Source organism: Zonotrichia leucophrys, chromosome 9 (assembly GCF_028769735.1).
Source record: "Zonotrichia leucophrys gambelii isolate GWCS_2022_RI chromosome 9, RI_Zleu_2.0, whole genome shotgun sequence".
Lineage (NCBI taxonomy): Eukaryota > Metazoa > Chordata > Aves > Passeriformes > Passerellidae > Zonotrichia > Zonotrichia leucophrys.
The window spans coordinates 12,946,307-13,202,634 of record NC_088179.1 but is presented as its reverse complement, the minus strand read 5'-3'; the positions used below and the strand labels follow the sequence as shown (position 1 = coordinate 13,202,634).

Genomic DNA, 256,328 nt, shown 5'->3' with positions numbered 1-256,328 from the left:
CTGTGATAAGTGCACTGAACCCTGGCTCAGCCAGGCACTGTGCCCAGAGCTGCCTTCGGCACCGGCAGGATGATGCTGCCAACCATCCTGCCAAGGGCTCTGGAGAGCTCTTCCCTTCAAGACACCACAGGAGAAGGCACTGGATGCTGCAGGAGACCTGCACACACAGCTACTTTGTGTCTTCTGACAAGCTGCTGTCAGGGCTGAGGTATTATTTATCAGTATTTTGAGGTGAAAACACAGGTCTGCTCTTGCCTCAAAGAGCACCAGGGGAGAGGATGATAGGGCTGTATCAGTAACATCCCTGTGGCCCTTCCAACGCTGCTGAGAATGAATTAACTGTATCTGGCTCCAGGCCAGGCCCTGGAGGTGGAGCTGGCTCTCTTACAAATTCTCTATTTGTAGCGTCTTTCCAATACCCAGAGCTCAAGCTGCTGGCTGAGAAACCTGCTGGTATTGGTTTGGACATTTTTCAGCATTGTGGTTACACAAGAAGCTGTAAACTTGTGTTTCAAAACCCCAGCCAGAAGCACAGGTGTTGCTGTTGCTATTTACACCAGCATGTTTAAGGAGGATCTTTAAGCTAGGAAGATAAATCCATCCTGAGTTCCTGAGGTCTTCAAGTTTCCAAAAGGCTGAGCAAGCCTCCCGTGTGTGAGTGCACTGGGGGGCACTGCTGCAGAGCTGGATGCTGCAGAGCAACACTCCCTGCAGAAAGCCCAAAGGTCCCACACCCAGGCACTGCCCTGGCCACTGGCAGGACCTCATGCAGAGGACTGGCCACCTCTTGGCTCCCAGTGCCATCACAGAGAAGCTGTGGATCTGAAGGGAAAACCAGGATCACTTCACAAAGGCTAAGGGGTGCACTAAGGAGCTGGACCATCCAAAGCACTGTGAGAAACATGCAGAAAAAGGTGGGACAGTGCCACAGCCTCAGCAGCTGGTGCTTGAAAAAACAAAGCCATAGCAAGCTTTGGCAGCATAATTTCTTGTAGGACATTACAGCAGCAATGAGCATGGGCTTCCATGGGATTTCACTGGACTTCTCTCTTTTGTCCTCAGGCTTTGAAGGTCACTGTTGACTGGAATTGAGTTTTCTTCCCTCTGTTACTCACCAGCAGAACAAAAATCTGCCCTCAATGCCATACTAGTGCACCTCTATGGCATGAGACGTGTACTCTTCTCTCCCCCAGGAACAGGCACTAACAGCCCTCCTGAGCACTCCTCAGGGGGCACAGGAGGGGACTGGGGCTCACATGCTGTGAAATCCTAACCCTGGCTCAACCACGAGGTCCTTGCATGGCCTGGGACACTTCTTGGCTTGCCAGTCTCTGTTCTTTCTGTGAGAGGAGCTAATCCTTATTACCAGGCAGCTGTAGCCCTTGGATGAGTTACATGAAGAGTGCTGAGGCAATGAATAATGCACAGCACTGCTCTAAACCACCTCCTTCGAGGGAAACCACACAAAATACAAACACTGACAGTGTTTACAGAGAGGCCTCTCTAACTGCCTTCTGCTGAGGAAATGGGCCATGCTGCCCATTCTGCTCCAGGCAGTGCTCACTGAGCCTCCACAAACCCACTACCTGCTGAAACATCATTAATTGTTATTATTAAACCACCTCCTTAATTACTGAACCTAATTAAATCCCAACCGCAGATTCAAAGGAGGTGGGAAAACAAATGTAGAAATGAGCACTGGAGCCAGAGACATATGCTTTAAAAATCTTACCATTTATTTTTCTCTCTGTGCAAATCAGAGCTACTTAACATTAATCACATTTCACAGGGCAGGGGTCAGAAGTGATTACTGTTTAAGCTGCAGTTCAGTGGGATCTTTCTGGGTCCTGAATCCCAGGAAATCTCCATGTGCAGATGATCTGGAAAAGACACAAACTGCACAGCAGTATTTCTAGGACTTGTTACTTGTAAGACAAGCTGCCTTGACAACATTTCCAAGGGAAAGCTGCTTTCCTCCTGAAGGCATCACAGCATTCATGGCTGCATGCAGACTCCAAGAATTTGCAGACAGTGGTATACAAAAACTTTAAGGCACAGTTTCCAAGTCAGAGCTAGCAGAGGCAGATGAAAAAAGAGCAATCAATAAGCTCTTTTCACAGCCACTTAATCTCACAGAAGGCAAAACAGAGGAAGGAAAAGCTGGTCCCTAAGAGTGAGAGGCTCAGGTCCCAGCCTGGCCAGCAGTGCCTGCAGCTCACTGGCTGCTCCACCAGTGGTCACCACTGGAACAGAGGGAATGGGGCATGGCAGGCAGCCATGCACTTGGAAAACATTATTGAAATCCTGCATGTGGCCACAGAAGAGACCCTTTGGGATACTGGGTGAGATATATCATATCAGTTATCAAGAGGTAGATTGAGAAGATGATTGTGTGACATGGAGATTTCATTGTGCAATATTAAAAATAGGAAATGTGTCCCTTAAAGCATCCTTCCAGAGCTCATAGTCAGGCCACACTAGCTGCACAGTGCCCCATCACTGTTCAAATGCAGAGGATAAATGAAAAAACTGATTTGGAAAAGCCAAAAGCATCTCCCTCACCAGCCAGAGGGGAATGGGGATGGATGGGCAATGTCCATACCACAGATGAGTAGTTCAGGCATGTAAGGTAGTAGCCAAGAAGCCAAATTTGTTTGCTGCATCAGCTTAAACCCTGTCCCACAAAGCTCAGCAGCAGCAGGTGGAGAGGGGCTGTTGAAAGATGGCTCAGACCTCATTATTAGTAGGGTTTTTCTCTGCCCATCATGTGCCCAGTTGTTGGCTCTGGCACCTCCTGGTCACAGTGCTGGGAGGGAAGAACCCTTCTTTGCAGCTAGGTAATGAGGCTGTTTAGAGGCAATGTTGCACTTTCCCTGGAAAGAGCAGACAGTCACAGCACAGCAGAGCTTCTTGGCAGTAACAGGAAAACAATGGAAGGCTGTGACTGACCCATTTTCAACCAAATGGAAAACTCTGCTTTTGTTTCCCATTTTAGTTTCTCCCTTCAAGCCATCTCATAGCAACAGCTTTGCTGTGCTATTAGCAGTTTGCCCTTGTAAGGAAAAGCAAGAGCCCATTAATAAGCCAAATTTATCTGCTGACCTAATTACCCTGGCCACATATTTGACACGTTATATTTACCTTCCTCTGCTTCCTCCAGAGTTAAAGGGAAAACACCTTTCGACTTTAATCAGCACAGCAAGAAATGCAAACAAGAATGAGGGAGAAGAAAAGAACCACAAAATCATGCAGTTTTAGCATTCCACAACACAGGACTTCAAAGTGGAAGCATATGCATCTCCAGGGGAGACACAGCAGCAAGGAGTGCAGAAGTGAGCCCTAGCCTGTGTGTGAGCCCTGGAGGGATGCCTGAGGGATGCCTGCTTACAGGGTGGCTCCGGGGATGTAAAGCCAGTCGGCAATGGCTGTGGGCAGGTGGGTCATGACCTGCAGCCTCACCCACCAGTACATCTCCATGGGGTTGTAGCGGTTCCTGGGGCGCGGGGACGTGAGCGCTTCGGTGATGGCGTTCAAGACCAGAGACACGTCCTTCAGGCCGCTGCTGACGAAGGACTTCATGGTGGCCACGTGGCGGGCGAAGTGCTCGCTGCCGTAGTCCTGCCGCACGGCCAGGGCGGCCCCGCTCCACAGCGCCTGGGCCTGCCTGTCGATGCCAGCCGCCGTCAGGATGCCCGTGGCTGCCACGAAGTTGCTGGGCTCGATGAGGACGACGCGCACGCCCCAGCGGTACATCTCCTGCCGCAGGCAGTCCGAGAACGCCGCCACCCCAAACTTGGACACGCAGTAGCACGAGCGAGACGGGCTCGCCATGCGGCCCAGCATGCTCGTGATGTTCACCACACGGCCTAGAGAGAAACCAGCAGGGACGGGGATGAGCTGCAGAAGCAGCAGCCAGAACACCCCAGTGAAAGGTACTCAGTGGGATGATGCTGATTTGTGAAATCTGAATCTTGAACACACACCCCCTGTCATGGAGCTTTGCTCTCCTGCCTCAAGCAAGGCTAACCCCTGTTCTCCAGAGGATGGTGCATATGCCTGCCTCTGCATCAAAGAATTTACCAAGCATACAAGACATTTCCCTCCTCATTTCCAAGCAGGGAACTACCATGATCTTCGTGACTGTTAGCTGTGTGTTCTCTGGAGCGTGCCTCACCCGTGTGTCTAGCTAGAGAAAGGCTCAAGCTCCCAGCCTAGAGTGTTATGAGCTGCAAAGCTCACAAGTCTGTGTGATTTTATACAAGTGTTCTAGTTCTTTCTGCAAGTTTGACAGCTCATCTGCCTAACACATGTGTGTACTTTTAGACCTGAGCTGGAAGGGAGAGAATGAGTAGAGATTTCTTTGCACCTGCAGCATGAGCAGCACAACCCACTCACCCAGCTGGTCAGCCACAAGTCTCTACAGTGGCCATTCCTGGGACAAACAGGAGTAGACTTGATGTGCTGCTGTTCACAGGCAGTGGAGAGCAGTTGTCCTAATTCCTGCCAACAGCCCGTGACAAGCCCTCGGGGCACTGCCTCAGGGCAATGACAGCAGTGGTCACTGTGTGTGTCAGCACTATGTGCACTATGGTTTCAGATACACTTACAAACAAGCCCTTGCAATTCCACCAGCTATTTTTACAGAGAGCATTTTCACAGCCAGGAAGCACAATACCCTTCTGCAGCTCAAAGTTTCAGCTGAGAAACAAGTGGACAGCTCTACTGTCTCATTCCAGACCTAAGTGTAACTTAGAGGGATTGTGAGATGCACCTGCTGAACTGAAGGGTAAGATACTTTTTGTAGTGAGATAGAGCTCGTTTAGTGGTTAATTGCTGTCTGGGAACGGCATCTGAGCAATCTTCTTAATATACCCTCTTTTGTCCTCCCAGAACACACACCTATACCATCATTCCCACACATGCTAAATAAAGAAGCTCTTCAGAGTTCTGCTCATACATATCTTTTCTCAATATAAAACAAAGAGTTTTGACAATACCATTGTCCTGTAAGACATCTGAAATGGTTGTCATTAAATCTCATTTATTCTGTCACTACCTGAAGTCATCTGTGAATGGAATAACATGAAGGGAGAAGATGCAGTTATCCAAACATGACCACTCCGTGGACTCTGGATTATCTTGTCTGTGTGATATCTGTGATATCAGACAAAAGTCTCTGATATCTTGGATGTTTAAGACAGTACCTGCTGTGTAGGTGCCTGGCCTGTCCCAAGAATAGTCTGTACTACCAAATGCTTACATGGCATCCTCAGAAACACTCCTTGGCCTGCACAGGCATTCCCCCAAGTACAGCATTTCTACCTACATCTCTTTGCGGTGCTACAAAAGCTCTGAGCCTTACCCACTGCCCAGCATGTACCTTTAGCTCTGCGAATGAGGGGCAGGAAAGCTTTTGTCACCCTCACAGTTCCCCATAGGTTGACCTCTGCCACCTTCTTGTAGTTGTCTAAACTTGCAAATTCCACCTCTCCGAAGGTTGAGATGCCAGCATTGTTCACTAGGCCCCACAGACCTGCCAACAAACACATGAATAAACAGAGGGACAAGGAAGAGTGTCACAGAGAAAACACTTTCCTTGTTGTTCATAGTAACATAAAACCTTAACAAAGAACTGGGTACTTTCGTAGAAATAAGTTGTAGAGAAAAATCCAGCAAGGAGATGAAATATGTTCTTCCTCCACCAGGGGCTTGTTTGGAACATCAGGGAAAGTGATGGGGCCACACAAGTATTGCCTCTTGACCATCTCCTGGACAGTCAAATGCTCTTCTAGGGCTTCATAAGGCTGTATCTGGCTCTTTTTTAAGCCTCCTCTTGATCCGAGGTTTGTCTCCACTCAGTGACTTTATAATGAATTTTGCAATTTGGAAGGGGCTGGACTTTCTCAGACAATTAGGAGGGGAAAAAAAAGAAAGGAAACAGGTATTTTTGATTTCTTAATCCCCTTCACAACTCTGGCTTGCTGTTTGGATGGTACATGGTATTGATCTGTACATTCATGGCCTGGTTAACAGCTATCAGTGTTTAAGTCCAAGTATTTGGTTTCCCTCAACCCTAACTTTATCAGGAGTTAGCAAACTTACAACCAACCCTTACAACTACTGGAATTTAAAAATTAATGTCTTTTGCACATGCAGTCCTGTCAAAATTAAATTGACTGCACTTCCCAAGAGCTTCTGTGATGAACCCTTTACATGTGAGGACTTAACGGGTCAGCAAGGACTTGACTCTTCAAAGCGATTCCTGCAGGACTCCCAGTGGCAAAGATCTGTAGGGCTGAATCCATACTGTCCATACTGTCTGTAAGGCTGAATCCATACTTCATGGATTTATTGAAGCATGGGACTATGCAGCCATAAACTGCACGAGGAACAAACAGAGGAATTGGAACAAGACAACAAAGTTGCTCCTCATTAGATGTCTTCCCATACACCATGGTTATTTTTCACTGTGTTGGAGTCAGGGCTGGCCTGTTGGGGCTACATTACACTCAGTTGAAGTTGGGGCCCCTTTCCACTCCAGGACCTTCCTCTCACCAAGAACTAAAAGGGCTAAGAAGGAGTCTTCATGTCCGTGGATCTCCAACACTGCTATCAAAAGCACCAATGTCATGCCACCCTGTTGATAAAAGTTATCAAGCTCTCTTTCAGAAATTTTTGGGCTATTTGCCCTGCCTCTGCTCCATGGCTTCCCTATTCTGATGTATGAAAGTCTTTTAACTTTCACCCTCTATTGATTCAGTTAGATAGTAACCATGTATTTTACCAAACATAGTCTTATAAGCAAATTGCAATACTCTGCCAATGTGCAATGGCATTAACCTCCTGTTGCACTTAAAAACATCAACATGCCCTTGGCAGACTGACTGTGCTCTCACATGGGCCCCAGTAACCCTGCCCTGTTCCCAGCTAAGGTTGTTCTCCCTGAAGGTTGTTTCCAGCTGTGTACAGCTGTATACTGAAGCTCCCAGTTGTAGTGAGTCAAGATGACTGAAATTCACACTGATCTGCATCCAGCACAGCATCGCACCCTGAATGGGATCCTTTGGTAATTTCAGAGTAATTTCACCACTAACAACATTCTGAGAAAATTTGGCAGGAATTTAACAAAGACAAACTGTCGATCACAAACTGACCTCTGCATAGCATTCCTTACCAAATTCCTGTAAATTTCTGTGCAATTTCCCATTTCCTGGGTTGTGATATTAGTTCTCATGAATGTCCCTGAATCATTATTTACCATCATTTGTTGCTGGAATTCCATTGCTCACAGATCAGGGCACGCTACAAACAGAACAAAGTGCTGAGGGGAGCCCAGTCACAGGACTGTTTGCTGGACAGCAGTGTGTTTATTGAGCACAGCTTTATCACTATTACGTTTCTAGAGTCAACAAATACAGTGGGAACTGCATGAGACCAAAAACAAACGGGCACTCCTATCCAAAGAGTTCAGCCTTATGTGCACAGCACAGGGAGAAGAGGTATAAAGAAATGCAGAGCCCAAAACCTGTTCTGCAGTAGCTCCTCTGGGGCCACATTCAGTGTGCAACCACACCTCTGTGCAAGGCACCTCAGTCTCAGTAGTCTTTATGTTCCAGTACCTATTTATTGAGCACTATTTATTGGGAAGCCTCCAACCTCAGTCACACCTATGGGCCTAAAAAGAAGCCTTTGTTTCTTCACACACAGTGCTGAGGCAAACAGCGACAGGAGGAACCAGTCCAACTTGCTGATCAGGGATGCAAGACTTCTCTGTCTCTGCTACACACACAGTTTTGCAAACACTGCTGCATTTACAGAAGCAATAGAGCTGCTCCCTTCCAAGCTTTCACTCAGTGGAAAAAGGCTTTCTGCTACCACTGCTGTTGCTGGGCTCTTCAGGAAAAGCTTAAGAAGCTGTGAAAAGCAGGACAAGGGCTCGGTGATTGTGTAGGAAGAAAAATCATGCAGAGAGAACATGTGTGGGATCAGAGCTGGTACATTACTCAGTTACATTTCATATGCTTGTTTTAGGAAAGGTGTGCTCACGTAATCTGCATGAAGATTAGAGCTGCTGTTATTTACTAGCTTCACACTTGCTGTGAACAAAACCAGGGCCATGGCAGACTCATCTAAGCTTCAAGATGAGCAACCACCTTCAAGTCACAACCCTGAAGTCCTGAATCCATGCATGTCAGACTTCAGTTCACCGTCAGCCTGTGTCTACAGCTGCTGGCCAGCTTGCTGCTGGCACAGAGGCTGCAGAAAAGCCCATGCAGGGCAAGAAGTGTCACCTCATCACATGGGAAGAAGTCAGGTGGTGTCACATCAGGCTCTGACTGTAACCTCACATCCCACTGCCAAAGCACTTCAAAGAAGGAAAGAACCCTTATCTCCCTTGACATACCTTTGGGATCCATGAGCTGGACTCATGCTTAAGTTGACATGTGGATTAAGGTCACCTCTGCCAAGCCTACCCTGGATTCCACTACACGTCACCTCTGGGATGTTGCATGGCAAACTGAAAACATGGATTGATCTGAGTGAAGATTAATCCAGGTTTGGGGGCAGTTCAAATCTGTGCTCCAGCTCAGCACTCAGTTGTACCCACACAGCAGAGGGGACAGCAGCAGTAAGCAGCCAGAGCCCATCACCTCTTCACTAGCAGGGTCACTTGCAAGGTCTGCATGAGCTATGAGCACGTGGGGCAGGAGTGCAAGGAAGGGATCAAGCTCTGGCAGTTCTGTGCCCTTCACAGACATTCAAGGACAAAGACACAGATACTCGTGGGCTAGCTGCCACTCATGGCTTTTTATGGGATGTACAGTTAAAGCCTAATCCTCCAGCCAGTCTTGGTCTCTTTCCATGTGGCTGCCACATCAATAACAAGACAATTGTCCTCACTGACCCGAGAACAGCACAGCCTGACTGCCAGCCACATACTGTCACAGGCCTTCAGGCTTGCTAACCCTCTTCTGGTGGTGCACAGAGAGAAAGACCTGGTAAATGCATGGTCTGCCCTGCAGAAAGGATTCTGTGAGCAAAAGATCCCTACATACCTTCCTCTGGCTCCTTCAGGGTCCTCTTCACAAAATCCACAGCCCGAGCCACCTCCTGGTCACTGCACACATCCATCTGTAGCACTTTCATCCGCTCAGACTTCATGTTCCTCAGCTCCCTGGCTCCATCTCCATTTTCATCCTGTCCAACAGAACATAAGGGTGTCCCATTAAGATGGACCAAGAACAGCAATGCAGCTTGGGGCCAGGTATATTCACATGGAGAGGAAACAGAAGCTACTGACACTGCACACACAGGTGTAAACTTGGTGCACAACTATGCACAATCCAGTGTGCCACCCTCCTGTTCCCTCCAGCACCACTTCCACAACTGCATCAGTGACACAGTGCCCTGAAGCACCACAGAGCCCACCCTGCTCTTGGCTCCTCATGATGGGTTTCACATCCCTAAGATGCTGAAATATTGTGCCAGCAGGGGAGAACCATGGGTGCCTCTCCACTGCCTCAGTCTCTGTGCTCTACGGGTAACATAACTTGTACAGAAACTGGAGTCAGATGTTCAGGACTACCTGTTCAGTGAAGATCTGCTACACAGCAGCACAATTACAGACATGAGGCATGAAAGGAGAATCTGGCTAAGGAAGAAAGAACTTTTTTTCTTTTCCACTCAATAGGCAATAAAAACTTCATGGCTCTGCTTTCCTTTTCACCCTTTTCCTTTTTTTCCTCCCCATCCCACTGCTATCATTAGAGATTCTGTTACTACTGTGGTTTTTTTGTTTGTTTGGGGTTTTTTTGTTGGTTTTTTTTTTTGTTTGTTTAGTGAAATGTGAACACTGTTAAAATTCCAAATTTTACCTGCTCACTTCCAGGCAATATTGCTGCCTAAGCCTTAGAGCCTTGCTCAGGCAGTAAATAACAACTAAAAGTCAAAAGAGCACAGATTAGCAACGCAGTTCCACAGCAGGCTTGAGATTTATTCACAAAACTATTCCCTGAATCACAAGCTCTGCCTCATTAGGGAGGAAGAAATTATGAATTGGTGAGTCACCATGCCTGGCTGCCACTCTTCCTTTATCACTTGATACCACCTCCCACAGCACAAGGGCAAACAAGGCGAGCAACCCACCCACAGTCACCTGCTCAGCAGCCTCTGCAGCCAGGCAGATATAAAAAACATGTCACTGCTTCGTTTTTATAAATATCTCAGGCTATTTAATTCATATAGTATACAACATCTCATCTCCACCTTCAGTCCAGTGAACAATGACACATAATGAAGGAAAAGAGCTGAAATGTCCATCACAAACATGAGCAAAACAGGGCAGTTCTCTTAAAAATCAATATATCGTTACACTGGCATTATGACAGTAGTAGGAATGAGTTCTTGGCCCCATGGCTGCATGTCATTTCACAACTGACTTCTTTCCCAGTACAACAGGAACAGCAAACAAAGTTGGAAGCTTTTCTAATGCACATCAAACGGGCTGTGTGTGACGGGCTGTGTTGGCCCTCTTATCTAGCCACAAAAACAATCTCCACGTGGTGTTACAAATAGTCAACAACATGCTCACCAAAATATTATATTCCCTTTGAAACAGATGAGGGTTGTATGATGCCTCAATGTATTTCTGGAAGATGCTCCTGCATCTCACCAAGTTTTATAAAGCAAATTTCCACTACTTAACAGTGTATAAAGTGGAGCAAATTCAGCTTGTAAAGAGAGAGATTTATTGTACCTGTATAAAAACCATAACTGTATCTGCATGCAAGTGCCAATTGTCATTTAAGCACTGAAAAGATCTTTCCCTGCATTTTTTTCTAATCTTGCATAATACTTATAAAACAAAGAAGAAATATTTCCACTGCTTTTTGAGAAACAAAGTCATAGGCTGGCAACTTAAAAATCCAGTAAAAATTGTTTGTATTATTCATATGGAAATTAATTTTCCCCTATCACCAGTGCAACTCTATCTGCAACCTTCCCAGCTACAATTTACTCATTATTGACAAAACATATTGATTTTGGAAGACTGACTTCAACATGCAGTATCAATTGGGACCACTTTTCATAGTTGCACATGCCACCTTAGCCACTATTTAACTGTAAAACAAAGTGCCCAATTTGTTTGTCCAGAACACCACAAATGGAGCAGCTACAGATTTTTATGGAAGCAAGTGAACATAATCTTATGTTCTGTGGTCTTCAGGGGCTTTAAGTGCATTCCTTGTTAGGTTCTATATGGTACTTCGTCCTTGTTTTTAAAATGGTAGATTTGTTGGCTGGGATAATACCGAGAGTAGTTCCCACGGGAGCAGCCAGACTGTCCTCCCAGAAATTATCTTCATGATCTTCACCAGCAGGAGCCACACAGCAGCACAAATCATGTGAGCTACCTGCAGCAATGGCCCAACTGCTCCTGCAAAGCCTCTCTCTGCTTCCCTTTGCTGATTTTTGTCCTCTTAAAGAATCTCCCAGCTTCCCCTTCCCAGCTCCGTATGAATTGAAAGCCATCGTGCTCCAGCCCAGCCTGCTGCCCAGGTTCTCTCCAAAGGCCTTCAATGGGACTGTGTGGTTTCCTCCCAGCTATCTCCTATCTATCCCCTGGTTATCCTGCCTTGGCAGCCCTGCAGGCTCTGTGCCTAGCAGGGGCTGCTCCTGGCTGAGAAGCCTAGCAGCTCCACAAACCCCCTCTACCCAGCTGAGGCAACTTGCTCCAGCTTTTGGCTGTCTCCCCTTCCCTTCTTTGCTCCTTTCCCCTGTTCTGGTTTGGAGGATCCCAGTGCAGTGGTGCTGAGGAGAGGCAGATCACACAGATGTTCATCAGTGAAGAGCCCCTGTTAGAGACACAGCCATGGCTTTTTCCCAGGGAAGCTCCTGGGATTCAGGATCACATTCAGCTCAGTGGGATGTCAGGGGGAAGCAGGAAGCCATGAACAATGCTGAGCTCCATGGATGCAGGCACCTCACCCCGTGTGCGCCAGTTCCTTCCCAGCCTGCTGCCAATGCAGGCGCTGCCTTCCTGCGCTTCCTGAGCGGAACACCTCGTGCTTGTCCTTACTGCATTCCAAACCACTGGAACTGATTTCAGACTCCATCTGACCTGCCAGGATCATTTTCAACCCTGTTCCCCAAAAAGCCTATCTCTGCATGCTTCTGTGCATATTTTTTTCTGAATGCAAACTCTTCTGGGCTATGGTCTTCCAAGGATATGGTCCTGGGACTAAACAGCAGTCACTTAGAGGATGAGTTTGCTCATGAGACTATCATGAGGGACTGTAACAAACTGTGACAAAACACTTACTGGGATACATTGATTCCATCCCCTTCAGCCACTCTGCTGCTTAGCCAAAATGAGATTAGATTGACCCAGCACAGTTTGTTCCCAGTAAACTTATACAGGCAGGGTGCATCACACTATGATGCAGTCATCTGTGAAACTGACAGGGCAGTGTGTGGCAATTGCATCGAGTGCACTGAAGGTGAGCTGCCTGGCTGGCAATTCCAGAGGTCTAGCTCCTTTGGGAAGGGAAGTATGATATCTGTCCTCTTCCAGGCTTCTGGAAATCCCCTGGCCTCCAGGTGCTCTTGAAAATATCACCCATGGGGCAGAAATCACAATGGCTCATCCTCTAAATGCCCTTAAGTATATTTCACCAGGCCTGGTGAACTTGAGCACATTAATTTATATATAAACATCCCTTGTTCTTTACCTTTTCTTGCCTACAGTCCTCATGATAACAGCTGGCCATAGGGACACAAAAAAAATACTATTTTTTTCAATAAGGTCAAGGAAAATAAAACAATTATTATTTCAACTTTTACTGTTATTTCTGCTTTTAAGGTTATTTAATAATCTATTTCTGTGTGATTTTTCCATCTTAATCCTTGTATATTAACAGAAACTTTCTCAGTAGACTTTCTTGCCCTTGCTTAATGTAATCTCTTTTCCATTTGATCCTTTCCAGTTCTATCCCAGCCTGCGTGAAATATTCTTTTTATTCCCGTAACTTCATATTTGACTGTCTGAGCATTAAGAAGCTCCTTATCATTAAGAAGCCCCTGATGCACCTCACAGTCTGTTATATATTTAATAAAAGAGCTGTCTGTGGTGGTGTAGTACATCAGGGACCCTGTAATTCTCTGTATAAAAGCATGTAAGTGGTGATGGACTAACTAGGTGTGAACTAAGAGCCTGGCATCTGCTTCATGACAACTACCCCCACACCTGCTCTGACCCTGCTGGGAACCTACAGCAGCTCACAAGCAATTAAGCAAGCAAGCAAACAGGCCTCACTTCAGGAGCATTTCATCTCTTTATGGAGTTTCCAATGGAGCCTGTCCCTCTCTGCTCCACACTAGCATGTGCCTTCCAAACAGCCCCCTCAGCCACCCTATTTTCCCTTTCCTTTCCGTTCCCTACATCTGCTGCTCTGCAGAGTGCCTGACTTGCCATCAGCACTGAGACAGGCATCCCAAAGCAGCAAATAACATGATTACTGAAGGAATTACAGAGGCTCCTTATGGAAATTTCCAAACAGTGGCAGTAATCCAACAGGACTCTCTTGCTCTCAAGTTACACAATATGTCAGCTGATAATAACTTTCCCTTCTGGTGTGGTGGAAGAACGTAATGTCTGCCACAATCACACAGGCAGAGAAGGCCACCCTTGTTTGTTCTCACCTTCCACAGTACTCTAAATCTGTAGTCATCATGCCCTGAGCACCTGTGCTGATGTGGTCATCTTCAAATGGAGAAATGAGTGACTGTTAACTGATTTTGAACAATTCAGGTCAGAAATCACAGTTTTGTCTAGCAATACAGCAAAAATGCATAGTAAAGGTAAAATCCCAGCTGACATGGCAGTGGAGCCAGACCAGTTTTTAAAAAGGGTTTCACAACACAAAGTTGAAAGTCCTTTGTATGAGCAGGGATTGGAATGAGGAGTCTGCAACCATTTCAGATTTAGTGTGTCTAAACTTATCTCTTACAAGTGATGCCACCTGCTAAACACATGTGACAGGAAGTCAGACCTGAAGATGTCAGAAATGTATGGTAAATTTGTTTATTCAGCCATCCATAAACTGAACAGCTTGTACAGAAGCTGCAGAAGCACAGTTGCAAGACATTTTGGAAACAGAGCCTTAATAATGCAGAAGAGGCAGCTTGGAGATGAGTTTAGGGAGGGTGTCCACAAAAAATGACATTGTGAAAGACAGCAACAGGGACGCCATGGAAGACAAACAGCCACAGTGCCACTGCAATCTTGGCCTATCAGATTTATGGTGTTGTGGTATTTCTGAGAGGCTTGCAGCAGTGAACAGGGCCACACTGTACAAGCTACTGTACAGACATGCAGTTGACAGATGAGCCCTACCCTAAAGAGCTCACAATTACAGGAATGAGGTACAAGATACAACAGGCAGATGAAGCAATCAAAAAATGTAACAATCCCTGCCCACTGCACCTCTCTCAGGTCTTGAACCAGGGTAAATGGAGGCTGCAAAAGAAGATGCTTTCATTTGAGAAGTGTTTCTCTCTAATCAGAAAAATTTTTATTAATTTCTCCACTCACCATGAGCAAGCATCCAGCAAAAACAGTAAATCCCTTTGCATGAAGGCATTTTGCCAAAGCATGTCCAAAACCTTTGTCACAGCCTGTTATTAGCACCGCCTTCCCTTCAGCCTGTGTGAGGAAAAACAGTCACAGGATATCATCAGATATTGCAATGCAGGCACCACCACCACCCTGCCCCAGAGCACAGGAGCCACTTGCAGTCCTGCAGCCAGGGCAGGTACAATTCCTGCTGCAAGTGACAGTGGCACCTGTGTACACAAACACAACCACCTCCCAACTACTGTGAAATCAAATTTATGCAGTTGCTGTCTGTAGCAATTTGTGTTGCCTTGATACCTGAGCTGGAACAGTAACTATTCCTTTCAGGTATTGGTGGCCAAAGCAGAACAGAACCATTTCAAGAGAAGTTAATGGTGTACCAGTTCATAGTAAGAAAAAGCAGCATAGAGAACATCCAAATGGCAGGATGTCACTGGCTTGAACTGTGCAGCAGCTCTTTTAGCTGCTGAGTGACTGCTGCCTGTTCCCCACCTACTCCCACTCTATGCACCACTTTCCATGCTATATTTTAGCATGCAGGAATGTGACTACAGGTTAGAGCTTCCTCCTGAAACTCTGCAGTTTTAAGAAGAACAAATTATCAAATCCTACAGTTCTCTCCTACATTATCATTTGACTGACAGGTAAATTGAGAAAGAAGATTTGATATTCCATTTGATATGACACAACACAGGGTTGAGATAGATATGAAAGCAGAATCCCAAATCCTGAAGAGAAGCTATAGCAAAACACTGCCCATTCAACTTCTGTCTTTGCTGGAAAGCCATCTCCTCCCCACAGGTGTGAAGCAATATGAGCTAACACAACCCAGCTAGAAGGCTGCCAGCTGCTGTGCTGCACAATGCTCCAAACTGAAACTATATCCATGAGGCAATAACATGATACAGCAATAAAAATGCAGAGGATGCAATAAGGAAGTGAGGTCAGTTAGATCTCCCTGGAGATATCAGCAGCTAATATTGCCTGTTAGTGTATTCACAATGGCTGGAGTATGAACACACTTATGTATGAATTGCACTGGCTGGTCCAGACACATTTTCAGAGAGAAATAGGTCAATCACCACTGCTCCCTCATCTCTTGCTTTGCTGACATGTGGTGCAGTAAAGCAGCAATAAGGAACGATTGCAGGGTGATAGTGATCAGGGCATTACTGCACAAACTCAGGGTGAGCCTCAGCAGAGAACAATAAGCAAATAAAGCTACACCCTGTCCTATAACTCATGTTGAAGTAACTGCTCTCAAAGGGGAGTTAAGATCTGCAGCTGAAACAAGAACTGATCAAAAGTCTGTCCTGCATTTATAATACAAACACCCACAGTAACATTATACTATAACCTATACTCAGACAAAGAGCACCTAGGTACAGACTAGCTCTATTAAAGCTCCTAAGATAGCTACAGCTAAAGGACAAAATATGAGTGAGAATTAAATATACAGTGCTCAGTCTGAATTTAATTTAGAGTGACACAACTCTAAGAGAGATGAAAATCAAACATTAACCAGATCACAGAAATTGTCAAGGTCACCTCTGGCAATAACTCAGCAAGTTGGCCTGTGGGAAAAAAAAAAAAGGATTTGACTTTTTATTTCTCTTTCTCTCACTTCCCTAGAGCCTTTGCCTCTGAATCTTGAAGGCAGGGGACTTCCCAAAAGAGCAGGAAGTGTGCAGGAAATAGGCAGCTGTAATCACTTCCAGAACGCAGGTCAGACAAGCAAAGAAGATATCCAATCCTCAACCATCATTAGCTCCAAAAAAAATCCCCAATCAACCAACCAAAATGCAGACAGAAATGAGGTTTAAAAATCCTTTCATCTGTCTTTAATAGTAAGGAAAGTGAGGGACAACTTACAGTTTGAAAAGGTTCTTGTGATTGTTATTTGCTATAACCCTAATAGCTGGCAATAAAACACGTGACTCCAGCATCATGGCTCATAACAGACAGGGGCCCTAGCAGCATCAAGGAGCATGCAAAACCCCAAGGGATGTACTGGATCTCACATCTGTGCCTGTGCCTGTCTGTGCCATGCCTGATGGACACAGAGCTCCCAGGGATGACAGCAGGGATCAACCCCATCCCCAGCCAAAGGAACCCTATGCCAGAAAAACTTCTGAATGCAGGAAAGCCCAATCATCCTTATCTTTTGAAAGTCTAAGATAAGGCTTAATGGGCCTGTTCCTAAAGTTTGATAAGGCCAATCTGCAGCTTAATTTGACTCAATGCTGGGACAGGCAGAGAGGATAAGTTATCAGCACAGTGACCTTAATGAGCATTCTGAGGAACTCAGGTGCCTCCCTCACTCAGGGTCACACAGGGCTGCCTGGAAACCCTGCATGCAGACAGCACTCCAGAGCTGCCAGGGTGCCTGGCACAGCATGCCTGGGGGCTGCTAGGGCACTTCTTGTACCAGAGGTGCTGCTGTGGCATGTGAGCACAGTAACACTATGCTTGCTGTGTGATCCACAACACTATTACTCACCGTTCAGGCAGCCCTAGCAGAGCAGCCTCATTTTAACCTGCAGTCAGCTCAGACGTACACAGCATTTCCTACTGGGACATGGCCAGTTTATTAAACAGTATAATTTATTTTATTAATGCAGGTGATCCATCAGAATTCTACATTTACTGCAGAACAGACTGAAGAAATTGAAGCTACTTTTTCAGCCTGTCTCTCTAGACAGTGTGGGAATATGGCATGCTTACCTAGACTTAATCTTTTTCTAATGTGCCGCTTGTTTGGTTTTTTTTGTTTTTTTTTTAATCCTGTTCCCATTTGTGGCTCACCTGACCATTCTCTGATGTTATCAAACAGATTGATTTCAGGATAAGTGCAGTTCCAAAGTAAACTTGGCTTGTTCCTTTTTCCAGGATTGGGAAAATTAAGGTTTTCAATCCCAGGAAAAATAACTGAAAATATTCACTAAAGGGAAGGTATTTTCTCAAGTGGAACAGGGGTGGAGAAAGTAAGAGAAGCAGAGTGGATGAAGGAGTGAAGTGGGAGGCTACAGCTGTTATCTGGCCATTCCAGGGGGAAGGACTGAGCTGGAGGTCCTGAAGCAAAAACATTGGCTCAGAGAGCAAGTCATATCCTGGGCAACCAAAGCAGCACGGACAGTAGGTCAAAGGAGGTGATTCTCTCTCTACTTTGGTGAAACCCCACCTGCAGTGCTGCATCCAGCTTCAGTCCCCCGCACAGGAAGGACATGAACCTGTTGGAGTGCATCCAGAGGAGGCCACCAAGATGGTCAGAGGGATGGAGCACCTCTCCTATGAGACAAGGCTGAGAGAATTTAGATTGTTCAGCCTGGAAAAGAAAAGGATTTGGGATGACCTAACTGTGGCCTTCTACTTCTCAAGGGAGGCCATTTACAGGAGCACGTAGTGACAGGACAAGGGGGAATGGGTTTGAGAGTAGGTTTAGATAAGATATTAGGGAAAAAAATCTTAACTGTGAGGGTGCTGAGGCCCTGGCACAAGTTGCCTAGAGAAGCTGTGGATGCCCCATCCCTGGAAGTGTTCGAGGCCAAAGCAGACACGGCTCTGAGCAAGCGGGTCTAGTGGAAGGTGTCCCTGCACATGGGACGGGGTTGGAACTGGATGATCTTTAAGGTCCCTTCCAACCGAAGCCATTCTATGATTATACGAACATGTTCCCCCTCCAAATGAAGCACTGCTGGGAGGGGGCAGCCGCCGCAACGGGGGGTCCGAGGGCAGCGCCCGCCGCACCGCGGCCGGGCCGAGCCTCGCGGCAGGGCCCTCATCGCCCGGGCCGTGCCCAGCTCGGCGCTTCGCCCCCCTCACAGCGTCTGTCGGCTCCACCAGCCCAGCCCAGCCCAGGCCGGCGCAGGCAGCGCGGCTCCGGCCTCGACACCTGCAGCGCCTCTGCCCGGCCTGGCCAGGCGCCATTTTGGGCCTCGGAGGCGCCACCGGCGGGCTCTGCCCCGGGCGAGCCCCGGCCCCTCGCCGCGGTACTCACGGGCAGGGCGCGACGGGCCCGCCGCAGGAGGAGGAGGAGGTGGAGGAGCAGCACCCCCGCGGCGCCCAGCGCCAGCCGCAGCCCCGCGCCGCTCCGCATGGCCGCAGCCTATCGCCGCCGCCGCTCCGGCCCTGCCCCCGGCCCGCCTCCCGCCGCGCCCGGCACCGCGGCCCCGGCCCAGCCTCATTCAAACGGCAGCAGCGCCCGGCTCCCGCCGGCTCCAGGTAACGCGCGGGTGGCGCGGGGCGGGCCGGGGTGGGTCGCGGCAGCCCCGCGGAGCTCTGGCAGCCGGCTCGCACGGTGGCCTTGCCCGCGGGGGGCGCGGGCATCTCCTCTGCGCGGCCTCTCCCGCCGCCGCCACAAGCGCGGGCGGCCGCGCCCCCCGGTGCCTCGGCCGGGCCGTGAGCGCGCTTGGGGCCGCGGCAGCCGCGTCCCGGAGAGGGGCCGGGCCGGCGGGACCTGCAGCGCAGCTCCGGCCTCGCCCTCTCCCTGCAAACCTCACCAAAACCCGCGGGGACACCGCCGTTCTCCCGAATTGGATCAAAACACCGGGATTTCTGAGGATTAGCCGGGCCAGCAAGCCTCCTGAGCCCTGTCCGCTCCCTCCCTCCCCAACTCGGTGCCCACCGCTGCTCTTTCTGCGGTAATTTCACCGGTTTCCAGCCCGGGCCTGGTTCCCAGCAGGCCCCGAAGCTGCCGCGGTGGCGGCCCAGCCTTCGGCAGAGATGCAAACCACCCCTAACAACTAGATACCGTCTCTCACTTCAATAAAAGGGACTGGGAGACGTTTTTTGTGCCTTGGGTTACTTTTATCCAAGATAAATATGATTTAAGTTGATTTTCCATACCAAAGTCTCGTTCTTGAGATGTTTTCACTCGGTATTGAGTTTATTGGTGGTTCCCTGTGCTTAGTCCAGCATCACCAGCTACCTAATTACCAAAAAATGTATTTTTAACTGTGTGGCTGTACTACCTATAAAGCAAAGGATTGTTTTGGAAGCACAGCACATAACATGTGACAGTCATAACATCACCTGTCACGTGAAGTTATGTTTTTGTTCAAAGTTATTTCATATAGCTCATTTGAAATAATATATTCCATATGAGTACCTTCATTTTTACCTGTTTCAGAGAAAACAGTTAAAGATGCATTAAAGAAGAGAAATTGACATTTTCTTTAAATGCCTCCTTGCTTGGTAGTTTACTTAGAATGCTTTTCCTTATTTAAAAGCATCTTGGGTGGCTGAAGGTTGAGCTGTTTATCTCTGTGTGAGGGACTGCAAGGGAGAAGATGAGTTCCTTTGGACTGTATTTTCCTGTTGAAATACATGGAGTCAGCATGTCTTACAAAATAATTGAGCAACTAAAACAGAGGTGCTATCTTGTGTTGCAGAGCTAAGGAAGAATAGTTTTGCTTTTGGTAAAGTGTGCTAGTTGAAAACATGTTGGCCACCAAGCTGTCCCGCCCTCTCTTGAACTTCTCTGTGAAAGCCCTGAATTTCAAGGACCCAGGGAATGGCTTCAGGTAAGTAACTTGGTGGAAAAGAAAAAAGAGTGACATCTTGAGTAAAGCACATGTCAAAGACTCACTTGACTTCAGTGGGACAGTTTATTTGCAGAGTCACAAGGTGGTTGAGGTTGGAAGGGACTTCTGAAGGTCATGTGGTCCAGCCACCCTGCTGAAGCAGGGCCTCTCTGAGCTGCTTGCCCAGAGCTGTGTCCAGGTGGCTTTTGGGTATCTCCACAGATGAGTACTCCAGAACCTGCCTGGACAACCTGTGCCAGGGCTCAGTCACTGAGCTGAGCACAGCAGAAGTGGACTCTGTATGTAAGGAGGGGTTGGAAACATGTTGGTTTGTTTTTTTTTTTACATTGCAGTTAAAAAGAACATTAATTCAGTATCCATCAAGAGGTTTTTTTGGAATATCAGCAAGTAGGCCTTGCTTCAGTGCAAGAAACAGTCATATATTTCTGTGACTTCCTGTGATTAAAGAGGTGGCAAATCCCACGAAATGAGAAAGTTGACAGGGAGGGTTTTACTGAGAAATGGAGGTGGCCTGAGTAATTAAGCTGGTTATTTTCTGCAAATGAACAGAAAATTGCCTATCTAATTCTAATTTCTAGCTCTGAAAAAAACCCAACATTTATATTGCTGTATGATTGGAACCTATTAGTCCAAATTCAGAGCAAGTTGAGTGCTTTCCCTGGCTTTGTTTTTAGAGCAGGGCTCCCAAACAGCAGTGTGGTACTTCTAATTGTACATTAGCCATTTAGAAGGGGCTCATGGCCTGTTAAACAAGAGCTGCCACCTCCAGTGTTGCTCTACTGCTGCTGATAGAGGTGTCCAGCAGCATCACGGTCAAGGGTGGCTCTGCTAACTGGGTGGTGGAGATAGCTAGGCTGTTAAGAGATTTCCTGTGCAAACAGACATGGGTCTTTTATCTCCTGTTTGCTCCACATATACCACAGTTCACCTGCAGGAATCTGCTGTGGCCTTAAAAATACAAATTAATGTTTTATTAACTTGAGGAAAGAATTTTCAGCATATTCTTGTTTTTTTTCTTCCGTCTTCTGTTTTGCTTACTGTGTATTTGTGCTTTGTGTGTCTTGTACTCAGGGTAAACCTGTGTTGCATTTGCAAATCCCCACAAGTTGCTAAACCTGCAATGGAAATCCAGCTGTTCATTGAAAGGCAGTGCTGCCACTATACCAGGGTCTTAATGTACTGAAGCAGTATTTTTGTACTTGACTCTTCAAGCTGATGGCTCCTTTTTTTTGGTGGAACTGAGCAAAAGGCAGTTCATGATTACAAGCACAAATTCAATTTGAGGACCATCTGTGCATTATGAAAGTCTCTGTTGTGGTCTCTAGAATTCAGTGGTGCAGAATGACAAAAATGGCTTATGGTACATTAGTGTACCATGTGGGGGCTCACATCACTTCCTGGCTGTTCCTGCTGATGACTTTCCTGCTCAGCAGCAGCCAGCATCTCTTCTTCTTTTGCCATTGCCTTCAGGTCCAGATAGGCAGAATGTCTGGTAGGTATTCTCTACAGATTATTGTCAATTGAGTGCAGCAAATCAGTGCTCTGCAGTGAAATAACAGGGTCCAATGTGGCGCTGAAAAATAAAACCCAAGTTCATTCATTTCATAACAGAAATGTTATGAACATTTCTGGGCACTTTTAGACACAGCAAAAATCTTACTGTTGAGGTAAAAGTTTCAATCCAGGATTGCAGGTCAGTGATGTTAACACACTGCCTGGGGAGTGACCTTTGCAGCAATTAAGTTTGCTATAGCTATTTCAAGAGCTGATTTGGCTTGTGACACTCTTAAGTTAGAAAAACAGCTTAACTGTTTCAGGAGGGTGTGAGTGAACACCATTGCCTGAATGTGTCATCTCCCTTCCCATCTGGTTCAAAGCTTCTGCCTTCACAGATCCCTTGATTTCCTGAGATGTGGCTCAGCAGCCAGAGCATCTGCAAGCTGCTGTGCAGTGTAGCACTGGTCACCCTGCAAGAGCCTGTGATGTCTGAGGTGGAGATAATTGTGAATGATTATGCAAATTTACTTAGAAACTGAAAAGCAGCCTGGAAGATAAGCTCTGGGAAGGAGAGATGCTGTTGGAGGAGCCAGAGGGTAGATGAGACACAGCAAGTCCAAGGGAAGACCAAAAGCTCCTGGAGGGCAATGTCAGTGCCCAAAACAAACATGAAAAAGCTGATAAAGTCCAGTGAGGTGACTGACAAGGACAGAGCTTGGGGTCACTCTGATTTGTTGTTCAGGCCCAGTTTTGATGAATGATGGCAAGACTTTAGACAGAGTGATGCTACTGGGTGACATAGCTTTTCTAAATGGAATCTCATTCCCTGGAAGGCATTGTTGCTTTGCTCTGGTTTGTGTTTGTGAATATGTTTTGTCTTCTGGGAGTCACACATACTATGAGGAGGAGCTTCAGATCTGCATGGCAGGTATTGCTCAAAGACAGTGTTTCTTAGCTTAAAAAGGGGATGTAAAATCTAAGTGTCTTTAATGGGTAGACACTGCAGGGGAAGAAGTGTCATCCAGAGTGAAATAAGGATGGAGCTGTGTGTAAAAGGAGTGAGACAAATCCAAACAAATTCAGCCTCAGGCTGGGTGTCAGAGACAAAGCCACAGCAGAATACCTTCATCAGACAAATGAATAACTTCCCATACCTCAGCTTTGTGCACATCTTAAGTGAGGATGTTGTTGCTTTTGAAAATGCAAACACTGCACTGCCTGTTTTGTGGGTGAAAGCAGCTCTGTGCCTCCAGACCAGGAGCTATTTTAGAATACTTTGTAATACCCAGACAGCTTCTGCAGCTGGAAATAGCATCAAGGTCTTTGGAGAAACAAATGTGTCATACTGTAGGAAACACACAGGCTCACAGTAAGGAGAAGTATAGACTAGATTCTGTCTTTCCAAATGACAATCTACATCATGCATGTAGGCAGCACTGCATTCCTTTTCATGTGTGTGTTGCTGCAGCAGGCTATGGATAAGATATTCCACATCTGACTGTTCTGTTGGTTTGGGTTTTTTAACAGGCCCATGCAGAGATTTTCCCTCCCTCTGTTGTCCCCATGTGGCAGCCGCTCTTATGCAAATGAAGTCGATCAGGTGAGTGTGACTGTGGCTTCCAGGAACTGGTTCTGCTGAGCAGGGGGTTTAAAACCCTGAAGCCTGGTGACCAAACTCATCTTTCCAGTTTGCCAGAGAGACTGCAAGCTGGACCTCTTGAGCATGCTCCACATTCTTTCCTTGCACCGAGCTTCCATTGACGTAGCACGGTATGTGCTGCTAAGCATGGAAATAAACAATCATACAAGTGGGTTTTTTCTATTTTTGGAACTCACTCAGCAGATTTAATGTTCCACCTTACAGTGGAGGGAATCTGCATGACAAATTCTTAATAAAGCACTCTTTCTGGAGAGTAGTTGTTGAAAGACATGTAAATAAATCAGTGTGTCCTCACCACTTCATCAAGAGAGTGGCCCTTTTTAGCAGCCCTCTCCTTGAAGATACTGACTTGCCAGGAGCAGTGCCAGGCAAAAGGGATGATGTTTTGTCATCTTGTCTGTCTTGTGTTACAGAACTCAGCACTGAAGCAGTGCTAGAGCATGCACAACTTGCTCTATAACTCTGGAACAGAGTTTCAGAGGAACTCAGATGTGATCCTTGCATCACTGCTGGGCTTCCAGTGTGAGAAGCCTTTGCTGCTTCCACCCAGCTTCCACCCTGATCAGTCCTTGGGTATGCTGGGGAAAGCCAAATTTATAGCTTGTTAAAAGAGATGAGTCGGAGTGAATTGCAGGCAATTATTATGTAATCACACCCACAGCAGCACCTTGGATGTGCAATTGTTGCTGTTGGGCTGTCTGATGCACCATTTTAGCTTGTTATTTAACTGCTTGTTATTTAACTGCTGCCTGTCTTTGGGTTAGAACAAGGAATTTGGAGAGGGAAGGAGGTATACTTCCATTTAAATTGTAAGTTGGAAAAATAAGAAGACTGAAAAAGCCCAACCAGACAAAAAGAGTGATGACTTACTGATCCTAATTTCATATATTAACCCCACTTGAATCTTAGCTCTTAGAACCCAGCTCTAGAAGGCTTAGATGCTGGAGAGAGAAAGGTAAGTGAGCAGTCAGAAAGATTAAACTATTTCTTTTCTTCAGTCAAACTGTCTTCTCTATGGCCTATGGGCTATATGCACACAAGAGTGCACTCCTGCCTGCTTTGAACGTATAGGAGCAGTTCCTGATAAAGAGAGAATGTCTTGGGAACTGTCTGGTGTATTTTCAGATTTCAGGATGGATGTGAACTGCCAGAGCATGGTGGTTTGCTTGGTCTGTTTGCCTTGGAAGCCTGCTTGCCAGAGGTGCTGAACTCCTCCATCTTGGGAGGGCAGTGATCCTGCCTCACTGGAGTGAACTCAGTATGAAAATGTCATTCCTGTGTTCAGGAGGCAGAGAGTGTAGAGAACATCCCTGGAACACACTGCTCCTGGCCAAGGATGTGACCTACTCTGTGTGCTGCAAATCACTGATATCAAATACTCAATTGCAGTGCATTTTGTTCTGGTTTGTTTTGCAGATTGGCAGCAGAGCTGTGCTTATAACAGGCTGTGACTCAGGATTTGGATTTGACTTGGCCAAGCACCTGCATGACAAAGGTTTCATTATTTATGCTGGCTGCCTGCAAAAGGTAGGGAAACAAAAACTGTTCTTCACCTGTGGCATGTGCAGTGACACATAGCAGCTCCAGTCTTCCCTCTCCACTCTGCACAGCTTTCTGCCAAGGAGAGGGAGGGTGGTTGGTACAGGGAAAGACACAGGTGTTTGAATTTCACAGAGCAGAACCAGGACTGAATGGTTTCTAGGGAGGTTCTTATTTATGTCACAACATTGTGGCCTGTTCTATGTCTGAAGAGCTGGAATCCCAAATCTAATTTTATAGGCTTAACCATAAGCAAAGTTTGGTGTCAGGCTGTGGTCTGGACCTTTGGCCCTGCTCTCACTCTGTATATATTTATGCAGGGCTTATTTTGATTAATTTTGAAATACACCAAACCACCAGTGATTTTGTAGCATGTGTTCTGAGCAAATTTTTCTATGTTCATGAGCACAGCCATGCCATGATGTGTATTGGGGGTCTCCTGAAATGGTTGGGTGTGTGATGGAGTCCCAGTAGTGCAAATGACAGAAGAATCAGGCCACAAACAGCTCAGTGACACAGCCTTGATATGCTCTGAAGGAGATCCTGGTGTGGCAAAGCATTGATGGTCATGGAGAGCAGGAGAGACTTTCAGTCTCTCTCTCCTTATGAAGCACTGCACTTTTTTTAGCTGCACGGCCATTTCCTAACAGAAACAAACTTACCCCTCAGGATATCCTGGGGTGGGTCAGCTAGTTTGATCTAATCTTTTAGCTCACTCATCACTATAAACATATCTTGAATAGTGGTACTGTTTAAAGAAAATTTGCCAGGTGTTCTTTAATGTTTTTCGACTTTCTACTATTATTTTTTTGCATTATTACTAAGTTTTTGCTTAAATTAGTAGTTTGTTTCTGGTGCATTTTTCAAAATAGGTGTCTGTCTTTATAGCTCTGTCTTGTGTCCCAGAGCTGAATCAAAGATTTATTTGTTAACCTGGGCTCCCTCTACAGGCGTCACAGCAGAACAGGACACTTGGTACAAACTGCTGCCTTTTGAAAAGGCTCCAGACAGAGGGTAGCTAAGTACTTTTTTGATAGATGTTTCTACTCAGCTTTTGTAACTGAAGATCAACATTAGAGAATATAAAAACACTGCAAACTTAAAAAACACTGTTTAGAGTAATAGCCTGCCTCTATGTTGACTGAAGTCAAAAACTTCAGAATTGCAAAGTTACTTATGTGTTTCATTTCTTCTGTCTGAGCTGCTAAAAAGCCACAATTTCCAGTGGACATACATAACAGTTACTGAAACCTCCCTTCTCTTTTGTTGTCTTCAGTACTTTTTCTACTGAATGCATGTTCATGGAAAATCTTGGCCTCTGACAAATTCAGCATAAGCTGACATGCAGCAGTATGCCAGAAGTCTTTTAGACTTTGATCAATATTTACTTCCTCACAGAAAAATCAGCAGAAAGCTTTGCAGTATCACTCTGTAATTAAATATTGCTTCTTTAGCTGAACTCACACACCATATTCCAAACTCTGTGTGGCCGTGCCAGGAATGGTAACAGCAGTTGTCATCAAAAAACACTGGAAAGCTCTTTAGTTAGCTGAGTGGCCTCCCATGTGTCTTCAGGCCATTATACTTTTTTGTACAACAAAAACAACCCCAGCTGATTTTTCACTGTGCTACAGGCTTCTCTAGCAAAACCATAAGCAGAATTCTGATCAGAGTATGATTATTGCCGGTGCTGATTTTAGCAGCAGAAAAAGCTTGATGTTTTTAGATGCTAGATAAAAGTGGAGGTAGAAATAAGGAACATAATCTTTGGCTTGGATATATTGGACCTAGCCCTGACATAGAGAAAATGACTCTGAAATTTCAGTGTCACTTCCATGGGTTTGTTTTCACAGCACACCTGCACATCAGGAGCAGACTGTGTCCTCAGGGCATGCACAGTTCTTAGGAATGCCATGTCCTTACTGCAGAATAAAAGTGCAGGAGCTTGTACTGAGCAGGGGATGCTTGCTGGGTGCCTTGCTGCACCTCTGGCTGCTTTCTTGGAAGTTAAAGCAGTTTGTACCAGCTAACTTGGTACAGGACTCATGGTCAGATGGAGATGCTTGAGGAATGGTGTTCTGCAGTCCTGTCTGCTTCCCTTCTTCCTAGTGCTGCAGGACTGTCCTGAATATTCTGTGACTGCCCTGTGCACTCTTTTGCTTGGTTTGATAGTTGGTAGGCATTTGATATTCTGCACAGCTCTTTAGCCAGATTGAAACCAGCTCTTTCTTCCCCTCTAGGACAAGGGAGAGGGTGGCTCCAAGGAGCTGGATGCCATGAAGAGTGATCGGATGAGAACTGTGCAGCTCAATGTCTGTGACAGCAAAGAAATGGACCGGGCAGTGGAGCATGTGCAGGGCAGCCTCGAGGACCCAGAGAAAGGTGGGTGTGGGCAATGGGCTCGGGGGCTGCAGAGGGACAGGAGCTTCCTTGGCTGGGCTCTGAGAGCATTGTCAGGGTGTATTTCAAAAGCTGAGCATGTGATTGAAAGACACAAATCTTTGAGGAGAAGCAGGGCAGAGCAAATGGCCTGTTTGAATATTGTACCATGTCAGAAAGGAGCTTCCTACTTCACACAGCATCTACAAAGAAAACTGCTTTGTTCTCCACTAGCTCCTGTAGGGACACTGGCAGAAACCAGAGTGGTGTTCAAGGCTCTGGGATTAGTACTTTGTTCCTGTGAACTGAAGTTCATTGTGACTCCCTTTCTGTTGTAAAACCTGCCCCGTGCCCAAAGATTGGGAATTACAAATGGAAATGGGTCCCCCACTCTTTCAAAAGGCAAAGGAAATTGAGAGGTTTTCCAAAGAATTTCCCATGAAACCAGCTGGGTATCATTAATGCTATTGTAGATACTACCATTTAGAGTTCAGGGGGTAGCTGTACTGATTTTCTTAGCCTGCCTACTTCATTCTCCTGAGGTGAGCAGCAAATTTTGCACCAGTACTGTGAAAATTGCCTTTGCTCATACATTTCTGAAACCTTTCCACCCTTTAAAGTACATTTTCCTCCTAAAGGATATCCACATTCAACAGAGGGTTGTTTTAAGCAAAACAACCAGTAATGTTTTGGTTTGGGATTTCTTTTGATTTTCTTTATATTTAATTTTTACATATGGATCTTCTATATAAATTAAGTTTTCTAGCTCTGCATTCTCAAGCACAGGCCAGGATGAAGTTGCCTTTCCTGGGCTTCTTCTGATAACACAGATCTGAACACAGTCAGTCAACAGATAAAAGTGAGTTTTTCTAAACGATGGACAGAAGCCTTTCTCAGACCTTTCTCAGCATGTTTCCTATACAATTAGAGTATTATATGAGTTAATTTTATTTTAAATTCCTTTCAAATCTTTCATTTTATTGCCAAATGAGTAGGTAGCTTCAGTTGTTGCCTTTTTGGTTGCAGCAGAATAAAAGGGAGAGGCCATGGTATGCATGCTTACCCATGCCTACACCCTCCTTCCCAGCACTGCAGACACTCTAGTTCTTATGGTGACAGAAGGGTTTTTACTTTGAAAGAATTAGTCTTTTGTTTATTACAAGGTCATTTCTATTCTTATTATTTGCATTATATATTTTGCTTCTTTTAAAAATTTGTGGTGGATAAAAAAAGAGTGGCAAGGAGAACAGCTAAGACAAGGCTGAAGCTCTCTGCTGGCTCAGAACTTCCTGGGAAGCCTCATTGACAGCACTTTTTGGCTGCAGTGTGGGTGGAACAGGCAGATCTCCACAGTGGTTCTGTTTTCCCAGGAGACTGAAGTTTGCTCTGGACTCTCTTCTTGACCATCACAAGTCATAATGAAAAGCTCTGTTGTGTGGTTCAATAACCTATTAGCACAAGTAATGGTGCTTGATTTTGTCTTGTAGGGCTCTGGGGGCTGGTCAACAATGCTGGGATCTCCACATTTGGGGAAGTTGAATTCACCAGCATGGACACCTACATGGAGGTGGCTGAAGTGAACCTGTGGGGCACTGTGCGAACCACCAAGGCTTTCCTCCCGCTCATCCGGAGGTCTAAGGGTGAGTGGCAGAGTTCCTGACTGGCTCTCCCTGTTGCAGGCCCCACATCCTGCCACATCTTGCTGTGTTAGAGGCCAGAAGGTCTGTGGCACTTCTCTCTACCTTCCTGCCCTCAGAGATACAGTGTGGTCCCCAGGAGACACACGGATTGCCGCACCTCTCCAAGTTGCACAGCAAGGCAGCAGGCCTGAAAACCTGTTCTTTCTCTTTCCCCTATGTGCTTCCTTCTCCTGCAACATCCCACACAAGATCTAATCCACTAGATCTTCTTTTACCTGTTCAGAAACTGCAGCTCACAATCAATTACAGTGCCAGGAGCATTTCTCCCTGCTATATAAAAATCAGCTGTGGCAGGGTGGGCAGCAGCAGTGCAAAACGCTTCTTGCAGGGAAGTTGTTACTTTGCACTGTTACTCTAGGAGCCTGTGATGTAGGAAAAGAGGGGGTTGTACAGCAATGACATGCAGACCTGGAGCTTGCATGGGTCTCAGCGTAAAGGGGCAAAAGCTTTCCTGTGCTAGGGCCTACTGCCTGATTAATGAGAGTATTTTTCACTCTTGAGGCATCCACAGACATTTACAATATTGCCCTGTGCAGACATGGGCTGGATGTGGCCTGGGCAGCCCTTCTTCCACCATGGAAGGTTATCCACTTCTGAGGCCAAAATTTCTCTTTCTAACACAACTTAGTAAGGAGCCCGGGTAGAAAGTGCAGAGAACTCCAATCTCTATACTACAGCATCCACGGCCTCTTACCAGCATTTTCCCTGGCCAAAGTGGATGGCTTCTGGCAGGGAGAAAGGCCTCTGTTCCTGGAGCCATAACCCAGTTGTCACATGGAAGAGTGCAGTGGACTTAAGCTGCTCTGCCCATTGGTGGTACAGGAACAATCTATTCCATTTTGAGAAGCAGACACTCTGAGCCACCACTGCCCTTTGATTTGCAAACAAACGAGCTCAGCTTTGGTGCCAGAGCCTTTCCTTGTTCCTGCTTTTACTTGTCAGGGCTCAGTCCTAATTGCTGCTGTGTGACAGTGTTCACAGGGATCTCAGGTGGAGGGAAGAGACAAGGATTTGACTCCATGTTTCAGAAGGCTGATTTATTATTTTATGATATATATTACATTAAAACTATACTAAAAGAACAGAAGAAAGGATTTCATCAGAAGGCTAGCTAAGAATAGAATAGAAAAGAATGATAACAAAGGCTCTGTCTTGGACTCTCTGTCCGAGCCAGCTGGGCTGTGATTGGTCACTAATTAGAAACATCCAACATGGGCCAATCATAGATCCACCTGTTGCATTCCACAGCAGCAGATAATCAGTGTTTACACTTTGTTCCTGAGGCCTCTCAGCTTCTCAGGATGAAAAGTCCTAAGGAAAGGATTTTTCATAAAAGATGTCTGCCACAGTGCTGAGCAATCCTGTTTCCCCCTGAGCAGGCTCTGTCAGGAGCACAAACCTGAAGGCCATTGCCTAGGGCAGCACTGCTGAGGTGGAGCCATGAGCAGGTCTGCCTGGCAGTGGGCAGTGAGCAGGTGGGTGGGTGCATGTTCAGGAATGGGTTGGGTGGTGTGTGCCAGGTACCTGCTCCAGGCCAGGTACCACAGCTCAGTGTGCTCTGCCCAGGTCGCGTGGTGAACATCAGCAGCATGATGGGGCGGATGGGCAGCCCCGCCCGCTCTCCCTACTGCATCACCAAGTTCGGCGTGGAGGCCTTCTCCGACTGCCTGCGCTACGAGATGCAGCCGCAGGGCGTCATGGTGAGCATCGTGGAGCCCGGCAACTTCATCGCGGGCACCAACCTGTACAGCCCCGAGCGCATCAAGGCCATCGCCGACAAGATGTGGGACGAGCTGCCCGAGATCGTGCGCAAGGACTACGGCCGCAAGTACTTCGACGAGCAGGTCAGCAAGATGGAGTCGTACTGCAACAGTGGCTCCAGGGACACGTCGCCCGTCATCGAGAGCGTGGCGCACGCGCTCACCTCCACGACCCCCTACACCCGCTACCACCCCATGGATTACTACTGGTGGCTGCGCATGCAGATCATGACCCACATGCCCGCCGCCATCTCAGACCGGCTCTACGTCTACTGAGGCCTCACGCTCATAAGCTATCCAGGTGGGAAATCTGTTTGAAAGAGAGCTTTGTACACACTTCCCATTAGTCCTTTTTAAATTTTTCTAACCTCATTTCAGAGTACTGTATTTTAGCTCTAAAGGGTTCATTTAAATATCTGACATAACCTAAAAGGCAGTAATTTGCAAGGGATGTTTCATAGGCAGGAATATGTTATGTTTGTGCAGGGACGATGATTTTTTTTTTGCTATTTATTTCATGTAATCCTTTCTTTTTTCACCTCAAATATGAAGCTGTAATCATTATTTAAACTGCAATTGCTCTGAAGCTTTTTCAGAATAATTTCTGCTGATGGCCAAACACAATCTTCACAGTTCCTGCCTAGGATGCAGCCTCCACACCATAAAACAGAATCCCTCCATGCTCTAATGGCAAACCACTGCTTCCTCATGACAAAGAATGTCCAACTGACTTTTCCAGGCCTGGTCACAGTAGCCCAAGGCAGAGCAGAGACTTCTTTAACTTGGGGATCAGAACTCAAAATGCTCGAGGTGCTGAAACTGAGCAACTGACCCCATCCCTTTCTTTCTTAGAATTACACTGATGAAACCCTAGAGAAAAGGAACCAGTCTGCTTTTCTTGCATGCTGTTTTGCAAAGGAGTTCAACAACCCAGGGACTCAACCTTGCAGACTTTCACCAGAGGAGTTCCTTACTCATATGAGCATTCCCATAACTGTGAGCAGCTTTACGCACAGGACTGCAGGTGTCAGGATTGGCCTGCAGTGACATTTCCCTTCTCTTCACAGTATCTGAACATGAACTCCAGAGTTAGCTTGGAGAGGAGCTTCCCTTGAGCTCAGTTGTGGAGCAGATGGAGCAGAGAGGGTTACAGTCACAGCAGTGAATGCCCTTCTCTTCAGGGACCTCAGTTACAGCCAAGTATTTGTACAGCAGCTTGCACAGAAGGGCCTTAACCCTGACCAGGCCTCCAGTACTGCAGCACAGGTGATGATAACAATCATAACTTCCACTGAAGGAGTCACTGAGCTGAAATACTTGCCACATGACATAGATCTATCACAACATCCATAACAATAATGTTAACTTTAGGAGCAGTCTCATTTCCATGATGGTTGTTTACATATCTGAGAAATATTTGTTTTGTACTTTTAGAAAAGAAAAGGAAAAAAAAAAAGAGCCTTTCATGAGGAATTCAGAAAGAGGAAATTTTTTTAAGCTTGAAAGGCAAAAATAAAAAGTAATTAATGACAATTGTTAGTGAAGTTGAAAAGAAAAGATTTCATGTGCTCTAGTAACATACTGTGACATGATCAAACTCCTTTGGCTTAATAAATGTATACATGAATGGTAACAAAAATCAGAGGCTCCCTCTCTTTATTTTTGAAATATATAAGGTGAAGGCTCATATTCTGTAGTGGTGAGGCTCGTGCCTGTTACACACACACATCGTTCAGGGGCTCATTTGCAGGCTTGAGCCCTGCATGTCTGTACTGGGGATTGCAAGGAGTACCAGCTGTGTCCTGCATCTCGTGACAGAGACTGGACTCTGTGTATTCACAGCTCTTAAACCTGCATTTGGAGTGGACTCTTGCAGATTACAAAGGATTATTATGGATTATTCCTAAGGGATCAGGAAAGGAAACTGAGCTCTGAAGAGGGGAGGGTAGTAGCAGTGATTCAGCAGGGTAGCACACAACAGGTCACTAACAGATCTCAAATAAATTCCAGAGAGAGACTGGCTGGTTTCCAGACCTTCCTGATTTTCTCCAGAATCCCAGCAGTGGTAGCTACATCTTGAGTGCAGGGCATATTGCCTTGTTTTCCAATACAAGGACTCTTCTCTAGGACAAAACATGAGTATGAACTACCCAGCAGGCACAAGGACTGAATTGCAAAGCAGAGCAAAACACCTGGATAACACTGTGTGTTGCACATGACACTGCAGAGAGAGAAAAGCATTTAAAGGGAAGTTCTTGTAGTCTAAAATTTAGCTTTTAAGATGCTAAGTAGCATAAAAAATTATGTAATTCCACCTGGGATGCTAGCTCCTGATTTTACTGCTGGGTTTTAATACAAATCAGTGGAGTCAGATATGGAGGTGTCCTGGTTTAGGGCCAATTTGGGAGGAAACTTCCAAAGAGGTCTCCCTAGAAAGCAGATTCAAGTGGCCCCTCCTCTCATTGGTTCAGGGAAAGATTTCCTTGGAGAAAAGTGGAAAAAACCTGTGTATTTAACAAGCAAAGTATTCACAAACATTAAAAATGAATAATTTTAACAATAAAACCTCTCACTGTTCTGAAGAGATGGCAAATTCAGAAAGTCCTTCTCGTGGTGTGTAGCTCGGCTCGCTCAGTCTCTGCTGCTGGAATGCAGCATCCCAGCCCCGATGGGCCACAGGCGTGAGCTCCCTGTGTTTTTCTGGGCTTTCAGTCCAGAGCAGGGCCAGTCACTTCCAAGAAAAAGAAAAGCCACAGTCCAGGGAACTTCTCTGCCTCAGCTAGATTAAAAAAAAAAAAAAACTAACTAAAAGCAAAGGAGAGCTCTCTCCCACTGTCTCTGCTGCAGACAAGTCTGTGGAAAGGAACACTCTTTATGTTTTTGAATACAACCACCTCAGACATTGCACTGCTTCTCCTTCTCCCCCTTTTCACTCTCAAATCTACTTTTAAAAGTACAAAACTTATTTCTGGGCTAAACAGACCAATTCAGCATCATAAAGTCAGCCCAGGACAGGAGGAAACTGAGTGCACAGCCAGGTTATCTCACTTTAGCTCTGAGACCCCAGGAGCAAATGTAGCAGGTGTTCAACAGCACAGTGTTCATTCCCAGCCAGAGGGATAAAGCTGAGCAGGATAACTGCTCTCACATGTACATGGCATTTCTCCTGGAGGCTCCTGAACTCTCCCATGAGGTGGCCTCAGGGAGCTCTGGAGCTGTGCCACTGTGCCAGGCTGGAGGAGATGTGACAGCCCCGCTGCCCTGCAGGGCAAGTCACAGGGAGCTGTGATGGGGAGGCAATGCCTGGGCTGCTCCTGTGCATCCACAGCTGTTCCAGCATTTGTGTGAGTTTTCCTGACTCTGGGAGAGGTTGGCAGCGGATTTGTGGTCAGGAGGGCAGCAAGCTGGCTTGGTTTCCTGCTGGGATCTTGGCAATCCCCTGATTTCAGGGTTTGCCCTGAGAAGCTCATTAAAAGCTAATCCCCTCTGGGTTTGCATGACTGTCCTTTTGACTCAGAGCCCTCGAGGTCTGCCTGCACAGTGCCACTGCAGCTCCTGGAATGGCTTCAGCCCAGGTTTATTTGAAAACTGAAAAGAACAAAAGGACTTGGCCAGGCACCTGGTCCTCTGTACTCTCAAGGCTGCCTCAGTGAGAGCTTCTGCTCCCTTAGGAGGAGCTGGGGAGCCTGGAGGGGTCAGTTTGTAGGGGTGCACACACCTGAGCTCCAGTCTGGGCCCAGCTTGCTGGAGGAAGGGCTCTCTCTTCCCAGATTTCTTGCCAAGTGAGGACCCTTGGTGATGATGCAACAGATCTCTCTGTGCAGTATCCCTTAGGCAACCTGGAGTTAAAAATAACTTTGCCTTGTGTGGTGGGAGGTAGCAGAGATGGAGTAATTTCAACTACAGCTGTTACATCTTGTTCTGAGCATTAATGTGGAAATCATGAAGTCCTACCCACTTTTTCCTCCTGGTGATGAGGGTAGTGAGTACCAGCATTTAGTGACTCCTTACTGCCACCTTATCAGGACAGAGTCCCAGTTAAACAGGAGATCACTTCACAGCCAGAAATTCACACACCTTCAGGAGAGCTGCTCCCAGGCCCATGCCTCAGCTCCCACATCCTGGCAGAGTCTGAGCCAGGCTCCCTCCTGGGTCTCAGCCCTGTGGGTGTGGCTGAGATTTACCCTGGAGTGGCAGTTTGGAAACAGGACAGCTCTGGAAACAGAAAAGAGGAAAGGATCACTCATGTTCAGGCATTGCTAAACAGCAGAGCACAGGATGTCCTCCCCAGTTGAATTAAATATAACAATTCTATAGGTCCTCAACAAAACATAAAAGTGGCTCAGTTGCTGAGCTACAAAGTGAAATCCCTGTTTGTTCTGAGGTTGGACTGAAGCCCAGGGGGTCTTGCTTCAAGGTGTATGTGCAGCTGCTGGGACTTCAGGAACTGTGGCTCTGAAAAGAAAGTATCTCTCCAGAAAACAAAAAGGGAGCCATAAGCATAGCTCACACATCTGGTGTCCCTTCCCTGGGAAGGTACCACTCAGGATCACTGCACTTCTTTCTCTCCTCTCTTTCCCGACAGTGATGTAGGGCTTGCTGTGCAGCCTGGGGGTGCTGTGGAATTAAACTGGCACTTCCCTGTACGAGAGGAATTGCTGGCCTGGTTCCACCAAAGCAGTGAGCAAGGAGCTCTTCCTCACTGAGCAGGAGTGCAAGAAACAGGAGATGCCAAGGCCAGGAGCAGCCTGTGCTCCTGTCACACAGATGGCCACCCTTTGCTTATCACCTGCCATCACCTGAGCATCACAACCCTCTCTGGGAGTGGGTGAAAGGGGTGCTGTGAGTGAGGCCCAATGCTAGCAGTGAGATGGGGCAGCTCATCTCCTCTCTGTCAGCTGCAGGGACAGACTGCCCAGAGCAGGCTCAGCACTGCCCCTGCCAGCAGGGAGGGTGGTGATGGCAAACACGGGATGCCAGCTTGGCCTGTGTGTCTGGGGACCTCCACCCCCACCATGCAGAGAGGGACATGCAGTGGCACAGATGCCATCCTGCAGCTCTCCTGCAGCCAGAGAGGGACAGTGGAGGTGGCTGCCTATCATTTTCTACCTTCCCTGAAAACCACAAATCAGGCTGTTCTGCTTCCACAGCCAGCAGGCAGCTCCCTGTGGTCTGTGGGAAGCACAGGGGTGAGGAGTCTGGACAAGGTGTATGTTGTTATCTAAAAATAATTTTTGCTAACATAGTGTTTTGCTTGTGGTTATTTGAAGATGCCTTTTTGTCAGCATCTGTCCCTGAGCGCATACGAGTGTTTCTGACTTTCTGGAGCTCTGCCACCACAATGAACTGGAAGAGGGAGTGGACCAGGCTACAACCTCCTCCAGTCATTCTCTCCCTCCCTTCCCTAGCACAAGGTTGTGCAATTATTTATGTGATGTGGGACACCTTCAGCAGAAAAGCTTGGGAGACCTGTCACCACCCACATGAGTCCTGGGGAAACAGAGCTCTCCCAAAGCCTTGCAGCAAGTGGGTCAGCCCACCCACAGACCACTCTGTGGTGCTAAGGAGCTGTGCCCTGGGAATTGCAGCCTCCTGCAGCCGGCCCAGAGAGGTGCAGACCTTGCCAGGGACTTTGGCCATCCTCCCTTTGCTGTCTGACAGCCTCAGTGTGCAGATCCCTGGGGCGTTTGCTCCCCTCACTGCTTACCTCTCCATCAGCAAATGGGGCACTGAGAGGGCTTGTCTTTCCCAACAGTCTAGTTCCATGACCTTAGTCTTTTATGTCAAAAGCAGACATAGGAAACTAAAATCCCCCTCCTGATCTTGTGCAGGCATCCATCCTTGAGCTTTATTTTCCAGCCAGAGTAGCAAGTTGGGAAGCAGCCGGAGCCTGCTCGCCTCCTCTCTGAGTACCCACACACCAAAACCCCCAGAAAGCTCCTTGCTGGAGCTGGGGATGAAAGTGTAAATGTTCCCATCCTCATTTCTTCCCTGCTGTGAATGCCAGAGCAGTAGCCTAAAAATGCAGTAATATCTGGAGCAATCACTGTGGTGGTATTTCTGACTTGCCTAGAGCAGGATGAACCATAAATCTTGTGAGATAACAAGTTGCCACAGAGACTTGCAGCCAGTTTTTCAGGCCTTAGGAGCCAGAGAATTCAAGCCAGCCCACCCAGAGCTGGGCATTACTAGCACAGAAAGCAGCAGCTTTCTGTCATATCCATGAAAGGAGGGTGAGTATTTGGTGCTTCCCCTATCTGAGATCTTGAAGGTGTTGTGGGAAACTTTACCAGGATCCAATCTACCACACAGTGGAACTGAAGTATTTGTTGTCATGAGGCTGCAAGTGTGGCTGGTCTGAAGGAGAGACCAGAAAAATTATAGATTGGTTAAGCAAAACTTTGGGTTATTCTTGATGTCTCACCTCTGAATCTGCACTGAGTTTAAAACCAGAGAAAGATCTTACTCCCTGATGGGTCATCAGGACCTTGCTGGTGCCAGCTGGGGTTCCCCACCCTGAGCATGGCTCAGGATCCCATCTCAGCTCTGCCTATGGCTGTGCACTCCATCTGGAGTGGGGATGGAGGATGCTGGTCAGCCACTGGGCTGGCTCATCCCTACAATGCCTGCCTGACCCCTCTCTGCAATGGACAGAGCCCCTGATCGTGCTCAGGGTGAGAGCAGCTCTCTGGGACAAGGGCTGACCTGCTCTGCTGGGGATGGCACTGCTCACCCCCAGCCTGCTGCACCTGGCAATGCTCCTGCTGGCACCAGGAGGTCAGCACCTCCCTCTGTGTCCTGCCTCTGCCTCTTGACCCTCCTGCTGCCTCTCCCTATGGAGAGGTCCCTGCTGTCCCCCTGCAGCCTGTGGCTGTGGTGGATGTGCTCTGGCTGGGTGCTGGCACACAGCAGAGGGTGCTGGATCAGCAGGAGCAGAGAGAGCTGCTTTCCTCTGGCTGGCAGTGCTTTCCCTGAAGCTCCTCTGGATGCCACCCTGCTCCTTGCCTCTCTGAGCCTGCTCTGTGGGGATCAGCTGCACTTGGCAGAAATCTTTGCAGAGGAGAGAATCACCTTCCACCCCATGGGGACAGGGATTTGCATTCCCTTTGCTGATATTTTGGGACAGCCCTACCTCTCTGTGTTGTTATTAGGAGTGTCCTGCAGCACTGAGTCCCTCGGCAAGGAGCTCACCTGCTTGGAGCAGCCCTTCCCACAAAGAACACCATTGTAACCCTGGGTTCTGCTCAGGAGAGAGGGGGACAAACCCCAGCCCAACCCGGCCCAGCCCTGCTTGGATTGATACTGCCTGGACAGCATTCCTAGGGATGCAACCCTTCCTCCTCATCCTTTGAGTCCTTCTGAACTCTTTCCTTGTTTCTCAGCTCCTGGGAGATCCCTTGGGCTAATTCTCAGCAAGACCAATGCACTTCCAGCTGTGTTGTAGGCACCAGTGAGCTAGTGGCTGGGCAGGGTGAGTGGGGTGGAAGGGCAGCAAGAGGCTCCCAAGCTTTCAAAAGGTTGGTAGATTTTATTTTCTGCTGTTATTTGTAAAAGCAGGTTCCCTGTGCAGACTTGGTGCTGTCAGATGTGGGTGGGTGTCCTGTGGGGCAGCAGGGGATGCTGCAGGATGAGATGGGCACACAGGGATGTGGCAGGGGTGCCAGTGGGGGACAGTGTGGCACCTTGAGGAGGTTACAGGGATCCTGCCATAGGATGGGTGTGTGTCCTGCTCTGGCTGCCACTGGAGGGCCAGGGGATTGGTGTTGGGAGGACAGGCTGTCCCCAAGATGCTGGCCCTGACCTGAACCCTCTGGAGTCCTTCCTGCCACCTTCCATTGGTGCTGTGGCCCAGCTGGGCGTCCTGGGTGCTGGGTGGAGGTGAACAATCAGCCCCAGGCCCTGAAAATTCCCTTTCGTTCCTGGCAGATGAGAACAAGGGGCGACACATCTGCAGAGAGGATTCAGAGCTGGCACAAAGCACACACAGAGCTGAGCTGTGCACTGGTGCTGCTGCCAGGCACAGGCTGGTACCACAGCACAGGGCTGAGCCCCAGGCACACCCTGAAAGGCCCTTTGTGACCCTGGCTGCTGCACCCCAACCCTGGCCACAATCCCCCACCCCAGCCTCTCACTCATGGCTGCATCCTACACACAGATGCCTTTGTGACTGCGACTTTGTGACCTGCTGCAGTTGTGCTCTGGTTTGCACCACAATGGAAACCCAGGCCAAAATCCATCAGAAATTCCTCTAAGTGGAGTGGGAAGCAGGAGCAACATGAATTTTTAGGGGTTTCCTCAGATGTGGCCACTCCCAAGCTGTGTAAGCAGAAGGGCTCATGTGGCAGTGTCTGGGCTGTGATGGCCTCCCAGGACATGCATCCCATCAAATGCCACATGTCCCACATGGCACTGGGGGTCACCAGCTCTGTTCCCAGCAAAGGCCCATGCCAGAGCTTCTCACATGGCCCCAAGGTCTGTGCAGGAGCTGACCTGGCTCTGGGTGCCTCCTTACACACAGCTCTGCCCAGCAGCACTGGGGCTTTGCTTTGCTGCCCTGTCCCTCCCTGGAATAGAGAGTTTGCTGCTGATGCTGCTGCTTGGGAGCAAATGGGGCTGTAGGTGACCTAGGCTGGGCTCAGGGGTGTGGGCTGGCATGGACACAGGGTCACACCAGGGAGGCAGGAGTAGGCAAATATCCTGGTGTCTGACAATAACATCAGGCATATTTTTTCAGTTCCAAGGAAATGCTGGGACCCTAGAGAACTGCATCTTCTGACTGCTATTTCCCCTCTTGTGTAATTCTTTAGGAAAAACATCCAGGCATGCTAACTCCATCCCAGAAATGGAAAAAAATGCACCAGAATTCCCTGCCCAGCTGGTAGCCAGATCTCTGAGGAGGCAGGACACATGATACAGCCTGGCATCTGCAGGGGATGCCCACCAGGCTGAGCTCCTGCTCCTGGAAAGCACCACTCTGGCACTGCCTCCCTCCCAGCCATGCAGATGGGACTGCCAGGATTGCTGAGATCTTTTAAAAGTGCTTTTTGACAGGATTCACTGTGGTTTGACACAGCAGAGAGAAAGGGAATCCACCAGGAATTACCCAGTGCCCCGTGGATGTCTGTTAGACTGCAGTGCGTATGAAAGCAGATGAAATTTTTTTAGGGCTTGGCTGAAACATTCTTTAGGCTCCACTCTCAGCAGTGCTTTGAGCAGAGCTGGCAGCTTTGATCCCTGGAGCAGTTGGGAGCACATGGGAGCTCCTGAGGCCCTGCAGTGTGAGCAGAGGGCAGGCAGGGACTGTGCTCTGGCAGTGCTGCTGTTGGCTCAGTCACAGCTGCTGTGAGGATTTCTGACAGCACCCAGGCAGAGCTGGGCTTTAGCCAGCTGGTAAATGGGGGGGAGAGATGTGTCTTCTGCTGTAACTGGACCAGCACACATTGCAGCCCCACAGCAGAACTTTTAAAACATCACATTCCTTAAAAGACATAAATTTGGAGAAATGTGAGAGCCATCAGTGGCAGCATCTACTGAAGTGTCTGCAGCAGTCCCTGGGCATGCAGAGGGAAATGCAGGTGTGGCTGTTTGGGGATGCTCCTCCCAGCCTGGGGGTCTCTGCAGTCAGGAACCAGCTGTGGGTGCCCCAGCAGGGGCTGTGACCCCTCTGACAGGCAGATCTATCACCCTCCTGGCCTTTCAGGATCAGCCCTTCTGCAGCCTGATCACAGGCCTGGCTGGAAATGCAGACACATGGTTTTGGTGTGAGTCACAGAGGCTTTGGTGGCTTTTCCCTGCTCTCAGCTCCTGGGATCAGCTCCTGGCCCCAGGGAGCAGATCTGCAGCCCTTCACCTGTGGAGAGGGCTTTGTATGAGTGCTGAGCAGGCTCAGGGGAAGTGACTAAGGGTGCCAAGTATTATTCTGGAGCTCTTTCATCTTTTTTGGGTGGTGGAGAGACTGAGCTTGCCAGAGATCCTCAGAGAAGGAGGACCTGCTCCTGTGGGCCTGGACTTGGTGCCTGCCGTGCTCCCTTTCCTATCCCTGAGGCAAGCAGAGCTTCTTGTCTTTCCTGGGAGCACAGAGACCTGCCCAACTTGCTGCTCTCTGCCAGCAGGAGTTCCTCATGTGCCTGGTTTGCCAGGAGGGGTGGGTTTTTAATTAAACTGAGTGTTACAGCTGGGGACATGGACAAGTGACAGATAGGAGAACCTTTCCCTGTCAGATGGGAACTGCAGCAGCATTTTTGGTGTGCAGTTGTTGCTCCAGAGGTCACTATGATGGATCCTGGTGCTTCCAGAGGCAGCTGCTCCAGACCGGCTCTCAGCTGGAGTTTGCTCAGGTGTGGCTGTGTCTGGGCCCTGCAGTGTTTGCAGCACCTCCCAGCTCTGCAGCAGGCAGTGACTGTGCAGGACACAGACATCCCCCATCCTCTGATTTGTGACTCTCCTTGTCTTTCCTCTCCCCTCGCCCTGTGTGAGCCTCCTCCCTGGGCTGCAGCTCAGGCATCCTGGCCTCTCCTGGGCTCCCTGCTCACATTCCTGCCACCTTCACCAAGGCTTCTGCACCACCCAAGGCTGTTCCCAACCTTCAGAAGTGCTGATAATGCCCCACTTAGTACTCAAAGGCTTGCAGAGCCCTGCAGCAGCTGTAAACTGTGGGAGCTGTCTTTTGTGTAGAACAAATGTTATTTTGTTTGGACTAGAAATAGGTTGGAAGCAGTGTCAATGAACAGCTTTGGAAATACATCCCAAAACAGTAGGAAGGATCTCAGGGTGCATATCCACAATGGGCACCACCAATGTCCTGCCTGAGAACCCACTGGCTCCAGCACCATGGTTTAAAACAGCTTCAGCATCAGTTCATAACATCAACATAAACCTCTGGTATAACCGCAGCCCTGTCATTTGTACTCACTTATCAGTCTGTCTGCAGTATCTCTAATCAGTTATACCATTATTTATTGGTATAAAATTGGCTACCCAGAGCAACTGAAGGCTGCCCAGGGTCAGGAGGAACATTAACACCATTTTCTAACTCTGACTCTGAGGCTCCCCACAGTGAAGGCTGTCAGTGCTATTTGCAGACATCACTGTGCAAGGGGAAGACAATTGCTGCAGGAGAACCACTTCTCCTGGCTGAGTGATTCACCAGCCTGTGTGGGTGCCATTAATCCCCATGGGAGCGGGGGCAGGCGGCCTCACAAACATCATACTCCTGATGGAACGCTGGCAATGCCATAGAGAGGTTCCCCTGCTCCGGGGAAATCTTTTCTCCTAAGAAAATACTCAGAGAGGGTTCAGGACTGCTCATGGCACATTACTGGACCATGCTGTGGGCTTTTCCAGTGGCCCCTGCCACCCTGCGTGGAATCCTCTCTTGCCCTGGCAGAGTCTTTGCCACTGAGCTTTTCCCTGCAGCAGCATCAGCTGTGCTGTGCAGAGTGAGGTGAGAACTCATCATATTAACTCAGTATAGGTGTTCAGGGAGCTCCTAGACCCTCTGTGGTTCCCCACAGGAGTGATCCCAGGTAACCTTCCCGGGCGGAGCACCTTAGCCCTGCCCTCACGACAGCACAGTCTGTGGTGCAGCCCCTGGCTGGGGGCACAGCTGGGCCACTGGGGATGCTCCTCTGTGCCCTTGCACCCTGTGTGTCCTGGTTTTGGCAGCTGGGTCCTGCACCCCTCTGCACCAGCTGGTCTGACACACTCAGAATTTGGCATGAGCCACGGAATAGTCAGTTTGTAATGGAAATGTTGCCTGCAGAACCCTCTTTGTCCCTCAGCAGCACCTGGAATGCCTATGCCTTACGGTTTGTATGAAAACATAGGTGATAGCTAGGCATGAAAGGCACGATTAAAGATAGAATGATACACAGAGGAACATACACAGGGGTGCAAGCTGAAGAGATTCTCCTTCCCAGCAAATGCTTGTACATGGGGTTTACTGACTGCCTTTGCAGAGGGGAGGCTTGTAGGAAAAAAATTATCTCCTTTTTCCCCAAGCTTAAAAAGCCTGATAAAAATCTGTGTTCATGTGTTATTTATTGCCAAAAAATATTTGTCTGACAATTATAAGCACTGCTAGCATCTCCAATGTGTCTTAAAGCTTAATTACCTGATTGTTTTTGTTAGCAGTGTGATAATTCTCGCCTCAACTGATAATTATCCCATAGCAGCTTATAGCACCTGTGTGCAGCAGCTCTGTGTGCTCAGGAAAGGCCATTTGCTGCCTGTCCTGTGAGCCACCCCCAAGGCATGGCAGGGACTGCAGAACTGCTCTGGGTGGTGATGGACATGAGGAAACCTGGGGAGGAGCAGCTGTGGGACCGGGAGGCAAGCAGCAGTACAGGGGAGACACAAACATGAAGAGTTAAACCAGCCTGAATTCCTCTGCCACAGTGACCCACTCAGAGAGGATTGAAATGCCCATGGGTTGCTGTTCAGGGGTTCCCTGGCAGGGAGAGGAGGTGCTGCTGCTGCTCAGCACAGGGCAGAGAGGGCTGCACCCTCCTCACCCCATTGTTAGGATGGTTTAGCTCACCTGAACCCTGGGGGGACCAGGTGCTCACACAATCCCTGAGCATCTCCATCTCGGGGCTCCCTTGACAACGGCAAAGCCACAGGAAGGAGGATTTGCCCTCTAATGCCTCTTGTTCCAAAAGGCAGCATGCTACAAGATTCATTACCTCAGACTAGTTTTAGCCCTCCTGTAAAATGCATTTTGTGCCTAATCTTGGTAACACGCGGTCCCCGCGCCAGCCCGGCAGCGCGTTCGCTGCCGATGAGTAACGAGAGAAGACTCGCTTGGCAGGCGCGTATGGTGCCCTGTTCCTGGAGACGTTTCCAGGCTGTTTTGAGCTTTCTTCAAGTCCCCAGCACTCGTTTTACAAAGCATCCCGCGGCAGGTGAGGTGCAGGCTCTCCAGCTCTGTGGGAGGATGGATGTGCCCAGGGATGAGGGGCAGGATGAGCCTGGGGTCCAGCCCGGGCCCCACGGCCCAGAGGAGCACACGGGGCTGGCAAACCTTCAGGTCTGTCCTCCAGACGGGCCTGGGAGAGCTGTGCCGCACCAGGACACTGCACATTTCTCCTTCTGGGCACCTACAGCCCGTTCAAACCTGTTTGAGTTGGTCTGCGGAGCGGAGCATCCCTCAGGCTCGGGCGCTGTGCTGACCCCGCGTACAAGAAACCGAACATCTCCCTGTCTCCGCCGAGGGAAGGCAGAAGAAACGTCGCTGCTTAGGGAGAACCTTTGCTGAGCAAGGAAAGCCAAGCTCTCGTGCCCTGCATGGGTTCACAAGGAGGAAGCCGCCCCCGAGGGGCTGCAGAGCAGCAGATCCGGCGTGCCCGGGGCCTGGGCAGCAGCTCCTGCGCTCTGCCCCGAGCCCCCGCTGCCTCCCGGGCCCTCCCCGCCTGCCCCGAGATGATCCCGGGCACAGATTCCTCTGGTTCCCAGTTTGGTGTAGGGGAGGAGGTTCTGGCGTCCGCCTTTCGCTCCCGTCCCCGCTCCGGAATGAGTCACGGGATGACGGAGCCGAGCGAGCAACAGGGGAGAGGCGAACTCGCCTTGTGGCGGTGATTCAGCCCTGCGGGGCGGCGGCAGCGTGAGCACAGCCATTGTCTCTCCCCACCGGCCGATGACAAAAGTGCTCTTACCCCTCTCATTGTAGAGGAGGAGATATGAACAAAGTGATGTGTAAAACAGTCATGAGTGATGTCCCTGCTCCCGGAGCAGCCTCTGGTTGCTGTGCCAGCAGCCGTGGGGTCTCTGCCCCTCTCCTGCCGGGGTCTCTGCCCCTCGCCTGCCGCGGTCGCTGTCGCTGCCTTGCCGGCCCCAGGAGCAGCTCAAGGCACACACGGGCTGGGCTGGCCCGGGCTCAGCAGGGACAGGGCTCGGTCCGTGCGAGCACACGGAGGCAGTGCCACGCCAGCCGCTCCTGCGGAGCCATCAGCAGCTCTGTGTGTGTGTCACCCAGCCCCCTGGAGACGCACCCCAGTGTCCCCTTCACGCAGGGGTTTGGCCACGGCACAGCCACGTCCTGCGAACGGGAGCTGGGATTTGGGCAGCTCTGCAGAATACAGAACCACTGAAATCTGCTAAAACCCCAGTGCTGTGACCAACAGGGAGTGGCGATCCTCTGCCTCTTGTCAAACGAGGTTTGGCATCAGGTGAAACTTAGCAGAAATATGTTCACAACAAATGAGGTAAAGCTAAAACTTAAAGTTTGTATTGTTAAGTTACGAAAAGAGAGAGAGGCTACGAAATTTTTTACAAGGATTTCGTAGCAGAGAGGTTACGAAAATTTTACAAGGATTCAAAAAGTGATTCATTGTATTACGAGAAAATAATATGTGGTGCTCACTACTTCCAGTACAACCCTTCAATCAGGAATTCCTTGAGCCAAGTGTCAGTAGGTGTGGGGAGGAGATGCAGGGGTCATGTTTGCAAGCTCCCCTGGACATTCACCCTTCCCTTGGCATGCACTGGGGAGAGGTTCTGCCAGTCTGACTCACTGTTTCCACATACCTTTGACCAACATATGTGTGAAATTTATAGGTTCTTGCATGAGTTATATGTGAACTTTAAACAAATGCTCCAAAGTCTGGCATGGCAAAATTAATATGAAGCTGAACTGGAAAACCCTAAATCATCTTTTACTGACTTTAGCATTTTCTTCTCCCAGTTATTTATATTTTGCTCATTTTGTACTTGCAACTTAGATGAAGCCCAAGGAGCTGCACGTCAGATTAATGCATGACTGATAGCAGCTTCAGGATATTCAGACAGCAGCAATATGTGTATCACTGACAGTGAATATTCATGGGGATAGATCAGCTTGGAGGATTAAAAGCCACATCCTGGAGGGGTGAATATAATGGAAACAGGAGTAATCAAGTAAATGAAGCAGAAAAGGTGAAGCTTTATTGGCTTTTTATAGTCACTGTTTCAGAGTCTCCTTCAGTTCCTAATTACTGTTGCTGGAAGATAACAGCTATTACAGATCCTGGGCTCTTTGAAGTCCTGAACAATAGAGCACAGGAGGTGCTGCAGGACCTTCTTCATCTTCTCCCCAGTCTACAGCACCCCTGGGTCATGCAAACTGCTGATGGCTGTCCCCACCAGCAGCGCTCCCAGTCACCTTTGATCGCAGCCACCCTTGCAATAGCTTCAAAGAAAAGACTTTATTTTGGTGCAATAAAAATAATTTGTTGCCTGATCATAGCAAAACAATCCTGAGGAAGGCAGTGCCTGTATCTGCCTGGGCAGGGAGAAGATGCAGAATGTTCTGGGCAGTGCTGAGATCTCAGCAGGGAACCTTCCCCCTCCTGACCACCTGGTTCAGCACAGTGACAGCAGCACCCCGAGTCTGCCTGGGCCATGGCTGTGTATGAGTGTGAAATAAAGCCTCAGGCTCATTGTCAGATCCAGCAGGCACAGTGAGATGCAGAGCACACAGAAGGTCAGCACTTATCTCTCAATTAAAGTTGCAATCTAAAGATTAAAACCAAAATAGCTCTTTCATTCAAGTGTGTTTTCCATAATTTCTGGGGACTTACAGATTCCTCCCGTACATAACAAGAGCCATGGATATGTTTAAATTTCTCCATAAGATAAAAGCACCTTTTAACTGTTCACATGTGGTCTTGCTCTAGTTTCACACCATCAAGATATTAGAACACACAGCCCTGTTTCCACACCCCACATGGGTACAAGCAGATGTTTGGATGCCTTGTCCACTGCCAGCTGATTTCATCTGTTTTGTCCAGGGCTTTGCAGCATCAGTAATAAATTGTTCACTCTGAGCATGGGGTTTTTATGCTTTCCATGTGCAGAAGCCATGGGAAGGATGGAGCTCTCCCTTCCTGTATACCTGGCACCTGCCAGGTGCTCTCAGGACTTTCTGCAGTGTTTTTGCACAACCCGTGTTCCAGTCTAGGAGACAGCACAAGTGACTTTGCAGATGGAGAGGCTGCTTTGGTCTCTTTATAGGTGTTCTCTGAATTATGCAGTTCTGAAAGGGAAGGCAAAACCATCCTCTCTTTGGATCACAGAAAACAGGTCAGGAGGAAATTCATGGACCTTCCAATCTGATTGCTTATTATCTCAAGCAATCAGATGATATAATCACCTTCATAAACAGTGGGACTGCACTCTTCTTATGTGGAAGCTGCTGCAGACACCCACTGTTCTGATGGATAGAAACCTTGTTTTAGGAAAAAAAGTATCCAAAATACAGCCCAAGCTTTAATTGTGGCCAGCTGACATCAGTTTGTTCCTGTGGCAGCACCAGCCCAGGCAGCTGCTCTCACTCCCAACTCATCAGGTTCCTGTTAATATGTAATCACTTCTGCTCTCCTCTGCTTCTTTGTAAATGAGGGTGTGAGGTTAGTGGGGCTTTCTCTGGACTCCTGGCTTGCTGTCTGTGTGCTGGGCTGGCAGCAGCATCATGCCATGCTGTGAGTACCATGGGAGAGGGTTCTGTAACAGCTGGGGGTGACTGTGGGCAATGGGGATGTGGCAAAAGCTTTCTGTCCCAGAACCAGTGCTTTGTGGCAACTAACATAAGGCTGTCCTTCAAATAGTACCAATGCAGATCTCCTGCATGAGCAAATTCATTTGAGACCTTGTTATTTGATTTATCACCTCTTGTTGTGTCCTGGGCCATGGTAGAAGGCAATTAAACCCCAGTCTTGCTTTCAACTTCAGGCATATTGGGTTGTCCTTTGACGTTGGAAGAACTCTGAAATAAACTAGGTCTCTGGCTCTCTAGAAAATATCTTCCCTGCTCCAGATTTAGGGAGGGGTTTGGCTGTTTCATGCTGTGAGAGTTACCTGCTTCCTCAGGGTCTCCTAAACCCAGCCATGAGTTGGGAGATTGTACAGCTGACTCTGCCTGCTCTGTGCTCATCCTGAAAGCTTTGTGAGGCTGAAGGGCTCAGCTCCTTTCTGGGACAGGGCTGCCTCTCCCAGCAGTGCTGGTGTAGCCCCTGTGTCCCGGGGAGCTCAGCACAGGGAATGCAGCCCCCATACTGTTTATGTGCTCTGTGGAATGTGAAACTGTGGGCAGAGCTGTGCTCCAGAGCCAGGGCTGTCCCTGTTCCCTGGTCCTGTTCTGCACCTCCCTGGGCCAGCAGGGGCTCATCCTGCCCTGCACATCCCTGTGCTGCCCCTGTGCCCCCCTGGCCTCCTCCAGTCCCTGCACTGGGGCTGCCCCTGTGTCAGCTCTGCCCCAGCCCTGCTGGGACAGCAGAGGGGTTAGGGAGGTGCAAAACAGCCCAGCCATGGGAGGCACCAATGCCCAGATCTTGGGAACTTCAGGACAATGCAAGCTTTTAGTTGGAATACACTCATTTTCCACTATCCTGACTTTATCCTGTGTTTTACCTAATGATGCTTTCCCAGCCCTCTGATGGGATGCATGTTCATGCTTCTGCTGGCAATCTTTGCTGTTTGACTTGTGATTCAATGTTCTGGCTTCTAGCTGTCCAGAGCAGCTGCTGTTTGGCCTTCCCTGCTCCAGCAAGCTGAACTGCAGGGCTTTTGTTGTGCCTCCTGTGAGATCATCTCCTTGCTCAACAGCCTGTGCTGTTTCCTACACATACTACTGTTGCTTTAGAGAAAATGTAATTTTAAATGTTTCCTTCTCAGGGACTTGGAAGATTTCTAGTTCTGTCCCAGTGTGCTGTGCCCATCTGTGGCACAGCATCACTTTTTGCTCTCATTCACTTGCATGGCCAAAACTCTTGGTGTTAATTACTGATTAGCTGTCACTCCCCACTGCTCCACCTCTCCATCTGGCCCTGGGCTGAGCAGCTTCTCAGGGCTCCCTCCCCCAGGAGCTGGAAGAGGCTGTGTGGATTTTCTTGTGCTACCAGCAAGGCTGTTTTTCTCTGTGTGTGGTTCAGCTTTCCCTGGGCTGTGCAGCACAGAGCTGCTGCTGGTGCTGCGAGCTGTCCCTGTGGTCTGGAGCTGCCTGCCATTCTGCTGTGTAAGAGGTTTCCTCACATCCTGAGTGTCCCCTGAATTACTCTGAATTTTCCCTGCTCCTGCTGCTTTGCCAGGAGCCTCCCTTGCCTGGGCAAGCAAGGGGCTTCCCCCTTGTCCCAGGAAGCAGGACAGTGGTGGCTCAGCTGTGTGCTAGGCCTGGCTGTGACCTGTGAATGAGCGGGATAAGGCAGCTCCAGGGTGGAATTTTGCTGGGAGCACACGAGTGAGGGGCTCTGGGCTAGGATGTGTTTTATTGCTGGCCACCCCTTTGGCGGCCCACACTAGTGAGTGTTCCCTTTTTTAAGCCTTTTAATCAAAATCTTTAGATCATTGTGATTTCTCTGCACTCTGTGAACTTATGTTTCAATTTCTGATGAGTCGTAGGCGGCTGGTTTTTGCTGAAGTGTGTGAAAGATTTCAGATGTTGCAGGTGCTGCTGCCCAGGTGTGAAGCACTGCTCTGTGTTGGTGATGGGGAGCACTGCCCCAGCTCTGGGGCTCCATCAGAAATCTGGCTCACAGGAGCAGCCAGGCTGACAGCAAGAAGGATGGGAGGACAGAACTGGGGTTCAAAATAACAACAAATTGAAGAATTCTGCAAATCTACACTGCATATCAATGGACTTGTGAAAACATCAACTTTATTCAGATTTTGCTGACATAAGGTGCTGTCAAATGTATTTTCCTCTTTCTCTCTGCAGTCCTGTATTGCTGTAGGTGCTGTCCTGCAAGCAGAGAACCTGTCCCTGATGGCAGCACAAGAACTCTCTTGAGGATATATTGTAGTGGGTGGCTTGCTGTTTGACCACCATGAGCTGTCACAGGTGCTACCCTCTGCACAGTGTTCAGTTTTGTTCATTTTCCTGCCCTGGTGAAGACCCCCATGTGTCCTGGCACTCTTTTGCCTTTGTTGCAGCTCTCACCCTTCAGAATGCTCTGTTACCTTCAGGTAAGTCATCACCTCCCAGCCCAGTTAATCAGACTCATTAGCTTTGGTCCCCTGCTGCTTTTTCCCACTCTGCTGCTTTAATCCTGCTCTGATCTGACAAGCAAGGCACATGGAAACAGTGGCTAGGATATGCTCTGGAAATAGTTCTGCCCTTTAAAGCCCTTGGTCATGTTTTTCTCTTTGGTCCTGAAATCTTTCCATGCTGCCCACTGTAACCTGCCAGCAGAAACCTTCCCATGGAGACCATTGGAGCTGACACGACCTGTCCTGGGAACTCAGGGGAAATCCACATTACTTTGGCTGCAGTCAGGGTGCAGGGGAATTGTTACTGCACACAAACCGTGCCATGTGTGCCAGGAGCTCCTCAGCACCCTCCTGGCAGCTCAGACCTTGGCTCCTGGCAAACAGCAGCTCAGGGCCAGAGCAGGGGGTGGCAGAGCATTCCAGGTGGGGCTGGGGGCAGGAGGAGAGGCAGCTTCCCTGGAAGAGTGCTGGGTTGGAGCCCTCAAGGGAGCAGCCTGGGAAGGAGGGAGGGCTGAGTGGAGCACTGCACAGAGGCTTAAACTTTACAGGTTTTTAGGATTTTGCAGCTCTGATATTCAGTTGGAGATAAGTGTTCATTCACTTGATATCTTAGAAGCTATTGAGGAAAAGAAATAATATATGAAGTGCTGCTTTGCTTGAAGAATAGGTATTGATGTAATAGTGACAAAATTGTTCTAGCATCAGCTGACATGTGCTAGTTAAAAATCAATGACGTGGAGAATCCAGTGCTGGTGCCTCTGTCACATGTGGCATCCTGTTCCTGCACATTCATTTTTTCCCATGCTTTTGAGTTTTCATTCTCTTCAATATCTGATGTGTGATGTAGGAGAGAAGGGGGAGAGATGAATAAATCAGAATAATGAGCAACAAATTTTTGTCTACTTGCAGTTCAGAGTTTTGAACAGCCTTTTTGATGAAACCCAGAATGTATGAGTGCTAGCTGTCAGCAAGGAACAGACAATTGCAAAATATTCTTTCCACAGGAAAGGGCCTTGCAGCCTGAGGCAATATTTCCACAGTTTTCCAATGTCTCTGGTCACTTATAACAGGTTTTCTCTGTTTTATGCAGCTGTGGTCTGGCATGCTGTATGACAGGGAAAATTTTCAACTTATGGTTTGCAGACACTGGGTTATTAAATGAGTCCTGTGCAGACAGAATAATGGCTGCCTGTGGGGTTTTTCTGGTTTGGCTTTTTTTTTCTCCTCTTCCCTTCCCTGAGTTGGAACAATTTATTTCTCAGAACAGCTCTGAATGTCTTTGCCTTTTCCACATGCAGGATTATGCTGTCCTCTCTGGTGTGTGAAAACATGCAGAGTGTCATTCCACCTCCACTCCTAGTGTGCAGGGCAGGGTGGAAAGGCTCCTGGATTTTCAATTCTGCAGAGATTACATAACCAAGTCCTCTAGTCCTTTTTTGGGCCTATTTATGCCTGGGACATTTACCTGCTGTGCTCCTGTCCTAAAAGCAGCCCTACAGAAGCTGGGGTTCCTGTGCTGCAGGCATAAAGAGCAAAGAGCTGCTGCTTCTTGTCCTGGTGGTGGTGTGGGAGCAGGAGCAGTGCCTGGGCTGGAAGGGGCTGCTCCCCTGTGTTCAGAGCTGATGCTGGCAATGTGCACTGTACGGTGCAGGCTTCTGCTTCCTAACACTGAGATTTTATTTTACAACTTGCTGAACAGAGCTAACTCTCCTTCTCTAATGCTGTAGCCAGAAGAACACAGATGGATGCAGCCTGGCCGTGGCCTGGTAGGTAGGGCACAGCAGGTATGATTTGTACAACAGCCTGCACTGACAATGTTCTTGTGGGGTGTAGCTGCAGCCTCAGAAATGCCTCATCCTACCAAGAAAGAGCCCTAGGCAGTAATGCAGAAATAACAGGTCTGTATTGATCCATAAAAAGGGAGCTCACCTGCCAACAGGCTGGGTTATCTTGTGCTTTGCCATGGCAGGAATTTGCTCCTGATATTTCCCTCCCTTGTGTTTGGTTCCTGGATCCCACCTCAAAGTTGCACAGATGTAATAGTTCAAAAGACTTGTGTGAAAGAAAAATCCAAGGAATGAATAAGGTAGCAGGAACGCCACCAAATCTTTATTCTAAATTTTTTCTTGGGAGTAACTCTCATGTGTTCTTAAACTCACAGAACAACCCTGGGTGTCACTGGGGCTGGTGTCTGTCTCTAGAGCTGTCTTGAGCCATTTCTCAGGCACTGACCCTCTCCAAGGCCTCGTGTCTTTGCCAGCAGGTTTGGGTTTGAATGGAGGCAGTCCCTACCATCCCTCTCCAGTGCCATATTAATGTACAGTGAATGGCAAAACTGTTCATTAACAGCACTGAAAATTCAAAGCTAAATATCCTGAAGGGTGTCCATTTTCACCTGGTGCTGGAAAGGGGTTTTTTTAAATCAACATCAGCACTGCTTGTCTGGAGTGAAAAAAGAGCAAGTTAATTATTCCTTGCTTGACACAGAACTGGTTTTGCGTGATTTGCAGATTCTGATCCTTGTCTCCTTAATCAGCCTCTTTTCTCTCTCACCACCCACACAAAGCTTCTCTTTCTACCTCCCTCTGGTTCCTGCGTGATTGCACTCGTTACTGCCCCCATTCATGTGCCAGGCTCACAGCCCTGGGGAGAGCATCCCAAAATCCAGGGGCTGGCCTGGCCTGCTGCACGGCCACAGGCACTGATGGACAGCAAGGGCTGTCCTTCCATCAGCGCAGCAATGCTGCGGGCTCTGCAGGCAGCACAGCTCTATGGACATAGACAGGCAAAAAAGAAAGGTGACTGAGCTGCAGTCCAGAAGGTTCTGTCCAAACCTAGCCCTGGAAAACCTGTCTGACTCCAATAGAGACTGATTTTTGTGAAAATTCTTTACAACACCTCAGTTGCTCCTCTGTGTGTTTATACCTGGAGGAATGTGATGGTTTCTGCATAAATGTGCAAAGGTCCAACAGCAAACAAATTTCAATATGAGTAAGAATAAGGTAATATTGTATATGTGGATTTTTGCTGATTTTTTTTCAGCCAGGAGTTATGCTATTGGCTATGGCTTGGGTAACCCAGAAAAAAGCCCTTGCTGTGGATTGCAAAAATTCATTTTTTTATGAAGAAGCCATATCAGAGAGAGATAATTCTACAGCTACCTTCTGTACTCAGCACAGCTGAATAAACCTGTTTTACCCACAATATAATGCAGTTCAGCAAATGCATATCATCTGGAAAACAGTTTTAAGATGTGGGCTCATGAGGCCAAATTCCAGGAGCAGGAATGCTGATGGTCTCGTAGCAGGATATTTTGTTGGAAGATCTGTCCCCACCTCTTTGCTTCCCAAAAAAGACGTGTGATGCTTATGGATTTACAATGAAGGAAAACCTTGTTCAGATGCTCTGACTTTTCAGAAGAAACCCTTCTAATCTGGAAGTCAGATGGGAAGGGGGCTGAGGTGGGCAGTAAGCCCCCAAGTGATGCTGCTGTAGGAGTGCAGGTGAACAATCTGCTGCTGCTCTTGGCCCTGCAGAGCCAAGGCTGGATGGGGGAGATGTTTTCTGTGAAAAAGATGAGGTTATGCTCACTATGGGGTGAAGCAAAGTCTTGACTCAGATTTATCTGGTTGGAGTCTGTGCCAGTTGGCTCCATCTCCTAGCCTGGGTCCCCAGCTAGCTTTGTATACCCACTTGGTAGTCTCAAAAAGCATCCACCTTCAGAGATGATAAACCCTCAGCTCCTGCTGGCTTCAAACGTGGTTGTTTTCAGGGTTTTTTTCCTGCTTGGTACACTGACTCATATTTCAAGTATTATTAGCATGTACTTAAAGGGTGTTTTCTAGGTTCTACTTTTAAGATCTGTCCCACTGAACCAGTATGATCCTGTTGTGTTTGTTAAAGTCAACTGGTAGAAAAGTTTTTGCATGTGCTCATGACGTCCTTGGTTTTTCTTTGTGTTTCTGGTGGGAGGTAAATCAGGAAGCTTTTGGTGATTCAACTCAAAGCTGTCCTCTACCTGTTCCCTTCTCATGTAGATGACAGACCAGAATCAAGCTGTACTGATTATGCCAAGGAATTGCTGCTTCAGACAAAAATTAAAAAGAATTGGGGGTAAAACTTGAAGTTATTAATGTGAATTTACATATGAAAACTTGTTTTTAATAACTTTCCACATCACAAAAATTTTTCACTGGAGAAATAGGTCACTTGAAAAAAATCACCTATTTGAATATTTTTCTGGTTCTCCAGGAGGTTTTGACACTGTGCAAATATTTCAGTGTTAATTCAGCTGGCACTGCAGTGAGTTATAACCATTGCTGAAGTACATACACAAGAAGGGAAATAGAAGAACAAAAATGCTTTGAGATATGCAATTCTGTGAACACAATTACTAGAGGAGACATGAATATAAAGCTAAACTTCTCCATTAAAGCGAGTGTTTATTATTTCTCAAGACTGTTCTTTTATCAAAAAGAACAACCATGTATCATTTTGCTACCCAGATGTTTCCAGAGGTCTCTGTTGAGGTCGTTTCTGCTGAGTGCAAGGCAGGTGCTGCAGGGAATTAATGGGCAGCAGAACAGAGAAAGGCTGTGGGGCTTGCAGGGGAGGATGATGGGCCAGGACAAACCCTTGCTCTGCCCCAAATGCTGCACGTGCATCTCCCCACTGGCTCCTGAAAAGAGCAGCAAATTATCTTCTGAGAAGTGTTTATGTAATTGCTACTCTTAAGTGAAAGAAATCTCATCATGGATTTAGAACCAAAATTGTAATTTCCAGTTCCCCCCTGCCCTAGCCTTCTGAGAGAAAAGCTCAGGCCTGTCTTGGGAGCAGGGGACCAGATTGCTTTGGTTTCTGGCTGTTCTGCAATAATGCTCCTCTTCCCCTCCTCCAGTCCCGTCCCCAGGGAGTGCAGATGGAGCAGGTGGGACCCTCCAGCCCTTGATCCATGACAGGCAACAACAAGCACGGTACAGAAATGCAGAGAGGGTGTATTTTTTTCCCTGTGGAAGCCTTTTGGCATGCCTGAGCTCCCCTCTGCCTTCAAGGACTGCTCTGCAGGGTGGGTGCTGCTCTGCAGTAATGGCTGGGACAGGGGCGTCTCTCCTCTGATATGTCCCTGGGTGTACAGTTACCACTTTATCAACACTGCTTGTAGTGTCCCTGTTGGGTTCTTCTGACCCCTACTGCAACCTTTCCAAAATTGTTGTTTGCCAGTTTCACAGAGACTGTGAAGGATGGAGACTGCTAGCCTGCAGGAACTGAGGCTTTACCAAGAGACAGGATTTGGGAGGTAGGAAAGTTGCTCCAGATTGCTGGGTTTATAGACTGTGAACAGCATTCATTTATGGATTTCACTGTGGTTTCATTCTTTTCCTGGGAGAGCTGAAGTTGAGGGGAATCACAGGCGTGGAGAGCTCTGGCAGATGTTGAAACCTTTGGGGGACACAGCCTGGGGCTGCTGCTTGAGCTGAAGGGCCTGAAGGCCTGCAATGACTGAGGATGAAGTGCCACAGGCACCTACAGGTGGTGACCAGAGCTTCCTCTGCTGAGCTGCCCCACTGCAAGGGCAGAATGTCCTGGTGCTCAGGCCCTGTGGGTCATCTCTCACCAGCCTCATGAGCTGAATGCAGCCTCTCCACTTATGTCCTGTGCCATCAAGAGCTGAGGAAACCTGGTGTGGGCAGCACCAGGGAAGGCTGGGGAAAGCTCAGCTCCCCTCCCTGGGCATGGTGGTGGTGCCAGAATTGCTGCCCAGGCTGGCTGAGCTGCAGACACTGAGAACTCATTGCTGTAGGAGCAGTGCAGGAGTGCTTTGCTCAGCCGGTGTGGCTTTCATCAAGGTAGCAGTACTTGCTGTTCTTGTGGCTGTCTAATAAAGCAGAAGTGCTGATTTTTTCATTGTTTTTACTAGCAGTAAATTGCAGTGTTCAGCCTCTGAAAGGACCAGTGTTGGTAGAGTAAAAACCCAAGGGATTGGTGCTCCTGCTCTCACTGTGGCACTGCTGGGGTGGCTGTAGGACCATGTGGGGACACCCAGAATGGCCCTGCTTAGATCAAATCCCTTTCTGAATATCTGAGGGTTTTTTTGTAGAATTCTGCTTTTCTGCTCATTTCTGTAATTCTGAATTGCAAAGGCACAGTCATGACTGACTGCACTTCTAAATATTGTGATAGCAGAAGTCTTTTCTGCTGCTGGCCTGACACAAAGCACTGCACCACTAGCAGGCAGCAGCAGCTTAAAATGAGCTCTGCAGAATCTCAGGGACGAGGTGATGACTCCAAAGGGGATATAGCTTTAGGATGAGGGCTGGACAGTCTCTATGGCCTCATTAGTTAAACAGTGATGGGGAAATGGCTGGTGAATATCTGCAGCAAGCTGCGAGGGAAAAGGACTGGGTGGGTAAATGTGTTGGGAAGTCTGGTGTCTGAAGGACACACAGAGATCTCTGCCCAGTTCCCACAGTTGTTTCAAACCAAGGATTTTTAATTTTCTGGCTATGCAATTATCCTTGCTGTGAAGCCTCAGCAACAGATATTTTACCATGTCCCTTGGGAACATTAGTTCATTAGTTAATTAGTTTGCAATTTTAATTAAAATTGTGCTGCTTAATTTCTTTGAACTGTACTGACTTCAGTGGCTTGGTGCCATTATCTCTCAGAACAGAGGGACACACCTGATGCTGGCTGGCTCTCACCATGGCTGTGTGCAGTCCCCAAGGAAAACCAGGAGGTCCAGGCACTTTTAGTGCTTGCAGGCACTGGTGTTTCTGGGAACAGCTCCCTGATCCATGCTCATTTCACCATCTGCACCCAGCCGAGGCACCTTTGGGTCCCATTGCTTTTCCCACCCTTGCTGAAGAGGTCATGGGCTTCCTCAGTGCTGCACAACTCCGGGCTTGTCTCCAGTGGTGAGGAGACAGGGTAGACATGCAAGGGGCAGGATGACAGGCTGAGTTTGTTACATTTCACTGCATGTTGCTGGCTGTGGAGATGGCAGAGAAAGAGACCACATGGGTAGAGAGCCTCCTCTCCACCTGAACTGGCAGTGCGTGGCTGGTACTCAGCCACATCAGTCACAGCCCTTGCTGGAGATTAACAGGGCAGAGATGTATTAAGTGCTCTGCAGAGCCTGAACAATGTAATTACCCTCCAAGTGAGGCAAGAGTTTGTGCCAAGAGATTTTTATCTGCCATGAATGAGCTGGAGGGTGAAGGGCTCCTGGATTTTATGAAAGGCAGGAAACTCCAACTCTCCAACTACTGCTTTATGAGCCAAGAGATTTGACCACCATGAAGCAATGTCTGTGTCATTAACTTGGCCAGACAGCCAGAATATGTCAGGGCAAGGGTGGTGACTAATACTGCTAGAAATGCTCCTGAGTTACTCTGAGCTGCTGCTCCTGGAGCATCTGCTGTCACCAGGGGTCTGTCCTGGCTGCACCAGGGCACCTCTGCCAGCTCAGCTCTCCCTGGCAGTGCTGCAGGTGCTGTGGCTGTACAAGAGCCTTGGCACAGTCTGAAGTGGAGCTCCAGAGGAGAGAGCAGCAGGCAGCAGGAGAGGAGTGGTGTTTCTAGGGAGAGGGAGAGCTTTGCTGGTGTGGGTGTGTTTGACTGCGCCCATTATCCTGCCCTGTCTGCTGCTCCTCACAAGTGAATCCCTTTTCATCTGGAAACGAGTTTGGCTTCTTGCCCTGCTGTCCCAGTGCTGGGAGGGCTGCTGTGCACCCCAGCCAGCCTGGCTGCTGCTGCTCCTGATGGCTGAACTAACTGTTTCCTCTCTGGTGTGTTCTACAGGAGAATGAGGTCTCTCCTGTTGTGTTTTGCAGAACTATCCAGCCATTTAGTCCCTGCTAGAGCAGGCTGGTTTCCTGCTGGTGTGCTCTTTCATGTCTGCTGAAAGAAATCCAGCTCTCCTGAATGTGGGCAGCAAGAGCAGACTTCTCTTGTGCCAGGGAGACAAACCACACATCAGACTTGACAGCAGACCCTTATGGACCTGTGACAGTGATTCCTCTGCAGGCTCATCCTGCCTCTCTCAACACTTGTTTCTGTTGCCTCCCTTGTAGCCAGTTCATTTTTGTTCTTTGTCTTTTAGCAGAAGCATCTTCAGTTTGTTAATCCTCCTTTGATGGCATGTCAGCTGCTTCTCTGAAGTCCAAAGGGATGAGCTCCAAGTCTTCATTTGACTTTCAAAGGAAGAAAGAACAAAGTCTGACAAAATTCCTCCTTGCAAAGTCCACATTTATTGCTACTGTGTTCTTCATTATCTTGTACTATTTCAAAATTTGTTTTAAGATCTGGCTTTCTACTGCAGTTAAACTACCAAGCCTCAACCTTTCCTTATCACTTCTCCCTTCTTAAGATCAGATATTGTTTTGCATTTCCCTAATCGCATCCCAATGTCCCAGATGTGCTCAAACCCTGTTATTTCTGCAGCCTCTTATGTCAGTCCACTCCAGTAAAGAAAACTATGGTTCTTTCCCCCTGAAAATGGGCTGAAAAATGGTGAATTGGTGTTTATCACATTATCCATCTTGCTTCTTAAGTCATATCCAACATTATTGGTTCTATATTGAAAAGTAAGGCAAAGAGTTAACTTGGCTTGGGGCCATCCTGAGATTAGCATTTACCCCATTTTCTCTGTAGAAAGACCCTCCCTCCTCCTTCCTTTGATCTGCTTTTTCTCATGTAGCTGACTAAACTTGTCTGTTTGTGTATTACCTCCTGCGAGGTGTCATTTGGTCTGAGGATTGCCGGAGGTGATAGCCAGATGCTTTTGACCTGCCCTGTGTATTGGTGCCTTTGCTTTTATTCCCTATTCCATTCCATTGGAATTTCTGCATGCTCCAACCCCTCTTCTGAGGGGCTTAAGTGTGCCTTCGGCTGCTGTGCTGCTTCAGACCCTTTACCTCTATTGCATGAGTTACAAGTACCACAGCAGCTTAATAGCTTTTCTTCCACTTTTGGTCTTGAATTCCTCAGCTTAGCTCATCTCTCATTTCCTAGAGATGACCAATTTGCCTTTTGGAATTGGGAATTTCGGACCATATTTCTTAGAGGTTTGTTGTAAATTAGTTTGTGCTCAATTGATGATAATTTATTGTTATCCACAGCCTTTTCACAAGCTCTGCCAGGGAATGCCAGAGCACACAACACCACGCGCGTCTCTGAAGGGCTCCATGTATCCCATGGCACTGCAATCTCCTGTCTCTGTGTCTCTCCGCTCTCCCTTCACTCTGTAATCATCCTCCCTTTGTCTCTGCTTCAGAGGCAGATAAATCTCTGCTCTCCTGCTCACTGGCTGGTGACAGCTTAAGTCCTTGGCTCTTCTGCCTCCATCAGCCCTGCCCCATCAGAGAGGGCTCAGCAGTTCATGGTCCAGCAGCTGGGAGTGGAGCTTAAGGAGGAAAAGGCCCATTCATGCGGATCAGGTGATGGGGCACTCCTACAAAGCCTTGCCTGCAGAACAAAGCGGTTTTGGGGCTTGCCAAGTTGCCTCTAAGGATGTAAAAACCACCTCCTGTGCAATTCCTTCCCTTAACAGAGGGAATTCAAGCCTCCCCACACAGCCATGTGGTGTCTGTGATTATGTGGGCACAGTGCAACCTTAGTGGCTGCTGTGTCCTTGGAGGAGCTGGCAGAGAGGATCACAGATGGTTTTAGCCTCCTTTCTGTCAGCTTTAGCCAAAAATTAATAGCACACCAGCTACCTCGAACCTGGACAGCCAAAGCCTTCCCTTGTTGCAGTTTGCAGACATTCACATTCTGGTTAATAACATAATTGAGATGTTTCCAGTGATTTAAAAGACTTCTGACTAAGCTCTTGGCATAAAGAGGAAAAAGTGAAAGCCAGAGTCAGGGGGAATCAAGAATTCAACAGAAGCCTTTGAACAGCTTTTGATTTACATATGAATAACATTGATCTGCAGAGGGAATTGTGTCCAGTCATCCCCAACAGAGGCGCCAGGCAGGAGCTGGTTCCATGCTGGGAGTCTCCCCCAGTTCCTACTGGGACTATTTTCTCCACCATGCTTTTGTGACTGTGCACTTCTCCCTACTCACCCAGGATCTCACACAGATATGAACTCCCTGATCTCAGGGGCAGTGAACCACAGAGCCCAGAGTGACTGTGGTGTGTGGAGCAGGGAGAGATGAACAGTCTGGAGGTCTGAGAGGCGTCACATGCTGATGCAGGAGCAGAGTCAGCAGGCAAGGTGTTCGAGTGCCTGTGCTGGTGGTGGGACAGCCTGGCAGGGACATCTGCTCTGCTGCCAGGCCCTGGGCTGGGGGCTGACCCTGTGACTTGCGTCAGCTTCTTGCGTGGCTTCTTGTCAGTTCTGCTCCTGCAGGTGCTGGGGATGAAGGGTTCTGTGGCTTTTTGCTTGGAGGAGGCCCTGGAGCATAACGTGCAGCCCATAAACTGCTTAGAAGCCTCTAAGCTTTACTTACCGCTCCTTCTGGGGTAACCAGTGTCATGTGCCAATCTGACTAATGCTTTTTAAAATGCAGTAGATTAAAGGTGAATGTGTTGTTTTGGATTTAGCATTGGAATGACAGCATTTCTCACTGCTGTTCACATACAGCTCGGCGGGGATGATGAGCACTTCCTCTTCCTGAGCTCTGCCAGTCATCCCTGAACATGACAACAGCAGTTCAGTGATTTCATCCCTGCCCTTTTCACACACATCCATAAACCACACCTGCATGCTGTCACTCAGCTTCATGTGAGAATATAGTAGTAATACTGAATTTTGATATCTAGATGTTCTGGCTTTTTATATTTCTGGGTTTTTTTCTGAATGTCAGCCTGCATAGGTTGATGATCAATCCCTACAGGGGTTCTGCAGCTGTACACTCTCACTCCCAGCTGCAGTAATGTTAGCAATGACTGTAACTGAGGATGAAACTGTACTTCAATTCCCACTGGAGCTGTGCAAGCCCTGTTTGTATCTGGGTGTCACTCCAGATCCCTCTGATTGTGTAGAAGGTAGCAATCCTTGCTTTCAGAATACATCAGGACCCTTCCTACTCACTTGGCTTCTTTCCTGTCTGGTTACTGTTCCCTGTGTTTTACTGCTTCAAAACTTGCCTTTTCCAATTGCTCCAAAATATTTTCAGTACAATAGCTTTTAACTGAACAAGACTTTGATTTGGGTTTTCTTGCTTTGGTTGCACGGAAAAGACGGGAAGTATTTTTACTTATGAGCACTCTGCTCTCTGTGCCTGCAGTATTCTGCAGGACATCTCATTCCTGTCTTGCTGGAGCTGGTTCAGACCAACCTTACATTCACAGCAATTTATATTTAATCTGCTGTCCAGATCTGGTGCTTCTGAGCCACTTCAGTCCACGCGCCTCCTTCTCCTTCCTATTTTGGGCTCCTGGGTGCTTTGACGCTTCCTCTGTGTGGCTCAGCCTTCCAAGCTTCAGCTTTGTGAAATCCCCAAGACAGGCAGCTTATGTCACCATCATCCATCAGGGACAGCCACAAAGAAATCTGCAGATCAGGAGAGCTGCTCTTGCCCACATTCCTCCAGAAAGGGACAGTGTAAGTTTAGGGAGAGGGCAGGCATGCTGCAGAGCTTCATGTGTGATGTAATGACATCTGAATCATAGAAAATAATGTAAAACTCATTTGCTACAAACCCCACCTTTGAGTATATGAGTGTTACATAAAGCAATCATTTATTGTGGTGTTAGAATAAAGAACTGCCAGCCATCCTGTACAGGTGTGATGGTTCTTCTGTCAGCAGTAGGAAATGTCTCTGTTCACAGGATGAGGTGAAAGAGAACTGCTGAGCTTGCCTGAGCATATATCCAGGGTATCAAAACCCACAATGTGTCTCCTGCCCTGCTTTGGTGCAGCCTGGATTTATCCTATTCCCCTTTTTTGTCCTTCTGGCAGATCTATTGGAGACTCTAGGTCAGGAGTTGCAGCATTTTCTTTCTCTCACAGTATTTTGGAAGGGTGTCACCTAAAAGGCTGTTTTGCATAGAGGCTGGAAACTTTTGTCCAACTACAAGTGAACTGTCCCTGCCCTGGAGAAAACCTGGGGCACTGTGTCCAGGTCTCAGTCATGCACCCAATGCAGCCTGGCAAGTGGCTCTGCTGCTGGCCTGGCTCAGGTCACTTTTTCACTCAGGTCACCTCTTTCCTGCCAGCACACAGGGACAGGGCTGCTCCTGCAGAAAGATGAGAGACAGCCCAGAGGTTCAGCTGCACCATGGGCTCCTGGGCAGGGCACAGTGGAGCAGCTCCTCTGCCTGCACTGCCCAGAGCAGCAGGGACCTGGCCCTTGTGAGAACAAGCTGCCGCTGCACAAGATCTGATGGAGTGTAACACCTCCTGCTTCTAATCAAGTAGCTGTTATCTGTCTCTCCAACCCTCCTGGCCCTTACCAGGTGTGCATCCTATTTGTTTCTTAAACAGCTCCATCCCATGCTGTTCAATAATGTGAGAATTTTGTGCTTGAGGAGCTGGATGCAGCACTGCTCTCTTTAATGGCTGTTGTCCTGTGTTGCAAATTAACAGGATTGCACTGGGTTTGTAATCAACAGCAATTAACTTGCCACAGAGGTTGCAAGAGAAATCTTTTGCCCACATCACAGGCTCCTCTGATCTTTTCCACAGCAGCCAAAGCCACAGTAGCAATGTCTTGCGCAGACACACAGAGCATTTTTCTGTGCAGCAGCAGGGCTGGGGTGTCTGCAGGGCTCTGTCCCCAAGCCAAAGTCACCACTGGGAGTGCAGAAGAAGACAGCCCAGAGGTCCTGGTGTGGAGGCCCCTGTGGAGGCAGGGATCCAGCTGCCCAGCCAGCTGCTTGTGCACATAATTGCAGTATCAGTGAGATGGAATTAGATTACATTTATTTCATGATCAGTTATGTTCAAGCTCTTACACAGACATCTTTACTTTGTTAAATTCAAATTAATTAATTGCTTATTCTGGGAAAAGATCAACATCTAAAAGCTACACAAGACTTTCAGGGTAGTGCTTGACTTGCTTCTACAAGGCTTGATCTTGCCAAGTCAAGAATGAAACATTAAGTGCATTCACTACAAGTGAACTGGATGTAGCACCTGAGCCTGTACTAACTTCACACACTTCTTGTAATTGCCTGCTTTGTTTTTGCTGGTGTGCCTGAAGTGTCCTGGATATAAACTGGCCCAGATGGTGGCTGACAAGGACATCTGTGATGTGCCAGAGAAAGGCAGCCAGGAGGCAGTTCCTTTTGGGACAGGACAAGGGGTAATACATTCTATAGCATCTCTTTCCCATGCCAGAAGTGCTTCTGCCAATGAATATTTCCCTCATCCCTACCTACCCACTGCTGGGAGACAGGTCATGTCCAAGCAGATCTGTGAGAAAATGTCTCCATTTTTACCTTAATTGTCCTGAAATTCCAAGGTCTTAAGGTGCCATAGTTAATTGTCCAGGTAGCTGGAAGAGAGACCCCTTAATCCCTGTTCTCTATATATACTAATTAGAGATGGAGCAGCAAAGCTCTGAAAAGTCCTGCCAGTGCAGTACCAGCAGTGTATCTCAAAGTAGAGAATGCTGCTCCTGCAGAGGCCAACAGGATACAGTGCATAGGCATCCAAATCAGCCTCTGAACATGGGGCTCAGTACTCAGTGTCTGTACTTTCTGAACAGCTTCTGGGAGTAGATTTTCATGGCTGATCATAGTTTCTGTAGCCTGTTCTCCCTCTCTGCTGTCTTCCTGCCTGTTCCCATATCAGCATAGATATTCTGACAGCCCAGAGACTGGTGTTTTATTTCTGTCATTCCAGTTTTCCCCATGTATTATTAGATCAAGATGGTTGTCTCTGTCTTTTACTTCACTGAAGCTGATATAATGTAAAAGCAGCACTCACTCCTCACTCCTCTACATGTGTTTATCAGGAAAATTCTCACCCCAGAACAGAGAATAACTTTATGGTCTCTGTGTTTCCTCCACTTTGGTGAGAAGAGATTTTCCACTTTGAAAGTCACAGAGATGGACACGCCCTGGGTCAAATGCCACAGGCTGATTTTCTCTTTAGCACTGATCTCAAAAGGCAATTTGCATCCCTCCACAGGCTTTCCCCAAGCTTTTCATGCTGCCAGGTAGAACAGGCCCCCTGTTTTGTGGGAGTTTTCTTTGGAAAGGGACTGCAGAGTTGTGGTGTGACCCCAGCTCTGCAGCAGATCGGGTTGGGTGATCATCAGTAAGGATGTCCCACCTCCTGGCACTCAGTGCCATGAGATCCAAAGCAGGATCCAAGCCCCTTGTCCCCAGGTGCCTCTGGGTGACAAAATAAACATGAATTCATTCTGGTTTTCTCACCTCTCTCCTGCTCATGTCAGAGGTGAGACTGAAGCTCTATGAGCAAATGCACCTTGTCCACCACATTCCGTGTTGCATTGGTACTGACTGTTAACTAAAAATAGTCTCCTTTTGAGTGTCATAACAGTAAATGCTATTTAACCCCTCCTTTTCAATTTCTTTTTGGGCTCCAGAATGGGGGAAGAATTTGCTGAAGGAAGAATATAGGGAAAAATATCCACTCTTTTTCTTCAATTTTCTTTTGCCTTGCTGGAAATGAATGACAGGTGAAGCTGTCAATATGACACTCACACACACTCTGAAACAGACTCAGACACAGTTTTACACAATCACACACACTCACTCTTACACACACATTCACACTTTTGATTGCAGCAGGGTCTGCCCTGCTCATACTCCTTGTGTAAAGCCACAAAATCTCACCAAGTCTCTGTTTTACCTCCTTGTTCCTCTCCCCTGAAGGCAAACAACCTTGTGAATTCTTGTGGCTCTTGGGAGAGGTGGGAACTGACCTCCCTGGTGGTGCAGCTGCTTTTCATCCTCCCCTCACCCTCAGCAGAGCGTGGGTCTGTGCTGAGCAGTGCCAGGCAGTGACAACAGCAGCATGGCCCTTCTTGGGCTGGAGGAGTTCACCTGAATATTTAATTGCAGAATTTCACACCACATTCAGACACAGCTAAGCAGGTACAGCTCCTTTGGCTCTGTGGGGTGGGTGTCTTGCTCTGGTTTCAAGCTCGGCTGTGCATTTTTAAACATTATTAGAGTTCAGATGAAATTGCTTCCAGCTGCTTGCACAAAGCCTAAATATTGCCAGGGTCCCATATAATGCTCCTTTCCTGCCAGATTGTGGCCTCCTATAGAGAGGTCTTCAAAGACCAGTTTCCACAAAATCAAATTATTTTGGAATATAATTACCTCTCACCCCCTTAAATTTCATGGTGTTCTAAAGGGTTTCCTGTAAGTGGATCCCACTCTTTAAAGGAGCCACGCCATTCTGCAGTGCTGGTGGGAGCCAGCCCTCCCCAGGCTCCCCTGCGTTAGCAATTCTTGCACAGACAGTGCCTAAGTAGCTTGTTATGTGATAAAACATCACTTTTTTTTTTCTCCCCAGCACTGCTTGTGCTGATATTCAGCTCCTGCAGGAAACCATATGGCTCCCAGAGTCCTTCCCACATACCTGGAGTGCCCACGCACTCCATGAGTCACATTCACTGTTTGGATGCCCCTTGAGTCATCTGAAAATCTGTGAAATTTCCACCTCTCTTTCCCATGCAATCTCTTGAGAACTTTAGACAGTTATGTATGAGGATTTACATATGTATCTTTTTTTCTAGTCTGTTTTTAGTTTCATGGGTGGTAATACACTGACACTTCTTATTTTGAAGGAAATGGAATCTTGATGAGAGCAGAGCCCTGGCTGCAACTGTCTGGGGATGGGATTAAACTGAAAGAGTGAGACCCTTTTGGAAGAAGGGCTTTAGGAGCAGGAAGTCCAACACACTTGGGTTTCCACCCTTTTTTCTGCTCTGGCAGGGCCATACCTGATCGCTGCTTGACCTTGGGGTGTTTCTGTGTCCAAGGGCAGCTGCAGTGCTGCCTTCAGTGGGATGGGAGGGCTTTGGGGGCCCCTGACAAGACTTGGCAGGACAGAGGGAGCACACTTGGGTCACTCAGGGGGTTCTGGGGGCTGACCCAGGCCAGCAGGGTACAGGGTAGATCTCTGCCTTCCTGCTCCTTCAGCTCCCCAGCTGCAGGGACTCCAGCCTCAGACAAGTCTATCTGCCCTTTATCAATCTCTTGACAAGATGATTTTGCTGCCTCAGGACAGCACAGGTGATGTGTAAACTTTGCCTGTTGCTGTTGCTGACAAAAGTAAAGAAAAGGCAGTTCTTTCTCTTTCCTCTGTGATGGGCCAGCCCTGATGATGCATTATAGTCCAAATTAAAAACAGCAGCCCCAAGGTTTGCTGCAGCAGCATGGAATGATGTAACAGCCTGCCTGGAGCAGCTACTTCTGCAGCTGTAGCCCAAATGCAGGCAGTGTTGGGTGTTTAACAGAATAACCTCACAAGCAGTTGAAGGGGAAGGAATGTGTAGATTGGCTGCTCTGCCATGGAGTGTGTGAGCTGACTGTTTGCACTAAAAGCATCTATGTCTCCTCATAAGCATTCTGCAACCAAATGGTGATTCTGTGGCCTTATAGAGCCAGAAAAAGTGCCAGAGGTACCTATGAGTGTTTTGTACAGCTGGAAGCAGCAGTGTGAGTTTGTAGAGAACTTCTTGTTGTAATTTAGCTGAGTAAAATTGCCAATAATGTTCATTAGAGCAAACAATCAGGACACTTCACCCTCTGTGAGAGAGGGTGCTGCTTTATTCACCCACCCCAAAATGCTGCTCAGCACAGTCAGGGGTGTTCCTGTTTCTGTACTGTTGAGAATCTTGTGCAACCTGGAAAGCTGCAAACCAAAGCACTGCTAATTTATACCCCTCCCACCCTTCATTCTCACTGGTACTCTTTAAAAAAATTCACTCTGTAGAATAACAAAAGAACCCCATGATATTTTCAAAATAGTAAACCTGAATAACTTGCTATATGGTGTTTAGTCAAGCAATATTGTTAAAATATGAGTTTTAATACTATTTCAGTGAGCTACAAGAGAAGTCTTTACTGGAAGCTGCTTCAGTGCAGAGGGTTCTGGGGTGGTGAGCCCCTGACACAGCACTGCTGTTCTGCCTGCAGATGGGAACTCACCGCTGCACAGGCAGCTGCTGGAAATCCTGACAGCAGTGTGCTAGCTGATAAGAGGAGGAATAAGAAGTTGAATAAGTAGAGACAAAATTTCCTATCTGGATGCATGCTTTTGCACAAACAACAGAAACAAGCCTGAGTGGTTGTTCTTAGGAAGGTTTGTCTGAAAGGGCTGCTAGAGGGATGAGTACAACAGATCTAAACCCATGCAATGTATCCCTTAGTGAGAAGAAGAAAGTTTAGATGTTGTTTCTGGCAGAATCTGTAGCTGCTTACAGCAAAAGGAATGCTCTGGTGGCTGCCTGTGTCCCAGGGAGCCCCTGGAAGTTCCAAAGGGTCTCTAATGCCTGTCAGCCCTGGGGCAGCTCTGTGTCAGCTGTGTCTGTGTCACCTCAGCACCTGCTCCCTGCCCAGCTGTTCCCAGCTGTGTCTGTGTCACCTCAGCACCTGCTCCCTGCCCAGCTGTTCCTGTGCCTCAGGGGCACTCCTGAAGCTGCCTCTTGTTCAGCCCAGAGCTTAGCTGATCTTGGCTATTTAGGGGAGCTTGGTCTCCAGCTGAGCCTCTCAGTAGCTCCTAGGGAATGGTGGTGCCTCCTTACAGTTTTCCAGGGTGAAGAGGCCACCAGGAGCAGGAGCTTGAGATAGAAATGATAAGGCTGGGCACTCTGGATCCCTGCTGGCTTGCGCTATTCCATCTACAGAGTAGCAGGGACTCATTTGCACTTCCCAAATGCCACCTCATCTTTCCTTCTGGCTGAGTGGTGTTCCTCAGACAGTCTGTGGATCTCTGTAGGATGGACTGCTTTTATAAATTTTTGTATGATAAAAGTGCACTAAGAAGCCAAACCTATTGTTTAATGAGCTTAGAGATGACTCCCCAGGTCTGCACAGATATTGAAAAGATTTTAGGGGTCTATAAGATTAAAACCATAGTCCTGGTTTCAATATATACCACTGCTGAAACTGTCATGGACCAAGGCTGATGATTTCACTCTGTGGTGATTGTGGAGTGATTTCCCTGGAGTGATTCTCTTCAGCAGAGATGCTTTTGTGAGGCATTGGACTCTGGCTGCCTGGGCCTGAAGTCTGCTTTCCCCTGCAGCCACCAGCAATGAAATGGAGTTGGTCCATGTGTGGGATGGTAAAATCTGCAGGGGAGTGTTATGTTTTCCACATTTTCAAAAGTATTTTCCACCCATCCAAAGAGATTACTGAAATAACCTGCTGCAAAATTTAAAAAAGCAGCAAGTGTTTGTATTGTGTGGAAAAGTTAAACTTACTGGGAGCTAGACTACATAGTTTGCTCACCATACTGCTTGGGGAGTGACATTTGTGCAGCACAGGGAGGGCTGAGGGCTGGATCCCCTCCTGTCCCTCCCTGGGGTGGCTGTGGCCCTGCATGGGCAGCACAGGGCTGGGGCAGTGAGGAGCAGGGGAGCTCCTGAATTCCTCCTGACTAAATACAGAAACTCCAAGGAGTTCACCTAAGGAATCAGGTGAGAGCTGAGGTTGCTTTATACTCATGCAACATTGCTTTGATGCCTCCAGCTCTCTGGGCCTGTACACAAAACAAACACAATGGGTATGTAGCAGCTAATTCCAGCCACTGATACAAAACCTAGCGCACCTCAGTTGGTAATTCCTTGAAGGTATGGGCTGCTTCTGATGTAAATATGAGCATGTGGCTTTCTCTGCAGAGACTAGCCATAGAATTTTCATTTTTAGTTACATTTAGCTGAAGCAGACAAAAATAAAATCTGCAGAGGGAAAGATGCATCAGAAATTCACTGGAACTACACTGAAGTTGTACCCTGCATAAATAGCCTTAGCAAACAATAATTAACACAGCCAGCATGTTTCATAGTATTGTTAAAGAGAGTAGAAACAAAGATAATCCCTTCTGAATTGCAATGTAATGCCAAACATAATGATAAGGTTTTCTTTCTTTGGACTGCTAGTTTTGTTTTCCATGATGGAATATCTTCAGAGAGATTAAATGAACTGTTTGCAATGAAACTGAATGCTTCCTCCAGCATGTAATAATCATAACCAAATGAGATTTTAATTAATAATTGAATAAATCCTTAGTGAGTTTTTGAAATAGAAGGCATGCTCTACATCTGCATGATGCCAGGAGATCTGTGAGGATACTGAGCTGTTTCTGACTGGGAAGCTGAGAAGCTGCCTTGAATCCAGACCAGTGATGGTGGACTGAGTTCCTCTCTGAAGCCTACCCTTAGTGCACAGGCCTGGAATTTCCCAGCTGTCCTAAAGCAGAAATGTAAATTCAGCAGCTTTGGTAAGCAGAATACTGTTCTTTGTCAGTAGCTGATTTCTGTTCCATCCTTGATAAGACTGAATATAAAGCAGTAAAAAACCAAGCCCAAACCTATCAGAAGGTTTATCCTGTCCCATTCACCTTGGAGGAGTTTATCTAGTGTTTTGTATGTTAGAGATGTCCTCAGCAATCAGAATAATCCTCGGGACCCCTGACTTTCAACAAGTTGTCTTGAAGCTGCTACAACACTCTCCAAACCACCTACCAGAGGATCCCACAAATGTCAAGAATAAAGGCCCAAGAGAAACTCTTTATGAAAAAGAATGTGTTGGAATGAAGCAAACCCAAAATCTAAATCTTTGTACACCCCTTTCCTTCATTATAGAACAATTTCAACGTAAATGCAGCCCAAATCTGGCTGTGAAATTGACTTTTCTATTTAAATACATGGTCCAGTCTGTGAGTACCTGAGGTGAAAGGCACCAAGCCCCAGGAGATGGAAATGAAAGGACACCAAGTGCTCAGAGAGGAACATTTTACTGTGTTCACCCTATAGTGGTGTGTGACTGCATCAAGTCCCACCTTGAAACCAGCTCAGTGACTTGTCTTCACTTTTCTAGTTGGAAGCAGCCCCAAACCTCACTGCTCTTGTCCCAGGAAGTTTTTCTGGGAGTTTTTCTGGGAGACCTTTGTTCTTTTTTGCCCAATAGCCTTACTGACATGAAGGTACCCTGTGGAAACCCCTGATTTCCTGCTCTGCCACCTTCCAGCGCAAATTCACCTTAGCTGAACACAGATGGCCATGGTTATGTACTACAGCTCTATCTATTGTAAATCTCACTGCTGAGGGCCCTGTCAATTATCTTCCCCTTTCATGGCCTTAGGAAGGACTCACAGTTGTCCTTTGTTGACTGTTTTTGTTTCTTGCCTCTCTCTCCTGCCTGGTATGACTTTGATCTCTACACTATTCCAACTTCACAGTGTTTCTTTTTGCTGTAGTTTTTCATGTTATCCCATGCTTCTTCTATAAGTCTGTCTCTGTGAAGTATAAAATATTTACTGGTGAAAGAAAAAGGAAAATATTTTACCTCTTAGTCCACATAGTCTCTGCATCCATTTAAAGAAACTTTTCTGATTTCAGCATTAAGCAAATACATAAATAGAAACCATTCCAGGACAGAGGCCTGCACACCACCAAGTTAATGTTTTATTTGGCCACATTTCCAGATTATCAGGAAAATGAGACATGAATTGCAAGCATTCACCTGTCTTCCAGCTTTTCTTGTCCTTATGAGTCAGTTTTGGTATCAGACAGACTCATTACCCAAAGCTCTCTGCTGTTGCAGGGGGGCAGTTCTGAGCAGGAGTGGGGTACAGCCTCTGGTGGTATCACTTCTTACCTTCCAAAAATGATAGTTGTGTTAATTGGAAGATTTTTTCCCCCAGTAATGAAAATCTGAAATTAGGAAGGTTTTGATGGATTGCTTCCAGAAATGCTGTATTTTGAGGACAAAAAGCAAATAAAAGGAATAGAAGCACTGGAATATCAATAGTAAACGGCCTTACAGTGCATGTTGTCTCTGAGTGTGCATGTTTCATTATTGCAGCCAGGTTCCCTGTAGCTTTCTGGAGCATCTAGCTGCAGCCTTAGACCCATCTGGAGAAGTCAGCTGTCCATGCAGCTTTGCCAGCAGCAGCAGCAGAACACTCAGGGTAGTTCTGATTCTGGGAATCTAGTGTAAGCTCTTTGGGAACTTACAACCAGCAAATGTAAAAATTTTCATTGACCTCAATTTGCAACAGTGTTTGATCAAGAAATTGGGGCAAGATAAGTGATATAGAAGCAACAAAGCTTAAATGAGTTATCTATTGCAAAGAATTTACTGAAAGGACAAACATGAATCTGCTTGTAAGCCAGTAACAAGACTTTGAACTCTGATGACTTCTTTTGGAGTTGGTAAGAGTTGGCACAGAGGCCTTTTGTGAAAAAAGGGCAGGTTTACAAAGATATTCTTTACCTAAACACATATCAAAATATGTCAGAAAAGCTGTGTGGACACTGCAGGATCTCAGCACTACTAAATGCTCACTCCTGGAGTGAAGGGCAGGATCCATTAACTGTGGGCAACCCCTGCAGCCCCTAGGTCCTCTTTATCATCAGATCCATGCAAGCTGGACAGTTTCCCAGGTTTTTCCACTGTTCCAGCTCTGCAGTTGTTCAGTGGGACACTGGGGGATTCACCCCTCAGCTTCAGTCACTGGCAGCCTCTCCCTTTAATTATTCATAAAATTCTAAACAAAGCTAATTTTTTCTCTTGAATTTTCCAGCTGCATTCCATTTTAACACCACTCTTTTCCTTCACATATCTGTGGTACATACTTGCTTTTATCCTCCCAAAGCTTCTACACAAACAAGGAGAAAAAATCCCATTAAAGGGAAGGTGTGCCTGATAATTCAATTACCTGCTCACCACCAGTGAGCCAGGAGGGCCAATTTATGCTGACTCCAGTAACTCCTGCTCTCAAGTGATCTCTGCAGAAAACTTCCACAACCTCAAGGAGCAGGGAGTGTGGCAGGGCAGGAGATGGGAGCTTGGGCCCTGTGCACCCATAGCCCAGCTTGTAGCCAGTGACAGGGACAGTGACACAGATGGAGGCAAGATCTCTGAAGGGCAAGCCAGCAGCCTGCTGGTTGTGCCCCTGCTAATCATCCTCAGATATGGATTTCTCCAGTTATTGGGTGAGCTCAAATGTAGGTGTTAGGAAGAAGGAATTTTAAACAAGTTTAGCTGTCTGTCATTCCAGGAGAGAGAGGGGTTACTATAAACTCCATGTGTTTCTGCAGTGTTCAGAAATACTCAGTGTTTGGTGTGAAGTAGAACGTCTTAATACACTGCAACAAAACAGTTTATTTGGAGAGTGACTTTTAGCTTTTGAAACAAGGCACTTTCTGACAAGTATGATTTTGATTCCTATAAAAATCACTGCCAAACTCCCCTTCTATTTTCCCCACCCACCTAATCTAGGTGGTACATGTGTCTGTAATCCCAAAACACAAAGACTTTTTGTCTTTTCAAGTGCACAAATGATGGGCAATGTGGTGGGAGCAAAGCACGTATCTCTCACCCTTGTGCAAGAGGCACAAGGCTGGGCACAGTCCCTTTCTTCCTGCCACAAACATCCCATTGTTTGGGGTGGGAAAACAAAAGTGTCTTGATGTGATATGCTGTGATGTTATTTTGCTGGGCCGCTGGATCCCGTGGTTCAGGCACACAGTTTGTACACCAGGGGTGGTGAAAATCAGCAGGGTAAACCAAGCCATGGATAGCAGCCCTGTTTCAAGGCATGCTGGCGACAGTGCCACAGAAATTAAAAAAAGAGCAGGTTATTTACTCTATTTCCATAGAAAGGGCTTCTGCCCTTTCTGGGAGAAGGTGCCACTTTACATAGCCTGTGTCTGAATCCCACGGTGAGGTTTAATCGCCCTTTCTTGTGCTTTGTCTGGAGTGCCTCGCTATTTTGGGGGCATCTCTTACACTTTCATAGGATGTAAGGATTTTAATTTATTTTTAGTAGCTGTTGTTTTAATTAGGTAATGCGATCATACAAAAATCCACAAATTTACTTTCTTAACACTCTCCTTAGCACTTGGTAAGGTAAACCCCACAGCAACTGCTGCCTTCCTCCCAGGAAAACACTTCTCAAGGGCTCTAACATGCTCTTTGAAGGTTTATTTCTTGCATCAGGTTTTCACACAGACAAAGTCACTTCATACAACACACCAACCTCTCTGCTTAATTTGACTGGGAAAGTTAAAATAGGCAGGTTATATAATGATGTTTATCTTTACATCAGGAAGTCAACTAAGAAGCTGTTAAGCTGATATTATATAACACAGTCCTGATTATAGAAAGTGTGGAGGAAGATGGTCTAGGTTTATGCATGTTATATTGACAGTAATTGTTAACAATTGTAATTATTATTGTTTTGTATGCTTTTGTTTTTGATGTTTTGCAGCCTTCCAGAAGGTGTTGGAGCATTAGCAGCCAGGCTCTGAATTTTAATTGTTTATAAGAATTGTAATTACACTCTTCTATACATTAGGTACCTGTATTTAAATAAAACATTCTAAATAAGGAAATAGAACTCTCATATGTATTATGATGCTCTGGTTCCTGAGGTTGCTGGAGTAGTAAAAGTCATTCTTATTGTAGGATTGTGAGCTGTCCCAAACACAACAGATAAATGTTATTATGAGAGCAAAAGAAAGAAGAGTTTGCTGTATACACGTGGCATACAATCCCTAATTGACCAAGAGCTCAAACAACATCAGCACCCACAAACTGCACAATGATAGGGGGAAAAATAGTCTGTTAGACAAAAAGAAGTCCAGTTTTCTCTTACTCTCCCTGTAAACAGGAACACGTTCATCTACTAGCCATGCCCAGCTGGGCTCTCTAATGCTGAGAATAAAGATATCCTTGTGTTCTGATGGAGATCAAATTAACCTAAGACAAGTTTCAGTTATGAGGACAAACTGGATACACAGTTCACAAATGAAAATTATGAAGATTGTATTACTGGGGAAACGGACTTCTCTGTATTAAAAAAAAAATATTAAAATTAAATAAACAGAGATGTGTAAGAGGATCCCATAAGAATTCCACTGAGTAGGCTTAATTAAATTTGCTGAACAGTTTTTTTTTTTTTAAATAAAACTTTGATTTTAAAAACTGAAGATCAGATCCTTCCCCATGTAACAGGCAGTAACTTATTTTACCTTATTTTACCCATGAGAGTGAAGCTGATAGACAGAAGTGAGCCGGTATTTCAGCTCTTAGCAGTACCTATGACAGGCATGTGGCTCATTGGGTTGTGGAACAGAGTAGCTTCAGTCTTTAGTAGCCTCATGAAAATTTTCCATATATAATAGCTTTTGCAGGGAAAAAAGGACACTTCACCATTCCATGTTTTCATTCAAGCAGAATGCTCCTACAAGAAGTTGTTTGCATCTCTTATCACCCACAAAATTACAGATGATAAGGAAAAGGTGCTCTTCTGAAAAGACAGCTATGGAAGGTGAGGCTGTGGCACACGACCCAAATTTATCAGACATCAGAGAATCCAGAGGAGTGGAGGCATAATGAGCAAGCTGACTTCACTCAGGCTTCATTCCTGTTAAACAGGGGAAATGAGGCTTCATTAGTTTCACTGCTTCCCCAGTTAGCTGTGAAGCATTGCACTGAGTTTGCAGGGAAGGGAAAGCTTTTCTGCAGCTGCCAGAGATCCTTTCATGAGCATCAACTCCCAGTTCTGAATGAATAAGGGAAATCATCTACTTTGTGTGGTGACTGCTAGTAGTATATGGTGACTTTGGACACTAAATCTGACAATTAAGAGAGCACCAATTTTAATGTTCTTGTGTTCTCTTTCATTAGTAAGCCCAACATAAAAAAAAAAGTCTTGAGTTTTACTCATTATTCTTCAACAGTCAGCATTTCTTTTTACTAAAATTAATACTATAATTATAGTATTCTAGAAATATTCCACCTTATACACCAGTGTCCATCTTTAATTATGAACAGATGTACCTGCATTTATTTAATAATCTGTTCCACCTTGTGTTGTAATGGAATTTGTCTCAGCTTGCAACTACTGTACTTTTTTGGCCATACTAATATCTGTAAATTCTTGCCATGTGATGATGTCTGCAGTCCTTTTTTCCTTGGTGTTCTTGTGTTGATTGACATTGTGTGTGAATCCAGGGAATGTTTTTTGAAGTCTCCTGTTCTGAGTTCATTATCCCTCTGCAGTTACTGTGTGGGCCATCATCTGCCCCACATCCACTGCCATTGCCAGTTTGAGAAATCCACGTTGTCAGCTGGTTCCAGTGGGATTTAGGCATTCACCAGGTACTGGCATGAAGTAAAACCCCTCCATGTCCTGCTGCCCTGCCTGTGGCCAAAGTGTGACTGCCCCAAAACAAGAACCCTGACAGCATTCTTGCTCCCTGTGGTGTGGTGCCAGCTGGCCAGGTGATGTTTCTAAAGCAGAAAGAGCCATTTTCAGAGTGGCAGCTGGAGTGCTTTGCGGAGTAGGAGCTGCTGTAGGATCAGGTACAAATCTGTGGCAGGGCTCACTACTGTGATCACTTGCCAGAGCAGGCAGCTGCCAACAAGTTCTGGCATAGTTTCCCAAAGTGGGAAAACATCTTTCCTGTTTCACTACAGTTTATGAAACTGGGGTTCTGAGGCTCTGACACAAAGCTGCTTTTTCCCCATGTGCAAATGGCATGGGCTAGGATCAGGTGGCTGTTACAGAAGGTTTTCCAGGCTGTGCTGGCCTCCCTGCTGCCAAGAGCTGCCTGCTCCTGTATCACACAGCCCCCTGAGCAGTACGTGTGCTGCAAGGAGCTGCCTGTCCCTGCCAGAGACCAGCCCAGCAGAACACCCCAGACATGCTCCTGGCAGCAGCTGCAAAGGGGATTTTACAGGGAAATCTGAGGGCAGTGAGAAAGGGCCATTGGTCACATCCTCACATGCATCTGAGGACTGAAATGGGCTGCTGCCTTGTGGAATTGTGCTGGAGTTCCTCTGCCAAGGGTCATTTTGGAGCACAGCCAGGGCATGTTAAGCACAGTGTAAAGCTGACTTCTACACTGACCACATCAGTCGCAATTTAAGTACAAGCTTTTCTGTATGCTGCCTGTAGTGGTTTGATTTAAATGATATTGTTCAAGTTGTGGCACAAATGATGCTCTGTTTCACACTCAGTTTTCCCTTCCTCCAAGGGAGCTACACAATTTCCTGAAAGCTGGAGCCTGAAAAAGATGATGTGTAACACAGGACAGTTTTGCAACACTGGCTCTAGCTGCAATGTTGCTAGTAAAAAAGTCATTTGCCATTCATGGGATATTTTCTATTTGTGCTGGAATTTCAAGCCCACTTTTCATACTGAAGTTTAATTCTGTGCTTTCTGGTTCAACTGCTTTCAATCAGCAAATACACTCCTAGAACAGAAACAGAAGTGCCAGGAACCAACATCGTTCTCTGAGGTACAATAAAGCTCACCTAATTGCTTCCTGACTTGCTGATCCATCACCCTGACCCCCTCTTTGATGTTTTCTTTTTTTTTTTTTTTTTCCTAGAGCATTAGTAACAAGTGAGAAATGCTGTCTCAGGGTGTTATATATGGGATTATTTCTCTATCCCCAACACAGTGACCGTATGTAATGGGATTATCTCTTATTTAAAATAAAAAAAGACTTGGAAACATCAAATACTGTGTATGAAAAAGTAGTTTCTTTATGGTGGTTCCTTTAATAGTAAAAAAAACCAAAACAACATTTTATTTTTTGTTTTGTAATAATACATTTTTGTCAGTCAGCAAAACCAACCAAAATGCTGCAGATGTTTCTTTTCTGCTAGCTAAATTTAGATTGTTCTCCTCTCCCTCTGTATATATATTCCTCTGACATCAAGAGGGCTATTGCCCCTTTACAGCACATTTATTGCTGTTGTAAACACTGAAAACTGATGAGGCCAGATGATGGAGGCTTCTGCCAATGTCCCTTCTTAGCCTGCTTTCATTTCAAAATATCTGAACTGGTACCAGCTGGTGCCAAAATTCTGAGATATGAAAATACAACAAGAAAGGAGAAAAATGAGCAATACGTGTGAGCACTAAATGTGTGTTCTGCTTGCTTCAATGAGATGTGTGAGCACTTTCACAGTACACAGCTCTGGGAGCAGGAGAAACTCCTGGCACAAATCAAAGAACAAAACACAGGACTATTGGGAAGGGAAAAGAGAGAGGCCTTTTCTAGATCTGGGTTAGATCTGTCATGGTGTAAGTTTTCTTTAGATTAGGTCTTTGCCAAAGAGAAACCTGGTTCTGATTTTTAGACTTCAAATTTGTGAAAGTTGCCAGAGACTCATTTTAGGTTCTGTGGATAAGTTCTTGAACTTTTCCAGTTGTGCTTAAATCTAAAAAGTGTAAATAGAAATGTGAGCTTGGATCAAAAAAAAAAAAAAAAAAAAAAGAAAAGAAAAAAAATCATATCAGCAGTATTTGCCTTGAACTTTCAAGTCTCTTTCTGCCTCTCATACGTGTATACATACAGGGATTGAAGTGTATCAGATCACAGGCTCTGTCCATGTGATTGAGAGATAAGTTAACATTCTTAGAGTTACCTCTACATCCACCAGCTTTAACATACATTTCCTTTTGATGGGTATATAGAATATGCTGCAAAGACCGTTTAGCTCACACATTTCTATGCTCTGTTAGCTCTTTGCCATCTTACAAAGAAACAAGCTGTTTTGCCTTTGGAGGTAACTCCTTGCCATTTTCATGTCAGTTTTGAGAAAGTAACTATCATGATTCTGACCAGTGCCCGATGTCAGCCTATACAGCCCATTTCTGAAACTTTCCAGGAAGCAAGGCTTTTCATGCTTTCTCCCATGACCTTATGCTCTCTGTTAACTGAGGCAAAGCTATTTCTTTATCTTTCTTCGAGTCCTTCCTCCTCATCCTAGTCTTCACCAGGATAACTGAGGGGAAAAACCCCAGCAACAGGTGGGTGCCAGTGCTCCGTGTGTTATTGTGGAGGAGCCGGCAGGGTCTGCGCGGTATCTCTGTCCTCCCGTGTGTCCCTTGCCCTGACCGAACGCGGCTCCGGGCTCCCGGGCACGGCTCTGCCCGCGCTTCTGCAGGGCAGGACCGCTCCGTGCCCGGCACTCCCACGGCACCGTCACTCCTTTGGTGCGAGTTTGCCCAGAAACTCCCGCGGTGGAACCGGGACAAGCGGTACCGCAGGTACCGGCACACCTGGAGCCGCCCCGCCCTCCCTCAGCCCACGCCGGGCACTGCCAGCTGCGTGCCGGGGACGGTGGCGATCGGCTGCGGGGAGGCTCGGTGCGGGTTCCGCCGTGCCGGTTCCTATCGCGTTCCCGGTGCCGGTGTCCGGCGCTGGGCCCGGCGGCGCGGGCGCGGCGGGCGGGGCGGGGCGGGGCGGCCCCTTTAAGGCGGGGAGCGCTCACCTGCCTCCTCCCCCCCCCGCCAAGGTACCGGCCCCGCGCCGGGCCCTGATTGGGCGCCCGCCGGGCCCGGTCACGTGGGGGGGGCGCGCTCCCCCAGCCTCCAGGCCGCCATTTTGGCTGGAAAGTTTGGAATTTCCGAGCAGTGCGGGCGGGAGGCGGCGGGAGCGCCCCAGCCCCGTCCGGCCCGGCCCCGGCCCGCCGCGCCGCCTGCACCGCGCTGTCCCGCCCGCCCGCCCGCTCCGAACCGGCGCCGCCCGGCCCGGCTTGCCCCGCGTCGCGCCGAGGCGTCGCGGCGGCGCCGGCGGGAGCCCCGCGCGGAGCCGCTCGCTCGCCGGGCGGCGGGGTCGGTCCGGCGGGGCGGCCGCCGCCCCCCCGCGCCCGGCCGGCAGGGGGCGCCGCCCCCCGCGCTGCCCCGGGTCGCGCTCCCGGCCCGCGCGGCGGAGCCCCGGGGCAGCCCCGGGCGGGGGCGCGGGCGCGATGCCCGTCAGGAAGCAAGGTGAGCGCCGCACGGCCGCGAACGGAGCCCGGGAGCCGCCGGCTGACAGCCGCCTGCCTGCCGCGGCGGGACGGGCGGGGGGGTGCCGGCGGGAGCCGCGGGGCTGTGGGCGCACTCAGGGCTCTGTCCCGCCCGCGCTCTCCCGGCTGCGAACAAAGGAGCCGCCGCCGCGTCGGGGCGGTCCCGGCCCCGGGGGCTTGTTGCATCCCGGTGCTGTGCCCGGTGCGCCCCGGTCAGCCGTGTGTCTGCTCTCCGCTTGCAGATACCCAGCGAGCCCTGCGCCTCCTGGAGGAATACCGCTCCAAGCTGAGCCAGGCGGAGGATCGGCAGCTGCGGAACTCCATCGAGCGTGTCATCAGCATCTTCCAAAGTAACCTTTTCCAGGCTTTGATAGGTAAAGCTCGGCTTCTTTCAGTTCGTTCGCAAGCCGGTCGGTTCTTGCCGATGCTGTCACTTGTGGTGTTAAGAGCAAAAGGTGTTTCGCCCGTGAGTTAGAAGCCATGTGCTTCTTGTTGTGTTTTTGTTTTGCATAGTAACACACGTGTTGTTACAGATCAACAGTTCACTTGTTACACGTACTTTCTTTATTTGAGGCTTTTAACTGGTCCAAACTGCTTAAAACTGTGGAGTAGTTTTTAATTGTGAGATGTCCTAGATTTCTTTAGATTGTTTCTCCATGCATCTTTGTTCACCTGATAAATTTCTAAGGAGGGTGGGGTTTTTTCTGTCTGTATGTAACAGGTTAGTGAATTACTTAAAATATGTTTAGTATAAGAAATCAGGCAATTCCTGTTGAAGAGTCTCTAAAAACATCACAAAGTGTATAACTGAAGTGCAGATTTAACCTAAAGTAAATGAGAAGAAGCCTCTAATGCTTCAGGGAGTACTACAGTCACCTCTTCTCCTTTGTTGCATATTAAAGTATTATGAAAGCACTATTAAATCTCAGTTTACTGTCCTTATAGTGCTTGACTTGATATGTTCCCATAAGTTCTTAGAAGCACTCACATGTAATTTTGAATTTCCTGCTGGTCTCTTTGGAAAAAAACCCTGAGCATAAATAGAACTTGCAGAATCCTGTCTTTATTTGGAAACTTCTGCAGAGCAACAGTGAGAAGTGGTTTCTTCTTGATTGATTGTCCCTATCTTTATGACAGCTACTGTTAGTTTACCCTCAAGAATAAAATTTCTTCTGCATCCTTGTCTTTTAATAGTAACCAGTGTCTGAATTGGGCTAATGGCAAACATTGTAGCTATATTTGTTACTGCACTTACTACATGGTTACTGTGCCAGGGTGCACATCTTCCTTCTCAGGACTGCAGCTTCTTTGAACCTCTGTTGTGGTGGAAGCAAAACATAAACATGCATTGCTACTGAATGCTTTCTTCTGGAGTATTTATTTCATCTTGTGTAGATTTTCAGAAGACAGTAGTTGTGCTGGTTTCTTTTCTTAACATGTAACTTCATGAAGGGTAGTTGTGAAAATAGGTCACTTAAAAGACTTTTCCTTATGGGAACTGTGCAGTTCCCTTCACTACACAGCTGATGCTCATCAACTCCATGATGAGAAGCTAAACATAATCCTTATGGGGCATGTGTGAACGGATTCACTCTTTGGCACATCAGAATGTTGAAATCTTGTGTCAAATATTTAATGTGCAGCAGCAGCAGCAGAGCTTTTTATTTTCACCCAGAAAACTTCAGTGTTGACTGCCATTTTTCTTGTTCTGGGTGTGTGTATGTGTGAGTTTTTTATTTTAAAACTCTACAAGGTCCATGCAGTACTCTTTTTGTCCCCTTCATTGTAAAAATACCCATCTGTTTGCCTTTGATATTCAAACTGCAAGGTGTAGTTTCTCCTCATATCCACATATGAATCTTCATTGTTGATAACTCTACACCTAGTAGTAGTAGCAGTGGACTTGAAGGAGCAGGCAGCTCCTGAGTGCTGGCTTTGTTCTGCAGGAGCAGAAAGGAGGAGTGTGTTGTTGCCTGGCTGGGTTGTGTGACCTGTTTTCTGGGCTTGGGAGAAGCAAGCAGCCACAGGACCCTTGTTCTTGTTGAGTTCAGTTCATCTGTGCATGCACAGCAGGTGCTTCTTGGGCATGTTGCATTAACTTTGCATTTCCTGGGTCCCTGTGTGATGGTTTATTGGTTCCATACATATGTTCCCAAACCATCTGGCAGAAGGTTGGTACTTGCCAAGCCATTTATGCTGTCAACTTGGGTGTTTCTCCTTTAACCTGCTACTTTCTGTGCAAATGTCAGGGGAGTTCTTGTTCCTGGCAGCTGCTCCTGGCCGCTGTTTTCCTGGAAGCCCCTTCTTCTGTGGTGTGATTGCTGCATGGTGGGGGTAAGGATGGGGACACTCCCTGCAAAGATGTCATCTGGAGCATGGCTGCAGTTACTGGGAAGGCCTGGAGCTGGCTCCTGCTTGTCTTGTGTCCATGAAGATCTGGGGGAAGGCTGGATGAAGTGTTCAGTTGTGCTGGGGGTTAGACTTACCTGGAATTCTCTCTTGGTCATTGCTTTATGGCTGAATTTAAAGTGTGCATTTTATAGAAGTTGTGATGTGCTCCCAAATGAAATAGCCAGTGCTGTTCTGGCAGCAAGTTTCAGGCTCAACTATACCAAGTTATTGCTCTTATAGATGCTTCTTCACCTTGTAGAAGGTGTGCTACTTTTAGTTTCTGGTTTGGGTCCTTTTTTTTTTTTTCAATTTAAGTTGAACAACACTAAAAAAATCCTCACCAAACTTCATCCATTTATTTTCTGCTTTTTCTGCCAAGTTACTGCACTATATCCAAGACTTGTTTGCCCATAGTAGGTAGGTTTGTGAAGGTTGTAGTCAGGATCTGCTGTCAACTTCATATATCTTTTTTAGTATAATTTTTGACTTGGCAATCAAATGCTGTTCTTTCAAGCAGTAAATAGCATTATGCACAGAAATACATCTTCGAGTTTATAATGGAGGAAATTAAATATTCCTGAAAACTACAGATTTTAATAGTGTTTCATATTTTTAGATATTAAAAGGTTTTAGAAACTAAATAAGATTTAGAAATTGAAAGGGTACTTTTTTATGATGTCTATTTGGATACTAAAGAATAAGTAATATTAATTTTTCATTTGAAACTTTGTTATCCTCTCCTTTTAGTCCTCTCAATAAAGTTTTAGTTTAGCAATCTACAAGCTTGACCTTGTTCTTGAATTATGGCTTTAAATGGTTTGAATTAGATCAGTAACCAAGCAGTGTGAACAGCCAGTAACATTGCAAGTGTTACATTTTAAATGATGTAACTGCAAGAACTTTGAATCTGTAACAAAAGTTGTAACCACATGTGACCTCCTAAAACAGTCCCTGAAAAAGCCCATTTTCATATTTTCTATCTTCCATAATGTGGCATTTTCCATTGCTTCAACCAGCTATGTGTAATAATGTGTAGAACCTTAATTAAATGAATACCAAGGGCCTGCAATTGACATCACCTTGAGAATTGTGTCAGTTTCGAGTCAATTTCCTTTAGTACAGGCTCAAAAATGTGTGGTATCTTTTCTAGTTGTTGATTTCTTGTTTTCAGTTAAAACAGCTTGTTCCCAATATTCTCATCATTGGTGAGCCAAATTATGAAGACACCAAAGGAAAATATCCATTTATAGAACCATGGGGTAGACTTATTTCACTTTGGTAAGGTATTTGATATTTATCTTCAAATAGGGAGATAATTATTCTGCAGGTGAGTTCTCCTCTCAGCTTAGGAACTCTTACCTTTTCAGAAGCTACAGGTTCTTGAAAAGGTACAGATATATTTATCTTTTTGAAAATACAGGAAGAAAAACCCTTGCATCCAAAAGTAACACTTCTGACAGAAAAGCATATGAGGCAGACTTCTGTTTATACACATAATATTTTTGCTTAATTAAGATCTGCTTTTAATGGGTGTCATACTGAGGTTTACCATATTAAAATAGACTTCTAAAATTAAAAATATTACAGCTATAGCTAGAGACATAAGGTTGTTTGCTACTTCAGAAGCATTCATTTTCTTGACAAGAACTAACTCCATGTGCACTGGTGCCAGAAAAAGGGAATTCTAGAGAATCTCTACATATGCTGGTAATGCAGTTGGTTGTGCTACCCTTCTTGCCTAAAGTAGGGTGGTTATCTATCTGTCTGTCTGTCTGTCTATCTATCTATCTATCTATCTAATTTTGTAGCTGTGCATATACAGGCTTTTTGGTATAAGATGGTAAATCTGACCAGGGAAGGTTCAATGTGTTGAATTTTATTGTGTAAGCAGTGTCATTTGTTTCACTTAAAATGCTTTTGCATGAAGACCTGCCTTGAAAATTGTGCTTATGTGCTGGCTCTTCCTAGCACTAAACACCCAGTGTAGGAAATTTTAAATTTGAAACAATAAAACCCTTCCTAAAGGAGTAATCCTTCCTAAACCAAAGAGCTTCTCCCAGTAAACATGAGGGTGCTTTTAACCATAGTTTGTATGAGCCTTATTAATTGAACAAAACATATTACAAATGCTGTAAATATATTTTTACACATCAGAAAAGTAAGTCCTGTCTCTGAAAATTTTGAGAAAAGTTCATGATTCCATGAAAACTCTTTGTTCAGGTTTCTCAGCAGTGTGATTCAGAATGAAAATTCTAGGAATATAAAACTCAGTCTGCAGATTTCTCATCTCTGTCCACATTGGCTTTCTGAACCAAATTAGGAAAACAAGCCTAGATTTTAGGCTGAAGTAGATTGGATTGGGTCAGCACTCCTCAAAGTTGCTCCACTTTGGAGTGGACTGACCAAATTCCTGCTGCCTGGAGTGGGGTCTCAGCTCAGCTGTGTGTGGCAGCTCTGGAGCCCTTCTTGCTCCTTCTCACTCCTCTCTAAGCTACCTTGGGAATATTTCCTATACTTGCTGGCTAACTGGAAATCAAACACAGTTAAACACAAGTTCCTCTTCTGAACTGAAACCAAAAGTCCTTGCTTTTGGGGAAGCCAGAACTTCTATTTCAGCAGTATGTTAATAGAGCACGTGCCATGATGACTCAGTTAACTTTCCCAATCAGCTCAGGCCTTCCCATTTTCAGAGGTTACTGAAGCCTTAGAGCCTTTCAGACTCTGCTGAGTAAGATTGCCTCAAGAATCCAGAAATTCTAGGCAGCAAGTTGAGGATCTTGTTATAGTCAGTGAATATTGCTGGAGTTTATTATTATAATGTTTTTATTAGAGGAAGGTTTGGGGACAATTGGATCTTTTGTAACATTGAATAGTACTGAAATTATTGGAGGTGCTAAATAGGTTATTTTCACATCAAAATCTTATCCTTGCTGCTCTTTTGTGACTTTTTCCCCAGACTGCAATGTCTCTGATAAAATATCTTTACTCATATTTGAGGCTGAAGCATCCATACAGTACAATCCTTGCAACTTTGAGATGTTCATCAATTTCTGGACAAGTTTCCTGAGGCTTATACTGTGGTTATGCTTGCTTTGGTCTCCTTTGAATACACAGAAGTTGGTCAGTTTTACAGAAATTTGACTTAGGCTTGTGTTTACAAAGGTTTTTAAGTTCTTGATTACTTTCATCCAGCTGGAGGGAGGATAAATATTTTAGTTGGTGCCCAGATGACTGGAATGTTAGTTCAGTCATTGTTAGTATGTTTCTGCTGTTAGTTTGTTTCAGTGCAGTTTATCTGAATGTCCCAGTCTTTGGAAGAACTTCATGTCTTACTCTTCAAGGAGCATAATAATAAGTAAAATAGTCTCATTGCTCCTCTTTTTTTTATTTTAAGAATTACTTACTATTTTGTATGTAGTGCAGTTTGATAGCTAGCTTGCTTTTTAAAGTTTTTTCCACCCTGTATTGCATGTGTGTGTGACAGGGCAATGTATTGAATTTTTGGGATTAGGTGCTGCTTTTGGTAGCCTAAAATAGCAAGTAAGTAGTAAGTTGAGTAGCTACTGGTATGCAGATAAATAGTATTGTGGCAAAAGTTTATCCTTGTGGTATTTCACTGACTGTGTGTTCAGTGGTGAATAGCTGCACTGTAGAATATATCAATTGCAGTTTTCTCTTCCCAGGGTTATCATTGAAAGGGTCTGCTGACAAAAAAACCCCACTTGTCAATAAATCTGCTGTTCATCCAGGGGCTGAAAAGACAGTAGAAATTTTGAATAATTGGTGTAGTTTCCAGCTTCTGGGAAAGTTTTCTCTCTGGCCTGTCCTTGCTTTATTTCCCATGTTCTTTCACCTCTTTTTCCCTAGGTGTGCTGCCTACCTCCTCCCCTGCATCTGTCTGTGTTTCTGGATTTACTCCTCATTTCCTTCAGTGCTGGGTACAGTGTAGGGGAAGGGGGGAAGCATGAGAGAGGATATTTGTCCTGATCTTGGTCCTGCTTCCATGGTGGTGCTAGCAGCAAGGGCAGAACACCTTGTTCAGCTCTGCAGCTGGAATGCCATGTGCCCCCTGTGCATTTGCTTTGCCTGTGTTTTGAGAGATGGAGCTTGTTTTGGTGCAGGGGGAAGGAATCTTCAAAGAAACTGAACTGTAGCAGCTGACTAGGAGTCTCCTGGCACAGATGGTTTCCTGAATTATAACTAGGCCAAATTTGCAAGATTGTTAAGAGACTGCAGAAGGTGTAGGGCTGACACTAGAATAACCTCCTTAGCTTCGTGTTCTTTCCCCAAGTTAGGGGAGGCTCTAGAGTTCTCTGGTACAGCTTTTATAGGGATCTTGTCATGTGTGAGTATCTTCCCAGCCATGCCCTCAAAACAGCTGACTTATTTTGGCTTGAAATAAAAAAGTCAGCCTAAAACAGAGGAGCAGCAAGGAGAGCGTATGAGCAAATTTTAAAAGCACTGCAGCTTTAGGAGGTTTTCAGAAACTTGGGTTAAAATTTGGCTGCAGGAGACACACAAGTGTTAGTGCTGGAGGAGATGCTGCTCTGTGGCACACCCAGCCTTGTGTTGCCACCACTGCCACAGAATTACCTTGGAGCCTGAGCTTGCTGCAGGTAGAAGAAACCAAAGCTTGTGCTGTCTCATCTGAGCAAAGCTGTGCACTGGTATGGAAACTCAGCTTGGAGGCTTGAGTGAACTCATCCCAAAAGAAGTTTGATTTTTTTGAATACATTTGTCTGGTGAGAAACATCATCAGTCCTATATACTGCCATTACCTAGGGGACATACTGCAAATAAGGCTTAAGAGTGAGCTCAATATGTCAATTTTTATCTGTGTGTCAGTTTTTCCTACCTTAATTCTGGTCACAGAAGATGCTGTGGGTTTCTGAAAGAAAATTGGATAGAGACAATGTGAAGCACTTTTTAAGGAAAGACTGGATGTGACCTGTGATATAGTTGACATGGTGGTGATAGATCATAGATTGGACTCAATCTCAGAGTTCTTTTTACCAATTGATTCTGTGAATATATAGTGAAAGATGTGTTAGTAACCAAAGAGGAAAATATGAATGAATAGTTTGGGAAGTGTAAGTGGTCAGGTTGGTAAAGAGTTGAATTTGTCTGAGTGTAAAAAGCAGCTAGAGGAATAAAAGCAAACAATTTGATTAAGCACTAATTAATGAGAGCTGAAAGTGAGAAGTGGAAAATAACATCTGGAATTTGATTTAAGCAAAGAAGTGTGTGCAGAAAGGATGTTCAAAGGACAGGACACACTTACTGAGGCTGGTAAAAGAGCTGGGGTTCAGTAGCTGGATCTGCAGCTGGTGGCAAAGGATTTTGTGGAACAGAATGTGTAGTGAGAAAGCTGCGCCATGAGTTGCTCCTTAAATTTTTAAGAAGTCTTAATTGTGTGCAGCAGTTTTAAAGAAGAAACAGATCTCCAGACAGCCAACCCTGAAAGAGGCTTTACAGGGGTTGTGATGAGGCTGTTTTTCACTTCTCATAGTACAAATGCAAACATTTATTTTTGATCAGAGACACACCATGACAACACAACCATTAGATACACAAAGAGAATGCTTACTTAACTGTGGTCATTGGCTTGGTTAATGGACATGGAGCTTTTCTTGGTCTTTGCATTTTTTTGTTGATCACTGATTATGCAGTTTTCAGGCTGTGCTTTACTTGTATTAAATGGATATTCTTAGCTTGACATAGCAGATGAAGTAAGCATGCATGATTGAGCCTTCCTTGGAGTTAGTAGGAGTTGCTTTATGACTGAAGAATGAAAGTCTGGAGTGTTGGCAGACTCCTTTGCCTGTTCTGACAGTGATCTTGACTCTGTTTTGTCTGTATATTCGTTATGTTGGGCTGTTAAGAATTTGGCAGATACCATTTATCTCAGATTGCTCTGAACTGAAATAGCAGGTTGACCTTTGTTTTCATTCTAGTAGTTTTAGGACTTAAGTTTTGAAGTGCTTTGGGTGCTTTGGCAGGAAGCCCTAAGAAATAAAGGTGTCTTTCCCTCCCCTCCTTGATTTAGAGAAGTACTTCATTTATAATGGGATTGCACCTTTTCCTGGACAACACACAGGTACTCAAGTTCTTAACAAACCTGTTTTTTCAAATATGGGTAACATGATAAACAAAACCAGGCATTTGCATGTGCTCCATTTAGATGAACAAATGTCTGAGAAGAGGCAGACCAATGAGACATGACAAAGGAATTGCTTGCATGGACTAAACAGAAACAGGTAATTTCTAATGGAATTCATAAGCTCCTTCGTTGCTTGCAAGTCTGAGGGAGGGCAGTGGCTTTGAGAGGTTCTCCTGAACAATGCTGGTATTGAAAATCTTCGTATGGTAAAGGCTGTATGGTGAGGTAAAGTTATCTAGTTTTTCTGCCTTGCTGGCTTTGGCTGAAATTGGTTTGTTCTGCTGTTGAAGATCAGAAAAAGAGCACCTGCTGAGGGCAGGATTTACTAAGTAGCTGAAGCATGTAAATCCTGGCCATGCTGCCGTGCAGAAGGACCTTGGCAAGCTGAGGAAATGGGAACCTCATGGAGTCACCCAGGTGGAAAGCAGTGCTACAAGAAGGGATGTGGCAGGCCTGGTGACAAAAAGTTGACCATGAACTGTAAGTGTGCCTTGAGGCAAAGGTGGTGAATATTCTCCTGAGCTGTATTAATCAGCCAGCATTAGAATTGTCAGCAGATAAATCCCCCTTTTGCATTTTAGAATGCAAAACATGAATTTAGATTTTATAAGAAAAATGAACAAACAGAAAAGAACCATACCTTCTTAAATTAATTCTTGCTCGTATGCAAAGCTGAGAACCTTCAGATAGGAATACAGTTAATACAGCATACACAAATAGGATTGTTAAATCACATATTTTGGTGGCAGTTTATACCTTTGTCCTTACATCATGCACTACACAACAGTTCACTGGTTTACATGGACAGTGTCCAAAGCAGTCTGTTATAGTAAATGTGTTACTGTTTTAAGTTCATGAAATGCTAAGCTCGTGTGGAATTTCCTGGCATTTATTTAAGAAAAACCATCTATAACCCACAAATGGTCAAAATGCTTAAACTGTAAAAATGCAAAGCCCAAAATCAGTTGGTTACTGTGATCATTAGAGGAATGCTTTCAATTTAAAAAAGAATAAACCACAGAATTATTTAAGGTGCAAAGGACCTTTATGATCATTGAGTCCAACCTTTAACACAGCACCACCATTAAACCATATCCCTAAGCACTGCACCTACAAGTCTTTTAAAGTCTTTTCAACACCTCTTGGGACTCTAACATTCTTCTGGATATTTCCTCTTCCAATGCTTGACAGCCCTTTCAGAGAAGAAATTTTTCATCATTTCCAAACCTCCCCTGGCACCACTTGGTCATTTCCTCTTGTCCTATTACTTGTTACTTTGATACAGACACTCATCTCAACTAGAACCTTTTTCAGGTAAATAGCAAATGCCAATGAAATGTAATTGGTTCCCTCTATACCATAATGCAAAGGTTCAGAATCAGAAGTCTGAAACTAATATAATATAAAAAAATCACATGGAGTTGCTTGATGCTTGTTTGAAAACCAGAACATATTAAAAGTTGGTCAGAAAAGTTCAGGGAGTGGGAGACTGAGTGAAGAGAATCTTCCCCATGGAGGTGTGCAGTGCTGACTGTTTCTTTCTCTCCTCACTGTTATGTTTTGTTGAGGTTATTGTTGTTTGCTGACATTCTGTGCTTCACGCTTTCTTCTCTACTTTGCAGTTGCAGTTGATTTTCTTGTATATACTGTGTATTTTATATATGCTGGGTGCTCTTTTTTCTGTTACACTCAACTTTTTTTGCCCAGTTCTCAGGTTACCTTCTTTTAACCAGTAATTAGCAGTTGCTGAGTTGTTTGTAGACTTAAGGCCTCTGATACCATCCTGTGTCTTTGTTTTCAAGGCCTCTCTTGTCATGCTATGCCTTTGCTCTTGTGTGCAGCTTTTTGTTCTGAGGTCATAGGTAATCCATTCCCTACAGAGTAACCCATTTTTCTTGGTATGTATTAGCTGTTGCACACACAAATGTGAATTTGTACATTCAGTTTGTGTGTGTGGGTGTACTTGTATTCATGTACAAGTTAACATGTAGTTAGCTTGTAGTTAGCCTTGGACAATTGTATGATGTAACACTGAATGATTTCACATATATTTATGTATACTATTTATGGAACATATGTAGCAGATATTTATTTGTGTGTTATATATAAAAATATTTATAGAAATAGGAGTTAGCTCATACAATTGTCTGAAGCTAGGTAAAAGCCATGCAAGTTAGATGAGTCACCAATCAGCTGGTCTTTAGATAGTTGGTGGTAGAGTTGGACAAGCTAAAACAAAGCTCTGGGCAGGCCAGGACAAGTGCAGAGCCCAGGTTATTCAGTGAACACAAGGCCCATGGCCTGTTAGCAGCAATGCCTTGTATGTAGGGTTACACCACTCCCTTAAGAAATTGCTGTTATAGGTATCCCATCTTTCACTTGCAAAGTTGCAGTTACCAAAAGGTTCATGCATAAGTGAACACAATGAAATTTTACTGATTTTAAGTTATCCTGATTACAAGTGCTCCCCACTGAATCTATAGCAAAAAGCAGCAGACACTGCACATAGCTGTACAAATGATAAGCAGAGGCCTTGTGTTTGATTTCTAAGGAGCAGGGAAGAAATTGATCTTAGAGTGGTGTCATGTTGCTGGTTGGAATCCTTGTCCTTGGAGGCAATTCTTTAGACAGAATTGATGTAGTCTTTTGAAATGCCCTCAAATATACTTTAGAAAAGAAAAGGATTTGGTTTTGCAGTTAAGCTCTTCTTTTAATTACTGTGTTGTGGTTTTTTGTGAAGCTGGATCTCCCTTGTAAAGTGGATTTGGGTTTCAGTTTGTATTTGGCAGATAACTCTTGTTTGCTTTAAAAGTGAGCAGTTTTAGCTTCTGGTGTATCATGTTACTGGTGAACAAGCCTGTTCAAAGAGCAAAACTAAGATGAGTGGAGAATATGAGAAGGGGTGAAAATACACCAGCACATTTCTTTTAGAATGAAAAACCCCAGTTTGTCACCATTCCTTCGCTTTTCACACTACTAATAGGCTAAGAAATATAATTTTCTTTTGTGTAGGAGTTCTCCATTGCAGAACTGGTGGTCTGTCACTTGCTTTGTACAGGTTTTTATTCTTTTTGCTGTCAAACATATTTCTGATTTGGCTATTAAATGTGATTTTACTTGTAGGCAGACCAAATTCCAGGATGGTTTTCTCTGTTGCCTACCATTCATCACTTTTTGTCATTTTTGGCTTCCTAAAACTCTGTGCTCCTCTTTTTCAATGCTCCTTTTAGTGTTCCCCTCTAGTGTCTAAATGTTCCCCATCTGTGTTTCCTTTTAGTGTTGTGTGATACCCGGTTTGAATCAGTTCTCTGTAACTTAGTTTGAGATATAATCTCTCTTGGAATTAATATGTAAGAAAAATGCTGTAATATAAAAATAGCACATCCTAGCTTGAAGAGGGAATCTGACCATAAATACAATTAAAACTTAGTGTTTTACTACGTGCTATTTGTAATAATCAGAAAAATGTTAGAACTTGTCATGTGCTAATGCATTCTCACATCATTATCGTGTGTTCAGTACATATTCAAGTGTGTTGAAATATTTTGGTGAGCTGATATATAGCTGTAGACAATAGGAAGGAATTTTTAGGTTTAATTTAGTATAGACTAGGCTTTATAGACTATAACTCAGGTTTTATTCTTGGGGACCTAATGTGTTCAGGGTTCATAGGTGGCTTGCCTATACTTGTACATACTTAATGTTTGCATGCTGAGTAGTGAAAATGGAAACTTTTTTTAGAAGGTAGATATTATCATATAGACACCAAGTTTCTAGAAACTTTGTGGATTTGGAGTAACTCCAGGAAAAACATAAACTAATCCCCTCATTAAGTGGTGGATATTATGTCTTGCCATCTTTAAATAGCAAATCTATTGTGGTGTCCTCCATGGAGAAGTGGAGGTGAGGTATGGGAAATGCTGTGCCTTTTGAAATGAGAGTTGTGCAGGAGGAATAAATGGCTACCTCCGCTGGCAGGGACTTAAAAGAGTAGTAGCAGAATTGAAAATCAGTGTCCTAGATTTCTGTTGCAAAACAGTTGCACAAATAACCCCTTCCCATAAATAATGTAGTGATCTTCCTGGCTTGGTTGCTGTGGATTGCAGCTATAGAATCAACTTAAACCACTGCCTATTTTAATACACAAAGTACTCTCTGTCGGGGGGGGGAAATCTTTACTGGGTGTGCTTGATTGATGTATTGATGTTAATGCAGCTACAAGACAAATTTGCAACTGAGGGAGCTAATGTGAAAGCTAGATTTAAAGGCAATTTGTATCTCTTAGGCTGCTTTGCTCCTGTATATCTAGGTCACTTAATGTCTTCTGCAGCCCTCGCTGCTCTCTCTTCCAATCAGCAGCTCTAAGAGCAAGTATAACTTTAAAAATTAATGTAAGCTGTTGGTAGGAATTTGACTCTTGCTCAGAGGAAAGATACAAATGGAATTTGAGAATTTCAGTTTTCTGAACTGGCAGAGAGCAGAAATGCAGTGTCTATTAGAACACATAAGACTGGAATGCCAGCATCAGTAGTTGCAACTCTTAGTTGTGTAGGCTTTCTTTTGTGGGGTGGCTCCATAAAGGAATTGGTTATTGTGCCTCTGTTACTGACTCTGGGCTGTTGCTGAAAAGCTACAAAACTGCAGCTTAGACTCCTTACTCATGGCTGGGTCTTATTTCCTTTGGCTTACTGCTTGTGTGTTTATCTTCTATGAAATTGGTGTGATTAAAAATCAGGAATTTGCAAATGTGTTTAGCAGACTTTTACTTTGAATAAGAGACTAAAAGCTTTACGGGACAACTTCTTGCCCTTCCCTTAGCCTATAACTTTTCTGATTTTTTTTTTTTAAATGTGTGTGTTTATGGATGTGATTGCAGTTGTGGTAGCAACTTTGATACACCTATACTTCATAAGAACACCTTTGGTGCTACTTTATGGTGTGTTATTTTTATTGATGCTTCATGCAGTGAGTAGGATGTCAATAAACAATATAATACAGCCAAATTTTTGTTTCCCAGAAGTTTCCAGCTGAGTCTTCAGGGTTATAGAGAAAGCTGTTAAGTAGTTCATACTATGACTGGTAATTCATACTGTTAAGTTTCATCCTATTTCTGGTACTTAGACTGAAAAAGCAGATGATGACTTATCCTAATCAATTTTCCCTTTCCTAACTTCTTGCAGCCTCTCTCTCTCTTGCTGATTTCATCAATATACTTCTATTTCTGTGGCCATTTAATTGAAACATGTACAAAATAGACCTTCTAATACTGCCCTTGAACAGTAGATTTCAGCTAACCAAAGGCTACATTAGTTGAAATTATGTATACCAGAACTTGAAACATAGATGCCCTTCCCTTCCACTATTCCACTGCAGTTATTTCACGTGCTTCTGCTGTTCCTGAGGTCCTGGGGTCTGTGGCAGAAGCCCAGAGTGAGGGGGGACAGAGTGAGTTGTGTGTGCAATGGGGGAGGTTCATGTGATGATCCCTATGAATTTACTCATGACAGATGAAGCCATATCTCATTTGTTTTGCAAGAGGAAAATGTAGTTAAAATCAGAATGTGAGAGTAACTATCATGCCTAACCACAATTTTTTTTACATGTTTAGATATTCAAGAGTTTTATGAAGTGACCTTATTGGACAATCCAAAATGCATTGATCACTCTCAGCCATCTGAACCAATACAGCCTGTGAATACCTGGGACTTCTCCAGCCTTCCAAGCACAACAGTGACATCAGAAACATTGCCGAGCAGCCTTAGCCCCAGTGTAGAGGTATGAGATAGAAATCTGCTTTTCTTGTCGAGACTATTAGTTCAACATTGTTCTCTAAGTTTCCTTTATTTTATAAAATATTAATCTTCTAAGAAAATGTACATTATTAAGATCAATAGTCAAAGGGGATTTAATTATTGAAATGTTTAATAACATGTATGCATTTTGCTTAGTCAAAAATTTATAAACTCGTTTGTCAAATGTACCATTAAGTGACCATTAAATTGGATTTATGCTTTGATTTTGGAACCTCGCTGACAGGTTTAGTATGCTTCTACTTATCCATACTTGTGACTCTTGAGTCATTACTTCATTAATTATTTGGGAAATCTGAGGCTGTGTCTTCCTGATTTGTAACCTTTTCAGTCTGGTCATAAGAAGTTCTCTGTTGCTTCTTTATCTATGTTCTGGAAGGACTTTTTTTTTGAAAAGTATATGCAGCCAGTTGTCACTAGTGAGTGGTGAGAAAACTGATCAGGAGAATGCACACTGATGTACATTTTTGACTAAAACAAAATCTCCCTGCTCAGTTTAAACTTAAAATGTTCCTTGAAGATTTTTGCATCAGAGCTATTATTTGTCCCCAGAGAGGTGAACCTAGTTTGAAGTGTGCCCTGGAAAAAGTGCAGGTTTCTCAGGAACTGAAGGGCGGTTCTTTGCTGATCCATTTTCATGAAATGATTGTAGAGCTCAGGAGGAGCACTGGGGGAGATCAGCTGAAGGACTGGAGCCTGTAGGGAAGCTCAGGAACTTGCACTGCTCAGCAAGATAAAGGGGCTGGGATGCTTTAATGAGTGAACCTTTAGCAGGGGCTGTTGGGACTGTGGAAGAAGGTTCACTTAGCTGCAGATCATAAGTGTGTGATGTGCTAATGAGTTTGTACAGCTGAAAGAAAACACTTGTGCTCATTCTAGCTTTTTTCAAATCTTGTTATTTTGAAGCTGGTATGAAATGCAGCAGAAATGCTTTAAAGGAAACTGTAGATGAAATCCAAAACTTGTATTCTTTTGGAAAGTCAAAAATGGCCAGTGGATAGAAGGTCAGCCAAGCCAGGATCATGAGTTATATATTGCAAAGAAAGCCATTGAAATATCTTTACATGAAAAAACTGAGTAGCCTAGGAATACTGTATTTTTCAAGTTTGAAAGTAATTGAACACTGAGGAATTAAAATTCTAGTTGAACTTGCAATGTGGGAATAGATTATTTTCTTTGATTTTTTTGTGAATCTTGGTAACACAAGATTATTATTAAAATTTAAATTATATGTCTCTGTGGAATCTATTACCTGAAATTGCATGGAGAAGACCCCTGTCATCACAGTCACCTTAATGAATTGTCATGTCTGGAGAAAATGGGGTAATGCTAGGGTATATGAGAAATAGAATGGGGAAAAAAAGGCAATTGAGATATTTGCCTGTATGCTATCACCTAAATCTAAGGCTTAGAGCTCTGCAATGTCCCTTCCTGCAGGTATGGTGGGAATGGCATCTCTTAGAAGCAGGAGGAAAAAGGAGCTGAAGACAGGAGGGCAGGCAAGGAGAGGCAAGGCTTATTTTGTCTACTGGGCTGTTTTAAAATAAGCTGGTTCTAATGTATTTCTTGTCTGCATGTGCAGAGAACTTAATGAGGCAAATTGAGAGTCAATGCAGTTGCCCTTAGTCATGGTGGATGGATGAAGTTCCTGAAAATGGCAAATGGACAAATGCTCTATTTTAAAAACAGAATATGTAAGAGTAAGCCATGAGAGGGGGATTTAGGTTTAACTGGTACAGGGAATGATTCTACAGTTTTTTGGTAGCTCCTTGAAAGTCGTGAATGAGCCAAATAATAGCTGTCATAGTTATTGATGACAGTTTTGTCTAACAGTTTCTTTCTACTGTGGTAATAATTCTTGTGGTAGCAAAAAACCATAAATGTGATAAATTCTGACTTGAGCAGAATTTTTGACATGGTTTAAGAGGCTTTCTTTTGAGGTAATGTATCAGTTAAATTTTTTCAAAAATGCATCCTGGTTTGGGTTATTAGTGAAAGCATTCTGTTAAATTAGAAATTGAGTCATGGGAAGAAAACATTATGTTGCTGCTTCACCAGCTAAGAGTAGAATGAAGCCCTGGGCAGTTGAAATAATTAATGAAGTAATTAATGTCCTACATTTTGGCTAAGCTAATGGAGCTTGAATAGTTAACAGCTGATTTCTCAGGAAAAGGTCTGGGTAATTTTAGAATCTTAAGGTGAGTCAGCCATGGCATGTTAATAGATGAAAAGAACACATTATTGACATAAGTATGGTATAAAACTTTTCTCTTCTACTTGGTCTGCATAAGGCTTTGCTGGAGATATTGTCAAATTTGAGGTACCGTGGTGTGAGAAAGATGTTTAATTTCAGTGTTTAGAAGAGATTGACATGGGGGATCTGAAGACTGGAAAGAAGTGAAGATTGGGAAGGTTTAGTGCTCCTTGAAAGGATTGAACACTTAATTGGGAAAGAAGAGGTTTTCCTGTATTTATAGAATGTGAAAAATATTTTGCTTTTGTACAAGATGTACTAGACTTAAACTATGGAAATAGACATACAAAAGCATTTCAAATATTTTCTTGAGCACCAGAATAGCCTAGTACATGGCCAGTCTCCCTTATTGAGGGTCTTTTGAGGCAGCATAGTGGTCTTAAAGGGCTTAAATGTTTTGGGGTTTTTTTTTCATCCCTGTAATGCACCTAGAAACAGTATAATGGAATTGAGGATTCATGTCCCTATCAAAATATTTTGTTATTAGTAAATATAGTCCAAATTCTAGCAGACTGGGCTTGAAGTACATATTTGTTGCTATGAGATTTGTCTTATGATGTTGCCACTGTAGGGTGTTTTGTGCTCCCCTGTAGGAGAAACAGATTTCTGAAGTGGGGAATAGTGTGTGATGTTAAATCCAGGCTTTGTGATTATTCACTCCCAGCCCCCTGCAGAAACTGTTTCAAGCCCTTTACAAATGTAGTGTTGTCCTTGGATCTTTCTCTGTTGTAGATGAAGGTGTAACTTAATTACAAAGTTGCATTTTTAGTGTTTTTCTCATGATTAGTTGAACTGCCAGGAGCACAAGGCCCTGTCCATGACACTTCACCAGTGACAACAGGCACATTATCATGGCACAGTCACTGATGCATTGAAAGGAGGAATTGCCTGATTTGGGAAAGCTCACCAGAGGTGTGTCTGTTCTCAACTGCACTGAGTGCCTCTCCAGTCCAGCCTGGTGGCCATGCTGGTGTTAACTAACAGAACCTGATATGGTGTGGATTACTTTATTTTTCAAGTGGTCCGGACTTGAACATTTATGACATAGTTGCCTGTCTTCCTTCATATTTTTTGTCTTGAGTATAATGTGAAAATCACAGTTGTTTGACTTTTAGTATATGAGGGTCAGGTTTTAGATTTTCTTCCAGCATTTAAAACATAGCTGCAGGTATTGGTGTTGATCCCAGTTCATGTGAAACTGAAAGCAAGCTTTTCTCTCAGTCTCTGTCACTTACAGTAAATGTTACCTTGTATTTCATTAATTAGAATACTGTTCCACCTTCCAATACTTCCAGTTGGAAGGTGAACAAATTTGAAAAATGTTAGTTTAGCATTGGTTTCATTTTCGTTTTGTTAATTTGTGTCTGAATGTCTTAGTTTAGCTTTCAAATAGATATGAAAATTGTTACATAAGCATATGTACGTTTTTATCGACCTTAATTCTTTCTTCTTCAGCGACTGTTTTTTTTTCTTTGTATGCCTGGTGGGCAATACCTCTCCCTCAATATTTCAAAATTTATTTAAAATTACAAGGAGAAATTCTTATGTATTCACAGTTTATATTCCACATACTTGCTATGTATATTATGTGAAAATTTATGTTTTAATGCTTAATGCATTTCAGTTTCAGTAATGCTTTTTTTAGCTACTTAGGATATTAAAAAAAATTGATTTTATATTTGGTTTTAATAAACCCAAGGGCATAATAATTCCAGTACAGCATGTGTTTAATCGAGTGATTTGTTTTGCTAGCTGAAATTTACTAGAGGCTGGGGGGACTTGGGCTTAGTATATTGGATTTTGTTCACAACTAGCTTTTTTAAAATAAATTCTCACTTTTCAGACTTTCAAGGCTGCAGCCCAGTTCAGTGTTAGTTCATTAACCAGACACAAGCAGATTGTATCCACTTTGAGATTATATTAAATCTATTCTGTGTTTTGCCAGGGTGGTGAGTCCACAAGTGATATGAATAGAATGGCTTTTTTCTTGCTCAGACATTGTTAGCCTTTGAAGTAATGTATTTCAACCCTGTTTCTTTTACCTTGCTGATATTGTTTTGCTGTAGTTACTGTGGGCCAAATGAATATTCTTCCAGCTGACCCTTCGATGGTATATGTGAGAGTGGCTTGAGAGTGGGAATATAATGCCCCCCTAAAGAGATTAAGGATTGAATTACAAGAACTTTCTACACAGCTGACTTTGGGAATGACTTTTTAGCAATGTGTGCTTGTGTATATACATAGAATAGTGGTATACAAGCTTAGGTTGCCTGAGGACTTCTCATGGCACGTAGCCTACTTCTGTTTTTCCCTTCCTGCTCCTGAATCCAAGACTGGAGTTTGAAATCCCCATAGGCTGAGTATTAGAGAAAGTTGGAACTACAGATTAGAAGTTTTCCTGCTCACAGCAATCTGTTTTCTTTTCCATGCTCTGTATTTCTTGGAACATTATTTAACAGTTTTACTTGTTTCAGTCTCCAGTACAAAGTGATGGGGGGGAAAAAACCACTGAAAAAAGAGAGAGAGAGTGATTCAAGACAGTGATAAAGCAGGAAAGGAATGTTAATCCTTTCAGTACTGGGAAGTAGTTTAAAAAACCAAATGTATGCAATCTGAAAAGGACGAATGGTTCATCCCTTTCCTGGTGTACATTAAAGACCGAGCTCGAGTGTGCCTGGCAGAGTGAACAAATGTGAAACACGATCTGGGGCTGTGTGCGAGCCGAGCCGCGCCGGGAGCGGCCCGGGAGCCGCTTGCTGTGATCTGTGGTGCCATCTGTAGGTGGGACACTTGTGTTCGACAAATACACCGTGAAACTCCAATCACCGGGAGAAATCTCTCACCTAATGGAGTATTGCTAAGGAAATAGCCTTAGCAATAAGGCTGTTTGCCTTGTGGCATTCTTTTTTATCTTTAAATCTGTAGGATCTGGTTTAGTATTTTAATTGTTTTAAACCAGAGGAGTTGTTTGCTGTTTAGCTTGAATTTAATAGTAGCCACAATAATTTGATTTTAGATGTTGGAAGAAAACCCACTGAACAATGTCTCCAAGGAAATTTTTTGCTTTAGGACATGGAACTCAATCTGGAGTCTCTTACAGTTGGATGAGGACACCTTTGTATTTAGTGAGTAATGGCTTCTGAAGGACTTTGGTCTGACCTGTGGTTTTCCCATCTATCTGCACATGCCTGTGTGTTTAGTGTCTGGCATGTAGAGACTGGCTAGCTCACTCTCTTCTAGGGCCTTTTGCCAAATTTTTTCTCCATACAAAGAAAGCAAAAGAGGAAGTAAGGAAACAGCTGATATGATTGCAATTTCAGCTAAAATTTGATGCCAAGGCAGAGTGGAAAGGAAACTCACTCAATGTCTTGCAATTACAAAATAGCTCAGTATCATCTATGAGGTGTGAAGGATTTTGACCAGCTAAGTCTTGAAAATATTAAAAACTGGAAATGCAAAACTTTTCTGGTCAATCTGTTCCACTGCTTGACTATCCTTATGGTGAAAAAACTTTACCCTGTTTTTGATTGAGATTTCTGTTTCAATTCATTTGTAGTTTCTAGGGGTTTTCCAGATACATTTCCACATGTACCTGGCTTTGTCTTCTGGCTAACCCCAGTGTAGGTACTGGAGGGCTGCTTTTAGGTTCTGAACTCTTTATCCAAGCTTAAACAAGCCCTGTACACTCATCCTCTCTTTAAGGGTCAAGGCTTCCAAAAACCCTCTCACCATCTTAATGACCTCCTGCAAAACTTGCTCCAGGTTATCAAAATCCTTGTATTGAGGCCCCAAAATGGAATGCAGTGTTCCAGATGCCCTAATTAAAGTGTCAAGCAAAGGGAAATCATATTTATATGTTACTACTGGCTGTGTTTCTGTTATTGCAGCTCCTGTTCACCTCCTTTGCTGTTAAGGCCTGCTGCAGCCTTGGGTTCACTTTGCTCAGTATCTGTCAACATGAATATTTTGAAAATGAGTAAAATTAAACTAATCTAATTTTCACCAACAATAGGGAAAATGTCTTTGTTTACAAAGCAACCACTAATGTCTTCATAACCTTTTAAAAATTGTGATAATTCTGTGTAACTTCTTATGAGATAAGCTGATGTAGTCTGGAGGAAAGAATTTTGGATGTCTGGTTCCTAGTGCAGTGAAAAAAATCTGTGTTGAATCAGTAGCAGTTTGTATTCAGAATGGAATGGTACCTCAAGCAGTTTATCAGGATCTTAGTGGAAGTCTTGTAAGGAGATACCTGCGTATGCGGAGTGAATTTTAAAGTGCAAGATGCTCTGGTTCTGTTTTTCTGTTTCAACTCCATTATCTTCACCTACACTTTACAAAGTCATTCTTACCTGTTGTATTAACAAGCTGTTCCAATGAAAATCCCTGACCTATTGGACTATGTTCAAATACCTTCTTTGCCTTAATATTTATAAAGATTCAATGCTGGTTAGCTTGCTGATATGCTGTGTCTGATTGTTGTACTCCTTGTTATTGCACTGGTCCTTTATACCTGTATCTGTATGTGTGTATTTCCCCGTATTTATATCAATTCCTTCTCTGCACATGATGTGCATGTTTTATTTCAGCAGCTAGCATAGTCCTGGGTTACTCAGGAGCTTCATGGCTTTCTCTGTGTTAACTTTACAGTGAGGAAATGGTATTTGGCTTGCTATGTATTTTGCCTTCAGTACTTGAAATCCAGACTGTTTGTACAAGGAAAAGAATGTAAGTCTTGAACCAAAGCTGAAAAAGTCTTCCAGGGGCAGGCTCCTGGTCAAAGTGAATTCAAAAGCAAATAAACGAAATCCAGATGCTCAGTTCAGGGTGTATACACAAGCACTAAAACTCTGCTGTTTCCAAATGTCTCAATTTAGAAGTAAATAGACAACTTAGAAATTCACTTTAAAAAAATCTAATTGTTTTTTATAAACTTGTAATAATTACATCTTGCAGCCAGATACAAAGACAGCTATATAAATTATGACATCTTACACTTCTAGTGCTTTCTTTACTAAAGTAGCTGAGAAAATGCTTGCAGATATGATAGTGCTTGATCTTTACTGAGTCTTTGATATGTCTCCTCAAATATGCTGAGGTTGAGCATTTGACATTCCCTTGTGAGGCTGAGCTGAGCCTGCTTCTCTGGTTACACCTGTGACGGCTCTGCTTTGTGTGGCTTCTCTCATAGAATCCAAGAGCAAATTAGCATTTAAATAACCACATGTACTTTTAGATTTGTGCATAGATGAAGAAATTATTTATCTGCAAAATCAGTATTTTCCGAAGCATTGTTCTCATTTGCATGATTTATTTCTATGCGTAGTTTATCTGTGCATGAATTTTCCTTTATTTAGTTATCTGGTGGTTTTGTGATAGAATCTGCAACACTGGAAAAAGAATAAGCCCGTGAAGGCACAAAAACATGACTGCCAAACATAACCTTCATAAGTTAGAATAATAAGTAAGAATTCATAAGTAATTTAAGGAAAGAAAAACCCATCTCTTACCTTTGTGTGAGAAAGAGAATCATCCTTGGTTGTTTTTAATATTAATGCCATGAATAGTGGTGAATGGAAATGCATTTTTGCCTTCTGGCCAAGCTGTATAGAACAGTTGTTACTGAGATCACTTGGAGCTGACAGGACAGAAAGATTTATTTTTAATGAGAATGAATGACACTGAAGAAATCACAATGTTTCCCTCAAATTCAGTAGAATAATAGTTAATTTAATGACTAACAGCACTATGTGAAAATGTCTTACTCTTCAGTGCATGAAAGGATGACTTCATGTATTTCATGACTGTGATTCAGGTTTTGGTGTGTTCTTTAATATCTTTCTGTTCCTTCTCACAATACAATTTAAAGGAAAGAAGGTTCTAAATTGTTTTATGAAATTGTTTAATTGCAGTAGTTTTGCTTCTGGATTTTTTACCTATATCTCATTTTGAAAAACATTCTTCTTGTATCCAAAATTTGCACATACTTGCTTATTCAAGGAGTTTTATTATGTTTTCAAGAAGCTGTATTTTTTTTTTTATATGAAAATGCCAAACCACCTGAATGCTTGAGTATTGGTCAATATTTTTTCAACGTTTATTTCTTCTATATATACAGTTTTTCCAGTGAAAAGGCAGCAGAAACTGCTTTTGGGCTAGGAAATACTTGTTTATGCATAGTGCTTTTATCTTTGTGTGCTTGTCTCTCTGTACACTGTATTTATGAAAACGTGTGTTGGTGTTTGCCACAAAATCTTTTGGTCTGCTGTTATGGATTTTTTTTTTCCCCCTGTGTGTGACCACTGTTAGCTGAAGATGGGTCTTGAGAGAAGCATGTACAGTTAGCAGGAGGATTTTTAATCCATCATAGTGGTGCAGTGCTTGGTAAAGGGCTCTAGTGTACCTTGGTTGTGCATCCTGCTCTGATTTGTGCGGTGTATGCATTACTACATTTCAAACACACTTGGTATGAGATGACTTTGTCTGCTCTGGAGTGTTTTGAGTGCCAGTTCATGATGAGCAGCTTGATCACAGATCCTGAGCAAAGAAATGCCTTTTCCTCACCTCTCTGGTGAGGTCTCTTCTACATCTCAGTCTGCATTGGAACTTGAAGCAAGTTACTTGCTTGCTATGACAGGACTAATGGGTCCTGGGTCTTGTTGGAAGGGTGGTGGCAAGTGGGAGAGGAGAAAAATGATATGATAATGACCCTTAGTTCTAAAAGTGTCCCAAAGAAGGCAAGAGAACAAAAAATTGAGACTAAAAGTGATTGATTCTTGACATAAGCTATTTGTAGCCAGGAATAATCTGCAAAAGCTTAATCTTGTGCCAAGGTGGCTTAGAGAAATTTCAGTGGTGAGCAGGATTGTTAATCTTTGCCCTTCATGGACAGAGCATGAGGGACAAGCCAAGTTTCCACGTGCTATTGGTGTTCCTGAAGCTGTTTGTGCAAGAAATGTGCATTTGGACTGACTGCATGTCTTGCGTTAGTCATTGGAGATGACTGGCCTAGACACTGGACACGTGCCAAGTTACCTAAAAATGCATTTCCTTTAACTTTTTGGATACTTGCACTTTGTTAATTTCTCTGAACCTTATAGTCTTCCTAAAAGAGTACTTGGGAAATGCAAGAATTTCTTTGTGAGATACCTCATGTGCATTCAGCTATGAGGATAATCCCTCCCTCCCTTTTCTGACACAGGAATGTTTCATCAGCCTAATTTGTTCTTTTTTGTTTTTTGAAGTTAGAACTTTTAGCCTTCTGTCTGGGTTCAGCCAGTTTCAGCAGTCTGAAAGATGCATATTTTTTCCTCTGATGCTTTGTAGCTGTGAGAACTCCACCTAGGTGGTCATAGCAGAAAATCTTCACAGATTTTATAGACAGTGTAAAAATGAGAAATATCTCTGGCTTGACTTGGACATACAAGGTAAAAATCATCATCTTAGTGGTTGAATGGTGTAAGATCGGTCTTAAAATTCCATTCAAGTTTGTCCTATAAAGATATCATCCACCCATAAAACAAAATGTGTGATTTTGGCAAGATTATGCAAAATTAGTTTCCTTATATACCCCCTTCATCCCCTCTAATAGCCCCCCCCACACCACTTCTCCCAGTATGTACAGAAGAGCTGGGAGCCAAGTTGCAGAAAGTTTAAAGAGAGTGCTCTAGATACACAGTATATTCTGGAATTGTTTTGGTGCAAAATGCAGTCAGTTGTACATCTTGGGGTAAAAGCAGAATGATACAGATGAGATTTAATAGCTTGAAATTAGTCACTGAGTTTTTTCAATATACTTCATTGTGTTTGCAGCAAAGGTGTTAGTGGGGGACCTAATAGGACAAGACAGTGGGAGCTGAGTTTACAAGCTGCTTTCAATGCCTCTTGTGGGAAATTAATGTAATAATGTCCTTACCAATGGATGGAACTGTCAGGTTAGTGTTTCAGAGTGCACAGGAGGTTGTTTTGTGCCCAAGAGTTAGACTTTTCCCAGCTGTGCTAATTAGGCACAGAAGACAATGCCTGCGCATTCAAACTTTGCCTTGTCACAGCATTACAGCCTTACAAAAGGAAATGAAATTCTAGGTTAATTCAAGGCTCAAAATAGCATTTCTCTTGCAATATGCATTACTCTTTCCTTGCCACTTTCTCCTCTCCCTGATCTACATGGAATATTCCATTCATTACTGCTTAGGAAATCAGTTATTTTGCAGTCTGCAAATGCTGAAATGACGTTAGGGGAGAAATACTTGTTTGCAACCAAAACTATTTTTGAACAAACGCTTCATTTTAGAAATCCTAGCCAGCTAAGAAAAGCTGAATTGAGATTTTTTGCTGTAAAATAATTTTGTATTGCATTTCATCAAATGATTCCCTGTGATGCTCATGTGTTAGGTAATCCTGACAGAGGAGTATTTGAAATAGAATACGAAGAGGTACTTAACTGGTATGGAACAGGATTTGACATCTTTTGTGGAATATTTGCAAGGATACATTTAACTTCTTCAGACATAGATAACCAAAATAGGTTAAGAATTTTTCATGAAAGTTAAAGCATTTGTATTTTAGCCGGCTGCTTTTTCTCCACGGTGTTTCTACCTCTGAATGAATCCAAAGGGAAAGCTGGCACTCACTCAGCTGTTTTGACTATTAAATAAGTGTGCTTTTTCTCATTCTGTTGAGATGGTGTTTAGCTGTGACTGAACATAAACCTTTTAAATGTTTGGAAATATACCTGCTATGCTGAAAGGATGGATTGCTTATGCATTGTAACAACAAAGGTAAGACGATAAAGCTTTTGATTCATGCCTACAATCTCAGAAGTTCTTATTGCATCTTTCTTCCAGTTTTTACTACCTGTAATGAAAATGCCTTGATGATTTTCTAGTGTTGGTCTTTTTTAAACTTTAAACTGTACAGATCGTCAAAATAAATTCCGTAGTTGTTGCTAAGAACAATCATAGATGTTAATGCTTTGAGGAACTAATTATGCACATATTGAAAAGTGTAGTAGAATGGTTTTTTCCCTCTCATTCTGCAGTAAGGCACTCTTCTGTAAAAATTCACTCTCTTTAAATGTGCTAAAATAGTAGTTTGCTTTTTATTCCAGAATAAGAAATTCCAAATGATGTTTTACATAACCTTTATCAGGACATGTTTAAAATAATCATCAAAGAGAAGAAGATGAATCTGGCAAGTCATGTTAGGGATGGATATAATTCAAGATGCTTTATTATTTTGACATCTTGCTGCTTGGAGATGAAGACACCCAGATAACTTAGAGTCATTATTTCTGTGCTAGGATAAAGTTTTATGTAAGTTTGTTTTTAATGCAGTCCACTTGTAACTGCAAAAGATAAAATCTGATGCATAAATGTAATATATTGGTACTGTGCTTGTGAAATATGGACTTGGTGAGTTTGGTGTTTTGGAGGCTTTTATTTTCCTTCAAGTAGTGAAATTGTTCTGTATTGCTCCTTTTTCCCTGAATGTTGAGATAGTTGCTAGTTTGATTTTTTTTTTTTACAAACTGATTTAACTTCTAGCATTCTTCTGGATAATTTGAAACCATAAAACTTGCTTATACAAACTTCTTCTCAAGAAGTAGAATAAAATTGAACATCTTTAAGAATATTAGGTGAATTTAATGATAGCTTTTACCAAAGAAAAGATACTTTCTGAGTTTTTTGACACAAGGAAGCAAAGGCTGACTGAAATGAATGAAATTATCTTGTCTCTCACTAGCAAGGGAGTCTTTCTGGTGTCTGAACTGTCAGTTCTTTTGGAAGTTAAATATACCCTTTAAAATCATGTTTGAGTGATAGTAATTTGTGGTATTTTGATTTTATTTATTTTAGAATATTCTCTTTTGTACAGTGAGATTGGGATTGGATGTTGATTGCTTCATTTCAGTTATATTGATATGTATCTTAATTTTACTGTACTTATTTTAAAGAAGACAGAGCTGCCATTTTTTATAACTTTAGTTTTATTTTGTGCGTTTGTTCACCTTCACATATCTACTTGTCTAAGAGCAGAAAGACAATTTATATGGAAAGTTAAGCCAAAAGGAAACATGCTGTGAAAAAGAGCTTAGCTCTGTGCTGCTAAGAAAGTAAGACTGCTCACAGAAATGCTCACAGAAATGTTGCACAGGAGAGGGAGAGATCAGCTCTGCACAGCCCAGACTTGCAGGGGTTGGACTGGTGCATTTCCACCTGGAGTTATCAGCACTTCATCCTTCCTGCCTGCTTCTTGTGAAGTTTTGGCCTCATTTAACTAAATGCTGCTGTAGTACCTTGCAGCTTCAACTAAAGCAGTTTATTTAAAGTAGGGCTTAGAAAAGAGCTGGGTGCTTCCCTGTGTACCTGTGTGTATCTAATAGTTGTAGCCTAATAAAAAGTACATTCCTTGGTTTTGTACATAAACCTATATTTCAAATCTCAAGAAAAATCAATGCATGAAAGTAAGGCAATTTTGAAATCAGCATTAATGTAATATATGATAGGATTAGTAAAAATGTTAAATGCTTCCACTTTCTCTACTTTGAGTGGAGGCATATTTGAAACAATTCATTGTTACTCTTTTCTGACTAGGGAAGAGAAGAATTTGGCCAGTGAGATGAATTTTCTAGTGGATTTCAGAAGTCTTTTGTAATTTGGTCTTTGATATTTCTGTTCTGCTTAGTTCAAAATTGAGATCTAGTCATAATAGATGAACAGGTCATTAAACTAATTTCTGTCCTGTCTTCAAAGGTCCTAACTGGTTTACTTGGCCCAAATCTAGTGCAAAAAATACTGATTAATACAGTATTTTTTCCTTCTTATGTGGGCACATTGGCTTGATGTAGGTAGGCAAATTTGCATCACTGCAACCATGGATACTATTAAGAGCAGGCACGTGGGCTGAGCTTACAGTAATGATTTTTATTTAAGTCACAGTTTTAAATGAGTTCATGGCACTTAAAAATACAGAATATGGAAAGTCGTTGATTCTTCCAGAAAAAACAATTTTTAGCAGTCATTCTTAACTTTGTTCCATAGTATACTTCCAGTAAAGGAGTTGAATTTAAAATGACAATGATCTAGAATAGCTTTAAATAATATATCTAGCCTGACAAGTGTGAAAAAACAATTGTTTTGTACCATTTTTATTTCAAAATCCTAAGAAGCATCCTGCCTCAGAGGATATATCAGAGCAGTATCAGTGTGGTGCAGTCCTTGTTTCTGACAGTAACCAAACTCCAGTATTTCAGGCAAGGAGAAATGGAGAATGCATCAGACTGTTACTAGAGGAGAAAGGTGAAGGGTTTTTTCCTAAGCTGTAAAACTTCAGCTGTGAGGCCTCATGAAGTGGGAGTCTGAGCTCCTGATGTGGCTGCAAGGAGCCTGACCTCAGGAGCACAGTTACAGCTGGCATGGGTCAGGTTGGGAAGGTGACACTGAGTTTGTGTGATTCCTGCAGCTTTCCTCCCTGGCTGTGCCTTTCTCTGTAGTTCAGTCCCATTGATGTTATAGTCAGGTTTTGGAATTTGCCTCAGCTTAAATGATTTTGTGCATAATGGAATTTGCACTGAAAGTGATCTTCTCCAACCATCTGCTTAAAGAAGGGGCAGCATCAGCTTTAGACCAGGTCACTCAGGGTTTTGATTTGGTTTTGTTTTCCTGCTGGGCACAACAAGGGCCCAGTTGTTTTTTCTTACTGTCTCCTCTTAGACATGAGAAGGCTGCTAGCAGCTCCTGCCCAGGGCCTTTCTCTGGGTGAACAAGCCCAGTCCCCTGAACCTTTCTTCATTGTGCTTCAGCCAAGTGACCATCTTGGTGATTTTCCACTGTACTTGATCCTCTATTCCAGGTCTAACAAGTGTTTGAAGGAACATAGGTTGCAATGCAAGTTTTAGCCTTCTGTGTAATGCACTGTGTGCATAAAACCTGAAAACCTCAATGTTGGTAGGAAATAAAATGTGAGAGGCAATTGTGTGAAAACAGAAATAGTGAAAAGCTAAGCTTTTATGTATAAACTTGATGGAGAAATTACTTGGTGGGCCCAAAGGAATTTTTTTTCTTAAGTGGAGGAGCAAAATACAGAATTTTGAGTTTAAAATTGTTGATGAGATGTAAATTAGTTATATGGGCAATTTTTACACCGAAAGCTTAAGAAATACTTTCAGTACTTAATAGTACACAACAGCTCTGCCAAGTTGGCACATGTGAATGATGTGTCAGAATGGGTTTTGGCCAAGGACTTAATTTTGCCAACATTCCATGTCCTCACTAAAAAGCAAATTGCTTTCCAAACATATTTGATTGGACAAATCATAGTTACCTGGTGAGCCAGTTGAATAATACTAATAATAAATAATTTGCCTTTGCTATGTCATCTGGTTACAGTGTTGAAAAAAAGGGTGCAGAATCAGTCATAAAAGCTTTGGGAAGTGAAAAAATGGTGCAGCTCTAATGTTGGCAGCATCTGCAGATGGTATGATACTGCTCTTGCATGAAAGCTTGATGTATAATGCAATGCTAAAGAAGCAGCTGCCTACTAGATAGTTGGGAAGTGTCAAATTCAAGGATTGGCCAGCTTTCATGTGGAATAGGAGACCAAGTGTGAGAGATTTTTGCCATGTTGGGTTTAAAGGGTATTTGCTAAAATCAGTGAGGAATACATGCTGAGAACACTGACCTGATGGTCATGGCAGGAGAAACGATGTCCCAGCTGCCTGCATTTGTGAACAGCCCTTTGAAAAGTTTGAAGTTTTAATATACAGAATGAACTTAGGCAGAGGGTTATGCTTCTGATCTCTGCAGGGCAAATAAAGAAACCCAGTGCAACATCAGATAGCTGGTGGTTGTAGCTAAAGAAGTTAAGAAATATTATGTTTTAGATCCTATGGATGGAACTGAAAGTGGTTTCTCAGAGTTTTGAAGATGAATATGTTTCAAGGTGATTATTGATGACACCAAGAGTGATGCAGGTGGCAGAGAGTGATGATGGAGGAAATGATGAAGGGACCTGATATGCAAAATCTGAAAAGCTGTACAGGGAAGTAGGAGAAAACTTTGACTAACTTAAAGCAAATCATTATTAGAAATTTACATTCTTACTATATATGGATTACAAGGATATAATAAACTGGCTGCATTTAGCTTCTTTCTAAGGAAGTTATCTGGATTTCAGAGTTCTCTTTCTGTTAACATGGTATTTGGTATTCTCCCAACTGACAGTTGGGTGTTTAAGCAGTTTAAGACTCAAGAACATCCTGGGCCAGAGGCACTTGCTCTGTAGTGTTCTTTGGCTTTTCCTTAGGTGGATTATCTAGTCTGATCAAAATGTACGTAGAATACAGACCAAAGGTATAAATCCTTGTTGTTTGCTTTTTATACAGAGCATCTTCTAAGTTAATCCTTGTTTACTTGTGTTTGCTCGCTCTCTCTAAATGGCTGCAAGCATACAGGGCTGTTTAACCCAGAAGTTAATAGGATTGTGTAGTTATTCACACTGGCATCAGTGATGTTGATGTTTATTAGAATTTGTGTGCTACCAGAAACTGAATATCAGGCTCCTGAGATGTTTATATGAAACTGATGAATTTAACATGAAGCTCTTGTGTTATTGTGTGTGTTTGTACTTAGTTCTCCTTCTGCTTGAAATGAAAAAGCTGCTAATTAATACTAGAAATAAATGACAAATGGGTTATATTTGGTTATTGCACCAAGGAGTTGGACTGACTCTGAGAACATGGTGTGGAACATGTTGAGAATGGAGATGCAGAAAACTATAGTAAAAAAGGAGAATAACTTTTTGAAATCAGTCCTACAAATAAGACCCCTTCAAAGCATCTTTGTAACTCAATTTGCCTGCCTGGAGCTGTGTGGATTTATTTCAGAGGAGCTGATAATCATAGCCTGAGTAATTTTCCAGGTATTAATGGCATGAGAGTGGTGAAGCATTCATTCCAGATCACTTTTGCTTTGCTGACCTTGTTTACTTTGGGAAAAGAATTCAATCTCTGGCTGCATGAGTGACTGTGAAACCCAGCTGCTGGTGCTACTGAGAATGCTTCTACCCCTTTTTGTTCACTGCTCACCTGCTAGGAACCTGCTAGAACTCTGCTTTTCTGCTGGCTACTGAGTGAAAACAGCTCATGGAAAAGTCAAACAAGCACTAAACCAATTGGAAGATTGCTGGGATGGAGAGCTGTTAACTGTTGGGCAGCTGAAGTGATTCAGATGCCTGTGGAAAGGCAGGTAAAATAAGACGACTTAACAGCTCAACACTTGAGGAAGGAGAAGGTGAGAAGAGCAGTGATTCTCTCTGCAGCAGAATCCAACTGTTTGCTCAGTTTGGCTGCTGCTCATGGAACTGGACCCTCTGAGTGAACAACTTTGGCATAGTTTCCTGTTGTAATGAAAACAGTGGGAGAAAACAGTGGGTGAATAAATGTAGGGTTGTTCATAGTTGGGCATATGGTCTCCAACACGATTCCTTCAGGAGACAGAGCTATTTGGATTTCTTGATGGCAAAAACCCCAAAAGGCTTCCTCTCTTATTTGAAGTGAGGTTTCAGGATGGCTGAGCTCACTGGCTGATTATCTGGTATGCTGCTAGTCAGATTTGTTTTACTAGCCAACCAGTCCTGTGCTTGATCACTTCTTTTGTCAATGCAGTGCATTGCACCAGGGCTTTGTTAACATGAGGGGTGTTTTTACATTTTATTTGAGGCTTAATCATAGTCTGATGTTTTGTCAGGGGGTATTACTCATACTTTCATAAGTGGGAATAACATTACTTGAATCTCATTCCTAGGACTGGTATTTACCAGACCAGAAGAAGTAAAACTTTGAAAACATATTCAGGTGCAGAACATCAGTATTTAAAGGATATTCAACCTTGTTAGGTTACTGTGTTTGTAGGATATGTTTCTCTGAAGACCATATACTGCCACATCTTGGTTTGGAGGAGGGAAGGATATTGTTTAATGAAATTCTAATGCATACTTAAAATACAACTGAGAGCTGCTGTCTTAAAGGTCAGTGTGGGCAGGAATCATCAGCATTTTCTGAATTCATCTAAATGCCCCACAAAGAATGAACAGGCCTTATGGGGTTTTAGTGACAAGCCCATATTGCCTGGAAGAATGATTCCCTACCCTTCATGCTGTGAAAACATTAGAACAATAATTATTTCCTTCTTTCAGTCTTTGTGCTCTAACGGTGAGTTTACTTGTGCCACAAATAAGATTTGTTGAGGACATTTTTTCTCTTGCCTTGGTGGGGCTGCCTGTGCCAGCCTTCACTCACAGTTCTCTCAAATGTTCCTTTGAGATGGAGAACCACTGCAGAGAATTCTCTCTTCTCTGGCTGTTCTTTCTTGCCTTTTGGAAAAATTATGTGATAGTTGCATTTAGCCACCTGCATTTGGGGTGCTTTGATTACCTGGTGAGGACACCACTGCTGAGGAGTGCTTTTCACAATGTGTAGGTGACACACCACTTGCACATCTTGTAACTCCAGAGCTTTTCTCTTAAGCAAACTCCAAAGGCTCTTCTGGCTTTGCAGCTGCTGGCGTGGGTTGGCCAAATGTGGTAGCACTGAATCCAGAATGGAACAGTCACTTCTTGCAAGGTTCTTGGACTTAGTTAACACTCTGTAGATAGAGTGTTATAATTATGAACTTGGTCCATTTTTCTCCTGTAATTAAGATGGCCTTTCACTTTTGTATGCTCATTATTTCTTTGAAAATATGTAGTAATTCAAAACTGTACACATTTGACTTCTAGTATGTTCCTGTATGTTTTTGTAAATGTTTTACCCAGAAAGAGACTTCTGTCTGATTCTTCAGTCTGCTGTTTTTCTATTTGGAAAAAAAACAACCCCAAAACCTATTCATATGTGGTAAAATGCAAGTATATCACATGACTGAGTCTGAAAAATCTACTGCTTTGGTAGCTTTAGTTTAGTTAATTCAGGTACAGTTCTCCTCAAAAGAACTTCAGACTCAAAATGAAGAAGAAATTGAAATAATTGAAGTGATGATGCTGTTGCAGTTCATTTTAAAAATAATCCCCAACCAAATCACCTTTCTGCTGCTATTTGTAATTAAATTTTTTAAAAACAATTACTCAAGAAGGCAAAAGGAGAACTATTTATTACATGAAATCTTTCTTTTCATGAAACCTGCTGGGTTTCATCTTTCTTCAGGCTAAGGAAATGGCAAGGGAATACTTAGTTAACTTAGTGATCTAAGTACTTAACTTAGTGTTTAACTTCGTGATCTGTTATGAATAAATGCATCTTGAGAGCTGCTTGTAGAAAATCTCCTGGAAGGAAATATCACTTGTATGGTGAGACATTGATCCATTTCTTTATTTCCTGACTTCCTAATAGTTTTTTTACAGGATCTGTTGTACACAGCTGGTTTTAGGCCAGGAGCTACAATTCAGGTGACTGTAAAGAAATCTGCAGTTGGGCTGGAAGCTGCATGGTCTCTATAACTCTGTTCCTGATCTTATTTTGATTGATTGAAATATTCTTTGGAAGGCATCGGGGTATTCTGAGGAAGTGGAAAAGTTCTGTTTTACAGTGTGTTATATAAGGATCACTGCAAATTGCACATACACAACTGGAAGTACTGGTGAGGGAAGTGCTGTCTGGGAAGGAGGGGCAGGAAAAAAAAAGTTGGAAGAGTTTGTCTTGATGGCTTAGGGAACATGTTTCCAAACTCAGAAGATGGTAGTGACTTTTCAAATAAGATGATGCTGAAATGGGAACAATAAGAATTAAGCCAAAATAAATTAAAGCTGGAAATCAAAAGGATCCTTGCTGCTAAAGTAATTAGTTAATTAAAGACTTTTATAACAATAATGTAAATAACACAAGCTCATTATGATGTAGCTAGATGATTTTAAAGATCATATTAAGTTGTTTATTATGTGTTTAGGCTGTGTGAGAGACCTAGCAGAAAAATGTCTCACTTTGCATTTTGAACAAAAAGCATCAGATTGGGTTGGATCCAAAAAGAAGGATTTTTAGTCATCTCAAATCCTTTAAGCACCATTTGTAGCATATTCTAATGTATCTCTGCTGTCACAGGGATTGTAAAAGTACATATCTGGTAACTCTAAATAGGAAAGTTAATTTAAAAATAGGATTGTTTCAACTCAGTGACTGCTAACTGGCAATCTGAAAGCCTTTACTTTTTCTACCACTAATTAAAATGTTTCTTCATCTGTTCGTTCAGGAACTCAAAATTTAGGTTCTGTGCATTGGCTCACCAGTGTTCTGCAATTTATAAACAGCACATTGAAACAACTTGGGCAGCAGATTGTGACTGCAAGGAAGGAAATGAAACCTTTCTGATAGAGTCAACTTGTTTCTTCTCTGGTTTTGTTTTTAGCTCAGATCTGATGCTTGCATATCAGAGTGATTTTTCTTTTGTCTTTGTAGAGAGTGAAGTGTGCTTCTGTAAAAGGACTTCGGAAGCAGGAACATACTATCTTTTTAGTGGTTTGCATTCTTACCTCCCAAGGCTGCTGCCAGCAGGGAGATGCAGCCTTGGCGGTGGAGAGCTGCTGCCCTCTGCTGTGCTCAGAGTGCTCTGCTCAGGGTGACAGCCAGGGACAGGATGGGATCTGCTGTGCTCAGAGTGCTCTGCTCAGGTTGACAGCCGGAAGGGTGGAATTGTGTCTCATGACAGCCCGGGACAGGATGGGATCTGCTGTGCTCAGAGTGACAGCCAGGGACAGGATGGGATCTGCTGTGCTCAGGGTGACACCAGGGACAGGGTGGGATCTGCTGTGCTCAGGGTGACAGCCAGGGACAGGGTGGGATCTGCTGCCCAGGGTCTGCAGAGCTTCCCTGCCCCTCTGACTTGGGAAGAATGTGAGGATGTTCTTCTGAACGGTAGAAAGAAATGAAGGGTTAACTGCAGGTTACAGAGCTGATGGTAATTTGTTGATCTGCTGATCGTGAAGCTGTAAAATCTTGTTGGTATTATGTATTTTTTCTATAGTCCTGTATTATTTTGGAAATTCCTTTATATAGTTAATATTCAAACACATCCCTCATACAAATATATGCATGTGGTAATTTTCATTAAAATTGGATTATCCCAGCCTTCATTAGCCTAGTTAATGATTTTCTGTAATATGAGAATGAGCAACTCTAAATCATTTTTATTGGTGATCTCTGCTTTTTTTAATGAAATGTCTTAAAGGGCTTTTGAGAACTCTGGCAAGTATTGGTTGTATCTCTTCCTTTCTTAATTTAAACTTGTGTGTCCTCAGTAATCCAAGTGCTATGAAGTGACTTCAGCTCTCTGTGATGACTTCTCTTAAAGCATGAAATAAGCTCTCTGTGATGACTTCTCTTAAAGCATGAAATAAACATAGAAGGAATGTGAAAACTTTCTTGCCTGCATTCTGTGTTGTATGGCTTTGTTGGATGCTGCCCAGCGCTGCAGTGCACAAGTGCATTAAGTTTTTTTTGTCATCTGTTTTTCCATTCCTTTTGCCTTTCCCCTTTCTGTTTGTTGTTATATCAGCCTTTCCTTAACCAGTAGTTAAGATGCCCAGGGGAAGCCTTGAGTTGATCTGAATCTCTGATGCTCTGGCAGTAGGTGATGCAAATTGAATTCTTCAGAGTATAGGTACTCATTAAAAATGGAGTTGGACTTGTGGGTAAGCTTTGTGGATCCTTTCCAACTATGTCTGGTAATTCATCTTAAGATGAGGCTTAGGTTAGACATTAGGAAATCATTCTTCACTGAAAGGACAGCTGGGCATTGGAATAGAGAGCCCGGGGAAGTGGTGAAATCCCCATCCCTCCAAGTGTTCTAAAGGCACGTGGATGTTGCACTTAGGGATGGGGTTTAGTGCTGAATATGGCAGGGCCTGGCTCATGGTTGGACCTGATGAACCTTGAGGTCTTTTGCAGCCCTAGTGATTCTATTTGATGATTGTAAATGGAGGACAAGTGCCCACCTCAGTGGCTGTCCCACTCCTGAGACAGTGATTACACATTTTCATTAGACCCTAGCTTGTTGATTTGCTCTGTTCCTTTTTGATTTTATATTTTTGGCAATGAGTTCTGCAGTACTTTCTTTTCTTTGATTTCAAACATCTGCTGGGTAATTTAATTGTCTGCTAATGCCTGTGTTGTCTTAAGCAGTAGTTGCCTTTTATGTGCCTTTTCTATGCCATTCATCTTTTCAAAGATTGAATGTCACATTCCCGACTCAGCTGCTTGCTTTTTATAAGATGAAGAGCTTTGTCAGTTAAGCTTCTCAAATAGAAGCCACTGAGTATCTTTATCCTTGGTGTTATTCCCTATAATTTTTTTATTTTTGTGTCTTTTATCAGATGAGATGATCAGAAATGTTTCCACTAGGCAAGATTTATGATTCTCTCAAAATTATACAGAAAAGTAATACTTTCTGCTTTTCTTTCTATTTTTCCTAAGCTAGTAGTTTTGTTCCACTTGGTGGTTTAAAACCTCTCTATAATTTTAGCTGAGGTTCTGTTTTCTAGGTGTTTTAAAGGCAACAGAGGGGAGGAAGAAGTGGAGAATGACCTACATTAGCTATAACATGCTGTCACATTCACTCAGGTATTTGGGTCCTAACTGAAGTAATTTCAAAGCTGAAGTAGGGTGTTATTTTCTGTAGCATCTTGCTGAAACATACTAAGGAGAAATATTCTGTTTTGAACAGTTGTGCAATTAGTTTGCCAACAGCTGCTGGTGTTTTTTAGAAATGATGCCTGTCAGGACTGGTGCCCTAGATTCCTGCTGAAATGCTGTGATTTAGAAACCTGTGTTAATATGCAGAAGCTCTGGGGTCATTAAGTAACATTGAGTCCAGGATCAATATTTTGAAACTTTGCTTGTGGCCAGGGAAATGGCACTTGGTAATAATATAGTATTTAATGGATCATTGCTTGAATTCTTATCAAAGTTTGGCTCTAATTTGACAGTAATTTTCACTGTAATTATCTAAATGCTCATTATGAGCATTTAGGTAATTCAACCTGCTATAAGAAAATATGATTTGAGATTCCTTTGTGGAGCTCAAGTTCAGATCAAGTAACAGTCCCCACACTTCTTGCTTAAGCTGTTCTGTCATGGTGATTCAGTTGTAATTTGTGGTTTCAATTTTTTTAAAGTAATAACCTTCACCCCCCAACTATGTTTTTCAGTTTGTTAATTAAGGTATTTCGTCCTTATTTGCAAGTTCTGAAACTGTTACTGTACTGGTGACCATATTAGTGAGCACTCCATAGGAGAATGAGTCTGCTAAAAGGAGCAGAAATACTTTGAAAAATACTTTTGAAGAACTGGAGAGAAGTGATACTAACTTTTTAGCAGTGTCAGTGCTACACTGAACTGCTTATGGCTTCTCCTCAGCTCTCCCCTTTACTTTGTAGTTTCCCAGGAAGTGGCAGTGGAGTCAGTGACCCACAGGCAATAACAGCCCTCCTTACCTGTTCTCAGTTAATGACAAAGTGTAAATCACCAGCACCCTTAGCACCTGGATTGGATAGAGATGGCAATTGTAGTCCTTGCCCATAAGAGGATTTGCATTTTAAGAGGGGGAAAGTGATGAAGTTGCAGTGAATTAAAACTGTAAGCTAGCAAATGCTTTTATCCATTGGAGTCAAAAAGTAGCATTATGAATTGTTTCCCATTCAGACGAAGGTGTCATCTCTGGTTTTGAAATGTTTAGATTTGTTAGAATGATGTAAGAAATAAACCATTGGTATTTCTGCTTTAAGCATTGTACCAACTTTGTTGTATGAGAAATCTTTTTGAAAACAATTGTTATAGAACCTAATGACAGTCCTCTGTGTATTCAGAAATGTATGGCAAGTATTTAAACATTCACAGACCAGCATTGCTGTTGAGATTCCATCCTGATCTCAGCAGATTATTTTGTAATTGAGATGTGATCAGCTTTCACTGTTTTTAAAACAGCAGGGCTGAAGGACTGAGTTGCATTTGTCTCTGGGAAGAACCTTCTCACTGTCTGCAGGGGGGGAAACCCCACTGTTAGGAGTATTGTGCAAGCGCTGCATCTCCTGGCTATGAGAGGTTGTTAGACTCATCTCTTTTCTGCTCTGCTGCTTTGATGTAGCACCAAATATGTCAAATTACAGTCTCTTCTTGATGTGGTGTTAAGAAGCATGAACAGCAATTGAGATGAATCTGGAGTAGTTTGAGGCTTCACGAGATAAAAGACATGTATTATTAATATATTTTCTCTCACTCATTTTCACTTGTTTTTTTACCAGTCTGCCCTTATTTTTTCAGGGGAGGCACAGATGCTTTATTAATTCTTTGTGAATTATTCAGCAGCAGATCTACTTTTTGTGGCTACTTTGCACGGACCATTTAGAAAGTATTCCACTACTGAAAACTGCTTTTCCTGAAGGGACTTGTTCAAAGGGATAGGATGGGATGAATCAGATTCTGAGCAATTCTACAATAACTGAAGGATCTTTACATGTTATCCATACTGGAATAAATCTCAAAAGTGTTGTCTCTCTTTCCTCTCATCACACTCCTCCTCTAAGAGTTCTGCAGGCTTCAAATTAGCCTTCTGTAAAGCCCAATAGGTGCAGAAAGAAAACCATGTTTTGGAGGCTATGCTTAGCCTATCAGCCTGGTTCCTACAGGGAACAATGTAGAGTGAAATCACATCCTTGCTCCTGCCTGGTCTTGACACTGTGGAGAGCAGTTCCAGCTAATCACATCCTGCTGGATTTAATCTTTCCCACTGAGTATAGCCTTGAGAATATAACCTTGCTTGGCTGATAATTGCCAGTCAAGATTAGAGTCCATGCACATCACATAGTGAAATCTTCATTGAAGGTGTGGGGGAGGGATGAGACAAGGCTGCAAAGCTTTTGGGTCTTTCAGGAGGGCTTTTATAGTTTAGCAGTTTTATCTTTGTGATTCAGTGTCTGTTGTTCACTAGAAATCTTTTTGAGAGTCCCATGGAACCATTTAGGGCTATATATCAATACTTTCTCCTGTATGGACAGATGGAACCAACACATCAAAGGCAGCTTTAGATTAATCACATACTTTTACTCAGAATGATTTCACTAATGTGTTTTGAATGCAAAGATCTCATAGTTTTTAATACTAAAGGACTTTTCAGGTCAGACTGGTAGCAGGTTTGGCTGGGATGGAGTTAATTTTCCTCTCAGCAGCCCATATGGTGCTGTGTTTGGGATTGTGACAAACTGTTGATGAGGATGCCAGTGTTTTAGCTATTGCTGAGTAGCACTCACACCGTGTCAGGGCCTCTCACTTTCTCACTCTGCTGCCCTGGCAAGTAGGCTGGGGGTGGGCAAGAGGTTGTGAGGGGATACAGCTGGAGCCTCTGACCCAAACTGACTGAAAAGATGCTCCATATATTAAAATCTCTTGCTCAGCAATAATTTAGGAGGAAGTGGCTGTTGCTGAGGATGGCCATTGATCTGCTGGTGGTTAAATGATTTGGCTTGCCTTACTTGTATGTGTGGTTGGTTGGTTTTATTTTTTTTTTTGTTTCCCCTTTCACTTATTTATGTCGACCTATGAGGTTTCTCCTCTTCATTTTTGCCTTTCTGGTTCTCTCCCTCATCACTCTGGGGGAGAGAGTGAGTGAGTGGCTGGTTAGATCTTTACCTATCAACCTACCACACACTGTTTCTGGACATGTTAAATACGTTTGAAGCAATGTAGTACATTCTGATTTTAGGAATTTTCTAGTTCAGTTCTATTCTAATCACAGTACAGTTTATTCAAAGTAGAGTAATGTTTTTGGATTTTTCCCTCATTGAGATGTTGCTAATGAAATAATTGTCTGCAGTGAATTTAACAGAAGGTCAGATAGGTGTCTATCTGCTGCATGTACAGTGTATTTATTGGATCAAACTTCAAGTATTGCAAAAGGAACCATTTCTTTTCAGTCATTTCCTAGTCTGTATTGAAGATGTTCTCCTGACTGTGGTGGTTTCCATCTAGGAAAAAACAACATTGACTTTTGGCTTTCATAGAAGTCATACTAGCCAATTCTGTGACCTCTCTCATTCTCAGGAACTTCTTGTGAAAACTAAAGATGTAAAGCTAGCTCCAGTAGTGCTAAAATACTTTGAAAAAATCAGAAGAAAAGGAAGATGTTTCACTCAGGGCATTTTTAATTCCAAAACATGCAATGGCTTCATGCCTGCCTTAGAAAACAGGACTACCTAGAACTTTCTGTCAAGCTATGCTTCTATTTTAATATAAACATATAGCATTTTGCTAGACTCTCTCCCCTTTGATATTCTTAATCCTTTCTTTTTCTCATTATATGAATTCTGCTTGTTGTTGCTTAGGTAGCCTTACCCTCTCACTTGTTTCCTGTTCCTGTGGTGGGGATTTCTTGGTGTTTATTCTATGCTTGCAATTTACTTCTGAGAAACTTGCACATGATTGATATCCTCAGAGACCTCTATTCCTCCAGTCAGTTTGGCTGAAGTTAAACTGTAATGTTAGAATTACTGAGAGGCAGGAACTGACAGATGAATGATATGACTAAATAGCTTTGAAATCACACGTGGAATATGTAGGACCTTTATTCAGTGGTAATTGTCAGGAAAGTCTGTTTTTCATGAAGTTCTGCTTTTGAACACTCCTCAGTCTGTCACCACATATTTTGAAGTCTGATTATTTTTGCATATAGAGGACATGATAATGCAGACACCCCTGGGTTCTTTCTCCAATATTGCATTATATTTTCGTCCTCTGTTTTGGACTGAAAACTCCTAAAGCAAGCTTATACAAATGCCCATGGTGATGGTTACTCAGCTGGGAAGGGAGACAGTCTTGTCTGTTTTTTGGCTTGACTTCCCAAGCATTACGAAGGACCTCATTGGAGTGATGTCCCAGATCTGTCTCATATGTAACAATTTAAGACTTGGAATAAACTGGGAGAAAAATCACAAACACCCACTGAAAAGTTTCTATTCATAGGACCTATTCTGGGCTTAAATGCCATTGCAGGGCAACTTTATAAACAAAAAAGGCAACTATTATTCAGCTTCCTCTTTCCAGAGTAATGTTTCACATTCCTTCTGAAGTTAATGAGGCTGTGGTATTCTTCAGGGTTTTGGAAACTTAATACACAGGCAGGTGTATTCTGCAAATTTTTATATGAATGTTAAGCTTGAAAAGGACATATAGACATCAGCATTGTGAACTGGATGTGCAGTGCCTGCTGGTTTAACTCCTGCAAACATGTTTACCTGCTGAGCTGACAAAAACATGTTTCTAATGGAGACCTGTTAAAGATGCCCTTTAGATGGGGAATTTCAGCTCACAGTGTTCTGAGTTTATAAACCCCTTTGCCTGAAAGAATGATGCAGATGATTTTTTGGCAGTTCAGGAGCATGCAGGAACAGGCAGTACATTTTTTGGCTACTCTCTCAAAATTGTCTTGGATGGTCATCTGATACTTCAGGGAGCAAGAACTGCAGAGCCAAAGAGCTTCCTGGGTGCTGATGGATGCAGTTTGCATCAGACATCAGTTGTTCTCAAATTAGTGTTCAAATTTCATTTGCCTTATAGAAATTGCTTATAAAATTACTACTCCTTGAGTAAGAAATAATTGCAGACATTACATTAGAGCTCTGTGCTAGTATGGGATAATCTTAAATCAGCATCCAAGCTGTTCTGCAGAGCTCTTTATCATTTTGGAATTCTGTGTATTCTTTGAAGACCTTACACATAGAAAGGCAGAAAACAGGATAAAATAAGTTTCTTAGATTTAAGTAATTCCAATGATAAAAAGTGCATTTTTAAAACAATTGGATGATATTACATATCCCAGAAGTGTACCAGCCCAGGCTTCTGGGGAAGGGACACCTAAGCTTGAGTCCCACCAGCCTGACAAGTACCTGCAGTGGTACTTGAGGGACATGCTCTGTCTGAAGAATTATGAAGCCTTTTCCCCTTTGATTTGGCAGTCTGAACAGTTGGTACATTTGTCAAGTTAGACCTTCACTACTCATTTCAATAAGAGTTCCAAGTCTTGTTGCTTATGAGATTGCTTTTCCCAGCCCGTGTTGTGTTGAGGATACAGGTGGAACACATGGATCAATGAAATTGGTACTACTTGTGTTCCCTCAAGAATAGTTGGCAAGTGCTGATGAACTGGAGCATTAAGTTTCTATGAAAGTCTCATAGTGTGTTTTTTTTGATGCTATATAGCTCTTGTTTCTCTCTATCCAATATTCTTAGTGCTCAGGGAACTTTCTTATATTAAGACAACAAAATTAGTCTTGCTCACTAATTGAAGATCATAACAATGTGGGGACTTTTATTATGCATGTGGGAGCGATACATAAAGATAGGTTATTGTCAAGTAAACATTCAAACAAAGCCTGAAATAAAGCAAATTCATTTTAGGTAGTGTTTTTGTAAGGATGAAACCAGTTATTTTCACTCAGAACACTTTTGAGGAAATGTGGAAATGGTGAACTCTGACTGTAGGAGCTTTTATGTGATAATACAAAATACAGACTAATGAATTGGCAATGAGAAGTGATAGGTAGTTAAGGCCATATTCTTCTAATTAAGGGCTTAGTCATTGTGTTAATACATTATTTTTTGTGTTTTGAAATGTTAATTCAACCTTCAATTTGAGTCAGAGCAATAATTAAGTGTGGATATGTTTCTGTAGAGCTCAAAAGTAGACTTGGAAATCTTCTGTTTCATATGTTTCTCCATATGAGAACATACTGTATGCTCATATTTCAGAAAGATTTATACTAACAACTTTTTTTAAAGCTTCTGGGCACAAATAATAATTTTGAACAAGTGAAACTATTACAGTTAAATCTCAGGATTTAGTCAGCAAAATATGTAAGAATATATTTTAATTTTATAGGTTTAAACATTGTATTTTTAAGCTTGTGGGCAGGCAAATGTGTAAAAAGTTTCATCTTTGTATGAAGGCCAAAATGATTTTCTAGTGTAACCAATTTATTTATCTACAGCTGCAAATATATGGCTGAAAGATTCAGATGTTTTATTTGGTCTTCATCAACAATGTAGATGTAATTGCCTGAAGTTACTTAGGCTTTCTCTTCCTTATTGTATCTTCCTGATGGAATCCTTTGTGGATGTGTAGCCTGTATCTTCCTCTTATTGATTCCTCTATGCCCACGGCACATTAGAGCTTATATTTTCTGCATCACAAAAAGCTATTTCTGCAACATTCAAGAACTGCTTTTGGCTCTTTGACTTTATTTGTTGTCATGAAATTGCCATGCATTTGGCTGTGTGTTATTTCAGTGAGAAATTATGTTATTACAATGTGATTAGAGGTATGGAAGTAAGGTGGATTGTTGATCCAAAGTGCATAGAAAAGGTTGTTTTGTGGCATAGGAATATTGTTGTGTTTGGCAAGAGCCAGCAGTCTGTGCCTGTGTTCCTTCCCCTTGCAAGTATTTCATGTGTGATGTTTGAGTGTGTGCCCAGTTGTGCTCTGCCCTGTTTCTTCAGTCAGGAGCCCAATTACTGGTAGCCCCAGCCAGCAGAAGGGACATAAAAGGGGTTTTAGGTTCCTCTGTCAGCCTTTCTACTTAGGGTTACCTTTGGATATTCTTGCAACAAAAACATAATCTAACTTAGACTATTCTAATAAAGAAGGTGCATTTTTGGGTTCTTTACACTCTCTGTCTTTTTTTGTGACAATTAAATTCAGGGTTAGATTTTCCTTTGGTCCTGCCCATATTGCTGCACTCACACGCAGAAGATGAGTGGGAAATCATGTCTAAGGCTATTTGGTGAAAAATTGTAGGTCACAGCACACAATGGAAAGAAAACTATCCTTATTAATGTGGGAATACTGTCATTGGTAATCCTTGGAGAGTCTACCAACAATGAGGTCCTCATGCAAATGAAGTTTATTTTGAGGTTAACTGTGGGCTGAGTTACACATTTTTTCTCCAGACATCTTGCCTTAGTTTTGGTTTCATCAATCTGCACATTTATATAAAGAACAGTGTCTCAGTATAATTCATGAAGTTACTAGTTTCTGAGCTGGAAGTGTGGATGCAATTTTACACTACACTAAACTTGCTACCTCAGGGGTGCTTATCAGGTAAACCAAAGGAAGTAAAAGGAAGATGACAAAAGGCTGCTACCGGTGAAAACTTAAGTGAATAGTTATGTCCTAAAGAGAGTTCTTTACAATACTACTGAATGCAATAAAAAATAGAAATGATGGCAATTGTTATTTTATTGAAGTTTTTTGCAAAGGCAAGTTAGCTTATGCTACAATAGCAGCGTAATTGTAGAGGGCATGTTTTGGATCAATTTCATCAGTTTCTGTAAGGCAATTTATTAAAAATGCATTAATACATTGAAATCTTGCAGAGACCCCTGGACGTGTTAAAAGGGAAATAAAGTTTGAATCTTATAGGGCTTGATTAAAAAACAAACCCCAAACAACCCATTAAAAATTTTTGCATCTTTTATTTGTTAGCACACAACAAAGAACAACAAATTCTAAGGAGACTATGACTGTATTTACCTCAGTTGTAAGGAAAAAGCTTTTTTCTTGAACTCTTAAGTGTTCCCATGTACAGTTGTTTGAAATGCTTTACCAAGAGCTCTTCATAATCAAGTGGATGCATAGTCCAGATTGTTCGTGATTTCATAGTGCTAATGGGGAAAATAGCAGTTACTGATTTTATTGTGTTGAAGTTGGAGAGTATTCATGTATTTCTGTAGTGTTTCTTTATTACATTTGGTAGACCATTAGGAATTTTACTCAGCAGGTTAAAGACCATTTTTCTGATGTGTCAAATAACCTTGAATTTTTAATGTTCGAAAATGAGGATTAAATATCCCAGAGCCATTCATTTTGCGGTCTGCTGACACTTCCTTGAGAAAGCTAGTGTAAATTGCAGATCAGCAAATTCCCTGCTGTTAGCCTTACAACGTCCCTGGTTTTATAATTGCACCCAGCTGATTTCAAAAAGGGCTTTCACATGCTCATTGGTGCAGTGCGAAAGCACCTTGCAGGAAGCGTTGGCTTTCTCTCCGTCGGGCCGTGTAACGAGTCCCTTGCTGCACCATCTCGCCCCTCCCCTAAGCAAGCAGCACACAGCGAGCAGGGGCTCTGCTGGAGTTGCTCTGTTTTCATGGAGGAGATTGCAATCCTTGCACTGCAGCAGGTGGAGCTGCCTTGGATCGAACCCGGGCTTCTGGCTGAGAGCATCTGAGTGTTACTTTGGGCCGGGAGACAGTTGTCGCTTCAAGCTGGCGCTAACGTAATTAAATTTAAAGCTGACTCAAAAATTTTAAAAATGGACACGGGATTTTTGCTTTGCTTTTTTTATAAGGTCTGGTTTCTAACGTGAAGCAACATTTTTCCTGAAGGATTCAACCTATTTATATAAAGGCTTATTTTTGAACACTATGGACCTAGATTAAATGTCAAAGACAGGCAGCAAGCAGCGCTTACAGAGGCATTTTTCTGGAATCTCAGTCACGGATCGATTGAAGTGCACAGGGTCTGAAAAAATGTCTCCTAGCATAAAAAACTTGGATTGTTTTTCTCCGATGCTATGCCACTGTAAAGTAGCATGTACCAACAACACAATATCTTTAATGTTTGGATGTAAGGTGGGTCTATAAAAGGACTTTCCTGGAAATGTAAACTGCATTTAATGAATGATTGCTTTTGTGTCTAATGTAACTGTACCTTAAATTTCTGGTTAAATAAGTGTGTGTTTTGCTCCATGCCTTACTCAATTATCTGAGCTGTTAGTGATGGAGACATAAGTAATGAATTATCATGCCTACTGTTTAAAGATCCCTTTGAACAACATTTGGAATTTACTGAATGCCGCATGTAAAATGTCGTCATTCTTCATTAATCAGCATTAATCATCATGTAATCAGTTTATTGCACTTGGCTTTCATTTTCTTCAGCTGTAGAGAATTAAATACACAGGAGACTTGCACTGAGATACAGGGCTGGAAATGCCTCCTGACATCATTTTGATGGAAGCAATTGTTAGTGGCAGGTTTGGGTTTAACAGTGCCCTCAGGCATTTAGTCATTTTAGGACGACATCAACTGTTTAGGTTTCAGAGGAATAAAACATACATAATTTGGTAATCATCAGAATGGTAAACAGCATATATTCGGTGTTGTGTCAAAAGGCTTTTTTTAAAATTTCAGTAAAATTAACACACAATGTCAAGGATATGAGGAGACTGTTAAGTACTGGAAAGCCACTTGAAAATTAAAGGGGTACATCTATGAAGTTACTTTTGAGGCAGAAATTAGGAAATCTTTCTCTCTAAAACTTTATATATCCAGGGTTTCCAAGTCATGTGTGTTATTTTTAACAAAAAATATTTCAACTAGATTTTATTTTATAAAGTGGGATCAGTTGTGTGTGTACATATATACTCACATATATGCATGTGTGATGCATTTATATACACGTGTATATACATATATGTATCACAAAATCTTGATGGTGAATAAATGTCAGGAGGGAGGAATCTAAATTTTTATGGCTCTTTTGATAGGATACATATTAGAGAACTTGAAGTTGAATGCTATATTTCCAGGAGGAAGACTTTGCCTTGTTGTGAGTTTGCTTTTCCTTCCTGTGTCCCAAGCATTTTTCAGTTCGAAATATGTACCTATTTATTGATGCCATTTGGGAACTACTTGATATAACACCAGGATGTCTTTTCTTCTTTCTTTCTGGAACTGCACACTCCTTATTTATACAATATGCTCATGCTTAAACAGTGAACTTGGGAAGAAAGCCGTGGAATGAAAATACTCCGGGGCTGGATTTTGCCCGTTGAGCTGCAGAGCAGGGACGCTGTTCACTTTAAGAGCAAACTAAAAATATCCAGCGAGCACGCAGGCAGCACTTGGGGCATGGAGCGGCGGGGCCGAGCGATGGCGGCGTCCGTCCCCCCTTTGCGCGCGTCCGTCCCCCCTTTGCGCGCGTCCCCTCTTGCGCGTCCTCTGCTGCCCGGGCTGGGGGCGGCCGCCGGGGGGCGCTGCAGGGGCCATGTTCGCCTTCACGGCGTCCTTGGGCTGCGCATCGGGCACGGGGCAGGGGCAGGGCGGCCGCGGCCTCCCGAGCGGGGAGCGCTCCCCGGGGCCCTCTCGGAGTGCCCTGGGCCGGTGGTGGCCGGGCCGAGTTACCCGCGGATAAACACGGCCCGCTGCCCATCCCCAGTGGGTGCCCGCGCTCCCTGCGTGCTGCCCGCGCTGTACCTCTCCATTGCCCGCATCCCAGCCCACGAAGGGTTTCTGTTTGAGCAGAGACAGAGAAATATTGCACCAGGCACTTGTCAATTTTTGAATAAAAGTTGTAGGGCTGGATAGTACTAAAAATAAAATGTTCTTGTCCTCTGAGAAGATACAGCCTTTGTCATCTAAATATTTACTTAGTGTTCAATGTGAAATAGTAATGCAGGGTACCTGTACCAGTCCTTCACCTAATGAAACAATTTATTTTGCACAAGTAATCACACAAAATAGTGTTTTCAATTTTCCTTTTTGGCCACATGTAAAGAACATTCACAATCTGAGCATTCCTTTTTTATTCTCTTTTCCTTAGCCTTCTGGAATGGTGAGCTTTATTACAAATATTACTTTATTACAAATATTAGAAATATCCTTGTCTTCAACTGTTTTACTGTTTGTGGACGTCCATGACATGAAGCATTACATAAATAAGTTTAACAGTAGCTGTGCATTTTGACATATGATGGAACACTGTGACCTAAATAACCATGTTATGAGCACTTATATTCAAGATACAATGTCAAACTGAAACTGTTCAAGAAGGGTGAAATGCCTTATGTCTTTGTCATAGCTCTAGTTACTAGAGAAAACTTAGTGCTTTTGTTTGAAAATGAAGCAGTTAGTTACTCAAAATACTGAGTTTATGTTTGAAAAAGCAAACCCAAAGATCAAAAACCTTCTTCCAATATTGCAGATGATTCAGTTTATCATTTGTTGATGCCGAAGTTGAAAATTATACTGAATGTCCTATTCTATGATGAGTGAAGAAGTTCTAAAAAGACATGACCACTATCATCTTTTCTTTTATTACTTAAATTTCTTTTGTTTTTCACAACCTTTCAATTTATCAGTATGAATTGCTGTTTACTTGCAAAGAGATTTTATTTGGCTTTCATAGTTTTCTTGCTTTTTACAAATAACAAGTTTTCAAGTTGACTTCAGTTCTGCAATAGTGGAGTATCCCTTTAGTTTTGTCTCCTTTTTTTCCTTTAGGTGGAAGGCACTATTATTTTTCTAATCAGTAGTTTCAGGTTTAGCACTAGACTACATGAAAGACTTGTACAAATTCATTAGCATCTTTAATATGTTATGAATTTTTGATTAGTTTTGTTTTAGCAAGATATGCACAATATTCTGTGTTGTTGCTTTTGTTACTAGAGGTGTTGGAAGTTATTTTCTGCTGAATGGTGACAGAGTTGTGGAAGCTGGGGAGATGTGAGAGCTGTAGCTATTCAGACTTCTCTACCCTTTTCTTTTTGACCCTGTATCCAGGTCAATTTTTCTGGAGTGGAAGTGTTGCACGTCAAACAGTGCTTCACAAGAACTTCAGTTGCTGGAATGATCTTTGGAAGGGTCCTTTCAGATTTAGTTTAACTGGTACAATGGAGAAATGATGAAAAAAGAACAAGTATTTAAACTTGGGGAATTGTGTGCAAATGATCTAAAACTACTTGGTTTCATCATGCTGCCTATTCATACTGCTTCAGAAAGGGTCTGGCCCTGTGAGCCACTGCATATTTATCAAATTCAAATTATTAGATTTACTTATTCCAGTCTTCTTTTATTCTTAACCTCTTTGTAACCATGGTTGGACGTGTACAGTGAAAATGAAAACTCAAGCAGGGGCAGACTGTAAGTCAGCCTGGGTGTTCTGGGATTTGTTGCATTTGTTGTTGGAAGTGAGCAGTGACTTGGGAGTTGTATGACTGGTGGGTGGGGAGGCCTAAAGTCTGCAGAAGGAAGGGAGTTTGAAATATCTTCTTTAAAAAATACAGAGAAGAGACTAGGAAGACTAAAGTGAATCTCATAGAAGGGGTTTCCTAAAACTTTTCTGTGGTTTTCCTGTGAACAGGTATTCTCTGTTCTGATAAATGGTGCTATAAAATGTGCAGAGAATCCTTGTTTTTCCTGCATATTGTTGCAGATACTTTGTACTTTTTTTTGTCTAACTTTACTAGGCCTGAGCATTGAAGCAGGAATGTTGTGGGCCTGAAAAATTATTTCACTGTGGTGAATTGGGTTCATTTCTGAGTTTTATCTCACCAAAACTAGCACTGATTTATTAAAGTAAATGGATTTTTCAGTAGTTTACACCAGTGTCCATAGAGTTTGATGACATTTCAAAACTTATTTCAAAACTTATCTTCAATTTAGCCTGAAGATATCCTTTTAACTATGTTGCATCAGAAAAGAAATGTTGTAAATTAATTTTGACACACCTGTATTATGCAACAGAATCTTCTGGGGCAGTGTCTCTGTCAGAAGTATGTGTTAAATGTTTTTACCACAACATTTTTTTCATTTTTAATTAAAATAATGAAATACTGATCTATTAAAACTTTACATGCACTATTATATTATAAGCATTGATACACTCTATAATGTAAACATAGCATCTATTAGTGACATCTAGAGCCTGTTTACAATCAGTCATGTTCATGTATCTGTTTCAAATAGTACCTGTTTCTAATAAATATGTCTGGTTTCAGGAAAAAAAGCAAGGTAATTCTGTGCTTTGTCTAAAGATGTTAACTGTTGTGTAAAGGAAATGAGTTTTGATTAACTTGTGACTATTTGATGAATTAGTGTGTTCAGGGTTTTTGTGTGAATGTTGTGTGTGCCCTGGCCTGCACAGTAAAACTGGAATGATCCACATCTGGTTTCTACAGGATCTTGTCTGAAATGATCTGGAAACTAAATCCACTTTCAAATAATTTTCCTGTATTTCAAAGAAATCAAAGCTCAAGGTCTGCTAGGGATATTTTGAATCACAAGCACAGCCTTCATTAGTGGAGCAGGCTGCTTTAAACTCACTGAAGTCCTACATTCTCTGATGCTTCAAGACATTTTCTCTGCTTCTTGGAGCTCTAATGTTTATTTTCTCTAATTGCCAGTGTGGTCTAATTTATACTCTGGTAATGTACCCTTGCATTTTTGGCCAACACTTTGTTTAAATTATAATTCTTCCCTGTTTCCTGTGTTTAATATGGCTGCTCTGGAGAGCTAATGTCAACTCCTTTCAGGGTTTTATTTTGATAAGTGAAAAACAAGTCAATCTCAGAAAAAAGATGAATGGCAGCAGTCTGAGGCTGAGCAATCCAGCATCTCGCTGCTGCAGGGAATGGAAAGAAAAAGAACTTTTATCTTCCAGTAGTAGTGAGCTATTAAGTTAATAATAATCATAAAGTTAATAATCTCATAAATCCTCTCTGGTAAAAATTTGAAAAACTAGGGCTTTTTGAGTAACATTGCAATTTTTCTCATCTGTCAGACTTCACTCTCTCTCCTTTGGTACATCCAGCTGAGGAGAAGGTCTGAAAGATTTTGGAGTTGGTTCTTGTGGTAACGGAAGTTGTAATGCTCTTGCTTTCTTCTTAGGAGTTATTTCTTGTGGAAGAAGTGGGTCTTGTGCTTCTTTGCTAATTAGTATTTTTAGAGGAAATATACTTGAATTGCTTCTACTTTACAGTTGGCTTAAGAGTGTGTTAAGGAGCTGATAACTGATAGATCATTTCAAGCAGTTTCTTTGTACTTTATCCTGTATATCTTAACTTTTTAATGTTGTAGGTGTTTCTGATGGAGGGAATGGATCTTTGTGGTAACCTGAAATAGAAATTGCATGTAACTCTTGAGAGGGTTAGAAATTATGCACTGTTTGTCAGATACTGCTTTGCTGTAGTGTTCCTGTGCTTACAGACAAATTGGTTATTTGCAGTTGTCTACTGGGTTATGATATATAAAAGAATTACCAGAAAAATGTCTATTTTGACTTAGGCTGTAGTATGTAGATCTTGGAATTTTGTGTAGAAGAAACCCTAAGGAACTATCTTCTATCCTAAATATGCTTCAATAACAGGAATAACTTTTTCCAAGATTAAAATGAGTATGTGTTTAGAAAGTTTTTCTGTACCTTTAATAATATGACATGCTTTCCCTATAAACTATTAATAACTATTTATGTACTTGGGGGTATAGTCATGTGTGAAAGTGAATGTGCTTAGAAAATGTTGGGATGTTTCTTATGGACACAGTAAATCCTGCTGGGGTTTAGGTAGCTTTATAATAATCCCAGGTGGGACTAAAAGGGCTGGAACATTTTTGGATAGGATCAGTTTTAAAATAAAAATGCTAATTAAAATTTTTATTTATAGATTTTATTGCTTTGAAGTCAGCAAGGTCAGAAAAACAACTATTTCTGTCTGACTTAGGTTTTCTGGATTCTTTTCTCATTTCTGTGGTGGCCTGATCTTTTCCTGTAATTTTTTTTCAGAAATACCGCTATCAGGATGAAGACACACCCCCTCAGGAGCACAGCTCTCCACACATTGCCAATGAGGTGACAGGTCCAGAGCTGGTTCACGTATCAGAGAAGAATCTGTCCCAGATTGAGAATGTCCATGGATTTGTTTCCCATTCTCATATTTCACCAGTAAAGGTAGGCATTTTTAAATAGTCAGCTGTTTTGGAATGCTCCTCAGGAATTTAATTTTGTGGGACAAAAAATGCACACAAAACACCTCTTTCTGTTTTTTATGGAGCTGCTCAGTTGTGAAATTTACTTAGTATACATTCAAGCATTGCCTTAGTTCCACACATTCTAACTAGAAATGCATGGTAGTAAAATGCCCAGAAAACAACTACAGGTAACATAAGATTTTGGATGTAGCTTTGAGGGGCACTGAAGTTCGGGTTGGTTGATTTCATTTTGGATTTTCAGTCAGAAACCTGTAGAGTCAATTCTGACTTTCTTTCTAGTAAATATTTTAATTGAGGATCTATGTGCAATATGTCATAAGCCAGGTGCCTTATATGTCTCTGGAGTTTTTCAGCATGCAGCACCATTATTTGCAAGATTGCTTCAGTAACTTGAAGACAGATTTAAAGATTTAGACAACAAACTGAGTGTGAGGTTTGGGATTAACAACAGGCAGTTTAATTTACTGTGTTAGTGCATAGACATAGCTCAATCATGTTCTGAATAGTACAGTTTTTTTGTGTGTCAGAATAAATGCTGTTTTCTATAATATCTCTGAGTCTTTGTGACTGGTTTTGAGGGAAAGGTGGAGAAATTGTTTGATACTGGGGAATGTTTGTGCTTTAGAGTGATGAGATGGGCTTATGTTGTGGTAGGCTTACAGCTTGGTACTTTTAGCATGAATTGTCTCTGTGCTGTAGTGTCCTTTGTAGCTGCAAAGAGCAAACACTGTTACATGAGAGCAGCCCTGGGGAGAAGGACTTGGGGGTGCTGCTGGATGAGAGGCTGGACATGACCCAACAATGTGCACTCATTGCCTAGAAAGCCAAACATGCTCTGGGCTGCATCCAAAACAGAGTGGGCAGCAGGGGAGGGAGGGACAGAGGGGATTCTGCCCCTCTGCTCTGCTGAGACCCCACCCTCAGTGCTGCATCCAGCTCTGGGTCCCTAACAAAAGGAGGACATGGACCTGTTGGAGCAGGCCCAGAGGAGGACGCGAAGATGATCAGAATGCTGGAGCACCTCTTCTGTGAAGACAGGCTGAGAGAGTTGGGGCTGCTCATCCTGGAGAACAGAAGGCTCCATGGAGACCTTAAAGCCCCATAAAGCAGCTGCAAGAAAGCTGGAGAGGGAATTTTGGCAAGGTCATGTAATGGTAGGACAAGAGGGGGAATGGCTTCAAACTGAAAGAGGGTGGATTTAGATTAGGTGTTGTATGAAATTCTTTCCTGTGAGTGCTGAGGTCCTGGCACAAGCTGCCCAGAGATGGGGTGGCTGCCCCATCCCTGGAAGTGTTCAAGGCCAGGTTGGATGGGACTTTGAGCATAGTGCAGGGTCTTTGAGCCTGTGGCAGGGAGTTTGATCTAGATGATCTTTAAGGCCCCTTCAACCCAAACCATTCTATGATATTTTAAGAAAAAATGTTTTAACCTTATATTTCCATTTTTTTAATTATGAAGAAAAACTTAGTTGAATCTTTATCATTGACTTGTAAGGATTCTGTAGAAGAGCCAACTGTAGTTTGTGAGTGCATTTAGTAATTGTTTTCCAGCTTTTCTAACAGTTTAAAAATGTATATGATGATATTGAGCCAGTGATTTTTACTTATATCTCCACAATGAACTCTCAGTATTTTTCCATAGTCTTCAGCTAGGCAAGCTGAATTCTTGAAGCCCTAATGAATAACCTTTTAGAAGTGGGCTATATTGCCCTCTGAAGAGCCTTCTGAGAATACTCATGTGACAAAGCTTTCATTTTTGGGAATGGCTAGAACTTCAAATTTTTCTTGCTTATGAAGGTAGACACACAGTAACACACTTTCATGTGTCTAATTCCCTGAATTCATTGATGTTCAGAAAGCAATGAAACATCTTTTACGTGCAACCATTAGAAATAAATAAAAGTCCTCTTTCTCTGGGGGCTTAGGGTCAACTCTGTTTATTCACAAGCTTTTCCTAATTCCTAGAGTAGTTAGTCTTGCCTTTTAGAAAGCATAAGTAGATCAAAAAGGCAAGGAGGGGAGCTCTGAAACTGTCTGGAAGAAGGAAAACTATTTTTGAAATAGAATTAGGCAGACTTAACTATAGTTACAAAATATGGTGAGGCCTTTTCAAAATACTCTGTGTCTTAGGTCTCTGAGGAGAATTATTATTGTGTCTCTCACATTGGTAAATGCTGGGGAAATCATCACTTAATAAGGAAGAATGTTCATAAAGGAAGTATTACCACTCAGTTTGTATTACTGTTTTTAGCATACATCTGATTATTTTCAGGTAACGCCTCTCTGTTAATTTCAAAGCAATGTATGGTAAATTAAAATTTTTCAAAGCTTTGTTCATCTGAAAACTGATGGGGTGGGTGCTCGGTTGTTTTACCAGCATTTTGTGCAGTTTTGAATTCTGATGCTGATTGACTGCTGACTTGCTTCTCTCCTGAAGAAAAAACCCAAGGTTGCTGTTGTATCATTAGCATAGCTGGTCTGCTCTGCTTTTGGTCTGATGATCTGCCAGGTGTTCATAGTTTTAGCACAGCTTGTGCTGAAGATCAATTTAGCAACAACAGCTCTGATTTAAGAGCGCTTTGTGTGATTTATTTGGTAGGTTGGCTCGGTGCACTGTGCAAGGACCAGGTCTTGGCTGATGTACAAGGGCTCAATCAGCTTTCTTGAATAGTTCATTGATTAAGGAAACTAAACATAATAGAGAATGTTGTGTTTATGACATGAATAAAATAATAAGAGGAGTTTTGTTTTCTGTTTTAAATATAAATGTTAAATGCACTTAAAATTTCAAATACAGTTAGTAGTTTGAAGAAATTAGTGGTTTTATGATTATGATTTATTTATTATGTTGCTTTATAAGCAATGCTGCAGAGGCCAGTAGAATTGGATTTTGAGGAATACCTTCTGTTATAGCAAGCTCTCTTCAGTACAGAGCAAGTATATAAAAGAACAGTAGAAGAAGAGAATTTTGTTCTTGAGAGAAGCTTTCAAATACCCTAGGACTTAAAACAGCTTTTATAACTTGCTTGAACAGGTGGATGCTATTTCAAAGAGTAGTTTTGAATGACCAAAAATACAAATATGTATCCCAAATTTTTAGATGAGTATGTGATTGCTATTTATCAAATATTAAATATTATAGTCAATGAAGGTGATTTATCTTCTTGACAGACGAATGGGCTACCTCAGATTCAGACTGGATTAAAATATTGTATGTTTGCAACAAGCATAAAATAAGAGAGACTAGCTGTACTGATTTAAAGTTTAAGTGCGGCTTACACATTTTGTCTTGTTAGAGTGGAGCTTTGTCAGTTTAAGAAGAAATGTTTGGTTCCTGTGTGTGTCAAGTAACAAAGAAGTGAACTTGGCCCGGGAGATTGTGTGTTCTCTGTTCTCTAGTACTGTGTGAAATGGAACGCTGATGCTGTAAAAAAGCTTCTAAAAAAGTATTTAATGGTAGAGAATCATGAGTCAAATCCTTCGCAAATATTCTGTCCCAAAGTTTTTGGAGGATCTGTTCAGGTGGCTCGGCAGCTGGTACCGGGATTTGCTCAGTGCGGGGCTCCCAGATTCCCGTGGGAGGTGCCGGTTCCGGATGCTGCGCTCTGCACACCGGCCGCGAGGTGGCGCTGCCGCCCCGGCTCTGCCGCGCTGCCGCCCTGCGTTCCGCGCGGCACCGCAGGGAGGGCTCGGCCCCGCGGAGGGACCGGCTTGGAGCTCAAATGCGGTGTTACCGAACAGCTCCCATCCGCTGAGAGCTGTCACAGACCGGGTATGGGGCCAAGCAAGCCTTTAAACTGTGGAGTGGAAGCTGAAGTTTTCGATTAAGGAAAACGCTTTGAATAACAGGGCTACAAAATAGTGGGTCATGGTGCAATAAGACAAAAAAAATCAGTACTCTTTATTTAGAGCAATCTGGACATGACAGATTATTTATCGCACATATATGATGTAGCATGGTAATTCAGTATTTAAGTGTAGAGCCTGACGGGGGCTTCCATATACTTCTGTAATATGTTTGTGTGTTGGAATTTTGGGCTAATCTTTCACTGTTAATGCAGAAGCTCTAAAAGAAACATGTAATAATTTGTAAGCTACTAAATACATCTTGTACTGGAAAAAATACCATGACTAGCATGATAAATCTTTATCTTGCTCTGAAATAAATTCTTAATTTTGCAATATTTGATGCATTTCCATTATATCTATAATTCCCATTTGCAATTTGTGCAAGTTCTTAAAAACTTCTCAAAGTAGTTGGTAAGTTTATAAATGATATTATCATGTGGCTGCATGTGGTAACAGGAAGCTAGACTTACTGGTTGAGAAACATTTCTGCCGTTCTTGTTGCTTTCATCAAATCTTTTTCAAAGATCTGTCTCTGGAGATTTTTGCTGTAGCACCAATCTTCCAAGGGTATGGGGAAAATGTCTGCACCTGATTTGTTCCTTTCATGTGTCACAGATAGGGACAGCTAAACAGAAATGTTTTAGTTGGAACATTGTACTGGCTTTAGTCTAGCGAGGGGCCTAAAATTGCTTATTCATGCTTGACATGAATATTTTAATTACTGACTGAATTGTGCATCTGTAAGGAGCTAAAGACATTCTACTGGTTGAATATTTGGTATCTCTAGAGCAGCTTTGTGCAATTCCCAGTGGTGTAGCAGAACACTCTAGGAATTGTGAGAAGTAGGTTTGGGTTGGAGGAGGAGGTCTTTAACTTGTAGTTCCATAATCATAGACTCTTGTCTGTATTTCATGCAGCTCAGTTGGCCACTTCCCTGTCCTCACATGTTCCCAGGACTGGTCATCCCTGTACAGGAGGTGCTGGGGATGGGCAGTGCAGGGATTGCCCCTCCCATTGCTGGCTGCCTGTTCTCCTCCTGCATAGACCTGTCAGTCTGGCTGGGGCTGTTGTGCTCTGCTACAGCACTTGTGCTTCAGGTGATGCAGTAAAAATCCCACTTCCCTTTACCAAAGGGAACATGTGTATTAATGTTGTTTATCCATTTAAAGCACTTGGAGGACTCTTTTGTCGTTATGTAAACTTATGTCGGGGAATAAAACTATGACTTCATAATATTATGACATTAAATGCAAATGAGTTACTGTTTTCCTGTCTCTGAACAATGAAATGCTTCAAACTGAGGTGAAGTGCTGTTTCCCGTTGAATAAAAGATTGAAGTTTTACCCCCAAATTCTAACCAAAGGAGTCTTTTTGCCCAGGGAATACCCTTGAGGCAGTAGCTGTGCCCAGTGCCAGTGCCCCTGTGCTTTATCTCTGCTTTCCTCTTGCCGTGTCAGATCTGGGAGGAAATACTCAGGCTCAGTTTGCATTAGAGTACAAGCAGTCTTTTGTTAGAATAAAAGCGGTAAGACAGAGTTTACCTTCTTTGGCTCTGTGAACCTCTGTTGAAGCTTGTGGGGGTGTATTGAGCAGGGATCACTCTACACCTTCACAGTTCACTGCTGAGAGAGGCAGTAGGTTAGTTGGGTGCTTTACCTGACCTAGTGCTGAGTGCCTGTAGGGTGTCAAGTATGTCCTTCAGCCTTTCCTCTGCTCTTGCTTAGAAGCAGCAGCTTGTGGTTTTGTGCCCCCTATCCTGAGCTTTGTCAAGTGGACATACAGTTTGAAAAAAAAGTCTTAACAGTGTGTCAGCAGTACCCAAACCTTTGCCAAGACAGATTTGGTAATCCTAGCACAGCAGTTCTGCTGACTGCATGCACTGTCTGTGAAATAAATATCTTGTGCCCACTCGGTGTATGCCTGCTTTTTTCACATGTTTAGTCATCTTTGGAAAAGTATTTCCAGGACCTAATGGTATTTAAGCTTAATGGTTTTAAATTAACCCTGATTTGAAACTGCTTATCTATTAGTGCTGCAGTGCTGTGTAATAACCCACTTACCCTGACTGTGGTATCACAGCAATGAGATATGGCAAGGTGGTGCTTGTTCTTAAAATAGCTTCCAGGAGGGAGAGGAGAAATTGGAACTTGCTCTCATTTCTGTACTGCCACAACATGGTGAAACTGTTCTGAAGAGCAGAATCAATGAGCATGTGGCGAAATGAGAGATGAGAAAGCAATGAATACATTGCAAAGACAATTTCTGCTGCACAAATCCCTTAAAGCATGGGCTTAAAGATCATCTTATTGATGTAGGTTTCTAGGTTTCCTTAGATGTACACAATGGATGCACTCAAAAAAAGATTATGGAGAAACTTAAACTGTCATGAAATAAGAAAAAAAATTATGTTGGGATTTAGTTGTTAAAAAAACCAAAGCAAACAAAAATTCTCCACCAAAACCAAACCAGCAACAGAATGAAAGTGAAGGGTAACAGAATGAAAGTAAAGGGTAAGGAGGAAGATCGCTAATCATGGATGGAGGTTACCAGAAGGATCTCAAAAGGATCTTTGTTCTCATTGCATCATCTAAGAGGAAAAAGAGCTCAGAGTTATAACAGATTAATGGAATAATCATCTCAGTACTCAATTTACAGTCAAAAAGGCAAATGGAATACAAGGAATAATCAGCGAAGCAAATGGGAATAAAACTGCATTATTTTATCACTCCAGAAATCTCCACCATTCATTATCTTGATTAAGAAGGCAAATTTAGGTACTCAAAGAAGAACAACAAGAATGGTCAGAGATAGAGGGCAGCTGCTGTGGAATGAAGAATGAACTAGTTTGACCCCTCCATTTGGTGAAGAGTTTACTCAGGAGATACCAATGAAACTACAGTCAGTAATGCTGAGGCTCTAGGGAATGACTAGGGAATGGTTATTTCAGAAATTAAAATTTGTATTCAGAACTATAAATTAGCAGGTAATAGTTGTTTTATAGCCTGTAAACACAGTGATCTACAGTCAGCCTCTGACTTTGAAATAATCTTTCAACTGCTGGTTGTCTTTTGGTTTCTAGCTATACCAACCACAGCATACATTGCTTGTTTCTTCAACTGCAAACAAGCACCTGTATTTAACTCCTTCCCATGAAGCTGTATGGAAATAGCTGTTATATAAATATGCGTATTTACACATCCTTCCTTCATGCACCCAAATCTTGTGCTGATAATATTGATAGGTTTCCTTCTCTTTATCTCCTGGTGTATCTTCTCCCCAATCACTTCTGTTTTCTCAAGTGCTTCCCCAGAAGTCTTTTAGAGCATGTGGAGCTGCTGTTAAAGCAGCCTTCTCTGCTAATTGGGAGTTTTTCTGCTCTCAGGAAGGCCGATGGTCTTTAAGATTTGAACTGTGTGGGTTCAGGGTTAGCCAACAGGCAAAGTAATTTTAACTTCCTCTTTACCCCAATAGATTTTCTTGTCCTGCTCCAGTCTGAGCAGGTAGGGGAGGTTAACCTGATGATGAAGACACTGTTTCCATTTAGAAATCAAAGCTCAGTTGACATGTAATTTGCAAGTTGGGCTATAATTGTGAAAAGGTTGCAATCTGTTACTTTTTTCTAAATTGAGAACTTTGTAAAGCTTTGCCATCTTCAGCAGAAAGTCAGTGCTTCTGGTGTTAGGAACATACATAGAATGCTGGGAATCATAAAGAAAAACTTGAAGATAGTCTCAGGCATACTTATTTTTAGACGAGTATCATACTTCGGTGGTCACACTTGAGAGGAGCTGTTACGCAGTCTTTAATTAAAATGCATTATTCAAGTTCTTTATAGGTTACTGATTTTAAACTCCTGTAATTGAAGAATGTGGAAATACATGCAAAGGTGTCAGTTGGTGTTTTATAGGAAGAAGCAGTTGACCAAGTCTGCCTGGTTCTCTGTAAGGATTTGCTCAATAAATTCTTGTCAACAGAGACAAGAAAGAAAAACTGTAACAGATGGACTGTGGATTAATCCAAACATTAGAACAACCTCCAATACAGTAATCAACATCAAGTCATCCTAGAAAGAGGTTGCACTGTTTTCACCCGAGATTTTCCTGAGCTCTTGGTGCAGTTGGGTTTATTTTGATGACTGAAGCAAACCTAAGGAGACTTGCATTGAGCACAAGATGTTTTTGTCAGTCTGGCGTGCCAAAAAGATGGGCAGGAGGTTCATGAGCAGGGTGCGGAAGACCAGGCAGTTTAATCTGCCCAGATTGGTAGGTTGTCTGAGGTGTATTGTGAGTAATAAGGTAATGATCTTTTATATTAAATATTTATACTAAAATAGCTCATTATAGAATAATTGTACTGGGATGTTTACTTATAAGTTGGTTTCAGCAATAAGATATGTACTTTTTATTGATTATGTAAATGCCATTTGGTCAAGAACTGTCCTTCAGTCCTATCTGAACTAAAAATTAAGACAGACTTTATGGCATCTCTTAGCAAAAGGGGTTAATTTTTTTTTTTTCTCCACAGTATTTGTGTGCTGAACTCCTGGGCTTTGGTTTAGAATATTGCATTTATATTTTATGACACTTAGATTCATACCAGTAAAAGTTTGTTAAATCTAGAATTCTGAAAACTGTAAGAAAGAAACACGAGTTTGTTTCTAAATTTTCAGTATTGTTTTTGTTCCCATGCCTGAAAAGCTTAAGTTGCGTAGCCTTATGTTTCAATATCCAAGTTCTGAACATTTCCTTTGCCTCTGTTTTTGGTCAAAACCTAACTGATATTGGAAATAAGTCCCTTCCATTGTTTTAAGTGACCCTTGAATTTTCTCTGTTAAGACAATCAGGTTTTTTTGCTTTAGGGTCTGTGCTTATTTTAGCCAATGCTCTGTTTAACCATATGGTAGTAAAACTAATATAAGACACTTTTCAAATGCTTCAGGGGGACTGTTGGCTTTTGTTTAGAAAGGGTAATTGAGATATAACTGCTCTTTCTGTTCACAAACAATTTTTGTTGCTGTGCCTTTTTAATTTTAGGTATGCATTCTGCTTGTACAGTTATGCTCAGGGAACCTTTATCTGAGAGATTAAAATACAGCATTATGTCATGTTTTGACTTGTCTCAGAAAGCTCATAATACCAATTTGCTTGGATATAAAGTCAGAGGAATTCTAGTCCAAGTATTTGATGTTGAATTTTACATTTAGTAACCACTGTGATTACTGTATCTTGCCACAACACAAATAACGTTACTCTGCAGCCTCTACAAATGCAGACGAATTTTGCAGTAAATTTCTTAACCTGTAGAGATATGTGTACTGATGTAGAAATCTTTAATTATGTGCTATTTTGTTTTGGGGCAGGAACCTTTTCAAATCTGCAAATTCTCAATTCTTGCCTAACAGTAAATAGTGGTTTTTGTTTGTTTTAGTGTGTGGTTTTTTGTTTGCTTTGTTTTTAATTTTAGTCCCATCAGTTCAATATCCAGAATATGAAAAAGGGGTCCTTTTGGAAGTCCTTTTAGGAAGTCCTTTAGGATAGAAGTCCTTTTTGGACTTCCTGCAGTTTCCTGATGAGCCTCCCTATTCTGCCTTTTGACTCTGGAGGCAATCATTCACAGATGCAATTCCAGCTGTGACATCTGTGTTGATGATTTTCCTTTCTCTGGATATTGCCTCTTCTGTGCAAATAGAACTTTTTCCAGTTTCTACTTGTAGGTTTGACCCTCTGTTGAAATGCTCTTCGACTGGAATGAACCCTTGTTTTTACAACCTCCCACTGTTTTTTCAACTCTACAAGTGACCATTCTTCTAATCTAGACTCCTTTTTGCTATACTGGTTTTGTGCCATCTGTAGAGCTGTGCTTTGCCTTTATCTCCAGGTTGCTTTGTAGCACATAAAAATCAGGGTTTTTCTCATCACCACAGTACCAGCTCCTTCTGCAAATAACTGCAACTGTATCTGCTTAGGCGTCAGCAGATCTTGCTCGATATCATTGCATCCATATGGAGTGTAGGTGACACAGATTGCTGCCTTGCATCACCAGCAGGATTGCATAACCTCTTCCTTAAGTACTTTTCTGGATTTCTCTCTCAATTGAAATTAAATCATCATTGCTTCACTTTCAGGAAGCTTTTTGTCCATGTGATGCTTTCCTGAAGTGCTGATTTCTAAAATCACTTTGTAATTGATGCCATATTGGATTGTTGGCTGTGTGGGAATCAGCCTTGAAATAAACTGCCTTAAAACACAGCAGACCTCTTTTATCTTCAGACAGGTTGATGTAACAGTAAAAAAAATAGCTGCTTGTTACATTTCTTGTCCATGTATTGTGGTGTTTTCTTCCAGAATTTTGCACAATATTGTTCTATGTGACTTCGTTTGGAGCCTATGGGGACAAACAGATAGAAAAATTAATTCTTGAAGAAGTTCTTTTGAATGTTGGACAAATTCTTGTTCTCTAGGCTATCTAATAAACTGTATAGCAGTGTTGACATTCAAGGCCATATGTAGAAAAATATAGAAAATATTTTCACCTTACTCTTTATAAAAGGACTTGATACTCAAAGCCTATCATTTGTACCTTGTTCCAAACACCTTCAGTCATAGTCAGGGATTAATCAATTTCTCTGGTAATAAATTCATAGCATTTTTCAGGCTAGGTATGTTTTTTGTGTCTGGAAAAAGGTAGGGCTCAGGAAGTGCTGCAGTCTTCCTGTGAAAAAATTCCCATTATGAGAAGCTTGTCCATTTGAGAAGTCCTATCTACTGTAGCTCAGGCATTTCTCAACCTCCATTATCTACCTTGTGCTCACAGCTTTAAGGACACTGCACAAGTCAGATCCAGTTTCATATGACTTACAGTGATAAGCCATTGTATTTTATAAATATTAATAAAGGCTGTCTGAAAGGTGTGCTCAGAATATTGGCATGTGGTGTGTTATTGAGCTGTACTAGTGAATAGAAGTAAATGGTGCATTGATCTTGCTACGACACATTTCAATTAATGTACTTCTTATTTCTGCTTGTAATGGAGGCCTGCAGGAAAAAAACTGTAACTCAGAATAGGATAGCTGTCAGTAAGAATTTGTTAAACAGCAGATTATGTTGCATCCCAAGAAGTACGTGAAGGAATTTAGTAACTTCACTAAAATGCACATCATGGAGCAGTGGATTTTTAGAATTATGTGGCTGTAAGTTGTGGCTGTGTTGTAAGGAATTTTTCTGCCTTTGTTTGTCATATGAAGACTTCTCATTTAAAATGTTTGCCCTGGTGCTATGATCATGGCTGTAGAAATATACCACAAATTGTTTGGATAACTTTCCAGAGATGAGCTGCTACTGGAAGCTTGACATTTAACTGATTTCCAAAATAATCCCTCTGATGTGAGCTGGAGAATTTTTTTTAAATAGTTGGCTACAAAAATTTGAATGGTGAGTTCTGTAAGATAACTTGAGTTCCATGTAATCTTTCAGCTAATTATTCTGAATACTTTTTTGCTATGATGAAAGCAGAGAAAACCTCTAACAGTAATACTTGTCATGTACATGGAGATCAAAATTATCTTACTGAAAATTCATTAGTGAATAATAAGAATTTTTTGGGTTTGAATTATTCTTGTGCTTTTGAGAAGGAATGTTGAGTCAGAAATATATATATATATATATATATATTGTTTTCATAATGTGCTCACAGCAGGCACAGAAATTTGGGCATAGGTGTTATGAATGTTACACATTATTCACAGAATAAGAACAGAGTGTGGACTCTGTTTAATCTTAGTCTCTGATTTTCTTGAGGATTAAACAAACCCGAAACCACAGTAGAACAACTTCACTAGGAATCCTCTGATCTACAATACAAAATGATTGTTTTCTGGAACTATGATTCACTCCCTCTATAGTTTTAAGTACAAAAGAAAAGTACAGGGAAAAACAAGAAGAAATTGGCAAATAGTTGTTTCTTAAATATTTGTTTTGAACATGGGGTTAAAGTAATTTTGCTCTGTGGAATGTTTTCATAAAGACAGAATCAGTAAAAAGTGCAGCTCTGCTCTATATTCCCTGTTTTGTTTGCTTCAGGTTCATAATTTATGCAGCCAAGGAAGTGAAAAGATGCTATTGGATATTTCTACAGGCAGTGATTGAAACTTGGTTATTTTTGATCTGTGCTTTCTCCACCCAGTAGCTGTTATCATCCACCACCATCCTCATAGCTGTGAATTTGTAACGTTGTGCTGTACCTGCTACCCAGTTTCCCTTAAATATCTGTTGGCAGCTAGGAAGAGAAAGCAAGGCTTTCATCCTGTGCGTTCCGAAAAGGAAAAATAAGGAAAACCTTTGCTTGCTGCCTTTTTTTTTTTTTTAATTGCTCAAGATTATACTCATCATCGTAATCACAGGTAGAGAGGGAATGTAAGAGGTCGAAATCCTTGGAGGAAAAGCAAGCAAGCAATCAGCTAGCAAGAATTTTGTTTTCCTGCTTTGTAAACGATGCTGCTGTAATTCTATCTGCATTTTTTTTTTCTTGCTCATTCACCACTCAGCAGCTGGTAGGGAATTAAGACTGCCTGGCAACCACCTGCAGAGCTGCAGAGATGAATTACATTTTCGGAAATAACACGCTGCTCTATTCTCGCGCCAGTCGAGGCAGCGCTGGCTCCAGCCACAGCTCGGTAGGCCCCAAGCAGAAGCAGTGGGCAAAGAAAGGCTCCTCAGAGGAGCTGCGGGCTGAGCCTTCCCGCTGGCAGCAGATTGTGGCATTTTTCACTCGCAGACATGGCTTCATTGACTGCATTTCTGTCGCTGCCAGCTCCTCCCAGGTAATGTGCCACATGTTCGAGTGATTGTGTCTGCATGTTTTCTGGTTGCTTGCTAGTCAGAAAGAGCAATTATTTATATATGCATGATTTCATATAATCTCTTATTTATGGATGGAGTTTTCTGTCTGCTTTCATTTTCATATTTTAAAGAGCTCTGTATAATTTCTAGCATTAAAGCATGAAAAAGGAAACACTAAATGAGGTCTGATTTTTATTTATTTTGCAAGTGATGAGCCTCCAGCAATTTTAAATATGAGATATCCTAATGAAACAGTGAAATATTGAAAACGTAGTTTGCATTCTGCTGCTTGGCTCTGGAGGGCAATAACGTAGTTAAGAAATATCAATTCCATAGCTCTAGTAAGATGTCAAATCAAACAGATTACGTATTTAACGGTTAAGAAATTTTAAAATAATTTAAAACCTTAACTCTAGATAACACAACAAATTCAATTCTGTAACAGCTTTCTAGGTTTTTTTGGCTGCTAATAATATGCAGATGAAGGAATGTCTCCCTTACATACAGGGTGTACATTCAATAGTGCAGTCTGTAAGAGAAACATGACATTTTTCAACTTTGCTGTCCATCTGCTCTATGTGATGTTTGTGTTAATCATCATTCAAAGTCAGATAGAAGCAAGCAAGCTAAATTTTAATTGTGTAGCTTTTGAATAACGTCTTAAGATGGACACTGAGAGAAGTTTAAACTTACTGGCATTAGAAAATTAGTATTTCTTGGGAAAATATGACTAAGACCTGTGGAACAATGCTGAAATGTCAGAATTATTTAAACATGGGAGATTAGGTTTGTTTTGCTACTGTCAAGTGAAATTCATCATTAGTCAAGATGTCTTGAATGATTTAACCTGAAATACTACAAAAACTTAGAAGGAAAAATTTGTTTCTCTCAGACACTAATTTTGTTAGGATAATTTCTATGTTAGTAGTTAAAAAATGATAAACTGGCACTCCCTCTGAAGTCTGCTTATTATTACCTAGTTTTTGCCTATGAATTTGGAGTAAACAATGAATAGGAGAGCTTAGAGGGGAATTTTGACTTTCTTGTTGCATCTTGTACATGATGTGGAAGTTAGATCCTGTAGTTTCTCTAATGGGTCATTATACAACTCCAAGTGATGCATTAGATAGACATAATAGCTTTTAAATACTGTTTTTTTAAAGTAAAAATATATAGTATTGACCTTCTGAATAAAAATTATAGTTCCTCTTATTTGTTTAAAGCTTGGAGAAGTAATATTGGAATGTGTGAAGCTTGCAATTGGACTGACTAGTCAGGCCTAGAAAGCTGCTCATAAATAAAATATGGAATGCCCTCTGCTTTGAGTGAGGCTTGGACCAGGTAAAGTTCCTGAGATCCCTTCAATCCAAAGCCATGATTCTGTGAATATCACAGTGTTCTGTTTTTCTGCTATGGAAAAGATTCCTTACCTCTGGGAAAGCCTGCCAGATATTTTCATAGATTTGACAGTTCTTCATTAAAAATAATGGCTTATACATGTTCATAGCCAGAAGGAGGGGAAAAAAGCATAAAAAATTTTCAAGTGGTGTTAAAAAATCCTAATGAGCATATTCAGAAGTCATGCACTAAAAACATAAGAGCTTGTTGAAGCCACTTCCTCTGGAAGGATGCTGTACTGTGCTTGCACCTTATCCACCCATTGCAGCTGTTCTAGCCTCACGAGAGAAAAAGGCACTTGGAGATTGTTCATTGTGGTGCAATTTTGTTTTTCAGTTCTCTTCAGTTTGTGTTCTGTGTTGTAGCATTCTGAACATTTTGTTACCTTTTATTTGAGATACATCCCCATCATTTGAATGTAATCCCATTTGTGGAGTTCAAATAAGAATTAGATGTGAAGTACTTCTCTAGCCTGACCTGTAGAAATTACTCGTGTGATCGTGGGCTTTATCAAGTCTTATTGTTGTGACATCATGATTTTCAACAGATACAAAATATTTTGGTGGTTTTTAAAGTAGCTGTCTCCTGCTTCCCGTGTGAATCTGCTACCAAGCCCCCAGTTTTAGCTGTCCCTTCATTTCCTTGGCTTTCTTGGATGGCATGAATTGGTCATACTAGCTTAGTTTCCTCCGTCTCCAGTGAAAGGGAAATGACTCCAGAGATGGGAACACCTGTCCTCCTCTGGGACCTGCTTGGGTCACCCTGCTGGGTAAGGGACTCTGGATTTTTGTATCCTAAAGAAGCAAGGCTGAAGGTGATTGATATGATAGCACTGATTTTTGCTGTAGTTATCCCTTGGTTTATGCCCAAAAGAATGCACACATGCCCAAGTGCCTGGTGCCCAGCTAACCTCACCAGACTTCTTTATGAGTCCTGGAAGCAGATTTAACATGCTCAGGGAATTCAAGGCCTTTATTGTTTCTTCCTGCTCATTCCCTGTGATGTTGTGTTAGTAACTGAAATAGAAGAAGGAAGGAATTTGATTAGGAGCTGATATATCAATTTTTGTCAGCAAATTTTTAAGTTTCTTAAATAAAAGCCAAATCTGTGGTGTAAAATGGAAGGTAACAGTAAAACCAAGCATTGTACTGTCACAAGGGTGAATAACTGTGCCATGAGCTTAGTAAATACACCATGATGCAAATGACAAATACTGAGTAATTTAAAGTGCTGTCCTAACAAGAGATATGCCCAGGGCATCAAGGATGATACCTGTATCAAGATCACTGCTTTTCTCTGAAGTCTTTCCAGAGCTCTGAGAAGCCCCTATTCTTGTCAGTCAGTCCAGCTCTCATGTCTCAGAAAGCATTTTAACTGTTGGTATTTGGCTCATGGTGTGCTGCAAATGCAGAATGATTTGTCTGAATTCCACGTGTCATTAAACTGGTTCTAACATCAATCACTGAGGCTTTTCTTAGCATGTAACTGAGAATACACTTGCAGCATGTGATACTGAAAATTGTTTAGCTCCTTGAATATCCTGTGATCATTTTTACTTCTATTTTCTAGGACATATTTTAGGAAAGATGAAAAGGATTAGGACAGAAAAATCATCCTAAATCCACTTAGCCATTTCAAAAACTTAATTTTAAATTTCAGAGCTTATCAACTGCTTTTGTGAGTTGCTTGAACCCAGTAATTTCTCGACTTAGTTTATCTTCCTTTTAAGTTCTTGATAAAAGTTTTACTGTGTGATTAGTCCTAGACTATTGCTCTCAGAGTCGTTGGAGTATTATGGACGTAGTTCTAGCATGTACAAAATGCTTTGTTTAATCAGAAACAACGTAGAGGTGTTGTAAGGCAGTTAAGAAGATAATGATTTAAAAAAAAGTCAGGTCACTACCCTAATCCCTCTTTTACTATATTTCTTGAAAAACTGATTTCTTAGGGCAATATTTATTATCCTTCCTGTATTTTGTTATATATTGAAGTATTTATATATTGTTGCTGCTAAGATTGTGATGAATGCAGGAGAAAGCAGCTTTAAATAGTTTGTGCTTTGGACGATTTTCTCTATAACAATGCACCTTCTGAAGCTGAAGCATGAGTTTAATTTTACCAAGTTTCCTTCCTATTCTTGATTTTAAGCTATGTAAAATCACACAATTGTAAAAGCATGAGTTTATTTTGCAAATTAGTTCTGCCACTGGTTGCATTTTCTGTAAGATGGCATTGCAGCAGTGATAAAAGCAGTATGAATTTATTCTGCAAGAGGAATGCATTAATATGTGTTCCAGTCAATGGGCCAAAAAGCAGGAAGTTCTTGGTGGTTTAACCAAAGCATCAAAGGACTTTCTCTGGAACCTTTGGTTCATTTTGTAAACATTTTCCGTGTACAGTAGAGATGAAAACTTCTCAAGACCGTGAAATTTGCTTGACATTTGAGAGATAGGCAATTTTAAAATCACAATAGTATCAATAAATGTTAGGAATATCTGGCATGACCCATGTAAAGCCATGTAGCCTTTGTCAGCATCCTGCTGTTCCTTGCAGTGGGCAGTGGGTCCCTGTGCTGAGGTCAGGCCTGTGCAGTGCTGGGGCTCTGTGTCCCCCCAAGCCCTGTGTGTGCCTGCAGTGCTGGCATGTGCACACTGTTACCTCAGCTAATCACCTGCAGCAGGCAGTGCTGATAAGAGCTGAGGGAGTGGTGATAAGAACCGAGCCGTGCTCCAGCTACCTGCAGGCGCTGCTTCCTGCCAGAGGGGTTCACCTTCCACTTCTCTTTCTGATCTCACTGCTCTGTCTCACTCAGAGTTGGTAGCATAACTTCTTAATATTTCTGTTGCATTGTATCTCAAGAAGGTTACTTTTTCCAGAATGAGTCAGAAATCTGGTAAACAAAGAAAGAGACACAGAATTTTTTGCTTTTGGAGTTCTGCTGCTGCTACGACTGGGGCTTTCTGCCTGCACTGTGCTCGAGAGTCTGAATCTTCAGGCAAGGCAGACACTGGATCCCCTCTTAATCCATTGTCTTCCGCTAATAACTCTGGTGGACTAACAAGGTCTTGCTGTATGAAGCCCAGTGCATGGAAGCCTGTGAAAAAGGTAGGACTCTTTAGGGCTGTTATATAACTTTCCTAATTTATTTTATATTGTGATAGTTGTCCTCACAGTTGAGGCTTGTATTGATTGACAAAGTGTTTTGAAAGTCAAATACAGGCCAGTCTGTCTTTCACCAGCTGTCAGCTTACTGAACAGCTCTAGCATGGCTCCTGTAGTATAACATTTCTGTTTTGCTGCCAAAGCTGCTGTACATGTTTCAGTTAATACAATTATTAGCTAAATTACTGTCTGACAGAACCACGGAATCTAAAGTGAAAATCGTCTTCTTCCTGTTCTTCTATTTTGGTCCACAACATCAAGAGCACTCTCAATTATGATTAAGATGGGCAGGATATTTCCTTTACTTTGAAGACTATACAACAGAAGCTTCTTAGATGTTTTTAGAAAACATGACCTTGTCTATTAGAATGCTCTCTGCATCCATGTTTGGGAGCTGACATTGCTGTTGTGCAATTTAAGACTTCTAGTTTAGACCCAGCTCAGAGTCCTGGTCAAATGCTGTGTCCACAGCATTTCTGAGATTTATAGTAACTCAAGGAGAGAAATTGTTTTGTTAAAAAAGAGAAGTTGAATTCAGTATGTGCACACCAGCTATGCAGTATCTTTTGAGAAAGATTTGGTTCTTTTTCCTAGAACCTCTGCTGGGGCCACTGCTTTTATCTGTTTTCCAAAGCAAAGAAGGAATTTAAATTTCTCCTGATGATTAACAATTACTTTAAAAAATTTTCAGTGAAACATTTAGGCTCTTGAAACATTTAGGCTCCCTTGTTTTTTTCCTTTTTTAACATGGGTATGATAGCCTGAGTGAAGAATGTGTCCATCACTCCTCTCCCTGGGAGAGAATTCAAACTAATTTCAACATGCTGCTGATTATTAAACTTCAAGCATAATCCCACTGTGAAGCATTTCCAGACAGTTCAATTTTGAATTACTCTGACAGATCCACAAAGGATGACAATGCAAGGAAAGCATCAATCTCCTCATGTACAATGGAAATGAAGTGCCTCATTCTTGTTTATTGGTATAACCACATAATTCACATTTTGCTTATCATGTAATGGCTCTGTAGCAGAAGGGTCCCAGTGGATGCTTCCTTTAAAGTTGCTACTGAAATGTCTTTGCAAATTTAATTCAAATGAAGATTGCATACTTCTATAGATGATTTCAAGAACACTCTACAGGTTTCTCCACTTGGAATTTAGGAGAAATCCTTCTGATCAGTTGGCACTGTTTCTCCATTTCATTCCTTACAGAATGGATAGGAGCACTCCTGTTCCACAGCAAAGGCTGATAACCTTGTGCCATCTGTCATGGAAGATGTTATACAGAGGCCAAATTTAGTACTGAGACTTGACAACTTGTTAATACCACACCACCTAGCAAGGCGTCCCTGAATCCTTTTGAGGATTTGCTCTTTCTAGTCTTTCCCAAAATAGCTTTAGCAGCAGTCAATTCTGTACAGGTCAAATTAATTACATCAATGTTCTCCCTAAAAGTAGTTTGTAATGAAAAAAATAGAAAAATATTGCCTAATCTTTGATATACTCAGCTGCAATATTTTTTAAACTATGCCTTTGTTTACTTGGGATCATGAACAGACCTCTTAAGTGGCCACCTCTTGTGGGTTTTCCAGGAACTGCTTGGACTCTAAGACAAACCAATAATGCTTCCTGACTCTCCTGAGCCTCAGCAGTTTTCTTGTACCTCATTAAGGTTTGCCAACATTACCTACTGGAAACTGCTGCTCCTCAAGTTGTTAAAGTTCTAATCCCCATTTGACCAGCCTGGCCATCTGACCACATGATGGTTCATTCCCTAAGAAACTCAAACAAGCCCAGACTGGTGCAGTTCTGACACTTGCCTTTTGAAAGACCTAAGGCCCCCTTCCATGTACTAGGTTTTTGTGGCTGCACACACAAGGTTCAATATCAAAAGAACACATTCAGAAGGACTAAAAGAATCCTCTGAAAGTAGAGCAAGGATTCCCTTCTGTCTTGTATGATTTTAAAAGAACCCTTGCCACCAGCCAAAGCACTTCTGGACTTGTTTTTGTTTGGTATTCCTCAGGGTGTCTCTGTGCCGTTTATTGCTGTTCCATGTGACTTGTTGTCAGTATTGAATTTCATCTCATTGCCTATAACTCACTTGTCTAATACATCAGCCTTGCTCTACAGCTTGTTTCTGTTGTGCATTTGCTGCCCTTCTCTTTTTGTTGGTGTTTAACTGCACATTAGGATGTAGTTGAGCTGACGTGTTCTCCAGACACATAACAGACACTTATGACTCATTTTGTCTCTTGTAAGCTGATCTTGGCATTTATGAATTTTCAGTCTGTTGCTCTATTAAAGTGTTTCCTTTGTATATTCTTGTCCTTTGCAACAATCTTTTTGGAAATGATACGTTTAAGCAATTATTTCCTTAAAATCAGATCACCTTTTGCATACTTTTCATAGGAAAAAAAAAAAAAAAGACAAAGTCAGGACAAAATAGTTTAAGGTATACCAGAACACTGGTAAAATAGAATTGCTTATTAATTTTTTTCATGTCCTTGTAATCAGCTTAAGTTTTGGGTTGTTGTGTAAGTTGCCAACATTTTTTTAGCTGTATGGAAGTTAGTACATTATTGTTGTTATTGGAGACTAGTATCTATGCAGCTGTGTCTTCTAAACAGGACTTCAGACGTTTTATGGGATGCAGGTATAATGCAGGGGTTTTCATTGATGATGGAATCTTCACTTTCTTCCCACTGCTTTGTGTGGTACTTCCTGGAAACTACTGTACCGTGGGAATGTGTTGGATGGATCTGCTGGCTCCTGGTCTTCTATTCTCTTTATCAGGACTGCCTCAGAGTGTGTGTATTTGCTTATTTAAAATTGTTTCTCTAAGACTGATGCCTGCAGAAGTCAGTTGAGGAGCCTGTGCTCCGTTGCTCCCAGGTAGTAATATTTGCCTTTCATAACAAAGTAGGGAGGGGAGTAAAGATTGCTTGTGCTGCTGGGGTACAGTTCTACTTCAAAGCAAATTTATTTTACTAAGTAAATAGTACTTGTTTTCCTTAGGTAACTAACTGTATCTGAATACCCAGTGTGATGTAGCAGGTGAGAAGGGAGTCAGCTTTCCCATTGCAGAGAGAAGGAACTCTGGATTCTCTCTGTAGTGTGTTGGGTAATCAGTCTGAAATCACGATAAGTGATTGGAGTGTTCAGAAAAGTGTTCTATAACTGTAGATGATATTCAGGAGCACCTGCTTTATAATGAAAACTCAAGAACCTCTGCTTAGTTCATCTGAAGGAAAGTCAGGAGATGATATGGTCACAGACTATAAATATGTGGGGATTGATTTCAGAAACTAGAAACTTGTTTATTTAGTAGAAAAAGGCATCTGTATTCCAAGTCAGATAGGAAACTTAATTTAAAAGATTTTAAAGATTGGTACTAATATAATAAGCATTTTGGAAGCTTAGTGGGACATGATGTAGTTGAAAAATCAGGGTAATAAATTAGTATTTCCTATGTAAAAAGTATAATGACAAATTTTCTGCTTGAGAATGTCAAAATACATCACAATCTCTGATCCATCATCTAATATAGTAGCTTTAAAGTGCTCTTTGTAAGCTGTAAACTGCTGGAAAGCAATTTATATATCTTTGAAAATCCCTCTTTTTATTGCACTTCTTTGCTACTGCTTTTAATTTCCCATTTAAATCTGTAATTTAAAAAGATGAATGCAGGGAAAATTCTGTGTACAGAATTCTGTGTACAGAAAAGCTTTTTAGACTTGGAGCACGTTAAGGCTCGTTGCAGAGCAGCACTTGTAGTTAGATGCTAAATTAAGGGCTATGCAAAGTGACCATGGAATACTGCTGATGAAGGTGGTGAAAGTACAGACCTAGAACCATATTCCCAGATAGTGTGGAATGCCAAAGTAGATGCCTATCTCCAAGCAGCAAACTAGCTAGGGCAGTCCCAGCTTTGAACTCAGAGTATTTCCTATTACTCATTTACTGTATGAAAAATTAGATTCAGGTGCCAATAGCACTTAGATTAATGTGTTAAGAGGGACACATAATCAATAGGAGATGACATTTATTCAGGATTTCTGATGAATCTTGCATTTAATTTGTCTGAATTGTCTGTTATGTTCTGTGTGACCCTTTTGTTTAAACTGTCTTAGTTACTAGAACAAAAATTTTGAAGAGGCACATATAATTCTCTTTTAAAAAGGAGCAAAGCTGTACTTTGTTAGGCTGCACGCAAGCAGTCTGATTTCCTTATGGTATGAACTTTGGGAATTCTCTATTATTACAAAATAATTAACAGGTAGAGAGATAAACAAGTATTCTTAAGTCAGTTTCTTTTTGTAATGAAAAAATAAGGACTTGCAGATCTTCAAACATATTTGAAAACAGAGATGATATAGATCAAAATCTACATGGGAACATGTGGTCATCATGAGATAAAAGGGATATGATAGGCTACAAATGAAGTATTTCAATTCCAGAAAGAGACTTTGGAGTTATCACTGATGATTGTATGAGAATGTCACCTTGGTACCATGCAGTAATGAAAAGAATAAATAAAGTGTTGGATATTATTAAAGAAGTACTAGCAAATAACATAGAGCATGATTTGAGTATAGTCATTGGGTATAATTCTAATTTTGGGGGGATTCTGTTTTCCTTGTCTTAGAAAGGATATAGCATAAGTAAAAAGGAAAAGAGTAACAAAACATCCAGAGGAACAATCTAGTTATCTATAAGGATAGATAACTTAAAACAAACCAGAAGAAAAAGCATGAGGGGAAATATGATAAAGACATAAAATGAAAATGAAGTTAAGAGGATTCTCAGCTAGAAATTCTGCAACTGATATCTAATTTTAAATCTGTCCAGTAACATTTCTTCGGAAGTTGTGAAAGGCACTGACACAAAACACTGTGGACAAAATGCTATTTTTGAAGGCTCAAAAAGAAAATTACTTAAAAGCAGAGTTAAATGGATTTGCAAAGAGCAGGTGGCACAGAGCTGCTACAGAGAGTGGCTCAGGAAGCTCTTGACTGTCAGGTTCTGAGATGGTTTTCTGGGAAAATTACTGGGCATATGTCTAATTCCTCCTTGCCCATCTGTCAGTTTTTTCTGCTGGTAAGACTCTTGACCAGTTGGGCCTTTGCTCTCATCCAGTGTAGCAACTTTTACTGGTTGTGTGGAGCAATCAGAATAATTTCTCTCTCTCTCTACTGCACTGTACTATTTGATGTTTTTGAATAAATTACACTAGGAAATAAAAAAGAATGAGAATAAATGTCTAGAGGATGTTTGGAAGCCTGGCAAAAATGCAAGTTAAATGCAGGGAATAGAATCTCAGTTTCTGTCTTTTAGGTGTCACTCAGCAATCATGATCACCTGAGCTGGAAATCTCCAAGTCTCATAAGGAAATGCAATCTGATAGATTCATCCCCGGAGTTATGTGTCAGTCATGAGATGATCAGAGTGGCAGGAATTAATCTTGAAATGTATCTGGAAAGGACTAATGGTTAAATTAATAGTTTCAGAGAATGTGATTAATGATACAAGTAACAGGTGAATTCCCAGCTGCTGCCCTAGGGCATTTCTGAATTAGAAATATTCTTGGGGTTTTTTGCTATACAGTTTTTTTCCTATGTACAAGATACAATGCTGCCCATCTTGGAACCACAGATGGTTCATCTGGTGCTCTGGTGCAGTTGGGAAATGGCAGGAGTGCTGGCAGGTTGGGTTTTGTCTGGTGTTAATTTTTATACTATACATTACTGCTGTCACTTAAATTCAAGTAATGAAGGACTTGAAAAATTTAATTGACAATTGCTAATTTGGCTTTGAGCTTCAGAAACCAGAACAAAAAGATAGATTTTGTTTTCTGGTTCTTGAAATTCAAAGCAAGTAAGTAGTTATATATTTATAGCATGACCACTTAATTTGTTTTTGCCTATCTGTTAGTTCACTTTCTTCTTTCATAGTTTTCAGTGTTAATTTTTCTCTTGTTTCAGCCTATTTCTTCACTTACTCATTTTTACCTTTGTTGCAGTGTTCCATTTTTATCAATTTTTGTCCTTTTACTTAAGAAACCATAACCAGATGAAGTAGAATGTACTGTAAAATACAATTTTCTACTTGCTTTTTTGCTTATTGGGAAAGAAAAACTGCAGAAGAAAACTACTGGCATGTCTGTCAAGCTGGTGCCCTGGTTCCAGCAGCAGCCAGAGCAGAGGGTTGGGGAGGAGTGTAAACCCAGGCCAAGAGCTGTGATATTTCCTCTGAGAGCTTTCAGAGATTGCTGCCTATTCCAGTACAGGGATTCCAGGAGCTGGAGGTGAATTGTGTGTTTCATAATGCTGAATCCATGAGTTTTCATGAACTTGGACAGCATTCTTTTAGTGGCAAGGATTCAACAGTCAAAGAGCAGCTTCTGCTTGTTTGTAGCCTAATGGAGGGGAGCAGAGTTCGGGTTATGGGAGCTGTTCTTCTGTGTTTTGTTCAAAGTTCTTTTAAATGCAAGACAGTGTTGGAAAGAGAATTCAGTGTATTTTTTTAGGAAATAGCCTTCCCTTGGATTGAAGAGTCAGATTTGTCTTTTCTGTTCTGTTGCAGACAGGGACTAGGGCGGGTTAGAGCATCTTGGCAAGGAGCAGCTTGGCTTGGGAGAGGAAACTTTGAAGCATCACTTGTCAAAGTCAGCCTGAACCTCAGATCTCCTCTCATGGCCTCACCAATGCTGTAACAGTGTGGCCAAGGGTTGGTGTTTTCTTGTTCTGAGGATACAGTAAAGTGCTTTTTCAGTAATTGTGGTGAGGAGGTAAATAAATGCGGGCCATAACCTTACTTCTTTTTTTCCTTTAAACTGTTGAAAGATTTAATTGATTAGCTTCTCAATGTTTAAGGACTTGAAACATTAGTAGAAATGTGTTGTGTAGTGTTGTTGGTGTTAGAGATTATAAAAAAGGAAACTGCAGAATTTTTTTGCAATCGTTGGGACTCTTGAGGGTCTGATTAATCCTGTTTTGCTTTTTCTGAATCATAAATTCAGAAGTCAAACCCCTTGTCTTAGTGCTTTCTACAGACTTTTTTTGTAATGAAGAGTTTGAAATTTCAACTGTGTTATAGATTAGGAGCTTTAATTACCTTAACTAAATGATGTAGGCAGAAATGATTGTGTAAGCTAGGATGCTGTCACAATTAGTCAAAAACTTAATGGAAGTGAAGTCATAACTCAAGAAACGCTTGCATTGTTTCATGTATTTTATGGAATAGTCTGAGAAACTTAAGCTTCTACTTGTAATATATATTGTTCCCCACTTTTTTCAGGTCAGTATAGTTAATATTCCTTTTATCCAGAGTAAATAAGTCAAGGAAGTGCCATGCAAAGTGGATGTTTTGGTCAGTTTGATATGAGCACAAAAGGCTGAGTTTGCCATCCCAGCTTGCAGGGTCTCCATGATTTAAGAATGAGTGAAACCAGCTGAGGAACAGAGCTGGCAGCTGTGGGTAGCAATAAGAAGCCATCAGGGCTGGAGTGAAAGCAGCAGTGCACGTTTGTGAAAAATTCAGCATGTGTCAAGATACATTTCTGCCACTGATATGTGCAAAGCCTTTTGTAAATGAAGGTGTGGCTTTAGTATACAGCCAGTTTAAGTGTAAGTCAAGTAATTATTTTCCCTTTTAAAATTGATATTTATGTCCTGAAAGCTAATGAATTTCAATTAATGGGTTGTTATAGATGACTTTCCTGGTGTGGTTTTCTGTTTGCTGTTCATTAATGTGAGGTAAATTCTGTTCTGCTCATGCTTAGTGTTCTAGGGCAAATACATCTATTCTAAAAACAATTTTAGATAATAGATTGTTCACAGATTAATACAGTTTTCAAAAAAAAAAAACTTATCTTAAAATGGGAAACTTTAGCTCTGCTTGACTGACTTGCTTCAGATCACTTCACTACTCCTTTTCAGACTGTCCTTCAAGTACTTTGAGGGCAGTGGGGTGCTGTAAGTAAGTGAACCTGAATGTTTCTTATCCTGATTGTACTTTACTTAAGATGACATTCACATGCAAAGTTTTCATATGTTATGAATAATGGCTCTTGAAGATTTACTCAGTTTTAACAAATCCCATTAATTAAGTTTTGTTAACTTTTGGAGAAGAGTAGTGAGATAGTTTGACAGGTAATTGACATGTTTCTAGTATTGAGTGAGATCACTTTTCAGTATCAAAGCTAGATAGGTATAGGACTTCTTTGATATTTAAATTAACTAGAAATAACAGAATGGGCATTCTGTCTAGGTTTACTTATTTCCTGAATAATTGAAAAATTATTGCAAATTATGTGTTCTGAGAAACATGTAAACAGTACCCAGCCTTTAACATTGTATTTTGATTTAATAATGTTCCTATGAGTGAACAGTTTACCAAATCTCAGTGTCTTAGCACAGCATACCCTTTCTACTGTGAATATCAAAAACTAAAATATTGACACCTGAGAGCTGCTATTATCTTTCTATAATAAAGTCTTAGAATATGTTTTTTCTTTGTCTTGGCTCTTTTTGATGCTAAAACCCTGCTTGGGCTTCTTTGTGGATGCATTAGCATTATAATGAAAGCTATTATTCTTAAGGCTGATGTTATTTAAAAGGAGCTTTCTAGGCCTTGCTTTAAGTTGCAAATTAAATGCATTAAATTCATTCTCAATAGCACTTATGAATTTAATGAGGAGTCTTGCAATTCTGCTTTGAGCTGAGTATTGAGATGCTTCATGAATACAGATGACTGACCTGCTGCAAAGGGTTCAGTATTGGACTTTTGCTGAGTATTTGATAAACAAAAGGCAGAAGTTAGTTTTACTAAAGCTGATATTGACTTTGTGTACATTTTTAATGTTATGGATCTGGAATATGACTGAGATTAAACTCAGTCCCTGAGAGATGTGACAGGACAAATTAATTTGAGCAAGGTCTTTCTGAATACTTCACATAAAAAGGCAAGGCTTCAAGAGTCCAGTTTTTGATCTTAACAGAGAGAGAACAGATTGGTTGCTGAAACTTTTGTTCTATTGAGACTGTTTGTATTTCCATGAGATTCTTAGCACCTGAAAGTATTACTCATTGAACATCCATAAGATACTGTGTGGTAGCATTGGTGATAGTTTTGTAGGTCCAGGTTGCCAGTTTCTGCCTTGTGGTTGTTCATTTGTCTCATACACAAAACTCTAGTTTAGCTACAGTCTGCCTCAGCAGGTAAGAGTCTGTCTGTCCCTGCTGCTTTATTTTGGCTTGGGTAACCGTGGTGCACATTGCTCCTCACTAGGCTGTTTTTGTAGATAAAGATTGCAGTGAAGAATTGAAAGAGTAAATACACACTGTGTTTGTCTTCAAATCAGTTCAGGTCATCCTCACCATCTGCGATTTTACTGATATTCTGCTGTCTTTGTTTTCCCCCTTCAAAGCTATTTATTTATATTTTTAGTTCAGAGTTTTAAGTTCATTTGAGTTCATTGCAAAATGCTGTGGGGTTTGAGGAGGAAACTAGGTTAGAGAATCAATTTGTTGACTGAGTTAAAAAAAACCCAACAACACAAAATCAAGCAACCAGATAACCCCTACAGTTTAGAATATCTAGCATGCTAATGGTGAGTCTTTAAAAGAGTCTGCTCACAGAGATAAGATTTTCAAGAGCCGTGGTTCACTCTGAAAAAGGTGAGAGCCAAGGTAACATCACAGGCATTCAGACTAGGCCTTTTAATCCATCAGGTCTGGGTGGGTGTGTCTTTCCCTTTTGGGGATCCAAAAACCTTTCATATCTTCATTACAGCACTTGAACTGAATTTACAGCTCCGAGGTGAACTTACCTGTCCTCAAAATCTCATTGTTAAACCATTGTGTACTAACTTACCCCTCCTCATGTAGGCAGACCCTGACAGGCTTCAGACTCAGCTACTTTGTTGCTGTGCTTTCTGTCCAAACTCTCTTTGGAGAGACCTGGATATCATCCAGGTGGAGGTCTAGGGTTTTATTCCTTCATCCTCGGGACACCATGGTAATCAGTCTTTGCTCTGTCATGGCAAGGCACAACAAGAGCCCCTGAAAGGGGCAGGAGTCAGGAACACAAATCAGAAACCCAAAGTTATGATTGCATCAGTGCAGAATGTTGGGAAGGCTTAATCCTAACCACCCATGGGTTGGTGCCATCCTGATTAAACTTATAATTTCCCTGGTCAGGTAATAGTGAATTCTTCTTCTGTTAATGGTATTGTCCTGTTTGGCAGTTCTGCTTCCCATTCTGTGTATTCAGCATATTTTGCTCTCTAGACTGGCTTATCAACAATGACAGGACTCCTGCCTGGCCTGAGTTAGGGCTTGTGTCTGTCTCAAAATTCAGCTACATTCTTCAATACCTGACTTGAAACATAATTGCTTATGTTCAGATAGTTCTACATGATTTTAGTTCTTGTGAAACTTGGTAATTTTGATTTGGTTTCTTTGGAACTCCAAAGCTGGGGCTGTAGGAAAATACTTGTGTTTAATTTTCAAATGCTCTTGAAGCTACATTTTGTTTAAAGTAGTGTAGAAATACACTCAGGAAAAATATGCATGTCTTCAAATTTATAGCTTAACAGCACAAGTCACTGACATGTAGTGGCAGTAAGGACCTGCCAAGGCCACAGGCTGGCACTGATTTAGGGAGGAGTAGAGCAGAGGTGGTGCATGAATTTAGTGCTAATTGTGTGTTCAGTTAGATCCTCTGGGCAGCACACTTGGATAGCATGGATTGGGAATGAGGATGAGTGGCAGTTGTGCTTTGTTCTTGTCACTGTCAGACTCCATGAAACAGTCTATAAATCCCTGAAGGTATTTTGAGATGAGTATTGACTTTGGTGATTTTGAGGAAGATGGATGCAAAGTTCTGAAAATAGCACACTTCACTAGTGACATATCCTGTGGCATTCTAGGTTGTAGTTCAGAGAAAAAATGCAAAACTGCACGTGCAGACCTTAACCTATATATCTCTAGAAAGAATCTATGCTTTTTAAAGTCAGCTTTGTCACTGGGTATTGGATCAAAATTGTTTCTTACCACTTTTGAGTTTTTGTGCGCTTTGGAAGATATTTTATTTCCTACTTTCAAGAAGAGATGATGAATATGGAATTGTTTTCATCAGTCAAGTCACATTAACAGAAGTTACTGATTTTGGAGTATCTGCTTGAAGGCAGTGGGAAGGGTGAAGTACAAAATTATTTTTAGAGTATTCTTCTGGCTATTAGAATTGCTTTTTGAAGTCATGAAAGTTGGTCATTAAAGCTTTAAAAAAGACCTTTGCAGAAGACATTGCTGGTGAAATATTAGTACTATTTTCCCTTTGTATGAGTATTGTTGTTACTCAGCTGTTGAGTGGGTGGTAGAGAACATGGAAAGAAAATTATTCTTGAAGAAAAACTACTTAGAGAAGATTGCTGGTACTTTAACAGATTGCTGCAAAGTGTGCACTGTATATTTGATGCGGTAATTTAAAGAATAAAATATTGATGATTCAGCTTTGTGTTAGCAACAAATTGTTCAGAGTTGGTATTTAATATGAAAGCACAACCTGATCCTGAACCCTCTCTGGTTATGAAAAATCACTTAGCACTTGATATTAGAGTAGAGCAGCTCATGCTAGTAATTAAAGCAGTCAGTGGAGAACATTTGCTTTCTGCAGTCAAAGGTGATCTGCCAAACCTGTGCAGCTTCAGTTACACAACTGCATTTTCTGGCTTTGGCTTGTGATGTGTCCCCACTGCTTTGCAATGATGTCTAAGTTGTAGCTTTCATATTTTTCAGACGTGTACTGCATTAGAGTATAACTCTGAACTTCATATAAAGTATTAGCAAGTTCTCTTCACAGTTTAGTCAGACAAAACAATCCTTTCCCAGCCTGAGAACCAAGGACACCGTTACAGCTTCAGGCCCAAAAAGTACAAACAGAGAGATGAGAGGAGTCTGGGAGGATGGGACTGCATAACCTAAAGCTGTAATGGGACCCAATCAACCCCAATATGGAAATGGACCAAAACTTATAAAAGTGTGAAAACTCATGACCCTTGTCCATCTTGGGTGTAGCCTCAGCCAGGCTCTGGTACTGCCCAAGGTGTAGCCTTTGAAGGCCTTTTAATAAATATCTGCTTTATTCCTTTAACACTATCTAGCCTCTGTCCCAGGTAGCCTTCCAAGGCATCAGCAAGAGTTTTTATATTCTACCAGTGTGACTCCAAGGCAGGCTCTGCCTTTACATCACATGTGAATATAATTGGGCCGACTGATGCCATGTCTCTCAAATATCTGATTAATCTCTTTTAATAACATCCTTCTTGTCTTCTCTTCCTTTTCTTCTGGTTTTTTTCATTATGTTTATACCATGGTTGTTCTATATAAGCATTACTACACTTTGATCATGCTGTAGTCACTTTGTATACTGGCATTTCTACCACTGAAATTTCAATGGCGCCCGGGCTTTTTCACTGAAGAGTCTCAAGGCACACTATGCAGCATGGATGAGCTATTTTGCCTGTACCTCTTGTTCCTTGACTGTGTTTTGGTGCTTGGGCTTTGCTTTTGGAACTACAATTGCCTTCAAGGTTTTGTTTTCTTTTAATTGTTGATATCTTACTGATATAACCTCAGGGACCAAAGGCATGATGACTGCCAGAAAAAAAATCATGCTCTTAGCAGTTTTCTGCTGCATAATGTTCCTTCTTTTGCCACTGAAATCAAAAGGACTGAAAGCACACAGCAGATATGTGAATTCCTTTGCCTCATCTTTTGTATTGTCTTCCCCTTTCCTGCTTGGAGGAGAATGTAGGAAGCCAAACAGCTGAGTTTACAAGAATGTGATATTCAGCATCTCTTCCCCTTGCCCTCAATTTTCTTAGCACTCTTAAAAGCTAATTTATTTTTGTTTTAGTCAACACACTACTTGGTCTGTGTGTTTTCAACAAAGTTGATGTCTCCAGGAATAAAACATTCCTTTTGAATCTGGAACATTGCACATTTTGGGATTTATTATGTATGCAAGACAAAAGCCTTATACCCCAAGCCTCTCTTCTCCTTTTCTGCATTTTAATGTAGTAGACATGAATATTGTCTAATAGTAATTAGGCAGTGTCATGCTGGGTACTGATATGGAAGTAAAATGGATGGTAGAAATGCATCCTGCTAAACCTCAAGCATTCTTGAATGTCTCTGGAAAATAAATGTTTGTGGTCTCCAAAATCTGCCATTTAGCAGGCTGTTGTCAGAGGATTCTGATACAGGGCCTTCAACACAGGACAGCTCCATCCCAGTAATCCCTGCAGGCTGATGAGTGTGTCTCAGAGCTGCTCAGTATTAGTGCATCTGTGGACATTTCTGAAAAGAGAAAAACTTACCAGGTGCTCATGCACATTCACAACATGATTATCTTCATCTCTGCCTTTGCCCTTCAGTATCAAACCCCGCAGGTTCCTAGGCTTTCTGGAACAGAACAACCTGAGTGTGCCTGAGCTCACATGGATTAGGGGGACCCAGTCCTCCAGCTCCTGAATGCTTCACAGGCCAAAGACATTTCCTGCTGTGTGCCTGCACAAGTCTGAGAATGTTGGTATGGCCAACACATTTCTGGTTTCCTGTCACTGGCTGGTTTTCTGTCTCTGCATTATGAATATTGCAGTAATGAAACGTTCGGCAGCTCTTGATTGCATCCCTTCTGGATAGAAGATGAGACATGGCAGCTCTTGGTGATTAGAGGAGCATCTGTCAGTACCTATTTTTCTCTTAATATTCATGCTGTAAATAACTGGAAATGTTTTTACTTAGGTCTGTATGTCTCTTCCTTTATTCTGCATGTAAAAATTCTGCTGACTCATAATTTAAATATTCACATTTGCTGTAGGAAGGTAATGTGAGATGGAGAATAACCGTGTTCTAATGCTGTGAACTGATGAAACCTCTCCATGTTAGCTAAATACAGTACAGCTGACCTAATCAAGTTGTTTCCTATGGGCTGGTATCCTTCATTCTCATCATACCCAGCACCACAAATTCAGATCCACAGCATGTTCCTAGAACAGACCCACCAGGCAAGAGAAGGTGCTGCACGCTGTGCCAGTGCTGGCTGTGGGTGCCTGCTGAGAACACTGTGGCCATTGATTTGAGCCCACTTCTTTCCTGTGTAAGGCTGGGAATATAGGTGTATTAAGCTGTCAGTTTTCATATAGATGCTGGGAAATGATCTTTGACCCTTCCCCTTTGATAGAATTTAAAATAGGCTGGTAAAGTTAAATATTCAACAACGTGATTAAATCATGCTGTTTTCTCTTTTTTTTGCTTTTTGGGGGAAATGAGGGAAGGATTAATTTTGGAGCTTTTTTTACTTTGAATATTGGAATAAAAATGTAGTATAGAGATCATGCATCCTTAGCATTAAAAATTGAATGAATAATAAAAACCTCATTTAAATATTCATTTAAATGTTCATTTAAATATCTTAAATTTAATAAAAAAAATTAAAACAGTGTGTGCCTGAAAGTTGTGGTTTCGTGGTGCTGCTGCATTTCAAGGAAATACAACTCTTGAAGTTGTTAACAACAAAGTAATTCTTGTTATGGTATTAAAAATTTATTTTCTTTGACATTTTAATGTTGAAATCTTCTACAATGTATCTGCCCACTCACAATTCATATACTTTCCATCATCAACTGCTTGTAAATTCATTAATTTTCTGCCCCAAGAAGCATTCAGAACAGCAGAAGGATTAAAAAATTTGTGGATGTAAGCCTTGGAAAAGTTTTGAAGTGGTAAAATGGAGAAAAATTAAGGGATTGTAGAAGGTTTTGGGAGAAATAACCTTTGGAGCTTCTTTATAATAGTCAGATGACTTTTGCCCTCTATTCAATATTTTGTGCATTGCATTGATTATTTGTGCCCAGCTAATTGACTGGTGTGTGGTGGTTCAATGGTGCTCTTTAAATAGAGTGAGAGAGCACACAACATGCAGACCTAGCTAATGCAGAGCATGTAGGGCTTCTTCCTATGACCACAATCTAGAAAACGTATTTTTAACTTCCTCAGGAAGAAATATTTTCATTTATTTTCCCTCCATAGTTTGGCTGGGTGTTTTTGGCTGGGTATTTGGCGGTTTGGTTTTTCCATTTGGGTTGTTTTTTTTGGGGTTTTTTTGGTTGGATTTTTTTTATCAAAAAAGACTCTCAGTGTTTGACTTTGATGAGTGCTCATGGTGGTGAGATGGGAACGCTGAAGCGCGCGGATGCAATGAGGAGCCCGAGACTGGAGATACACGAAGCTGCTCCTGTGCAGGCACGGCAGCTGCTGCGGCACCCGCCGCGGGCTCCGGCCGCTCGCGCCCCTTTCAGCTCCTGCACGCTGCCAGCGGCTGCCAAACACAGAGGGAAATTCACAAACCTGCGGGACAGTGTAAAAAAGAGCCCTACAAAAAGCACAGCAAAAGTAAAAGCTGCTAGTGGTTGGGTGTCTGATGGCTCCTGCTCCAATTGCTCTTTAGGGAAGGTAGGTGTTGCAATGTGTGTTTGGAGATGTGCGTTTTTGTGCAAACTGTCGGAGGTATGTTGCATTCTTTTCTTTCTGTAGTTTTAGCCCTGCTGTTTCTAATGGCTGTCTTACCAACTTTTCTTTTGTATTTTATTGCTAGAAATCAAAGTAACAATTATTGAAATCAGATTGGCAAAGGAGTACTTGTTCTCGTGTTTTCCAGTGAAGACTGCTGTACTTTATACAATATGGGGGTTTACAGTAATTTCTTGAAAGTTTAGTTTACTTCATTTTTGCCCTCCAAAGTGTATCTTTTTGTTTTTTCCTAAGAACAGAATTTGCTGAATTTTACAGAATTTTCTGGCTTAGTTGGTCTCCTTGAGGATGTGTATGGTGCTCTGATTTACCTACATATTGGTATTTCCTCACTGAAGGACTTACTGTGTGTGGGTTAAACACAAAAAACTACTTACTTTGGAACAAGGCAGACTTAAAGGGGTATCTCATATTTTGCATGGGTAGGGCCAAATTGGTGCTTGAGCTGTTTACTTTGATTTGTCATCTGAAGCCTGGGTTGTTCTTTCAGGAGCCACAGGTTTATTGCACTGAGCATTTCCTGCATCCTTTGCAAAAGCCATATTAATGTTTTCCAGACCAATTTAGATTCTCCCCTACCTTCTTCTTTTTAAACATTTGAAATATTGTGCTTTAGTCTGTAGATGAAAGAATGCTTTAATGACATTAGGATTAACTCTCAAGATACCAAACACATTTTGTTCTTGCATCTTTTAGTAATTGGAATGTTTTTCAGCAGCTTTCATTTTGGAAGGATTGACTTTGAGCTGAAAAACCCCTGTAGAAATACCATATGTAAATTTAATATGTGTTGCTGTTCTTGGACTCTTAATGCAAATAATATTGATTACTATTACTCTTTAATTTGGTGGCTGCTGTTGATGTATGCTGCTTTGTATTTTAAGGTATCTCAAACTTTTAAAATGTTTAATACTCTTATGTTCTGGGGTTTTTGTTCACTTTTGGGATTTAGTAGTTTCTTTTGTCATTATGCTTCATTATTTTTAATGATCACAAGAATGTCTTGGAACATCTAAATTGCAAGAGCTTTGATCTGCTGTTCAGCTTGTAATGTTGACGATAGTTGCCAGCAGTTTGTGTTGCTGACAGCTTGTTGACAAACAGTATGTGAACATCTCAAAGACATTTGAATCAATGTTTTGCTCAAAATGTTGTTTGGAATCTTATTCCTTTGCAGCTTAATTGTCACTAGATTCCCTGGTTATTATTTTAATGAAGATTCTTAAGACCAAAATTGTCCTAGTCTGCAGATGTTTGGTAAACCTCTGTGAAGATCTGTGAGAGATAAATTGAAGCTGTTTTAGCACCTTCCACCCATTTGACTAAAAGGTTTTCTTTGATTTTTGCTAAGTTTAGAAACCATAAAGTACTTCTGATTTTTCCTCTTTATCAAAGAGGAATATTAGCTTTGTTGAGTGCTATTAACTTCAACCTATTTTCCTGCTTTTGCACTCTGTTGTATATTGGTGAAGGGATTCTGTTGTGAAACCAGCCCACAGAAAGCCTGAGTCTGTTCATTGACCTGAGCAGGTTTTGTGTTGGAGCCCAAAGTCTCAGTGCTGCAGGGAGAGTGCCTTGGTGTGTGGTCTGACCCACCTGGGCACGTCCAGCTGCTCTGGTTCCTCAGCACCAGTGCAGTGCTGGGAATGTGTGCCATGAGCAATCTGCCTCACAGGGGCTGTTCTGCATTGCAGCTAGGCTCCAAATCCATGTATGTGCTAGTTCATAGTTGTTTATGCTGCTACATTTGAGTCTTGTTTGTTTGAAACTGTTTTTCTAGTTTTCCTTATTTTTGACATTTTGTTGGTGATTTTTAGCCCACAGAAGCTGTTCCTTCCTCTTCTCCCATTGTCCCTGTGATCCCTGTCCCACCAGTCCCTGCTGAGACCATCCCATCCACCATATCACAGGTTTTTATTCTGTTTTGTTTTGTTTTATAAAACTTGTTCAACTTTTATTTTTTGTTTTGTTGCTTTGCTGAAATATGCCTTTTGCTACTCTGCACTCAGTTTTGAGGTGAACTGTTAAATACCTATCATTTCGCCCTAACTTTTGTTCATTTTATGACAGCTTTTAGTACATTAAAATATTTATATTTTCATATAGAAGTGACTAGTAAGTTGTGATAAAACTAAAGAAAAAATAACCACAAGAATTAAAGGACCAGTGGGATATTTTGTGTTCATATAGTAACTTCAGGGCCATTGCATCTGTACTAAAGCATTATTGCTTGATTTGTTTATAAAGAAAATGTTTTCTCATCTCCTCTGAATACATGTCTTTCTTTGGTTGCTCTTGCATGGTGTTTCTCATGTTCTGCACCCATTTATTGGTATTACTGTTTTGGGGGACATTTAGAATACAAAGGAGATATTTTACCTCGCCATTCCTAACATATTTGACTTGAAAAATGTTTCCCTTCTGAGCCTTCATCTTTTAGGTTCCATAATGTCCAAACAGCCCCCAAAACAGAAACCAAACCCAAGAAAAGTGAGGGCAGTAACATGAGTTAATGTTGGTATTTCCCATGTAATTTGGAATATGTGACCACAGCATGGCAAGCCATGCAACAACCCAGTTAGCCAGCAGTTACATTTCTGCAAATAGATTGTCATTCTGGTTTTTTGTAACTTTCAGTGCAGAAATCTGAAATGATGAGTCCACCCCTTCTGAAAAGATTGATTAATTTTTGGAACTGTTTGATGACAGATGTTTATGAACTTTAAAAGGAAGTTAAGCTATCCAGAATATTACCTGAAAATTTTTGTAGTATGGAAGTCAGTATTTTTTTTCTTAATTTTCACTTTCAGGCTACTTGACTAACTTGCAACAGGTGGTAATCTTTGTCTTTGCTGAGTTTTTATTTTTTTTGCATAACCCATAATTAGCAAAACTTTTTGCAGTTGCCTGTTTTATAGTGCAGTTTGCAGTAGATGTGTGTTTATTTGAATCTCTCACCTGTACTTCTTCCACCAGGAAGACAGGAAATTTGATTAGTTTTAGAAATACTCCCTTCTAATAGAGGGATTCTGCCCACATCAAGATTTGAGGTGGCAAAGCCTGGCAAAGCTTTTTTTATTCATCATTGAAAAAGATGGTAAATTTGGTAAATGGCTGCTGCTTGATAAAATATAGGAGTGTTAGGAACAATAACTTAACTTACAGAAGGGGTTTTACATTGGTTAGCTGATTTGTATATCAAACATACTGTTTGCCAAAGCTCACCTACTAACAGCAACTTTGCTTTTAGTTGTCTTTTTTTTTTGAACATGAAAATAAGAACACTTGTCTGCCTCAAAAATAAAAATCATGGGGAACCAGCTTTCACTAGCACTGATGTTGAATATAATTGGATGTTACAGAATCCTAATATTAAATAAAAATACATTCCAAAATGGAGTGAAAAGAACATGAGTGAGCAGTTCAACCTTGCTTTCTTCTGAGTAAAACCATAAAAACATATGTTTTTATTAAAACATATGGTTGTATTTATTGTAACCTTAACAATAAATTATGGTGATGAATAATAGGTTGGGATTTTTAGTACAGGATCTTAATTTTAATTTACTCCTATTTTAATAGAACCTGCACTTGAATAAGAAGCAGAAAAGGAAATTTAACTTAGTGGCAAAAAATGGTTGTGAAGGATAGTGTTGTTTTGACAGAGATTTTTATTGTGACATTAATAACTAGTGCTTAATGTCTTTACTGCATGAAATGTGCCAATGCTTCTATTGAGAGAGCTGCTGGGTGAGAAAAGCTTTTGATTGCATATTGACAGTCATATGTGTCATCCTTTTTGTTTCCTCTTACTTTTAATTGTCTGCTTTGTTAACGTGTGTAAGTCCCACCTGATTTTAGTACTTATTAAATCACACAGGCTTAATTTGTGACACTTGATAGCAGATTGATGGCTCCTGTCTGATGATGGGAGATTATTCATCTCAGCCTTTTCAAAGGCACTTCTGAGTCATCACTTCCTAGGTTTAGGAGCTTTTAAAAATCATAAATTCTTCAGAAGTATGTTGCTGTCATAGTAATGAAACAAAAAGGCAGAATATGAATAGGTTAATGCAATTGTCATGTTTTTGCAGGTCTTAACTTTACCTTTGCATGAGCTTAATGCTGGCTTCTTTTGCAGCCTATTAAACTATCCCTAAATTTATTTACACGCACACACACACTCACCTAGGAGATTAAAAAAAGGAATGTCATAATTTCAAAGATAATGTATTTTTATACATATTAAAAACCCCCTCAGATTCATTAAAGCAGTAAGGAGATTAACTTTGTTTAGTGCCATTGAACTTAATAATTCACAGTATTTGGAGTCTGGAATATATCTGGACACTGTTTGTTTCCTAGAGCAGGCTAGATGCTGCCTATTTTAAAGGCAGATAGTTGATGGATAATTGGGAAATCTGTTTATTTGGAAACATTTCAGAAAAATGCCATCAGATCCTATGGATTTTGTTTTTGTTGAAACCACATTTTTCACAGAAAAATTCTCAGTGTATGAGATCAAAACTGTAAACTTACTCTACTGGTTCCTGGCTTGTAAAAATGTTAATATTATTTCAGCTTTCTGTGACAATAATCTCTGGCTGCTTATGCTTGTTAATTCTTAACAATTTTCTGATGGAAGCTCGTGCTGCTGTGGGGTAAATGAATGCCTGCTGTGGGTTTGCTTTTGCAAGTCAGTTCTGTAGGTCCTTTCTTGCCTAAGTTGCATTTCTGCAGGTTTCCATTTAGCAGTTTTTGAAGGGGGTGGTTCACTGCTCCTGATGGGAAGAAAGGGAAATCGAATCCACTGAAAATTGGTTTTGAGATACTGAGTGGTAAAACAACCTCTGCATATCATACCACAAGTACTGGGGCAGCTGGCATCATGTCAAATGGTAGCATGACTCAGGTTTTCTTTTGAAAAACAAGGTAATAAATGTCAGAACTTAGATATTAAATATGATCTCAGACTTCCCTAACAGTGTGGGTTTATGGCAGGGAAGCAATTTGTCCAGGATAGTAACGAGTGTTTTAGAAGGTCAGTTTTGAGATTCTCAAGGTCAGGCTGCCTTTTAACAGAACTTTGAGAAAGCCAGCAAGTTAAATGCTGTAAAATTATCAATAGTGCATTTTCTTATGCTGTTCATTTTTTTTATGTTTCATTTTTAAAGGCAAATCCCCCTCCAGTGCTGGTGAATACAGATTCTTTGGAGACTTCAACATATGTAAGTCTACACTTGCTTTCAATTCTAACTTTAAATCATGTTTTATGAATGTAGTTGGGTACACTTGTTGTTGCTGTTTAAAAAGACCTGTTATTTCTCTCTGATGGTGCTTGATTTTGTCAGCTCTCATGATGGTTATTTAAACTCCTTAAATAGTTGTTTCATGAAAAAAAATGTTGCAGATTTCAGGTGGAAATTTTTCTGTGTTCCAGTGTATGGCAGTGCAAAACACAACTGAGATCCCAGAGGTTCAGTGTTCAGAGAACAATCTGTTTTCTTCAACTGTGCAGGCAGATACTTTAATATTTAATGTGCCATTTCTGTTGCACTTCTCATAAAAACATTTCTTCATGCAGTGGCTATACTTAAGGTTTTAGTGCTATAAATATTCATAAAAATGAGTTGGTTCTGTTTGAAATATTAAGGTAATAAGTGTAGTTATGTGGAGGCTGAGCTGTTCATTTGTCAGGAATAATTACAACATTTACTTATAAAGTCTTCTATCTAGGGGAAGGCCCTGGAAATAAAGCTTAGCTTAGTGGGTGTGAGATCCCTTTAAAACTTGGAAAAGATAGACTGGGTCAGTGATTTTTATCATGTGATACATTCTTGCTGTCTCTGCTAATGTTTGGTTTGTTAGATGAATAAATTCAAAGGTAATTTTTCAAAAAAAGAGAGAGTATAGGACTAAGCTAAAGGAGAAGATAAAATGATGGAGGTTTTTGTTTACTCCTGTTTATGTAGAAGATATTTTAAATTGGATTAAAGACCTTTGTACATGGAAATAAGAGACTGCTTAAATATATTAGGATCAGCTTTGTTTTGTGTAATGGCAATGGATAGGGAAATGATTAATCATCCTTGTTATTTATTTAATAAAAAAGAAAAGAAAAGAGCACTGCACACTGATCAATCATCATGACCCTTTTGCAGGTACTGTAATGCTGGATGACTGCTTCAGTTAGCACATGTTGTCATTCCTGTAGATAATAGCTCAAGGACTAAGCTACCATCAAAACTTCTTGATCACAGTGGCTTCTTTTGTGTTGGTGTAGCAGTAGATCCAGTTTCATGGATTCAGAAGGTCAGGACCTCATCCCTTTTTAATAGAGAAATATCATGTGTTAAAACCACTGTATCTTTTCCACTGAACAAACTGCTAAGGACATAATCATTTTTGAGGTACTTTGCAAAGATGATAATCTGTTATGTGTGGAATGGATATGGCTTCTATTGTCAGGGGAATATAATTAGGGAGTGAGGGATAAAAGAGCTTGATATTAGACAGCCTGTAGAAGTCATGGCATTGCCAGCTTTTGGAGCATTTAAATATGTTCAGTAAACATAGGAGGAAGGAAGTAGCTTGATCTTAATTTTATTTGGGGTGAATTAAATTCCCTTTTTAAAGTCTCTCCTAGGAAATGATCAGATTTTAAAATGCTTTCTTCTATATATGTTTTTTTATCTTTAGTGTGTTAAGACTACAGAAGTCTTTCCAGATATTCTATACCTTAAGAGTAGACAAGGTCCTTTGTAAAGTACTACTATAAATGCTGTATTTTACCTTGTTAAGTATTTCAGTCTAAAAGGCTAGGAATATGGAGTTGTCTGTAGCTGCTGTAGGTAACTGTGGAGGAAAGAATTTGAGTTCCAAGGTATCTTGGAAAAAAACTTACTCTTGAATATATAAATATGATTGAGAATTTGTTATTTAATTGATTTTGGTTAGTTTTGATTTTTTTTTCCTTCTGGTATTTGATTCTTTCCTTATTCTGTAGGTAGCAAAGAATGTGGGTATCCTTTCTAACAAGGCTTCTTTTTAGGATTTCAGTTTATCATCAAGCTTTATAAAGTATTTTTCTAAACTCTTTTACTCTTTTTGTCCCTATTTTAAATTGCCGAACTTTATTATGTATGTGACATGATAAATAGTAGTATAAACAGTTGTTAAATATTGCTTTAGAAGGGTCTTGCCTATTTCTCATGAGAAGATGATATAAAGCATCCATCTTTGATTTTTCTCTGCTCAGTGTGGAACAATAAGAGGAAAATGCTGCTCTGTTCTTCCTTACAATTCTTCTCTATCCCACATTCTCTTTCTTTGTTCGCAGTTTCAAGTTGCTGTATAGCCTGAGGAACATCTGAGGATCTCCAGAGCATTTTTTCTTTCTGGCAGTCAGAAACAGAGGGCCTGTGCCCTACAGTAGTTGTGTGGAACAGTCTGCTCTCTGAACAGGCGCCTTTTAAACTCGTACAAAAAGATTGTCTGATTCATAAATACAGAGTGGTGTGGAAATCACATGTCCCCTCTGAGCCCAGTGGTCACTTTGAATCAGCTGAGATTTGATGGGAGTGAAGTTCCAACCAAGCAAAATGGGTTGTGGAAAGTGTAGGATTCTCTTTGAGTCTCATTTCTCTTTTTTTTAATAGGTCAATGGCACTGATGCAGATTACGAGTATGAAGAAATTACTCTTGAAAGGGTAACATGCTAAATGTCCTCTGTACTCTGTTTGAAATGGAATTTATGATACTTTAATATGAAAAATGTCAATCCAAACTAATTCTTAATCTTTTTATTTTAGGTAGATTATTTACCCTTATTTAAAAAAAAGTATATTCAGTTGCTAAGCAGGAATTGAAAGTTTTATTAATATCCGTGTCGATTGAGAGTAAAATGGGGGAATGATCTCTTCTAAGTCATCCTGCATTTAATGTTGCTACCTAGGCTTGTAGAGACTAACAACACCGATTCTGATTTAATCTCCTGCTATTTTTCTCATAGGCTTTTATTTACATACTATTAAGTTTATATTGAGATTACAAGTGACAACTTGTCACATGCATTTCTTTGTTAGGTTTTCTACGTTGAGATCTAGCTCAGTTCACTTGAGGTGTACTGTTAACAAAAAGACAGAAAAAGACAGAAAGAAATTGTTTTATACCTGTGCAGTTCTGGTGGTTACTGAGAGGGTGAAGAGCTCTTGCAATTGATGGTAAGGGCAAGTAATCCTCGAAGAGAAAAATGTCAGTCTGAATCTCTGCATCTGTGAGACTATATTAGAGGTGGGGCACAAGCTATTTTAAAGGCTTTTTTTCTGGGAAAAATGTGTCACTAATAATTTAATGAGGAGCAAATATTTGTATGAGTAATCTGAAATATCTAGCACTTTAGAGATAGAAGATTTTATGTAATTTATCAAGTTCAGTGAGAAAGCTGTGGGGCTGGAACTGTCACAGTTATACAGTGACTTATGTTCTCCTTACATGTATATAAGTTGTAATTATACTTATTTTCATATAAATAAGTTATATATGTAGCATACTGCTTAATTTTTCTTTAAATATTTTTGTTTTCAGTGAAAATGATGTAGATTCGGTTCTATAGTGTATCAAATACACCAGAATACCATTTCCCCAATAAATATTTTTCCTTTTCTATCTTTAGGGAAATTCAGGACTTGGCTTTAGCATTGCAGGTGGTACAGATAACCCACATATTGGGGATGATGCCAGTATTTTCATTACAAAAATTATAGCTGGAGGTGCAGCTGCACAGGATGGAAGATTACGGTAGGATGGATTTCTGTCTTGGGTTACTAAGTGCTGTTACTGTATTTTAAAAAGTGAATAGAAAATTTTCTGTTACTTTTAATAGTTTTATCCTCCTGCATTAAATGTTAAATAGGTTTTCTTTATGGAAGTGTTTAGTAAATAATGACAAATGTTTGAGTGGATCAATTTGTGTCTCCCAAACTAATAATATCTACAGTTTAGGAAAATTAAGTGAAATTTTTCTATTCTGTGGTATAAATTTATTATGCCATATGTTTCATAGTCCTTAATTCAAGAAAAAGGTAGCTCTTGGTTTTCCATATGTGGATTTTCTGATCCACAAGGTAGTTGAGTTTATTAACAACCCTTTTTTATGCTTGGTAATAATTCAGTGTCCTAATTTTTCAAAGATAGCCGTCCACATTGTTTGTAGGACTATTTTGTTTCCTCTTGTGTTGCCAAGAACTTGGCCCATCATTTCATGTGCAAATACCTGCTGTATTATGGGTTTTAGTCCTAATGAGCTTAGTTCAAGGCTTCATTTTAGCTTGTTGGCCATTGTCAGAGGTACATCTGGCAGGACATGGTGACAGGTGGGCCAGGCATTGCACTTAGTGTAATGAGGGCTCAGAGTTACTGCAGCAGCGTGTTAAATGGACTGGAAGGCCAGCACTTAAACTGCTTGTGAAAAGCAAGATTGACTTGTTCATATCATGGCTTCAAACTAGTATATTTGCATTGTGTGCCTTCTAGGTTTTGGTTTTTTAGATTCTGTTTTATAGCTGTAAACAAAAGGTAATTTTTGCAGACATCTGTTAAAAGCATTGTCAAAATAAGGTACATATAATAAGGTGCCCTCTTCAGCCATGAATTAAATATTCTTCTTAAATATTTCCCAGTGATCCTTGGTTTATTTTTAAGCACTAATAATTAATTTCAGAGCGTTGTCTTGAATGAGTAGAACTTTGGAGATAAATCTCTGTGTTTTAATGCCTTAACATGTATGTTAGTGTATTATAGGTACAATATTAGGCTCCTGATGTGTGCACTTTGCTGTAACACAGCAGCTGAGCATGACTGTTGCTGTCTCCAGGGTCAATGATTGTATCCTGCGAGTAAACGAGGTGGATGTTCGGGATGTGACACACAGCAAAGCCGTGGAGGCACTGAAAGAAGCAGGATCCATTGTACGATTATATGTCAAAAGGAGAAAACCAGTCACAGAAAAAATAGTGGAAATCAAACTTGTGAAAGGCCCCAAAGGTACGTTGGAAATCTAAAGTATCTGTTTCATAAGGATAGAATTGAAACTGTTCTTGTAAAATGCCAAGTTTTCTTTTAAATTATGAAAAATGTTTCTGGTTGTATCTAGTAATTTTTAAGTACATTGAAATTGGAGTGAAATACTTAATTGGATTACCTAGTAAGGATGTTTGAGAGATTAAAAATAATTTAGGGAAATTAATTACTGGGCAATATGACTATAAATATATAGATGCATGATGATGCTTACAGTTCTGCTCTGCCCATACTTCACAAAGCATGAAGTAAATGATCTAGCTTTTCGTTTTCAGAGTTGTCTATGTGTTATATCTTTTCTAGAGCTTTATTTTCAAGAAAATTATGGAGTTAACTTGAAAAGGCATCAGAATTACTTCAGCCAGACCCTGATTGTATATATTCATGTTACATAAGGAGTGTTATTATTTATGTAGGAATTTAAATCCAATGATTGCAAAAAAGGTTTCTTGAATAATGCCTTTATCTTCAAGCAGGTCTTGGTTTCAGTATTGCTGGTGGTGTAGGAAATCAGCATATACCTGGGGACAACAGCATTTATGTAACCAAAATCATCGAAGGTGGGGCAGCACATAAAGATGGCAAACTTCAGATTGGAGACAAACTTTTAGCTGTAAGTAAGAGCTGCATTTTTTTAATAGTCATTCACTTTTAGGCTCAATAGGAGCATGATTCAATTTGTGGTTAAGCTGCCTGGAAATCAGTGATAAAATTAAATCTGCATCATTCAACACCATCCCATCAGGAAATCTGAAATCTATTCCTCAGCCCAATGTTCCATGCAAAACCTGTATAAATCAGCATATTTATTTCTGATGCCTGCTATTATTTTTCTGGGATCTGAGTGACAGAATTGTAGACAAACATACAATGGAATTGTTTCTTTTCTGAAAATAGAAGAATGAAATGGAACTCCTTGTACTGGTGGCTGGCCAGCCTTTAGCCAGCCTGTAGTCAAGCTGCTGCTTATGTTGCATTTCAGTGTTTGTCATGCTTTTGAATGGGGTTGTTATTTTTTAAAAAATCTTAAAATAGCTTCAAAGATGAATTTTTCTATACACAAAGTAAAAAAATCTCTTCAACTTCCTGAAATTCAATCCACAGTTTTTTTGTCCAGATAGAAAAATGAGAGCCATAGCCGTACATTACAGAATGTAACTTTATGTCTCTGTGTTTAATTTGTACTGCAATTACCAAATACTGCAAAATGACTTTTCAGTCTTCAAGAGTGGTAGGAATGAAAATCTATTAAAAAGATATCAACAAAAGGCTTTTAGAAAACTTGTAGGAAACTATAATTTCATGGTACCAGATATGTCTGGGGCATGTGAATCCTAATAAAGACTCTCAATGCCTGTTCCAACAGCCTTCAGTGAGTGTCCAATGGAAACAGTACATTTTTCTGGGTTCAGAATGTTTGTTTTTCTCTTCAGGTCAACAGTGTTTGCTTAGAAGAAGTTACTCATGAAGAAGCAGTGACTGCCTTAAAAAACACATCTGACTTTGTTTATCTGAAGGTTGCAAAACCCACCAGCATGTTCATGAATGACAGTTATGCTCCTCCTGACATCACAAACTGTAAGTTCATCTTATCTTTCTGATTTAATTAATTTTCCCTTTAAGGCATTAACATATTTCATTTTTAGTATTTTAACTTTTGCAAGCTTAAAAAGTTATATGAGGCAAAAATCTGATATAAGTTCATTAATGAGGAAAATGATATACTATACAGAAAAACATCCTATAACTTGTATACTGAAAAGACAGCAGCAGCAGGGCTCCAGGTGTGTTTTTGTGGCTGTCATGGCCCAGTCCTAGAGACTCAGTGTTAGTCAATACTTGCTGGTGAGTAAAAGGGGAGAGAACAAGTATCTTATGCTCTTGGGGTGTGAAGAGTAGAAAGCAGTGCACTCTGAGGGTGTTCAGTGTCCTGTAAACTAAGAGGTTGGTGATGCTCTGACGTTATTCCCATTTTCCCTGAACTTGCTTGAACTTGCATATACTTGAATAAACTGAACAGGGAGGAGTTCTTGCTCTGGTGCCTTCCTGTGAATGTGTTAAAAAATTCCATATTAACTTATTTGAAATCTGACTTCAGTTTTGACATAATTATTGACAATTTGAATGGAAAACCAGTGACTGCTGTATTAAAAAGGAGTTACAAGAATTTCTTGTTGACATAAGGGTACTACTGACAAGAGTATTTTAAAAGTCAAACATACAAATCCAGAAAGTTCAGGGTTGAACTACAATGTAAAGAAATATTTGAGTTGAGTATACTTAAGAGGGTTATTACCATTTAGTGGCTGGAGGAATGGAAGATAATGATATAACTGCATATTTCCAAGACGGAATAGACTGACTTTTCTGGATTACCAGTTTTACTCATGTTGTCACATAAAATGGTTCTAGGGGAGACTTATTTTAGGTACTGCTTTGTTTCCTGCCATTAGATATGTGCAACTGATATGTAGCACTGATCTGTTTAGCTGCTACTTCATATGAAAGAAAGGAACACTTTGGGACTGACAGATGTAATTGACAACAGTATGTAAAGAACAACAAACTAAAGTGCAGCACAACAAAGACTGAAGTACCTTATAAGCCCATCAATTATTGGCAATAGCTACAGTATCTTAAAATCTATTTGTAAGCTTATTGAATTACAATTTGGAGCTAATTAGGTTTTATCTCCACTGTGTTATTAGAGGTATGCTCTGGAAGGCTCCATTCTTTGACATATCTAATTTTCAGCCTCCACTGATTCTTCCCCTGTTTTCTACTCATATATTTTATGGTTAGAGAGCAGCCATTTTCCCTTACTGTATCTAGTTTGTTCAACAACCTTTCCCACTGTTTCCTTGGAAAGTAGACCTCCTGTTCTTTCTCCATATAACTGGTCTTTTCATATATTTCACCTGGAATTCATATTTTTTTGGAAAAGAGAAATCTGATTTTTACCTAATGTTCCTGGTAATGTTGCAGTAATACAGTTACACTGCTGTGGATGGGGATGTGACAAAGCTTGAAGCATCTCCTCTCTTACTGCAGCACCTTGACTCAATCATTGGAATATTTACTTTGTTCATCTTTTGTGGGGTCAAACACAAAAACTGTAGAAAGTTTGAGGGGGGAAGGTAGAGAAGGAGCTGATTCCTGGTAACTTGCCCAGTGTTAATAAATCAGTGACAGTGGCACAGGTGGCTGTTGGTTGTTGGACCTCTTGTCATGCAGAGATATTAATTTCTCTCAAATGGTGGATAAGCTGGAGGCTCAGTTCATTGAAGGCAAGTGCATGATAACACAGATCCATAAGAGAGTGCCTTCTTCAAGAATTCCTTCTCAGCATGTCCAGTGGCTGGACAGATCAGGGAGGTTCTCTCAAGGGTAACCCCACATGACTGCCATGAGGATGTCCTCTGCCATCTTGCCATGAGTCCCTAATTTCTCAGGAAGTGTGACTTGGTGTCACATCCATTACCAGAGATAAATGGCCTGGTCACACATGTAGGCTCCTTTTGTCCCATTACCATCCTTCCTCCAGAGTTTCTCTCTGTTTGCTCTCTCTCTAAGGGTGATTTGAGAGATGCTGGCATTCTGTGCAGCCCAGTATCCCATCCTTTGTGGGAAGTGCATTTCTATCCTTATACTGAGAAAAGCCAGTTTCCTGACCCTGTCATGTACCTCAAGCTCCAGCAGCTGCTTCTGGGAACCTTTCTCTTCCAACTCAAGTATTCTGAAAAAAGAGTCATGGAAGTTTTTCTCAGATGCCAGACATCATCTCTCTGTCTTTTAATCACCCTTGGCAAGGTTTGTGGGCTGTCTGTACTTTTGAGTAGATTTTCTGAGTTTTATTTTATTTAGCTACAGTTCCCTTGAGTTCTCTATCTGAAGATACTGTTTTTCACTGTTTCTGGTAGACCAAAGAGCATTCCTCTGCAAAGTTCTGGGTTCTTTGATGAAACTTCAGTCTGTTTCTTTTCCTTACAACAGAAGAGCCTTTTCTACTCAAGGGTCCATGAGCTTCTGTCTCTGTTGATCAAAGTGCTGCTGGCTGTTATTGCAGCTGGTGAGGAGACTGAACCTACTGCTGGAATTTTGAACCCAAAGCAGACCTGAAGGTCTTGCTGAGGTGTTTAATGACTTAATTCCAGGAAATCAGCTTAGTCTTTTCCTCAGTCTTTCACTTATGAAGCACAAATATGTGTTTCTGAGCTGCTAAATGTTATTTTTCTAATACAGGACAGAACTAAAGCTTTTCCAGTACCTCTCAGCACTTGCACATTTACACTGGAAATCTCAAAGGGAGACATCAATCTCCTCAAAGGCTGATTCTGCTTTTGCGACCAGAAAGCCTCTGCTTTCTGCAAGAGGCTGATCAGTTAGATAGAACTACCAAAAAATGGTGGCACCTGTATGTAGTATTTTATACTGCATTTAGCAGAGCAGTACAGGGCTCAAGAGCTTTAGATTGGGGATTCTGAAGTGCTTTTGCCATATGGCAGATATTAAAGAAGTATTTTCTAGGATCGCCTGGATTGTGAGGCAATGTTGAAACAGTTACCAGGCTTCTTTCTTCACCTACTCATCTGCAGCTCTTTTGAGACATGTATTTGCAATCCTTCTTCCTATTTCTGTCCATGAGAATCCTTTTAGCCAGGTTCTTAGGAGTTCAGTCCTACCACAAAGGAGAAGTAAGATATGCACAGAGGCTCCCTGTGAACATGTCTACTCCAAGTGGTGTTAAGGTAGAAACTCTATAATATGTGAACTGCTCACTTACAGAACCCTTGGGAGGTCTTTTTGTTTGCTTATTTTATTTCTGGGATGTTTTTTGTTTGGTTGGTTAGTTTTTTGCTTGTTTTGGTTTTTATTAAAATTCTTATTTTATCAGAAATATCAAAAAGTACAGTGCACAGTGCTTGGTACTGTGCAGAACGTGCCATAGATTGCTCACTGTGCTAACTTCTGTGCACTTGGTAGTTAATTCAAAAGTTCAAATTCAGAATTTGAAAGTGGCTTAATGTTTTTTTGAGAGAGATGACTGCTTTGATACAGGCCTCCTTTGAAGACATTATCAGTGATGCATTTTTGACTCCTAATTAATATCAAAGTATTTTTGTGCTTTTGTGTGTTGGTATAGTGTTTCCACCCTACATTGAGAAATAAAATATTGGAAGGGAGGGAATAATCAGTTTCTTCACTAGACATGGATGCCTTATCATTTCTTAAATGGCCTAAGTACGGGAAGAGAAGAATATGTAATAACAGTAAAAGACAATAAAGTTTTAATTTTATTGCCTCTTTTAGAAATTATACTTGTGGTTGGTGTCCTCAGTTTACAGGTAATAGGAAAATAATAGGAAATCGTCCATTTTTTCTTTTTGTCTATAACTGTCTTATGTAAAGGAGAGGGTGGATCTGGAAATGGAATTACTTCATAAGAGTCTGACTTTTCCTGTCAAAGCAGGTTGATTTTATGCATGCAGTTTTCTGTTCATCCAAAAGACAGCTCCTTTATCAATTCCACCAGTAATAATATTTACCTGGAAATAGAAGTTTAGACCTTACTTAGCATTCAAAAAGTGATGGCTTGCCTTTTATTTCTGTCACATTTCTCATGAATATGCTTCAGCTATAATTTCCATCTGAAGCAGTTTCAGGGGAGGTGCAGGCACGGTTTAGTGCAGGAGCTCCACAGAGAGCAGCCTCTTTGTGCCTTTATAGCTTTGCTTTCATAGCACTGAGAGCACCACTGAGAAAGGAGCAGACTGTTCCAAGCAAGTAGCACATGTAAAACTTCAGGAAGGATGCAGCCAGTGCTCTTGTGGAACTGTCCACAGGTCTGAAATAATAAACTGTTATATTGATCAATAGCTGACTTTTGTCACAGGGTGAAAGGATAAAAAATATAAAAAATAAGGTAATGTAATAGGTGGTGTGTATGTTTCTGAACACAGTGCAGTTAAAACTGCAAGAACCTGAAAAACAATCAAATGAGAAGTACTGTAAGCCAATGAAAATAGAATTTGTATCTAATCTTTTCCTATAAAATATGCATCATTATGGCTACCATTGGCTTGTTAAAAGCAATTTCAAATTCATGTTGTGGAATGAGATAATTTAGTACAGGAACAGAATGTACAGAGCTGCTATACTGTGCAACAGTTGTTCAGGTTTTTTAATCAGCATCCATTTTCCTCTAGTTGGAAAAGAGATCATAATGTCTCACATTTCATTTTTAGTGCTTTAGCTTTAAAATTTTCTGAGAAAAAACAAAATAACTGTATTTGTGTGGTTTTGTTTTAAGCAAAATGCATGTGAGTTTGAACTGCTGAAGCTGTTAATAGTGGATTTTAATGCTTGCTGATATGTTGACAGTTTTGTGCTGATGCATATGATGCCATGTGAAGAATTTACTACACACAGGTTTACTAGAAATCTAGAACAATACAGGCACAATCCAGCCCAGACTGGGTGGTTTGGAATGTATATGTATATATATATATATAAATAGCAAATATATAATGTGCATATATATATATCAAGACTACTCTTGATAAGTTTGTATATGATCCAAACTTTTTTGAAATGGCTTAAAAAGAAAAAAAACAAAAGGAGAATATGCAGATTACTTCATCAATCTGTGTCATGTATGTTTAGTTAAAGAGCTTTGGATTTATATAAATCCTCAAAGGTCAGCTACCCCATCAGATACAGCAAGTAAGGGCAAAGAGTCTGGCAGCTTTAATAATACTGAATCTGTGAAGAGTCCCCACCCTTCAAGTTTAAGCCTCAAAGTTTGAAGCACGTACGCCAGGAAAAAGCCATTTCCAATTGTAGAACATTCTTTGAAATAGGAAATAGTGGGTATGACTGTGCCTTAATGAGCCCTTCAAATTGATGTGCCTAACTTGGAATTATCATGCACCTTCTTAATTATTTATTGGAACAATTCTCCTGGTGTTGTAGATTTTCCATCAATTGTAATCATTAAGATGCTAAATTTCTTCTGGTATGTGTGTTGTGGTTCAGTTAAAACTTTGCTTCAGTCAAGTTAAAGACAGCTTTAAAACAGATAAATCTCCAGAGTGTTCCCATGGGCTTCAGCTATCCACAGTAACTGTTTTTTAAAAAGTTTTATTTGAGACACAATGAAACTGAAAAATTTGCTCACTGACTTAGTGAGGAGACTGGGGAATGTACAGATTTAACACGCTATTTTAGAACTATGACATTTATAATATATCATTTCAACTGATATGGTTTGTTTTTGAAAGAGGTCACTCCTTTGTTTCATTTCCTCCAGCTCTTTTTTTGGTATTATCCTAATGTCTTTTCTTGTTTTCCTTCCCCCCCTGTGAAGCTTATTCTCAGCCAGTGGATAACCATATCAGCCCATCTGCCTACCTGGGACAGTCCCTGCCCCCAGCATCCCCAGGGAGATACTCGCCAGTTCCCAAGGGAATGCTTGGAGATGATGAGATCACCAGGTAATGAACAACCCAAGGGTCAGATGGATTAGCCAGGGGAGATCCAAAATATGATAGTGGGCAAAATACTTGGGAATGCCATATTTTATTTCAAGAAATAGATGCTAGTTTTTAAGTCTTGTAAATATTGTTGCAAGGATAAAACGATGTATATTTATATGTATATATATACACACGTGCTTTATTTATCAATCCAAGAATACCATTAAAAGCAGAAAGCCCTGGAAATGCTGCATGCATTGACAGAGATTTTTAGGATGGTAATATGAGCAGACCAGAGATTTTCTTATTTTAAAGAGTGTTTGGGTCCTCCCTGCCCCCACAGAGAAGGGTTTGTTTTGATGGACTCTAAATCCAGAAGGGATGGAGAGCTCTTAATCCTTTCCCATTAAGAGACCTTTCATTCCTTCACTGATTCAGTAGATTGCATTAATCTTTTGTTCATCATTGATGATAAAGGGAAGCTCTTGTAATTTTGTTGCCCTTCTGTTCTGTAAGTATAGGGATGTTACCCTGCACTTTCAGTGTGCTGTTGCTGAATTCTGTGTCACACCATCATCTGATATGGCTAATGTCACTCAGATTCCGAGGCAGGGTCCACCCAGGATTGAAACCTAAGTGGCATAATAAGCTGGAGAATTGATTTTAGTGTAGTGGAAGGTAGGATATGTCTTTATACTGATTTTTAACTTAGTATTAGGTAGACATATAAGCCAAAATTATTCTGTCCTGTTGATATCATTATGGTTTTATTGCTTTCCTTTAAAATTACTGTAAAAGACAGTTTTTAGATTTCTTCTAAAATGCAAGGCATATTCAGAAAATGTTTAAATTTTCTTTAACTTACGTTCTCATATTACACTCTCCATCCCAAACAGAGATTTATAAATTTTGTGTTATTTTAAAAGATACTGCATCTTTTTGTTTTCTCTTCTGTTCTGTTTTTGTTTATGTATTGGTGTGATCCAGAACAATATGTATAGAGATTTTCACAATGTAATTTATTTGTAATAAAACAGTACTCTGAAAAAATGAATATAATAGTTAATGGAGGTGAAATTTAAGAAATTGACCTTAAGATGATTCAATTGTTAGTGCAAAAATTGAGTGACTTTTAAAGATTAGACTAGATAATACTTTTTGTTTTGGAAAAGAAAGCAGCTTCTTACTTTATCCTGTAAATTAATAATTAATACCTCCAAATACCTAATGTCCATTAATTGTTCTTTAGTGCTCTCTAGTGATTTTTGAAATGCAGTGCACAGTTTTTCTGCTTTATTAGAAATGTCTTTTTCTGAGATCATTTATGCTTTGCTTGTATTAAATCGAGTAGCAGATAATAGATTTTTGGAAGGAGCCTTTCTGCATTAGAATTTGACTGGCTTTGTCAATATTTTTTCTTTCCTCCCCTCATTCAAATTAGGAGGGGATCCTGTGAACAAAAGTGCAACAACTTGGTTTAGTTTAACGTCTTCAATTGCAGTTGCTTTACTAAATTTGAAAATTGTATCTGAAATGTCACGACCTGCACTGATCTTCTTGAACAATGAGGAAAATATTAAGTAATGACATTTAGTGCTGAATAGGATTGTAGCACAATAGGAATTTATTTATATATTTATTTATACATTTGTACATACTTACAGGTTTGTTCATTTCACCTAATAACAAAGAAGGGATTTTGTTTTGCATCAAGGAACTTTTCTAATTGTTTATTTTACTTTTCTTCATATCTAGTGACCAAGATTTCATATTCTTTTCTTTTCCTTCAGGGAGCCTAGAAAGGTTGTCCTACATCGAGGATCAACAGGTCTTGGTTTCAACATTGTTGGAGGAGAAGATGGAGAAGGAATTTTCATCTCCTTCATCCTTGCAGGAGGGCCAGCTGACCTGAGTGGAGAGCTTAGAAAAGGAGATCGTATAATTTCTGTAGGATTCTTTGTTTCTTTTATTCAAACAGCAAAAAAAGTTTCCCCCTCCCTGCATATTAATACAAAGTAATGACATACAAAAAATGTTATTAACAGAGCTAAATTTGAGATAATGGAACAGATATACTTCCAAACTATCTTTGAGAACTTTAGTCTGCCTCAGTTTCTCATCTATTACCTGATTAAAATAGCACTTCCCTCTCTGAGACATTCAGTGAAGACATTAACTTTTGTAGCTGAGGGTTGTGTCTCAATTGAAAGAATACAGGTTTCAGAAATAACCCTTCTAATGAGGTGGAGATACTTGGCTGCAGTGTCTAAAACTGGGTCTTTACTTCCTGGAGTAACTGCTGAACCTCCTATTGGTCTTAAAAATATGCATCTCATACCTCTCTAAGGACTTCTTCTATAGTAGTATTGAAGGTGATAAATATTTTGTGTTTCTTTGTGAAATTACTTAATTTATGGAGAATCATTTATTTGGGCAATTACATTGTATTTTGGGAGTTATCTAAGAGGGATTATGTCCTTTTAAAAGCTATTACTAAAACTGGTATTAAAGCACATCTTTATTTAGTTTGAACTATGAAAACTGCTCTTGGTCTAAAATGTGGAACACACATTTCTGCTTAATTTTTTGGTGATGCTATTTTTAAATCTGCTGCATTGAAAACAATGCCAGATTCACAGAGGGTGTTGCCTGTCACTGGGTGTGGTGACAGCATGGTCTGTAGGCATTATTTGGGTAAGAAGATCCCTGAACCATCACAAAAAGTAACATTCTCTGTTTCTCCTTAAAAAGAAAAAAAAAAGGCACTCTTAAACAAGAAGAAAATTGACTATTAACTCAGTAATATACTGTGGTGGTCTCAGTAGTTCTTAAGAGGGGTATATGTGAGAGAGGATTTTATTGACTTGATTTCAGGAGCAATGTTAGGAACAGGGGAAATGCACATGGTATGGAAACTAGTTTGTATCCAGTTAATTGTTTTTCCACAGGTGTGTGTTTTGTGGTGATAAACACAAGCATTAATTTTGATGAAGGGCTTTTTTGTATTACTTGTAGGTAAATGGAGTGGATCTAAAATCAGCAACCCATGAACAGGCAGCAGCAGCCCTGAAGAACGCAGGCCAAGCAGTGACTATTGTAGCTCAGTACCGTCCAGAAGGTAAGGGCTGCTTTACACATTCAAGTTCTCTTGTACAAATTGAAGCTCAGAGAAAGATTATCCACAGTGTCCTTCCACCAAACACCTCTTCTGAAAGAAATAATGTTATAGGTGTTGTCACATATATGTTAGCATAATGGCATATGATTGGATTGGGATATCTGTAAGTGTTGCTGCCATGGCTTGCTACATTTCTTGCTTTCACCATTGCAGAATTTCTGGTTTTCAGTAAATATTGCCACTGTCATAACATGAAAATTAATCCAGTAAATCTAGAATTTAATAGAAATACTCTATTGTTCTTTTGTATTTCCAATTGTCTTCATGCTTTAATATGGTGGTTTTATATGCTTTAATAGTAGGAAGATAGAAGACTAATTCCTTCTTTGTGGTGTTGATTCAGATGACCTGAGGAGACCATCAGGTTTTCATTCTTTGATTTCACACTGAGATGTTATTTCTATTTATCCAGCAGTTTCCTCTGGTCCAGATTAGACTGCAGCTGATGCTGATTAACCATCCTTGTGTGTTCTGCAGAACACTACATCATCAATACACATATTTGTCCTCTTGTATTTCTGCAGCACATTTCAAATGCCTCTATTTGAAACTTTAACAATTTAATAGTCCAGAATGAAATGCTTGAGTCTGTAAAATCATCTATTATTGGTGTTACATATACCAAGACATTTTTGTTGTTTTATGAACTGTGATGATCAGCAAATTTCTCCATTTTTGCTAAATTGGTTGGCTTAGCACTGAATCTTCCTTGCAGAGACTTGTGTGTGTGAAACTTTCCTTTGGCAGTACTGTCAAGGGGTAAGTGTCAGTGTTCCTCAGGAGTGGAGCAGGACTGCTGCCTTCATCTGTTGGGTGGCTGATAGCAGCACACTTCAGTTGTTCTTTTATTTCCTCTATCCTGACCTACTCAAATGTTTGAAGCATTAGCTTTCACATTCCCCAATCCCACCACCTGCATCACATCACATCTCTGCCCAGACCCAGGAATTCTGTTCATAGTAAGGCCAAATGATTGGTTTTTCTGCTTCCTGGTCAAATCCCTGCAGCCAGCCCATGTTGCCAATGCCTATATTGTCTCAGGGGCTGTATTTGGTCACATATTCCTTTGCTGTGGTCCAGGATTCATTTTCTAGCAGTGCTCACTCTGAGGCTGCCTTTTAAAGAAAACGGTAAGGTCAGCATTGGCTCTGAAATATTTGCTTTGGCTGTGTGTTACAATTGTCAAGTGTTCAAATATTTCTGTTGATACACATTTGGTCTGTCCTCTGCATGGCTCTTCAGTGTTTTTCAGCTTTTTATGAATAAATGTGTATGTGTGTGTGTTTTTATAATTTTCCTCATTTTTTGTTTCTGCCATTTGGAAACAGGTTAACAGGCATTAAAATATTCATAAAGTTGTTGTTCATTATTGGTGTTTCTCAAATATCTTCATGAAGATGGAGAGCATCAGTTATAACTGCTTGTATTGCATATGTATTTTTTTTATATTTATGAATCCAGCCGGATTTTGTAAAAGATGCTGACAGCTAGGACAGATCAAGGAGATTCTAGACATCCATCAGAGTTCATTATAACTGAGTAAAGAGATTCAGTATGATAGGAGCATTTGGAAGACACTTGGGACTGGCTCACTTCACTCCCTGTTATTGTATATGACAGTTTGTGTGTTCATAGATGTGGTGGGGAATGCTAATTTATGGTTTTACATCCTATCACATTTCCTATTTTCCCATCATAAATTCCCATTTGTCTTTCTCCTCCTATTTTTGGGAAAAGAGGATTTTTGCAAGCAGTTCTGTCATAGGAAAGCCTGAGTTAGGCTGTAGAAAAATGAATCACTGGAAAACTCTTCTCATGCAAAGGCTTCAATTTTCCATGTCTCTCTCTTCAAATCCATGGTAACTAAACTCCTAATTACTGGGTTTGGGGTAGGCTATTATGACTGAATGAAATTGATTTTATTGAATTTGGGTTTAGATTATGTAACCACTGACTTTTCTTTCCCTTAAATCTCCACAATGTTCCTTGGTTATTGAACATTTTTACATTCTTTAAAATGTCTTTCTGGGCATTCCTTTAGTTTCCAGGAGTAATCAGTAAATTTGAGGGATGCCTTCATAAGTTTTTCTACTCCACTGAATTACATTTCAGCAACTTGCCAGCACTCTTTGGAACAGGTAAAAGCCAAACATGGAATGTGAGTGTGTTGTGCTGTTTACAGAAGTGGCTCAAGCATCAGGCACCCCCACAACTGTGCTCAGTTGACCTCAGACTTTCTCCTTGGAAGCTCCAGGTTTTATCTTGCAGCTTGCCAGGAGCTCATGTTGGAAACTGGTCACCTGTTGGGTTGTGCTGGTGCATCCTTCTGTGGTACATGGATGCCATGGGTGTCATACAGAATCTTCCTGGTTGGACACATCAGTGGGTTTGGACCTGTGGGGGCTGGATGCTGCAGAGGGATCTATAGCAGGAGATGAGATAGAGTTTGTGAAACAGGAATTATCCTGTAGAAATGTGGTTGGGAAGTCAGGATGTTGTTCTCATTTTCATCTTTATTTGGAAGCTTTTCCCTATTCCTTTGATGGTACTACAAATTCCTACCTCCTTTCAAGACATCACTCATGAATAAAAAGGGATTTTGCTTTACTGTGAATTCAACTGGAAAAGAAATACTGTGACCTGGAGCAGTTTCAAAGCAAGAAATGTTGTTTTAGTACACAAAATTGGTTTTTTAAGCCATTTTGATTCAGTGGCTTCTGATCCATTTAATTTTCCTGCTGCTCCCTGGCTCTGCAGACACCTCAGTGCCACACTGGTGTGTCTCTGGGTTCCTGCAGAGCCAGGATGGCAAGGGAGAATTGTAATGTTGGTGCAGAGGAATGAGAGGAAGCAGTTTGGATATATGTGAATCTCCTGGCAGGGGGGATTCAGGATGGTCAGCAGTGTGATGGTGCTGCATAGCAGGGACACAGGAACCTGAGTGCCTGAAGGGAATGTAGTGAGGGGAGGAGCAGCAAGGGGGAAGTATAGGACTGCAGAGGAGTACAGTTCTGGGAGGGCTCTGTGTTTCACACTGATACCCATTGTTACATTCATTCAAATGAAAAGGTCATCTGAAATGTGATAATAATGTTGCCTCACAGTTCAGGATTTCTGCACAGTTAGATTTTGCCATTCCAAAAAGGTATGAGGTGCCAGTGGGCTGCCATACCTGTATTGTAGTTTGAGTGCATTTAAGTGTTTAAAAATAATAGACTAGCCAAACAAACATAGTAAAAATATAAAAATATATTTGATTGAATTTGGATAGAAAATAATTTAGTGGGTTAAGCTTTCTATTGTAGTTATGCTCTGCTAGATCAGAACTGAGCTGTACTAAGGATGTGGACAACATTAACTGCAGTTATGTAAACTGTAAGGCCTGCTCTTGGAGAGAGGCTTGAAGAAGGCAGCAGGCCAAGCCTGTTGGCATCAGCAGTCACTCACTGGTCACCTCATCTTTCTCCAAAGCAGGGCAAAATTCAGACAAGCCTGTCATGACAGAAAAGGGTACCAGCCCTTTCTGTTTCCCAAGGATTCACCTGACATACCAAAATTAAAATTATAATTTATTTTCTGAAAGTGGTAAGATGTTTAAGTGATCAGATTAGCTTCATGTTCTTAGGTGATCTGGTGGATCAGTGTAAGATTAGGGGAAGGTGGAACCAGAACATCAAGAGAAGATTTCAAAGTATTTGTGTAAAGCATCTGCTTCTGAACCTACATTATTCATATAGGTAGTGCACGTATTCTTTCAGTTTTATTAATGGAAACTGTGTTTTCTTCATTCTCTCTTGTCTTTAGAACAAATGACTCAAAAGAAAAAAAAAGGAGGAAACACAGAAGTTTTGTTAGAGCTCTGCTCGTTGGCCAGTGTGTGGCTGATTTTTCTATTTACAATGCTGCATTTATGTAATTCAAAAGAGAATAACTAAGCTCTGGGAAATGGTGCCATTTTTGCATGTATAAGCTAAGATTGTTTTCTGAGCATTAGTCTTGAAATATATTGTACATCTTCTGTTTGCAAAAGCCTAGCTGGCGTAGCATGAAGCCAGTAATGCTTGTGCAAAACTTAATTTTCAGTAATTCTTTTTTACTGAGGCTGAGCTTCCCCTGCTGTATAGATGAGGACATGGATTTTCTTAAATAAAGGTGGTTCAAAAGATCAGTGCATCCTGATTTAATAACATGAAAAATTCATTTAAAAAATACTTCAAAAAAGGTTTGCCTTGTTTTGGGGTATGTGGTCCCTGGTTTTCCAGGTTTCTGTTCTTGCTTGTTTTGTACCTGGTTCTACTCATTTGCAAGTAATCTAGATTAGTCAATTAGAGTATTTTCAAAACTGGACCCTTGAAGATTAGGAAAAGGGTTTTGCTATATATAGCCCTGATAGACACTATAAGGCGGCTTACACATGTTTTAATCCCTTAAAACCTCACTCCTACTCTTTAATATACTAAATAAAATTGCTTGTGAATGCTTGCTAAGCCTTCAGCAACATTTTTAGTGGATTCACCTCAGCAGTGAGTGGACCTAGTCTCTTTCTGAGTTTTCCAGGGTGTGTGGGAGGTGTTCTTAACTAAATACAAATGCAGTTTTTCTAATCTTTTGAAATTCCTTGGCACAGGCTTTCAAGTGATTAATGAGATACAAGCTCATTAAACATTAGAGTATATAGAAGTCACCAACAGCATGTGGAATTCATTCTGGTCTGTCTTCGGCAATGTTCATATCAAATGACAAGCATTGCAGCCAAATATCTCCTCAAAAATGATTTATGACATTTTTATTGTGGTCTATGCATTTTAAAAGAAAAATGGCAGGTCAATACAGAATCAGTATGATGGTGGCCATCCTAACTAGCAGACTCCATTTCTCTCTTTGGAGGCACCATGGAAAGGAAAATTGAATATTCTGCAAGTTGAGAAAAGACTAAAAATCAGTAGTTATATAAAATTGTCAGCACAAGAGTCCTGCTTAGACAGATCCAAGAGGCCCTGCTAAAGAGGGCTTTCCATAGACAGATGGGAAGAGGGAAGCAAGGGGCATACTTTTTTAATGAAAGTGAACTGTTTCAGCTCTACGTGGGTTCGCTGCATGTAAGAGTCTCTGCCATCTGTTCCCTGTGCGCACATCCCGGCTTCCTTCAGTCGCTGCTCCTCCTGTGCTGTGTGCTGAATTCCCATCCCTTGGGCAGCCTTCTGCTCTCCTGCCCAATTGCTGGAATGTGTGTGTTCCAGACTGGATGCATTTCCATTGCAGCCATGTTTTCCTCTCCCCCTGCCTGCACAGACAGTTTTTCTCTGGATCTGTGTTTTGTTGCCCATCAGATGGGCAGTCCAGGAGAGTTCCATTGATCAGATCCTTTCTGGACTTCTGATTTTCTGTTCAAGTAAATAGTGACGTTAAAAATATTACAGATTTCTAGGTGAAATCACTTTAGCAGCTTGGAATCAGAGTAATCTTCTAGGATTTGCTAATCTTCCCTCCTTTTTGTTTCTTGCTGTGGAATACATGCAGACATACAGCAGATTTAGTCTAGTTTTGCACCATCTGCTTATACTGGTGTAATTTTAAAGTTTAAACTTGAGCCCAGATGTATTCATCCTCTGTTCTTAACAACTGATTATGTGTCAACCAGAGTAGGCTTTGGGTTTTTTGCTTTGGTGGTGGTGGGGTTCTCTTGGATAAATGCCATGAATTGAAGCAGGAGGTGCTTGTGTTTCCTTGATCTCGCTGTTATGTCAGTAGATACTGTTCACTCCCTGCCTCTAAACTTCATGGGAACTTTGAGAAAATTCTAGTCAAGAAAAGATGCCCTTATTCCAATGCTCTTATTTGATTGTGTTCTGGTAGTGTTGTGGTAGTTTTGCTGCCTGCTATCCTTTATTTGATGTATATCAGCGGCAGCTTTCCTAAAATTGAGACCTTAAAAGTTGATTCTGAGTGAGGTTTCATTCACTGCTGTTGCATATACATCTGGTTTTGGAGCCTGACCAAATTCTTACTGAAAGTATTGAGAGGTCGGATTGTGTGGTTTTCTTTTGGCTTTGAATTTCTTTTTGTGTGGGTGTCTGTGTTTCTATGTACCACCATAGTTCTTATTAAAACAGTATTTCAGAATTTCAGTGTTTTGAAGAGTGTGGAAATTGGAAGCATATTTGTAGATGGAGTTCCAGTGGCCAGCCTGCTTCATTTGGGTTAAAATCACTTTTACCTTTTCATTTAAACAGCTTATGCCCTTTCTGTTACCCTGATAACTCTACACCAGAAATCAAATGCATTCCTTCCCTGCCAAGCTCTTCATTTCCTGTTGACCAAGAAAGCAGAGTGTCCTTTTCATCTTGTTCACTATGCCTGTTCCAGCTCTAAATTTCTGGAATGTTGACATGACAAAACTTTCTTTAAAAGTTAAATATTTATATGCGCATTGTATGATTTTGTCACAGCCAGGTGGGGTTTCTTGTGTTGTTCACTGTGATTTAGAGGAACAAATATCAAATTTGTCATACACTATATATGGCTATTATTCATAGCATAAGAAAGAAAGGCATTGTAAAGAAAATAATTCTCTAGTATTTATGAGAATCTAGGCATGATAAGCTGAAGGAGAGTAAGAGATTGAAGATGCAAAAGACACTTAATATCCAACTCTTCTTAATCACAGAGATAGAAATATAACCTGTCCTAGACACATTATAACCTCTTCTAGATAAATTAGCAGAGTTCACACTTTGCTTCCTAAAGCTGATGTTGAACCAACCCTACTTTGTCAGCAGGGCACAGGTGCTGATCCTCAGAAAAGCAGACTAACACTGCTTTTCTGGTGCTATCAAGAGTCCTGTTGCTGTGTTATTTTCTGTCTCCAGCATTAGTTTCAGTAGCACTATACCTAATATTAAGGTTTCTTTTTTTAAAAGCCTGTGTACTTTTTAGCTCCAAACCAAACGATGGTGAGAATTCTATTCATCCTGTTCCTCCCAAAACCTTCTGTTAAGAGAAAAGTAACTCAACTTTTAGCTAGCTCTACATCAGTAGAGCTTACCAGATTCTGACTGCACAGTGCTTAAGCTTCTCCTAAATATGAAATTTCTTGGCACTCCTTTTTGAACATAAAGCCTTCTCAGTCCCAGCCCATTAGTTTCCTTTTTTTGCTTTATTCATATGGCAGGAGCCTCTGTGGTGAAATTATTCTCCTCCTTACTCCTACAGATGTCCCTGTCACTCATTCAGCACTTACTTCCCAGGAGTTCTGATGAGAAAAATTAACTTAGTTCAGGAAGCTGCAAGACCAGCAGATGAAATATAGGATAGAGTCAAGCAATACTGGGAAATGGCTTCCCTGGTAACTCTCTTATATCTGTGTGCTGCATAGGAGGAAGTCTGATTCTTCGATAAAATGGCATGATACAGAAATTTGAATTTTTTCCAGTAGCTATTACAAAGAGTTGCAGATATTTTTAGTATTGAACAAGCTGTAGGACAAGGCTGGGATTATCTGATCTTTTCCATGCTTGCTTTCCTTTCACACAGGGGCATACAAAAATCTTTTAGGTTTATAGTTTCTTGATTACAAATGAGTAAAATGAGGTGACTTACCCAAGGCCCTGCAGGGCAGCAGTAGCACAGCAGGAGTGGGCTGTTCTCTCACTGCATCTGAGCCCTTCCCCTAAAGAATGCTGCTTTCTAAAAAATGTTGTTTTCTCACATTCCTCTTTGGTTACTATCCTGTCATCTTACATTCTTTTGTTATTAGTGATAGCATCCGTAGTGGTGGAAATAATGGTTTTGATTCTCTTGTCAAACAACCTCAGCTGTTTGGTTTAGTGCTGGTAAAGAGTTTGATCTGAACTTCACTTGTAAACAGACACTTGGTGCTATTTTAAAAACTAGGGTATCTTAAAAGCTACTGGCTTTTGCTTGTAAAGGACAAAAGTTAGGGTTATTGAAGAGACTCTTCATGTTGTCATAATCTGAACAGGGTTAATTATAGATGCTATCGGTGCTCTCTGTATGAGTATGTGGGGAGAAAGGGCTGCAGAACATAATACGATAAAACATTCACAGTTTTTAGATGGCTGTTGAAGGAACCTTTGTTTAGACATTTTCTCAAGATTTTTTATTTTAGAGTCCTTTCTCAGTCATGCACTTCCTGAAGAATCTGGTGCCCAAAGGCAGTGAGGGTGCAGCTCAGGAGAGAGCTCAGTGCCCGCTCCAGCAGCTGCTGGCGGCACACACGCCCTGGCTCTGCCAGTGTTGACTTGTTATAATCTGGCATCACGTGGTCTCCTGGGGAAGGTGGTGGCTGCACAACATTTCCTTTGACTAGGAAGGGTTTACAAGTGGATCTCTTGATCCTGAAGTCCAAACTATTCAGCTGAAGGAAAAACTTATTTGCTCTGAGTTCGTATTTTATGCTGACGGCATGTAAGTACCTCACTTCAGGAGATGTTTGTCCTGAAGAAGCAATTTTCCTGGCTGCCTTTGTAGCTAAAATCAAGTGCATTTAGCATAGTTTTATTAGTACATGGTGCTGCTTAAGAACACAATCCGTTTTTCCAGGATTAACATTGGACATAATTCTGTGGGGGCAATTTGAATCTCTAATGCCGTTTACAAGTGGACTGAAATTCATGCCAGAATTCTGGATATTTTTTTTTCCTTCCTGAGCTTTCAGAGGAATATGGTCTTATTTCAGAAGATGTTTTGCTTATTTCCCACCTTGTAGTGTTAAATTCTTTATCTCAATCAAATCCAGTCATTTTGAAGTACAGACATTTCTCATTTCTATTTCTTAACATTTAAAATTTAAAAAATGTAGTTCTTGGTTATAAACATATATTTCACATATATGTTCTGAAGTTTCCTTTCTGTCATGGGTTAAAATTAATCTCTAACTGCCTTTTTATTACTATGAAGTTGATAATTATTAGTAGAAATGTTTGTCTTCATTTGAAAAAAATAGTTACTGTGAACTATAGATTATAATCACAGAATTTTGAAGTATAATATTCTTGTATATTTTCTTTGCCTAATCAAAATTATTTCAGATTTTCTTTCAGTTTAATTGCTGAAATTTGGCAGGAAATTAATTGCCATGCCTGTCTTTGTTACAGAATACAGTCGTTTTGAAGCTAAAATCCATGATTTACGGGAGCAGATGATGAACAGTAGCATTAGCTCAGGATCAGGCTCTTTGCGAACCAGCCAGAAGAGATCCCTCTATGTCAGGTAATTATCTTTTTCATAGCATTGCTACCGGCTTTTCCTGCTTTCTCTAGACTTACTCTTTTGGTATTTGGCTTTCATACAATTATTTACCAAGTACTAACAAAGGGATACTTATATGTAAATATAATAAAAATAAAGCTGTATTTAGACTGATTAATGTAATATAGTTGAAAAAGTAGTAATATCCCTGAGAACTCTATATGAACTTTGAAGAATGGTGCTATTGTTTCCTTTTTGTCCTTTGATTTGAGAGAGATGATAATCCTTCTGCAAAAACATATATTTCTTCTTTAAGTCAGTGTATGTCAAGTCTTAAAAACTTAGTTCAGTTTGTGGTTTTGTGACAGCAGTCTTCACATTCTCCCTTATTCAGTACTTGAGTTCAAATTTATAGTCTTCTCTTTCTTAATGTTTGACAGATTTCCATCTTAGTTCCTTCAGATTACTTTAGTTGTTTTCTTGGCTTTATTGAGGAACCTTATTTCTCTATCCGATTGAATTTTGTTATGGAATATTTTTCCATGGTAACCAAGAGAGAAAATGCAAAGCAAATGAACTGAGTATAACTCATTAATTTATTCATATCAAATTAAACATAAAGGAGGCTGAAAGGAAGTGGAAACATAAGAGCATGAAGCAGATGAGAAAATAGGTGGTTTCACAAGGAAATTATGGCAGTGTGCAGCTTATTCATGTGTCACTCAACTCCTACATCAGTTACCGTGTACTGATAAAGCATAACATTTCAAGTATGGAACGTGGGTAAAAGGATTGCATTTTAAAAAATAAATTGGGTTTTGAGTTCTTCAAATCAGCTCATCTCTGGATTGAGTCAGTAGCCTCTTGGTAGGAGCCAGAATGTTTCAATAGAGCAGGTAAGCCTTCAAGTAGTTCTGGTGTTTGGGTTAAACGTGATTTAAAATGTTGTAGGACCTCACCAGTTTACCTCCAAAAAGTAAGCAGGCTCAGGTGCTGTTGACTTTTCCCATCGAAAGCTGATGGTGCTTTGTTCATGGTGTGTTCTGTCTGCTGAGCTGTGGGAAGGGAAGCAGGTCATACACCAAGCAGTTCCCTGAGTAATTGCATTGATGCTGAGGAAAGTCACGGTCCTTTGGAATATTTCTGAATGCTTGACACAAATGTAGCTAAATACTCACAGGGCTTCTGTTTAGCTTGACTCTAGCAGGTAGTTTCTGTGTTTTGACCTATTGTTTTAGTAGCTGGATTCTGTTTTCTCAGATCTGAGCCTACATTTTTTTCTTCTTCTGTTTGTCTTAAATATTTTGGGGGTCAAAATTTAAATCTCTAAAAATAAATGGCTTAAATAGTAAGGGTCAGTGCTTAATACCACAGTTACCCATATCTTTGAATTTCCAGGTAGGTAAGTGTACATATGGATATTGTGCCAAGATCTTCATTTCCATAATCCCAAGATCTATTGCTTTAGCTCTCATCATATACCTAAGCCCAAACAATTCCAAATGCTTTTATTTTGCTTGGTCAGCTATAGCCTGATTAGGTTCTAAACCCCTTATGCTCATGTTCACATATCTGATATTTTGACCCACTGACAAGCAGTTTCTCTTTATGTGGCTTTTATTCTACTGATGGAAGTTGTTGAGCTTTTGACTTTGCCAGCTGCTGCAGAACTTGCAGCCTTCTCCAGGCTGCTGGCAGAAGCCTTGTGGGAACTGGTTTCACTGAAAGTTTTTGAGGCTCAATATTCAGTGTTGGTATAAGTCAGTGCAAATATCTAAAATGCAAAAATTTCTCAACAAAAGTACTTTTCTACCCACATCTCTTTACAGAGGGTGCTGCTAGGGCTTTTGGGATCTGCTTGTGTCATCACACCAAAAGCTGCCAAATACTGGGAGGCAGCTTAGTATGCACAGAAAGGGTTCTCATCTGTTCTGTCTTGTTTCTGATGTAATTTTGACCCCATTGAAGTAACTTTTATGAATATTTTCACATATTGCTAGATACTGACAGAACATGTTACTTACCCACTTTATTTCTTATTATAAGTCACTCTGGTATAGTCATACTGTACTTTTAATTAAATTCAAAGCCAACTTTAATAACTTCAGATATCTTTTTTCAATAGTGCTGGGTTTTGGATATGCCTTAAAGGATGCCAGTTATGTAACAAAATGCTGAATTGAATGGTAAATCCACCAGTAAAATGTTTATAGGCATTCAATCACAATTTCAGAAAAGCTATTAAATAAAAATACCATGAAAATCATCTCTGCTGCTTTCTCAAAATCAAATTAGGAAATAAAATCAGATAGATCATTGTATCCCTGTAAACATGATATCTTTAAAACTAGTCTGCCTGTAAACAGCATTTTTTGGTATTATGTAATATTAAGGAAAAGGCAATTGTGTTTGCCCAAAAATACAATTTGGAGTAAAATGGCAGATTTTTCTTTGTAATTGTATCTATATCAAAAAATGATGCACAGCAATTTGGAAAACAGCCCTTGGAGAGCAATCCAAATAGAGCAATTCAGCAGCAGCTGACTCCATTTGCATGTCCTACTGTCCCCCACACACCACTCCCCCTGTCCCCAGCTAATTCAGATGTACTGATGTGTCTTCTCTTATTTTGCTTTATATTTCTTCTGGTCTTTGTTCTGTGACAGATTCTCTCATAATGTTTCTGGGTTTGCATCTGATCTATGTCTATATAGATATATATGCTCACCTGGAGATTCTAAAAGCACATGTGAGATACCTTCATGGTATCAAGTTTCTGTGATAACACATGGAGTGAGAGTAAATCTGTTCCATATTTAATCTTATCTTCTGGCAAGTCTCAGTCTGCAATGTGTGCAGCATTCAAAATCAAAAATTACATTTACCTTTGTGCATTTTTCTGATCAGCACAGTACATTCCAAATTCAAACAATGGCACTGATTTGTGCTTGAATCACAGCAAAAAATGATTGTCTCCACGTTGAAGAAACTTAACAGTTTTACAATGACTAAGAAATTTTACCTAAGTCCTTTGGAAAAATAAGATTTGCTATTAGCAGCAGGCTAAGTGTACTTGTCTGCTGCCTTCTTTATGGTATTCTCAGATTTCAAACAGTAAGTTTCAAACAACTTTCCCAAAAACTCAGAAAAAGAGAACCTTCTTTACAAGCTGACCTTCATTTATTGTGAAGTGGTAAAATTAATTAATTTTTAATGAAATTGAACATAGAGCTGCTTTTGCTGAAGGAATTCCTGGTTGCTTTGTTTATTGAAGAAATGCTTTGGTGGAATTTGGTCAACAGCCTATGACACTGAAACTAATGAGTGTGGCAGGTAAAAAGATACTCTGGAAAATTTGGCTTTGTTACACAGCCATTACGTTTTTGGCTTTGAAGCATAAACACTCATGAAATATGCAACCTAATTTCAATTTCTCTAGACTTATGGGTGAAGGAGCTGAGATACCTTTTCAGTGCTCTTGGGTTCCTGAGTAATGCAAAGTGAAATAAAAGAGAGGACTTGGTGCTTTCTCTAGAAAATATTTTTAAGACTTTCCATTTAAACTCAAATAAAACTTTACAGTAAATATCATGGATCTGCATTCAAAACAACAGTTGATGAGGATTGCTAAATTTATTTTTAAGTTAATTTGTGTTTATAATTTGCAATAACTAAATGTATACATGGCATTTTTAATCTGTAATGAAAGTCCCCATGCAGGAAGTTAATAGAACCATATTTTTTATATTCCAGCTTGTAGATAACTGCATCATCTGGGCTGTGAAGTGATTTCTTGGTTGATGATGTGCCAGGCATAGAGGAAAAGCCATGTTAGTCACTTGGAATCAAAAGATATTCTTGTTAATTCTGTTTGCTTTTGAGGTCATTTATAGGATCATTAGCAGTTAGTGGTATTCCAATAAATGTTAGCTGCATAGTTTGGTCACTATTATGTGACACCCTAAATGATCTTTTTATACAACTATTTTCATCAGCTTTGACTTTTTTGCCCAATAAAATTATTTTTCTTGAAGTGACTTTACCAGAGAAAATGTGTTTGATGAAACTGCCTTTAATTGTGCAAAACCTGCTCAGTGTAACCATTTATCTTGTGGGAAAAGCGCAAGTTGGCAATAATGGCTTTATCCATTTCTGCTTCCATTTCACTCCTGAGCGTCTTTTCTCATGCAGTCAACATATATGTTAATGCTGTTAGGCCAAGCGCACAGCTTTTATAAATTTATATGCAAACTCAAAAATAGAAGTAAAAAGTGGAGCTGGTGAAAATCATTGCTTGAATGCTAACAAGAAATCTCAGGAAATAAATGTCACGATGCATGTAATTAATTCAGTGAAAATGTATACAACTTGAATCTGCATTGAAAGTACATACTGGATTATGTGCAGTTTATTTTGAGATATGAAATTACATTTGTCCAGAGTGTTGAACAAACGTGCAGAATAAATATGGAGGAATAGCTACTTTCCATCTGTATCATTTTCTTACCTGCAATATTTTGGCTATGGAAAAAAAAATTAAAAATAAAATCAAAATCTGAGTTTTTTAAAAATAATCAGGATATCTATCTTAAGTATGCTGTGGAATTAACCCAAAATATCTTATTACGAAGGTTGCACTGCTAAGGAAGGTGGTATTTCAACCTCCAAGGTATTTCAAATTTGAAGGTCTGAATTTGCTTATAAATTTAAACCAAAGGTACTGCAGATTCAAGTATAAGGTTCTTAATCTCTGTTTAAGTATAAGGCTCTTCAACATTTTGAAGCCATTTAAAAATTTCTGTCTTTTTTTTAGACATTCTAAAAATCTTCATTAAAACCTTTAATCCTTTAGGATTTTTTTAAAAATATTTTATAGCCTAAGAAAGGTATGTTGTCTTAAGCAGCTCTGGTTTTGCAGTAGATGCTGAAAATGAATTGGTATGACAGAATATTTTGAGTTTTTTCCCTGTAAACAACTTGTTATTGGTTATGAACACATACAGATCACTCAGTGCTTGAGGAAGCAAAATTTACAGAGCTGAAGAACATTTTGGAGCAAACAGGTTTTGACTTTCTGTGATATTAAAAATCTAGCAGAAAAAGGTATGTAAGACCAGTGTTCAGAATGAAGAAACAAGCTGAATTTGGACAAGGAAAATGACACCCTTTAATATCATCACAGTGTGATCTCTTGGTACTGTTTTGGCTTGGTATCGAGTAAGTTCAATTCAGGTATTGTTCACAAAGTGCAGCACTGACAGCACGTGAGCTTGGCAGATTAAATAATGTTGAGGATTTTTTGAACTGTGTCATGCAAGCATTTATTTCACATAGGTGAGGTTCATGAACTATTTTCAAATGTGAAAGAAGTCCTTTAGAAGGCAGAACCTGAGCAGTATCTCTTGCTGTTTGCTAAGAGACTCCTGTCATCTTTCATTTCCATGTCCTCATTAAACCCTCAGCTGCGCCAGGGAGAAACAGACTGCAGATATCTTCATTTCCTCAGGGAACTTGTCCAGGTAGAAAATGATCCAAAAGGCAGAAAAGATATGACTTGTAAACTAGATCAGTTCCATATCATGGTGGACCATGTGCCTTTCCAGACAATTGTGCTTTCTTAAGCAAAAAGGGGAACAGGATTCAGTTGCATAAACCAGTGTTGCTGCCAGAGGAAAAGTTAATAAAACTGTAGTCATGCAGCTGCTGCTCAGGTATTGTGAGTGCCTTTTATTTGAAAACAGGCTTACCTTAGGAAAAAGGGTGACATTCTCTCGAAATGGTCAGGAAATTCCTAAAAGAATGTGCTTAAGGTTCTCTGCCTTTGGGTACTATGGTACAAAGTGGTGAGCAGGTCATATTTCTTAAGTTATTTTTCCTGTGAGCAATATACTGATGATACTGACTTTTATTTTAAAGACAGTACTAAACTGTACTAAATTACTAAATAGTTTATAACTTGATATGGAAGTGTACTTTACAGAATTTTGACTGTGCTCTATGCTTTAAATACTTGCTTATCATTTTTTATTCTAGGCTGACATGTAACTTGCTCTGTGCGAAGTACTTATTGAATTGCAGTAGGTGTCTCCTGTAGAGCTTTTGTAAAGCACTAGAAGTTTGCTCTGGATCAAGTATTTTCACATTCATTAAAGCTTAGAAGTGTGTGGGGGTACTGTACTACACATTCTGTGTGTGTATGAGAGAGTGTTGAGCCTTCTTGTAAGTACCTGTCAGAATGATGCAATAATTTATGAATAGCACAGGCAGCTTGCTTCATATTTTGTGCTATTCATACTCTCCTGGTTTTTCTTGCCTTTTTTCTATGTTTAATTCTTTCTTTTCAATGTAGAGCTCTTTTTGATTATGACAAGACTAAAGACAGTGGCCTCCCAAGTCAAGGACTGAACTTCAAATTTGGCGATATTCTCCACGTCATTAATGCTTCTGATGATGAATGGTGGCAAGCACGGCAGGTAACTCCAGATGGAGAAAGTGATGAAATTGGAGTTATCCCAAGCAAACGGAGGTATGGCTCACTTCATTGACTTGGAGATGTCTGTTATTAAACACCTGATCTCATTAATACATATATTGTATATGCTTTTCTCTTTCATGTTAATTCTGTACCACATCAGCCACTTGTTTGATTCTTTTGTTTTTAAGTAACCTGTAGTAGAATTCTCATTTACTCAATGAAAGGTTCATTAAAACCCCATTTAGCCCTAGGAGTTGTGTGCTGAAGTTAATAAAGGTGGTCCACATCCACCTCTGTTCTCACTGTAAGCTGTGGGTTTAATATCAGATGATTATCCATTTGTGTATGAAAAGGTGCAAAGTGTCAATGAATTTTATTCAAGTCATGACACTATCATGAATTCTTTCTACCCAGAACATGGAAAACTGGAAAAACATTCTTTGGTAGCCAATGGAGATGAGGTTTTTGTTGGCATACTGGAGTCTCAAAGAAGAGTTTAGGTGCTCTGAATCTTAGTATCTGCTATTGATTGATAGTTGAGGCTGTTCACTTACTATATTGTGTTTCCTCTTTGCACTCTCTGGATTTATTGAACATGCATAGCCACAAAATACTTCCTCATAATTCCAAATAATATACTTCCAAATAATTCCACAGAGCATCACTTGAGAAATAACAGTTTTCCATTAGCAGGCTTCCATTTTCTGAATGTGTCATAAGCAATAAAATATACAAAAGGTACACCAATACGCTTCTGCTATAACAAGTGCTAACTTGAAGTTCTGCAGTTTTGCTGATTTCTGACATTTTTGTGTGTGTTTTTGTGGTAGAGTTGAGAAAAAAGAACGAGCCCGTTTGAAGACAGTGAAATTCAATTCCAAAACAAGAGGAGATAAAGGGGTGAGTTAATTTAGTGTTAATTACACCTGGCATTGTGAATGGTAACATTTTTCTGCGATTTTGTGTGTGGAGAATCACTTTCAGATTTGAGTGAAAAGAGTAAATTCTGTCAAATAGAAATTAAATAATTCTGAGCACCAAAGCAGACTTTAATTGCCAAAACACTGCAAATTATTTAAAGGATTAGCATAGAAATATATATGCTTCCTAATACTGTAATGTAGCAGGAGCTCTGTATCCTGACCAGGTATTGAATCGTGCCATTTGTAACAGCTCTGCACCAGATGTGATTTCTGTCACAGTACATGTGATGGGAATGAGTAGTGAGAAAGAAGTGAGGCTACTTAAGTAGTAAGAGTAAAATTATAGCCATTTCATAATGGCACAGCAGCCAATTTTTTTTATTATTTTGAGGGTGAGGCTTTTTTGCAATGTTTTGGCTGTTCTGAAATTTGAGAAACAATTCTACAACCTTACCATTTCTACCAGTACTATGTGACTAGTACATTCAAGACTTAGCCCTGTGCATTTTAGATATAAGAATTAATACATCTAAAATTAAATTAATAATATATTGCCATTTCAAAAAATCTGAAGTGTGCTTTTAGCTCCTGAGAAAGCTATTTCTTAAATAGTGATTATATTTTTAATTGCACTAATGCTGTAGCATTGGTTAGTCATTATTGTAATGCGCAAGTGCATTTTAGTAATTTATTTCAGTCACAATGTTTTCATAACTTCAGAAAGCACATCAAATATTAAAGCCTCAGTATTATATCCTGATAGTGTAGGACTGCAAAGTATAAAAACTCTAAAATTCATATATACGTCCCTCTGCTACATGGCAAACATTTATGTTATTAATGAAATGTCATGTTTTTGCCCTATAAGTGTTTACTTAAAAGAAAATCAATATTTCTAACTACTTCCTGATTCACAATTATGGTACTGCCCTGGAGATTTACTGGATTATTGGCAGTATTCTTCTGTTTTGGTGCTTTTGTAGCTTGGTATTGGAATAAAATATTATCAAGTGACATGGTAATTTGAGTTTGCTTTTTAGAAGTCATATAAAGAGAGGCTTAAATACTTCAGATTCTTTTCAGTACACTAAGGAATTCTTCAAATGTTACCATGTTCTTTGAAAGATAATTGCATGGTTTTAGAGGGTGTCTACCAATTAACTGCAAACAGTTAATTACTGATGTGTTTCAAGTAGCTTTGTGACAAAAGCAGAGTTGGTGCACAGTCCCTGTGTGCTAACAGAGCACCAAAGAAATGCATGGAATACTGAGTGGAAAAGCAACTACGCTTGCCATTGATGTAGAACTGCAGTTCCTTTTCTGTAGTAACATTTCATTTTGCAAACACTTACACTGTTCACAGTCTCTAGCTTCAGCTGTAAATGTTTTAACATCAGAGTTTCTCCTTGAAGCATTCCTTCTGTATTTTCCCAGTAAGTTGACTGCACCATACATGTCCTCATGGACCATGTGCCTTCCTGTGTCTGTGTGTGCTAATTCTCCATAAACAAGATGAAATACCAATTTTATACAGTTTTTGAAAATTTCTACATTAAGACCTTGAAGAATCCTAGCGATGGCTAACATTAAAATCCACGTTCCTTTCATTGTAAGGAAACCTGAAAAATCTGGAGCAAAAATGGTTACATTTTATTCTTGTTTGTTCCTTTCATATACACATTTATCTTATTTCTGTGCTGCTTCTGATTTAATATATTCTTGCTTGTAATGACTGTCAATGATTGCCAGTGGGCTTATGAAAAATTTAATGCAATTACTATGCATTTTCAACTAATAAGCAAATCCTTCTACCTTTTTCTAATCATGATATCTTTTAAAAGTAATCTTTTGGCTAATCTTTTATGTAAAATCAGTATAGTATTACTTTTATTTTCTCTTTTGTTTTGGCAATGGAACTGACTCTGACCATTATACATGCAGTATATAAAGTTTCATATTAGCTCAGGAAGACTTACTGTACAGAAAGTTAAAATAATTGTTATGAAATATTTTCAAAACTATAATGAAGAACTTGATTATGTTTTATGAAGCACAGTAAATCAGCTAGTCCTTTTATTTTAACTGTACAGATTCCCCATTATCACCACCTCACCTAAACTGAACCATTTTAGTTTTATCACATTTGTCTCCTTTTACCAAACTGACGGACTTGCCCAAATGAAACAATTAGAGATGTGAGTTTTTATTTTTTGGATTTACATTACAGTATTTTTCAGTATACTCAGGAAGGATCTCCTTTGGGCATATTTCTTTGTTGTCCTTATTCTCTAGATTACATTACCCTTCCTGGTTGTGAGAAATTATTTGCACTGAATTTGACTTCTGTTAGAGAAGGTCAAGAGGGCCATAAGATAAAAATTTGCCTGTGCCAAGTATGGTTCCTGCAGGCATATGATTGGCTTGAAACTTCATCTTTTGTCTATGTGTCAGATTGATAATGTACCAGTTTTTACAGTGGAACAACAGTTTTAGTCGAACCCAGATGCAAGGCAATTAAAGGTTTTATGGATTTCCTCCTTAGCACAGTATTGTTATTTCCAGAGCTCAATGTCACTGATTGTGCTCCCATGGTACCATGTGCCTCTTTAACACCTTGTAATTTTAAGTAAGGTTTTAAAAACATTGGTAATGGAAATATCACTGGAAGTTTAAGTATCTGCTATTGCCAAGCACGTCTGGCCAGAAGGATTGTCAGTCCTGTAGCAGGATGCAGCTTTTGTGTTGCACTGCAGGAAAGGAGCACAAATACAGACATTCTCTTTCAATTGTACCAAAAAATGTGGCCCATCATTTGAAAAAGCTTTGTCCTGTTTGATCCCTACTTATTACTGTCATTCATTCCATACTTAATGCTGGTAGAAAGGATTATATGCCTTTTTGCAACTCCATTGCATATAACAGAGGAATGTGAGCTCGCATTGGCTGAAGAAAGACAATTACTTGAAAGCTAACATGCTACAAATTTTAGAAACACTTGTTAATAGAGTCTAGAATGCATGACTTTTTTACCATACCTTTTAAAAGATGTTTCTGTGGCACTTTTCTTACTTCCTGCTGCACATAGGCTCTGCTTAGCTTAGAAACAAATAGTCCCCTATGGCACAGGGTCTCAAGACCAAGTTGGGTGTTTTCCTATTTTACCATCCTTTCTACTGTAGTTTTTTTCTGCTAACCAAATGACAAAAATATGGCAAATTTTATGTCTTTGCAAAACTGGTCAGATGAGTCACTCATGCCTAAAGATGGAAAGGAATTTCTGCTGATTTTAAGTTAGCTGTATTAGCTCTAGTTAATTACAATTAAAACATTACTGATTTATTTATACTTTAAGGTTTTTGTATTGACTTGGAACATCAAATTAAAGGTGCTGTAGTCACATGATGTCTTCAGCAGAAGATATGGCAGATATTAGTAAAATTTGTGCTAATTACATATAGAAATACATATATAGGAATGAAAATGCATTGATGCTCTCCATCACTTGGACAAGCAGCACAAAAGTAGTTTATATTCATATGGATGTAAATGTCTATGTAAGTAACTCTAGAAATGTTTGTAGCAACTGAGATGCAGAAATTCTTCAGCAACACAAGCAGTTAATGTCACAAGTTGCTGAACATGATCCTTGATATACAGGGTTTTTCATGTGGTAATTATAAGTACACTCTTGAAAAACATAATTGCCTCAATAAACCAAAGAAATTAGCTTGTGTCTTTTCAAGTTAATCTTCGTATTAGGATGCAAAATTGCATAGAACAGAGTAAATCCTTTCAGTGAATTCGCAATGAATTGCAATAGTAAAACACTAATACAAGTTTTGGACTTTTTTTAGTTGGATGGTAATACTGCCCAATACTTTTGATGTTTTGTTATAATATCACTTGCTAGCAAAAGCTTCATCTTGGTTTTTTGGTTTTTTTTTTTTTTTTTTTTTAATTCTGTAACCCCCAAATGAGATAATATCAGTGATTTAATTGACTTTGAGTCATTATGATTTGGCCACCTTACAGCAGCCTAGTTTTCCACTTCTTTTAACACTCATAGCACGCCTAAATTTGTGAAATACAGGTCAGGCTCTAGAGCATGAACCAGTTTTCTCACTACTAAGCATGTGAAACATGGAGGATCTGAGCAAAGCCATGATCCCAGTCTCTGTTTCTAGTGAGCTGAGCAGATGAGTGTTAAGCTGAGATGTGCACTGCATAATGTGGTTGTAAGGAGTCAGCTTCCGCAAAGCTGCTGCTCTGGGCCTTTGTTCACACAGACATTAGACATCCTTTGTTTTGCCCCTCCTTCTCTTCTTCAGCAGTCATTCAATGACAAGCGTAAAAAGAACCTCTTTTCCCGAAAATTTCCCTTCTACAAGAACAAGGACCAGAGTGAGCAGGAAACCAGTGATATTGACCGTAAGTATGTGGCATTCCATGGAGAGCGAAGCACAGTAGAAGGGCCTGCTAGACTGCACTAGGGTGTTACCATGGAGACAGTTTCATGAGCTGCAACAGGCTGAGGAGCTCCTGGTGCCACTGGCAAACCAGGCTACAAAACCAGGGCAAACCTTTGTTTGCTGTGAAAATCAAACTCAACACAAGAGTATCCCAGTTTGGAGTAAACTGCGCAATACTGTTGGCTAGCTGGAGGAGATAACTGCCTTCCAGTGCTGTCAGTGATGCTTCCCTGTTTGTGACTTGGAGGAGAAAGCACAGTATTCATGAAAGTATAATGGAGCGTACCAGCTTCTCAAATCAGTCCCTTTAGACTGGTTTATCAAAGTCATTCATTCTAATTGGATTTTCCTAATGAAGAGAGGTTACTCTGATTTTCATTGTTCTTGCCAGCAGTTAAAAAAAGTGTATTCTCAAAACGGAGTTGCATTAATTTCCTAATTCAGAGCAGGTTCAAAACAAACTGTGTTCTCTGCCATTTGCATTACTGATTGCACTTCATGTGCCAGTCAAGTCAAATTCTATAGACTTATTTTTCCCTGTGATGCTCTAGGAACTGTCTCCTGTCGTAGCGCCAATTTTATATATTACTGACAATTATTTTCTTTGTGATTGTCTTTTTATTGCTTGCCCTCTGGGGACTACTCTGCAGGAGGTCCCTGACGACATGGGATCAAAAGGCCTGAGTAAGTGATCAAAATACTCCCAAGTTATTTTAACCTCCATCTGAAAAATTACCACGTTTTTTTTTGGACAGATCTCTTTGAGATTGGTGCTCCACTGGCATAAGGAGGTTAACTAAAACTGGTTCATAAGCTTTTCCTAGTTTGTAATCTTTTGGAGTTTTTGCTTTCAGGAACATGTAAAGTTTATGTGACTGTCACATTAGATTTTTTTTGTTTTCAGAAGCTTACCAGTGCTTTTTTGTTTGTCCTTAACAGTACTGTGTTTTAATTTGGTGATTATTTTTTAATGTTACTTATATCTTGTCCTCGTATTTTTATTTATTTAAAAATAACCTTATGGCTCTTTCCAGTAATAGTACCACCATTGCCGTGCTACTTTAACTAGTAACAGTTTTCATTCCTCTCTCTAGGGTTCTGATGTTTACAGCTACTTAAAGCAAACACAACTTTTCCTTAACAAGTGCCAGGAGAGTTTTTCTGTTTTGAACACTTATGATGCTTTTAGACCAGGTGAAGGGCTAATAAGGGTGACTTGAAGCACTTCTTGTATTTCTATTTGAATCAAGTCAGATTCAAAAGTTGCTGCCTACTCTTAGCAGAAATGTTTGTGTGTGCATACCCCCCCACTAAGTGTATTAAAATGACAAATAAAAAAGCCAAGACCTTGCTTTTGTCACAGATATTAAATACATCCATTGTTAGGCACTTATGCAATAGGAAAAGGAGTCTCTAAAGGGATGTGGCTAAGGGTCATTAGGGATAGCATTTCTTCCCAAGGCATGACTGTAAGGTACAGTGTTTGTGAAATTACTTGTAAGGGTCAGTGCACTTCTGTACCTGTCCTCAATCATGAAGTTGGAATTCTAGTAGCTGTAACATTCATTTCTCAATTCTGAAATGGCTACTTTCAAAGGAATTCCTGGTCTAGACCAGAAAACTTTAGTATTTATGGCCCTATGGTTTAGAACATAAAATCATAAGCAGCCTTTATGGCCTTATGATCATACTTAGTTTGAACTATGTAATATGGTCCAGAAATATCTCTAGATGATTCTCTTCTATAAACAGAACATGTTTCTTGTCTGTTTTTCAGCACAGACTTTTAAAAACTGCCTTATCATACCTAATGCAAGTTGTATTACATGCTGCACTATATTTCCTCTAATTTAATCCAGCTTTTTCTCTACATGAGACTAAATGTAATCAATAAATTGCTTGCATAAAAGTTGAAATGCATAATCCCAAGGTTTTTACACAACATAATTCATCCTGAGGTGAAAACTTAAAAATTGCAGGGTTACATGTGAATTATGAATTAGTGTACTTTTTGTAATCTTATTTTATGTGCTATTTAATGTTTTTCTTTTTATTAACATCAATTCCTTTCATATGAAATTAAGCTTGATCCTGAGAGCTATGAGAAGTACGTTAAAACTTTTATATGCAGTATGTATTGATTTCAGCACTTTGATATGAGTATTGTCGTTCATCTGGATTACTTTTTGTCGATTTTCTTTTTGTTTGACTCATGCCATTGGTGTATGTTCCTTATTTTTTCCCATTGTGTTGCAATTTCAGAGCATGTAACCTCTAATGCCAGCGATAGTGAAAGTAGTTACCGTAAGTGTTTTAAGTTCTTTGTTTATTCGAGCCCTTGTTTTGCAGCTCTTTCTTTGGTTTTGTTTGTCTGTCTTTTCTGGGTATTTACATGTTAAATAGAACTTCCCAGTCAGCTTCAGGTGAAATCTGTATTTGTGTATTTGGTGGAGTACTGCAAATTGTTCTATGTCTTTGTTTTTAAAAAACTCCCTAGAATCACTGCAAACCTCCTTTATGGATATTTTTTATTGTTGTCTGTGATTTTCTTAGTTCAGCTTAATTTGAATCTACTATTTTTTTTTAAATTACACAAGCTAGCTAAACATGTTAAATTTAAAGGGTAAATTTAATGCTGACAAATACAATTTTATGTAGCTGAGCCTTAATACTGGAAGTGTAGCCAAACTGTGTAATCCATTAAATAATGCCATAAGTATCTAAAGTTTTTCACAACTGATACTCAGATTTAATATGTATATACTTCAATGAAAGTACAGATAAGCAAACATGTATTTACCCTTGCTTTCAGCTCATTTATTTTGTCAAGTGTGGGTGCTTAGTATGAACTGTCTTCAAAGCATACGACACACATTCAGTGCTGGAGTCAGTTTTGATAAATCAGCATGCTAGTTCTCTCTCTTCCTGGAGACATAGTGTCTCTGAATAGCACACTCAGTTTGCTTTTACTGCTAGCATCAGCTCCAGTAGTGGTTGCTATTCCCCAGCTGCAGTGGCACTCCATGCTCATGGTGGGTAACAGGCTGCATGGTGCTGCTCTGCTGTGCTTGACATGGGATTGGAATCCCACTTTGCCAGGACTGGAATCCCAGCTCCCAGCAAGGCTGCAGACTAGAGCTGGAATCCATGGTAGAGCAGAGCTGGACAATAGGAAGCATGAAGACAAACATGAAAAGAAGGAGCAGTGAAAGTCATGCAATGGTTCAGTGCTCAGCTCCTGGCTGCCTGCTGTGTAATGGGCACTGCAGAAATACCTAATTTATGTCAGGATAATAAGGAAGGTGGTTCATTAACAGATATATTTGTTTGGCTGTCGATCTTTTCAGAGGTAATGAGCCACATATTTTCTTCCAGATGATGACACTGAAGAAGAGAATGTGTATACATGTATGCAAAATGCTGGTGTTGTTGCAGACTGTAATTGAAAAGAAACTAATTGAGGGAGGCATCTGTGTTCCCTGAGAATAACACAGAATTGAGCACATATGGAAGTTGCCTTTGATAAACAGAAATTTTTATAGTTTTTAATGACACACCATCAAAACTATCTAACCATGTCTGTTTCTTCATAAATTTGCTGCTTCCCTCTCTTCCTTCACTTCCAAAGTTTTTCTGAGAGCTAGCTTTATTTACATTTAAAGCTGGTTATTGGTTCTACTAGTTAGTATTTTACTTTATTGTTACTTGCGAAGCCATGATTTTATTATGGATGTCATGGATTTGTTTATCTCAATGTGTAATTCTGAGCATTTTTTATTAAAATATTCTTTTAATCTCTTCTTACTGCTGTCTAATATGAAAGTTATCTTGATTACAGATGAGTACGGTTGTTCAAAAGGTTCATTCTATTAATACTAATTTTTCCAAAGAATTGAAAAGCAGTGACATTATATACTTTTTGCCCTCAATCAGGGGATGCTTTTTACTTGTTCTTATCTCTTTAGTAGTTTGCATAACTCTTCTTTGACCTTATAGCAATGTGACTTCTCCAAAGAAGTATCTAATTCTGTGTGAGCTCGATCTTTCATAGATGAGTTGATAGTTGGTGATTCCCTGTTCCTCTCCCTAGCCTAAAAAGGGTTCTGAAAGTATATACTGTCCTTCTAAAATCCATTTGCATGAGTAACTTTTTGAGATATTAAAATGTACAGGTTGCATGGTTTTGTGTCTGTCTTAAGGTATTCCTCAATTGCAACAATTCAGGAAATTAAAGTCTTCCTGCATGTATTGCTGTAGGACAGTTTAAATGCAAATTTATTGCAAAATAAGAGAAATATTTCTGTTAATGAAATTGTAATATTTAGATTTTAAATATCTTTTTGCATTTGCTTTGAAATAGAGACTAGATATATAGAAGCTCTATATGCATTTATAAAAGCCTTCATCTGCCTTCTGTTTCTACATAAACTGTGGTGTAGCCTTGTATGTTCCTTTGCCTGTTTTAAGTATGGCTTATGAACATCAAAGAACGTTCCAAAACTAGAGAATTGAAATATTGGAGGACTGTATTTTCTTCAGTTCAAAGCAATGTCATGTAATTTGAGCTTGTGTCTTCAGAATTATAAATTCTCTGCTGTCTCAGTTAATTTTTAGTTATTTCAATAAAAGAAATTTTACTCAGAGATATCGTGTTAGACTAGAAGCAATCTTTTAGAGAGATGGCAACTGAGGTATATTTCAAATGCTTTCACTAACATTTAAAAAGCCTGCAGCTGTCAAAATTCAAGATTCTGTTATTTTAGTTTCATTCACTGCTAATGTGCTTCCTGGAGCTGAGAACAATCCAAAGCATTATTTGCTTTCAACTTTGTCTTTAAAGATTAATTTATAAAACAGTAGTTGTTTAGTATATCCATTGATAGCTTTCTTGGTAGAATTACAGTGGCTGATGATGTCTATGGAAATGCCAATTCACGATCAAGTTAATGGAAGATCTGTTCACCTTGACATACATGGTTGCCAGCCATGTATAAATATGGAAAATGTTGTAAATGCTGGCTGCAGAGTGTGGAGAGCGTTCCCAATGCAGGAGGCATTGCTCTAGCAGTGAATGACAGCATGCATGCCTTGCATCCAGGACTCGTGAGGAGCAGCACCTCAGCAATGCTTGGAAATTCTCTTGTGCTCGATGCCAGCTTGACATGCCAGCTACACCAGGAACTTCTTTCTATTCTCTGTGTCTTATGCTTTAAAGCTCAGTGTTTGGCTTAGCTTTGTGAGGTCTAGAATTCATGGCTCTTGAAAGGTGTCCCTCATCAGCATCATTGTAATGCATATTGCTGGGCAGTGTCTGTATCATCATAGTCCATGGAATGACTCCCTATGCTCCTTTAGGAAAAAAATACATTGATGTGTCTTTGCCTTTACATTTTAGGTGGCCAGGAGGAATATGTGTTGTCATATGAACCAGTCAATCAACAAGAAGGTTTGTAGCTCTCACTCAGTATGAAATAATCTTAATTGTTAGAATGCTTTGCGTGCCCTTATGTATTAAGCACCAGGATAAACTTCTTCACCCTTTTAAAGTTGAAACTTGCTGTTATTCAAATGAATAAATCATAAAGGCATAAATTATTAAATAAAATCTCTGAATTATTTAGTGCAGAATCCAAAGGTGTGCTACTTCAATAATTCTGTGTGGTTTATATTGTGGAAGGAACATACAGTATGCTTAACAGTTTTGTCAGTGAGAACCTCATAAATTATAGTTTTCTTCTGTTTCATATTGCTTTAGCATTCTCATTGTTTCTGGCACAGCAAAAAGCATGTGAATAGATCATTTGTCTACTTACCAACTTCAATTGAAATGTCTCTAATCAGTCTCCCATTTCTGTATGGTTTTCTTATATGGCTAATTTCATTAATAATTGCCAAGGGATTTTTTCCAGAAAAAAATAAAATTTAATGAAATGGAAATCACTAGGAGAAAATATTTTCTCACACTTGCATTTAAAAAAATTGCTTTTTACTGATTTCCAGTGGAATGGTTTCCTCTCACCTGAGAGGCTCACAAAGGGAGAAACAGCAGAGATGTTTGTTATTTAATTATAAGTTAATAGATACTGGATTCAAGACATTCCTCTTGCAAATACAGTAATACAATTGAAAGGAAATAGCTCTGAGTCAAATTAAAATATATTTAATAGGACAGACTTAAATTAATTGGTACTTATTTGTGCAGAAAGATTGAACCTAAAATTAAAATTTGTACTGCTGAAATTGATCGTGGCAACATACTTAGGCATTATTGTCTTAAAGGTTCTTACAGTGTGATTAGACATAATCTGCTTAAACTTAATTTTCAACCAAAATCCCTTTATTATAAATAATTAAACTACTTTCAAAAGGTACTACACTTAATTTTGTAAGGGTGTTAATAGTTACAGAAACTATTTATACTGAATCATTTTGTGTGTGAGTGCTTAATTGTGGCCTTAGGAGAAAAGAAGCTTCTCCCAACACAGACAGAGTTTTATGAACTGCGCTGCTGCTTAGGTGCCTCTTTGAATTGAAAAGATTTTCAAACCTCTCCTCCTTCCTTTTTCCATTAGAATTTAGGATGTTAGTTTGTGAGAAGGTTTTTTTTCTCAAAGGCTTCATAATTTGAGACTCATTTTCAATCACTGAGAATGAAGATTTGAGAGTGAAAGTCTAACATCTTACTGTGACTATGGTATTCACTGATTGATGTTCTTCAGTGTGTTTCTATTCTCTTTAGAAGTACCTATTCTTCTAAGTATTAAAATCATTGCTATGTGAGAGGGCTTATTTGGATGAACTCTTAAAATTTAACCATCATATAAAATACAACTGACATTATTCCTTTATGTTTATTAGTCAGTTACACTCGACCTGTGATTGTTTTGGGACCCATGAAAGACAGAATAAATGATGACCTGATCTCAGAATTTCCAGACAAATTTGGCTCATGTGTTCCACGTAAGTCTCCACAAATACTAAAGCAATTTTATATTATATTTTTCTCTTAATTTTTTATAGACATCCTCTGTATGTTGGATTAAAAAAAAAGTTAATATATTGTTTAAACTTTTTAGATCTATCTTAATAGCAATCTCTTTGTGACAATTTTGCAATATAAATGGAGGCTTTTTGGATATTGTAAAAAAAAAAAGTCACTGTTTTTTGTTTTGCTTTAAAAACTACTGGTTTATATTTAAAGATACTACTAGACCAAAACGAGATTATGAGGTGGATGGACGTGATTACCATTTTGTCACTTCTCGAGAGCAAATGGAGAAGGATATTCAGGATCACAAATTCATTGAAGCTGGCCAGTACAATAATCACCTTTATGGAACAAGCGTCCAATCAGTGCGAGAAGTAGCAGAAAAGGTAAATCAGTGCCACTTGCTTTCATTTGCTGAGCTGATTATATGCCTGTGCTGACAGGGAGAAAGAGAAGAATGGCAAGAAGCCATTAGGAACATTCTGACTTTTAAAGGAATTTGTATAAGGCTAGAAACAAAGTGCATTGTCACAGATGCATTTAGGGAAATAATGAAGCTTTGGAATAATGAAAGCGTCATGATTAAATTGGGGAAAAAAAGCAACCATAATGTTGTAAACCCTCTCATTTAAAGAGAATGCCGAAGAAATAACTACAATTATAGGCTAATTAGCCTAGCTCACATACACAGATCATTAACTAATGAAGAGTAGTGCTGGTGCAGTTAATTAATATGAGGATCCTCTTGACATAGACCTGCACAAAAGAAAACTTAAAAAAAATGTTATTCTTTGTGCTTCTCATGGTTTTAGCTAACAAAGAGAAGAGAGTAAATGTAAAGAATTCAATTTTATAAGTATTTTTTTCTATAACTACCCATATATTTTGAGTATTACCTTACAGTTTCTATCCCAAAGTGATTTGAATTAACTATTTATTGCAAATTCTAATTATTTCTAAAGTCTTACTGAAGTTGACTTGATCTGTCTGAAAAAAAAGTTGGAAAAGGGAAATGTATTCCTGAGAATAAGGTGCTTGTCTTAAAGAAAATCATGTGGTGAAATTTTTTTTTGCAAATGTTTCATGTTGAGTTGATGAGAGTTTTTCTGCTGCTGACTCTGTGGTCCATTTTGACCAAATAGGTGAGTATTGCTATTTCTGGCAACTGAATTTACTGGAAGCAAAACTAGGGCAAACACAGTGAGATTCTGTGAGGCAAATGATGTTTTCTTCTCTTGTCTTTGTCACCATATGGAATGGAACCTGGCCCTGTGGGATAGAGTGAGAAAAGGAAAGAAAATAATATTAATTACAGAATTGTTCAAGTAAATGAACAGTATTTTGTATTGGAGGCTGAACAAAGCTGTGAAACAATCATTTGTGGTTAAATGATGAAATTATTGAATAGCTTAGACATTATAAATCTGTTGGCATTTACTTTACTTGGTAGCACAAATACAATCCTTCAGATCCATCCTGGACCTGAAATTGACTCTCTTCTTTTGTCCATCTGTGGGGATTAGTAAGGTACAAAATTGCTATGAATCTTTCATAAATGGACATGAAGAACAAAGTATTAGCAGATGTCTCCATGCAGTCAAATCTCTTGCATAGGCACCATGGGACTTTGGGTAGATGCAGCAATTTCTGAGTTGCAGCTGACATTATTTTCTGGGAAACAATGGCCTATCCTTCAGAACTGTACTTCAAAATCATGACAGGGCTGCAGACTGGTTGATCTGAAATTGTTCCCATCCTTGTATTCTTTTCCATCTTGCTGAAAAGATGAGTCTTTTCAGTGGGTTTTATTGCTGGGATACAAAAGATCATTTCCAAGTTATCTGCAATCAGTTTAGGAGAAGACAGAGCAGAAGTTACTGCTATTACCCCAAAAGAACTGGAAACAGTATTCCTAAAATAGCCTTGTCTTTCATATCTTCACTTGAAAAGACTTTTCATATCTTCTTTCCTTTGGAATTATCAGCAGCTTGCAAATCTGTGTCTCGAGGCTGCAGTTAATGCATATTCATTGCTGATTTGGAATGAACTGTCATGGTTATACCCCATAAGGTCCAGCACAGGTACTGTGCTGGCTCTCTAGCCCTTCACCCTTTGGCTCCTGGCTTAAATTGTTGGGCCAAACACAGCAAATAGTGTTTTACTTGGTCCCTTTTTCAAATAATGCTCTTAATTCTCAGTTCTTGGAGCATGTGCCACATTTAAAGATGTGGAGAGATCAGTACATGTAAAATACTCTGCTAGGGCATACAGACACCTTTTTTAAATGTTACCAGTTGGCATCCAGACCCATGGACTGGATCTGGGAAACAGCTACCATCAGCTGAAAGCAAACAGACATACATATTGTTCATGTGGAAAAAACACTTCTCTTTAAAAATTCCTGAAGTAAAATTCTGATTTTGTTGGGAAAGACACCAAATGTAAATGATCCCAGTTATTTCTTCTGCCAGGAAGCAGAAGCATGTCAGTAATTTCAGACATTTTTCCAGGAATGATCTCCCAGGAGTTCAGGAATGGTGTTGTATGATATGAGTAACCTTTGGTTATATGGTACTTGTGGGTTTGTATCCTGGCCCACAGATTTCTGCAATGCACATTGGTGTCCTGATAAAGAAAAAGTTTTTCTTTAATGTAGTCACCCAGGAGTGGTTTTCAGTTCCTCTTCCCCTGTAGCTTTCTAAAATGACAGTCTGCAAAATTAATCCTATGCTACTCAGAAAGGAAAGAAATAAAAATGTGTGAGGTGGAAATGAGCATATCTTAGATGAAAGGAACTGAGAACAGGAGGAGCCTTTGAGATGAAGCTGGAAAATTCTTTTTAGTGGGAGAACAGAGAGTGGGAGGAAAGCAGCCTTACCACACTGTCATCCAGCTGCCCAAGGAATGGTCAAGTTATATTTGTTTCTCAAGAGATGGATAATAAATAAACACAAATAAATTCCTTTCACCATCTCCAATGTGGTATTTTTACTGGCTGGTACCTGGGAGAGGAAAGGGCTTTTCTGCAGTTCCACCTGAATATGGTGGCATATTTCCCTGCCAGCAGGGGTGGGCACTCCCTCAGGTATGCCAGTTAAGTCATCTGGCTCTTCTCTAAATCACATCTGTGACATGGCCACCTCCCCAAAGCATCCTCAAATTAGTACCAAAACAAAGCAAAATAAAAAATGCTGGTGGTGTGCTTGAAGTCCAGCTATTTCTCTATATGGTTCTGCATTGCTGCAAGCTGTGATGAAGAAAGGAATGAAGAAAGAAGGGTCAGGAACATCTCAAATGATGTGGGATCCAGCAGAGGAGATTGGGGGACCTTGTGCCAAAGTGGTGAAATCACAGTATCATTGATGCAAATACTCTCATTTTCTTGTTTTCAGTAGAGGCATGTTTTCTCTTCTAAATTATTATGCTATGCTACTTGTGACTTAAAGTTTGCTTAGTGCCATATTCCTTTCTCTCTCACTTTTTAGGGTAAACATTGCATTCTTGATGTTTCTGGTAATGCGATCAAGAGGTTGCAGATTGCCCAGCTATACCCAATCTCCATTTTTATTAAACCCAAAACAGTGGAAAATATCATGTGAGTAAAAGTAAAGTACCTCAGGCTAAATTGTTTGAGACTGTTGTATTTGAAAAGCCAACTGCAAGTTATATGCAGACAATTGTAATATTTGTGTTTTAAATAATATTTAATTCCTTGAGTTTAATTTTTAGGGACTTTAAGATCGGGCTTCTTATCCAAATTCAAGTGCATGAAAACAAATGTCATTGTGTTAAATTCCATGCAACATAATGCCAGAACAGCTCATTTCCACTACAGTCTTTGCTTGGAGTCTTTGGGGTTTAATCCAGTTATTAGTATTAATATTCAAACAACAGTTTAAAACCTTAAAGACTCCAAGTATGTTGTATTGGTTTAAAAGAGCTGTAATATTTGCACTTTCAGGGAAATGAATAAACGCTTAACGGAAGAGCAAGCCAAGAAGACATTTGAGAGAGCCACGAAACTGGAGCAAGAATTTACTGAACACTTCACAGGTGTGTTCTTCTTGTCACTGCTCACTTGCCAGAGTTGAAATTTTATGGCTTGCTGTAAAAGTAGTACTTGCTTAACCACTGAAATAGTGAGCTTTGTTTTTCAGATGATCTGTGATTACTTTGAGGTATAGAGCCATCTTAGTATCTCTACATTGATTTCACTTTGATAAGTTAATTTAATATAAAATTAAACAAAAATTTACTAGGAGCTTAATTTAGGTTTTGAAAACTCTTAGGACTTTCTGCCATTTTCCAACTTCATCAGCAGGTTCTGTTTCCACAGACTTTAACTTTACCCTGAAGTACATGAAAAGCACATCCTATTTCAGCTTTGAGGTTACTGAGGTTTGGAAGAGGTGTGGTTGAACTTAGCTGGAGAGAAGATTCTGAAGCTTATGGCCTATTTGCCTTGCAAAGACATTTCTGATTCTTTCTCATGCACTGTTGTGCTGTGAACATTGTACTTGGCCTATAACAATGGAGCAGCCTCCTCCCACAGGCAGTACAGCACTGAGCTGCAGATGGGGAGAAGGTTTTTAAGAGACAAGAATGGAATGGTAGGAATAAAAGGGAACTAATTTACATGAAAGCAAAGCTCAGAAGCAGCACTACTCTATTAATGCACAGAAGAGTGGGTCTGACCTGCCTCCAAAACTACCTTTCATGCTAAACTTTACTTCTTGGATTATTGATGTTGAGATTGTGACACTGATTAAAAAGAAGTTGCTGTCTCACAGTGATTGCTCTTCCAGGCTGAAGCGTTGGTAAGAACAGCTCAAACTTCTTCATTTTCACCAGACTATATTTTATTCTGGTATGTCAGAACAAATCCTTATTGGCTCATTTCTAGTTAATTTCTAGCCTTGGCAAAAATACATCAACCAACATTATAGGAATGAGTGTAGATTGCACTTTTAACTGTGTAAGGAAGCCTCTTGTCTATAAAATTGGAATCTCTTGTCTGGACAACAAACTCCATGACTTCCTCCTTATTTTAGCCAAAAGCAAAGGTAGAGCTGGGTAGACATCTCGAGGTCAGCCTGCCTTGCTGTGCAGCTTCAGGACAGAGCTGAGGAGTTCACCAGCCTGGGAAGACACAGCCCTGCACTGTCTTGCTTTGTGTTAGAAACACAAATGAAAGCTGGGCCAAAAAGAATACTGGAGGATGTGAATTGACTCAGGCAAATTGGAAAGTGTAGCTAGGAAAAGGTTAAAAATGCCCTCAGCTGTATGTGTATACTTGGTAGGACAGTGGAAGGTCCCTGTCCCCAAGGAAGTGCTTTGTGTGTCCTGCAGTAGCACTCTGTGCTTCAGTCCAGCACTGAACCCGGGAGTGTCCAAGGGTGTCTGTTCCTTCAGCAGTCAGAAATCCTCCTGCCACTCTGAGGGCAAGGAGCAGCCTGGCCTCTGCACAGATCGAGGAGGGACCATTGCTGATTGCCACATTATGTTTTGCAGCTATTGTCCAGGGAGACACTCTGGAAGAAATCTACAACCAAGTGAAACAGATCATAGAGGAACAGTCTGGTCCTTACATCTGGGTTCCAGCAAAGGAAAAATTATGAAAACAGATTTTTATTTTTCATTTTCTAACTGACATCACCTACTACATCTGACGACTCTTAAGCCCTTCCAGTGGAGCCTGCCTCTAGTTCTTTCCAGCGTGGTTCATACCCTAACCATCACATTCTGCAGTTCCCATAATGCTTTACATTTGGTGTCTCTCTTAGTTTAAATAATTTGTATTATTGTGTGTTGTTGGTTTGCCATTTTTCGAACATGACAGTGGAATGGCCTGACCAGCTATTAGTTTAGGGTGGGGGTGGGAGGGAATTGCTGGGTAAAATTCCTTAATGTTTAAGGGAAAGTAACTTTCAAAGATTTTTCAAAAAAGCTTTATAGACATTCTTTTAAAATTTCATAACAATTGAAAGAAAAGTTGTATTCAAGGAAGTTGTAAATTATGAGTAACTTTGCACGCTTAACTTTAATAGCATGGTTTGGTCAGGGCAATCAATTTCAGGTTTTATTTTCTGAGTTCAATCCTATTGTCACATTCTTTCCAGGCAGTTAGAAAGAAACTTTTAAATTTTGAGTTAGCATTTTCATTAAGTCCCATTACTACTCCTAAAGGGATATTCATTTTCATAATTTCATACGGATATTCTTATAATCTATTTTTTCATTTTTTGCCAATAAAATTGCTAGGGACAAAGATGTGTAATGTTTTTAATCTTCCTCATGAAACACTATTTATAGTGTGTTGCAGAAATTCTTTATAGATAATGGTCATCACACTTTTTGAGCCTAAAAATATGTTTAGGTGCTAGGAAACCTTGTATTTTTCAGAGGAATGCCAAATTTGCATTGGCAGTAATTCAGAAAACAGCTGCAGAGATGGTCATTAGGGCAATGAGAGAATGATTCATAGCCTAAAAATGTGTGTGTTCTTAGGGGTCAGATTTTAATGAATATTTTACCCACAATAACTGCCTATTTTGTTATAATAAATATATATATATTAAACTTTCTTTAACTAAACTCTGTAACTATGGGAATTATTTTCTTTACATAGTTGCGCACACGTATAAATATATATATATAAAATATATATTTTTCTTTTACCACCTACTCCTAGCTTTTTGTTTTGAATAAAAGTAAAAAACCAAATTAGAATTTACCTTCCTTAATCATGGAAAAAATCAAATGGGCTGTGATGGCTGGGCATGAAGTCCAGGGAATATTAGTACAAGAAAAAAATACATGCAAGTTCTCCTCTTTTCTACGCAATTCCGGGTGTTTGTCTTCCCCTGTCCCCTTTGTAATATGCATGTCTTAACCAAAGGGAGAATTCAGAGCCAACAATATATTTTTTTTTCTGTACATGTTCATCTCGGATTGCACAGGCACAAGATCTTCCATTTGCAATGCACAAACTTCTGTGCTGAATGTTATGAATACGTTGTACCAAAACCTTCAATAATGAAATTCTTGAATTCCCATATTATTTAGTACCTGCCATTGCTTGTTTGCAACTGATTGTTTTTTAGAGGGATGTACTTATGACAGTCATGGGGCAGTCACACAACCAAATCAGCTTTGGTTTGTAAAGAATTATCAACAATATCCATTCCATTTGTTAGAAAGAGGAGAACAGCTAATAAACTTTATTGTACAATATATTTGTCAAGTGTGTTTTTAATTATGATAAATACAGGTGTTGTAGCACTTTAGAATAATTGACCAAGACTGTAAACAAAAATCAGGTGTTAGAGAAACACTGGTGGCCACACTGGGGCTACTGAAGTTACTGTATTAAAACCATGTTTAAACTTATGACACAATTATTGCTAGTGTTATGTGGGATGCTAGTGCAGCTTAAGGAAGTTAAAGCTGCTGGTGCATGCCCCAGCAGAGTTTCTGGTTTTCAAGATCTGGGAAATCAGGTGTGTTGCCTTTCTGAGAATTCCTAGCCATGAAAGTGCATGGTGTACTGGATTGATGATGCAGCTTTTGATAAATAATGTCATAAATTTTTAAGGCAACTAGAAGTGTACTGTTGTCTCCCTCTTTCAAAGTGACTGATTGTTTGTGGTGTCTTGTGAGACATCTTAAAAGAGTAAATCTAAAAAAACCCCAGAAGTGTATGAATCTCTATCAAATCTGCAGACACATCTGAGATCTCTGTATTGTATGCACTTCTTTTTACCTCTTTTTTTAACCCATCAGAAAGAGCCTGTTCAGCTGAGTAGGTCTGTGAGGAATTGCTCTTTGATATGTTGGAGTGTCTGAGTAGCTGTCACCAAACTTTGCCCCCAGGCACTTGTCCTGTAGTAGCCAGGTGTCACCAAACACTCCACTCTGACTGAAGTCCACAGCAGTTACCTTGCACAGTTGTCATGAGGGAGTGAAAACAAGTCTTGGATCAAGAAATCCCACAGGACTCTGGAGTATTTGCTTTGCATTTTTAGTTTTGTTTGTTTGCAATGTTACCTTTGAACACTGACAGAAAAGGTGTTTCTGATGCTCCTTGTTGTCTTATCTTGTGTAATTGTGTTAGGGTTTTGTACTACTTAGATTTTCTCTGGGTCTTATCTTTCCAGCATCAGGTGCTGATATATCTTTTGATTCTTGGGTGCACTTTTCTGTCTTTTAGAGTTATGTTTTACAATGCATGTATTTTGCTAAAGGCTTCTAATTTAACAACTAGAGTAATTAGGAAGTCCAAATGGCATCACACTGATGTATTATCACTCTTTTATTGGCCCAGTGAAGGCATCATGGGTTTTCTTCTTGCCTGATAACCCAACTATTTTTAATTGCTATACAGACACATGCTTGATGAAGTATTTGTTACCCTCTATTGTTATTGTAAGTTATATTATTTCATTGTTGGCATTTTTTGCTGAATTGTTTTGAAAACTAGGTTAAGAAATTTAATATCTCCTTAAAGTACAGATACTCAGAGTTAAGAATGAAATAGGAAAATTATCTGTGAACTGTACTTGTGTGGTTGAGGGGACTGTGTGTAGAACAGACCTCCTGTAAAAAAAGGCTGCTGCTCTGCCTTCTGTACCATTCCCACAGAGGATCCACAGGGGAGCCCTGGGACCAGATTCATGTTTTACTAATCCTGCCCTTGCAGTCTTAAGCAACTGGTACTAGGACTGTTGTTCTTGTCATCTGTATATGAATGTAAGCCCTACTGCAAACATCTGGGAGAGAGGGCTTCAGATGTTCATCTGGTCAGTAGGGACACAGGAAGGATCTGAGCAATGGGTCCTTGAGAACATTTGGAAATACTCCAGTGACACCTGGTTATTCTTTAACGCTTCAGACAACAAAGGGACGATTAATTCCAGATTGTCTGAGGAGCCAAGAATCAGAGTTCAGCCATAAGGTTTTGGTTGGGAAGAAAGTCAGGAGGGATCATTCTGTACTCTTGAAATTCTAAACTTGAAATAGCAATTAATTGACTCAGCTGTTGTCTTACAGGTGCTAGTCAGAGTTAGAGCTACGTCCTGCCCACCTGCAGTCAGGTAGCTGATGAGTGCTGTGGGACTCCTGGCCATACAGCCTGGGGGGGATGCACAGAGCTGTGTGGCTCATGCCTTCCCTGGATGTGAGGACTCACACCACACAGCCCTTCTGTTTCTGAGCAGCTTTTATCTAAACAAAGTGTTACAGGCAGCTGCAGTTCATTGAATAATAATAAATTAATAAAAGGGCAGCACAAATGAGGGTTGCTCTGTGAAGGTTGCCCTAAAATTCACAGCAGCTTTTAACAGAGCTATTGTCAGCAGTTCTGATTTTCTAGGACAGAATCCTTCCTGGGCCTTTTCCTAAACCTTAAAATAAGTCAGAATGATTTAGCTGTTTTATAGCAATTGCTATTAAATTTCAGGAAATGTGCACTTACCATGTGTTGTACCACCTGTAGAGTGTACAGACTTTGCTGTTGTAAGAGCCTGGGCTTCTGATGATGGCTTTAAGCAATTTGTGACAATGCTGAGAATGTGACTGTCTACTCTGCCAGATAAACTGCTTTGCTTGAATCTCCTCCTGCTTCCTGAGCCCCAGGTATAGGGAATGCAGAGATCTCAGTGAGGATGTGGTTCCACAGCCCTGCCCCACCCCCGTGTGCCAGTGTGTAGCCGTTTATTGAATGAACTCTGTGGGTGGTGCCAAGGCAGTAGCGGCCTCATTGGTGCCTCAGATATGTTGCAATTTCCAGGTCTGATGTTTTTTTCCAAGTGTGCAGGCAGTGTGAGGAGAGGAATGCTTTCTTTTCCTGTGCTCATTACGAGGTGACGCCTGCCGAGGTGAGCAGGCCTTGTTGTTGAACAGAGTGCATCAGCAAGTGCATGCAGCTGATTTTCACCTAAGACCAGGCTGGAGAGAGCACTCTTGCAGGAGCCTTGATCTCTGGGAGTTCTGAAGGCTGAAAAAATCGCAGATCACAAAATTTTCACCATGAAGAGCTCCAGAAGTGTTTTCTATCTTCTCTTCTTTCACACTGGTAAGTGTCCTCCAAAAGCTTTTGCTGTGCCATGGGAACTCTGTGTGATGTGAGAGAGCAGAAGGAACCACTCTGAACCACTTCAGAGCCAATCTCACATGGCTAGGAAAATAGAAGGAAGTAATAGAAAAGCAGTAGAAAAGGCTGTATTGAACACCATGCATATATCTTGGCTCATTGGTGTCAAATGTTGTATTTCCTCAGCACTGAATCAATTTCTGGTTCAGTGGTGTCTGTTTTTCACAACGATGAGCAGTTCTATGACACTTTGTAAAAACAGAAATAATTGCTTAATTTCACTTCTCATGCTCTGTGCAACATGTTGGATTTTTCCTGTCACTCCCAAATTGTATTGGTGAGTGCTTTTAATTTCAACAGAGGTGTAGGCACTGTTTCTGAAGCACTCTTCAGTTCTTCAGAAAACAAATGATCCTAGTTAATTATTTTCCCCCCATTTTTTTCTGTTGAAAGCCCTTGACACTGTAGTAGTAGTTGTATAAATAGCCATTTGATGTTACACAATGTAGTGCCGTTACTTTGAGGAGTTATTGGGATGATTGTTAGTTATAGTTCTGGCTGTGTTAGGATTCTGAGCATATTTCAAATGGAAGTTGCCAGCTTCTGCCATTTTAAGCTTTATATATATATCTACTGATATACAGAAGGGCCAAAATTGAGAATAAACTTGGGTTCAGACACTGACCTGGTGTTTTAAGCTGATTTTCCTTGGCAGTAGGAAGAGAGGCTAACTGCAGGCCTTGTCTGTGTTCAAGCCCATTTCAGATGGGCTAACTTGTAAGGAAGCAGCTAGGATATTGCCCAGATCTGACTTTCCTCTAACAAAATTCAGCAATTTGGAAAGGGACCAATAAAGCCTTGGTTTTGATGAGTGAGGAAAAACCAGTGGATTCATGCTGTTTCACTATTTTGGCTGAAATATACAGCTAAAAGGACTTTATGTTTCAAGTGTATGGCTGATGATTCTTTCATACTTTTATGCTTTAGCCTCTGTGTGTGTGTATGTAAAATCAGAAAGCTGAGGCTGAAAAATGGCACTTAGCATACGTACACACTGAGAGGCTGAGTCCCCAGTTTAATTTCTCTTTGCTTATGTTTATAAAAAGAAAACCCCAAAATGAAAAACAGGGTTTTCTCTTCCACTCCCAAGGAATTAATTATGAAAATTTCACCCCGACAGATGAGGTAGTACAAACATTAAGTTTTTGTGAGGTGTATTTTTAACACGACCTGTTGTAGCTTTCTCCCAATCCTCTTGGTTCTCAGAATTCCTGCAGCTCAGAGGTGGGCAGTTGTTTCTCCTTTTGCTGACATATGCTGCCATGAAAACTTCCTGTAAGCTTTCCAAGTCTGACTTAGTATTTGTTGACAGCAGTAGTGTTGGCTCTGTGTTACAGAGGAGCAGCAAGCCAAACCCAGTGTTTCACTATTGGATCTTTTGGCATCAACAATCTTGTTTAGTCTGCAGCCAGGAAGTCAGAAGATGTGCAGGGAGCACTGTCAGACACTGTTTTTAGCTTGCACAGTCAGATGTGGCATCTCGGCTCCATGGCACTGGGGGGGAAGTAGGGGGCCACTTGGAGGTATTAGCAAACCACATGATAAATGGTTTACAGCAGACTCCAGCTTAAAAATGGAAATTGTAGACAAGCAGTGGAATATTGTGTCCCTGCTGACGAAAATGACCGTGCCTCTTTGTCCCACGCCTGCGTTTCCATTTCACCGCACTGTCTGTGCACGGTGACCTCTCCCCACAAAAGCAGCCAAGTGTTTGTAGCTTTGGCACTCAGGAGGGTGAGGTTTGGGGCTGCTGAAAAGCACCTTTCTTTGCTAATTAATGGAAATCTCCACTACTCAACTTCAGTCTTTTCATTCATGGCTCTGCCTCCCCCGTTTTCCTGACTGTGGTTACAATCTCTTATGAAAGACTGTTTTGAAGGGCCAAGTTTACTTTTCTAGTTTTCATAACAAGCCTAGTGGCAAGGCTTTTGAGCACCTAAGGTTGCTTTTTTAATGCAGACCAATAAGGGCTGATGCAGAACTCCAGATACGAACTAGCAATACTCAAAACAAGAGTTGTCTTTGGACAGTCTCTTTGGTTTTATAGCATGTCATTTTAAGTAATAGTTTCACATGGTTTTAACTTGATAATGATGGTGTATTCTGCAAGGTGTTTAAAACAGTCTGGTTGCCCTGACCTATTCCATGGTACCTGTATTTCTTATGTCAGAAACAAATGCCATTGGATTTCAGTATCTGAGTCTAATTTTGTGGTCAGTCCAAAAAAACTTCAGTATTCGTGTTAATTGGAATGAAAGTGGGAATCACCTCTAAGGACTCACAGTGAAGTGAACCCTGATTTTTTTCTGCTTGGGGGCAGAAACAGAATGAAAGTTTGTCTCAGCATGGTAAGCTCTGTTCCAAAAGCTCAGATGGGTTTTGTAATACTTTCTCTTGGTGCTGTGTTTGCAGCTCTCGGCCTGGAGCGAGTCCGGTGGTGCACGGTGTCTGACCCAGAACTTTCCAAGTGTAATGACATGAGCAAGGCCTTCAGTGAGGCTGGCATCCTTCCCCCTCTGGAGTGTGCAGCAGGGGGGTCAGCTGCTAACTGTACCCAGATGATCAAGGTGAGCTGTGAGTGACACCAGGGTCATTAGTTTAATTTCTCCATGTGCCTAATAATAATCCCCTGGCAAGGTGCACTGCTCTGTGGTGAGTGTGTGGCCCTCCAGGCATCTGAGCCTCTGCTTCCTGGCATTCATGGCTGACAAATCAAGGTAAATCTTTTTTTAAAAAAGCACAGAAGTATACATATGAACTAGAATGTCAGAGTGACCCCATGTCATCTGTTTGGCTGCTCACATGTGGCCAGTCATTAGGAACACAGCTAAGGTCTTAAATATTTCCTCCCAAATAGTAATCTTTGATTTGGGACTTGTGTCAGATTTGTTTAGCAGATATTTAAGAAGGGATGGAGCTACAAGATGCAGACAGTAGTTAAAGCTGTGCTGCTTAGCTTCTAAGTAGATTGTATTTCGATAAACTCTGGATCAAACTCCCATTTCAGGGTCCTGTTATGGAAATTGCTGTATAAACAGATGAACTGAGTGTAATCAAATCAAATCTCCCAATACTGAGTACAAGAGAAAGGCAAAGCAGCAAGTGGGGTGAGCAAAGGGCAGACCTCTGTATTAAGCTGTATTAATTCAGCTGCCCAGAGTGTGCTCAGCTTTCAAAAAGAGTGTGCCTCTGGGGAAGGCTTTAAAGACTGTGAACCTGTGAATTTGCAAAATGATGTATGCAAAATAATTCCCTTCTTTGGAGGGGGTAGGAGGTAAAAAGTGGATGTTGGAAGAAGTGTGGAGGCAGGTAATCATGGTTGTCATCACTGGCAGGGTGTGGGGGAAGGGAAGGCTGGCTGTGCTAATAAAGAATGTTCTTTGTAGATATGCCCAGGAACCAGGTTTCTGTGGAGATGCAGCCTGTCAAGGACAAGAGGTTCAGAGGAAGGAAAGGAGATCTGAAAGAACAGTCTGAAGGGAGATGAGGCTGATGATTATGTGGCTAGGAAGAAAGGAGCAGATTTCAAGAACTGATACCTTGTAATTTTTGTCAGTGAAGCAGAATGGTTGTCTGACTCCTAAGACTACCTCATTGCCTCTTGATAAATACTGTTCCTGAGCAGGGGTGTCAGACTGTATTGAAGAATATCTGAGAGCAGATACTGATACAGACGTGGATCTCACCTTGGGAATAGACAGGGCATTGTAATGTCAGATCTTCCCCAAACCACTTGGCTGATTGCTGCATTGCACAGAGGGAGCTGTTAGATTCTGCAAAGCAGATTATATAAAGGGCTGATGAGTGTCTGACTCTGAAATACAGAGCTCACAGAATTGCATTTCCAAGCCATTGGAAATAGCAGGCAGGCAGACAGCATGAGTAAGTTGCTTTCTGATAAAATGAATTTTCCCTGTAAGGCTTCAGACAAGACTTTGTCCTTTAGATCTCCTTTTTTGCTTTTTTCCCCTTGTGCTGATAATCTACTAAATATTCAGGCTGGCCTACTCTGTGTAGGACTGTGTGGAATCCCTGAGTTGGCATCTGCACTGAACTCTGATCCTTGAGGCCAAGAAGGGAGCAGGACACAGTGGCTGAAGGGGCAGATGCTGTTTTGTAACACTGCATAACTTGGACTTAGACCTGTGTATGTGTTAGCACATGGATAAAGGAAAAGACCTTTTTGATTGAAGGTGTGTAAAAATTAAGAAATACTTAAATATTTAACTAGAGAACCTGACAATATTTAATGTGAGCTGATTTTCAGCAAGTCTTTAAAACACTTATGTAGGTAATTCTCAAATGTTGTGACACACGTAAATAAACTTCCTCTGGAAATAATGAAGAGAGGATTACCATCACGGGTATACTTACTAAAAAATTGTAGGTGAGTCTCATGCTTTTGCTGAATTTATTGGTAAATGCTTCCTGAAAAAAAAAATGCCCATGCTACTGTTGATGTGTCACCTCAGCAGTAATTGTGTGTTATTTAAAGGAGGGATCTGTAGCCTGAAAACTACTTCATGTTAAAAACAACAATAGACCTTTTTTGTCTTGTTGTGCTATTTTTATAAAAGCTATTTATCAGAGGCTCTGTGTCTAAACTGAGCTCAAAATTTCTGCTTTGCAGTCAGAAAAAAAAAGTGCTATTTCCTATTAAAATATGGTCATACAACATACCTCATGGTTTATGAGGCCAGCCCTTTCCGTTTTATCTGCTCTACTTTTGGTCCACCACCAATTCTAGAAGCTCATTTTGTTCTCCCTGAGGGTAAGAGCCTTCTGACTCCTCTCCTGTCATGTTCTTCCTAAACCACAGATTGCATTTGATTCCTGCACTGTCCTGTGCTCTGACCCTCACCAGTGGAACATCACATCTAGTTATTCAGAAGAATTGTGTCTGTTCTTTAAGATGCAAATATCTCCCAACCCCAAGCCCACTTCAGATTCCCTTGGATTTGTTCAGCTCTCATTCATGAGAACATCTATTGTTTCAGCTGATTAATGAATATATTTTTTTTTTCTTTTTCAAGACAAACAAGTAAAAGATTTCAAATTACATGGCAACTTCAAATCTGGTTTAGATGTCAACATTGACATATTACCTGTGCTCTCACACAATGCCTTAAAAAATGTTCAAGTTTTTTACGTGGTTCAGCCTGTGGGAAGCTGCTGTGGTGTGCTAGGCAGTGCTAGCCCTGCCCTGCCCATGCTTTGCAAGCTCCCAAGGCATGGAGAAACTAAATGACCCCCTCCAGGGCCAAACCAGAGGTTAAGCAAACTGATAAGAAACTTGGAATTAGCTTAGAAATGCAAAATGTCACCCTGCTGATTATTTTCTCAGCAGTGTCTTGTCTGGGTGTGAAATGCCCTCTCCTGGCTCCCACAGGCTCAGTACCCAGAGGGAGCTGATTCTGCTGCCAGGGCTGTGTGCCCAGTTCTGGCCCTGCTGCTGGGGACCCCATCCTGTGCTCTCCAGAGCATCCTGCAGCTGTAGCAGCATCCCAGCAAGCCTGGTGTTACAGTCACCAGAAAATACCTGCTGAACTGGGCACCTTCCCAAAGTGGTTGCCTCAGATTTGTATCCAGCCTGTTTGAACAGTCTTTTTACTTTCCTCCTTCTCAGGAAGCCATTGCCACCTGCTCCCCCACTCACAAACTACATGTCTGCCTTGTGCTGAGCTGCAAGCCAGCAGGCTCTAAGGGTGCTTTGGAGTGCACTTTGGCATTCAGGTTTTGTAGCCCCAAAAAATATTATTTTGAACTATCTGTGTATGATCTAAAAATGTATCTACTTTATTTAAATCTTCAAGCTTTGGGGCACTAGCTGCAGAATGAAATTTAAAATTGCTGGGCTTTAAGATCCAGCAGAGAGCTACAGCATCCATTTCTAAGTTTCCTCTGAATTATTAAGACTGGTGAAGCCATCATTGTGCAGGGCTGGTTTCTGCATTACTTCTGCAGGAAGACAGTTCTGAAGGTCTAAAATCCCTCTTGGTAAGAGTTGTTCAGAAATTTGTATGCCCTTTAAATATTTGGAAAAAGAAAACACAAATGCATATTAACTAAATATGCCTCTTCTAAATGCATGGGCACTCTGGTTGTTGATTACTACTGATAATTAAGCTTTAACATTTATTCTGCCCTTGTTTCTGCACAGGATGACTTGGCAGATGCAGTGACCCTGGATGGCCGTTGGATTTTCCAGGCTGGAAGGGAGCATGGTTTGAAACCTGTGGTTGGGGAAGTATATGATCAAGGTATATTCTGACTAAGTACCTTTTAGTTTACTTAAAATGCATAAGAAAGGGCTTGTATCCTTCTTGCATTTTATTTGGAGTCTTCTTGAAGACTCTAAGCAGTGGGTAGTGATCAGGTTCCCTCTTGGTTGCTCCTGCCTGTAACAGAATGTTTAGGGAAACAGGAGACAGGGCTGTGGCTGAGTCTGTCCTGAAGCATTTAGGTCACAGTAGCTGTTCCTGTAATAAATTTCTTGGGTTGGTTTTTGTTTGTTGTTTACTGTCTCTCTGCTTTCTATGTTCTCTATTCCATACTTTATAGATTAATCAATTGCTAAGCATAAATCACTAGGTTCATCTCTCAGTCCTATACATTGGAATAATTAGATTTTGTATTTACTAATGTATGATAACCTGCTGGAAAAAAGGAAATACTAGATTCTGCTTCTTTTCTGGGTGACCTTAAGCTTTGATTTCCTTTCAAGGCAGAGACAATAACTCAGTGGTGACTTGTCATCCTGACCAAGAGCTCAGTATCAACACATTTGTGTAGTTCAGAGCTGGATGATGCTCCCCCTAGCTTTAAGATGCAAGGGAGGGGAGAGCTCTGAAGCAGTTTGCTGGCAGTGCTGTCCCATCATTCGGTTGTGAGATGGAACTGGATTTGTTTTGTCGCTGGGTCTTGGTGTTAACTGGCCAAAGGCATCTTCAGAAGTGGCTGTTGGGGTCAGTCCATAGGATCTTGGATCATCTGCAGCAGCCCCTCACCCCATTAAACACATCATGGCTCTGGTGAGGGATCTGTACGTTGGCTTCTCAAAACCAAATGGGCCTCAGGATCCAGAGGCTGACTATTGCCATTAGTCAGGCTATGAGCTCAAATCAGAGAAAAGTGGAAGAAATTTAGTGATTTCTGATCTAAATAAAGTCAGATTGAATGACCTTATGATCGCTTCAAACTCTCAGCTCTTGACTCTGAGTTGTATTAAACTGTAAAACAAAGATAATGATATCAGCTGGGATGCTCCAGAGACATCAGTTGACTCTGCTGTAACAAAATTAGGATCCACTGTGGAATAAATTGTATTGGTATCAATTCAATCCAAATATATTTAGAGTAATAGAAAATTTCTTTCTGAAAGGAACCTCACTTTTAAAGCTGAGTAGCCTCCAAAGTTAGAGCAGATTGCCTGTGGACTAAGACAATTCACACTGAAAAAGTTATGGGGTACACTGATTCACAGTCAGCAGGGTCTCAGCAAGGGTGTGAACATAGCGGGTGGGGCAGGCACAAGAGTCCAAAAATCAGTGTTTGTCACTCTGATGCTGCTGTGGGGCTACTCAGGTTGCTTCTTTCTTCCTATGCTGCAGAGATTGGAACTTCCTATTATGCTGTGGCTGTGGTAAAGAAAAGCTCCAACATCAGCATGGGGAGCCTGAAGGGAGCGCGCTCGTGTCACACCGGCATCAACAGGACTGCGGGCTGGGACGTGCCCGTGGGGCACCTCACTGCCACCGGGCACCTGGCACCAATGGGCTGTGACCTTACCCAAGGCAAGGCTTGCAGGGCAAACATCCCTTCAGCTGTGCTCTCCCAATGGCCTTGGGACCCTCTGTGTGTGTACAGAAGTGTGACTCAGCTGCTGTTTTGTTCTTTGACTTGGATGCTCCTGGTAGGATTCTAATGTAGGTCTGATGAAGACTGCAGGGTTTTTGGTTGTTTTAAACTTGGAAACTATCTTTTAAGAAGAAAATAACTTGTGCCTTCTGGATTTTTTTAGAGATGTACTGTGTGGATGTGTTAAAATGAAATTGATCTTGTTTATTCATTGCTAAAAATGCCTCCTTCTAATTTTGCATTTAGCTGTAAGTGACTATTTCAATGCAAGCTGTGTTCCTGGAGCAAATGGTGTGAACTATCCCAAATCCCTCTGTCAGCTCTGCAAAGGGGACTCAGAAGGACAGAACAAATGTGAACTAAATTCCCAAGAGCAGTACTATGACTACAGTGGGGCTTTCAGGTAAAAATCATGTCTGTCAATTTTTTTATTGCTGTACCCTCTCCACAGTCATCATGTTCAGGCCTCACTGACAAGAAATTGAACCTACAGAGCTTCCAGCTGATCTTGTTAGAAAATCTATAGTTTTGTTAGGATAGCCATGCTTTTAACCTGACTGATCAAAAGTAATTCTTAACCCACTATTTCAGGTATTAATACCTGAATATTAAAACCAAATGGATATTTAGCACATATACTGGGCAGGGAAAGTCCACTGCTATTTGCTTTGTCCAGCAGCTGTTTGACAGAATCTGAGTGTTTCAGCAAGCTTTACTGACTTTTCTTTCCCAGTGAAACCTTGGAGCCTGAGAGCTGAGCTGCTGCCTTACTTGGCTATTTCAATTATCCCACCTAGCTGCTCTGAATTACTGAGTTGCTTTGCCCTCCATTTTTGCACACCAATCTTTATTTTCCTCCTTCCTATCTGTGTGCTGGATTGCAGCTCTCAGGCCCCAAGTCATAGCATTAACAAGGGCAGAATTTGCTTATGAGAAGCACTTGCTGCTCCCTGTGTATTCCCCAAAGGACTGTGTGACTGCCTCAGACACAGAGCTGTCCTGGACAAAGAAGGTCATGGTGTTTGTCCCAGGCAGCACTGAACATGTTGTTCATATTCACCAGATGACAATGATAGTTTTCTTCATGCTCCAACAGCCTCTAGTCTCTGCCTTGAGCAAAACTCTGAGCACAAGGAACTAGGTCAGTGTCTGTGGCTGATGGAACGGAGCACAGAGCCCTCGGGCTGTCAGCTGGCAGTGGCCAGAGCACAGGGGTTTTGTAATGCCTCTTTGTGGTTGGATTTATATTTATTAGGTGTTTGGCTGAAAATGCTGGAGAGGTTGCTTTTGTGAAGCACAGCACAGTGCCTGAATATACAGATGGTGAGTAATCCTGAAGCTTGTTGAATAATGGCTGCAAGGTCTGAAATACAGTGTTTGTAATGACATTGTAATATCAAATCTTTGATGTATTTTGAATTGAGGGATCAGCAAAAAAAATGCTGTAATACAGATGAAATCTGAAAACAGATGTAGCTTCTGAAGTGTGCACCAGGAGATAGAGAATTTTTTAAAAATGCTCCATTGTTTCAGTATAAGGTGATACGAGGAATCTTAAGCTGCTTCTGGAAAGAGACCTTCCACAGCAGAAACCTCTTTTTATATAGACCTGGACTGTTACATTGCTCCAGCCTGCCAAGGGATTCAGTGGAGACTAGGATAGCATTAACCTCCCTTATCTGGCACTATGTGAAAACTACCTTGAGCATAACATTGCTTTAATATGTCTGACCTGGGGGGAAAAAAACCCAAAAAATGTTGTACATGATCCTAAACTAGGGATGCTCTTGATACTGCTGCAGACCCCAGTACAGTTCAGTGCAGTCTCACAAATGTTATGGGACTACAGGACCACAAGGATGCACAGGATAGGCTGTGCAGTCAGGAATAGTCCAGAGATGCTCAGGAGATGTGTGTTCTGCTCCACATGTGTAAGTGGGGTTTGGAGCCAGGAGCATGAGCCCCAGCTGATGTGTGTCCCCCTCCTGTGGTTTCAGGGAGAAGCCTTTCCTCCTGGGCCCAGCGGCTGCGCTCCCAGGACTTCCAGCTGCTATGTAGGGATGGCAGCAGGGCTGATGTGACACAGTGGAGGAGCTGCCACCTGGCCAGAGTCCCTGCTCGGGCCGTGGTTGTGCGCCCTGACACAGATGGGACAGTTCTCTTCCAGCTCCTCAACCAGGGACAAGTAGGAGGCCATTTCTTCATTGCTCCTTTGTGTTCTAGAAGGGCTCTCCCAGCTGTCTAAGCAGACTGAAAATGGGATATCTGAGCTTCTTTGGTTCTGTGGGGTTTGGAGGTGTACGGGATGTCACACATCCCACACAGAGCAATGTGTGACAGGTTGTTTCTTCTTTAATTTTGCAGCAAAGATTTAATGGGGTGGGTGCCAAGTTTCAGATGTTCGACTCTGCCGTTTACGGTGCCCAGAATCTTCTGTTCCGAGATGCCACCGCAGAGCTTGTGGCAATCACAGCTCAGAATTACCAGGCATGGCTGGGTGATGAGTACCTTCATGCCATGCAAGCTCTGAGCTGCAACCCCAATAGTAAGTTGTCTGTAGATTCCTCTTTATAACCAAGCAAAAAGATAGCTGATAACACAGATCATCTTTATTCTGGTTTATTTTCTTCTCAGTCTTGGAGTGTTATGGAAAGATGCCAGTCTGATCTTTGAGCACGGGCAAAGGTCATTTTTTGACCTAGAAACAATACTGCATTAACATTTTCCTGTGCAAATTGTCCAACTTTGTCATAAGATGCAGGCATTTTCTACCCTTTCTTGGTGTATGAGAGGCATTAATCTGGTAAGCTGCTACTACTGCCTGGTACCTGCTGACAAGGGGAAATAATAATGTGCTGCTGCACAAATCCCCAGGTAGTCTATAAAAATGGATGAATAGATTCCTAGCAGAGGGTTTCCTCCCTAAGCTGAAGGAACCCCTCAGTTGCTCTTTATTGAAGCATTATGGTCTTTCCTGCTATCAGAAGAAAGTAGAAATTACTTGATACACGTTCTGGGAAAGTCAGAAACACAAGTGGCAAGAATCTTTGCCTTAAGAACCTTAAAAATCCTGGCCACTCAGCAACCCAGATGTGATCTGTGCTGTGGCAAAGCCCCTCACCTTTCTGATTTGTCTTTCTGGGCATTACTCTGTGACTGTCAGATGTGAGGAAGCTTGTATATTCAGGGTGGCTTTTTGCTGCACTCCATATTACAACTGAGTTTAATGGTCAGTAATTGTAGGAACTGTTCCTTTGCTGTGGAGAGGTTTGCAGTGTGGACATCACTCTCATCAGGGAGTGCCCTGGTTCCTGGTCAGGTGTAAGTCTGAGCTGGAGGGATGGGGAGCAACACGGAAGCAAATATTTTCAATAACATGTATGGGACACATGTGACAGTGGACAGTGTGAATCCTTGTTGTGTATTGCAGAGAAAGTGAATGTAGCATTTGCTTTTCAATTTTGTGCAGCAATGCCAGAAAGCCTGAACTGGTGTGTTGTGTCCACTGAGGAGATATGGAAATGTGGTGAAATGGCCGTTGCCTTTAGAAAAAAGAATTTGAAGCCAGCAATTCAGTGCATTTCAGCCAAGACAAAAGAAGAGTGCATGGAGCTGATCCAGGTAGGCTGCTACAATCCTTGTGCCATAAACCAAATGAACAGAAGCTGCTCTCTGCTGGGTAGGTGAGGTTAGATATGTGCACTCACTTTGGTGACAGGCAGGAACACTGGATTTGAAGGGGAGATTCTGTAGCTCAGATGCTCTGGACGAGCCTGAACCCTGATGATCTTTGGCTGTGATGAGGGCCCTGTTCCCCAGCTAACTCAAGCCTGTGTGTGTGAAATCTCCTGTCCCTGTTTCACTGATGCTTTATGCACATTTGGGACATTTTCTTTAGCAGTGTGATGCTCTTCTGCTGTAAGCCTTGCCCTTCAGGGTGCCACAGGTGTGACCATAAAGGTGTCATCATTGTAGCAGGGAAGGTATGTGCTGGGTTTTTTCACAGAAATGTTTTATTTTTCAGAAAAAGGAAAGTGATGCTGTAGTTCTGGGTGGAGCTGATATTTACACAGCTGGGAAGACATATGGTCTTGTACCAGCTGCTGGAGAAAGTTACTCTGGTAAGATTCAGAAACATAAATATTGACTTTATTTTTCCAGGTTTTTTGAAAACAGCACTGAAAACGCAGTCCTTTGTTCCCAGCCCTGCTGGGAAAGCTGTTTTCAAAGGAAATAAGAATTATTACCTTCATATCATAGATAGAGGAGGGTATGAGATGAGCTTTTACAGTGAGGCTACTTTCGTCTGTCCTGCTGTAGGACCAGGTCAAGTCTTTGGCAATTTTGAGTCTTGTACCTCTTCATTTGTTTTTTGAATTCTTGAAAAAAAATATTTTCAGTGGAAATAATTAGTATTCACAAAGTCAAAATATTTTTAAGAGAAGCAAAAATACAGAAATTCCACAGTAGATTCTAGTTAGAAGCAAATTCTTCCTGTGCAGCTGCTTCAGTTACTGATTGAAAGAGGGCCTGTGTCCACAGTGTCACTACGGCAGAATTCAAATTTGCTGCAAAATTCATAGAAACTTTTAATGTAGGTTTGAAGTTTTCACATAAAAATAACTTCTTGAAGCAGATTTGCTGAGTTACTTATGCCCTGAATGTTATTTTTCAGAGTGATGTGTTTATAAGAGCTGGTGGGAACAAGAACATTTTCATCATCTTGTCTGTAGATTATTCAGCTCGGGTGTAAGCAGCAGCAGCTTACAGACCAGAGGTGAATGCAGCAGTGTGAGGCAGTAGAAGTGAAGAGTAATTCCATGTACATCCCTGCTGCCTGACTAGCAGATTGTTGGTGCAACTGAAGTTGCCACCATATAAGTGTAATGGATGCACAGATGATCACTAAGCTGTGGGAATGCATAAGGGAAGCTGTAATGTGTTCTGTGGTTTTTTTCTGTTTATTTTACAAGCTGATGACAGCAGCAATGCATACTATGCTGTGGTGTTAGTGAAACGAAATCTGTCCAATGCATTCACCATCAGTGACCTGAGAGGGAAGAAGTCCTGCCACACAGGCCTGGGGAGAAATGCTGGATGGAATATTCCCATTGGTGTACTAATTAAGAGGGGGATTATTAAGAACAGAGACTGTAATATTCCTCAAGGTAAGACAACAGTAATACATATCAAAAATATAATAATAGTCTAATGATAAACTTGAATTAGGAAAGTGGTTTTGATATTTCATAGATCTATATTAATCATATATGTTTGTGAAGGGGTATTGTGTTTTCAACATAATGATTTGAAATTTTAAGTTTGCCACCAGTGTGGACTAGTGGAGGGGTCTGGGAATGTTACATCTAACGTGAAGTATTCCTTTCCTTTATCACAAAATAATTGGCTAATTTAGATTGGAAGGGACAGTTTAAGGTCATCTATTCCAAGAAACTGCATTAAAGGTCTGGTAGTTCATATTGCTCAGGGCTGTGTCCAGGCAGGCTCTGAGTAACTCCTAGGACAGAGATTACACACAACCTCTCTGGACCCTGTCTCACTACTTGACCATCCTTGGTACAAAGAATTTCATTTCTTATATCTAATGAGAATTTTTCTTCTCATCTTTTTGCTCTGCACCCCTGAGAAGGATCTGGCTCTGTCTCCCTGAAAAACCCACCATGTAGATTAAGATAACAATACACTGCTAGTTGTCTTATCTCCAGGCTCACCAAGTCCAGCTCTCAGCCTGGTAAATGCAAGTTGTGTTTAAGCCCTCTGAGCATCCTACTGTCCTTCCACTGTGTCAGCTCTAGACTATCCATGTCCTTTTAATATTGGGAGCTCAGAGTTTGTCACAGATGTCAGTGGAGAACCTTCACTTCCCTGCCTGCTCCCCCAGCACACCCTGTTATCCTGAGCATGATGATGCAGTCTGGTGCCTCTGTCCAGGATTTTATTGCATTTATTTTCAAACTGCATTAGGTAATGAAACATGTAGCACAATCAGAAAAAGATCTGTAAGCATGGATGTCCACCTTCTAATTTTGCTTGCCTTTGTATGTATCACCTAGGAAGCTCTTTGGTTTCATTACATAGACAGCTAAATAGTGCTCTAAAAATATTTTAGAAGTTCCAGTTCGTGAATTCCAGTAAGGCAGCTATAACTTGAATTTCTACTGTTCTACTGAAACCTGCATTGGTTATAACTTCATGATGTCTGCCTTTTTTTGTGAAGAGGCCACACTTTTCATTCCTTATGTTGGTTTTGTCTTTCCCCAGCTGTGAGTGAGTTTTTCTCTGCCAGCTGTGTCCCTTCAGCTGAGCAGGACAATTACCCAGCAAAGCTCTGTCAGCTGTGTATTGGAGATGAGAGTGGAAACAACAAATGCAGTGCAAGTAGCCAAGAACGTTACTACGGCTACAGTGGAGCCTTCAGGTAACTGATAGCCACGGCTGTGACTCAGTGTGTCAGCCTGCCAAAATGCAGGCAGTGCCTGCTTTCCATCCCAGACAGCAGGCAGAGGTTATTGCTGCTGCAGCAGGGGCCATCAGTGAGGTGGGACGTGTGTCCCCAGATGTCCTCACCAATGCAGGTATGGTGTTAGGCATTGCACTGGCTCGTGTCGCAGCCTCTGCCAGCTGCCTTGCACACAGCCAGGTGGGAAAGCAGGGAAGCAGGCACACAGCTGCCAGGATCTGGCTGCTCTAAGTCCCTGCAGAGAGTGACAGGCTGGTGACAGGGAGCCTGGAGTGTGTCTTCACTACTCTGATTCATTGGTGGCTGTAGCTGAAGGTAGATTTCTGTACAGCACAAACAGCTATGGCCAGTGTTCAATTACCAGATCCTCTTCAAAACAAAGTGTGTTAAAAATAGAGGGGAGAAAAGAATATAAAATGGAACAGATACTTTGTGCAATGGTGTACATGTACAGATGGGGCTGTACCCAAAGCCTGTGAAACTCTTAGATATGGAAGGAGCACTTCCTTTTCCTGACCTTCACCTCAGAAGGTGATGGTGCATGGAACAGCTGGCAGAAAGCCACCTTTTCCCTGCAGGGAGGAGACTTCAACAGCAGCTGCCTGGTAAATAATGAAGTGTTAGATTTGGATAACTACTTTTTGCAAATCTATTTAGTTGAGTCCAGCTGCTCTGCTGGGTACAAGCCTTGCAGGCAAACTCCAGATCCTCTGCTGTACTTCATGGATGGAGCCAGCTCCCAGTCAGGAGATGGATGAGCAATAAATGCTGTTACAGGCTGCATGAGCCTTCCTCATAATTCTAAGATTCTGCAGTTGATAAAAGTGCCCATACAGTCAAACTTTATATGGAGATCACTTTTTGTTTTTAAGGGAGAAGGTGCTTAATTCATTGAGAGATGTGGGAAGTTTTTAGTATTTAAAAGGGTAGAATTTGGGTGAAAAACTGGAGGATTGCAGTCTAATACAAGGTAGGGGTAGATCTATCTGTGACACTTAGGTGATTCCCTCTAAAATAAGAATGAATTATGGAAGGTGATTGAGACGGACTTGAAATTCAGATTTCCAGATTCCTTCAACTCTGGCTGTCTTCAGACTAATTTGATAGAGGTGTGAGAGGCCATTCAGTTTGTGTATATCCCACTGGCTGGGGCAAATCAAACTGCAAAGAATACTGAAAAACCTGTTAGGAAAGTTTTTTCTGATGGGGAAATGCACTGAAGAGCCCCACTGAGTCCTTGTTCTCTGTGTGACAGTGTCAGCTGCATTGTCCCTTATCACCTTTGATTAGAACTGTTGATGTTAAACTAGGTGCGATTGAAATACATGTATTTTGAGTGAGTGTTATCAGTCATGACTTTCCCTTGTATTTTGTACAGCATAAGCCATGCTTTACATCCATTTCATTGGTTTCACTACTTTGTTTTAGGAAATGCTTCTTGAAAACACAGAATAAGCTACATAGGAAAGGAGGTGGTTTTAGGGCCTCTTAGCATGTTGGGCTACTTCTGCTTCAGAAAATTAGAAGAAGCTTTACTTTGTTCTGGAGCAATACCCTTGGAAATTGCAGTTGGATTAACTAGAGATGCCTAATATACAGTGCTGCAAATGCTGCACTGAATATCACATAATAGATCTCCTGTTTCTTTACTCATTTAATATTGGTCTTTCTTGTTGTTTTTCACATTGCTTTTAATAAATTTTTTCTACTCTATTTCACTCTTGAAATTTGTAATTCAGAATATTTTTTTAATATTTTTTTTCTTTTCTCTCCATCCAAGATTTCTCTGTTTTTTCTTACTAACTTTGGGTTCAGTACATTTGCTTGCAGGAATGCCTCTAAAAAAATGCATTCTAAACCTATGAGTTATTAAAAAAATGTGGTTCACCTAAAGATGCTTTGAATTGAAGGAGTTTTTATCTTTGACTTCCTTTAGGTGCCTGGTAGAGGATTCTGGGGATGTGGCCTTTGTGAAGCACTCTACAGTGTTTGAGAACACAGATGGTACTTAGTTTTACATGTCTCTTTATTATAATTCAATTATTTTTTCTTGCTTTAAAGCATTCATTGCTTGACAATGATCTGTTTCTTTTTTCAGGTAAAAACACTGCTAGTTGGGCCCAAAAGTTGAAGTCCAGTGATTTCCAGTTACTGTGTCCAAATGGTGCCCGTGCTGAAGTCACCCAGTTTGCCAGTTGTCACCTGGCTCAGGTGCCAGCTCAGGCTGTTATGGTTCACCCAGATGTCAATGTCTTTGCTCTATATGGACTACTGGACAGAGCCCAGGTACTAATAATCCGTTTATTTTTGGGGGCAGTTATATATGGTCTTACACAGTCCAAGGATAAGACAACAGGACCACACTCCCGTGTCCTGCTCGTGGCACTGGCAGCATGTGCACAGTGCACAGCCCTGTTGGGAGTGTGACAGAGAAGGAGAAATACAACCCATGGGACTCACCCAGTAAAACCACCCTGGTGCTCAAGGGCTTTCAACCTTTTGCCCAGCCACTGGTTGCAGTAGTAATTTCCCTGGAGTTTAAGGTGTTTTCCCATGGCTGCCCCCCATTTCTGTGTTGTGCTAATGCTTTTCCATTCTGGAATTTTCCTTGGAACACAGTAGGACTTTGCTGGGTTTGTTTATGCTGCAGCCATGTCCATGATAAACCATGCAGGCAGAGTGTGCCTGGCTGCCACAGTGAGGTTCTTTCTTCTCCATCCTGAAGTTAATTAATTCAAAATCAAGACTGAGCAATATTTCTGCTAGGCTTCAGTCATGTCTGTAGCTCCTGGGTAGCCAAACCCTATATTGCATAACAATATTGAGGCAAGAGAATTTAAAAAAATCTGCAGCTCTTTTTCCAGATAGTAACTAAAAACACAAAATCACAAATGCTGTTCATGTAATTGCCAGTGGGAGAATTCTGTATCTGATCTACTGGAGCGTCTAAAAGCAGACGTGTAAGAGAGATTCTGCAATTGTGTATGAATTTTTCATCTACAAAATGGTTCCTGTCATCTTTCATGTTGGATGACAGGAACATGGCACTTCATCTTGCAGAATGCTGAGAATTTTTCATTATTTTCAGGTCTACTTTGGAAATAGCAGCAATGGAAATGGATTCAAAATGTTTGATTCTTCAGCTTTTCAAGGAAAAGACTTGATTTTTAAAGATTCTACTGTTGAGATTGTGCCAGTGAAAGAGAGGAGAACATACGCAGAATGGCTGGGGAGTGAATATATTGAGTCCCTTGAAGGGATGCAAACACCCCAGTGCTCTGGGGCAGGTAATAAGATCACACAATACTCACTCATGGCTACTGTCATTCCCCTGCTTGCCCTGTGTCAGATACAGGGCTTGGACTAGCACAGTCCAAGTGGGAACTTCCAGGCCACCTCTGCCCTGCCACCTTCTCTTCAGAAAAGCTGCTGTCTGGATAAAATGCTGTGCTACCATGTGAATGCCTCTTCCTGCCTCTTTGCAGGGCAGGTGCCAACAGCATCTGCTCCTCAGGGAGTGGGGTAGGGCTGGAAGCTGCCCCTGTCTGTGTGGATGGGGTGGAATTTGGGGCAGAAACCAGCAATACAGTATCAACATGGTTTTCAAGATCAGTCTAAAACTGGAGCATCTCTGCCATTGTTGCTGACATTGAACCACCCAGGATTCCCAAGAACTGTTAGATGGATTCTGGGTTTCTGACCTGTAGAAGAATTTCTTGGAAGGCAATATCAAAACTCTTGTCTAGTGAATTCTCTCTCTAGTGGCCTTCTGGCTGGCTATGCTCAGACTCCACATCCCTGCTTTACCCATCCCACTCTGTTTCTCCTGAGCTCTGCTGCCACAGAGGTGAGTGACAGAGAATGGATAGGCTGTGAACAGAAACCAGTCCAGATTCTGCCATGGACAGTCTTCTACCTTCCAGCAGAAGAAAATACAGGAAATGTCAAAAATCACTGGATGAAAAAGAAGCCCAGAGAGACTGGAAGGGGGACTACCCTTTGACAGATAAAAGAACAAAGTCAAATGTGAGCATCCACTGAGCTTATTGACTTTCCATACCCTGTGCTCTCATGGCTGGCCAGAGATGTCCTGTGATCTTTAGTTTGATGCAGCCTTCATCAAGAACCTCATGACTGTCCTCCTTCCACAGGGGCCATTCCTGAGTGCCTTGTGCATGAAATTTGTATTTGCTGTAGCTGAAACAAAGTACTTCACTCAGAAGTGAAGTATTCCACTGGCTGTAGTATTCAGGTTTTATTCATTACTACTGGCTGTAGTATTCAGGTTTTATTTTTATCCATAGCTGCACTATTCACAGATGTTGCTGTGCTGCTGGCAGGCACTGCCCTCCTGACTGTAGAGACCACCTCATGATCCTTTGATGAACAGACATGTAGTATAATTAAAACCTAGTAAAGCCAGATAGCAATCACATAAATAAGTACAAATAGCAAATAAACATGAAAACTTTAATCACACTTTAACCAACCTGGTAGCTAAACTTCTGCTTTTCTGGGATATGAACATTCACCTTTCCCTTTCCCTGCCCACTGTTCTGTTGCTCCCAGTTCCTGGGGCTGGAGGGGGACACAGACGGATCCCATCCCCAGCTGTGCCGGGTGGAGTGAGTGTGTGTGCAGGGAGCTGTGATGCTGTGCCCAGCACTCAAACCCATGGCTGTGGGCAAGCTGTGCCCAGCTGCAGCCCCACTGTGTTTCTTCTCCTTGTGCTTTTGGTCAGTTATGAAACAGCAGCTGAAAGGGAGCCGTGGTGTGCCCAGGTGGCCAGTGACATTCTGTCTGGCCTGCATCAGGAACAGTGTGGCCAGCAGGATCAGGGCAGTGATTGTCCCCTGCACTTGGCACTGGTGAGGCCCCACCTTGAGTGCTGTGTCCCGTTCTGGGCCCCTCGGTTCAGGAAGGACATTGAAGTGCTGGGATGTACCCGAGAAGGGTCTGGAGCACAAGTCCTGTAAGGAGCTGAGGGGGCTGGAGGAGGCTTAGCCTGGAGTTTAGCCTGGAGGAGGCTCCAGGGTGACCTTATCCCATCTACAGCTCCCTCACAGGAGGGTGCAGCCTGGTGGGGCTCGGGCTGTTCTCCCAGGCCGTGACAGGACGAGAGAGCACACTCATACTCTCAAACTGTCCGGATGGACAGCAGGAGGAATTCACAGAAACGGCGATTAGCCACTGGAATACATTGCCCGGGAGGTGGTGGAGTCACCGTCCCTGGAGGCATTGAAGGGAGGACCAGCCGAGCCGCTCCGTGCGGCGGTCCGTGCGGCTCTCACGGTGGGCTGGGCCGTGGCCCGGGCTCGGTGCTCCCGGGGCCCTTTCCCCTCATTGATCCCGGGGCCCTTTCCAGCCTCATTGATCCCGGGAGCCCGGCAATTGCAGCGGGCCGGGGGGGGGGCCTGCGCATGCGCGCCAGGCTCCCGCTGCGGCGCCTCGCCCGTGCGCCGCGCGCCCCCTGGCGGTGCGGCGTGAGGGGCCGGGGCCGCCATGGTGGCGCGGGCGCTGTGGGCGCTGCTGGCGGCGCTGCGGGCGGGCTGGTGCCTCCTGCCGCAGAGCGGGTACCTGCACCCAGATGAGTTCTTCCAGGCGCCCGAGGTCATGGCAGGTAAGGGATGCGCCCGAGACCGAGTGGCCCTTTGCGGGCTCGCGGGGACGTGAAGCGGCGCGGCCACGGGCATCGCCGGCCAGGCGGCTGTTGCCGAGGGATCCCGCTCTGTCACTCAGCGAGTCCCGCAAGCCGGGCAGGAGAGGATCCGCAGCGCTGGCCCCGTGGGTGGGTTGCTGCTCTGTGCTGCCCACAGCGAGTGGCTCCTCGAACCACATTGCTGGGACTGTGATGTTTTGTAAAAATGAATGGTACGCTCCTAAAAATGTCAAGGTTGACACCAGTTTCAAAAGTTTGGGAGCTGCTCTGTATTGTGATACCTCTTATACCAAGTAGTATCCCTAATGCTGAATTACTGAATAAAATATATTATCTATATGTATTTTTTTATTATCTATATGTATTTTTCTCTTCCTTTGTAGGAGATATTTTAAATCTACAGGTCTATTATCCATGGGAGTTCCTTTCCAACTCTCCTTGCAGAACAGTTGTTTTCCCATTAATGACATCAGGAGTTACTTACTGGGTGATCAAGTCTTTGCAGCAGTTGGATATATGTTCAAGTTGCATCAACAGCTACACTCTCCTTGTATCTCCTCGCCTGCTCTTTACAATCTTTTCTTTCATTCTCGACTATAGCGTTTATCACTTGGCCCCTCTCTGGGGAGCAGATCCGTGGAAAGCGCTGGTGCTTCTTGCTGGATCCTATGTCACACTGGTGTTTTATACAAGGACGTTTACCAACACACTCGAAGGACTTCTCTTTGCTCTTCTCATGGTACTGGTTTCTTCAAGGAAGTCCAGTGGCCGCTCAGCAGAGCCTACAAGCAGCTCTCTCATAGGTGTCATAACAACTGCTGGGTTTTTCAACAGGCCAACCTTTCTGGCATTTGCTCTAATGCCTCTGCTATACTGGGCCAGTTTAATTGTTGACTCTCAAAAGAACATTAAAACTCTTATAAATGACTTTTTGAAGTTTATCCTATGTGCATGTTTTACCGCTTTTGTTTTCATAACTGCTGACACCTTCTATTTTACCTCCGTGAGCTTAGACAACCTCTACAGCACTAACAAGAGCAGCCTAATTGATGTAATTGTTCAATTACATGACAAAATGGTAGTAACCCCCTTCAATTTTCTCAGCTATAATCTTAATCCTCATAATCTTGCACTGCATGGAAGTCACCCACGAGTTACACATTTTACAGTCAATGGAGTGATGCTGTTTGGTATCTTACACATTCTGGCAATCGGCGCAGGCTTTAAAACGCTAAAGAAATATGTCCATCAGTTAATGCTGGTCAGATGGTGTTGCCGTGGGCTGCCTGGGCTCTTGGTGCATTCTGAGGGCAGTCCAATTTTGCTGCTGTTTTATTTTGTTCCTTTGGCATTTCTCTCCCTGTTCAGTCACCAGGAGCCCCGGTTTCTCATCCCTCTCATCCTGCCGTTGGTCCTGTTCAGCGCGTCACCCAGCAGAGCTGTGAGATGGAAGTTCCTCATTGTTCTGTTCAACCTTCTGGGGGCACTTCTGTTTGGGTGCTTACACCAGGGAGGGCTCATTCCCTGTTTGTTTCACTTGGAGCAGCTCATCCATTCTCCAGCATCCTCAAGCCACCCGCAGCACTACACTCTGCTCTTTGCACACACCTACATGCCTCCGAGGTCTCTGCTCAATATCAAGAAGACAGATGTGCACGTGGAAGTCATTGACATGGCTGGGGCTGGACAAGAAACCCTCTGCCAGACAGTAGAGCAGCGAGCAAGCAATTTTACCTGCAGCAACTGTCACATCTTTATTATAATCCCTGGGACTGTCAGAGCCACAATTACAAAATGTGGTGTCTCATTCAAGAATGAGACTTTGATATTTCCTCACTTATCAATGGAAGACCCACCACAAATACCTGTTCTATCCAGTGAAAATTGGAGGAGTCAGTTAGGACTTTACATCCTTGAGCTAAACAGAGTTCATCAGAGCCTTTAGATTTTAGGAGAACAAAGTTTTAGTCTTTTACTTCATTTGGGTGCTGTTTGATGGTGGTGTGAGACCTTTCTTTTTTATACACCCCCCTTTCAGCATCAGCAATGGCACTGGAAGCTCTCCCACATCTCTTTATTTCCATTCCTCACACTCTTAGGGTAGCCAGTTCTGGATAGAACCTGCTTCAAATTTGACTTACTCAGCCCTGTGGTATTTCATGTGAACTTTTGTACTTCTCCTGATGAGAGAGGATGAAATCAGAGCCCACCAAAACTGTGATTGAAGCTTAGCTGTTTCCCTGCGAGATTTATTTTTGAAAGCTCTAATAATCTGACAGGGTTTGGGGACTGTGGGGTGTTTACTGATAATAGGCATTAATTCAGCTGCTGGAGAGAGGTTACAGGCTTAGATAAAAGCTGGTCTGACTCAGTAATCTTTTATTTTATGTTCTTAAAAATTCATTAGACCAGACTGCAGTCACCACTGCCTTGGGTGGGTCCGTCTTGAAAAATCCCCAGCACTGATCTGGCAGAATCTGATTTAGAACAGGAGGATGCTTCAGGCTAAGTGCTTGTGCTAAATCCTAAAATCCAAGCTTTGCCTGTTTAGCCTTCCTTGCCACAGTTGCATCCTCGTGAACCGTCCCGGGCAGCTCGGGAGGGCAGCCCCGCCATGGCACCCAGCGTGCGGGCGTTCCGCGCCTGCAGCTCGGGCTCTCCTTCCCTGGCGCGCTCCCGCCGCTCCTCTCGCGGCTGTCGCTGCTCTGTCACCACTGAGACACCTCCTGCGGGAATGCCTCGGGGAGCTGCGCAGACAGAAGGCGGTAACTGGGAGGGATTTGGTTCACCAGATGCGTCTCTGAACGGGGTCAGAGATGCCCAGTTCTGCCGCCGCGGAGGGAGCGCAGCCTCGAGGGAGGAGCCGCATCCCCTGCGCCCCCTCCCCGTGCACTAAATCAGCTCAGCGGGAAGGACAGCTCCTATCCTGGCTTTCCACTGGAGAGCTGCCTCTTTCAAACAGGACACCAACAACTGGGCTGACAATGATGTATGTGCTTAGTAGCACAGCATGACCTACAATATTTGGTTTTGCCTACATGAACTTCCAAAACATCCTGACTTGGCACATCCATTGTAGATCAAGCCTCTCTCTCTGAAACAAATCTGACACTTGAATTATTTCCACTCCCAAAGGTGGTAATGCTTTTGGCAGTTCTTCACCCACACAACCTTACATAAGGTCTTAAAAGCCAGGCTTTCAACAGTGACAAGAATAATACAGGCTGATGCCAGGCTCTCAGGAGAATCTAGGAAAAATGAATGTATGAATGATTTGCCTGTATTTTCCAAGCTATAGGTGTGACCTAGATATTTAGGGAACATAGCTCTCGCTCTCTTGTAAAGCATTTTGTCTCGTGTTGCCTGTGTGTTCATTCATCCCACATCCTTCACTCTTCACTGCTGGCCTGCCTGTAAATTAAAGGGGTGTGTCTGGGGGGAGGCAGGGGAGACAAGGTGCCTGTCTTTGTACTGGTGACTCAAAGTCGTGTAAGTAGTTGTGAAAGCATTGTGACAGCAAATTTATTTTCTGAGTTAATTTTCTTTTTGCTGTCTTACACTGGGATGACACAACCGTGTGCCACAGCTGTTACTCCATGTCCTGCTTCTCATTTTCAGGTTTCTTAAACAACTTAGATCTTGAACATTATTTTCATAAAACTTATGAATTCTGGCAGTCTGAGTGGGGTATATCTTGCAACTCTTGGGGGATGCAACGGAGCACCATTCCCACGAGATGATGACTCCACTACCACTGCACAGGTAACCTGCAGAGAGCCAGCAACAGAACCTGGACTGCAAATACAGCTCAGATTAACAATATTCTGCTTTTGTTTTGCCAGCCAGACCTTTGAATTTACGCTGTAGATGCAGGTTCTCCATCCGTGCTGGAGGTTTAACTTTACTAGCAATGCAGAAAACTGTATCTTGGACAAAGTACAAGGTTCTTCTCACCTGGGATAATACAAGGAGTGGAAATGGCCCTCCCCAGTTAACTGAGCCTCTACTCAGCTGGATCAAACAGTGAGACATGCTCTGAAGGAAGGTTAACTGCTGTAGTGTCAGAGACATCATCAGATACAGTATTTTAAGCAAACCTGCCCTAGGCATTGTATGTGATGGATGCATCATTTTCCATATCCAGCTGTATTGCCATTTATATGCAGGGTGCCTCTATTGGTCTTTTTTCCCCCAGTAAACCCTTCCTGCTACAATAGACCTGAGGTGTGCTTTTAAGATAGCTACTGAATCTTTTACTTTCCTGTAAGGTGTCTGTTATCCCATCTGTCATTATTTTGTAACAAAACTGTATCAAATATAGAGTATTACTCCTGTATACACAGACATTGTTACAGGTACTCCTGTGAGAATTGTTATTTTATTTCAAGTTTCTCATCAAGCGCTTCAAGTGACAATCTTCACAGCATTGTGGGTGATTAGAAAGTGAGTCTGCTTGTTCCTGAGAACCGTGGGACGCGTATCCTGTCTTTGAAATGGAAATCCATGAAACCGATGCGGAACAGCTTCCCGTGTTCATGCTCTCCCGAGGAGTCGCTCCAGGCCGCGCGATGAGGAACGCACCGTCCAGTCCGCAGCTCGCCATCCGCGTCCCGGCCACCGCCGGGCTCCGCAGCGGCCGCGGGGCCCCGCTGTCACCTGCTCCCGAGGTCCTTCACCCGCCGGTTGCAGCGCTCTCCGTGCGCTCGGCGCAGGGAAGCGGCGGCGGTTCCCGTCTCCTCCCGGCGCTGTCCGCAGCTGCCTCCCGCTCCAAGAGGCGATCACGGCGCTGATCCGGGGCGGCCGCCGCGGCCCGGCCCGCGCGGCCACGGCCACCCCCGCGCGCGGGCGCCGTCCTTGAGCTCGGCGAGGAAGGCGTCGCGCAGGCGAAGCAGGCGCGGGGCCAGGTCGCGCTGGCCGCGGGTGAGGGCGCTGGCGGTGACCCGGGCGGCGGCGCGGATGGGCCGCGACTCCGAGAGCCGCTCCACGAACCGCGGGCTGGAGAGCAGCAGGAGCAGCGCCCGCAGCAGCGCCATGGCCGCCGCTCTCGCGAGATCCCGCGCCCTAGCGCTCCCGCCCGCTGGGCGCGTCGCGGCTCTCGCGAGAGGTGGCGCACGCCCCGCCCCGCCGCACTCGCGAGAGCCCCGCACCGCCTCGCCATTGGCTGCGCGGCCGGCGGCCGCGCGGCGCGTGCGCAGGGCGCGCGAAGGAGGCGGGGGGCGGCCGGGCCGGGCGGTGTCGTTCCGTGCTGTGCTGGGTTCGGCTGGGCCGGGCCGTGCGGGGTTGGGCTGGCCTCGCCTCGGGCGGCGCCGCCATGAGCTCCGGCGGCACCCTGAGCATCCTGCGCAGCGACTCCTACGCCGAACTCAGCCAGTACCGGGACCAGCATTTCCGGGTGAGCCGCGGCCGGGGGCGGGCGCCGCGCGGTCCGGTCCGGCCGGGCTGGGAGGTAACGCTGTATTCTTGCGGCCCAGGGGACGCGGTACGACCAGGAGCGGCTGCTGAGGAAGAGCTGCACACTGTACGTGGGGAACCTCTCCTTCTACACCACGGAGGAGCAGATCCACGAGCTCTTCGGCAAAAGCGGCGACATTAAGAAGGTCATCATGGGGCTGGACAAAGTGAAGAAAACCGCCTGCGGCTTCTGCTTCGTGGAGTATCCTTGTGCAGCGCGGCGGGAGCCGTCAGGGTGTGGGTGAACTGCTCTGCACTGCAGGCTCTGAGTTACGGGGGAGTTCTTCGAGGATAAAATTATTCATTTGCTAAAGCGGCTGTGGGAGACCCTGGTGGGAGAGAGCAATGCTGGGCTCACTCTTGGACATGATGGTCTTACAGGTCTTTTCTAACCGTGACTCTGTATTCGAGCATACACTGCGTGTCGAGTGGGGTTAGCAGATTGCTTTCACTTTGATACTTTAACCCAGACACCTCTTGGGTAGTTGACCTCTGTAGGAAATTCATATTCTCAGTGCCGAGGTAAAAAGGTCTTTCTTTTCATACAAACACATGTGTAAAGTTTCCGTTGGTATCTTTCATCCCCTGTTGTATGACTTCATTGTGTGCACATTTCTGAGGGTCATTCTGTTACTGCTTCCAGTGAACTCACCAGACTGGTGAAAGTTTGCAGCATGAACAGAGCATGCCTGGGGCTTCCCACTCTTTAGCAATAGAGCTTGGTTCTGTTAAATGTCGGCATGATTGACGAACTTTTTAATGCTTGAATTGTTGCATGTTTCACCCTTTCACTACAGTTTTCTTAGATGGTGTAGCTTCATAAAAGTGGTTCATGCAAAGACTTGGTTTTGTGGCCCATTTGATAGTGTTCATTTTCCCCCGTGGTGAAAATAGAAGTCTGTTTCTTTCATTAACATATTCCCAAGATATTATGCCAGAGGAGACGCTGAAAACGCGATGCGCTACATCAACGGGACCAGGCTGGATGACAGGATCATCAGGACAGACTGGGATGCAGGGTTTAAGGAGGGCAGGCAGTATGGCCGTGGACGATCAGGGGGGCAGGTAGGTTGCTGTACAGCCTGGGCTCTTAAAAGAATGGTTACTTTGCCAAACTTATTGATTTTGAATGAACACAGAAAAATTTCAGAAATAGCAGCTTAGGAGTCATTGTTTGAGATAACACTGGAAGACATCTGATCAATGGCAGTATAATCCACTAGGAATAAATAACTCCTTCCTAAATTTCACTAGAAGTACTTGCAGAAACAGCTCTTGGATGCCTGGGGAGATAATGCTTTTAAGTAAGCCCAGGAAATGTAAGAGGCTGTTAGGAACACATAGGACAGCAGTTGGCTTGCCCCAAGTGGAGCAGATGGCAGTGGCTTGTACTGCCAACGCCCAAGGCTGACCATCCTTGCTTGGGCTGTGGTGATTAGAGAGTCCCCAGACATGATGAAAGAGGAAGTTGGTTTATGTGTTCTGATCTGCATGATGCACTTCACCTTCTGTTTAGTCAGACAGCTCCATGTAGCCAATAACATGTTGTGCTGTCAGTATGACTGTATTCTAATGCTGCAACAGTTTCTGAGAAATTGTTTTTCCTTGTCTTTTCTGGGCTTCCCTTTCCCCCTTCTCCGTTAGGTCCGAGATGAGTATCGGCAAGACTATGATGCTGGAAGAGGTGGCTATGGCAAAACTGTTCAGTGCCAGTGACTCCTCAGCCTCACCAGAGAACCAAATCTGCATAGTAAATGTCCCCAGGCACAAAGCAGGTCTGTTACACACAGTTCACAGAAACTCCTGTCCATGTTCCTGTGGGCACATCCTTTGTTCAATACCTCTTTGTTTTAATACCAGGATCCAAAGCATTGCAGAGGACCTGGGAGCAACGCTTTAAGCATTAGAATGCTGAGGCTTTGGTCTCAAATGCTGCTATAACTTACAGAAAGGATCAAAGATGTAATGTTATGGTGCTTTTTTAGTTCTCTGGCAAAACTTGATTATTCTACTGGGTTTTGTTTACATTGGGATCACAGAGTGGAGAGCAGTGATAAAGGATGATTGGTGGGTGTTTCACAGAGGAAAGCAGAAGGCAAAGAGCCTGAAAAAGAAGTGGAATTTATTAGGAATTTTTTCAATTTCTAGAGAAGACTTTTAAGTTGCAGATTTTCTGGCATTACTGGATTAGCATCCTTTTCCATTGATGCTGTTCCTAGAAGGTTTACATGAGCAGCAATAAAACAAATTAGATTGAGTTCAGGAATCCAGAAGTGAGAAGCAGAGACAGGAAACAGACCTCTGCTGTCTTCTGCAAATCACAGTTGTGATTGCATGACAGAGAAGAGCAAATGCAAGAATTGCAGTACTATTGTTTCACAGTTTGAGTATTAGATCTCCACAGCTTTAATATTTGAGGGCAGTATCTTCCCTGTGCCTGTAAGGGTTGCATGAAGCCAAGTTACCCCCAAAATAGGATGTTTGAGGAGCTGGGTTTATAATGAGAAAGTTTCTTCCCAATACAGGTTTTCTGTTTGAGAAACTTGATTTCAGACAACTTAAAAATAGAAATAAAAGAGTTTTGGGAGGAGTTTTGCTTTCTACTGAGCATGTGCTAAGAATGGTAAAAGGATTTCAGGATTGTGTAGCATGTTATGTTTGGTTTTTCTCTTTTACTGCTGACTCCTATTCATACTTCTTGTTCATATGTTGGAATTTTGATGTACTGCAGATGTAGGTTTAAAAGATGTGATCCCAAGATCAAGGAAATTGACCTGCTGAAATGAAATAGTTTAAAAAGAACTGTTACAGGGCTTTGAAATTTCTTAATGGACTTCTGAGTTCCATGTAAATGGCAATTACTAAAGTTTTGTGCAAATACCTTGTTGTCCATGACTCCTTATAAACTTTCAAAGGTGTGCAAATGTTGAACTTTACTCACTGAAGGTATTGTAGGGAATTTTGATGTGTTTCTTGCATACAGTTAATCACAACCGTTACTGTAAATTGGAAGACAAGTGAGATTGAGCAACTCCTTACTTAGGAAGTGTGAGTTTGAGGGTTTCTTGGCATGTTGAGTAAAACTTTTGGGATCACTTGGTGCTGGTCTGCAAATAAGCTTTGAACAAAATTACCTTTTCCAATATAGGACATTTGACTATGAGTTTACAGCCTGTGATCTCCTCTAGAACACTGCTGAAGTTTATTTTTCATTGTATCAATTTTGTATAAAAAAAATATGTTACCAAAAATTCTAAAGTCACTTTCTTTTAAATAAAGCTGCAACATTAAAACAGTTTGTTACTTTTTTTTTTTTTTAAACAGAATCAGTGAACTAAAGTAGCTGTGTTCAGACTCTTGGTCCTTTGTTTTGGTCTCTTTTAAGATGGAAAGAATTAATATTCTTTCCTTTTGGCTGGATTTTTAGGCTTGTTCTGTTCTTACCTGGATTCTGAAAGGTGTTTGGTTAATGCTCTTCATTCTGGTTTGAATTTCTTTGTATTACAGGACAGAAATTGTTTCTTGATAGTGAAGTAAATGTGAAAGTCTTTGCTGTGTAAGAAGTAATTTTCAAGGTGATCTTCCTTATAAAGATGAGGTCTAAAATTGTTTTTTATTGTAAGTACTGCCAGTACTTCTCAAAGAGTCATTCTCAAATGGGATGGAGATGGTAATAACATTGTCTGTCACAACAATCACTGTTCTTTGCTGTTTATGTGCAATGGGTGTGGAAAGAGTATTTTTTAATTTTGAAGTAAGATTTTCTGTTTTGAGAGATACCAATCACAATGGGATTTAAAACCACATGGTATGTAATGTGAACTCCTAGAGTCTCCAAAGCTCAGTATAGAGGAAATTGAACATGGTTTGACTGTTACCTTCTCTAATTGAAATTGCATCCGGTCTGCTGAACATAGTGCTCAATGAAAGGAACCGAATCAAGTCTTGGAAAGTTCTCTGGGGACTTGTTCAGCTTTCTGGCACGCTGGTGCATTGTGATTAGGTTGTCTTGGAAGGACAGAATCTCCCATGCTTCTTGGACAAGCTACTTCATCACAATTACAAACACTTTCATGGAAGTTTGAGCTCTGTGTTAGCATTTCTAAGTACTTGTTCATCATAATTAGCTACTTTTATGGAATTGTATCCATTAAAAACCCAGCAGCTAAGAATATGAGTGGAAACTTAGATATGCCTTGATGGAGGCACTGCTAGAGGAGTGACAGCTTCAGTCTCTCCCTCACACTCATGCAGACTCATGGGGTGATTTACATACCTCTTGTAGGCAGCAATGGGCTGCAAATAAGATTATAAATATAACATTTGAGTCTGGGAATTACAGGGTAAAATCAGTGGAGTGTAAAAGCGTTAGAGACATTTGCTTTCAATGATTGACACAATAATCCCGATAGCAGTGTCTAGGGCAGGCTCATTCCAAGGTGGTCTATGTGTTACTACATTGCCCTGTGCCACAGACAAGTTCCTGCTCAGGTTGGTGTTAACAGTCTTTTCTACACAGAGAATTAAAAAAAAAATACTGGAACTATTTAGGCTAATATCCAGCACCTCATATTCCACATCTTGTCAGATTAGGCTTCTTGTAAAAGAAAAAAAATTTATGAAAATGGATAAAATTGACATGGTTTGTACATGTTTCATCTGTAGAGGAAAGAGAGTCTTAGTCAAAGGAATGCAGGCCACAAGGACTGACCTGCTCATAAACTCTTATGTGTTTGAGTTTCTAAAGCACAGCTTGTACCTTATGCCAGAGCATATAAATGAAGACAAATTAGGGTGTGCATTTTTCTTTGCACTCTTTCTTAACTGAGTGTATTTGACACTTTCAGGTAAGTCTAGGGCCTTGCCACTGTAGGAGGTGTATCAAAAAATTGGTGGAGATGGTGGAGAGAAGGGTCCTGGGCTTCAAAACATTGTGGTTTTGAATCCATGAAATAATAGTATTTGTATTTAAGACTGTGTAACTGCACAAAGATACAAAGTATATTTCACCCCTGCCAGTAGAAGATGCTTACATGAGAAGAAAGTTTGCTGATCTTGAGAAACTCCTTTCTGAAAGCAGGAGAGATCAGTTCTTGTGTCAGGGTTCCACAATTTACAAGGATGACCTTCCTGCCACTCTGCTTCCCAACTGATTTCTGAGACAAACATGTTCTTTACTTCACTGAGGTGATAGCATTCTCCAGGGTTATTCTAGTTTTCACCAAAAGGCCACTTGAGTGTCTATTTGGGTTCTTAAAAAAAAAAAAAAAAAAAAAAAAAAAGGAAGCCTAACTCTTTTTTGCAGCTCGGAGTAGCAGGTGAGGTGAGGTGCAGTGAGTGTTTCCTGCAGCTGGAGGATGAAGTTCAGCGTGGAGCCCCCAGAGGCAGTGCAAGTGAGGTGTCCATGGCCCCTCGTGGTGACACTGCCACCGGCGGGGGCTGCGGTTGTGCTGTGGAGACTTTGCCTCAGTTGGTTGGAGAAATTACCAAAAACCTGATTTTCATCCAAGAGAAGTCTGTAGAGCATTTCTCAGAGTGGAGGCAAATGGAGGTCAGGATTTGCAGGTTTGTATTCCATGGCTGTTTCTCTGTTTACCAACACTTGGTTGCCTTTTCCACTGGATATTGCCGTTTGCAGTGTCTGTGGTACCTTCTCTCCCTGCTCCCAGCAGCCTCTTTGGGTCTTGCCAAAGCACACCCATGATACTGGAGGGGAGTTTGACTCCATCCATGCTTCAGCTGGCCAATCCACACTTCACAACTTCACATAAATTGTAGTTTGTGTTAACTGTGCCAGCAAATCTTGGGCCAAAATTCTGGTTTTTGGTCTCTAGCAGGTTATAAATTAAAGTTCTGTATTGCAAACAAAGTAAATGTCTGCAGCTTGACAAGAGGTTAGGCAGGGCTTAAAATGTCTGGTTTGTTTCTCTGGAGGCACAGTAATCCTTCAGGAACTTTGCAGACTTAAACTGTGTGTTGCTTCTGAGTATCCCTTTGGGAAAATGCCCTTTTTTTAATGTTAGGAATTTTTTGTCTGATTCATAGGGTGCTGATGCTGTGTGTGGTCCTGTGGTGGATGAGGTGCTTGGTGACCTCAGTCCTGCTGCTGGCAGGGCTGCCTTTTATAACTCTAATGTGCTTCCTAACACAGTAACAGGTGAGAGGAATGAAGACACACAAGTAGGTGCAGTAATCTCGGTGTAGATGACAAGAGCAAAATACAGATTATTATTTTTCACATCTGAAGAACAAATATGAGTTATTCCTGGTGTTGGGTTTTATTGCTTTGATCATGCTACAGCCAATGCTTTTGAAAACCCTTTAATGACTGTTCAGTAAGAGTCACAGTTCTGCTTGAATATTCCTCCCAGAAGCTTTCTTTTTGTCCTTCAGTGCTCATCTCTGACTACATAAAATCTGTTTGTATTTTATTCTGTTAACCTCCAACCAAGTCGAGGCAAAGCCAGTTGTTTCTGCCCTGACAGGAAAAACTGCCACTGTTCCAGAAGCTGTGTGAGGGGCTGAGTAGAGATTTCAGGCACCAAGTTGCATAGAGAGAAAGTGAAATAAGTTCCATCAAAAACCAGTGTGTTTACACAGTTAATGACTACAAAAAATGCATTACTACAAATGACTGAGAAAACATCCTTCTTGTGTGCTTTGATAAGGATGTTTGGGAAAAGAAGACTATATATTAAATAATTTTGTTGGATTTAATTTATTTAATTAGAGCTATCTCTGATTTCCTTTTCAAGGTGGGCCATCTATTAATTCTTCTGGGACTGATGTGTTTGTAGAACAGTATTGAACCACAATTTTTGTTTTTTCAGATATAGTTAAAAGGCATTTTCTCAAAACAATTTGAAAACAAATGGGAAGTAGGATTCACTATTTTACTGTTTACCCAGTTGCAGGCAACATAAATATCAGAATAAATTAGCCTAATTGAGTCAGTTTGTCTTTGTGTTTCTGGACAATGAAGCTTTTCCCTTCTCAGCCGTCTCTTCCTGAAGCATTTCCTGGAAGTGCGAAGAAAATTCTAATTTTCCAATTAGAAAGAGGTAAGAAATAGTTATGTTATAATATGTAATGATATGTTTACACATGTAATATGTTCCATGTTAATAATTCATACTTGCATTGTTATTATAGTTGTACATCTATTGCTCACATGCACTTCAAGTTGCATTATATTGTTTTCAGTTTTCTGACTTTAAAATAATGCTTCTATTATTTTATGCTTTGTGTCTTTATGGGCAATATTCCTGTTTTGATAATTGTTGCTCTTCTTCAGATTAATTGATTATAAGCTGGTGCTTTTTGATTTGTGTTTGATTTTCTGCAATATCATTGTTTCACATCTTAAGTAACTTTTTTGAAGACCCAAGCCCTGTCAGCTGGTGCTGCTGCCACAAGGTGTCGTGAGAAGCCGTGTCTGGCTGCAGGATGGGTGGGGGCTGCTGGGATTCTCAGTTAGCTGAGGAGCTCTTGTGGAAGGAATGATGTGTTCTGAAAACGTCTCATTTCACTGTGCAGCTAAGGCAGTGTCTGCATTTCTTGAAGAACCTCCTGCATCTTAGAATTCTGCTTGAAACAAAAGTGTCTGGTGACTGATGAAATGGTCTTCTACCTGACCTGAAGCAGTAGAGTTAGGAGAGCCTTAAGGTTGTTGATGTGTAGGATGCCTCACAACACCAAGCACTGTAGAACTGAGAGATTGTGCAGGCTGGCAAGAGACTGGCTTGTGGTTTGGGGTTTGTAGGGTTTCTTCCCCCTCTCTGAATTTACTCCTGTAAGAGGAGGAGTATGTTTCCATGAACTGGAAGGAGCTTCTTCCCATTAAATCTACACTTTTGCTTCTACTTTAAATTCCCAGCTGAATTTGCTGTTTGGAATCTACATATTAATGTGAAAAAGCCTTCAAGTAGCAATCTTGCAAAGTCCATCCTGCACAGATGCCAGGAGCAGGTAGATGTGTGCTGGTGTCTGAGCTTGCCAGGGGGAAATCCAGCAGAGATTTTTTTAAAGTTACTCAGATCTCTCCCACTCACTCTGCAAGTCATGATGGATGTTTTGTTCAATTGTTTTATAGGGTGCAGTCTTATCAGGAACTTAGTCTTATCTCCTGAGGAGTTCATTGAGATCTGTGTGCATAGTGGTAAAGTACTCAATGTGTTTTAATGAACTTAATGTACTTATTTCTCCATAAACTGAACATGAAACATGGTGGCATGCCAGGAAAATTCTTGAAATGCCTTTGGAAGCAGCAATGAATCCTGAGTTGCACCTCAAAGTGAGTTAGGGAAGCTGAGCAAAACAGTGTCACAAAAACTAGTGGGAGCATTTTGACAGGGATTTCAAAACTTCCTCAGGATAATTGTCCATAATCATGTGCAAGACAGAATTTTTCTCAAAATACAAGGCCATGATGGCCAGCAAATACTACTTGGTTTACAGAGTTTCACAGGAAACACATTGTTTCAGAAGAGTGCAGAAAGCAGGAAAGATATGAAAAGTGAGGGAAGATCCCAGCTAATTTGTCAGTAATTCAGGTTCTAGACACATAACGGTCATTAAAGCAAAATTAAATATTAAAAGAGGTTCAGAAGCCTGGATAAATATGTGGTATCCATCAACATTGTTGATTCAGTGTTTAATCATAAATTTTCCCCTAAAGATGTTTAATTGAACTTTAACAGGCATGAGAGTGAGTCATTCCCTGTTAGAAAACAAATCACTTTGATGTGTGTGGAGGAGTGGTGCTGCTCCTCTGCTCTGTGAATTCTCCTCCTGCCTGGGCCAAGTCTGGGCAGGCTGGAACTCTCCCTAAGCAGTGGCACAACTCCCTCCTTGGTGACACTGTGGAACTGAGAATGAGAGAATGAGCCAGGGCTTCAGACAAATTGAGGGTAATTAATGATCCCCAGATTCAGAGTTGTCCTGAGAGATGAAAAAACCTTTGCAAAGCTGAGGGCTGCCAGTACCAAAGCTTTCAGGTGCTCAGGGCTGTGATGGGCCCTGACAGTGGAGTTTTTGGGCAGCCCTGCAGAGAGCTGGTTTGCACTGGAGCTTTACAGATAGGTCCACATGAAGTT

The 256,328-nt window shown here is 41.6% G+C and overlaps 7 protein-coding genes across 30 annotated transcripts; 5 read left to right on the top strand and 2 right to left on the bottom strand.

Annotated features, from left to right (window-relative positions):
- Positions 1 to 1,715: 1,715 nt before the first annotated feature.
- On the bottom strand, positions 1,716 to 18,766 carry LOC135451516 (D-beta-hydroxybutyrate dehydrogenase, mitochondrial-like). The gene is made up of 5 exons (XM_064720804.1): positions 18,633 to 18,766; positions 14,594 to 14,704; positions 9,057 to 9,198; positions 5,381 to 5,533; positions 1,716 to 3,866 (listed from the first exon to the last, which is right to left on the bottom strand). The coding sequence occupies exons 1-5, from the start codon at positions 18,729 to 18,731 to the stop codon at positions 3,385 to 3,387; spliced, it is 987 nt and encodes a 328-aa protein (XP_064576874.1). The 5' UTR covers positions 18,732 to 18,766; the 3' UTR covers positions 1,716 to 3,384.
- Positions 18,717 to 32,352, top strand: BDH1 (3-hydroxybutyrate dehydrogenase 1). 2 transcript variants are annotated; one of them, XM_064720802.1, is made up of 7 exons: positions 18,717 to 18,856; positions 20,026 to 20,157; positions 23,203 to 23,275; positions 24,752 to 24,862; positions 27,115 to 27,256; positions 28,741 to 28,893; positions 30,520 to 32,352. In XM_064720802.1, the coding sequence occupies exons 2-7, from the start codon at positions 20,075 to 20,077 to the stop codon at positions 30,987 to 30,989; spliced, it is 1,032 nt and encodes a 343-aa protein (XP_064576872.1). In that variant the 5' UTR covers positions 18,717 to 18,856; positions 20,026 to 20,074; the 3' UTR covers positions 30,990 to 32,352. The 2 variants fall into 2 exon arrangements, with proteins under 2 accessions (XP_064576872.1, XP_064576873.1); XM_064720803.1 differs by lacking the exon at positions 18,717 to 18,856 and adding an exon at positions 19,257 to 19,275.
- Positions 32,353 to 78,453: 46,101 nt separating this feature from the next.
- Positions 78,454 to 218,868, top strand: DLG1 (discs large MAGUK scaffold protein 1). Of its 22 annotated transcripts, none has more exons than XM_064721535.1 (26): positions 78,454 to 78,564; positions 78,827 to 78,958; positions 92,744 to 92,910; positions 129,786 to 129,950; positions 164,655 to 164,747; positions 168,012 to 168,065; positions 170,496 to 170,546; positions 171,512 to 171,636; positions 172,712 to 172,881; positions 173,394 to 173,530; positions 174,351 to 174,495; positions 180,284 to 180,410; positions 182,183 to 182,339; positions 183,408 to 183,510; positions 192,687 to 192,801; positions 199,130 to 199,306; positions 200,086 to 200,155; positions 205,298 to 205,331; positions 206,910 to 206,951; positions 208,471 to 208,506; positions 210,043 to 210,093; positions 211,506 to 211,607; positions 211,849 to 212,021; positions 215,121 to 215,230; positions 215,597 to 215,688; positions 217,147 to 218,868. In XM_064721535.1, the coding sequence occupies exons 1-26, from the start codon at positions 78,546 to 78,548 to the stop codon at positions 217,251 to 217,253; spliced, it is 2,754 nt and encodes a 917-aa protein (XP_064577605.1). In that variant the 5' UTR covers positions 78,454 to 78,545; the 3' UTR covers positions 217,254 to 218,868. The 22 variants fall into 22 exon arrangements, with proteins under 22 accessions (XP_064577605.1, XP_064577602.1, XP_064577601.1 ...); XM_064721532.1 differs by lacking the exon at positions 205,298 to 205,331 and adding an exon at positions 204,510 to 204,606; XM_064721531.1 differs by lacking the exon at positions 205,298 to 205,331 and adding an exon at positions 204,507 to 204,606.
- A 165-nt stretch (positions 218,869 to 219,033) lies between these two features.
- Positions 219,034 to 239,730, top strand: MELTF (melanotransferrin). Of its 2 annotated transcripts, XM_064720965.1 has the most exons (15): positions 219,034 to 221,707; positions 224,198 to 224,352; positions 227,946 to 228,045; positions 229,396 to 229,578; positions 229,889 to 230,045; positions 230,898 to 230,965; positions 231,640 to 231,827; positions 232,007 to 232,187; positions 233,112 to 233,263; positions 233,667 to 233,763; positions 234,616 to 234,810; positions 235,925 to 236,081; positions 238,060 to 238,127; positions 238,222 to 238,409; positions 239,212 to 239,730. In XM_064720965.1, the coding sequence occupies exons 1-15, from the start codon at positions 221,662 to 221,664 to the stop codon at positions 239,488 to 239,490; spliced, it is 2,214 nt and encodes a 737-aa protein (XP_064577035.1). In that variant the 5' UTR covers positions 219,034 to 221,661; the 3' UTR covers positions 239,491 to 239,730. The 2 variants fall into 2 exon arrangements, with proteins under 2 accessions (XP_064577035.1, XP_064577034.1); XM_064720964.1 differs by having other exon boundaries at positions 219,034 to 224,352.
- A 1,893-nt stretch (positions 239,731 to 241,623) lies between these two features.
- PIGZ (phosphatidylinositol glycan anchor biosynthesis class Z) lies at positions 241,624 to 246,072 on the top strand. Its single transcript, XM_064721360.1, has 2 exons — positions 241,624 to 241,743; positions 242,166 to 246,072. Exons 1-2 carry the CDS (start codon positions 241,626 to 241,628, stop codon positions 243,725 to 243,727), a joined length of 1,680 nt encoding a protein of 559 aa, XP_064577430.1. The 5' UTR covers positions 241,624 to 241,625; the 3' UTR covers positions 243,728 to 246,072.
- Positions 246,073 to 246,141: 69 nt separating this feature from the next.
- Positions 246,142 to 246,815, bottom strand: NCBP2AS2 (NCBP2 antisense 2 (head to head)). The gene has a single exon (XM_064721361.1). It carries the CDS (start codon positions 246,813 to 246,815, stop codon positions 246,561 to 246,563), a length of 255 nt encoding a protein of 84 aa, XP_064577431.1. The 3' UTR covers positions 246,142 to 246,560.
- A 164-nt stretch (positions 246,816 to 246,979) lies between these two features.
- NCBP2 (nuclear cap binding protein subunit 2) lies at positions 246,980 to 250,528 on the top strand. The gene is made up of 4 exons (XM_064721488.1): positions 246,980 to 247,174; positions 247,254 to 247,435; positions 248,160 to 248,298; positions 248,878 to 250,528. The coding sequence occupies exons 1-4, from the start codon at positions 247,094 to 247,096 to the stop codon at positions 248,947 to 248,949; spliced, it is 474 nt and encodes a 157-aa protein (XP_064577558.1). The 5' UTR covers positions 246,980 to 247,093; the 3' UTR covers positions 248,950 to 250,528.
- Positions 250,529 to 256,328: the final 5,800 nt, after the last annotated feature.

What these genes read in the sequence shown, in the direction of transcription:
- NCBP2 (XM_064721488.1), top strand. Translation starts at nt 247,094, where the DNA reads ATGAGCTCCGGCGGCACCCTGAGCATCCTGCGCAGCGACTCCTACGCC. An exon ending in ACCGGGACCAGCATTTCCGG is followed by an intron (nt 247,175 to 247,253) that starts GTGAGCCGCGGC and finishes CTTGCGGCCCAG; the next exon opens with GGGACGCGGTACGACCAGGA. An exon ending in GTGGACGATCAGGGGGGCAG is followed by an intron (nt 248,299 to 248,877) that starts GTAGGTTGCTGT and finishes CTTCTCCGTTAG; the next exon opens with GTCCGAGATGAGTATCGGCA.
- MELTF (XM_064720964.1), top strand. Translation starts at nt 224,113, where the DNA reads ATGAAAGTTTGTCTCAGCATGGTAAGCTCTGTTCCAAAAGCTCAGATG. An exon ending in TGCTGGAGAAAGTTACTCTG is followed by an intron (nt 233,764 to 234,615) that starts GTAAGATTCAGA and finishes TTATTTTACAAG; the next exon opens with CTGATGACAGCAGCAATGCA. An exon ending in GACTACTGGACAGAGCCCAG is followed by an intron (nt 238,410 to 239,211) that starts GTACTAATAATC and finishes CATTATTTTCAG; the next exon opens with GTCTACTTTGGAAATAGCAG.
- LOC135451516 (XM_064720804.1), bottom strand. Translation starts at nt 18,731, where the DNA reads ATGCGGAGCGGCGCGGGGCTGCGGCTGGCGCTGGGCGCCGCGGGGGTG. An exon ending in TTGCTGGATGCTTGCTCATG is followed by an intron (nt 9,199 to 14,593) that starts GTGAGTGGAGAA and finishes TCTGTTGGACAG; the next exon opens with GATGAAAATGGAGATGGAGC. An exon ending in CCTCATTCGCAGAGCTAAAG is followed by an intron (nt 3,867 to 5,380) that starts GTACATGCTGGG and finishes GTTTCTCTCTAG; the next exon opens with GCCGTGTGGTGAACATCACG.
- NCBP2AS2 (XM_064721361.1), bottom strand. Translation starts at nt 246,815, where the DNA reads ATGGCGCTGCTGCGGGCGCTGCTCCTGCTGCTCTCCAGCCCGCGGTTC.
- PIGZ (XM_064721360.1), top strand. Translation starts at nt 241,626, where the DNA reads ATGGTGGCGCGGGCGCTGTGGGCGCTGCTGGCGGCGCTGCGGGCGGGC. An exon ending in GGCGCCCGAGGTCATGGCAG is followed by an intron (nt 241,744 to 242,165) that starts GTAAGGGATGCG and finishes CTTCCTTTGTAG; the next exon opens with GAGATATTTTAAATCTACAG.
- DLG1 (XM_064721531.1), top strand. An exon ending in AAGAGATCCCTCTATGTCAG is followed by an intron (nt 192,802 to 199,129) that starts GTAATTATCTTT and finishes TTTTCAATGTAG; the next exon opens with AGCTCTTTTTGATTATGACA. An exon ending in ACCAGTCAATCAACAAGAAG is followed by an intron (nt 210,094 to 211,505) that starts GTTTGTAGCTCT and finishes TATGTTTATTAG; the next exon opens with TCAGTTACACTCGACCTGTG.
- BDH1 (XM_064720802.1), top strand. Translation starts at nt 20,075, where the DNA reads ATGTTGGCCACCAAGCTGTCCCGCCCTCTCTTGAACTTCTCTGTGAAA. An exon ending in ATGCTGGCTGCCTGCAAAAG is followed by an intron (nt 24,863 to 27,114) that starts GTAGGGAAACAA and finishes CTTCCCCTCTAG; the next exon opens with GACAAGGGAGAGGGTGGCTC. An exon ending in CCTCGAGGACCCAGAGAAAG is followed by an intron (nt 27,257 to 28,740) that starts GTGGGTGTGGGC and finishes TTTGTCTTGTAG; the next exon opens with GGCTCTGGGGGCTGGTCAAC.